The sequence below is a fragment of the Indicator indicator genome, chromosome 24 (assembly GCF_027791375.1).
Source record: "Indicator indicator isolate 239-I01 chromosome 24, UM_Iind_1.1, whole genome shotgun sequence".
Classification (NCBI taxonomy): domain Eukaryota; kingdom Metazoa; phylum Chordata; class Aves; order Piciformes; family Indicatoridae; genus Indicator; species Indicator indicator.
Genome location: NC_072033.1, coordinates 14,921,907 through 15,185,952, shown reverse-complemented (window position 1 = coordinate 15,185,952; position 264,046 = coordinate 14,921,907). Strand labels below are relative to the sequence as shown.

Here is a 264,046-nt window from a genome sequence, read left to right as displayed (position 1 = left end):
GCTCTTCCCTGCAGACTGTGGGGGCAGGGTGGGGGGCAGGGGGGTCGCTGAATTCTCAACCACAAAGAGATGGAGAGAAGAGGAAGGAAGAAAGAGGCAGGGCAGGAGTTACTGGGGCTGGAACCTTCCCACAGCCATGCCCTGCTCCTGAATGAGGAGCAGAGCTTGGACAATGGGTGGCAAGACAAACTAAAGAGCCAGCCACAAGTGGGACAACATGAACCCCCCAGACAGGCCCCCCTCCAGCAGTTCTGGTGCCAGTGGAGCTGCCAAGGGCCCATTATGGCAGCACCTGGCACCGGGGCTCAGCTGCCAGCAGCCGCTGGGGTTTTGAAGCACAGAATGGGACTGAGGCTGCAGAAGTGTGGTTGAGTCTGGACCTGTCCTCCTGAGGGCAACTGGAGGGCAACTCAGCAGGTAAACAGAGCAGGCAAACACAGCAGGAGGCACCTGAAGGGCAACACAAAGCCAGCAGCTCCATCCCCAGCCTCCCAGGGGTTTGGAAGTGACTCTGAGCAGGGCTGACCCAAAGCAGCTTCCTGACCTCCAACCTCCTGCTCTCAAGCAGAGCCAGCTTGGGGCTGTCCTGAAACCCAGCCAAGGTGGCTGCTGCTCCTGGGGGGCATCATGGGGGCCACAGCAGTGTGAAAAACCAAAGAAACAATGCCAGAGGACACCAGGAAGGGTGAAAGGTGATGCCAAGGGGTTGGACTCTGAGGGCCAAACCTAACTCCCATCTGGTCCAGTCAGCAGCTGGCTGCTCTCCAAAATCCCAGCTGTGCCCCATCCAAGGGACTGCTGGCAAACAGGAGCATGCCAGTGCCTGTCCAGTGACCCAGTGGTCATCCACCAACGCTGCTGAGGGCACAGAGAGGTGCAGGGGTCCCCCTGCATGGGGGAAGCATGGCACTTGTGTGCCAGTCCCAAGGACCCTGATGGCTTTGGTCATCAAACCTGGGCACTCATGCTCACAGAGGGACACCAACTCACCACACCCCGAGGTGCTGGTGGGGAGTGCAGACCCCTCTTGTTTGCCTCCTACCCACCCTGCCTGCCATGGGGGGGTGGAGGACTCATGGGAAGAAGGAACTGGTACCATGGGGGTGGTTCCACTAAACTGCTGGGAAAGGGCACTGGGAGAAAACAATTCAGTTCCCACCAGGTTCAAACAGTTCAGATTGCAAAATGTTGTGCCCCTGCTCACAGCTGCCCTGATGGTAGGTGTGTGCCTGACCCACACAGCCCCACCAGCAGCAGGACCAGCCTCATGCCCACCCACCCTCCTGTGCAAAGGGACCCAGCTGGTGGCTGGCACCAGCATTGTGGCCATCCTTGGGCCACCAGCATGGAAAAGCTCAAGATGGATGGAGAATCCCTGTGCCTTGCTCACCTGCAGGGCCCACTGCCCTGGGGTGATGGGAAGGAGCTGTGCCAGGGAAGCCCTTCCCCTGTCCCAGCTCTCCTGGCCCCTCACCAGGCTCAGAGTGGGGATAAACCAAGAGACACACGAGGGGTGAGGGGTTTGTGTTTCTCCTTCCATCTAAACAAACCATGGCTTTGGCCTAAGAACAAAGAAGGTGACATAACCAATTCCTCCTGAGCTCCCCCTTGGGAAGGGGTTGCTGTGCCTGGCCCCAGGCCTTGCCAGGGCAGCTGGTTATCAGCTAGGTGGCTCATCCCTCTGCAGGGATGCTGCTCCCAACGCTGTGCTTCTCTGTGACAGCCTCTGGCTCACTGTGTGCCAAGAGCAGCAAGCCAGAGCCCAGCACGCAGCACATCCCTCCTCCTGCCTGGTGAGCAGAGGCTGCTGTGACCCCGTGGTGAGTGTCCTTTGACTGTTCACCCCATGGCAGCTCAGCTCCCTGGAGGCTGTGGTGTGGAGCCAGGTGGAAAACCAACCTGCTGGGCACAGCCATTCTTCCCAAAGGAAAGGCTGCCCTGTTCCCTGCAACACAGCAGCACTGCCCTACTGCTCATGGCCAGGAACAAGAGCCCCTTTGTGCCAGCTTCCAAAGCTGTGCCACTGCAGCAGCCCTGGCACAGTGCCAAGCTCATCTTGCTCAACCGCTGGCCTGGTGCCAGGGGTGCCTGCGGTGACCAAAAACCCCAACCCAGGAGCGATGCCCTCAGAGCTGCTGCCTCTGCTCTGACCCCAGCCACAGTCACTGACCCCAGCTTCTCTCATCTGCCAGCCTGACTTCCTCTTCCCCAGGCTGGGGTGCCCTCACCCACCCTGCCTGCCAGCACTGCCCAGCCCTCAGCTCCATCCCTACCAGATGTGGGGCAGCTGCAGCTGTTTCCTCCCCACTTTGGAGCTATTTTCCCATGCCCACAAGACCTGAGCCCCATTCCAGCTCTGGTGTGTAAGGGCTGACTGTGCCAGGGAGCCACAAACACTCCCCATCAGCAGGGGCAGAAAACAGCTTCTCACCCTTGAACCTTTGCCCAAAGCCATCCCAGCCCTGCCACCTCTTTTCCAGATCCCTGGAGCAGGGCTGGGATGATGTTGGGCTCCTCGCTGAGAGGCTCTGGGTGCTGGGGTGACCACACGAGGTGGGGAGCGGATGGGTCACCCCAGATTCGAGTGCAGCCCTCAGCTCTTCGCGGGGGTCACGCCGTGGGAACACCCCGGGGGGTGGGGGGGCGGCGCCGCGGAGCAGATCCGTTAAAGGCGATTGACAAGCGAGCCGAGCGAGCGACTCGGAGGAAGACACTGTCCCCTTTCAGGGCTTGTTTATCTGCCTGCACAAGGGACTGAGTCAGGATGTGATGTGCAGGCGCAGCCGGGGGCTGCCAACCTCCCCAGCACACACCCAGGAGAGCAAACAGAGCTCTGCCCGCCCCGGGGAGGCTTTGAAGAAGCGCCAGGGCTGGGGTGGGTGCGAGGGAAGACACAGTCCTCTGCTGAACACCTTCAGCAAATGGGAGGTTATTTTGGCCATCCAGCCCTGCAAACACCCTCTTAATGCAAGCTTGTTAAGAGAGTACAGAGAGTAAAAATAACGCTGCTGGTGTGGCTGGCCTCCCACGGGCAGCATTTTCCAGTGCCCGGGCAGACAAATGCCTCTGAGATAGGCGGTGGGGAGTGAAGTGGGCACTAAAACTGGAAACGAGGGAGGTTTCCTCTGGCTGAGGTGGTGAGACCTGGCCTGGTGTTCCCTGGACAGCCCCAGGGGACAGCAGGGCTCTCAGCTCTGGCCACTTCTGACAGAGGTGCCAGAGCAGGGACAGACACTGTCAGTGGCCCCCACTCCGTGCTTGGCCAGAAAAGCAGACAGCAGTGAGTCCCTGCAGCCTGCCCAGTGCCAGTCACCTTGGCACCCCAAACACCCCAGCACCCTCCTGATGACAGTGTCCCTGCTCCCAGCAGAGCCAGGACAGCCTGCCACTGCCCCATGTGCCATGGAGGAGCTGTTTGTGCCACCTTCATCTGGAGCAGATGGGACACCTAAGTGCATCCAGAGTTCACACTGAGAGGAAGAGAGGGCTTGTGCAGGCAGAGCCAGACCCTGCATGCTCCAGAGTGAGCCCAAACACCCTGGCACTTGTCATCATCAATGGCAAAGGTTCCTGTTCCCAGGAAGCAGCCCTGGGCACAGTGCCAGCTTGGGGCAGACAATAACAGCTGCAGTGGGGCTGCAGGTCCTGCTGCCACCAGCCCTCCCTCAGCCTTGCCACTGCTTGGGATTCCTGTGCCCTTGATGGTGGGAAAGGTGGGCAGCCCCTGGACCCCCTCCCTGCGTAGACCCAGCTCTGCCCACACTGCCAGCACCAAGGGATCATGGATGGCTTCCAACAAAACCAGCTGCCCAGAGCTCTCTCTCAGCAAGGATTTGCTGCCCCCACTCTGACCTGCCTTCCCAGCTCCCCACAAGGGGGATGGGGGAAGGATGGGCCTCCCCCCACCACAGCTGCAGCCACCAGCTCAACTCCTACCCCAGGGATGTTGTCTTTCCAGGTCCCTGCTGCCAGCCTAAGTAACAGGAGGCAGATCTGCAGCAAAATCAGCCATGCCCTCATCTCATGGGTTTTTTTCCCCTGGGTGTCTGCTCTTGGCCTGCTGAGATGTCACAATGCAGTGGTGGTACCCAAAAGCTGCACAACTCACTGCAAACCCTGCCACCATGGGGCTGTGGCATGACCAAGCAGACAGCATCATCTGCATCCTTGCTCCTTGCCAAGACTGCCCTGAGCACCAGGGGAGCAGATCCAGCTAGGACTGGGACAGGGCACACTGGGACACAGGAGAGTCCAGGACAGCAGGGATCCACTGGGGCACAGTGTGAGTGTGGGCCCTTGAGTACACCAAGTGATGGACCCCAGCCACTTTCAGGGCATCCACAGGAAGGTCCTCAGTAACCAAAGCAGCCCTGGAGTGACCACCAACCACCAAACCTCCTGAGAGCTGGGAGGGGACCCATTGGGCTGAGGGGGGTTTCCAAGTAGGCAAACACCCCCAGCACAGGGGCTGCAGTGTTCTGCACCTGGCCAAGGGTCAAAGAGGCACAGGGCTCCACCAGCAGCAAACCCCAACCTTGGCCCTGCCCCTGGTCAGCTTAAATCATAGGAAGAAAAACCAGTGACTAAACCACATCTGCCCCAGAGGTGGAACTTCTCAGGACCTTGCTCATCACAAGCCATACTGCTGCTCAGGGGCACTCCCAAGCCCCCATGGCGGGGGGGGGGGGGTCTGGTGTGGGTTCTCTGCCCCTGCTGGGCAGTCTCAAGTGCATTGGGTCACCCTTGGGATGCCCAGAGAGGGCCAGAGTCAGGCCAGGCAGCCCTATGAGGCCAGAGACCCCTGTGCAGGAGGGGGACAGCTGGAGAGTGGGACAAGGGCTGCCAGGGAAAGTGTTGATCCCTGCCCCGTGCCCACCTCTCCATGGCACTCTGCCCCACAACACACAGCAAAGTTTCCAGCCCATTTTCCCTGCGGACATCCCAGCTCCCAGGGATGTGCTGCCGGGAAGGGACCAGCTGCTGCCACTCCGACACCCACATGCCTGCCAGAAACGGCCGGGCACGGAGATAAGGCCCGGGGAAAGAAAACTTTATAAGGAGAAAACATTCCCCGAGTCTCTGGCACCTCGGTGGGAGCTGCACAGTCCCTCTCCTCCCCTCGGGGTTTTTCCCCTCCTCTTCCCCAGCGGCGTTTCTAGCCCCGGAGGCGGCTCCGGGGGCCGGGGCAGGGGCAGGGCGCTGAGCCCCGGCGGCTCTTTTTTATTTTTGGGAGGTTGTTTTAAATAGGTGGGACCCAAACCGCTCCGTTTCCTGGAAACTTTGTTTTCCTTTTTTTTCCTGGGGGTGTGCGCGGCTCCGGGAGCCGTATAAATGGGGCGGGCAGCGGGGCCGGGCAGCGGGCGCTGAGGGGCAGTTCCCGGGGCACCCGGGACCGGCATCAGGACCAGAACCGGGATCAGGATCAGCACAGGGCACCATGGCCGAAGGTAAGACTGCAGGACCATTCCCTCCCGCAGGCGTCCTGGGGGTTCCAACCGGCAGGAGCTGGCCTCCCACCTCCGATCCCATCCAATCCTGGAGCTCTCCCTGCTCGGTGGCACCTCCAGCCCTTTGTTTGGCTGAGTCCCGGATCAAGGGTGAGAGGGAACGGGAAGGGAAGGGCCGGAGAGGACCGGAGCAGAGCTCGGCGGTGGTTTGCCGCCGGTGCTCTCCCTCCCTCCGTGGCCCCAGCGTTGGCAGCTCGAAGCTGGTGCTATATAAAGCTTTCGGTGCTCAGAAGAAGAGCAGTGACACCTGGGCTGGGACATGCCCGGGGGTAAGGAGGGTTCCGGGGCTTAGGGAGAGATCTTAGGGAGGGGCAAATCACCTCCCACCCCTCACCTCCAACGGAGCTGACCCCAAGCCCCAGGGACTGGGTCAGAGCCACACTGAGGGCACACAGCCTTCTGGGTGAGATGGCATCACTCTGCTCCAGTGCCCAGCACTGCCACAGGCTGTCCCCAGCTCACCAGGCTCCTGCACCACAGTGGTGACACCAGCACAGGTCCCTCTGCTTGGGCACCACCAGCAGCCCCTGGCAGGGAGCTGAACCACTACACATGGGGCACCTCTTGCTCCTGTGTGGCCATGCCTAGGACCCCACTGCCACCTGCTCACCCTGCAGCCCCCTCCTCACACATCTCCTGGGGCTAATCCCACAGGGAGGTGGCACCTGCCCCTGCTTTGAAGAATCTGCTGTTTGCTGGATGCTTGGAGGATGATACCCCAGGTGACAGGGACAGGAGGAGCCTAGATCCTGCTCCCCTAACTCACTTTTTGCCACACCTTTGGCTCAGTGTTGGTGACTTTGGCAGAGCTTGAGGCTGCACCATGGAGCCATGCTCCTGCTCACAGAGGGACAGGTGGCACAGGAAGGGACTTTTTTGTGCCCAATCCCCATTCCAGGGTCCTGAGGGACCAGCTGGAGTCACCTCACAAGAGCCATTCATGGCCAGTCTCAGCTTCCACAGTGGGCACAAGCCCCACTGAGTCCCTGGGACGCTCATGGTGGGGTTCCCATACCCCTGAGGAGGGCTTGGTGACAATCGTGGCTGGCACTAGGGAAGGCAAAGCTGTGGTGCGGCGACAGCAATCTGAGCATCACCCCTGCAAGCCACCCCAGTCCCTGGCTGGTGCTGAGCTTGCCATGGGCTCCCCTGCACCAAACACTTCTGCTTCTTCTGGCAGCCAACCCACACAGCAGCAGAACATCCAGGGGGCACCAGCCTCCAGAGACACATGGCTCCAGCACAGTGCCTGGGGCAGCAGGGACATGGTGGGGACATAACAGGGACACAGCCCTGCCTGGGCTGGGAGAGAGAGCAGGAGGGATGGACAGACCCCCTCCTTATCACTGGATTTGTGGTTGGTGTCCCCAATTTGTTAGCAGTCACAGAGCATTAAAGCTGCTGCAGAACCCTTCCCAGCCTGGCAGAGGCACAGAAACATTCCTGGCATTTTCCAGGCTCAGCAGTGCCAGCTTGGGGTGGGGGCACCCAGGCAGCAAGCCCTGACTGATGGACCCCACACCTCCCAGAAGGTAGAGAGGATGCCATGAGCTGTGGACCTGGCACAAGTTGTGCAGCACATGGTGCCCCTCCTCTGTGGTGATACCATGGAGGGCAGCACAACAGCGCACAAAGCAGAGCATGGGCATGGAGCTCAGTCAGGAGGGCAATTCTTAGCTGCAGGCTCAGCCCCAGGACCTCTGCCCATCACAGCACACAGTGCCAGCTCAGAGCAGAGCCCCCCCAGTAGGGATGCTCAGAGCCTGGCACTGCTGCAGTGCCCAGGGCAGCACTGAGCAAAGACAGGGCAGTGGCTGCCAAACTCTGGCACCAAGATCCACAATCCCAGGACTAAGGGTGGGGAGGGGGAGATAAGATCAAGCCCTCCTGCCCTCCTGAGCTGGGCATTCTGCTGCCTTGGCAGAGCTGGTGCTGGAGACATGGGACCTGCAGTGCGAGCGCAACGGCCGCGAGCACCGGACGGCAGAGATGGGCTGCCAGCAGCTGGTGGTGCGGCGTGGGCAGCCCTTCACCATCACCCTGCACTTCTCAGGCAGGGCCTACGAGGAGGGAGTGGACAAACTGGCCTTTGACATTGAGACAGGTGAGTGCTGCCATGCCCCTGGCCAGCAGCAAGCTGCCCTCTGCCCTCGCTGTGCTGCGCCCAGGCACCTGCCCCATCTCACCCAGTCCTTACCCCGCTCCCAGCCCCTCCTGGCAGGGGCTGCTGCTGTGCACAGCTTTTGTACCATGACAGAGAGGGAAGGCAGAAACTTGGCTCTGTAACGAGAGCTGGAGGGAAGCTATAAAGCAAGAAACAAAGCCACTGCCACCTCTTCCTCCTCCTCTTCCTCATTCCACGGCTGTGCCAGACCCGAGGCCATGCCATAGCCACCACCTCACCAGGAAATGCCTTGGCTGTGGCCAGGAAATCCCCCACCTGGAGTCTCTTACCCTTTTGGGGAGCATCAAAGTGAATCTTGTCAGAGAGCCTTCACCCAGCCACTCCCTGTGCCCTCAGCACTGAGACATCCCCAGCATGGGGATGTGCCAAGGAGACACAGACCCTGAGGAAGGAAACGCTGCCCCCAGCACACAGCCCTGCTGCAGTGCCCCTCCTGCCTCAAACGGTGCCAGAGCTGGTACCCTGGAACTGGGCACAGTGTCCAGCAGGCCACTTCAGCTACAAGCCAGGGGCTTCTCCCACCACCAGTGCAGCCCTGGTGAGAGCTCACCAGAAGCAGCAGGGACTGGGATGTGGCATCTGCAGCCAGGGCTAAGCACAGCCGTCGGGCAGGGGCTCAGCCCTCGCCAGCTCGGAACAAAGGGAGAGGAAACTCTTGGGCAAGAGCTATTTTGGGGCTGCAGAGTCCTGCTGAGTCAACCAGGGCAGAACTCACAGTGACTCCACAGTGTCCTCCCACTGCGAATCACTCTTCTGCTTTGCCCTCAGAAACTGTGATCCCACCGTGGGGTGACAACACAAATTCAGCCTCCCCAGCTTCACCCTAAACCAGCAGCTCCCCCGTTCCCCCCAGTCCCAAGGCAGGGGTCTGCACACCCCCAGCTCAAACCTCTTGGGTTTTTTGAGGTCGTGCTGCTCCCAGGCAGCCCTGAGCTGGTTTTGCAAGAGAGGAGCCAGAAACGGAGCCTCCCGGGGCAAGGCAACTCCGGAACGTGCAGAAAAAGGACAAAGTTGCTTCGGGTCTCATAGAGACGTGACCAACCCAATCCACCTGGCTAGGGCCAGCCCCACCAGGACAGGGAGTGCCAGACCTGCCCTCCCCGGGACAGCGAAGCTGCCCAGGCTGTGCCACCTCCCGTGGGCTAACACAGCAATTTGGAAGCTATTGTGTTTGAAGAGCCCAGCGCAGGCACCGGGGGCCCTCTGGGGATGTGAGGGCTCTGCAGTCAAGCAGGGAGAGAAAGAGGAGGAGGAGTGAGGGGAGGCAGGCTCCCCTGGCTGCCCATCCCTCCGGCTGCGCCAGGACAGGGTTAGCTCAATCCCAGCGCCCTCGGAAAGACAGAGAGGAGAAAAACTGTGTCACTGCCATGAGGTCATGAGTATTTTTGGTGACTCGCCTGCCCTACGCTGCGGGACAGGGCTGGCAAGGGGCCAGCCCGGGGCTGTGCCCCCCGGCTAGGGGAGTGCACCGTGGCACCGGCCCGCCCCGCGCTGGCACCGGCCGGGACTGGGCGGCACCGCTCCCCCTGGGAGCCGCGTTGGGAACTGGCTCGGTGCAGGTGGCTTGGACACCGCTGCGAGCTCGGGGGGGTGGCAGGGATCACGCTGTCCTCGGCTCAGCCTGCGGACACTGATGTCATCCCCGCTGCCGGCGTGTTTGTAGCAACGCCTGCGGCTGCCCGCACGTCGTGGGGCTGGAAGCAGGCCGGTGATGTCCGGGGGGGGCACTGCCGGGACCCCCATGCCACGGGCTGTAGTGGAACCGTGCTGCATGGGCACAGGGACCTGGCAGCTCTGCACCTAGTGGGTGCAGCTAAGGGCAGGAGGCATGGCCCCGGGGTGGGCACCCTGTCCACTCTCCTAGCGCTGGGGCACACATGGGGGGGGTCCCTCCCTCCTGCCCCGTCCCAAACAGCAGGAGACTCACATGAGCATCCCTCAGCTGCCCCATGCCTCCAGCACCCAATGGACCAAACAGGAAACATTCCTGGCATTCCTCGGAATGCCGCAGGGAGCACCACGGGGCAGGCCCCCCGGGCACATCCTCATGGCGTGGGGTCCCAGAGACCACGGAAAGCTGATGTGCTCTTTCTCGGCAGGGCCATGCCCCATCGAGACGTCCGGAACCAAGTGGCACTTCGCCGTGACGGACATGCCGGAGGAGTCGAGCTGGAGCGCGGTGGTGCAGGACCAGGACGGGGGCGCGGTCTCGGTCTCGCTCTGCTCCCCCCCCAACGCCCGCATCGGTCGCTACAGCCTGACGGTGGAGATCTCCACTGGCTACGAGGGCAGCAGCTGCCACATCGGGAGCTTCATTCTGCTCTTCAATGCCTGGCACCCAGGTGAGGCATTGCCCTTCCCCAGGCTGGGCACAGGGCAAAGGCCATCTGCCCCCAGCTCTGCCTAGGCAGCACATCCCCTTGAGTCTCACCACTGCAGACCCCTGGTGCCACAAACCTTGCCCTGAGATCAGATCTAAGCAGAAATCTCCACTTTGATCCACCTCCACGTGATCCCACAGCAGGTCGAGGCCACAAACACCACCCCCACCCCAAGACACTCACAACCCCTTTGCCAGTGCCCCAAAAACCCAATGCCCCTACCTGATGGTGCCCCACAGGAGCTTATCTTGGTGGTGCTGGTGCAAAGTTCTAAGCAACCTGCAGCAACAACTCCTAGCTGTCCTGAGCAGAGGGAAAGCTCTTAACTGCCCCTAATTGCCCTGACCTGCACCAGCCCCACCCAACCTCGGGCCAGGCACCACCTGTGGGCTCCAGGATGAGCCCTGGGTGTTCATTCCTGGTGGAATTGGGGCAGCCTGGGGCAAAAGAGAGAGGCTCAGTGCTGGGGGATGTTGATGGCCCTTGGCAAGCAGCAACCAGGATACCATGGCTCCAGGTCCTTCCTCTGCTCCAGGAGCTGCCAAGCTCCAGCTCCTCCCAGGCAGACCTGGGCTGAACCTGGGCCGAACTGGCTGTTTCCTGGCCCTGCAGTGATAAGGGTCTTTAGGAAGCTTTGCTCAGCTGTGCTGAGCTGGAGCAGGGGATGTGCGTGCTGGGCTCCTTCCCAGAACATTTCCAGTAAATAGGGGGGTTCCAGCAGCAACTGCTGGGTGAGCAGAATGGCTTCAGCTGCCACCTCAGTGCTCCCACTTCCCACCACTTGCTGCTCTCACTGGGAGGGTTCCCTGCTGGGAAATGTCCTGACTCTGTGAAACAAAAGGGAAGGAAGAAAGAAAAAGAGAAAGCAGAAAGAATGGGAAACCCCACAAACTGCTGGAAAACTCCCATCAGCTTGAATCAAACTGGGCTAAAATTCTCCAGCAGCTTTCTCAGATGGGAGCAGTCCCAGTCACAGGATCATAGGCTCACAGGATGCTAGGGGTTGGAAGGGACCTCCAAAGATCATCCAGTCCAACCCCCCTGCCAGAGCAGGACCATAGAATCCAGCATAGGTCATACAGGAACATTCCCAGATGGGTCTTGAAAGACTCCAGAGAAGGAGACTCCACAACCTCTCTGGAGAGTCTGTTCCAGTGCTCTGTGACCCTCACAGTGAAGAAGTTCCTCCTCATGCTGAGGTGGAACCTCCTGTGCTGGAGTTTATATCCTGTTGCTTCATTTCCCACCAGGTCTATGGTTACTGCCTGGCACATCCCCGGAGTGGGGGGCTCTGAGCAGGGCCAGGGGACTCTGAGCAGGGCTGGGGAGCAGGGGATGTGGGGCAGAGCCCCATGCCCATCTCTGGCTCTCCCCACAGAGGACACAGTTTTCCTGCGGGATGAGGATGAGCGCCGTGAGTACGTGCTGTCACAGCAGGGCCTCATCTACCAGGGCTCCCGTGACTACATCACCTCCACCCCCTGGAACTTTGGCCAGGTGAGCAGGACCTGCCCCCCCCAGGACCCCTGGCAGAGCCTAGCACTGCAGGGTGTGGGGGCTGGTGCCACGCATGTGCCCCCCAGACACACAACCTGAATGCAGCCAGCACTCAAGGGAGGATCTGACACCCACCACACAGCCATGGGACAGACAAAATGAGATCCAAGTTGAGATGCAACCAGAGCAGGTTGCTCAGAGCCCCAGACAACCTGACCTGCAATGGTGCCAGGGACGGGGCAGCTCCCACCTCTGTGGGCAGCCTGTTCCTCTGGCAGTGGTGCAGGAGTTTCAATTTGTGGTGATTTTTTTTGCCTTGGCCTTTCTGTTAAGAGTTCCTGACCATTTCTGGTGCTCGAGGTCTCCCATTGTTAGTCTATTTCCTTCCCCTGAAGCCCTGGCCCAAGCTGCCCAGGGCAGTGGTGGAGTCCACATCCCTGGAGAGGTATCAAAGCCACGGAGATGTGATGCTGAGGGCCACGGTTTGGTGGTGACCTGGCAGTGCTGGGGTAAGGGTCGGACTCTCCCCACTCAAAAGAATTCAGTTTCATTTCCAGGAGGGGAACTTGCTGACTCAGAAGCACAGCAGAGCTTGGGAAGCATTCAGGGGGCCCCGGGGCTCTAATCGGGGTCACCACGCAGTGTCGGGAGCCCGCACCCGATAGCTGTTCCCCAGGGCAGTGCCGGTTGTGCTGATAAGGCAGCGCCCACACCCCCGTGGCTATGCTGGGCCCACCCCGGGCAGGGGCAGCCCCAGCTGTACACCCTGAGCCCCGCGGGGATGTCCCGGAGGGGCCGCGGGAGCGGGGGTGCCGTGGCCCACGCAGGACCCGTGCTGCAGTCTGGGGCAGGGCTGGGATTCAGCCTTGGTGGGAAGCAGGAGGTTTTCCTGGAGGTCAGGTCCCTGTGCAGCAGAGAGGCAGGAAGCAGCATCCAGCCCCAGCGTGAGAGCAGGCTGAGCATCTGCTGGCCACCGCTCCAGCTCCTCGTCGTGGTGGCACAAATGGGGGGAGGGGGACGTCACTCAGAAGCTGCTGGCTGAGGGAGGGGACCCCAGGACTATGTGACCCTGCTGTGTGCCCAGCAGCTCCACTTGCAGGGGCATGGTGGTGAGCCGGGCAGGGAGGAAAAGGCAGGAGATCCCTGGGTGCACCAGGGACCGCACACACCCCCACCCCCCCTCCTTTTTTTTTCCTCTCCAGTTTGAGGATGACATCCTGTCCATCTGCCTCGAGCTGCTGGACACAAACCCCAAATTCCTGCGGGACCAGAACCGGGATTGCTCCCGGCGAAACGACCCCGTGTACATCGGCAGGGTGGTGAGCGCCATGGTGAGTCCCACCAGCACACCCAGCGACCTCCCCCCTGCAAACAGACCCCTCCCTCCCCATCCCCCCACCTTGCTGGCACAGCGAGAGGTGACATTTGCCCTTCCCCCACCCCCCGTCGCACCGCTTTCCCTCCCTGGGGGTGGTTCCCCCTCCATTAAGATCCTTCCCAGAGGAGAGAAGCAGCAAAGCTGGGGGATGCTCAATCCCAGGATCTGCCTTTGCTCCTCACTGGCTGCTGCAGGAGATGATCACCCCAAAACTCTTGGGAAAGTTGATGTGTTCCTAAAAATCCATCCCAAATTAGCTGGGATGTGGGGAGGACGTGGAGCAAGAGGGCACCGGGATGCACGCGGATGCGTGCATCCCGGTGCCCTCTTGCTCCACGTCCTCCCCACATCCCAGCAAGGTCTTGGAGGCTGCTGGGCATCCTACCTCTCCCTCCATCCCTCCCTCTTGCCATGCCACAGGTAAATTGCAACGATGAGGACCGGGGGGTGCTGGCAGGGCGCTGGGACAACCAGTATGAAGATGGGATGAACCCCATGGCCTGGATCGGGAGCGTGGATATACTCAAGAGGTGGAAGAGTTTCGGGTGCCAACCAGTCAAGTATGGGCAGTGCTGGGTCTTTGCTGCTGTGGCATGTACTGGTGAGAGCCTGGTGGTCTTCTTTGTGCCCTCCCCCAGCTGGATGGGGTCAGCTGTGTGGCTTTCTATTTCCCGTCCCAGCTTCCTGCTTTCCAGCCTTTCTCCCAGTGCTGCAGCAGGAGGGAAGTCTCAGGCTGGTGATGCTCAGCTCCTGCTGATTGCTCAGCAATTAAATTCTCTGTTAGTCCAATCTGGGGTCTAATGATTGGGTGGGGGTTGGGTGATTGGCTGGACTTGATGATCTTGGAGGTGTCTTCCAAGCTGGTTGATTCTGTGATTCTGTGGTAGGAAATGAAGGAGGGGGAGGCGGGGTGGAGTGGGTTAGCAAAGGGCTCTGGCTTTTCACTTCGAGCTGGCAGAGCAGGAGGGGCTGGATGCCCAGCTCAGGAGAAGGAAAAATGGCTTTAAGGTCAAGTTTGCAGTAAAATCTCGAATCCTCTGAGATCAAAACAATTCCACTGCCAACGAAGCAGCCAGGCTGGGGCAAAAAAAAAAAAAAAAAAAAAAAGAGGAAAGAATTCCATGCTGGTGGCTGGTGGGATGTGCACAATCACACTTCACACCTGTGGAGGAAAAGGCTGCGCTTGGGGAGCTGCAGGAGCTTGTCTGTGTTTGTAGATCACAGCCAGATGAGAGCCTTTACAGGGCAGAGAAAGAGCAGGAAACCAAAGTGGATTTCCCGGCACTCACAGGAGTTGGGAGCCTCCCTTTGAAGCCTCCCTGCTCCCCGGAGAGCTCTGCTGACAGCAGAAGCAGCTGGGAGATGAAATGAGAGGCTGAGCTCTGCTGCCTGCGCACTCCACACACGCACTGGCAGCTGCTTTTGTGTCTTTTTTCTCCTGCAGTACCCAGACTCTGCAGGCTGCCAGTGCCCTGTGCCACCCAGTTTGCCCATGCCCACTGCAGGGACTGGCTCATTCTGGTGGGGAAACCCTTTGAGGTGGAAAGGAAGGGCAGGAGAACTTGGGGCTGTGTGGGATGGCTTTGCATGGTCCTGCAGGATGGGAGCTGTGTGAAGCCAGGGCTCTGAGGGATGGGGGCTGTGCCACCTCAGGGAACCCCAGTGCCAGGGCCCTGTCTCAGCCTGCCCTGCCTCCCCACAGTCATGAGGTGCCTGGGGATCCCCAGCCGGGTGGTGACCAACTACAACTCAGCTCATGATACCAACGGCAACCTGATCATCGACCGCTACCTGAGCGAGACAGGGGAGCTGGAGCAGCGCTCCAGGGACATGATCTGGTGAGGGGCACGAGGGGCCTCCAGCCTGCCTGCTCCCCAGGGCAGCACCTGCCTCTTCCCCAGAGCTGCTGTGCCCTGGAGGAGGTTGAGGTTCCTACATCCTGGCTTCTCTTGCAGGAACTTCCACTGCTGGGTGGAATCTTGGATGGCTCGTCCAGACCTGGCGCCTGGCTATGACGGGTGGCAGGCGCTGGACCCGACGCCCCAGGAGAAGAGCGAAGGTATGGTGGGCACCACGGGGGTGCTCTGTGCCACCCCTTACCCGTGACACAGTGAGGGCTCCCTACTGCCCTCGCTCTCGTGGTGGCCAAAGCCTGCGTGGTGACTTTGGGTCTGGTCCCCGCAGGGGTTTTCTGCTGCGGGCCAGCCCCTGTCCGAGCCATCAAGGAGGGCGACCTGCAGCTGAAGTACGACATCCCCTTCGTCTTCGCCGAGGTGAACGCCGACGTGGTCTACTGGGTGGTGCAGAACGATGGGACACAGAAGAAGAGCACCCACTCCTCAGTGGTGGGGAAGAACATCAGCACCAAGAGCGTGGGCAGGGACAGCAGGGAGGACATCACCCACACCTACAAGTACCCAGAAGGTATGCAGTGGGTGGCAGGAGGTGTCCCGGGGAAGGGATGGCTGCTGGGAAGCAGAGTGGGGAAATGATTCATCGAGGCACCAACTGCTCCAGGAGGTCTTCAGGGACCAGTGAGAAGCAGCCTGGACCCTGGCCTCACCGTGCCCTCCTGGGAACCGTGGGTTTCTCTGTGCACCACAGGGTCTGATAAGGAGAGAGAAGTGTTTGCCAAGGCAGAGCGTGAGACGAGCTCGCAGCGGCAGGAGGACGAGGGGCTGCACCTCAGGATCAAGCTGTCGGATGGGGCCAACAATGGCTGCGACTTCGACGTCTTTGCCGTCATCAACAACAACACAGACGTGGAGCGCCGCTGCCGCCTCACGCTGGGCGCCCGCACCGCCAGCTACAACGGCACCGTCGGGCCCCAGTGCGGCTTGAAGGACCTGCTGAACCTCACCCTTGAGCCCTGGGCAGGTAAGGGACCTGCTGGCACCGCAGGGGGGATGGTATCCCTTCCAATTGTGTTCCCTCCCCTTGCGTCCCCTCCCCTTGCGTCCCCTCCTCTCGCCTCCTCTCGCCTCCCCTCCTCTTGCCTCCCCTCCACTCGTGTCCTCTCCTCCAGAATGCCCTCCAGTTGTACCACTGCCACCAATCCGCCCAGCACGCTCACGGCTGGAGTTGGGGCAGCAGCTGGAGGTTTCTGTTTGATCCATGAGATAACAGCAATGTTAAAGCAGGGCCTGGGGCTGGGCAGCAGGATCCAGGGTGTTTTGTCCATCCAGCAGCTGCTCCGTGCCTTCTTACTACCCTCCTTCAGCAGTGACCTCAAAGCCCCAGGCTGGGAAGGGCTCAAGAGCTGCAGCCCCATCCCTGGGCTGCTCGGTGAGCGATGGCTCTGCTAGGGCTTCCTCCTCCTTCATCCACCACTGTGGACTTTTTTCCTCGATGGAAGGGTGAGGAACGTGCTCAGGCAGGGGCTGGGAAAGCACCTAGAGCAGGACAGAAGTTACTGTTGGCCACTCTGTTCCCTTACCTGCACCCCAGTCCTGCTCTTCCAAAGCGAGGCTGGGCTCTCCTGCAGGATTCTCCCAGGGCAGGGAGAGCAGGACTGACCCCGGGCCAGCTCCGACAGCACGGCCCCAGCCGAGGGAAGGCAGCGCCGCGGTCTGCTGCCCAGCCGGGTGACGGCAGCTCCTCCGTGGGTGGGCTCCGCACGGAGCGGTCGCGGTCGCGGCCGAGCCTGCCTCTGCCTTGCGTACAAATTAGCTTCACGCCTGCTAATTAACCACGAGACTTGATTTATGCCAGATTTCCACAGACCCTGCAGGGCCTGGAAATGTGACCCATCTGCTGTCCTGGAACAGCCTTGGATTTTAATCCTTGCCAAGCTCCGCTCAGCTAACGGGGCCGTGACAAACGCAGCACTCAGCTCCCTGCTGCTTGTGAGGCTGCCTTAAGGGAATGAGGAGTGGTGGAGGGAATGAGGAGTTGTGGAGGGAATGAGGATTTATGGAGGGAATGAGGAAGGTGCCTGCTCTGGCTGTGAAGGGAAGCAGGATGCCGCTGGCATCCCTCCACTTGAACATTCCCTGGCTTTAACGTCCCCGTCCACAAGTTAACCTAACACCATTTCCCTCTGAGGCTTCTGCAGCTCCTGCCTGGGAACGCAGACCCCAGGGTTCCCCACACTGCAGCCATTAGGGAACGCTGTGCCCCGTGCTGGCAAGAGCAGCCCAGCCGGAGCGTGCCGGGACCCTCCCTCCCGTCTCAGCTCCAGCACGGCACATCCTGTGCCGGGAACACCGAGCTGTGTGCTTCCAGCGGTCACGGCCTCTCTGGGATCCTTCCCCAGGACAGCTCTGCAGCTGGTTGCCTTCAGCTTCCTTCCCCCCTCAGCAGAAGACAGCTCAATTCCGAAGGGATTTGGGATAAACAAAGCTCAGAGCTGAACGAGGGCAGCTGTCAGGGAGCTGGGCTGGCTCCCACCACCAGCTGTGGGTCCTGATGCAGGCACAGCCATGGGATTCTGCCCTGGCACATGGCTCCTTTCCCTCCCCACATCCTGAACATGGCTTCTAGAACCTCATCCTGGAGCCCTGGCTGCATTCAGGGTCCCTTCCCAACGCCCCAAGACAAGGCGCTCACAGCCCTGCTTCCCTGCATGAGTGGGAGCAGCACCCTGATGGGCACAGAGCAACCATCTGCAGGTTGCTTGAGGTGGGAACCACCAACACTCTGGAGCTGGTGATGGACAGACAGATCCCCTTTTCTTTGGGAAGTGATTAGCCCGGGCACCCCCAGCCCAGGCTTGTTCATGGGCTCACAGTACCACGCCAACCCCAGCTCTCCCAAAACTTTCCTGTCCTTACAAGGCACCTGGAGAAGCTCCTGAGAAGCTCAGGCCATGCCAGGAGCAGCCAGATGCCAGCACAAGGCTGCAGGCACTGGCTTGGGCAGGGAGCAAGCCCTGACCCCACTACTCTGCTCCCCCTTCCAGAGCAGAGAGTGCCTCTGCGCATCCTGTACGAGCACTATGGGGAGAACCTGACCCAGGACAACCTCATCAAGGTGGTAGCTCTCCTGACTGAGTACCAGACTGGTGACGTGGTCGTGGCCGTCAGGGACATTCTCATCCAGAACCCAGAGATCAAGATCAGGGTAAGGACTCAGAGCTCTGCCCTGGATGGACTGGCAGGGCATGGGGGGGAACACACATTTCTAACTGGCATGGGGTTGCTGCAATCATCCTGAGGAGCTGGTCCTAGTGACCCAAGTTTTGGGGTTCCCAGGTGGGGTTCAGGCAGCAGGACCCTGCATCCTCTGGGACCTGCATCTCCAGGGACCTGCCTCAGCTCCCCAGACTTGGGGCAAGGGGAGCAGTGTGGCCCCCAGGCATGGCTGTGCTGGGGCTCTAACCCCTCCTGCTTGCAGATTCTGGGGGAGCCTATGCAGAATCGGAAGCTGGTGGCAGAGATCAGCCTGGTGAACCCCCTCTCTGCCCCCCTCCACAACTGTGTCTTCATGATGGAGGGTGCCAACCTCACTGATGGGCAGCAGGTCAAGGAGCTGTAAGAGCTTTTTTTTTTTTTTACCCCAGCTGGGCCCTTGGGAATGGGAGTGGGGTGGCCCTGGGAGCCACCTGGGGAGGGTGGCCCTGGGAGCTGGCTCTGCCTGGTGCCTGCGTGGTCAGAATAGCTCTGCCCCACTTGCCCTCCTGTGGCACTGTGGGCATGGGGAGGGTGACAGGGCCCCGGGAGGGAGAGTGGCCACCCCTTGGCCACCCTGCTGACCCCCTGCCCCCCCGCAGCGAGGAGCCAGTGGAGCCGCAGGCGGAGGCCAAGGTCAGGCTGGATTTGGTGCCACGCCAGGCAGGGCGGCACAAGCTGGTGGTGGACTTCGAGAGCGACAAACTGCTGGGGGTGAAAGGCTACCGCAACGTCATCATCGCCCCCCAGCCCAAGTGAGCGGCCCCCGCGGCCCCCTGCCCACCCCCTGCCTCCCCTCCTGCCCGGGGCCTCCCCAGCCCCTCACTAGCTTTAGCCCGCGATGGTTCCAGCCCTCCACGGAAGGGCTGCAGAAGCACAGCCTGGCCCCAGCGCGGTGCTGCGCTCCTCCCGGGGAGCGGCTGCTGCTGCGGGGAGAGGAACGGTGGAGCAGGGACAGGAGGGAGGGGCTGGGGGTGTTGGGAGGTCCCTGCAGCACCTGTTCGTTTCACTACCTTTTCCTCACCCCATGGGGTGGGAAGCATCCCTGTTCTTCCTGTCCCCCAGCCTGGGTGCAGCAGGGACCTCCTGAGCCTCCCCTGCAAGCTGGGCAGCCTCCTCCTCCTGCAGTGCTGACACCCCGAGCCCAGAGAAGGTTGTAGCAAACCAAACCCCAGCACAACTCCCCCAGCACAGCTCAGCCCTGCACCCCTGGACTCCAGGGGGAGAGCAGAGCTGTGAGCCCAAGCTGTCCACAGGCCATGGACATCCACAGGGCACCTGCTGATGGCCATGCCCTGCACAGGACCCACTGCAGGGGTGCAGCAGGGCCTGAGCTTCTAATAGTCCCAGCTCCTGTGGCTGCAGACAGCACAGAGAGGGACAGGACAATCCCCTGACATGAGTTAACTCTGCAAGCACTGAATAAAATCTCTATTTTTCACTTTTAAAGCCATCCTGGCTCTTCTAACCCAAAGAAAAGGTGAAGGGTCTGGAGAACAGGTCTGGGGAGAAGCAGCTGAGGGAACTGGAGTTCAGCCTGGAGAACAGGAGGCTGAGGGGAGACCTTCTGGCTGTCTACAACTCCCTGAAAGCAGGTTGGAGCCAGGTGGGGATTGGTTTCTTCTTCCAAGGAAGAAGTGACAGGATGAGAGGAAATAGCCTCATTGCCCCAGGGGAGGCTTAGATTGGGCATTAAAAGAAAATGCTTCAGTGGAAGGCTTCTCAGACACTGGAACAGGCTGCCCAGGGAGGTGGTGCAATCCCCACCATGGCCCTGGAGGTCTTTCAAAGCTGCAGAGATGGGGTGCTGAGGGACATGGGTTAGCACCAGCCTTGCTAGTTAGCTAAGGGTTGGACTCAACCTTCGATTCTTGCAGCTGGTGGGGACCATGCCAGCCTCCACCAACCCTCAGGAGGTATCCCAGGGGCTCAGAGGAGCAGCGGTGCATGAAGGGTTAAGAGCAGGAGCCGGGCAGCCTGCCCCTGTCGGGAGCAAGGCTGAGCGCAGGGCGGCCGCGCAGCCCCCGGTCCCTGCCGAGCCGGGCTGGGAGCTTTAAAAATAACCTCAGCTGCTGGGGCTGGGAGCTGGGCCCTGATAAAATAAACATCAGCACAGCTCGCCGTGAAGGTCACTCCCATCCATCTGAGGCTCAGCAGAGCGAGCCCGAAGAGAAGGCAGCTGGTCAGAGGCTCCAGCTGTGGGGCTGGGCTGGGGGTGGGCTCTTCGGGGCTGCTTTCTCCCCCATTATCTAGCAGCTACCCCTCGCTTCCAGGCTGTTTGCAGAGCCTCACGAATCACCTCAGGCACCTCCATCAAGCCCACAGCCATCTGCCTGACTGACCTTAGCTGTCCTGTAAGGACTAAGAAAGGTGTGACAAAGTCCAGAGCCACCGCGGGGCCTTTCCCCGGGCAAAGGGAGCCTGGGGGCAGCCCGGGCACAGGAGGCACTGGGGGCAAGCTGGAGCAGAGGAGGTGCCACGGGAACAGGAGGGAAAACTTTGTCACTGTGCGAGTGACAGAGCCCTGGAGCAGGCTGCTCAGAGAGGTTGTGGAGTCTCCTTCTCTGGAGACTTTCTGAACCCACCTGGATGTGTTCCTGGGTGATCCTGCTCTGGCCAGGGGGGTTGGACAGGATGATCTCCAGAGGTCCCCTCCAGCTCCTCACATTCTGTGATTCCTGGGGGGTTTGTTGTACCCCAAGTGCAGGGTCAGATGGAGCCCACAGCAGCATGGTGGAAGAAACCAAGGCAGCAGCATTCAAGGACAGGCTCTTTATTCAAAAATAGAGATCTATGAGACAATTGAGAATATACTGCTGGCCCCAAGGGCAGCCTCTATCTCTACAGGAATTCCTACATCAGTTCATGTACAGATTTAAGCTTTTTGTTAAAAAACAAACAAACAAACAAACAAAAAAATCACAACAAAACACCAAAAACATACCTGGGGGAGGAAAAAAAAAAAAAAAAAAATCTGTTCAGCCTCAAGAGAACCTCACCCAACTGACCAGACACCCCTCCTCCTCCTCCTCCCCTGCCCTGAAAGTAAAACCAAATATACTTAAAACCCACCAAGAGTTCATTTAAATTAAGCAGAAGAAAACAACACAAAACATCTTTGAAACAACCAACCAACCAAACAAAAAAGAATAAAACAATAAATCAGAAGATTGCAATTAAAAAAAACAAACCAAACCAAACACCAAACAACCACCCCAAGACAAACCACTGAGAGCAAAGATCTGCCCCAAATAACAACTTGAGCAACACAAAATCAGCTTTTTTTTTTTTTTTTTTTTTTTTTTAGTCCTGTACAGATTCAATCCAAGGGGTGGTTAAAAAGAAGAAAAGCCTCAGGGTGGCTCCATCAGCTGGGCCAGGATTTGGGGTTGGGGTTTTTGAGGCCTGGGGTTTGCTGTTTGTTTGCTTTCTGGGGAGCTTGGGGAGATGGTTTTTTCTTTTTTTTTTTTTTTTCCTTTTTTTTTTTTTTTTTGGCAAAAGCAGAGAGAATGTAGAGTGCTGGAGCTAAACAAAGTTTGGACCATAAAAGGCTGTGTCAGAGCAAGCCATGGAAAGAGCAGCTCTGCACTGCAAGATTTCCTGTAAACTGAAGAGAAAAGAAAAAAATAATAAAATTAACTTTGGCTGGGCAGGAAGTGGGGGCGAGGAGCTTTGAAAGAGGGACAACCTCCAGTGCCAGGGAGGAAAGGAGGGGAGCTTCCCAGTGCCCCAAAGATGTTGCATTTTGGGTTGAAGTGAACAGAGAGCAGGCTGCTGAACAGCCTGCAAGGACACACAAGCAGCTTTGCATTCTGAGAGGGAAGGTTTCCCCTCCTGTCTCTGCCAGCAGCAGCAGCTCAAGACTCTAGGGGAGACACAAAGCCAGCACCACAAAACCCAGCACCACAAAGCCTCTGTGGTCAGCCCAAGTGTTTCCAGAAACCTCTGCTGGGAGAGGTGCTGAATGTGACCTCAGTTTGTTATCCCAACTGGAATGGTTTGCAGTGATCAGAGTCCAAGAGTATTAGACCCAAGACAAACTGAAACCTAAACCACAACCACAGCAGCTGGACAGCAGCCAGCAGCAGAATGGAATTCAGAGGCTCTTTAGTTGGCCTTTTTTGTTTTGTTTTGTTACCTTTTGACTTTTCCTGATGATTTAAAAAGAAATCAACTTCCAATGATTTGTGACAGAGTGAGGAGCATCCTCCTGCTCTCTCCATGCATACATGAGGCTGCTTGCTCCATAAAGCAATGGTGGTGCCACATGGAACTTCACTGGAGCTAGGAGGGAATTTAGAGGACAGCATTTTCCAACATTTGGCTCCAACAGCCCAAGAGTCAGCCTGTCCCAGGGCTGGCACCAGCTGCAGTGCACCTTGCCAAGCTCTCAGCCTCTGTCACCCACCTGATTCTGGGTAAGCAAGAGGGGAAGGAAAACGTGGTGCAATTCCAGGGCAGCTGGAAGAACACTGACTTCCCCTCTCCTTGAGGTGATACCCAGCTCTGCATGGCTCAGCAGAGTGAATCCTGAAGCTCAGGTTCACACAGGAAAGCTGCTCCTTGGTACTGCCTGGGGTCAGCCCCAGGGCAGCAGCAGGAACTCTGTGGCCTTTGCTCAGTCAGTGCCACCTTCCCACACTGACCTGGCACGGTGCCTGCCACCCACACAGCACCCAGCAGCCACTCTCCAGCTCCAAGAGATGAGGTTCAGCAGACAGGACTCAGAAAGGACACAAGACTTGCACAGAGGGCAGGGGCTCTACAGGCAGCCTTGCTCTGAAGGCTTGCAGGGGTACACGAGTGTCACAGCCTCGGGGGGTGACAAGTGCTAAGAGCAAACAGCAACTAAAGAGTATGGACAAGGAGGAGGGAAGTTTGCCTCCCTGGCCCATCCCCACTCCCTCCTGAGCTCCTCTTCCTCCCCTCAGTGTGAGCAGAGAAGGCGAGCAGGGGGCAGGCAGAGGTTGAAAGCAGGGTCTGCAGGTTCCTTCCTACTGGAGATCTTGGAAGACTGGATTCCCAGTCAAGTCCAGAGTCGTCTTCTTCCTTCTGCTGGTTAACAGTGGAAACAGAGGACACAGCAACATTTAGTCTGTGGAGAAGAGGTCACCAGCAGATGGCAGAGGTGCCAGCCCCCCCGTGACGTTGGGCAGCAGGGACAGGTCTGGGAGGCTCTGGATGTGGGATTTGAGCTCCTTGCGGACCTGGGTCACCCGGGCAAGCTTCTGCTTGTACTCCTGAGGGAGAGAGACCAGAGGAGGGAGCCTGATTAAGCACAGGCTAACTCACAGAGCTTTGTTATGCCAGCTGAGGATTCCCAGAGAGGCTGGCAAGGTGCTGCAGACCTCCTCACCCACACCTAAATTCACAGCCCTGTTCCCAGGCTTTGGCATCCTGTCCCTGCCTCACTCTGACAGGAGCTATGGAAAATGCCCCAAGCCCTGCAGCCAGCAGGGCCAGGCAGAACATCTGAGAGAAGCACCATGAGACAGCTGCTCTGTCCCTGCAGTCCTGCTCAGGCCATGCACTTCCACCCACTGCTGGAGGAGCCCAGAGCAGCTCCTCAGACACCCCAGAGCTGGGCCTGCCACTCTGCTGCTAAAATGCTCTTTTTCCTTTCCAGGCTTCATCAGTTTGGGATATTTAGCTCATCCAATCTTCCCCTCTCAAGGCATTAAACCCAAGCCTGGGTTGTGAACCAGCAGTCTCCTTCCTCTCTGAGCTGTGCCAGTGGAGTGGCACCTTGGCAGGCACCACAGGGATGGCTAAGTGTAAACCAGAGCAAGCCAGAGCCAGGCTGGATTGAAACCAAGCAAAGAGGTACCCAAGCTCAGCTTCTTATTACAAAGGGACAAAACCCACTGAGGTTGCCCAGAGAGGCTGTGGATGCCCCCCTGGGGGTGCTGAAGGCCAGCTTGGATGGATCTTTGAGCTATGTGGCCTAGGTGAAGGTGTCCTTGCTCCTTCCAGGCTCAGGGGGAGGCTTTTCTTTCTCCTCAAACCAAACCAGCCTGCAGCGTGGCACTCTGGAAGTAGCTTTTATGGCCAACCACAATTTTCCCTGGAGCTCACAACATGCTCTGAAACTGCCTTTTTCGTTTTTGTTTTGCTTTTTCTTTTGTGCAGATGATGTCTCCATTCTATAGAAGTGAATAAAAGACAATAGGAAGTGCACTTGAAAGGAGCTGCTGCCTTCTGAGCTCTCAGTTTGTACTCCATGTGTCTTGCTAATTGCCTGGCAGAGCAGAGAAGGCTTTCATTAAGATTAATGCTGTCTGGATGCTGTTTGTTTGGGTTTTTTTGGTTGGGTTTGTTTTTTTTCTTTTTTAAGACAAAATAATGAGATCTCTGCACTAAGCAGGAGTTTCAGGATGCCACAGCCAAGCCTGGCCCTGTGCCACAGCAATGCTCCTGCTCCTCAGCACTCCCATTGCAGCCTGCTGCATTCCACGCCTGGAGTGGAGACCCTGGGTCCCTCACAGCCACCCTGCAGCACAATTCCACACAATCCACTTCCAGCCACAGAAATGTCTCACTCCAGCCCTTCCTAAACAAGGATCAGTGGGACTGGAGCAGCTCTGCCAGGAGGACAGGCTGAGGGAGCTGGGGGTGTTCAGCCTGGAGAAGAGAAGGCTCCAGGCACACCTCAGAGCAGCCTCCCAGTACCTGCAGGGGCTGCAGGAAGGCTGCAGAGGGACTGTGTGCAAAGGCCTGCAGGGACAGGAGCAGGGGCAAGGGTTTGAAATGAGAGCAGAGCAGATTGAGAGTGGATGTGAGGAACAAGTTGTGCAGCAGGAGGCTGCTGGAACACTGCAACAGGTTGCCCAGGGAAGGAGCTGAAGCCCCATGCTTGGAGCTCTTCAAGGTGAGGCTGGAGAAGGCTCTGAGCAAGCTGCTCTGGTGGAAGATGTCCCTGCTGAGTGCAGGGGGTTGCAATGGGTTACCCTTGAAGGTCCCTTCCAACCCAAACCATTCCAGGATTCCATGATCCTGTAATGGATGCGGTAGGAAATCCCCCCTGAGGAGTCCTTCCTGGCCTGGCTCACCACATCCAGTCACACAGCTCAGACTCCAATTTCCTTCAGCTCACAATCTGCACTGGAACTTCCCTGAGATGCTGGGGGGAGGCAGCAAGGTGCTCTAAGCCCTCCCAGTAATTGCAGCACCACCTAGTTAAGCATTAATGAGAATGCAGGGAGAGCAGCCAGCCAGGCTGGTTTGATGTGCTGCAGCTTGAGCCAGAGGTAGGAGCCCAGGAGACCACAGAAATCAGGGGAATAAAATGCCCCAGAGGCCTGACAGCTATTTGAGAGGAGCACACAGGAAGTGAGAGGTTTGGCAGTAAACTGATGATGTGGTGGTGTAAAAAATCCCCCTTTAAAGACTCCAAACACACAGCCCCAGCAGGCACTGCTGAGCTTTGCAACATTCCTGTCCCAACAGGATTTACTGCACAGGGGACATGAAGGAAGGGCCAGGATGGAAGATGTTGGGAGAGAAGGATGGGTGCCATCCAGAGGGACCTGGACAGGCTGCAGAGGTGGCTGAGGAGAACCTCAGGAGCTTCAAGAAGGCAAAGGGTAAGGTCCTGCACCTCAGGCCAATCCCAGGTATCAATCCAGGCTGGGAATGAGGAGATTGAGAGCAGCCCTGCAGAGAAGGACCTGGGGGTCTGGACACTTGGCTGGACACAGATGCCTCTGGAAATGACCCAGGCCTGCTGTGGTGCTGCTGGGTGTTGCCCTGACCCTCCTCCTTGCCAGGGTGAGCCCAGTGCCAGGCTCTTGGCAAAGCAGCCACCAAGCCCAGCAGTGTCCAAACAACCTACACACAGGCATGGTCTGTGCCTGGAGCTCCTGCAGCAGTAGGGTTCAGTGCCCAGAGCTCACAGTGTGCTCTGGCACCTGCTGGGACCCAAAGGAGGGCTGCAGCCAGCATGAGCAATGCTTGGGAGGGGGCTCTCAACAGCCAGCATGCCCTGCAGGAATCCTAGAATGGTTTGGGTTGGAAGGGGCCTCCCAAAGACCATCCCCACCCAGTCCAACCCCCGGCAGTCAGCAGGGACATCCTCCACTGGAGCAGGTTGTCAGGTAAAAAGAGAGGGGAGCCAGCTTGCAGCTCACTCTCAGTGCAGCTCAGAACCTCCTCCACAGCAGAGTGGAAAGCAGCTGCTGCTGCTGCTGCTGCTGGTGCAGGCAGCTTGCCTCTCCCTGCAGCAGCACTGAGCCAGCAAACCTGAGGCCTTCCCTTCCTACAACACATCCTGAGTGGTGCCTTTCCTTCCAGAGCCTCACAGCTCCTTGTCATGCCTTGAATTTGTTCCCAGCCTAGCTCTTTTGGCTCTGACAGAGCTCCTTCTGCAGCTGTTGATCACACTGGAGCAGGGATGATGTTCCTGCTCCTGGCACAACTACATGCTCTGAAATCACAGCTTGGCTCCTGGCTCTCCTCCTGCCAAGCTGTCCAACAGAAGAGTCAGCACCAGAGGCCTCTGCAGAGCCTTGGATCCAGCTGCTGGAGATGTCTCCTCCTCACCTTATCTTCCTTTAAAAGCTCTCTCAGAACTGGCTCAGGCTGGCACCAAGACTCTGCTTCACTTGCAACACATCCTCCCCACGACTGCAAGCTGTCCAATAGAAGAGGCAGCACCAGAGACCTCTGCAGAGCCCTGCTCCAGCCTCTAGAGATGCCTCCTCCTCCTCATCCACCACCCTTTAAAAACTCTCTCAGAACTGGCCCAGGCTGGCAACAAAACCTGGCTTCATTTGGAGCCCAGCCTCCCCACAGCACACACTTGGGGGGGTTGCACATGATGTTCACATCAATACCCCAAAAAAATAAAGTAAACAGAAATCAACATTGAGGGCAAACAAGCAAACAGCTACAAATTGACCTTTGCAAGCCTCTGCTTGCTTTGGATTGCTGAGCAGAGGAGCTGTCAGTCACACACCAGCATCCCCTCTGGGTGCTGGCTGGTCTGGGTCTGCTTTGCTGTTTCAGTGTGAGGTCATTTGCAGCACAAGTGGAGGCAGCAACCCCCACAAGCACCTCAGGAGTGAGGAAATGAAACCTCTGCATTGTGCAAAGGTCACACAGAAGCACAGCTGCCTCCAGTCACACATCAGGACCAGTTTATCACATCCCAAGAGACAGCTTTAGCCTTGTCCTCCACCCAAAGGCTGGAAGGGCTCACAGCTGGAAGCTCTGAGGTGTTCTTTGAGTCACTTTGTGCCAGATTCACTTCAGATTCAGATTCCAGCAGCCAGGACACTTTGCTCCTGGTCAGGATCAGGGTTGGAAAGGACCTCCAGAGGTCAGCAGGGACATCCTCCACTAGAGCAGGCTGCTCAGAGCCTTGTCCAGCCTGACCTTGAGTATCTCCAGGGATGGGACCTCAAATCCCTCCCCTGGTCCAGATTAAAGGGAATTAAAGAGGTTCAACCTTCTCCAGTCAAATGATCACAGCCTCCTCTCCAGATAAATCATCCTGCCTCCTGCACTCCCAGTGTTTCCAACTGCTGCCCTAAAAGCAGAGTTTGTTCCTAGGTTCTTCCCTGGGAGACCTCCAGGCAGCTCTCTCCCCTCAGTCCCCTGCTCACAGCAGTCAGGGCCAGCACTGGAGAGGCACTCACTGCCCACAGCCACCTTGCTCCCTTCAGGAACAGCTTTTCTGTGGCTGCTGATGAGCTCTGTGGCAGAGCTCTGACACTGCAGAGGATTCTGAGCATTACCCATCAGACACAACCCCCCTGGGAACCTGCTGTGTTCCAGGGGGACAGCAGTAATCGGATTAGTGACCAGCTGCAGCTCCTCACCCCACAAAAGCAGCTTTCAGAAGGTGTAGGTCAGCCACTCTCACTGCTACCAGAGTGACTTTGCTTTGTGAGGACAGAAAAATCCCCAGAGGGACTTCCAAATGAGACATTTCCACAGCTTAGGAGAAGGCCCTGAGCCACACTGCTCTCAGAAACCCCAACCCCCAGCCAGCAGCCTGGGCTGGAGCAGGGCACAGAGGCAAACATCCACCACCTTCTGCCTGCAAACTGCAGCTCTGAGGGTCAAGGAATGAGAGAAAACCCACCCTACAGCCCATAATATCAAAAGGCTCTGGGAGAGACACCTCCACACACAGACACACAGCAAGGGTTTGGTTGGAAGAGACCTTGAAGACCATGGAGTCCAACCCTTACCCCAGCACTGCCAGGGCACCACCAACCCATGGCCCTCAGCACCACCAACCCATGGCTTTGAAACCCCTCCAGGGCTGGGGACTCCACCACTGCCCTGGGCAGCCTGGGCCAGGCCTGGACAACCCTCAAGGGGAAGAAATTGTTCCTTATGTCCAACCTAAACCTCCCTGTGGCAGCTTGAGGCTGTTTCCTCTTGAGCTGTCACTTGTTCCTTGGGAGACTAACCCCCACCTGGCTCTGACCTCCTTTCAGGGAGCTGTTGAGAGCCAGAAGGTCTCCTCTGAGGCTCTTTTTCTCCAGGCTGAACAACCCTCAGAGGGTCCTCACCAGACCTGTGCTCTAGACCAGCCTCATTGCTCTGATCCCACCAGCAGAGAGGTCCCAGCACTGCTGTGGCCTCCTCTGGCCCTGCTCCAACAGGTCCCTGTCAGTGCTGAGGACTCCAGGGCTGGCCCAGCACTGCAGGTTAGGTCTCAGCAGAGCAGAGAGGCAGAATCCCCTCCCTGCCCCTGCTGCCCACGCTGCTGGGGACCAGCCCAGGAGCTGGTTGGTGTGCAGGGGACAGCCAGGGCTGCCCAACCACGACCCAGAGACACTTCTGCTGCTAATCCAGCAGCAAGGGATAGGCACCAAGAACCAAAGGGCAGGGGGAACTGATCAGAGCTCAGCAAGATCTACAAAACTGGGCTGGTTTCAGTTGCTCCCTGATTTCACTCCTCTGGCTTGAGTAAACATTTGGGGCTTTCAAACATCCTTAATTGCTGCAAGAATTTCCCAGCCCTCAATAAAATGCTTATTAGCACTACAAAGCCAAAGGCAGCTTATCAACATCAAAGGCTGTAACAACACTGATAAGCAGAGGCAGGCTGTGTATCTGCAACCAGCATCTCCTCCTGTTCCTCAGCCCTCGACAACTGCAGAACAATGGAAGCCTGTCCTGGGCAACACCCCCCAGCTCGGATTGCAGACCTGAGACGAGTCAGGATTGTGCCTCCCTGTCAAGTGCTGAAGAGCAGCACTTCCTGCAGCTCAGGGCCACCTTGCTTCTGCACTGACAGGAGCTTAAGCCCAGCAGACAGCTAACAAGACCATGCCTTGGTGTTTACACCCAGCAGCAGGCCAGTAGCTGCTCAGCCTCTGCTGCTGAGCTCTCAGGATTGGGTCTGCCCCTGCACAGCTCTCATGTCCAACATTCCTTAGAATCACAGAATCAGTCAGGGTTGGAAAGGACCACAAGGATCAGCCAGTTCCAACCCCCCTGCCATGCCCAGGGACACCTCACACTAGATCAGGCTGCCCAGAGCCTCATCCAGCCTGGCTGCAAACACCTCCAGGGATGGGGCCTCAACCACCTACCTGGACAACCCATTCCAGGCTCTCACCACTCTCATGGGGAAGAACTTCTTCCTTACATCCAGTCTGAATCTCCTCACTTCCAGCTTTATTCCATTCCCCCCAGTCCTGTCACTCCCTGAGATCCTAAAAAGTCCCTCCCCAGCTTTCTCATAGCCCCCTTCAGACACTGGAAAGCCAAAATAAGGTCACCTCAGAGCCTTCTCTTCTCCAGACAGGAGAGGATATTCCAAAAGGAGGAGTATTCCAAAAGGATACTGCACCTCAACAAGATGGTTCACAAAAGGCCACAGATAGTACCCTGGAAGGGTTTGGGTTGGAAGGAACCTCCACAGGCCACCCACTGCAACCCCCCCTGCCCTCAGCAGGGACATCCTGCACTGGAGCAGCTTGCTCAGAGCCTTCTCCAGCCTCACACCTTGAGTATCTCCAGGCATGGAGCCTCAACCACCCCTCCACAAGGATGATCTGGGGGCTGGAAGCCCTCTGCTGTGAGGCCAAGCTGAGAGAGTTGGGGTTGTTCAGCCTGGAGAAGAGAAGGCTCCAAGGAGACCTCCTGGTGACCTTGCAGTGCTCACAGAGGCTGAGCAGAAAGCTGGGGACAGACTTCTGAGCAGGGCCTGCTGGGCCAGGACAGGAGGTGATGGTTTGAACTCAGGGAGGGAGATTCAGACTGGAGAGAAGGGAGAAATGTTTGACACTGAGGGTGGGGAGAGCCTGGCCCAGGTTGCCCAGAGAGGTGGGAGCTGCCCCATCCCTGGCCCCATTGCAGGTCAGGATTTTTGGGGCTGGGAGCAACCTGCTCTGGCTGGGGATGTCCCTGGGGACTGCAGGGGGTTGGGCTGGATGAGCTTTGAAGGTCCCTTCCCACCCAACCCAAGCAACCAACCCAACCCTCACCACAACTGTCCCATTTCAAGCAGTGCCATCAGCAATGTTCCCCTGATGCCACTGGGATGAATTCCTTCATTTCCCAGCTGAAGCTGACTCCAATGGAGAGGCTGCTCTGGGCTGTTTAAATCACTGCTGTCTGGCACTTTGCTGCCTGTTTCTTGCCTTCTTGACAAAGCACACAGCAATCTCCCCATCGTTAATAGATGTTTAGACACACAAAACCCTCACCCAAACACATTTCTGCCAGACAAGTGTCCTTCCTCCAGCAAGGCAAAAGCCCTGACCCAAGACTCCAGTAGATAAATCAGGTGCCAGAGAGGATTTGGTTTTATCTTTCACATCCAGGTCTGAAAGTGCCTTTTGATGACTCAGTCATAAACCAGACACTCTGCTTGCAGAAATCCCAGCTAAACAAGCTCACAGAATTATTAACAACCCACTCTCACTCTGGGTTGCACAATCAGCACTTCTGCCAGGCTGCTCTGCAAGCCTGGCTCTGGAAGAGCAGCACGTCCAGAGCCACAAGACAGAGCAGCTCTGGTCTAAACACAGCACTCGCAGCACTGGCACCTCAGAAGGATGCTGCCTGCCTGGCAGAGGACTAGCTGTGACCTGGCAGCAAACAGAGCTGGAAGTGCTGCAGCACAGTCTCCTTCCAGAAGGTTTTGCCTTCCCCAGCAACTCCTGTCCCACCCAGCAACAGCTGCTGGCAACAGCCAGAGCCACGAGCACCGAGGCAGCCTCAGAAGGGGCAGTTCCCAGGTGGCAGTGGCACAGCCACAGCCATTCACTCCCACCCCAGAACCAGGGCACAGAGCTGAAAGAAACTCTTCCAAGAGCTGGGACATGCTGCGGGGGCTCAGGGCCAGCCAGCTCAGGTTCATTCAGAGCCACCTGTCACCTCCTCCAGGGAGCCAGGGCAGGGCAGGCACATCACTCTCCTCAGGCAGCCCCATTCATGCTCCTTCCACAGGCTGCAGCTAGCAGTGGCTGTGAGAGGATGGACACCATCAGACCTCCTTTAAACTGCAGCCCCCTAGCAAGCAGGGGGTGGGGAGGTAGATGAGGGACACCCATCCGTAAGGAAAAGAGTACAAAAAACCCAACCAATTAAAAAAAAAAAACAACATCATTATGGCAGAGAGGGAAGAAGGCTCTGGGCACAGAGAGAGAAGGAGAGAGGGGCTCTGGGCACAGAGAGAGAAGGAGAGAGGGGCTCTGGGCACAGAGAGAGAAGGAGAGAGGGGCTCTGGGCACAGAGAGAGAAGGAGAGAGGGGCTCTGGGCACAGAGAGAGAAGGAGAGAGGGGCTCTGGGCACAGAGAGAGAAGGAGAGAGGGGCTCTGGGCACAGAGAGAGAAGGAGAGAGGGGCTCTGGGCACAGAGAGAGAAGGAGAGAGGGGCTCTGGGCACAGAGAGAGAAGGAGAGAGGGGCTCTGGGCACAAGAGAGAGAAGGAGAGAGGGGCTCTGGGCACAGAGAGAGAAGGAGAGAGGGGCTCTGGGCACAAGAGAGAGAAGGAGAGAGGGGCTCTGGGCACAAGAGAGAGAAGGAGAGAGGGGCTCTGGGCACAGAGAGAGAAGGAGAGAGGGGCTCTGGGCACAGAGAGAGAAGGAGAGAGGGGCTCTGGGCACAGAGAGAGAAGGAGAGAGGGGCTCTGGGCACAAGAGAGAGAAGGAGAGAGGGGCTCTGGGCACAGAGAGAGAAGGAGAGAGGGGCTCTGGGCACAGAGAGAGAAGGAGAGAGGGGCTCTGGGCACAGAGAGAGAGAAGGAGAGAGGGGCTCTGGGCACAGAGAGAGGGAGGGAAGAGAAAGAGGTGGGAAGGCCCTGGGCAGAGAGAGAAAGGGCAGAAGGCTCCAGGATTAGAGAGAGAGATGCTCTGGGCACAGAGTTAGGGGGAGGAAGGCTCTGAGCAGTGGAGATTTAGCCTAAGTCTGAGGTAACTTTGTCAGGCGAGTCTCTTGCTCCTGAGGAGGCCTGCAGCTCAGGGCCTTCCACGTCCACACCCCTCAGCAGAGCCCGGGGGGGGCAGCGGCAGGGGGGGGGCAGCCCCGTGCCTTCGGCGGCGCTCACCTCCAGCTTCTTCTCCTTCTCCGTCAGCACATCCTTCTGGCTCTGCGTGTACTCGATCAGCATCCGCGCCAGCTGCCGCCGGTCCTCCAGCTCGGCCGCCAGCCGCCCGTTGTACTCCGCCAGCAGCAGGCAGGCCTCGTCCACCGTCTTGGAGAGCCGCTCGGCCGCCTCCTTGTCTGCCAGGGGCAGGGCCGGGGCTCAGGCCTCCCTCCTGCACAGAGCAACTCCCCACCCCGCGCCCCCCAGCCCTCCATCATCCTGAAGGTGAGCCAGCAGTGTGCCCAGGTGGCCAAGAAGGCCAAGGGCATCCTGGCCTGCATCAGGAACAGTGTGGCCAGCAGGAGCAGGGAACTCATCCTGCACTGTGCTCAGTGCTGGTTAGGCTGCACCTTGAGTGCTGTGCCCAGCTCTGGGCTCCTCAGTTTAAGAAGGTCATTGAGAGACTTGAACGTGTCCAGAGGGCAACAAGGCTGGGGAGGGGGCTGGAGCACGAGGCTGGGGAGGGGGCTGGTGCACAGCCCTGTGAGGAAAGGTTGGGGGAGCTGGGGGTGTTTAGCCTGGAGGAGGCTCAGGGGAGACCTCATTGCTGTCTACAACTCCCTGAAGGGAGGTTGTAGCCAGGAGGGGTTTGGTCTCTTCTCCCAGGCAACCAGCACCAGAACAAGAGGACACAGGCTCAAGCTGCTCCAGGGGAAGTTTAGGCTGGAGGTGAGGAGAAAGTTCTTCACAGGAAGAGTAATTGGCCATGGAATGTGCTGCCCAGGGAGGTGGTGGAGTCACCATCCCTGGAGGTGTTCAAGAGGGGATTGGACGTGGCACTTGGAGCCATGGTTTAGTTGTCAGGAGGTGTTAGGTATTAGGTTGGACTTGCTGATCTCTGAGGTCTTCTCCAACCTGGTTGATTCTGTGTTATTCTGTGTGTGATCACCATCACACCCCAGTCATGCTCCTGGCCCAGCTCCTCACAGGGGACACAGAGGGCCAGGCAGGGCCAGCAGGGTCCAGGGAGGGCAGTGGGTAGGCACCGATGTGACTGACTGCAACTTGTCCTTGCAAGATCATAGATGTTGGGGGTTGGAAGGGACTGCTGGAGATCATTGAGCTCCAGGACCACTTAGGGCAGGTCACACAGGAAGGCATCCAGGTGGGGTTTGGAAGCTCTCTAAAGAAGGAGATTCCACAACCTCTCTGGGCAGCCTGCTCCAAGGCTCCAGCACCCTCACACCAAAAAAAGTTGTTTCAAGTTCAAGTTTGTGCCCTCTAACCATCAGGATGTGCTTGGAATTACCTCAAGTGGCTTCCACATTCATACCTGGAGCCCTCCCTTCTCTGAACAACTCCTCAGGTATTCAGGACCTGAGGGGCAATGGGCACAAACTGGAACAGGAGAGGCTCCATCTAAACATGAGGAGGAAAGGAGGAACTTCTTTAATTTAAGGGTGATGGAGCCCTGGTGCAGGCTGCCCAGGGAGGTGGTGGAGTCTCCATCTCTGGAGACATTCCAGATCTGCCTGGATGCATTCCTGTGTGAATCCTGCCTTGGCAGGAGAGCTACACTTCATCTCCAGAGGTCCTTTCCAACCCACCATGCTGGGCTTCTCTGGATCACCAAGCGAGACACACGCACTGCACACCAGCTCTCACCCCTGTAAGAGTGGCTCATAAAGCACTGAGTAAGTGAAGCTCCTGAGGAGCTCTGCATTGAAACAACTTCCAGGAATGAGCCTCAGGTCAGGCCAACCCCCAGATGCCCCTCGCTGAGGTGACGTTTCAAAGCCATTGAAACAAAGGCTGGCGGATGCGTGGGGGTGGTGAGCTTCCTGTTCCTTGGCAAGCAAGGGCTGGGAGCACCCAGCACAGCCTGATCAAACTCAGAGCTATCCAGCAGCCACAATGCTCACATCAAACACCCCAGAGCTCTGGCCCTGTTTCCTTTGGGTTCCTGCCAAATGCTGCTGACCTCTCCAATCTCCAAAGCTCTCTGAGCTTCCTCTTCAGCTCTACCTCAGAGGATGGCTGGAGGTGAATACTCCCTCACACCACCCAGAGCCACAGGAGAAGGACACAAAAGACAGGAATTCACCCCTACCACAAGCTGGAATTACTTGAACAAAACCACTTTGAGTCCTCAGTTAGCCCCTGGGCCTGTTCTCAGTCACCTCCCAGCCCCATACCTGTGATCTTCTCCAGCAGGGACACGTCCTGGACCTCCTGAGGCAGGGAGGCGATTTTCTGCCGCACGGTTGCGTCTCCCGACGCTGCGTTCTCCAGGTCCTGCAGGGCTTTGATCAGGTCCTCAGTCTGCAAGACAGAGTTGGCCAACATTAAAAGCAGGCAGCTCCTGTGCCACTTCCTGTGGTTGTGGTGGCTGCAGCTGAGGTCACCCAGCTCTGAAAGCAGCCATTTGGGGGAGACTTGGTCACTGTTCCAACTGCAGCTTCCTCACACTGCGGCCATTCACCACTTCACAACACCCCAGTGGTCGGTGCCTGGAGGATCATCTTCCTCAAGACTCTGTGGTGGAAACCTCCTCGTTCCAACTAAGAGATCACTTGAGAGGAAGCTGAGAAGCACCTGACCACAGCAAGGTGAGAAACAGCCCTCAGCCTTCGGTGTTCCATCAGGCTGGGACTGCATCCTCCAGCCGAGCACCCCCAACACCTCCTCTCAGACCGGCAGTGTTGGTGCCCTGGTTCTGATCCAAAGGTTTATTGTAACAGAGCCAAACAACCCCCAGCCTTGGGTGGAGCTTGAGGGGAACATCATCCTGCTGAGGACAGGCTGAGGGAGACAGCCTGGAGCTTGAGGGCTGCCCTCATTGCTGGTGATACAGAGGTGCAGGGCAGTGTGGGGAGGACGGAGCCAGGCTCTGCTCAGGGATGTCCAAGGGGCACTGGGGGCAAGCTGCAGCAGAGGAGGTGCCATGGGAACAGGAGGGGAAACTTTGTCCCTGTGAGGGTGCAGAGCCCTGGAGCAGGCTGCTCAGAGGGGTTGTGGAGTTTCTTTCTCTGGAGACTTTCCAAACCCACCTGGGTGTGTTGCTGTGTGAGCTGCCCTGGGTGACCCTGCTCTGGCAGGGGGCTTGGACTGGATGATCTCCAGAGGCCCCTTCCCACCCCTCCCATCCTGTGGTTCTGTACCAGTCCAAACAAAGCTGTCAGATTTCCAGCCATCTGAGATCTGGCATTCTGGGGTTGGTTACCTGCCAGAACCTCTGATGGCAATGAGGCTGCTCCTGGTGAGGCAAAGCTTTCCACTGCCCTGCTTCTGCAAAGCCACCTCTTGTCCTCTCTGCAGCCACCTGAGCCCCTCAGCTTCACCTCTCAGTGGGTTGTTGAGTGCACTGAGGATAAAACCTCTCAGTTTAAAATCAACACCCTCAAAATCTATCCCGGAAGGTAGAAGCCATAAGAGGACATTTCCTTCTCTTCTCAAAAATAAGAAAAAGGGGAAAAAGTGACTGAAGTTTTAAAAGCCCCAAAAAAATGTTGTTTCTTTACTTTTAAAAAGACTAGAGGAGGTTTGTAAAGCTGGAAGGGCCACCACTGCTGCAGGTTAAACTCCCTTTTAATTGTTTGAAAAGTAACCAGAACATTCAATAAATATTTTTTTTGTAACCTGATAAAGAAAACCATCACCTAATATTTACTACTTCTTTACAATGTGCTAATGATTTCCCAGAGGAACAAAGCCAATGCTTGGCAGCAAGAGAAAAAAGAAAACAAAACAAAACAAAACACAAGCTGCAAAGCATCTGGAGGCAAAGAAGAACAAAACCCAAAATCCTCTCACTTTATTTCCTTGGCAACTGCTCCTTGCTTCTGCCAGTGTTTACACACCACCAGATGGAGGCTGGGTTGTTTTCTCCTTCCTAACTAGACCATGCTTTCAACATATGCTCATCCTGCAGCCACCAGCAGGCAGAAGGGTCCTGTTTCAGTCCTTTCTTTCCAGCTGGCAGCCTCAAGAAGTCTGTAGAAAGCTTTTTCTGACCAGCTCCATACAAATGCAGCAGAGGTTGAGCCTTTGGATAGCTCAGAGAGGGAGATCTCCTACAAATAAATCTGTGTGGAGAGTCCAGAGGAGGCCAAAAAGGTGAGCCAAGGGCTGGAGCAGCCCTGCTGTGAGCACAGACTGAGGGAGCTGGGGGTAGTCAGCCTGGAGAGGAGAAGACTCCAGGCAGACCTCAGAGCTGCCTTCCAATGCCTGCAGGGATCCTGCAGGAAGGCTGCAGAGAGATTTTTCCTGAGGGTGTCTAGAGACAGGACAAGGGGGAATGGTTTGAAGCTGAGGCAGAGCAGGGTTAGACTGGAGCTGAGGAAGAAGTTCTTGAGTAGGAGGGTGGTGAGACTCTGGCACAGGCTGCCCAGGGAGGCTGTGGCTGCCTCCTGCCTGGGGGTGTTCAAGGCCAGGCTGGGTGAGGCCTTGAGCAGCTGAGTCTAGCTGAGAGGTGTCCCTGGGCACGGTGGGGAGGTTGGAGGGGATGAGCTCTGAGCTCCCTTCCAGCCTGAGCCATGCTGTGATTCCATGATTTTTGTGTTCCAGCCTTGGGGTTGGGAAATGACACCCTGACCTTAGAAGGAACTTGAAATGTGGTCTGCCCTTCCAGCAGCCCTCTGAGGTCCTTTGCTGGTTGCACTGCTCAGAGCTTGGGTTAGAGCAGCTGCAATCCCTCAGAAGTGGCTACTCCAAGATGCAAAGAGCCTCTCTCTTCCATTCCACATGGACTTCCCAACTGCCTTCCCCCATCCAAGGCCTTTCACTTGTTGGCAGCTCCACCTTGTGGCTGTCCCACAGGGGAAGAGTGGCTGTCCCAGCTGGGAACGTTGGGTCACAACTTCCCCCGCTCCCAACCCTTCCCACCTACCAGCAGCGGCCCAGCGCTGGGGTCTTGTGGGGAGTAGCTCCCAGGGTAGTCATCATCCTCCTCCTCCTGTATCTGCTGGAAAGTCCTCTTGAGGGACTTCTTCTCCTCTGCAACTAAAGATACGTGTAAGGAACTCGTGTGGATGCCACCTTATAACCACCTCCACTTCCAAAAGCTGGCCCCCAAGGCTGGGATCACATCCCGAGCACTCCAATGCAAGCAGCAACAGGAGGTTGGCTTTGACCCCCCAGAGGTACAGCAGCACAGCTCTCAGCAGCAGTGTGCACTGCACTGCACTGCACTGCACGCACTGGGGCCTCCTACACTGCACAAAAGCCAGGGACTGCCCCACCTGGCAGTCAATGGAAGCTTTCCAGCCCTGCTCAGCTTCTCTGGCTCACACCACTGCAGGTGAGGATGCCCCACCAGCAGCAATGCAGCACTGATGCCAAGGGACACATGGGCAGAAGAACTGATGGAGAGGGTCCAGAGGAGGACACCAACATGCTCAGGGGGCTGGAGCAGCTCTGCCAGGAGGACAGGCTGAGGGAGCTGGGGGTGTTCAGCCTGGAGAAGACTCCAGGCAGACCTCAGAGCAGCCTCCCAGTACCTGCAGGGGCTGCAGGAAGGCTGCAGAGGGACTGTGTGCAAAGGCCTGCAGGGACAGGAGCAGGGGCAAGGGTTTGAAATGAGAGCAGAGCAGGTTGAGATTGGATGTGAGGAGCAAGTTGTGCAGCAGGAGGCTGCTGGAACACTGCAACAGGTTGCCCAGGGAGGGAGCTGAGGCTCCTTGTCTGGAGCTATTCAAGGTCAGGGCTCTGAGCAAGCTGCTCTGGTGGAGGATGTCCCTGCTGGGTGCAGGGGGTTGCACTGGGTGGCTTGTGGAGGTCCCTTCCAACCCAAACATTCTGTGGTTCTGTGAAAGCAGCAAAAAGGCAAATCCAAAACCCTGCACTCAGCTTCTCAGCCCTGTCTGAAGCAGTGATGAGATGAGAACTGTGAGGTGCCAACCATGTTAAAGGGTGCAGGTTATTGTTTCCCCCAAATGCTGGCAGCTGGTGCAAGACAGAGCCCAGACAAGCTCCTGGGGACATCTTCCAACCTCCAGACAGCAAAAACCCCTGCTGAATCATGAGAAAAATGCAGCAACACCACCAATATGAGAATGAAAGCTCCACCACCACTCAGTGAAGCACCTGAGCAGCCCAGCTGACCCCTCTCAGGCCAAGTGGGACAGCTTTAACTCTCAGGTTCACAAGGAACACACCAGTGCCTTGCACTCCATGTCAAAGGCAGCCCTGGAGTGCTCTGTCTGCAGCAGCAGCAGTCAGTGCCTCAATTAACCTTCCTGCCAGCCACCAGTCACCAGACTCAGACTGGAACTGTGGGTTTAAGGGAAAGCAGGCTCCTCTGAAGCCAATCCATGACCAGCTCTGGCAACAACTCAGCTGGAGGAGCCCAGAGCTCAGCTCCTGACAGTGCTTGGAATGTGGCCCAATTTCAGTCCAGCTCCAGCAGAGGACAACAGCAGTGTGCTTACCTTTAGTCTGGGGGCTGTTGGAGTCCTCCATGGAGAGCTTGAGCTGCTGGATGAACTCACTGCCATACACACTCCTTTCCTGCCAGATGTTAAGCAATCTTTCCAAGGGCTTCTTGCAGCCCTCATCTGCTTCTCTGTGTTCCAAAGAGCAGGGGGAAAAAAAAAAAAATCCTGGTTCAGCTGAAAAACAGCCCTCAAGTTTGGAGAGAGCAGCTTCCAACCCAGCAGCTGCACCCCTGCCACGCTCAGGAGAGAATCTCTCTCACAGTGGCTGTGACAAATTATGCAGAACAGATTTATGGCAAATTTTCCTCTTCTATTAAGCCAAAGATAGCCTGAAAGTGTCCCACATCCCTTCCCCCCGAGGCAAGGGTTGGAAGGGTTTTGAAGGCAGAAACTTGCTGCCATGCAGAAGTTGCTTAGAAGAGTCAGAATCTGCTCAGAACATTGCCCCAAGCTGCTGTGTTCACAGCTCACTGTATGAAGGTGGAACAGTTGTTTCAGTCAGTAACATCCCAATTAAAAAGCAGGTTGATTGGCTCATTAGGCACTGAAATTACTCCTAGAGAGCACTGGAGGCTCAGCAGCCAGAACAGCACCCACTGAACACAGCATTTGGTTCAGATAACAGGAATGAGGCCACTTAGAGAAATCCTGGCTAGGGACAGCTCATTTTTGGTGGCTCCATCAATTCTTCCCTTTCAGCTACAAAATTCCTCCCACCTCAGGTCAAGGGAGGGGATTCCGCCCCTCTGCTCTCCTGAGATCCCACCTGGAGTACTGGGTCCAGCCCTGGAGCCCCCAACACAATGACAAGGAAGTGTTGGAGAGGGTCCAGAGGAAGCCCAAAGGTGATGGGAGGGCTGCAGAACCTCCCCTGTGGGGACAGGCTGAGAGAGTTGGGGTTGTTCAGCCTGGAGAAGGCTCTGGGGAGAGCTCAGAGCAGCCTTCCAGTACCTGCAGGGGCTCCAGGAGAGCTGGGGAGGGACTTGTGACAAGGGCTGGGAGTGCCAGGACGAGGGTGATGGCTTTGAACTGGAAGAAGATAAGAGTCTGGTTTGACACCAGGAAGAAATTCTTCCCAGAGAGGCTGGTGAGGCACCAGAATGGGTTGCCCAGGGAAGCTGTGGGGGCTCCAAGGCTGGAAGTGGTCAAGGCCAGGCTGGAGCAACCTGGGCTAGTGGGAGGTGTCCCTGCCCATGGCAAGGGGTTGGGAGTGGATGATCTTTTAAGGTCCCTTCCAACCCATTCTGTGGTTCAAGCAAGGATCTAAAGACCAGACAAAGAGCAGCAGGGAACAGGAGCTGTGCTCAGAGCAGGGCACTGAGGGGAATCCAGCAACCCAAAATATCAGCTCCACACTTCAAAGCCTTCTGGCAAAGGGGCCAAGCCACTCCTTGGGTGGCTTTAATAAGCACATGCTCAGTTTCACCACCCATCAACAAACCTGCAAGGGCTTCTGGTGACAACTAAAACACAGAGCACAGGAGCTGCATGCAGAGGACAAAGGGCTGAAGCTGCCAGGGGCTGAGTCTCATCCAAAGATGTTCATCCAGAGAGAAAAATGTTAACATTGAACATCTCCTAGCCACACAGTGGTCAGAAGTGGCACCTTGAGGGTTGGAACTGTGTTCTCCTGACACGACAGCCAGCCTCAGAGCTCCTCCTGGGTGAGTGACCCTCTGAGGAAGGACAACTTGGAGAGAAGCTGCTGGACCCAGTGGTAGAGTCTGGCTCACAGCATGGCTCAGGCTGAAAGGGAGCTCAGAGCTCATCCCCTCCAACCTCCCCACCGTGCCCAGGGACACCTCTCAGCTAGACTCAGCTGCTCAAGGCCTCACCCAGCCTGGCCTTGAACATCCCCAGGCAGGAGGCAGCCACAGCCTCCCTGGGCAGCCTGTGCCAGAGTCTCACCACCCTCAGACTGAAGAACTTCTTCCTCAGCTCCAGTCTAACCCTGCTTCCCCTCAGCTTCAAACCATTCCCCCTTGGCCTGTCTCTGGACACCCTCAGGAAAAGTCTCTGCAGCCTTCCTGCAGGATCCCTTCAGGTACTGGCAGGCAGCTCTGAGGTCTGCCTGGAGTCTTCTTCTCTCCAGGCTAACCACCCCCAGCTCCCTCAGCCTGTGCTCACAGCAGAGCTGCTCCAGCCCTTGGAGCATCATTTTAGTCATTTTCTTTGAAGCAAGCATCTGAGGGATCTAAGGAGCAGGCTGCCCAGAGAGGTTGTGAAGTCTCCTTCTCTGGAGACTTTCAAACCCCACACCTGGGCATGTTTCTGTGCCAGCTGCTCTAGGCAAACCTGCTTTAGCACAGGGCTTGGACTAGATGATCTCCTTAGCTCCTTTCCAACCCCTACCATCCTGTGATCCCAATGAGATGGTAGAAGCATTCCTAAGACTGGAAAAAAGAACAACCCAACCCCAAACCATCCAAATGGAGTAGAACTGAACTTTATGTCCTAAGGATGCCAATCTGGAGAGAAAAGTTGGAGAAACAATAAAGAGAGCAACCTACCTGGCAACGTGAGAGAAAGCATCCACAAGGACTGACTCAAACTCCCTGGTGAACTCAGGACCTTTCCTCTTGCTGTTCTGGATGACATCGTTTGCTAGGTAGAGGAAGGTGAGCTTCCGACTGGATTTGGCTGGGAAAGGGGAAGGAAGGAAGAAAGGAAGGAAAGAAAGGAAGGAGGAGGGGGTGGAAAAAACCAAACCCAGAGGAGAATTTGCATCCATGGCTCAGGTCTGGCAGCCATGACCATTGAGGTGGTTTTCAAAGCTGCTGAAGCTTCTCAAAATAACTCACAGTAACTTTCACAGCATTTCCATGCTGCCAGGGCAGATCAGAGGCCTCCAGCTGAAGTTCATTCATAGAATGGTTTAGGTTGGAAGGGACCTTCAAGATCATCCAGTTCCAACCCCCTCCCATGGGCAGGGACACCTCCCACCAGCCCAGGTTGCTCAAGGCCTCATCCAGCCTGGCCTTGAACACCTCCAGGGAAGGGACAGCCACAGCCTCCCTGGGCAACCTGTGCCAGTGTCTCTTCATCCTCACTGGAAAGAATTTCTCCCTCATCTCCAGTCTCAATCTCTCCTCTTCCAGCTCAAAGCCATTGCCCCATGTCCTGTCACAACAACAGAAGCAGCGCTGGGCCAGCCTGCAGCACAGAAGGCCAAGGGCAGCCTGGGTGCATCCAGAGCAGTGTGGCCAGAGATGGAGAGAGGGAATCCTGCCCTCTGCTCTGCTGAGACCTCACCTGCAGGGCTGTGTCCAGCTCTGGAGCCCTCAGCACAGGAAGGACCTGGACCTGATGGAGAGGGTTCAGAGGAGCCCACAAAAATACTCAGGGGGCTGGAGCAGCTCTGCCAGAAGGACAGGCTGAGGGAGCTGGGGGTGTTCAGCCTGGAGAAGAAAAGGCTCCAGGCACACCTCAGAGCAGCCTCCCAGTACCTGCAGGGGCTGCAGGAAGGCTGCAGAGGGACTGTGTGCAAAGGCCTGCAGGGACAGGAGCAGGGGCAAGGGTTTGAAATGAGAGCAGAGCAGATTGAGAGTGGATGTGAGGAACAAGTTGTGCAGCAGGAGGCTGCTGGAACACTGCCACAGGTTGCCCAGGGAGGGAGCTGAGGCCCCATGCTTGGAGCTGTTCAAGGTGAGGCTGGAGAAGGCTGTGAGCAAGCTGCTCTGGTGGAGATGTCCCTGCTGAGTGCAGGGGGTTGCACTGGCTGGCTTGTGGAGGTCCCTTCCAACCCAAACCATTCCAGGATTTTGTGCTGTTGTCACAGCACAGTGGCTGCAAACACACACAAGGCTGAAGGCTGCAGTGCTGCTTTCCAACAGCAGGTCCCTCAAAAATTCCCACCTAATTTCCTGGTGATGACACCTACAGCAACCCCATGAAAGATTCTCCATCCAGGACTTGCCCAGCAGCAGCCTGCTCAAATGAGAGGTGATGCTTGCTGGGTTCAGAGCTGCCCCTGGGGTCAAGCCACCACCACTGACCCTGGCATTCTGCCGACCTCCTTAGGAGGCCACTGGAGAACTTCCCCAAAATGAATGTCAGTTAAATTCATCTCCAAGGAGACCAAAAAAAAAAAAAAAAAAAAAAAAAAAAAGCACAACTCAATGCTCGGTGATGCTATCAAAGTGATTTTTGAGTGCCTACAACCCCTTTTACTCTGTTTATTTTCCAGTCCCTCTCTGAAAGTCTACAATGGGTAAGCAGCATGAGCCCAAACCTGACATTTAAAGGAGTCAAAGAGCCAACAAAGCTCTCTAAAGACCACCTGCAGTGAGGTGGGGGTCGGTCTCTCCTCCCCAGTACCAGGTGATAGAAGGACAGGAAATGGCCTAAATTGTGCCAGCAAAGGGTTAGGTTGGAGAGGAGGGAAAATGAAAAATGCCTTTGCTGCAAGAGTGGCCAGGGATTGGCACAGGCTGCCAAGGGAGGTGGTGGAGTCCCCAGCCCTGGAGGTGCTCAAGAAACCTGTGGCCATGGCACTAGGGGCCATGGTGGGGTTGGGTTGATGGTTGGACTCCATGACCTTGGAGAGCTTTCCCAGCTCCAAGGATTCCACAGCCAAGCACTCAGCACATCTCCGCCTCCCTGCCGAGCGGCCTGGCTCTGCTCAGGGCCGCGCATCCTCCCCGCTGCCGCCCGGCGCACACGGCCCTCATCCCCGCCGACCCCGCGCGGTGCCCCCGAGGGAGCCCAGCCACAGCAGCAGGAGAGCGGCGCCCGGGCTCCCATTACGCTCCCGTGTCTCCCCGGTTACAAGCTTCTCCCCATACCGACAGTGACGTTCCGAGACCGCCATGAGGCAGAACCGGCCCCTGGCCACGGCGCCACTCCCGGGCAGCCCCGCAGCCGGCCCTCGGTGCCTACCACCTGCAGCGGGTGTCGGTGCTGGTCTCGGTGCAGCCCCTGACTCACCGGGCCGCGGGCTCCGCCGGCCGGAGCAGCGGCAGAGCCGATACCCAGCATCGCCCCCCGGTTCCGCCGGGATCCCACCCAAGTCCGGGGAGCAGAAAAGCAGCCGCCGACGGACAAACGCACCGGGCCCGCGTTACCTTTGCGGAGCTCCCGGTGCCAAACGGAGACGATGGGCCCTGCGTGCTTGCGGTGGTGGATGAGCCACAGCGAGAGCGTCTGGACGCTCTGCTGCGAGTTGCTCAGCTCCGACAGCTTCTTCTCCAGCGCCGACTCCGAGAAGGAGGACATGGCTGCGGGCCGGGCCGCGCCCGGGGCTGCTCCGCCCGCGGGGGAGGGCGCGACGCAGCCTCACCGACAACAACCGGCCGCGGTCGCCACCTCCTCCGCCACAAGATGGCCGCCCGGCCCCTGACCCCGCGCGGCGGGTCGAAGGGCACCATGCTACGGATCGCCGGAGGGGCGGCGGAGCGGCCGGGCCCGCGGTTGGGGACACGGCGCATGTGCGGTCGCACCACCGGGGCTCGCACACGCGCACTGCGCGCACCCGGGACCTTCCTGACGCCTCCGCGCGCCTCTTGTGGCGCTGCCGGCCCCGGTGGTCTCCGCGTCACTTCCGGCACGTGGCCGCCCCCCGCCTCGGGAGCAGGTAGGCGCGCGGCAGCCCCGGGCACAGCCCGGGCCCCGCTCAGGGGATCCCGAGGCTGACCCCGCGCTGTGCCAGCCCCCGGCAGCTCCCCAGCTGCCCGCCCCCGACCGGCCATGGCCGTTTTCGACACTCCCCAGGAGGCCTTCGGCGCCCTGCGCCCCGTCTGCGTGCAGCTGACCAGGGCCCAGACGCTGGAGAACGTGGGGCTGCTGCGGGCGCGGCTGGCGGCGGTCAGCGCCCCGGCGCTGCAGGAGCTGCAGGAGTACGTCCTGTTCCCGCTGCGCTTCGCCCTGCGGCTGCCGGGGCCCCAGCAGGAGCGGCTGGTACAGAGCCTGGTGCAGTGCATCTCTGCCGTGCTGGCAGCCACCTGCCTGAAGAAGCCGGAGCTGCTGCGGGAGCTGTTTTCCGAGCTCTGCTCCTGCCTCTCGCCTCCTCCCAGCTCCGGCAAAGCCGCTCCGCTGTCGGAGGAGCTGAAGCTGGCCGTGATCCAGGCGCTGCACACCCTGCTGCATGCAGCCCACGGGGACGTTGTCCTGTCCCTGTACCAACCTTCCACCCTGCCCCTCCTAGGATTTGCTGTGTCCTTGCTCCTGGGCTTGGCAGAGCAAGAAAAAGCAAAGCAAATCAAGATCTCTGCTCTGAGGTGCTTGCAGGTCCTGGTGCTGCAGTGTGACTGCCAGGAGCACCGACCCCTGGCTGAGGACGAGGTGCAGCAGTGTGGGGATTTGTTTGCTTCTTTTCTGCCTGGGATGTCCATCACACTGTCTCGGGTGATCACTGGGGACACCAAACAAGGCCACAAACCTGTGGTTTCTGCCATCAGACTCTTCTATCTGACCGTTGGCTCGGTGATGGCTGATGTCCAGCTAGCCAGAGTCCCACAGAGCAAAGAAAAGCTGCCTGTAGAACAATGCAGAATATCAGAGCTGATGGTCCACAGAGGACCTGACTGGAGTAAAAGCACTGCTGCAAAACTCTCTCTCCTCCTGCAGAAAGTGGTTGAATTTTCTTCAGTGCACCCCCACTGGAAAGTGAGGCTGGAGCTGGTGGAGCTGGTCCACCACTTGCTGAGGAGCTGCAGTCAGTCGCTGGTGGACTCCTTCAGTCACCTTTTGAAGGCCTTGGTGGGGCTGGTGAATGATGAAACCAGCGAGGTCCAGAGCAGGTGTCAGGAGGTTCTGCAGGGCATTGCCGAGCAGGGTGTGGTGGCTCAGAGCAGGGCTCTTGCTGATGTCCTCTCCGAGAACCTCCACTCCCTGGCCACAGCCCTTCCCCGCCTGATGAACTCCCAGGATGACAGGGGCAAGGTTTCCACGCTCAGCCTCTTGCTGGGCTACCTGAAGCTGCTGGGCCCCAAGATCAACGTCGTCCTCAACTCCGTGTCCCACCTCCAGCGGCTGGCCAAGGCACTGGTGCAGGTTCTGGAGCTGGATGTGACAGATGTGAAGATCGTGGAGGAGAGGCGCTGGGGCTGCGAGGGACCCCCTGGCCCCTTGCAGCAGGGGCTGCAGGGAGGCAGGGGTCAGAAGAAACACTTCCGCTTCTTCACAGAGGAGAAGGTCCTGCAGCTGCTCCAGCAGGTGTGCCGTGTTCTTGGCTACCATGGCAACCTCTATTTGCTGGTGGACCACTTCATGGGGCTGTACTGTGAGTCGGGGCTGTACCGCAAGCAGGCAGCCATGGTCCTCCAGGAGCTGATCACGGGAGCTGCCGGGGTGGGGGTGGATGTCCTTCAGCAGAGGGAAGCTCCCTTGAGCCTGGCTGACCTCAAAGGCTCCATAGTGTCCATCCTGGACGAGTACACGGAGCAGGCCAACTGGTACCTGGTCACCAGCATCGATGCAGAAGAAATCAGCCAGGAGAGGCCTGTACAACGCTCAGGTCCAGGAGGTGGGCACAGCAACGTTCTCCTCCCACCCCCAGAGCTGCCCACCACGACCAGTGCCATGAACAGCAACATCTGGCAGCTCTGCATCCAGCTGGAAGGGGTCGGCCGCTTCGCCGCCGTGCTGGGCAGGGCCTTCCGCCCGCTGCTGCTCTCAGCTCTCTACCCAGTGCTGGAGAAGGCTGGGGACAGGACCCTGCTCATCAGCCAGACAGCACTGGGCACGCTGGTGGACATTGGTGAGGCCTGTGGGTACCCCTCCCTGCAGGCTCTGATCGCTGACAACTCAGACTACCTGGTGAACGGCATCGCCCTCAGCCTGCGCCAGCTGGCACACCGGCCCCACGCTGCCCAGGTGCTGGACACTATGCTGAGGCATTCGGATGCCAGCTTGCTGCCGCTGGTGGAAGATGTCATCCAAGATGTCCTGTCTGCACTGGATCACTCCTACAACGACCAGGCCTCCACGTTCCTCAGGGTCCTCCACTCGGTGATGACAGCTTTAGGTATCTAAGGGAGGTTTAGCTTTGTCTGCTGCAGCCATACTGCACCTTGGGGCACTTCTGCTTGACCTTTGGGCTTGCCAGAGGGGGTTTCAGGGAGTGTGGTGGCAGCTTTGCTCTGCTGGGTGGGCAGCTCTCCAGCAAAGGTCACCAATAGCTGCCCCTCTCCACCACCAGTTCCTGCTGGTCTGGCCTGCAGACATGCAGGAGTGGGGTTTTTAGTGATGGATTTCCTGCTCCCAGAGGGGCTCTGTAGAAGCACCTGGAGCAGGCTTGCTTTGATACCTGGGTTTGACAACCTCATGGCACCAGGAGGACACCCTGCTGTGACAAGCAGGTGCCTGCTTCTGTAGGTCAGTCCCATGAGGCTCCAGAGTGCTGTTTGTCTGTCAGGGAATCTGTGGCAGCTGCTGCCTGCAGGAGGGGACCTTGGTGACCTGTCAGTGCCTCCTTTGCAGCTCGCTGGTTTGGATCCTGCTGCAGTGAGGAGCGTGGCCAGGGCCAGGCTGAGGAGAGCTGGAGCAGAGCTGTGTCCCAGGGCCAGCAGGTGGTGACAAGGCAGGAGGTGGAGCAGTTCTTCCTCGACTACATCAGACAGAAGCAGGTGGCAGAGGGAGATCTTCCTGACCCAGAGGAGGAGGAGGCAGGTCAGTGCTGTGTGTGCTGGAGGATGGTCAGTGTGGAGCAGGACGCTGCCCTCTCAGGTTTGCTTTTGTCAGATGGGAGCAGGCTGCAGGCCCAGCACCCTCCTGGCACCCTCAGGGCTGCTCTGACCTGGCCTCAGCTGATGTAAGGTGCTGCTGAGTGCTCTTGCTTGGTTCCATTTAGGGCAGGTGAAGGCTTGTCTGGCTCCAAGACACAAGCACACCATGGTTTTCCTCACCTCAATCACCTCATTTGGAGTTAGGACCCAAAGTTGCCTCTTTCCCTCCCTTGGGAATCCCTGTACCATTTTCTCCTGGTTGATGGTACCACCAGTCCCTCCTCTTTTGGCCTGGGCAGGCCCTGCACACGTTCACCTAAGGAACTTTTTAGTCTTTGCTGGGCTGTGCTGCAGTCCTGACCTTTAAAGACTTCATCTTTAAATACCCAGGCTTTTCATTTTTAATAAAAACCACTGGGAAATGAGTCCATGGTGAGGAGAGGCTGCAAATGTCAGCCCACCTGCTTTGTCCAGGGAAGCAAGCAAACCTTCCCCAGCCCCACACTTAGCTGAAGCTGACACTTAACTCCCAGAGCTCAGGCACTGGGCTGACTGGAAATGTCTTTAAAAAAATGCCAAAGCCTCCCCTGGGAACTTGCAGAGCAGTTGTGGTGTGGGTGTTGTGATCTCCCAGAACTTCCAAGTCACCTTCATGGCTTCAGCAATGCTTTTATCTTCCAGATGAGGTTCCCCCAGTGACTGCCCCAGAGCTGAGCAGCTCTGCCATGGAGGAAGAAGCTCCCCTGCCAAGCCATGCTCAGCTGGCCAGGGCTGTGATGGAGAGGTGCAGCAACCTGCTGTCCCACCAGAGCCTCCACCTGCGGCTGAAGGTTGGGGACCCTGGGTTTGAGGGGCCAGGGAGAGCTGGGAGGGGAACTGGGGGTTCAGCAGCACCTGCTCCACGCTTGTGGAGCTTCCTCCTAGGACAGGGTTAGTTCTGCCCTCTGCTTGGCCCACACAGACCCTCCTGGTCTGGCAGGGGGTGGTTTTCCAGCAGAAGCCTGTTGAGGAATAGCAACCAGGCTGGGCAGGACCTCAAGGGTGGCTGCACATCAGGCACCTTCCCAGCATGCTCACATGGTCCAGTCTTGGGCCTCAGCCCTTGTGCCTTATCAGAGTCTTCCTCCCCTCCCCCCCCCCCCAGCCTAGCACACAGCCTGGTGCAGACTGGGAGAGGCTGGGTGGTGATAAGCAGAGCTCCAAGCCTGGGGAGGTTTAATTATGAAAAGCCTTTGAAGGTGGCCTCCTTTCCAGCTGCAGAGCCAGGCAGCAGCAGCAGCAGTCAGGCATAACCCAGATTCTGAGCACAGTCCCCAACGCTCCCAGGTGCTCCTGCTGCCTTGCCACAGCAGTGCTGGGCTCCTCATGCAGCTCAGGGGGTTGGGCATCGTGCCCTGGTGCCAGCCTGGCCCTGTGGGGATGTCCCTTGTCCCTTCCTGTGCTCCCTGCCAGGGTAAAACCATCCCCACTGGCTACCAAACCTCTCTCCTTCTCCCTGACGTGACGTCAGCTGGGGACACACCTGAGTGCTGCAGAGCTCTGCAAGTCTGTTGCCTGCCCTTCCCCCCAGGTCCTGGAGGTGCTGGAGCTGTGTGTGACTGTGCTGCATCCCCATGGCACCCACCTGCTGCCCATGGCTCACCGTGCCTGGCCGGCGCTCGTCCCCCGCCTGCTCGGCGACCACCCCCTGGCAGTGCTCAGGGCCTTCAAGGTACAGCAACCACCCTGCACACAGCCTCCAAGCCCCTGAGGGCAGCACCAGCCTTGTGCAGTGGCTTGGAGGCATGCTTTGGAGCACAGGGGCACCTCCAGCAGCTTGCCCAGCAGCACAATGGCCAGCTGGGGGTGGAAGCTCTCCACACAAGGAGACTCCACAACCTCTCTGGGCAGCCTGCTGCAGGCCTCGGCACCCTCACACCAAACAAGTTGCTCCTCCTGTTCAGATGGAACCTCTTGGGTTCCAGTTTGTGCCCCTTGCCCCACACACACACCCCCCCCCACTGTATGTGCAGCTCTCCTCCATAAGTGATGTTTCTCCTCTAGGTGCTGTGTACCTTGGCTGATAAGTGTGGGGACTTCCTGAGGCAGAGATTCTCCAAAGATGTCCTGCCCAAGCTGGCCAATTCCCTCCTCAGCCAGGCCCCAGCCAGTGCCAGAGCTGGCCCTGTGTACAGCCACAGCCTGGCCTTCAAGCTGCAGCTGGCTGTCCTGCAGGGGCTGGGCTCCCTCTGTGAGAAGCTGGACCTGGGTGAGTAGCAGGCACTTGGCTCTCCTCTCACCTGCCCAGGCCTGCACTGCCTCCTTAGCTTCTGCTGCCCCATGGCATTGATGTCCTGGTCTCCTCCAGCCTCATCCCCTCCAGGTGCTGCTGGGCCTCAAGCTGTGCTCTCTGAGAGCTCTCTGCAGAGAGAGGCTGCTTGCTCTTTACTCCCCAGGAGACAAATGGGAGAGAAGGTGCCCAGGACTCAGCAGAATCTGGCTGCTCACCTCACCCATGCTTGAGGAGTGGCTGCAGACTGGAGCACCTGGGTTGCTGCAGTTTGCTCCTCATTGACTGAAGAGCTGGAACCCAGTTCAAACTTCTGCCTAACTTGACTGGTTCCATTTTGGGGGCACCTCTGGGTGACCCTTTAAATGCAGCACCCCCCAGCCTTCTGCTGAGTGGAACTCTCTGAAGTTCTAGGTTAGCTTTCTGGAGCTGCCTTGGAGGAGGGAGAAGGTTTGCTGGAGAGTTGCTCCTCTCCTCTCCTCTCTCAATGCCCTTGATTGCTTTCCTAGCTTTGCAGCAAGAGGCTTAAGAAGTGAGGTCAGAAGAGCTCTGGGTCAGGGACTCAAGGCTCAGAAGCTTCTTGCTGCCAATTTAGAGCTGATTCTGGTAGGCAGCAGCTGCTGAGAGGGTCACCTCCTACCCTTCTTTTCTGTTCCATTTCTGCAGGTGAGAGTGACCTGAATAAAGTGGCAGATGCCTGCCTGACCTACCTCAGTGCCAGGCAGCCCAGGAAGCTGCAAGAAGCTGCCCAGAGGTAACTCCCCTTAAATGCAGGTGCAGCAGGTGTGCAGAGTGGGGGCAGAGAGGAGGGACCCCTTTGCTTCTGCTGCTTCCCCATTCCTCCTTCCAGTCTGGGTCCTGGATGATGGGAGTTAGCCCCTGGGGCTGGTGAGGTGTTTGCTGCCCAAAAGGAGCTGCAGGGGTTCAGGAGAGGGAGGGGTTCAGGAGCTGCAGGGGTTAGCTTGCCCACAGGTTACAGCTGCCCCCCAGCCCCTTGCAGTGTGTTTGGGGCCAGGGAGGACCTGCTGCTTGCTTTTTCTCACACCTCCTCCTGTGCCAGAATCTTTGGGGCTGCTGGTGGCACAAAACTCTGACAGCTGTGCCAGAGGCTGTGCCAGCCATTCCCATCTTCTTCATCACTCCATGCTTTCTATAGGCTGGGGCATTTACTTCTCTTACCCTTCCATTTCCCTGGGGAGCTGGCTGGTGGCAGCCAGGCTATGCCAGGGGGACTGGAGTTTGGGAAGCTGGCAGCTTTGGCACCAGCCTGCTTGGAAGGAGGCTGGGGGATGGTAAAAGAGCACAAACAGTTCAGGTGAGCACACAGCAGCTCTCTGAAGTCTTGACAGACACTTTGCTGCTTGGTGCTCCTGCTGTTGTCACCTGGAAACCAGGCCAGAGGGTTCAGCAGCCACAACGAGCCCAGGCATGGAGCATGGGAAGGGAATAGAGCAAGCCACAAGCCCCTGGGCTCTGGGGTAAAGCTCCCTCTCTGTCTGTGTGTGCCAGCCTTGCCCTGTGTGGAGCAGGGGCACTGCCAGTTTGGGAAGGCAGCTGCTGGAAAGGGCAGAGCTGGCCCAGCACAGGCTGCCAGGGGGGCAGGAAGGGCTTTGTGTGGCTGGGCAGCAGTTTTGAAGGTGAGCTGTCAGAAGCTGCAGCCCTGCCTTTGTTTGTCTTTCTGCACTGGTGGCAGTGAGTTTATTTTTACCTCCCTGGCATTCATGGCACCAGCAGTGCTCTGCAGAGGGGCTCCTGGCTGTGGGCAGGCAGCTCCTTGGTACAATAGAGCCTGGCTCTGGGGAAGCAACTGGAGTAGAAAGCAGAACACCAGGGTTCAGCTGGGTATTTAGAACCTGAGCTTCTAAATCAGTAACAAAAGCAGCCTGAGAGCTGCACAATTTCCAGCACCTCCTCCTCCCCCACCCCCCCCCTGCAGCAGGGGTGGGGGAAGGGCTGAAAGAGCTCTGTGATGTGCTGGGGTCCTCACCAGCTGCATTGTGAGGCAGCCTGGCTGCTGCTGGAGGAAAAGGGCAGCAAACATCAGGCCAAGGAACTCTTTTTTTTTTTTTTTTCTCCTGTCTATTATTTCTGTTCTATTTTAAGGGGAAAAAGCAAAAGCCACATTTCACTGCTCCCCTACACACACACCTTTGATGCACCACACACCAGAATGCACTGAACAGAGCAAGGGCTCCTGCAGCTCTGCTGGCCAGAGATAGCTGCTGGAGGGACACATCCTGCTGGCCCCATGGCAGCAGGGCTAGTTTGGAGCTTTGGGGGTTTAGTTTAGCCCTGCCTGATCCCTAACTCTCCCTGCCTGAGTTAAACATCTCACAGGACAGGTGAGCTGTAGAATCCTGGAATGGGTTGGGAAGGAAGGGACCTCCCAAAGGCCACCCAGTCCAAACCCCTCCAGTCAGCAGGCTGCTCAGAGCCTTCTCCAGCTCCAGGCATGTGGCCTCAACTCCCTCCCTGGGCAACCTGTTGCAGTGTTCCAGCAGCCTCCTGCTGCACAACTTGTTCCTCACATCCAATCTCAATCTGCTCTGCTCTCATTTCAAACCCTTGCCCCTGCTCCTGTCCCTGCAGGCCTTTGCACACAGTCCCTCTGCAGCCTTCCTGCAGCCCCTGCAGGTACTGGGAGGCTGCTCTGAGGTCTGCCTGGAGCCTTCTCTTCTCCAGGCTGGAGAACCTGGAAAGGAGGTTTCAGCTTGGAGAAGTCCAAATGAGTTCACACCATAACAACCAGCTCCAGGATAAGAATCCTCAGCCCTACTTCAGTTTCCTCCCTCCAGCTGCTTTGCCACCAGATTCCTGCAAGCTCCCAGCCCTTTTCCTTGCTCTCCCTGTCCCTGCAAGCAACCCTACACACATGGAAAGCCCTTTCCATCCAGGCAAGGGCAATGCCATCAGCCTGCTCCATCCACAAGGCTGCATTTACAAACAGCTAGAGCAGAAGTGCAGTGAGCCCCAGCCCCAGGGCTGGGCTATGTCACATAACTCAGCTTCCTCACTGCAGGAATCCCAGCAGGGAAAAGGATGCTGGGATTCAGCTGGCAATGAGTGGCCTCTGCTCAGCCTCCTGGATTTTCACTCAGCTCACAAGTTGTGAGCTGCCAAGAGCAAGGGCAGGTCTCACAGAGCCAGCCCCAGCTCCCTGCTCTGAGGGTTCTGCAGGCACCTGAAGGGCTAAGCAGGAGTTGGTTTTGGAGTGCTGGAGCCACAAATCAAGTGAAGAGAAAAAAAAAAATGAGAGAGAGAAAAAGGCTTTTGGCTGTCAGCCAGGGATGTTGTCATGCCCCCAAGGAGGATTCTTAATCCCATTTATGGGACCCTGTAGTTTTATTAGCTGAAGCAGTGGGAGCAAGTGAGTTCTGGAGCTGCAGCTTTGTGCAATACTCAACAGGCAAAAAAATAGATGCTGGGGACAAAAAGAACTCCAGCATGGCTGAGGAGGAGAAAAAGGGACAATGAGCTTTAGAAGAGGACTGCTGGGAGTATTTCAGGGGAGGAATATTATCCAAAGCTTAAGAAAAACCCCAAAGCCACCACCAAAAAAATAAACAAACAACTCCAGAGCTAATGCCAGGAGAGTTTGGGAGAGCCAGGAAAGGACTGAGAAGTGTCTTGGCTATCCCCACAAAGAAACCAGGTGAAGTTGGGGGAAAGTGACCTGAAACTCCTGAGGAGCTGGGGGTAGGGGAGCAGGGAGTGAACTGGAAGCCACAAGGAAGTGGTGCTCCCCCTCAGGGGATTGACTTGCATCATCCCAGAGCAGGTTTGCAGGGAAGGCAGCAATCAGCACTGCACAAAGAGTGCTGGAAGTGACTGCTCTGGAATCTGCACTGAATTTCCCTCCAGCATTTACTCTTTTCAGTCACAGAATGGTTTTGAGTCAAGAGGGTTGTTTCCCAGGATGCAGAAATGGTGGCCCCAGGTCTTCCTGAAGGCCTGTGGTGCCCTGTGCCTGGTTCAGCAGAGGTGCAAACACCAGGAGGGTTCAAAGAATCATCAAATGGGTTGGGTTGGAAGGGACCTTAAAAAGTTCAGTCAGTTCCAACCCCCTGCCATGGGCAGGGTCACCTCCCACCAGCCCAGGTGGCTCAAGGCTTCACCCAGCCTGGCCCTGAACACCTCCAGGGAGGGGACAGCCACAGCCTCCCTGGGCAACCTGTGCCAGCCACAGCCTCCCTGGGCAACCTGTGCCAGCCACAGCCTCCCTGGGCAACCTGTGCCAGTGCCTCTTCACCCTCACTCAAAATTTTCTTATTTCCAGTCTCAATCTCCCCTTTCCCAGCTCAAAGCCATTTTCCCTCATCCTATCACTCCCAGCCCTTGTCAAAAGTCCCTTCCCAGTTCTCCTGGAGCCCCTGCAGGTACTGGAAGGCTGCTCTGAGGTCTCCCCAGAGCCTTCTCCAGGCTGAACAGCCCCAACTCTCTCAGCCTGTCCCCACAGGAGAGCTTCTCCAGCCCTCTCATCATCTTTGTGGCCTCCTCTGGACCCTCTCCAGCAGCTCTTGTGCTGGGGACCCAGAACTGGAGGCAGTGCTGCAGGTCTGGTCCCAGCAGAGCAGAGGGGCAGAATTCCCTCCCTGTGCTGCTGCTCTCCCTGCTCTGGATGCAGCTCAGCACACAGCTGGCTCTGGGCTGCCAGGGACCAGTGCTGCCTCCTGGGGAGTTTGTCACCAACTGACACCCCCGAGGCCTTCTCCTCAGGGCTGCTCTCAGCCACTCCTCACCCAGCCTGGATCTGTGCTTGGGGTTGCCCTGACCCAGGGGCAGGACCTTACCTTTGGCCTTGTTGTACTCCATGAGCTGTGTCCTCCTGCCAGCCTGTGGCTGTGCCTGAAGCTTAGGGAAAGGGCAGGCAAGAGAGCAGCCAAACCCTGCTCTGTGCTAGCACAAGAAGTTGTTGAGCACAACTGGAACAAACAGGAGTTCATTTCATTCTGCAGCATCCCTGCTGGGTTTGGCTGTGGTTTCCTGGGCATTACTGAGAGCTGGCATCCACAGCCTGGGCTCAGCCACACTAAAGCCACCTGCACAAGGCAAAACACAACCAAATATTGAAGGTAAATTAAAAACAAAACCAACACTACAACAGAAAACAAACCTGGGCTGGCCCCAGGATTCTTTGCCATGGAAACAGGTTGCTTAGAAACTACCCCAGAGTTAGTTGGAAAAGGTAAAAGTTCCTTGGCCTGCAGAGCACTCCAGGGTCTCAGGAGATCATCACAAACCCATTATGGGCACAAGAGGCAGGGAGCTCTCCAGGAACCAGCTGATCTCTCCAGAGCAGAGGTTGGAGAGCAGAGGATGCTCCCTGAGAGTCTAAGAGGTAAAGCTGTGTGTGCTGGAGAAGCCAGCTGAGGAGAATTCCCAGTCCCTGTGGTTGATTCCCAGTCATTCATCTTTCTTGCCCAGTCCTGTGCTGTGTCCTACTGGCAGGGCAAGAGGAAACAGCCTCAAGCTGCCCCAGGGGAGGTTTAGGTTGGACATGAGGAACAATTTCTTACCTGAAAGGGCTGCCAAGGGCTGCCCCAGGCTGCCCAGGGCAGTGGTGGAGTCCCCATCCCTGGAGGGGTTTCAAAGCCTTGGAGCTGTGGTGCTGAGGGCCATGGGTTGGTGGTGCCCTGGCAGTGCTGGGGTAAGGGTTGGACTCCATGATCTTCAAGGTCTCTTCCAACCAAACCCATGCTGTGATTCCACCCAGGCACAAGGAGCAGAGATGATTTCAGTGGCTGCCCTGAGCTCACAATGGGCTGCTGGTGGGCACAGGGCAGGGCAGCCACTGGGCTCCATGGTTTGCTGGCTGGCTCACAGTCATGGCCAAGTGCTCACCAGGAGAGCACTGGCAGCTCTCAGGGCTTGGGGAGCTGGTGCCAGGGTGTCAGCAGGCACAAGGTTAAACCCTGCCCCAGCAAGCCTGGCTGCATTTCACCCAGCCTGGCACCCAGGAGGCTGGCACCCAGGTCCAACTCATCCTCCTTTCACCAGTCAGAGCTGCAGAAGCAAAGACAGGGAAGTGGCAGCCCCAGGAGCTCACCTGCAAGCTGGCTGTCCCCAGAAGGGCCACACATCACCAGAGCAGTCACTGCCAAGGCTCAAGTGTCTGAGACAGAGCAGTGGGGAAGGGCAGGGCAGGCAGAGAGCAGTGGGGAAGGGCAGGGCAGGCAGAGAGCAGTGGGGAAGGGCAGGGCAGGCAGAACAAGCCCAGCTCCCCCAGCTGTCAAACCTCCATCTTGCCTGGGCACTGAAATCCCAGAGCAAAGCAGCAGCCTGCAGGACTTTGTGATTCCTGTCTCCATGCTGCTGCTCAGGAAGGTTGGGGTTCTGCTGTGGGGGAGGGGCTGTGCAGGTGGAATAAAGTTTGGAGGCAGCTGATAAGGACTTGGAGTGAGGGAGACCTCACCTGAGCTGAGGCTGTCCAGCAATGCCCTTGGGTTTTCCACCTCCAAAAGGGGGAGCAGCCCAGCTGGGCTCATCCCTCTCTCCCCAAAGCCCAGAGAGGCTTGCTGACCAACTTGCACAGCCTCTGAGAGCTGTGCAGGAGCAGTTGTGCAGGGCACAGCTGATGGGAGGGTGCCACACCGTGGGCACCTCTGCAGCACAGGGGCCAGGCTGGCTTAGAAAGGGCTTTGCCAGCAGCAGCCCATGGTGCAGAGACAGCCTGGGGCAGTTCCTCACCTCTGGAACTCAGTCTTGTGGCGTAAGAACTTTCTCCCCCTTGCCAGCAGGGGTGAAGCCAGGCAGTGTCTTCTCCTGGGCACAGAAATCACCCCCATGGTGCTCTCTAATGAGCCTCCAAGGCAGAGGCTGCAGCCTTCCAAGCTCTCCACAGCTGCTGTCAGGGACTCTGCTGGGTGCCAATCAAGAGGCCTCCTCCTTACCCTCTTCCCTTTCTTCCTGCTGTTTTCCAGTGTTTTCCTCCACTTGATGCAGATGGACCCTGACAGCACCTGGCTCCTGCTGAACGAGGTCAGCTGCCCCCGGGGGTACCAGCCCCCCCATGCCAGCCTGCGCCCGGTGAAGCTGGGGGGCACGGGCAGGCCACGGGAGGAGCTCACCCACAACGTGCAGCTCCTGCTGGAGAGGCTGGAGCAGCAGGAGGGCAGAGCAGCAGGGCTGGGCACACAGGAGCCTTCTCCTCCTTGAGACAGCTGCACATCAGCTGGCAGGGGAAATAGAAACCTCCCCCCAGGGTAGAGCTGCCCTGGGAAATGCCCAAATGATGCTGGGGGCAAGGGAGGGATTGCCCAGTCTGGGGTGCTGGCCAAGGCACCTCCCTGTGGGCAGAGGTTTGGGGGTTTGGAGCCAGTGTTTGAGGATGAGGTGGGGGCATCACCCCCATTCCTCCTGACTGATCCTTCCCTGGATGTGGTGCTGGAGAGAAGCCAGTCTGGGGGGCACTAAAGACTCTTTAGAGCCAGGTAAAGAGCAGGTGAAAGAGCACTTCAGTGAGTCCCTCCCCAGGGCCACTGCTGAGGGCACTCTGTCCTCCCGCAACACCATGGCTCTACCTTGGGCTTTGCAGCCTGCTGAGGCTGGCCCCTGAGGCCATCCAGGCACCTCAGTTCTCCCCACAGAGCAGGAGAAGGTCCCAGCCCTGATGTGCAGCTCACAGGGGAGTTAAGGCTCATTCCAGACCTCCTGCTCTCCTCTCCGACCTCCCAACACCCACCCCAAGGAGAGCTCAGTGGAGGAGCTCCCCATGGCCAAGTCCAGCCTGGATGGACACTCTGGTGGTCAGGCACTGCAGGCAGGGACATTGGGTGGCACCACAGCAGTGCCATGCTTCACATGGGCAGGCTCAGCACGATGCAGTGAGCAGAGAGGGCAGTGGGCTCTGGGCAGTGCCCCTGTCAAAGGGCTCCTCTGCCCTCCAGAGCACAGCAGGGGCTCACTGCTCACCTGGGAGGGGCTTTGGTGCTCCAGCCCCAGGGACCATCCACAGCTGCTGTTCCACTTTGCTGCCAGCCCAAGCTGCCTCCTGGATGTCCTCTTCACCCTGAGCCAGTACTGGCAGCAGGCTGGCACCTGGGGCAGGGTTGTGCTGTTGGAGCAAAGGGACAGATCTTGTCTGTAAAGCTCAGAAGGACAAAGCCAAAGCAATAAACTGCCTGTTACATGGAGCAGGTTTGTGCCTCACTGCTGGGGGGCCTGGGTGAGCAGACAACCTGTCTCAGCAGTGGCACCCAGGGGGCTGCTGCTGGAGTCCACCCCCTCCCCACCCCCCAGGCTGGCATTGCCTCCCCTTGGCTCCCTGCTTTCCTCCAGGCTTTCTCCCAGTTGCTGCTTTGCTTCTCCAGGGCAAACACCACTCAGCAGCCTTTTACCAGGCAGGGCAGGGCTGAAGTTCAGCTTTTTTCCCCTTTTATGTGGTTTTGGGTTTTTTGTTGTTTTTTTTTTTTTCTTTCACTGCCTGTTCAGTGCTGAACTCTGGGCTGGGTTTTGTACAAAGAAGCCTTCAGCTGACAGGGAGAGATGGGAGAGCAGGAAGGTGAAATATCACCTTTAGTCTCCAGAGCACCCCGGGGGCTGCTGCAGAATTTTCTGGATTGTTGTAGCACTTGATCAAACTCATCCATCAGCTGCGCCCTGCCCGGCTCTGCCTCACCTTCAGGGCTGGCTGCAGCTCACACCTGGCAAGCAGCAGCACCACCATGGCACCCGGGGCTCCTGCTGTCCCTCCTGCCTCAGGGGCTCACCACAGGCTGTGCCTTTGGGAGGGGTGGTGCCAAAGGGAAGCCAGCACCGGTGCCATCCCCCAGACCAGCCTGGCGAGGAGCACCCTGCTGCTGCCTGGTGCCACCAGCTGGTCCCAGGCTGCAGGTGGACACCTGGCTCTGCACTGGTCACCTCTGGAAGCAGCAGCAGCACAGGCTGGATTCACCCCTGCAGAGACCAGGCAAGCTGAAAGGCAACCCCAGTAACCTTTGTCCTGGCTTCTGTTAGAGTGAAGTTGTTCATCTTCCCGACAGGAAAAGCATAAAACCCAGGTGGCAGCTGCAGTACTCACCACAGCAAAACCCCTCTGTGGCTGCCACCCCAGCCCAGGCACCCTTCCCAGGTGTCAGCAGCCAGCCCAGCCCATCCCCCTTGCCATGTGCCACTAGCCTGTCCATCCCATCCTGCCCACTCTGGGACCCTTTCCAGGTGCCAGCAGCCAGTCCATCCCATCCTGCCCACCCTGGGTCCTTTCCCATGTGTCACCAGCCTGCCCAGCCCACAGTGGTGAGCTCTGAGGCCCCAGCCTGCCTGTGCCCACAGCATGGCACACCACCACCATCAGGGGGATAGGCACCAGGCTCAGGAGCAGCACTGGCATCAGAGTCCTTAGTGCCACCCCTGCTGTCCCACACGCTCACCTGATCATTTCCATACTAGCTCCGGGCTGGTGCAGCCCCGGCAGGGACGGTGCAGCCCCGACTGCCGCAGGCAGGGCTGGAAGGGAAGCCACCTGCAGCATCTTAATGCTTCGACTTGATGAGCTCTGAGGTCTCTTTCAACCACAACAGTTCTGTGATCTTTGGGCTGCAGACCCCGGCACCTGCGCAGGCTGGTCAGAGGTCTTGTGGCACCACACAGGAGCCCAGACTGGCCACCTCCCTCCCTCCCAGCTGTGGACCAGGCAAGGGCTGGGCCAACAGGAGAAGAGTTCTCTTGATCACCATGGTTGGTGCTGGAGGGAGGGGAGCAACTGGAATCAGCTGCATCCATTAGGAAGGGGGCCTCGGGCTATCACTGCAACCTGAGCCACCTGGTTTGGGGCTCTGATGGAGCCCTAACCCCCAGAGATACTGATGGGGCTCAGAGGCTGCTGCCAGGCTTCACCCCACGGCCGATGGGGCACGCAGACAACACTGCCCCAGCACAGCAGGCACCAGGGCACTCAGGCCCTTACCACAGCCCCAGTGCCCAGGAACCAGCCACATCCCACACACACACAACCAACGGCACCGAGGCACCTGCAGAGCAGAGCCCCAGCGTGGTTCCTCTTGGGGCTGTCCTGGAGCCGGCCCCCACCGGCGCAGTCCCGAGCCGGCGGCGCGGCGCCGTCTCAGCTTCGTTATCACCTCTGCTTTATTACAGGCTGAGCAAATTGCTTTTGTCTGGAGCAGGATAATGGGCAGCAGAGTGGCTGCGGGAAGATGGCATTTTCATGAGCCCGGTTCCTGCCCAGCCCTGACTTGCATGTTAAGCTCAGCCCATTTGCAAAGCAACCCGGGGAGGCTCTCCGCTGCCCTGTCCTCACCCCGCTCCCTGGCCAGGCTCCTGAGTATCCCTCCCCCAGCCCGCTGGGGTCCAGGGCTGAGCACCCTTGGGGTGCAGGAGGAGTGCTCCACTCCCACCGAGTATCCACCCTCACTACCCACCGCAGACCTGGCCCCAGATGCCCCAGCTCTGCAGAGTGGAAGCGCTGCATGGAGTGGCACTGCCCTTGCCTGGCACAGTGAGTGGGGGCTGCAGCTGGCTCACCCTGCCCCAACAGCCTTCCCTGGGCATGGGGAGCAGAGAAAACCCTGTCCAGCCTCCTCCACGCACAAACCTGATAGGGAGAACCCCACACCCCAGGCTCCCATGCAGCCCCCGAGGCCGGGCCCTGCCAGAGCGTCCTGTCCTCACCCTCTGCTCTCTTTGGAGCTCATCCCCAGGTGCCTGCAGCACGCAGCCATTTATTTGCTCTCCCCGGGAGGTGATTTGCAGTCTTTTGCCTCTTCCCTCCTCCGGGGGCTGGGTTTTGTTGCTCGGTGCCCCTCCCACTCCCTCTGCTCCCCCAGCAGGAAGCATGTCCCGACAAGGGGCATGCGAGAGCCTGGGCAGAGCAGCGGTGCCCAGCACCAGCCCCTTGCCCTCCAGCAGGTCAAGAGTTCTGGGGCTCCTGCATGCTCATCAGCCCATGCCAGCGGCTTCCCGAGATCTTAGCTCTGCGGGGAACCCACGGAGGACAATGTGGCTCTTGCCACGTCCCACAGTCACCGTTCAGACTATGTCCTTCCCCTGCCACCAGCACTGGCTGGCACCACATCGATGTGCTGCCCATCAGCCAGAGCACTGCTGGCAGCCAGGGCCAGGCTGGGCACTACCAGCACCGGGAGCTGCTCTGCCATAGTGGGTCAGCCAGCACCCACCCCACTTTGGGCACCCTGATCTCCTGCCTGGCTGGGCAGGAGGCCTTTGCTGTGGGTGCCCAGACAGGGGTCGCGGTTAGCACCTAGAGAGGAGCAGAACCCAACAGCTCTCCCAGCCTCCCACTGCACCCTGGTGCAGAGCACCCAGCTCTCCTGGGACCCAGCCACATCCTGCACCCAGGGCACAGCATCACCCTGCCCCTGGGGGAACACCCAGCTGCAGCTTGATTCTGTTCCTCCCCTGCAGCAGCCCCAGCTGTGCCCGTTTGTAGCCGAGTTAGTGCCAAAGCCGCATCCCCTGGCTGTGCCCAGGACAGAGAGCCCAGAGGATTCGTTTAAAGAGCTTTATTAGCTGCAGCAGGGCTGGAGGCACAGGCTGGGCGGCGCGGGGGAGTGACGGCAGGGGAGCAGCACCTGGCACCCGGATGGCGAGGCTCAGGACTCCCCTGGCCCTGCCACAGCTCCGGCCCCAGCAACGGTGCTACCCACGGGGGCACCGGGAATGGGCTCTGCCGTTCGCAGGGGATACGGGAGCCCATGAGCCCTGCCCAGGGTGGCACGGGTGCTATGACACAGGAGGATATTGGAGCTCGGACAGGAGCAGAAGACCCAGAGCCACACCAGCAGGGGCAGCAAGGACAGAGCGAGGGCCGAGTGAGGAAGGTGGCCGAGCCCCTTTCCTCCATGGGTTGGGAGGAGCGATGCTGGCAGGGGGCCAGCTCGGGTGGCGCAGCTCCCCGGGCACACAAGGACCGCGGGCAACTGCCTGGCTGGGCAGTGCCGCGGCACGGCCTGCAGCACCATGGCTGAGGTGGGAAGAATGTTGGGAGCGTGCCAGGAGTGTGCCAGGAGCGTGCCAGGAGCATTCCCTGCCATCCTTCCTCCACTAAGCTCAGGTCTTGACGTGCTGGGGCGGCGCTGGCAGGGGCAGGCGATACGCAGGGTCTGTGAGATGGGTACTGGAACTTAGGTGGGCACTGCGGGGCTGGAAGAGAGCAACTAAAGTGGACCTCCTACGGGGACAGCCGGGTGGCTCTGCAAAGCACAAGGGAGGGCAGGGAGGGTCCCATGGGCAGGGGGGGGTCTCCCCCGGTCACGCAAAGCTGGGGAGCACCATGGCCTACGGCACCACGCGTGGCTGTAGGCAGCAGGGTACCCGTCCACGCGGGGCCACAGGGGATGGGACCAACGTGTGTGGGTGTACGCCCCAGCCCCGGGCACGGTCCCAGCGATGCCCCCCGGGCACGGACACAGTCCTGCTCCCACACCGAGCCCCGGTACCGCTGCATCACAGGGCGGGGGAAGAAACCGAGGCAGCAGCGGCTGGCGGAAGGAGGAGGGGGGCGGGCGGGGGAGAGCAAGACGGGGCGGTGGGACCAGTCTCTGGCAGGGGGTGTGGGATCCTCGATGGCTCCACTGAGTCCGGGGCAACGCGGCGGGACGGGGGGGAGGGCTCCAGCATCCCCCCCGGCACCGCCTGCCTACAGCACGCAGGAGACGTCTGCCGAGCGCTTCTTCAGCTCCTTCCCGGCTTTGTGGTGGTGGTGATGGTGGTGAGCGTGGGCCGAGCCCGGCGCGGCGGGGTCCGGCAGCGGAGCTCCCCGCAGCTGGGTGTCCTGGGGGTGCCCCGCGCCCCCCGCCGCCTCCACCCGCAGGTAGGCTTTGACCTTGTGGTGCCTCGCCTTGCCGTCGCTGGAGTCGATCACCCGGCACTCGTAGGTCCCCTCGTCCTCCGGCTTCACCCGCGACAGCCGCAGCTTGTGCGAGATGTTGCTGCCGACCACCTTCACCACCTGCAAACGGGGCAGACAAGGGGTCAAGGGGGCTCCCGGGACCCCCATAAACCCCTCGATCACCGCCACCCCCAACCACATGCCCCCCACAGCCGTGTGGATGGGGTGAAGGTGGCCGAAGCCAGGCGGGGGGTGGGGGGCGGGACATGACCCCGGATATTTGTGGGGTGCTGGAGTGCCCGGAGCACGGCCGCCCCCGCCGGGCTGGGAGATGGATGCGGAGCCACGCCGGCTAATTAGCTTTTGTACCAAATTGATTCGCTCTCAGTATTTATCACCCAATGAAATTTAAGACTCACTCAGTAGCCGGAGCCGCGGCTGCCGCTGGGCTGGGTCAATAAATCAGATTTATGGCCCGCCCCAGGCCCCTGGCTCTGCTCCCTACAATCACCCGGGATGGCAGCGGCAGTTTTTCTGCTCGCCGCTGCGTTTGTTAGCTGAAGATTTTATGGTGTTTAGAGACGGGGCCGGGAGCTGCCACCGGAGAGGCACAAACTCCTAGCACACACACACACAAAAGCGATGGAGGCAGTGGGCAGCAGCGTGGAGATGGGCACCCATCAGCAGCCCCTCCGATGGGCTGAGCTGCCCACAGCCAGTGCCCGCACACGGCATGCATTTGCACATGCCAGGACATACCAGACCATGCCAGCACATACCAGCACATGCTGGCACACACAAGCAGCTGGTCTGGTTGCCCTGTGCCCCTTGGGCTACTGAGAGGTGGCCAGTGCCACATGTTGTGACCAGGGCCACCCCAAAGGGTGGCTCTAAGCCTGCAGCCATCAGCACCCACCCTGCAGCACCGGGGATGGGGATCCAGTGCAGGCTGTATCTCCAAAGAAGGCCCTGAGATGAGGCAGGGGGCAGCGGGCAGAGGGAGCTGTGCCCGGGGGCTGTGGGGTGGGAGCGGGGGTGAGGTGCTAGCTCCAGTGCGGGCGTGCCAGGGCACTGAGGCCACCACGGGAAAGTAGCTGCCAAAAGAGCCCTTGGTGTCAGGAGAGCAGGGAGTCACTTACTGAAATTAATGGCTGGGAAATTGAGAACTAATAAAAGAAAACCCCAATTTGCCGGTGCCGGCGCCGCCGCTCAGCCGCTGCCCTGCAGGTCACCGAGGCTCTGCCCACGCTCACTTACCAGGAGTTTATGACCACTCCCAATGCTCCCGGCTCCCAGCACTGAGCTGGGGCACAACCAGCCTCCCCACCCCGGTGTTCCCAGCCTCTGGCATGGCAGCACGAGCAGGACCGGTGCAACCCCCACCCCATCCCAGGATGCTTCCTCTAGGGTCTTGCAGAGAGACCAAACCCCTGGAGAGCCTCCTGTCCCCCAGCTTTGTGAAGTGCTGGGTGCTGGCATCACTGGGCAGGTTCCAGCAGAGCCCTCAAGGAGAGCCCATGGGGGCCCCATTAGCCAAACTCACGCTGATTTTGGTGGCGTCCTTGCCAGGCTCCTCCTGCGCCGACACTTTCAGCTGCTGGGCAGAGCAGGATGGGAGCAGGACCAGGGAGGAGAAAGGAGTTGTCACACGGCTGGGAGGAGGCAGAAGCCCACCTGCCCCTTGCCCCACCCCCGAGTGAGGAGGAGGAAGAAGGAGAAGGGAGAATCTGAGCTGGGCCCCCAGGGTAGCTAGGGAGGGACTGGTAGCACTGGAACACTACAGCAGTCAGGGGGCATGGGGTGCTGGGCCATGGGTGCTCCCCATGACCGAGGGCTGAGGACAGAGTCCCACCCACTGAAGCAATGTGACCCTGTCCCGCATAAGCCCAGCCCCTTCCCAGTCAGCTGGAATCAGCTGGGGAGATGGGCAGCAGCCCAGCCAGGCAGCAGCCTGGCACCCTTCAGCAGGCACCAACAGCACCAGGGCCTGGGCATTTGGGCTCCCTGCTGCACCACACAGATGGCTCCCATCCCACTCCCCACACTGGGATCCCACCACCCCTCACTCCCAGCAGCCCCCTCACCCCTCCCAGTGGCACCTCCCCGGTGTTCTCTCAGTTTGTGGTGACACCAGCAGCAGCTCTGCCACGGGCACAGTGCCAAAGTCTCCTGAGAACACCCGGGGCTGCCCCTTCCCTCCCTAGCCCTGGCCCTTATCTCTGTGTGAACAGAGCCAGGAACCGCTCTGGAACTGTGACAGGGGACCCACGACGTCTGCCCACGCGTGCAGAGCAAAGGGAGTGGGACCCAGCTGTGTGCAGGGCTGGTCAGCGAGGCAGGGACCCCCTGAATCCCAACTGCTGCGGCAGCAGAGCCCTGGGTGAGCGTGGGGAGGGGGCTCGGCCGGGGCAGGGGCGGGAGGGGCCTTACCTGGTTGGAAGCCCAGGTCTGTTTGTCCGTCCAGTCCCTGTGGTTGCGGACGTACCACCACTGGATCTCAAGGGAGTAGGAGGGGGAGCCAGTGCCGCGGAAGGAGCAGGCCATCTCCACGTCCTCGCCCGCCTGCGCTGTCATGTCGTGGGGGGCCTCGGTGAAGAGGGCTGCGGGAGACAGAGCCAGGGCTGCGGGCGCCTGCGGGGACTGCCACAGCCCTGGCGTGGGAAGAGGCTGCCGGCCACGCCACTGGGGGCACCAGGAGTGCCCTGACCCCTCCCCAGCCCAACAGACCCAGCACCCTCAATGGAGGGGACAGGTCTCTGCCACTCAGGTGGACCTCTCCCATCCCCAGCTGCCCCTCTCCCACCCTAATGCTCCCTCCCCATTCCTGACAGAGCCACCCAGCACCCCCCAGTCCTTGGCACTTTGCAAAAAGCAACAGGAAGAAAGGGAAGGAGGTGGAGCCTCTGGGCCCCCCAGTCCCACCCCACGCCTGGGTCCTCTGCCCAGATGAGCACAGGATGCACCTCCCAGGGGCAGCAAAGCCAAGCAGCACGGTCAGCCCTGCTTGGAGCAGAAACGGAACCCAAGCTTTGCCTGATGCAGCCCCAAACCCTCTCCCACACGCCATATGTTTTGCTTTCCCTGCTCAAAACAAACATTGTTGGGAGATGTAATTAGAATTCTTTTCATCTCCTCTGGAGGGATGATTGCTCCTCGGTGAGGACGCTCCTGCTGTGCAGGTCACCCACAAAGGCTGTGGCACAGCCTGTGCTGGCTTCTCCCTGCCATGGGGACAGGGGCTGAGACCCCAACACCAGCACGGTCAGGCCTGGGGCTGCCAGGTCCCTGCCTTCCCATGGCCAACGATTTGGCCACAGAGGCAGCCAAGGGGCTGTGGGCAGGGGCTGAGGGGAATGGGGACCACCTGCCCTGTCCCCACTGCCCATCCCTGCCTTGCCATGAGCTGCAGCACGTGGTGCCCAGTCCAGGTGGGTCACAGTGTGCCCTCTGCCCTCCTGTCTTCAGTCACCTCAAGCTGCTGTCTGACAGCCACCCTGTAGGTCCCACCAGTGCCACCAGAGCCCCCCAGGGGCACACATCTGTCAGCAGCAGCACACAGCTCCCCGGAGCCTCTTGCCAAGCCCTGCTCCCCTTGGAAGATGAATCATTATCAGCCCAGACAGAAAAGTTAATGCCTTGGATATCTCCCTCTCCCTGTGGACACAGGGAAATCCCAGGCACTGATCCCTTCCCTCTAATCCATCCTGGCAAGAGAGCTGAGGGAACACCCAGCGTGAGACTTTAATGACCTGGGGGCTCCTGGTGAAGCACCGGGCATGGCTCCTGCACCCCCCTCACCCAGGACTCTGATGCCAGCAGCCATGTGGGCTCTGTGCCAGGGTGCAGAGGGAATCTCAAGCTGGGAACAGACAAGGATTGAGGGAAAAGCAGAGGGTCTGGCAGTGCCTGGTGCCAGCTGCTCCTTGGCACATGGCAAAGGGCTGTGCCGTGCTCCTGCCACAGCAGTGCCAGGGCTGCTGTGCCCAGCCATTAAGCAACACACACCCACGGGTCCCCCAGCCATGGCTGGGATAGGGGTTTTGCTCCACAGGAGTTGGGGGCAAAACCAGGGGGGTCTCAGCAGAGGCCCACAGGACCCCACAGTCCTGGCCAGACTGTGAGGGGCAGAGGGGCTGACAGACAGAGGACTCCAGCCGTGTCCAAGAGAAATCTGCTGCCAGGGACGGGATTTGGCAGAGGAGGAGCAAGGGCTCGATCCAGCACCTTTCCTTCCGGTGGAATTGGAAAGCACGTGCATTAATTTGCATTAATTAACCCCAGGGCTCAGCCACTCCCAGGGCACTCAAAGCAGGCCCGGTCCTGGTGATGGCCCTGCCAGCCCCATAGCATCCCTGGAGACCACAGCGGGCCCCAGCCCCCTCCCCACGTCCGGCCCGGCCCCAGCAGCAGCGGTGAGTGACAAGCTGGAAACCGCTGACAGACAGCTCATGAACCATCCCTGAACAGGGACGGACAGACAGACAGCGAGGTCTGACAGCAGGAGGGAAGGTGAGGCCAGTCCCACCCTCCCTGCGCATCCCAGTCCTTCATACCCCTCCATCCCAACCCCCACCCCACGGTCCCTGGGCAGGGAGGGGGCTCCAGGTCCCCAATGCCAAGGGACATGCATGCAGCTTGTGTCCATGGGGTGCTGGCCCCCCAGCCTCAGCAGTCACCCCAGGACACCCCAGACAGGGGGTAGCTGGGTCACTAGTGTGGTTCCCACCCCCAGAATCACAGCAGGACAGTCTCTTTGTGGCATCAGGAGAGCAGGATGTGGTCGATGGCCCAGGAGAGGGGCCAGGATGGTTGGTGAGTCCCACAGCAGCCAAAAACAGCAGCAGGGGACAAGGACAGACAGCGGAGTGGGTGAGAGACAGATGGATAGACAGAGAGGCACCCTGGGGTCAGTGAGAGATGGGAGATGCTGTGGGGATGGCTCCTGAGGGGGGTCCAGTGGAGGGGGCAGCAGCTCCCGAAGGGCAGCTCAGCCCTTTCAGCACTCTGGGGGACAAGCTGTTTGGTAAGGCAAGGAGGAGGCCACTCCCCCACCAAGAGCAGTCCCACAGCTGGGCACGGACCTCACACTGGGCTGGCCGAGCCGCCCACACCCATAGACCCTACACCGGGCTGGCAGAGACTGGGCAGCGCCAAGCTGCTGGAGCCAGCGAACGCCCCAGCCCCAGTGCCCACCCCCGCTGTCCCCAGCGCCATCCCTCTCCCCACCGCTGACATTGGAGCTGCGTCCTCGCAGGGGAAGGGAGGGGGCCGGCGACGGGCTGGCGGCTCTGCCTGCTTTATGGCTGCTACCTGCCATAAACTGAGAGCGCCAGGATCAATAAATCTTCCAGGAAACAAAAATCAGGGGAAATAAAATGAACTCAATGGGGAAACACAGATAAACGGAATTGAAAACGCCTGCTGGGACAGCTTGGTGCTCTCATAAACCCGAGATATACAGGCTGCTGCCCGCCGCTGGCACCATCCACCCACCGCGGGCATGATCCGCCATGGGCACGATCCATTGCCACAGCCCCCTCAGCACACACGGGGGGCAGGCACTGGGCAAGGTGCCAGGGCCAAGGCCAGGCCATGCATTGCCCTAGACACCTGGAAACGACCCAGCAGACTCCTGCCCTGTCCCCCAGCAGTCCTGCCCTGTGGGCACATGAGGCCGTGCAGCCTCCAGGAGCCTGGTCAGGACTCTGCCTGCTGTTGGCAGTTTTGGTGGAGTCAGGCTGCCTTTCCCAGCCCCCCGGCACAGCCCACACAAGGCACCAGCCACGGGCTGCTGGGGTGACCATGGCTTGACCATGGGGGCCGTGGATCACCCAGCCTGTGCTGGCACTGGCACTCCCAGTTCCTCACCCCACTAGGACCATTACAGCACTGGTCAATTCAACGCTACTTTCCCTGCCAAACTGAGCAGCAAGCAGCCCCCTGGCAGAGCCGCAGCCAGGCTGGTGGGCAGTGCATGAAGGGTGGGCAGGGGCTGGGTCCATCCAGCACAGGGTAGGGACAGGGGCTGGGGAAGGCTGGGACCTCCGGGCAGCCAGGGGCGGGAACCGCGCTGCCGAGCAGCCCCTGCCACCCTTTGTCCCTCCCTCCAGCTGCCGCTGCCGTGCCGCGGGCTGTGCTGGGGGTGTCTTATTTCCCCCTTCCCAGAGCTCCTCGCTGTAGCTCACCGCTAGTCACGGTTCGGTGAGCCGAGGCACTTGGGAGCCTGATTGCCAGCACGGCCTCGCACTCCTGTCACCGCTCCCCGGCAGCACGGCTGTGCCGTGAGCCACGGCGGGAACAGAACCGGCTCTGACGTGACCAGTATAGCCCTGGGATAACGCTGGGGAGAGGAGCACCCCAACGTCTGCAGCTCCGATGGAGACTGGACTCCAGTAGTGCCCCTCAGCCGGTGCCCACCAGCACCCAGACCTGCCCAGGCTACCAGCAGATCGGTGCTGCCTTCACCACCCACCCACCCTGGGGCTGCACCGCTCTCACACCACCAGCAGCTCCCAGTGCAGATACCACCACCAGGCAGAATAAAGGCAGGAGAGAGCAGCTGGCGCTGCCAGGAAAGCCAAGCTGATCCCTCCCTGTCTGAAGAACTGGTGAGAAACCCTCTAAGAGAACCCTCAAAGCTGCAGAGGCAGCCACCCCCCACAATCTCCTTGTCCCCGTGCCCCCACCTCAGTGCTAGGGCTGTGGGCAGTGCTCAACCCTCCCCAAGGATGTCTATTGATGTCTATTGAGGGCCTGCTTCTGCTTCTTCTCCAGGTCCTGCTGCTACCCCTGCCCCTTGACGAGTCCACACAAACCCAGACCTGATTCCTGGCAGATCAAAAGGTGCAGGATCCATGCCGCCGGGATTGGCCCAGGAGCAGGAGCCCCGGTGCTGCTCTGGCATGGCTGTGCCATCCCCTGCAGCGGGGACAAGAGGGTTACTGGTGTCCGCTCTGCAGGTTGGGTTCAAACCTCCCTCCTCTTCCCATCTGCCCACTAACATCTGTGAATGAATCTCCTGACAAGCCCTCGAGCAGGGATGCTGACCCAGGGTCACCAAAAACACATCACGGCCACAAACCGGTGCACAACCACAGCCGGCAGCACCGGCTCCAGCAGCTGTGCCAGGGCAAAAGGCTTCGGCAGCCAGGGTGGGAATGAGGACCAGAGCTGGATCCATCCACAGACCCATTTGGGCAGCCCCTGGCTGTGCCAGCAGGTGCCAGCCCGGTGAGCATCCCGCCAGCGCCTAGCCCTAGTGCTGCAGGACCGTGACTCTCCTCTGGCAGTGCCCTGATTGCCCTTTCCAGGAGAAGTCCCAGGCTGGAACACTACGGAAACCAGCCAGGGAGAGGAGGCTCCCCCGGCACGCTGGAGATGGGAACGCCATTTCTCTGCCCCTATTTACTGTCAGATTAGCTCAGAATTAGCTCAAATTTGCAGCACAAATTAAAATCAAAATAAAATCCAGGGAATTCTGAGCAGGTTGGAGCTCTCCTTGCCAGGGAGCCGGAATTAACCTTGAAACCCGAGAGTGTTTCTAGCACTGAACCATTACCACGGGGCTGGTCTCCAGCTCCCACCCTCCCGGATGCTCCCCCTTGCCCGGGTTTTGCACCGCAGCTGGAGAGATGCCAGCAGTGAGAATTCATCCCCAGACCGGCACCAGGAGCCTTTCCCCGGGAGGGCAGTGGCTGCTCCCAGCCCGCTCCTGGGAGTCGCGGCTCTCAGCCCTCTCCAGGGAACGAGGCAGAGTCATTATTTGATCGTGTAAGCACAGAACCCCGGCATGGTCGCTCGGAACAGTTCCCGGTGCGACCCCGGCAGCACCGCGCCGCCGTCCACCAGCCGCCGCTCACGATGGTGCTGGTCTCGGCCAGGGGATGGTTCCCAGCGGGCAGGAACTGGCGTGGGGCAGACATGGAGATCAAGCTGTTCTGATCTCACCCTGAGAGCCCAAACCACGAGCCACTGGCACTGGTAGGCACTGCAGAGAGCTGCCCACACCGTGCACGGTATTGATACCTGTCTCACAGAGCTGGCAGCACCCGGTGCTCCCGGGCACATCACCCTCCTGGCCAACTCTGCCCACCCCATGGCTAGGGGAGAGCTCATCCTGATCCATCTCTTCATGGAACACACAGTGTGAGGCATCAGCACATCCAGCCCAGCTGGGCCCAGCTGATGGCCCTGGTGCTCTGCCACGCACCCACCGCGTCCAGAGCTGTGGGGAGGGGGCAGACAGGAGACGAACCACAGCCAGGGGAATGGCCATGGAAAAGAGGAGGCAGAACAGAGCCGCTAGCGAATGGGGCCGGGGAAGTGCTGGTGGGGCCGGGAGGGGCTCTCGGGGCCGCACAAGTTCTCCACACAGCATGCACCAAAATCCCCGAAGAGCTGCAAAGGGGAGAGCACCCACCTGGGGTCCGGCCCCTCAGTCCCCTCCGGGTCTCCCCCCTGGCCCCACCGTGCTACCCACGGCCCTGGCTGCGGGTTTGATTTGCTGCCTGGCTCCTGGGGAACATTGTGATTAAAATTAGCTGTCACTGTCCTAACGCAATAATTCCCAGTGTCTGGCCCGTCGTCTGTCAGCTTCTGCGAGGGAAAAGCGAGCGCAGACGTTTGATGAGGAGAGGTGTCAGAAGTAATTGTGCTGAATGACTGCACGAACAGCAGCAGGAAAAACACACTGGGTGGAGAATTCCCATCAGGAAGCGTGAAAAAATCCGGCAGAATGCAAAGTGTTTATGAAAGTAATTGATGGAATAATCAGCGGGGTGTGCCGGCAGGAGCAGGGCAGGCCCCCCCAGGGAACCGGGGCACCGCTGCCTGCAACCCCCAGCCCTTGGCAGCAGCTGTACCGACGGCGAGGCACCATCAGCAAGGAAGGAGCCTGGCTGCTCTCCTCGGGAGTGCCTGCTGCCCACTCTCCCTGCCCTGCTTCAAGAGGTCCCAGTCAGTGCCGGTTTGAGAGCCGATGGCACCAGCCCAGCGTGCACAGGCTGCCTGCAATGGGGGGCATGAATAATTGAAGGCAACAGCCTGAGGAAAGGAGAGGAGGAGAGGGGAGAGGCAGCGCAGTGTGGCAAGGGAGGGATGGCGAGGAGGGATCTGCGGCTCAGGCGCTCCCCAGGACAGTGAGGCAGATGGAGTCTGTCCCTCATCCATCCTCACTCCATCCATGCTCTATCCCAGCTCCATCCTGACTCCATCCCCACTCGAGGCAGAGCCATTCTGTGGGGGCAGGGAAAGGACTTCCTTTGCCCGTGACTTCCCCCTGCCAGCAGCCCTGGCTGCCCTGAGAGCAGAGGCCAGTCGCTCACGGCTGCAGGGTGGCAGGAGGGTGGGAGCTGCTGGCACCCCAAGAATGGTCACAGGCACCTGCTAACCTCTGCAGAGCTCGCACACGATTCCCTCCCTGTATCTGCTGTGAGCAAGGAAAAGAAAACAACAATCACGCTGCTGGGCTGTGTTGATTCTTCCCCGGGCAGCAGGGGCTCCTCCAGGCCACCGGCACCAAGCAGAGATGGAAGCGAGACACCGTCGACTGCGGGCAGAGCCGGACAGAGCCTGGCAGGATCCAGCCGGATCCCACCCCATCAGTCCCGACCCCTTTCCTGCTCTAAGCTCCTGCCCCGCCAGGCTCTCTGATGCGAAGGAAAAGCATCCCAGGCAGGGGTAAAAGGATCAATCCCCACATGCTGAAGAAAGGCAATAGATCAGCGATTGATCGAGGGTTCAGCTCACGGGGGCTGATCCGATTGGCATTCACCTGCTGAGCGCCAGCGGCTGTGATGCGTATCCCACTTCCCGCTGCTCCCCAGCACCCCAATAAGGGTTTGTGTCGGGATTCAGGGAGTTGCTGCAGAACTGCTCCTGGCAGCTGGAATGTGGCTCCCCAGTGCTCGCCTCCCCCGAACATTTCTCCCTCCACTCCCTCTCAGCGACCATTTCACCGTTTATTTGCCTATCACCGATTTGTAAGGGGAGCAGTGGCGGGTAATGGAGGCTCCTCGCCCACCTCTCCTCGCCACGCCGGGCTGGTAGCTTCTCCAACCCTCTGTCTTCACTCCCCACGCAAGGGCAGGTCACCTCCTCCCACTGGTCACCCCCGCAGCCCGCAGGACCAGCACACAGCCCCGAGCCCAGAGGCTCCTCGGGGCAGAGCAGCTCCCTCCACGCACCCAGGGCTCCGGAGCTGGCTGATGCACGCGGCTGCGACCGGGCACCGGGCACCCACCCGCCGTAACCCCTTTGGCGCTCAGCTCCAAATCCACCCGTGTCACCGTGCACAAAGCGGGAGGGACTCAGTGTTCTCTTCCGAGGGTGCTCTGCCAGCACCCCTGGGGCGGGAACTGCCCCTCCCTGGCTGGGACAGACCTTGGTGAAGGGAGTCCTGGAACAGGGGCCCCAGCCCCGGCGGGCCCCCGGCTGTGCTCCGTCGACCCGCCAGCGGCAGCAGGCAACGGGAGAAGAGCCCGGAGAGCCGCTCCCGCTACCCGTGCTGCAGGGCAGCGCACGACGGTCCGCGGCGGCGTCCACCGGGATGGGCACCGGGATGTGCTCGGGGTCTCATCGCGCAAATCCCCCCTTGGCTCGGCAGCCCAGAGGCGGAACCAGATGCCGCTCCCCGGTCCCCAGGCACGGGAGCGGCTGAGCCCAGCCCCTGTTCAGCCGGGCCGCTTCTCGTTTCCCGGAGACGCCGGAACGCGACGCGATGCTGCCCGCGGCGATAGAGCCCAGCGCTGCCTCCAGCACCGGGACCCCCCCCTCGCCGCCTGTCCTGCTGCCCGGGCAGGAGCCGCCCCGACCCGTCGCGAACAGAGCTCCGGGAGCGCTCCGAGCGCAGCCGGCCTTCACCCCCAGGGGAGCAGCCGCCGCCCCGGATCCCGCCCTGCCGCCGCCGCCCGCTCTCACCGCTGCCCGCCGCCGGGGCGTCCCACGGGGGGTGCCGGGAGGCGGCGCCGAGCTGCAGGTAGAGCCCCAGGTAGTGGAAAAGCCCCAGGGCCAGGCCCAGGCCGCCCATCTTGCCGCCGGCGCGGCCGTCCCGGGGGCGGCGGCGCGGCCGGGCCGAGCCCTGTCCCCGGGGCTGCGCCGCGGTCCCGGCGCCGCCGCGCTGCGGAACTCTTCCCTGGCGCGGAGGGAGCCGAGCGCCGAGGCGGTGCAGCGGCTCGCCCGGAGCCTCCCCCCGCCCGGCGGAGGGATCCGCGCCCCGCGCGCACCCCCAAGTTTTTCCCACGGTTCATTCTTAAAGTGCGCGAGGCGGGGCCGGCGCGCGGGGGCAGCACGCGCCTCCCTGAGCCGCTTCAGCACCGCGGACAGCGCCCAGCGCAGCCCAGTATGGACCAGTACAGACCAGTGAAGTGTCCAGCGCAGCCCAGTATAGACCAGTACAGACCAGTACAGCGCCCAGCGCAGCCCAGTACAGCCCAGTACAGCACCCAGCGCAGCCCAGTATAGACCAGTACAGAGCAGTGCAGCGCCCAGCGCAGCCCAGTACAGACCAGCACAGAGCAGTGCAGCGCCCAGCACAGCCCAGTATAGACCAGCACAGACCAGTGCAGCACCCAGTGCAGCCCAGTACAGACTGGTATAACCCATACCCGTGTCACATATCAATAGGCCTAGGAAGTTGCACCTTCTGCAGAGCTTCCGCAGCTCAGCAGAGAGCCAGAGCAGGGAGCACCAGGCTCTGCCCAAGCCAGTTACTCCCTCTAGAGTTGGAAGCTGGGGGAAGGAGGGAGCAGCAGTGAGGATGAGCAGGGACGGGCTGGGGATCATGGGAGAGCAGCAGTGGCAAAGGTCCTAGGAGTTGGCCTTTCCAAGTGGGACCAGGCTTGGGACAAGGAGGATATTGGAGGAGCTCAGGAGTCGCTGACCACTGCATCCAGGAGGGAACAGCCCCGGTGCCCAACAGTTCCAGCATGATCCCACGGTCAGGCTCTGTGCCCTGAGCTGAGAGACCTTTACCTTGGGACACTACTGGGCTCCAGCCACCCCCACCAGGCTCATGGAGCATAAACAATTGGTCCTGGAGCCAGCAAGCAACTGTAGCTGCCTCAGGGAGTGTCTCTGGGCTGGACCCTGAGCAAAGCAAAAGCTCCAGACCACCCAGAGCCAGGGGCAGAGGCAGAAGATCCATGCACCGAGTTGTGGGGGTCAGGGACAAGGTGAAGTGCAATAGGAAGAAGCAGCAAAGACCAAGCAGCAGTGAGCCCCATGGCCTGGGCTGCCCAGAGTCGTGGCTGCTGCATGGCCTGGGGACTGCTCCCTACCACCAGCTGGTGGATGGACCCACGTCGAAATGGGACCTACAAACAGTATCCTCAGCCCCACTTCATGAAAGACCCCCCTGGGTGCAGCCAGGCTGGGCACTGGGGACATCACCCAGCAGGGATCATAGATCCTGGGCTCAGGTCGCTGGCCCCATCCCAGCTCTCACACTGGAGCTCAGGGGCTGGAACCTGCCAGCACTTCCCCATGTCTCAGAGATGTTGAGATCCTGCCCCAGGGAAGTGCAGAGCAGGAACCACTCTGCGAGCTGGGACCACTTCTGGATGCAGAGCCTGAAGCAAGTCCCATGTCCAGCAGGTGACAAACGGACCCCAGGTCTGTGCAGGAGCCCAGCAGCCGGGGGAGAGCCCAGCGGCTGCAGGCTCAGGCACACGTGGAAGGTTTCATTTTCCTCCTCAGTTTGAATTCATCAGCAAAGGGCTCAGAGCAGCTGCTGCCAGCTGCCACAGCCCTGCTGAGCCCCATGCATCTGACAGGGACAGGAGGGGACGTTGCTGACACACAGCAGAGTCAGAGGCTCCCAGAGCAGACAGATGCCAGTGCTTGCTGCCTATCAAGGTCCCCTCTCTGCTGCTCTGGAAGAGCTGGAGCCTCCCTGTCAGAGCTCCTGTGCCAGCTGTACATGCCCAGGGGCTGGCTCTTTAAGATGAGATGTTCTTTATCTCCATTGGCACCAGGTTCTCCTGCTGCCTCGCCCCACGTGTGCTGTTGGCTCTGCTCAGGGTGGCATCAGGGTGTCTGTGCACCGCGTCTGTGCACACACGAGGTTCTCTTGCATCTTCCCCTCTGTTCGGTGGCAAAGGTGAGCCTGCAGAGCTGCAGGTTGCAGCGAAGCTCTGAAGAGCTGGATGAGAGGTTGGAAGGGTGAAGGGGACCTGGCCCCGTCACTGACACCTCCCAGAGATTGCCCTGATTTGGGCCCAGGAGGCCCAAGACCCCACAGGGCAGCTGGGAGGATCCCTTCACTGTGGACTGTCGCCCAGCAACACAGCCCCAGCCTGGCACTCCCCAAAGACACCCAGAGCCAGACTGAAATGGGGCAGTGTGCCCTGGTGACACCCAAATGCTGCTTGGTTTGCTCCGACACTTCCCAAGCGATGGCAGAGCCACCCAGACCTTGCATCCTCCACTCAGGGCATCCAGAGAAGAGAAACCCCAAATCTGTCTCCTGCCTTACTTTGAAACTCACCCTTTGGAGGGGGAGCCCAGGCACAGCCTGAGGCTCAGCACCCCCCAAACCCAGGGCTCAGTGGGAGGTTTGCTCTCTGCTCATCATTGCCCCCACCCTACCCACAGCCACTTTTGCCCCATTGCTGCCCCAGAGGCAGCTGGTGCCACACCCCCAGGGCCCCACAAGCTGTGGGGCCAGCCCCTGAGCCCTGCCGAGGTCCAAGAGGCAACGCTGGCACCCGCAGCTGCCGGGGAGAGTGGATTGGGTTGTTCATCTCTCTGACAGGCAGCACAAACACCCTCCACACTGATAGCCAAGCTCATTTCTGATACTTGTTTAGAGACTTGACAATGCCTGTATAAAAGGATTTCCTTCCACAGCCCAAGTTTGACATTCCTGCATTATTAGATTATTTGCAAAGGTCTGCGTGTGCTGCAGGAGAACAAGGCTGCCTTACAACCTCCCCTCCACAGCCACCACAGCACCACTTGAAACCTCACCCAGAGGAGCAAACAGCCCAACCTCCCCACACCACCACCAAAACAGCCCCCCAGAAAATCAGCCCAGCAGGCAGCCAGCCCCAGGAGAGGCTGCAGGGCAGAGGGAACCCTGCCCCAGCTGCACCAGCTGCTGGGATCGGGCCCCAGCACCACCCTGGGTTCCTCGTGCCCCTCCTGGTGGCATGACCTCTTTGGGTGGCACTGGGGCTGGGCAGATGGGATCAGCATCCCTGAGGTACAGAGGCCCAATGGCTCTGTCCCCTTTTCCCAGCTTGGGGACAGCTGCAGCCCCATGTACCCAGCCCTCACCCCAGGGAACCCAGGGGGTTGGTGGTGGGAACATCCACCCAGCACACAGGGCTTTGGGGGTCACAGGTCTCTTGCCCAGCTCCACAGAAAGTGATCCCAGAGCATGAAATTTAGAAGAAAAAAAATCACTTGAGATGGATGACTTCTGCAAAGGAAGATTCTTGGCCATTTCCAGCCCATCAGCTCCTTCCTGCTGTGCAGAACTCACCAGCAGGTCCCCGATGGAGATGAGAGCTGGGGCAGGTTGCAGTCATTTGGGCAAGTTCCCTCTTCCCCAACCTTTCAAGAACCAAAAAAGTCAAATATAAAACAAACAAACAAACCAAAAACCCACAACAAACCAAAACCAAACAAGCAAAAAAAACAAACCCCAAACCAACCAAACAAAAAAACCCCAAACCAAAACAAAAAAAACCACAACAAAAAACCCCCAAACCAACCCCAAAAGCCCCAAGCCTGCACCCCTTTCCCCTCCAGGTTAGTTACTGCCCTGTGAGGAAGCCTGCAGGGCTTGCAGGGCTTTGTGCAGCTGTGGCTTCGTTGCCAGCTCCGAGGCTGTCTCCTCGCACTCAGCACAGCCAGGACCTCGCTGCCGGCACGTCAGGAGCTGTCCCTCAGCCACCATCGTTCCCTGCTCCGGGAGCTGAAGATGGATCCAGACGCGTGGTGAGGGCAGTGCCAGGGGAAGTGTGCCCAGCTCCTGCCATCTGACACCTTCCCCAGTGCAGTCTGCATCAGGGTCCTCACCTCACTGCCCACCACGGGGCTCCTGTCCCCATCCCTCCTCCTCCTTCCCACACTGGCTGCCCCAGGATTCACCCCGGCAGAGCCCAGCCTGGAGAAGACCCAGCCTGGGCACACTGCTCCGGGGTGAGTGCCTGCACAGAGCCCAGAGGAAGCTGATGGCTCCAGAAATCAGGGACTGCCTCTCCCCCAGTCCTTGCTGCTCTGCTGCTTGCCAAGCCCTGTACTGGTGCTCAGCAGCCTCATGCACCCAGTACCTAACTGGGATCAGGTGAGGGGCTCACATCCCTTCCCTGGGGACCAAAACCCCCAGACACCACAGCCCGGGACCCTCTGCACCCACCTCTGTGGGATGAAGGGTGAGCTCCTGCTGCAGCACCCCCTCCTCTTCCCTTCTTCTGGAGCTCAAGTTTCCTGCCTCCCCAGCACCAGAGTGCCTCATCAATCATGTTTCTTCTAATTAACTTCTAATTTCCCTCTTTAGTCAAATCTGTTTACGATCAGAGCCAAGGAGACAGGGCCTGGTGCGATGCAGTCAGCCCACACTCCACTGCCTCTGCCTCAGCCCAGTCTGGCACTGAGAATGGGCAGCAGTTGGGGCACCAGCCTCATGTCCTGCCTGGACCCCAAGCTGAGGCTCTTCCCAGCCCTTCTCCAGCCTCTGTTCCTGCTCCCCAGTGCTGCCCTGGCCACCCCCTGCCCTGGGAAGATTTGGGCATCTTTCCACACTTGAGTCCCAGGGGTCTGGAGAACAGGGCTGGGGAGGAGCAGCTGAGGGAGCTGGGGTTGTGCAGCCTGGAGCAAAGGAGGTTGAGGGGAGACCTTCTGGCTCTGTACACCTCCCTGAAAGGAGGTTGGAGCCCGGTGGGGGTTGGTCTTTTCTCTCAAGGAACAAGAGGAAACAGTTTCAAGTTGCCCCAGGGGAGGTTCAGGTCATGAGGAACAATTTCTGCCCTAAAGTGTCTCCAAGCTGAAGCAGCCTCTCAGGAGGGCTTTCCACCCCACCAGACCCCACTGCAGGTTCTTCCCCTCTGCAAGGAGCTGGCTCAGTGCTGCCATCGTGCACCAGAGCTCCCAGAGCTCAGCAACCTGCACTGGGACGGCCCCAGGCGTGTGGCAAAGGCAGTGACACCAGCTCAGGGCCAGGACCTGTGGATGAAAACCTCACCTCCTGCTCACACCACCTGCAGAACCATTCTCCAGACCCTCCCTGCCCCTTTCCCCCAGGTACCTGGACCCTGCTCTTCAGCTGAAGCTGTTCCATGGTCAGTCCCCTTCCTGCTCTGCCTCGAGCCCTCCCTTCCCCTCAGCTTTTCACACCCTGTGAGATGAGGAACACCAGAGACCAGCTTTGACCACAAATCCCCCACATCTGTGGTGTGGGAAGGGAACAATCCCCCAAGCTCAGGTAAAGCCAAGAACTAAACACATCTGAAAGCTAAAACAAAACAAAAAGCCCCACACCTCTAAGGAAGCAGGTTGAAAACAGAAGAAAGGAAGGAGGAATTCAAACAACTTCTGCATCAAATAAAAAAGTGTCTGTGCAGCTTTTTGTGGCTGCTGAAGCCACAACTTCCACACTGATCCCCTGAAGAAGAGCCTTTGATAGCACCAGGCCAGCAGAGCCATGCAGCCATGACTGAAGGAAGCCTCTGAGCTTCCCTGACAATGCATTTTTCTTGGAGATAAAAAATGAATGCTGCCAGCATGCAAATCTCCCTAAATTAGGCAAGGCCCAGCTTGCTGGAGCTGCTGTGCTGCTTGGTGCTGACTGTCATTAACTTCAGCAGAAGAAAAGAGGATGTGTGTGTGAGGGGGAAATTGTTCTCAGTGACTCCTCAGCCCAGCTGGGAGCTGGAGCTGAGGGAGCAGTGGGGTTTGGGGAGCAGGCAGCTGGAGCTGCACCCCCAGAGCAGAAGGGATCAGAGCAGGAGCTGTGGCCTGCCTGCTGCAGTCAAGCCAAAGGCAAACCCTTGGGTCTCCCTGCAGCCCCCTCTGTGAGGTGCAGGAGGGAGGGGTGGGAGTTCCCTCTGCTACTGCTGAGCTTATTGCTGCTCTAAGACCCAGACCCCAGCTCAGGAACCAGGATCCTCATTTTCTGCAGCAGGAGCACAGCCCAGACCTCAACCCAAGTGCCAAGGCAGTCAGTGGGGCTTGGGCATTTCACTGATTCCTTCTCTCTCTCTCTCCTGGCTCTGGGCATCCCTGGACAGGTTCACTCCAGCACCCCCTTGGACTGGGGGGAGTCTGTGTCAACCCTGCTTCCATTCCAGCTCACCTTTGGGAAGATCTCCCAGGAATGGTCAATGTGGTGACTTCCTGGTTTCCCTCTGCTGCTGCAGAAGAGCTGAACTGCCCCCTCCCCCTGCCCCCAGCCTGCTCAGGCCAGCATGGGGTGGGGGCTGCACACTCATTAATGATCAGCCTGCAGTGACCTGCACACAGCCCCCTGAGCTCTCCAGGCTTCTCTTCCCACCTCTGCCCCCCACACTCTGTGCTGTCTCACACTGATTACTGCAGCTTGACTCCAGGGGGGAAGACAAACCAAACATCAAATGGAAAACCTTCAGCTGCCCTCGTGCCAGCTCCTTGGCTGCAACCTCACCCCCAGCACAAATAAGAAAGCAGGAGCTAAAAACCCCACAAAGCATCTTTAATACCTCCAACCCCCACTCAGGAGCAGCAGTTTCACAGAAACATCTCTTGTGTGGTGCAAGCAGGGCTGGAGGAGGCAGCAGCAGCTGCAGCAGGTGCCACATCTCCGTGGGCAGACAGGGGACAGCCAAACCCCATGCAGGGACTCTGCCCCTGAGCCCTCAGAAGTTCTCCAGCAGGTCCAGGATCCTCTTCTGCTCACTCTCCCGGAACTCCTGGTTCTTCCCATCCCCGATGTTCTCTGCATACTCTGTGAGGGAGAGCAGAGAGAGAAGAGGCTTGGAGCAAGGTCTTGGTGAAGGACAGGCAGCTCCTCTTGCAGGTGCCACAGCAGAGCCCCAGGCTGATCCACCACTGGACGGGATTTGCTCAAGGAGCATTCCCGAGCTCTTCCCCTCGCCTCCAGGGTCAAAGCTGTGCACAACAAACATCTCCTGAGCCCTCACTGCAAGGTTTTGCAGTCAGCAGGGCCTGAGCAACTCCTGGCTCCTGTGTGGACTGGACAGGGCCACCTCTGGCCTCTCTCAGCCCCAGGGATTCAAACCCTCCTGGACAACCCCTGGCTCCCCAGGTCCCTTTTAACACTGAGCATCACCCAGGGGGGGTTTGGGGCTGGTACTCAGCTGTCCAACATTCCTGTCCTGGCCTTTAACCTCTCTGCTGCCTGAGCATCCCGAGTGAGGATTTTGTCAAGCACAGACCATCTCCCCCATCTACCACTGCTCTTAATTCACCTGAACACACCAGACTGAACCCCAAAACCCCTCCTTGTCTTCAGGCAGAGGCTACCAGACCCTGACCAAGGCTTGGCCCATCCATGCCCACAGCCAAACACCGAGGAACCAAACATCTCCACTGCTGCTCTCTTCCCTGGCACCTCCCTGAAAGCTGGCAGCTCTCCTCCCCGTGGCAGCTCCCTCCCTCTTGTCACCACAACCCTGAATGTTCAAAGATGGTTTAAAAAGAGACACACATACAAAAAAAAAAAAAAAGAAAGAAAAAAAGAAAGAAAGAGAAGAAAGGCAGATCTGGAGCTGCAGAAGCAAGGAGCTGAACAAATCTGAGTGAAGCAGGAGCAGGCTGCCTGGGTAGTTCCCCAGCCTCCACCTCCTCACATTGTTCTCTTTCTCCCTAAACAAACAGAGCAGCTTCTGCTCAGCCTCTGAATGGGAGCTGCTGCAGGAAGTTTGCTTTAATATTTATATGTTCAGCAGTGCTGCGTGCTCCTGAGCTCCAGCAAAGCCTGCACTGGGAGAGCACTGGAAAGAGGACAGGGAGAAGTTGGCTGATGTGGGAGGCTCCCTCCCATGTGCAGCCTCTCTCTCTCCCCCTCTCTCTCTCCCCAGTACAACCAGCAGAGCTCCTTGCCAGGGCCTGTGGGACAAATCCTGTTCACACTGATACTGCTCCAGCCCCTGTAAGCACAGCAGCCAGGTCGTGCCAGGCTCTGCTGCCAGCCAGCCTGGAGAAGGGGACCAGCCCAGGGCACTTCCTCAGAGGGAGGGGAGCTCTGCACCACCTCAGAATGGCAGGGGTTGGAAGAGACCTCTGGAGATCTGCCAGTCCAACTGCCCTGCTAAAGCAGGCTCACCTGGAGCATGGTGCACAGGGCCTGGGAAGGCAGCAAGGGATCCAAACCTGCTGCCTGCTCCTGGCCCTGCAGCAGAGACAGAGTCACCTCCCTGGGGTCAGCATCAGGCTCCTCCTGTGCCTCCCAGGCAGCACCAGAGCTGAGCAGGAGCAGGCCTGTCCCCAGCAAGGCCTCCTGTGCTGTGCCAGAGCAAACAGCCCTGCAGCAGCTGCAGTGACCTCTGTCTCCTGGCAGCCCAAGGGCAACACTGCCCTGCTCCACTGCTCTGGGCATCTGTGCCAGGGACCAATGGCTCAGCTGGCACAGTGCTGGGACAGCCCAGGGCAGGGAGAGAGCTGCTGGCAGAGCCCTCAGCAGAGCACTGAAGCAGGGACTCTGCTGAGTGGCACAAATGGCACAAGCCTTCTGTTGTCCCAGTGAGGTCACTCAGATAAAAGCAAGCCCCCAAACTCTTCTGATCCCAACCAAAACTCAGCATTTTTTCCTTGCTAACCATTCAGGCTTCCTAAGACTAAACTCCCAGTGGCTCCCCCAAGGCAGGCTGTTTACTGGTTACCAACAGCTGCCAGGGCTCATGTGAAGAGCCCAGATAAAACCCCCCAGAATCAGGCTTAAGAAAACAAAACCTCCCTCTGAGGGTTTTTAGGTTGCTGATTGTTTTTTTTTTTTTTTTCCTTATGTAAAATTCCACCACTCAGTGAAACAGCACAAAAAGAAACAAGCCAAGGTAAGCTCCCCCTGCCAGCAGTTAACCAGAGCTCACAAACTGCTGCAGCTGCAGCTGGAGAAAGGACCCAGGATTGGTTTCTGCTTCATTAGACAAAGCACAATGGTTATGGAGCAGGGAAAAATCGATGGGGAAACACTGGAGCCTGAGATGGATACTTGGAGGTGGAAAACCTGCACAGAAGGGACCATGGACCAAACCCAGCCTGGTCCTCAGCACTCCTCTCCTCTCCTGCTGCCTGCCTCTGTTAACAGGCTTGCTTATCCCACCACATCCAGGAGCCAGCCCACCTTCCAGCTCCTGATGTGTCCAGCAGCTTCACCAGAAGACCTCAGGCCCCCAGAGCTGCTCCACCAGCAGCTCCCAGAGGCAGCAGGCTCTGGAGCTGGTCTCTCTGGACAGGTGAGGAAGGTTGTGCTGTCCCATTCCAGGGCTGTGTATCACTGTCCAGAGAGCTTTGTGCCTCCCCCCACAGAACCAACATCCCCAGTGAGAGATGGAGACCAAGAAGTGCCCCCAGATAGCCACCAGCAGCTGGCACGAAGCTCAGGTCCATGCCAAAAGCAGCCCCCAGCCAAAGCACAGCTTCTCTTCCAAAGGAGAAGCCAAGTGCCCTGTTCAAGCACTGCTTGGTCTTCCAGAGCAGGAGCTGTGGGGGCCTGGCCAGCTGCAGGATGCGTCTAGAGAGCCTCCAGTCCTTGCCTGCCCACTCCTCTCCCCACCCCTCCCCAAAAGCCCCACCTATGGAAACAGCCTTGCTCCCTGGCTTGCATCAGAAACAATCCTGAGCAACCCCCCAGGGATCCATCAGCTGTCAGGTTGCCAGAGAAACATGGAGAATATGTAGGCCATAAAATTCCAACTAAAGAGCCAGCACCTCATTAGTATGCAAAAAACAGGGAACACAAACTGAGCGAGAGCAAAACACAGAGCCAAGAGCAAAACACAACCCAGCAAGTTGGGAAGTGCCCTGGAAACTTCCCAGCCCAGGCTCCAGACCTCCCAGCCACCTGGGACAGTCCCCCACAGATCCCAGGTCAATTCTGGGAACCCCCAAACAGTCCCCAGCAAAGGCCCTGAGAGGCTTCCAGGGGCCACAAGCAAACCTCCCCCAACCAGCCAGGCTGGGCCAAGGAGCAGCTCCTGCAGAGGCAGCTGCTGGGGCTTCCTGCTGGAAGCTGCTGGATCCACAGGGATACGTGGACACTGACAAGCTCCAAGGAATCCACAGGGATATCTGGACACTGACAAGGCCCAATGAATCCACAGGGATATGTGGACACTGACAAGCTCCACTGAATCCACAGGGATATCTGGACACTGACAAGCCCCACTGAATCCACAGGGATATGTGGACACTGACAAGCTCCACTGAATCCACAGGGATATGTGGACACTGACAAGCCCCAATGAATCCACAGGGATATCTGGACACTGACAAGGCCCAATGAATCCACAGGGATATCTGGACACTGACAAGCCCCAATGAATCCACAGGGATATCTGGAAACTGACAAGCTCCAGTGAATCCACAGGGATATGTGGACACTGACAAGCTCCACTGAATCCACAGGGATATGTGGACACTGACAAGCCCCAAGGAATCCACAGGGATATCTGGACACTGACAAGCTCCACTGAATCCACAGGGATATGTGGACACTGACAAGGCCCAATGAATCCACAGGGATATCTGGACACTGACAAGCCCCAAGGAATCCACAGGGATATCTGGACACTGACAAGCTCCACTGAATCCACAGGGATATGTGGACACTGACAAGCTCCACTGAATCCACAGGGATATGTGGACACTGACAAGCTCCAATGAATCCACAGGGATATCTGGACACTGACAAGGCACAATGAATCCACAGGGATATGTGGACACTGACAAGGCCCAATGAATCCACAGGGATATCTGGACACTGACAAGCCCCAATGATCCACAGGGATATGTGGACACTGACAAGGCCCAATGAATCCACAGGGATATCTGGACACTGACAAGCTCCACTGAATCCACAGGGATATGTGGACACTGACAAGGCCCAATGAATCCACAGGGATATCTGGACACTGACAAGCTCCAGTGAATCCACAGGGATATGTGGACACTGACAAGGCCCAATGAATCCACAGGGATATCTGGACACTGACAAGCTCCAGTGAATCCACAGGGATATCTGGACACTGACAAGGCCCACTGAATCCACAGGGATATCTGGACACTGACAAGGCCCAATGAATCCACAGGGATATCTGGACACTGACAAGGCCCACTGAATCCACAGGGATATCTGGACACTGACAAGGCCCAATGAATCCACAGGGATATGTGGACACTGACAAGGCCCAATGAATCCACAGGGATATCTGGACACTGACAAGGCCCAATGAATCCACAGGGATATCTGGACACTGACAAGCCCCAATGAATCCACAGGGATATCTGGACACTGACAAGCTCCACTGAATCCACAGGGATATCTGGACACTGACAAGCCCCAATGAATCCACAGGGATATCTGGACACTGACAAGCTCCACTGAATCCACAGGGATATCTGGACACTGACAAGGCCCAATGAATCCACAGGGATATCTGGACACTGACAAGCTCCAGTGAATCCACAGGGATATCTGGACACTGACAAGCCCCAATGAATCCACAGGGATATGTGGACACTGACAAGCTCCACTGAATCCACAGGGATATCTGGACACTGACAAGCTCCACTGAATCCACAGGGATATCTGGACACTGACAAGGCCCAATGAATCCACAGGGATATCTGGACACTGACAAGCTCCACTGAATCCACAGGGATATGTGGACACTGACAAGGCCCAATGAATCCACAGGGATATCTGGACACTGACAAGCTCCAGTGAATCCACAGGGATATCTGGACACTGACAAGCTCCACTGAATCCACAGGGATATCTGGACACTGACAAGCTCCAATGAATCCACAGGGATATCTGGACACTGACAAGCTCCAACCTCCCCCCAGCACAGGCTGCAGATGAGCTCAGTGCTGCTCCTGCCTGGCAGGGACCTGCTGGGCCCCACTGCAGCCCTTTACCAGTGCCCAGCACCACATTTAGTCCTAAGGTCACTGCCAAGGGTGATGGCAAAGGTCTCTGCAACTGGCAAGCACTGCACCCAGAGCCCCAAGCACTGCACCCAGAGCCCCAAGCACTGCACTCACCACCTGCACTATGGACAAGCCACAGGTGGCCTCTTGGGGCACAGCAGGTGTCACTGCTGAGAGAACCCAGCCTGCCACACCTCCACAGCTTGCAGGGCACAGCAAAACCAGTGAGAAAGCTTCAGGGTGCAAGTCAGCATCCACCAGAGAAAGGATCAGATGAGACCTTGCTGCTGCCACTCTCGCTCAGGGTGGACAACAAGGAACCAGAGACACCAAGGTGAGTGACAAATCCCCTGGCACCCAAGGCCTTGGAGCCCCAGGCACAGGTGTGTGCCACCCTCCCAGCTGGAAGTGGGCAGTGTGGGGGCAGGAACTGCCAAGTGTCAGAATTTAGAGCAGAAGAGAGGCCCTGCCCAGTCCCCTGGGCAGCAGCAGCATTAACTGGCACCTGCTGGCCAAGGACAAGGGCCAGAGATCCCCTCCAGCTGCAGGGCACCTGCCAGCAGCAGCAATCCCTCCTGAATTCCATCCCAGCAGCCATCCTTCTGATCCCCTTCTTCCCTGCATAGGGGAGGAGAGAAAACTGCTGGGATCTGCAAGGAAAAAAAGCTGCCTGCACCTGCCAGTGCTGGGTGGGGGAAGAGAAGGCCAGGAGAACATCACTGCCAAAGCAAGCAGAGACCCCTGGAGATGCTGCCAACCTTCCTCTCCTTCCAGAAAGGAAAGCATCATGGAATCCCAGAATGCCAGGCTGGAAGGGACCTCCAGGGATCATCTGGTCCAACCTTTCTAGGTGATAGAAATGAGGTGGCCCAGCACCCTGGAGGCTGAGTCTCCAAACTGCCCAGTGGAGGGGACTCCACTGCTTCCCTTAGGAGATGATTCCAAATGTCCAGCTGTTCTCATGGGGAAACATTTTTGCTCTGGAGTCCAAAATTTACTTCTGGAGTCCTCTCTCCTCACCAAACCCAACACAGCCCTGTGGAGCAGCCAGGGCCCACATGCTCCCCTGCTAAAGGAGGAGGCAGCTCCAGCTCAGAGGGCTGTGGGGCCAGTGCCAGCCCTGTCCTCTGCTGAAGGACAGCAGGGCACAGCTCAGACAAGCATTGCTCTGATCCAACACAAGCATTAACAATACCAAGAAGTGGTTTCAGTGGGGATGCAGATCCCAGCCCTGTAAAGCTGCAGAGGACATCTAATGCCATAATCCAGGGTAATCTGACACTAAGAAGAAGACAAACACACCATGGACACTGATACAGTGCAGCTGCCAAGTGTGAGGCCATGTGAATGCAGGGGGAACCTCCCCACTCCCCTCCAGCACACCCCCCCAGCACTGCCTCTGGTGCTGCAGGCAGCAGGCAGTGATGCCCCAGGGCCAGCAGCAAGCAGCGTGCCCCAACCCCAAGGTCACACCAGCCTCTTCCCAGGGGGTCCAGCAAGGCCTAGAGCTCACAGCTCCAGCCAGCTGCTGCCCCGAGGTGCTCCTGAAGTCAAGGGGAAGGGCACGAAGGCTCCTCCTGCACAGTGATGGCCAAGCTGTCCCTGGCAGAGATGGGGCAGGCACAGGAGCAGCTCAGCTCAACTCACCCTTCAGGATGTGCCGGACGATCTTGATGGAGCTGCCCCTCATGTTCAGGATCTGGTGGACTCTCTGACGAACCTGAGGGGGGACAGGAGGGAGAAGCAAAGTCACCAGCTGCAGTCTGAGCCTTTCACAGACTCACAGAATTGTCAGGGCTGGAAGGGACCTCAAGGCTCATCCAGTTCCAACCCCCCTGCCATGGGCAGGGACACCTCACACCAGAGCAGGTTGCTCAGAGCCACATCCAGCCTGGCTGCAAAAACCTCCAGGGATGAGGCTTCCACCACCACCTCCCTGGGCAACCTCTGCCAGGCTATCACCACCCTCATGGGGAAGAACTTCTTCCTCACATCCAATCTGAATTTCCCCACTTCTAGTTTTGCTCCATTCCCCCCAGTCCTCTCACTACCTGACACCCTTAAAGTCCCTCCCCAGCTTTCTTGGAGCCCCCTTCAGATACTGGAAGGCCACAAGAAGGTCTCCTCAGAGCCTTCTCTTCTCCAGATTGAACAACCCCAACTTTCAGTCTGTCCTCATAGGAGAGCAGCTCCAGCCCTCTGCTCATCCTTGTGGCCCTTCTCTGGACACCTTCCAGCACCTCCAGATCCTTCCTGTCCTAGGGGCTCCAGAACTGGACGCAGTACTCCAGGTGTGGTCTCAGCAGAGTGGAGCAGAGGGGGAGAATCACCTCCCTTGCCCTGCTGGCCACACTTCTCCTGCTGCAGCTCAGGCTCTGGTTGGCTCTCTGGGCTGCAAGTGCACACTGATGGCTCCTGCTGAGCTTCCCATCCCCCAGCACCCCGAGGGAATGGTCCCCTCCACTGCTCTCTGCCAGGGCACACACGGGGCAGGCTGCACGACCTCAGGCACGGCGAGCAGCTCCCGCAGCCACCCTGACTCCCGTCACTGGATGGAGCTGCATGGACACGAGTGCAGGAGGTCTCCTCCCACAGAGGAAGCCAGAGAAGACCATTCCCTGGGGCTGCATTTGCAAGGCTTCAGAGCCCTTGTACACACCTGGGGGACGTTGGCATTGCAGATCTCTGCCATGATGTAACAGATGAGCTGCAGGACGAAGAGCCCAGCGTCCAGGCGGCGCAGGTAGAACTCATCCTCCATGTCATCATCTATGATCTCTCCCCTCCGTACCATGTCCTGCCAGATGACACAGAGGAGCTGTGAGCATGGCCCCACACCCCCACAGGGTGCTCCCCAGCAGCAGCTGGCCAAAGGCTGGTGCTGTTTGTGGCTTCCTAAGGAGAGCTTCGTTCCCCAGAGCACGGGCAGCCAGCTGCTGCTGGCCAAGGAAGAGCAAACTCCTGATGACCATTTCAGTTCCCCACCCTCATCACTCAGTTTTGAGCAAGGTTCTGCCCCTCCAGTGTCAATTCAAACACACAGACCCCAGGGTCTAAGTGGAGTGATCAGAGGCCATGGAAGATGGAGCCAAGCAGCACAGCCATAACTGAGAAGTTCTCCCTCTAAATGGAACCAACACCTGCTCTTTGCTGGCCATCTGAGGGTGCTGGTAAGCAGTGCAGGACATGGCTCCAGCAGACTCCAAAACCTACCAGGCTCCCAGCTTCAACTGATGAGTGAGAAACCAGGTGTGGAAACCCTGTCCAGCTCTGCCATGCCCAGCTCCCCTCTCCCAGCTCCACTTGTGAGGGACACTGACAGGGCTAAGCCTCACCAGGGTCTGTCAGCAGGTGTGTGGCTTCCACAGAAACACCTCTGCAGGTACCATCCTTCACCAGAAAGACCCAGACAGGGGCTGAAGGCAGAAGGGAAGAGGCCATTCCACCAAGTACCAGGCCCAGCCACACACCCCAAGCAGCCCCCCTGAGGCAGTGTCCTGGCCACATTCCTCCAAGCTGGACCTGCCATCAGATCTCCTGGAGACCTCCAGGCCAAGCCATGTGATGTCACAGGCAACCTTCTGCATTTTTGGGGTTGGTTTTGTGGTCTTGTTGCTAAGTGCAGGAAGCAGCCTGTGGGAGGCTGCAGCCTGAGGGATGAGGTGGTGGTGGGAGGCAGCTGGGCACCAACATTTCCTCCTTAGAGCCACCAGCAGGAGCCTCAGGCAAGCACACACAAGGTCACCAGCACCAAAGCTGACCCAGGCCACCAAATACTCCTGCTGTATCCAGCCCAGTCCTCCCAGTCCAATTACAGGTGGAGTCTTTTAGGCTAGAGGAGGAAAACCCTGTGAGCTTCTTGCTGGAGAGAGCTGGATGGGTGCTCAGCTGGGTGAGTGACTGAAGAGCTGCACTCCTCACCAGCCCCTGACAGCCAGGGAGAGAAGCACAGCTCATGGAATTCTTCTTCATCTCCTGGAGATCCAGCCTGGCACTGAAAGAACCAGGGAAGTTTAAAAAGCAGGGCCCAGTTATCAGCCCCACAAAGTCAACTGCTTTGGATGCTTCAGCACTGGGTCCTGGAGCCTCCACCACCTGCACAGCTGTAATTCACCCCAGGTTCTCCAAACCACTAGCACAAGGCACAGCTGGGCAGAACTGGCACAGGAGAGCTTGCCAGTGAAAAGAAAAATCCACTTTGCCCACCCCACAGCCACACCAGATTAGGGACAGAGGTTAGCACCAGACTTGGCAGGGTCAGGTAATGCTTGGACTCAGTGAACTTAAAGGTCTCTTCCACCAAATGATTCCATGATCAGTCTGGACTCTAAACCACACTGAGTCTGGCAGGCAAGAGCTGGGAAGCACTGCCTGAGACACACAAGAAATTCCAGGCCAGCTCCTGAGCTGCTGCCTCCTGCCTCACTGCACCCTGCCTTGCCGGCTTCTCCTCTCCACAGCCTGGAATTCCTGAGTAGACAAACACCCACAGAGCAGGATCTTGAACCTCCAAACCTCCAGAGCAGGAAACAAAGCCAGGGTGTGCTCTGCACCCTGCTCCCAGCTGGGTCCCTGATTGCAGAGAGGCAGCAGCCCTGAGAGAGAGGCCAGGCCAGGAGCAATTTGCAGGGCCCTGCTCACAGCCTGGAGTGAGGTTTTTTTTGTTAAGCACACCCTGTGAATGCCAACCTGTCTCCCACCCAGCACCAAACAGCCACCCTTCCACTTTGCCTCCCTTCCCAAGCTGTCAAGGCACTAACCTGCAAACGAGCACTCAGGTGCCATTTCTAATCTGCCAACACTCTGTGCTGAGATGCCCCTCGCTGATGGGAGAAGACAGCACTAAGATGGGCTTCTGTGAAGCTAAAATGAGCTTCTCCCACACTAATGAGGCAGGACTGACAGGCCTCCAGGTGTCAGGTAGAGCCTGGAAACCTGCAGCCAGTGGATCTGCCACTGCCGTGCAAAGATCACATCTGCTCTGCGTAGTCCCCGAGCAGGACACGAAGGATCCTCCACATCCTCCTCCTCCTCCTCGCCCCTCCAGCCATCCCCCTTCCCCAGCACACAGCACAGCTGTGGCCAGAGCAGAAGGGATGGGCACCCATCATCTCCAGGACCCTGGGTTTAGAGTGAGGCCTGCAGGTCACCAGAGACAAGAAGGCACCAAATGGCCACACCAAAACGACCTCCATCACTTGGCTCCTACACCAAGCACAGCTTCTCCTTACCCCCTCCTGCCTCTCCTACTGGGCAGCAGCCATGCTCAGGAGCTGCTTTCAGACCACAGGCAGAGAGCTCAAGGGCACCACTAAGCTCTTGGTCAAAAAGGTCACAGAGGGAACAGCAACCAACACCTGCAACAAGAGAAGAGCAAGCAGAAGCCCTGGTTGAAGTCAGAGCCTTGTAAGGAGGACTGCCCAGGACCAGCTGCTTCCAGCTCACAGCTGTGCCAGCCATCCTCCCAGGGGCTGTGCCAGCCATCCTCCCAGGGGCTGTGCCAGCCATCCTCCCAGGGGCTGTGCCAGCCATCCTCCCAGGGGCTGTGCCAGCCACCCCCCCGCCAGGAGCCTCTTCCACATGCAGAGGCTGCAGACCTCATGGTCTCCTCAGAGTCACCACCATGCTCCTTGAAACACAGCAGAGTCAGGACTGAGCCCTGGTGAGGTCACAGAGCTGGCAGGCATCCAGGTCACACCAAGGTGACCACCAAGCTCTCAGAACCACACAAGAAACCACCAGAGGCCTCTGCTGTGGGCAGAGCTGTCTTCCTTTCTGCACAAACAGGCTTGAATTTCTGTGAGCTGAGCCACCAGCCTGCAGGAGCTGAAAAGCTCATCCTGATGGCTACAAAGCCCAGGATGGCCTCTGAGTCAGGAGAAACAGAACAGCAGCTCCTGCTGAGCCTGAGCTCAGCTTCACCAACAGGAAAGGGGATCCACATCAGGGCAGCTGTGGCACCAACAGAGCCACCAGATTCAGCAACAAAGTTCAGAGCTCACCCCAGGGAAGCCTGAGGTGCAGCAGAGCCAACTCAGCCACACTCTAGAACCTGGACAGGGTTTGTTCCTCTCACCTGCACCCTGCTCTAAGAACAGCTCAAGGCACTTTGCTCTCTCTAAACCCAACTGAGACCAACTCCTGTGCCAGCTCTCCTGCTCTGTGGCCGCTGCTGTCACACTCAGAGCTCCACCTCCCCCCTCCAAGGCTGGAATGCCTTACCTGGAGCACAATTAGCATGTGATTTGTAAGTCATTACAGCACCAAGTGTCTGCTGAGAATATTTCATCGAATCAACCTGCTGGGCATAATTTTCTGTGCAACTATAAATACATGAAACCATCTCCTGTCTCTTCCTGCCACTTTCAGAGATCAGGAAGGTTCCTGCCTGCCCCCCACGTTAGAGGGAGTGAAAAGCCAAAGGATTCTGCACCATTTCCTAGAGAATTGAAGAACTTGAGAGTGGAGCAAGATGTTTTCTAGGTTTCATTAAGTAAAAGCTCTGAGGAGGGGGCTGAGGTGGGCACTGGGTGTTGGAAACAAAGGCTCATGTGGTCTTTGCTCCTGGCTTTCACATGGCACTTAAGAGTATCACCAAGTTCTGCACCTCTGCTCTGCTCAGACCCCACCTGCAGCTCTGCCTCCAGCTCTGGTGCCCCCAGCACAGGAAGGACCTGGAGCTGCTGGAGAGGGTCCAGAGGAGGCCATGAATTCTGGGGGTGTGCCATGCTGGGAGTCAGCCTCCACATCTGGTTTCACACAGCTCGTGCCCACCATCCTGCACCTGTGAGCTACTTCTGCCACATCCTGCTGAGCTCTGCCAGGACTGAAGAACTCAGGTCCCACTTCTTCCAGCCACTGACTGTCTGGACACAGGAGAAAAAGCTGAGGTTCTTCAGCTTCTCTTATCTTGTGCATCAGCAAACACGAATGGGTTAAATCCTATTAAGCAAAGAGCTTCTACACAAAGTTCTTCACATCCCCTTCACCCCTGCTTTGTGCTGGCTGCTTGCCTCAGGTGCTAGCACCAGGACCTCTTTGGCTGAAGGACACACAGAGCAGCTCTGCACTTTGCCTTTCAGGCTCCAGAGCAGCTGCCCCTACACCACATGAGCTGAGCCAGGAGAATCCACTGGGGCTTGAGTTCCAAACCCCACAGCCCAGCACTGAAACATGAAGACTAAATCATTTCTTGCTCTGTCCTGAGGATGAAGGGAGCAGAGAGAGAGCAGGAAGGGGTAGAGGTGACCTCATCAATGCTTATAAATATGTAAAGGGTGAGTCCCAAGAGGATGGAGCCAGGCTCTGCTCGGTGGTGCCCAATGCCAGGACAAGGGGCAATGGGTGGGAGTTGAGGAATAGGAAGTTTCAAATAAAGATGAGGAAAAAATTTTTCACTCTGAGTGTGACAGAGCAGTGGAACAGGCTGCCCAGGAAGGTTGTGGAGTCTCCCTCTCTGGAGATATTCCAAACCCACCTGGATGTGTTCCTGTGTGATCTGGTGTAGGTGATCCTGCTCTGGCAGGGGTGTTGGACTGGATGAGCTTTGGAGGTCCCTTCCAGCCCCTGAAATTCTGATTCGGTGATTCTGTGAGGTTGGTTTGCTCCAGACCAGCATCCATTTGTGAAGCTGCAGCAGCACCACTGAGCTCTGCTGCCCTCAGAACTGGTGCCCATGCCCAGAGGAAGGCCCTGGCAGTGGGCAGGCAGCTGTTTGTGTGCCTGGCAGGGGGCTGCAGCCCCTGCAGGCCGTTGGCAGCGCTCAGCCTCGCGCCCTGCTCAGGCTGACACCGATCAGCTGCGGGCAGCCAGCCAGGCTCCCTAACAGCTCTGCAAGCTGCTTCCTGCCTCCTGCAGCTCCTCTCCTCCTAAAAGTCTGTTCCAGCTTCAGCTGCAAGAAGCTTGGTGTGGCACCAGGGCTTGTGGCACTCAGACGACTGGGGGCTGGCATGCAGGGAGCTCAGGAGCTTTGGCTGCAGCCACCTCTCACTGACCCAAACGAGGGAGCTCTCACAGTGAGCAGGGCTCTGAAGAGCAGGGTAGGAGACCTCCACATGACCACATCATTGTCCCTCTGCATTTCACTCAGTCTCCACCTGCCCAAGCAAGCGAGACTGCAGCCAAGGAGACGTGGGAGCCAGCTGAAGCACAGCATTAGGCCCTGCTAAAAACCTTTGCACTCGCTGCAAAGAAGCTCGCAGCTCATTTTGTCTGAGCTTAGCTGGCAGCTGGAGAGTGGGGCAACAAGAATCAAGAGGTAGGGGCACAGATATGATGCTCAGCAGAGTGACCTGCTGGGCCAGAAGTGCTGTGCAGGTGCCAGGCCTGTGAGAGGTGTCAGAGCTGGCCAGACCCCAGCAGTACCTACGTGCTTCTCGCCGTCAATCTTCTTATCAGCTGCCTGCATCGCGTCAAGGTACTTAAAATACAGCTCCATCAGCCTATCCACCTGCAAGGGCAGAAGGGAGACACCTAAGCAAGAGAAAAGAACAATGCAGTCCCCTTGCATCCTTCATGCTGCTTTGCTTTCCTCCCAGCTGCAGGAATGCGTCCCAGGGTGGTGTGAGCGTGGCGGGGTGAGGACGCTGGGTCTGCAGGCACTGGGCTGTGAGCCCACATCACAAAATGCCCTTGGCAGCTCCAGACAGAAGGCAGCAGACTGACCCACGTGCCCAGCTTGCCCTCTCTCCTGTGCCGTGGTCCTGCAGCTCCCTGGTTTCCCCCCAGCCCTTTCTGTCCCTGCTGTGCACAGCCAAGCTCGGTGCCTTCATCATGGCTCTCCCATTCCCCTCCGAGCTGCATCGGGCAGCTGAGAGCCTGCCAGGTAAAACTTCTTGCAACTGTTACAACAGGATATGAAAAAACACCTTTCAAACACACCAGTGAGGAATGCCAAGGAACTGGCACCTCCCCAGTGGTGGGATTTGCAAATCCCTTGGATTAGTGGTTTGCAGAAGCTGCTGTTTCTGTTCCGCAGCTGTTTGCATTTCCCAGCACCATGTCAATATTTGGGAAAGAATTTCCCAGAGTCAACACCACTGAAGTGACACATTCTGGAGAGGATGGGCAATGTTAAATGCCTACTGTAGCAATTCCTGAGCCCTCTACAGAAGAGCTCCACTAGAGAAACTGGCACTTCCCAGAGCACCGTGCTCCCACAAAGCCAGCCCCAAGCAACCCCACACACGAGGTGCTTTGCCACCAGCCTTCAGCAGAGACACAGCCCAGGGACGGCTGCTGCCACGTGCAGGAGGCTCCAGAAAGCAGCTGGGATGTGAGGAGGCTAAGAACCAAAAGCATTCCCAGTTCCCCAGTCTGTATTTTAAACAACAGGAGCGAGAGGAACTGTGGCCACAGAGTCCCTGCAGGAGGCACTTGGCCTTAGCAGGCAGCCTGCAGGCGGGGGCCCGGCGCTCACCTTCTCACTGTCGTTCTCGGTGAATTTATTCAGCAGCCGTGTCCTCTGCTGCCCTCTCAGGTTTCGCAGGAGGGAGGCCAGGATGGAACAGACATGTTCTGGAGATACAAAATGGAAATTGCACGCTGAGATGGGGGGAACAGGAGCTTATTTTCTCTGTAACATGCCATTAAATTTGCTCCCGGCGCTCCTGCGTGTGGCTGGTGATAAGCAGCAGCCTGGCTCCATCCCATCGCTGCTGAGAGGAGGCTGAGCAGCTGTGAGCGGTGCCAGCAGGAGCCCTGACAGCTCCTCTCCAGCTCAGCTCAGCCCAGCCCAGCCAGCAAGAGCTCCTCTGGCTCTGCTGCACCAATCCTGCTCCTCCTCAGCCGCCTGAGAAAAGCACTTCGCAGAAACCCTGAACCCTGCTCCGGTTTGCCCCCTCGGCCTGGCACAGCTGCTTTGGTTTGCCCCCAGCTTGGCACGCCTGCCCTGGTTTGCCCCCCATCTTGGCACACCTGCCCTGGTTTGCCCCCTCGGCCTGGCACAGCTGCTTTGGTTTGCCCCCAGCCTGGCACGCCTGCCCTGGTTTGCCCCCCATCTTGGCACACCTGCCCTGGTTTGCCCCCCAGCCTGGCACACCTGCCCTGGTTTGCCCCACAGCCTGGCACCCCTGCCCCACAGCACAGGCTGCTCCTCTTGGCCCCTCCACCCCAGCTGAAGGCACCTCCTGCTGCCTCCTCCCCTGGGGCTGAGAGGAATCCTGGCCAAAGCCTGCACTGTCACTCAGATGTCCTTCTGGTTACCACAGAGGGGACAGTTACTGAGAGAGAAGGAACAACTGTGCCAGTGCCCAGCTCCTGCAGAGACCGAACTGGAATTATCCAGAGGGAAAAGCCCTCAACCAACCACTTCACTTTACAGAAATCCCAAGGGGGGAACACAAATGCGCCCCAACAAACCAGCAATGACCACAGGAAGGTCTTCTGCAGCTCCCCAGCTGCACTGAGGACCACATTCCACAGCACATGCCTTGGAGCCAAGAGGAAAGTCAAGCTGGGGGCCACAAGGGACACCCAGGCAGTGCCCAGCCACAGCCTCACTCTGAAAGGTGACTCAGCCAAGCTCCCTGACCCCACAGGAACACTGCTCTCTTCCTGAGGAGCAGGACTGAGCTCTGAGGACTTCTTCTGCAGGAACATAGGGGCCCACCAAAGCAGGTAGACTGCTGCCAGAACCTCCTCCTGAGCTCACCTCCCAGCACACCCCAGACACCACCACACAAAGCACCAGATCCCAGCAGCGTCTCAGAACAGAGCCCTCAGCTCTCTGCTCCCTGAGAGACACAGAGCAGCAGGAGCCTCTCCCCACTGGGTGTCTGACACTTCTCTCACCACTGCCATCTGGCTGTACCAGACTTCAGTGGAGTTCAAGAGCAAGTGCTCCTCTTGCTGGATCTTCTCTGCTAAGCATAAGATCCCAGTGGGCTGGAAACACTCCGAGGCAGGCTCTCAAGATGCCACCCTCATGCTCTGGCTCTTTCTCCTTTTGCCCATGAACAGATTTCAGGGGGCAGGAACCAACCCACCTCTGGGAGCCAGGGGAAGGAACCTGGGGAAGTGTCCATCCTCCTTTCCCTGTGAATAGGAAGTGAAGTGGCCACAGTTCTGCACCCCTGGTGTCACAGGGGATGAAAACTGTTTGCAGAACAGATGCCAACCCCAGAAGAGGAAGTTCTTCCCCATGAGAGTGGTGAGAGCCTGGAATGGGTTGTCCAGGGAGGTGGTTGGGGCCTCATCCCTGGAGGTGTTTAAGGCCAGCCTGGATGAGGCTCTGGGCAGCCTGATCTAGTGTGAGGTGCCCCTGCCCATGGCAGGGGAGTTGGAACTGGATGATCCTTGTGGTCCCTTCCAACCCTGACTGATTCTATGTTTCTATGAAATGCTGTTGGCAGCATCAGAGAGGGCATGGCTTTAATATGGGGCCATAAAACTCAGCAGAAAGGCACAAAGCAAATGAGAGCAGCAGGAGCTTCCCTCCTGTGCCAACCCATGTGGTGCTGCTGCCTGCCCACAGCTCTGCACTGGCACAGCCCTCATGGCTGAGGTGCATCAATCCATTCAGAGCTGCACCTTCTCCAAGATGTCCTCACAGTGATCTTGCTGATTAAGACATGACAAATAACAGCCACAAGCTGCTCCTGCCCCTCAGGGGTGGGCAGAGAAGGGGCATCAAGATTTTTTTTTAGGGTGGCAAGTAGTGATAGGACTTGGGGAAACGGAACAAAAATAGAAATGGGGAGATTCAGATTGGATGTTAGGAAGAAATTCTTCCCCAGGAGGGTGGCGAGAGACTGACAGAGGTTGCCCAGGGAGGTGGTGGAAGCCTCATCCCTGGAGGTGTTTAAGGCCAGGCTGGATGTGGCTGTGAGCAACCTGCTCTGGTGTGAGGTGTCCCTGCCCATGGCAGAGGGGTTGGAACTGGCTGATCCTTGAGGTCCCTTCATGATTTGTCATGCTCAGAGAGCAGAAGGCAACATGCAGAGCAAAGGGCTCCTCCCCCCGGTGCCACCCAACCTGCGTTCCCACAGCAGCACCCAGCCCGGAGGCAGGGGGAGCAGCAACCAACTGCACCAGGCTGCGAAGAACAAGCAGGAGCAGGGTGTTTGCAGGGAGCTCCTGCACTCTCCCTGCCAGCCTAGGTGTCTGTGGGAAGTGGAAGTCAAGCTGCTGGTGGCTTTGTCCCCCCCTGCTCCCCGTGCCTGCCCTCCCCAGGGGCGCCGCGCGCGCAGGGCGGCAGGCAGAGCGGCTGCACGCACCAAGCCCATTTCATTAGCTCCTTATAAATGTGGCTGCCTCAGAAAACAGATTTCTGCCCGAGGTGGTGTCAATTTTTCATGTAGCAAGGAGATTGGGAGAGCTGCTGGCAGGAGGAGCAGGCAGATAACAGGTTTATCGGGCGGGCAGGCTCTGTCACCGCCACAGCCCAGCGCGGGGTGAAGGATGGCTCAGGGGTTGTGGCAGCTCCCCGCTGCACACAGACAAGTCAGGCCACAGGAAAGCAACACCAAATTAAGTGGCTGCATTAAAAAAAAAAAAAAAAAAAAAAGGTTGTTAAACAAAAAAAAAAAAAAAAGGAAGAAAGAAAGAAAAAAAAAGCCTCCACAGCCCTTGCAAGAGCCTATTAAGGTGAAAAAAAAAAAAAACCCGAGGAGGAAACGAAGCTTTCCTTTTTTTAACTCCAAGCCAGCAGCTGCTGTGCTGCTGGAGAGCAGCCTGCATTCTGTCTTTCACACCATTTTTTCCCCTCCCTCTCCCCAGACCTTCCCCTTTTTTGGGGGGGGAAGTGTTTCCAAGTGTTGACACAGTATTTTAGTAGCAATATTCTCCCTGATGATAGATCTTCATTGCTGGTTTCCCTCTCTGCTCCTCCAACCTCAATGCTCCTCTCCCAGCAAATGTATTCCAAGCATCACTTCTGGGTTGGGTTATTTTTTTTTTCTGCTGCTCAGGCACAGGGATTTATCTGGTTTATCAATAAAATGTTTAAAAAGTCCTGAGAAGTCTGAAGGAGCTGACACAGGCTTTTTAAGACTGAGGTTATGCTTTCAATAGATCACTCCAGAAAAATCCAGGAAATATTTAGCTGCCTGCTCCAAGCCTTCAAAAGAATATTTTACAGCAATATCCTGATCTAAACCTTTCTTTATCAGCTTCCTGAAAGAAAGCTGCCCTGCTGTGTTTCATGTTCCCCCCACCCCTGCAAAAAAAACCCAACAAAACCCACAACTGGCTCTCTTCCCCTCTACTCTGCCATGCTGAGACCTCACCTGGAATATTGCATCCAGTTCTGGGCTCCCCGGTTCAAGAGGGACAGGGATCTGCTGGAGAGAGTCCAACAGAGAGCTATGAGGATGATGAAGGGACTGGAGCACTGCCCTATGAGAGGCTGAGAGCCCTGGGGCTGTTTAGTCTGGAGAAGACTGAGAGGGGATTTAATCAATGTTTATAAATAGCTGAGGGCTGGGGGTCAGGAGGCAGGGGACAGGCTCTGCTCAGCTGCACCCTGGGATAGGCCAAGGGGCAGTGGATAGAAACTCCAGCACAGGAGGTTCCACCTCAGCATGAGGAGGAACTTCTGCACTGTGAGGGTCCCAGAGCACTGGAACAGGCTGCCCAGAGGGGTTGTGGAGTCTCCTTCTCTGGAGACTTTCCAACCCCATCTGGATGTGTTCCTGTGTGACCTGTGCTGGATTCTATGGTCCTGCTCTGGCAGGGGGGTTGGACTTGAAAATCTCCAGAGGTCCCTTCCAACCCTTAACATCCTGTGATGCTGGGGCAAGGGAAGGCTCAGAAGCTCCACTCAACTCCCTGGTGAGCTGGAACCCAACCACTGAGCTGGGCAGGAAACCAATCCCTTTCTCTGAGCTGAGGAGGTTCATTTCTGTGATGCTCCTGTGATGGAGCACAGGAACTCAAACTGAGGTAAATGCAGCTCTGTGCCCAGCTCTGGGGCTCTTTCATATCCCTGCTCCCTGCCACATTCCAGAACATTGGAGAAGAGAAAAAAAAAAACAAAACAGAACTGGCTGCTGCCATCCCAGGTGTTCCCTTCAGAACATGCTCTGCTGGGCTGGGGTCAGTCAGTGACAGCTCTTCCTCAGCTCTGGGGCTGCCTTTCCCCTTCTCCCTGCCCAGGAGCTTGGTCCTGGCAGGACCTGGCAGGAACAGGAACATTCACTCTGAGGTTGCTGCCTTGCAGCAAGAGTTCAAGGACTCAGAATGTGCTGACCAAGCCATGGGGGCTGCTGCTGCTGGTCTTTGAAGGATGCAGAGCTGAGCATCTCCAGAAGAAGATCCTTGACTGATATAGGGGAAGTGGCAAAAGCCCAGCAGCAGGAACTCTCATCTGGACGTTGGCTGAACTAATTCTCAGGTTTCCAAATGAAGCATTCCTAAGCAGAAGTGACAGCTGAGCCAGGAGAAGGTGTTCAAATGAAGATGAATTGGACAGGAAGCCTTTTAGAGCTCATTAGAGCCTCCAAGGGAGCAAAACTGGACTGCAAAGAGAAGAGCAGAAGATCCAGCCTCTCACACCAGTTAGGATCCCTTCACTCCAGGCTAATTCCCAAGATTTTGTGTTTTCTCCTTTTTCAGCTCACTGAGGCTGTTCAAGAATCTCCAGTTAGCATCCAACACCTAACTGCTGCTGCAGAAAAACCAGTGCCAAGAGCCACTGCACCCTGATGGTCACTGGAGACAAGCTGACCCTCAGTTCTGCCAGCCCAGACATTCCAGAACACAGCCACTGGTGTTCTGACCCAGCTGATCACTGACAGCAACTCCAACCCTTACCCCAGCACTGCCAGGGCACCACCCAACCATGGCCCTCAGCACCACAGCTCCATGGCTTTGAAACTCCTCAGGGCTGGGGACTCCACCACTGCCCTGGGCAGCCTGGGCCAGGCCTGGACCAACCCTCAAGGGAAAGAAATTGTTCCTCATGTCCAACCTAAACCTTCTCTGGGGGCAGCTTGAAGCCATTTCCTCTTGTGCTGAAGGTGCCTGTCCATCTGCTCCCCAACATCCACCAAAGGCAGCAGCATCTCAGATCCCCAGCAGCACCCAAGGTGGGAGCTGGCTAAGGCCACTCAACCACCTCACACAGAGCCCCACAGGACACAGGGTCCACAACATGGAGCTGCTTCTCTTCAGGGCTGCCCAAGCCAGTGGGATCCTCACAAGTCCTCTGATCCCACAGACACAGGGAAACTCTAAACCATTCTGGATGTGGGGAACAAGTTGTGCAGCAGGAGGCTGCTGGAACACTGCAACAGGTTGCCCAGGGAGGGAGTTGAGGCTCCATGCCTGGAGATATTCAAGGTGAGGCTGGAGAAGGCGGTGAGCAAGCTGCTCTGGTGGAGATGTCCCTGCTGAGTGCAGGGGGCTTGCACTGGGTGGCCTTTAGAGGTCCCTTCCAACCCAACCCATTCCAGGATTGATTCTGTTTCTGTTTTCAGCTGCAAAACGTTTGGTTTGGGTTGCTTCACTGCCTCAGGGAAAAGGAAATTGCTTGAGATGAGATTTTTCTCCCAAACCTAATGCCCTCAGAAGTGTCTCAATGATCTGCACCAAGTCAGGCAGAATTCAAGAGCAGACAATGTGCAGCCAGCCAGCAGCAGCCTGATCTTCAGGCTCAGATCATCCATAAAGATGGTTCAGAACTTCTCCCTTTCTTCTCTCCTAATTACCCTGTGCATATAAAGCACAAATATCTGCAGTTTGGATTGAAATTGTTCCCAGGCTCCCTGGAGGCCAATAATTCTCCAGCCCTGACAGTGTTTAAGCTGCAGCTAATCAGCACTGCCCCCCTCTCGATGCTGGCTTTTAAAAGCAGAGAGAAAACACATTCCAGAGAAGTTATTTTGATCAAATTTCATTTGGATTAGAGATTTCTGTAATAAATAAAAGCTGGCAGAGTCCCACCAAGGGGTTCTTCCACCAGGGTGGTGATTATCCTGTCACCTTCAGAACATCACCCTGGAGACAAGAAAATAAACAGCCCTTGGTAGACTCCCTCTCACCTACAGCCAAGGGCAGCATTTTCCCCACCATCACCAGACCTGAAGGAAAGGTTCTGTACTCCAAGGACAGAGCATCAGGTGCCCAGTGAGGAGTCCCTGCAGCTGACCACAGCTCCAGCCCCACAGCCCCCACTGGTGCTGGTCCCCACAGCCAAAGGGACACCCAGAAGGAGTGGAGGAGCAGAGCTCAGGTGGACAAAGCTCCTGGCAGAGCTGGTTGGATCTGCAGCAGGGCTCCGGCTCCAAGGTGAGCAGCCTGCTAAGAGTTCAGAGTCATGGAATGGTTTGGGGTGGAAGGGTCCTTAAAGCAGTCTTCCAGTACCTGAAGGGGGCTACAAGAAAGCCAGAAAGGGACTTCTGAAAAGGGCCTGGAGTGCTAGGAAGAAGGGGGATGGATGGGAGAGAATGGATGGAAGCCTGAGGAAGGGAGATTGAGACTGGAGATTAGGAAGAAATTCTTTCCAGTGAGGGTGGGGAGACACTGGCACAGGTTGCCCAGGGAGGTTGTGGCTGTCTCCTCCCTGGAGGTGTTCAAGGCCAGGCTGGATGAGGCCTGGGGCAGCCTGGGCTGGTGGGAGGTGTCCCTGCCCATGGCAGGGGGTTGGAGCTGGCTGAACTTTCAGGTCCCTTCCAACCCAACCCATTCTATGAACCTATGAATCTAGTCCCAACCCCTCTGCCATGGGCAGGCACACCTCCCACTAGCCCCTGTTGCTCAAAGCCTCACCCACCCTGGCCAACAACATGCAGCCATGGCACCTGGGGACATGGCTTGATGGCCAGGGTGGTGTTGTGTTGATGGTTGGCCTCCATGCCCTTAGAAGGCTTTTCCAGCCCAAAGAGTTCCCTGACCATGAGCCCCCACTGCTCTCGGAGTGAACACAGCCCAGCTGCTCAGAGCTGCTCCACCACCCCTGAAGAGCATGTCCCTGAGCTGCCTGTGAATGTTCTCCTGGCACAGGGGGCTTGCTCCAATTCCTTTTTAATTGATTCTCTTTTTTTTGTTGTTGCTAGCAGCCTGAACACAGGGAGAAGTTTGTCCAGGAAAGGAAGCCAGGAGAAGCCTGCTGCAAGTGTTCTTGCTGAGAGCTGGAGAAGGGACAGGCAGACAGGAGCATGTCCCCAGGAGGGACACAGAACAGAGGACACTGACCAGGCCTGGCATGGCCAGCAGTGCCCCCAGCACTGATTATGGTGTCACTGGTGTGATCCTGGGCACTGTGCAGCTGGCACAAGGCTGAGGCAGGCTCCAGGGGAGCCCAGCTCAACGTCTCAATTAGCTCCAGCATTACAGATTCAGGAACTCACCTGCCCACTGATGCACAGCCAGGGGAATTGGGTTTCCCACCACAGTTTGTTTTAACAGAACCAATTCCTGGGCTCAGCTCCACCTCCTCTGAGCATTAGCAAGGTGAAGGTTTGATTGCAGGGCTGCCTGCATGGATCTCTCCATCCTCCCCCTCCAAGGGCAGATTTGCCTTTTCCCTGTCACAGCAGCAGTCAGGACCTGACCCTGGCTGGACTTCCCAGGCTGCCACCTAACCCTCTTGGCTGCCAAGGTCACAGAGGGATGTCACCTGCAGCCTCCAGATGAAGCAGAGGAGACAGAGATGAGCTCACTTGCCCAAAGGGAGTAATGAAGTCAGTGACACGAGCCACAGCCCCAGATCTCTGCCCAAAGCCCCAGCTCCAATTCCACATTGCAAATGAAGATTCCAAACACCCCCTGAACCCTCAAAGCAGGGAGACTGGGGTTCAGAGCTCCCATTTTGTTGCTGTTCCCTTCCATTTTCCCTTGGTTTGCTGCAGGAGTCAGGGCTGGGCACCAGGCAAGCCTGAGACCCACTCACACCTCCTGGCAAGAGTCATCATTTACAGAACCCAATGAGCTGGGGGTGTTCAGCCTGGAGAAGAGAAGGCTCCAGGCACACCTCAGAGCAACCTCCCAGTACCTGCAGGGGCTGCAGGAAGGCTGCAGAGGGACTGTGTGCAAAGGCCTGCAGGGACACGAGCAGGGGCAAGGGTTTGAAATGAGAGCAGAGCAGATTGAGATTGGATGTGAGGAACAAGTTGTGCAGCAGGAGGCTGCTGGAACACTGCCACAGGTTGCCCAGGGAGGGAGCTGAAGCCCCATGCTTGGAGCTGTTCAAGGTGAGGCTGGAGAAGGCTCTGAGCAAGCTGCTCTGGTGGAGGATGTCCCTGCTGAGTGCAGGGGGCTTGCACTGGGTGCCCTATGGAGATCCTTTCCAATCCAAACCATTCCAGGCTTCTATGATCCCATGAGAAAATAGAGAAGGGAACACTGCCAGAAGCAGGAGGGACTGATCCTAGAGGCAGCTAAGAACAAGGTCCTGCAGCCACACTCCCCAGCAGGTTTCTGTTGCAGCAGTTTTCCAGGAGAGAGGGGGAACAACCACAAAAAAATAGCAAAAGAAGAAATCCACCAAGTTCAAAAGCAGGCAGCTGATCCCTGCAGTGCCTGATGTTCATCCAGTCACACTCCAGTGCTTGGAGCCATGAAAACACTGCTTCTGAGGTGACATTTGTAGCTGCCTCATTACTCTTTTCAAAAGAGTTTTGCATCAAAGAGTCCCAGCTTCAAACAACAGAGCCTACAGGAGTGTGAAAGGACTCCTCAGCAGCACATGAAACACAGGCACCAGCAATGCTGGCACCCAACAAGCAGGGCAAGGCTGGCAGCACCAACAGCTGGGCAGCCTGGGCCTGAGAGCTGCACAGGAGCCCTGAAAGAGTGAGGATGTGCCATTCCCTGTGCCACTTCCTGTGCCATTTCCTCCCTCCTGGATGTGCCATTCCCTGTGCCACTTCCTGTGCCATTTCCTCCCTCCTGGATGTGCCATTCCCTGTGCCACTTCCTGTGCCATTTCCTCCCTCCTGGATGTGCCATTCCCTGTGCCACTTCCTGTGCCATTCCCTTCTGTCCTGGATGTGCCATTCCCTGTGCCACTTCCTGTGCCATTCCCTCTCTGTCCTGGATGTGCCATTCCCTGTGCCACTTCCTGTGCCATTTCCTCCCTCCTGGATGTGCCATTCCCTTCAGTCCTGGATGTGCCATTCCCTGTGCTACTTCCTGTGCCATTCCCTCTCTTCCTGGATGTGCCATTCCCTCTCTTCCTGGATGTGCCATTCCCTGTGCTACTTCCTGTGCCATTCCCTCTCTTCCTGGATGTGCCATTCCCTGTGCTACTTCCTGTGCCATTCCCTCTCTTCCTGGATGTGCCATTCCCTATGACACTTCCTGTGCCATTCCCTCTCTTCCTGGATGTGCCATTCCCTGGCACTTCCTGTGCCATCCCCTCCCTCCTGGTTGCAGGCTCCCTTCAGACTCCTGCCCTCCACCCCCTCTCCAGGAGCAGGAGCAGCTCTGGGAGCTCACCTACCTTCATGTTCTTTCTCAGTTGTCCCAACTTTCTTGATCTTTTTGGGTGACTTCATGAAGAGAGGGAAGATGGTTCTCAGACCAAGAATGTCCACAAACTTGTGGCAGTTGTCTGTGCCCTCTGGGCCAATCATGGCATGGTCCAGAACCTTCAGGGCACTGCTGCGGGAGATCTTCTTCTCCCTGCGAAGAGACCGAGGCAGGGTAAGGTTCTGAGGACCACCAGGGGCTTTGGAGGATGTGGCTGTGAAGGGACAGCATGGAAAGGGACATGGGAGCAGCTTGCCAGTACCTGCAAGGGGCTGCAAGAAGGCTGCAGAGGGACTGCAGGGACAGGAGCAGGGGCAAGGGTTTGAAATGAGAGCAGTGCAGATTGAGATTGGATGTGAGGAACAAGTTGTGCAGCAGGAGGCTGCTGGAACACTGCCACAGGTTGCCCAGGGAGGGAGTTGAGGCTCCATGCCTGGAGCTACTCAAGGTGAGGCTGGAGAAGGCTGTGAGCAAGCTGCTCCAGTGCAGGATGTCCCTGCTGAGTGCAGGGGGCTTGCACTGGGTGGCCTTTGGGAGGTCCCTTCCAACCCAACCCATTCCATGAACACAACACCAAAAGTGCCAAGAGCACAAGCTCCAAGCAAGGTTTTCTTCCAGAAGCCCCAAAATTACATCAACAAATATTCTTTTCAAACCTCTGGCTGGGAATGGTCTCTTGGTTATTTCTTCTTTTTTTTTTTTAATGTCTTTTATTTAGTTTTATTCTCTTTTGATTTCATTTTATGTATTTTATTGTTATGGTTTCATTTTCTTATTGCTTGGCTATTGAAGAAGTTATTTCCTCACCACCTCAGCACAAAGCAGCAGGAGAAGAGAGAGGGCTGGGGACAAAAAGGCAGACAATGGCAAAGCAAAAGAAGAGGAGGATTTTGATCCAGCAGCAGTTCAGCTGATGAATTAATTCACTTAATGAAGGAGCAGGGCCTGGGGGGGCAGCTCTAAGGAGGAGAACCTCAGCTCCAGAGATCAGGTCCTGAAGGCTGCAGACAGATCCTGGGCTGTTCTGTTTCAAAGCAAGATCAGAATGCTGATGCTGGCAGCTCACACCAGGAACAGGCAGACAGCCTGAAAACAGCCTCCACAAAGGTCCTGGACCTCTCAAAGCAGGATCCAGAGGAACCTGGAATTCACCCAGGGCACAACTTTCAAGATCTTGTGAAATGTGCACTGGAAAAAGCAGCCAGAGGACAGCCCCCAGACCCAGCAGAGCAGGGGAAGGTCTGCAGGAGCCAACTTGAGCTGCAGAACCAGAGCCCCCAGCAGCCCCAGAGAGCAGGCCAGCCCAGGAGGACATCCCCTGGGGCTGGACCACCTTCACAAGCCCCACACCACCTTCCACCCCACGTGCAGGGCAATCTCCCCTGCTTGTCTCTTCTCCAAGAGAACTGAGCCCCAAGGAGCTGTGCCCTGCCCCTGGAGCAGCCAGAGGAGCCTCCTCCTGTCACACAGCCTGGCTGCTCTCACCACCACACAGCAACAATGCTCCAAGGAGCTGTGCCCTGCCCCTGGAGCAGCCAGAGGAGCCTCCTCCTGCTGTTGCAGGCACGAGGAGCAGCTGGGACAGGGCTCAGCAGAGAGTTCCCCCCAGGAGAGAGGAGCAGGGCAGGAGGGATGCTCAGCACCCCGAGCTCCCCTCTACACTGAGCTAAGAATGAAGCAGCTGTGCAGGCAGCCAAGGTGAGGGAGGTTTCCAGGGGCAGTAATTGCATATTGATCAGCATTTAGGGAGGTTGCCCAGAGCTGATCTCTGGAATATTCATTGGGTTTAAGTTCAGGCTCTCAGAGATCAATAGCTGCCTGACTGGGCTGTCTGGAGTTGATTTTATTTGAAATATTTATCCAGCTGGAGGGCAGGCAGTTTATCTCAGTCTCATCTGTGCTCACTGAGGGAACTTTTAGCTGAGCACTAATTCAGACACAGGTCCACGTGAGTGTCCCTGGCAGGCAGTGACCTCACAGGCTCTGCATCACAGCTGTGCTGCCTGCCCACTGCTGCCTCCTCTGCATTGCCCTTGCAGCTGAGAGACCTCTTGGTGCATTTCTTATCTCCAAAAGAAGAGGAATTCTTCCCCAGGAGGGTGCTGAGACACTGGCACAGGTTGCCCAGGGAGGTGGTGGAAGCCTCATCCCTGGAGGTGTTTGCATCCAGGCTGGATGTGGCTGTGAGCAACCTGCTGTGGTGTGAGGTGTCCCTGCCCATGGCAGGGGGTTGGGACTGGCTGAGCCTTGAGGTCCCTTCCAGCCCTGACCAGTCTGTGAGGTGCAAGCATCCTCTGGACTTCCCACATGAGCCCAACACAACCTCTCCCTTTCCAAAACAGAAGCAAAAAGGAGAACAACAGAAAAAAAAAATCTCACCAAGGCTGTGAGCAAGCTGCTCCAGGGGAGGATGTCCCTGCTGGCTGCAGGGGGGTTGCACTCAGTGGCCTTTGGAGGTTCCTTCCAACCCAAACCATTCTAGGATTCTATGAATTCCTGGGGAAGTGCTGCCTGAAATGGTTCCATTTAATTAAGCAGGAGATTTAGGAAAGAAGCACTCTGAGCTTCCATGGGGTCATTAGGAACAGCAGGACAAGAAAACAGAAGGATTTTAATAATCCTGGAATGGTTTGGGTTGGAAGGGACCACCACAGGCCACCTAATCCAACCCCCCTGCAGTCAGCAGGGATATCTCCACCACAGCAGCTTGCTCACAGCCTTCTCCAGCCTCACCTTGAGTAGCTCCAGCCATGGGGCCTTAAATCCCTCCCTGGGCAACCTGTTGCAGTGTTCCAGCAGCCTCCTGCTGCACAACTTGTTCCTCACATCCACTCTCAATCTGCTCTGCTCTCATTTCAAACCCTTGCCCCTGCTCCTGTCCCTGCAGGCCTTTGCACACAGTCCCTCTGCAGCCTTCCTGCAGCCCCTGCAGGTACTGGGAGGCTGCTCTGAGGTGTGCCTGGAGCCTTCTCTTCTCCAGGCTGAACACCCCCAGCTCCCTCAGCCTGTTCTCCCAGCAGTGGTGCTCCAGCACCCAGATCTTCTTCATGGCCTCCTCTGAACCCTCTCCATCAGGTCCATGTCCATCTGTGCTGAGGGCTCCAGAGCTGGCCCCAGCCCTGCAGGTGAGGTCTCAGCAGAGCAGAGGGGCAGGATCCCCTCCCTCCATCTCTGGCCACTCTGCTTTGGATGCACCCAGGCTGCCCTTGGCCTTCTGTGCTGCAAGCTCACCCTGCTGGCTCCTGTCCTGCTTCTCCTCCACCAGCACCAAGCTCACAGTGCCCTGACAAAGCTCTGGGGAGCTGCACAGAGCTGTCATTCTCAGCTCAGTTTTGCTTTAGAGCAGCAAACACTTTTTGAGGGTGACAAAAAAGGCTCTGAGGAGCTGGAGCTGCCTTTGCTGTGTCTATCTGTGTGCTCACACCTCCTCTAATGGCTGGGGAAGCCACATGGCACCTCCCCCACGCAAGAGAGAATCCTCCTGACACATCCCCCAAGAGCCAAAGCCTGACCAGAGTTTTGCAGCAGCACTCAGCCTGCTGTCAGTGTGGGGAGCTGACACTCTGAGCCTGGCTTTCTCTCTTTGAGCTCTGTAAGGTAAACTGCAGCTGGCTCAGCAAGGCAAGGCTGAGGGACTGCCTGCTCAAGCATGCTTCCTGACCTAAACCAAAGGGATTTCATTCTAGGTGACATTTATAAGCTTCCCCCTGGTGGCTCACCACCACCTGAGTGCTGGCAGAGACACCCCCCCCCAGCAAGCCCCTGAGCCTGCACTGCTGCAAATCAAACCAGGACACAAACCTGCACCTCACCCTGCTTCAGAGCTCCCTACTACACCTCTGCTGCCACAGCCTCTGTTCTTCTCACTCTGGTCTTCTCTCAGCCCCCTCTGCTCACCTCCCACATCCCTGCTCATGAAGCTCCATCCCAGTGGCCAGTCTGAGGCCATGACACAGCTCACTAGGGTCTCACTCCTGAAACTACCACATCCCAGCAGGCTCACAGGATGTTAGGGGTTGGAAGGGACCTCAGGAGATCATGGAGTTCAACCCCCCTGCCAGAGCAGGAGCACAGAATCCAGCACAGGAACACATCCAGATGGGTCTTGAAAGTCTCCAGAGAAGGAGACTCCACAACCCCTCTGGGCAGCCTGTTCCAGTGCTCTGGGACCCTCACAGTTGAGGTGGAACCTCCTGTGTTGGAGTTTCTATCCCCTGCCCCTTATCTTATCCCAGGGTGCAGCTGAGCAGAGCCTGTCCCCTTCCTCTTGACCCCCAGCCCTCAGCTATTTATAAACATTTATCAAATCCCCTCTCAGTCTTCTCCTCCCCATAAAGCAGCAGCAGCTTCCCCAACAGCAGCAGTGCCCTCCAGGCAGCAGCCCTGTGCTAATCTCTCCAGCATCCTGTGCTCACTGCTGCCTGCAGGGATCTCTCCAGCATGTCAAACACTGGGCTGAGAGCCTCTTCCCTCCTCTGCAGCTCTGTCAGAGGAGCTTGGCCAGATGTATTGGGCAGCACCAGACATCAAATGCTGTCTTCTGAGACAGTCAGGGGAGATTCCAGCCTGATATCTTCATCCTCATACAGCTTTATCTATCTCACACCATGTCAATACACTTCCAGCTTTGCTTCCCTGTCCTTCCATCTGCACAGCACAATGATTAACTGCCTCAAAGTCAACCCAAACAATAACACATCCCTGCCCCACCCCCTCCTGCAGCAAACAGCAACAGGAGAGAAAAATCTTCAGCCGTGGCTGTGGGCGAGGTGGTCAATCCCCACCGAGCAGCACTTCAGCCCTCTGGGGTCTGGCAGGAATGGCTCAGCAAGACCCAGCAGTGTCACTGCTCTGCAGCTCTCCCAGCTCACAGCCACCCCAGCTCACTCCCTGCCTGCAACAGCAGCCTGGGGTCACCCAGGCAGAGCTGGGAGAGGCACTGAGCAACTGCAAGAGCTTCTTGCACACCGTGGGAGCTCTCAGCAAGAGCTGGGGGTCAGCAGAACTAGAGGCCACTCAGCATCTTCTGGACACCTTGGCAGGTAAAAAGCCCACAGGCAAGCCCCCAGCCCAAGCTCTCAGTGCCAGTTCACAGACACTTTGGTGCTCTGGTTTCCTCACCACATGCTAAGCCCAGCAGAGCTTTCTACCTTCAACCACACCATGACCTCCTATGCCAAGTACCCCCCACCAGCAGCAGCTCAGCAGGCCCAAAACTTCTCCCCCCAAGGCAGGCACCTTCTCCCAGCACCCACTCCCCAGTGTCACCACCACACACCAGTGCTGTCACCTTCACCACCTCCTGTCTCTCCCCCAGAGCTCCTGACTCCAGTGTTACTCATTCCCTTCCTGCTGACAAAGCACCAAAGCTTAGAGCCCAGCAAGGTGGTTTTCAGGAGGTGCCAAGAGACAGCAGAGCTCAGCAGCACTTTCCTGCAGCTCTGAGGGTCCAAGTTATGTCCTTCACTAACACTGTCAGCTGTGTCACACTTTCCAGGAGCAGCTTACAGCACCCCTGAGGAGCCACCACCCAGTAAAAGCCTGCTGAGGACAGTGCAGGCCCTGACCCAGCCAGCCAGGCTGAAGCACAGAAGCAGCTTCAAGGGTGTACTGAGCATCACTGATTTCACCCTGCTTCAGGTTCCACAGGATCACCCCTGCCAGAATCTGAACCTTCACTCATCAGCAATATTAAGACAAAAAAAAAAAAAAAGGAAAATGGGGTGGAGGAAGGAAGGGAGCAGCAGTGTGAGACACTCAGAAAAGCAGCTGACAGCTCTTCAAGAGGAGAAAGAGCAATCAGCAACAAAAGCACCAGCTTCAAGCCTTCCACTCTGGTCTGAAGACATCACTAGAAGCAAGAAGTTAACTCTCTGTGTCCAGCTCTGTCACTTTATCAGCCCTGCTCACACTGCACATCAAGTTAGGTTCCTAAGTGCCCAAAGACTGAGGTTTTGGCAACTGCTTCCATCAGATGCTGTCACTGCTGGCACCTAAGTCAAGCTCTGTCCCTCCCAACCCTGCCACAACTGCTGCAGGGGGACCAAGAAATCTTCCTCCTCTCATCATTTTCCAGCTGGGATGCTGGTATAAAGAGTGGCAAAGAGCAGAGCCCAAGACTGGGAGAAAGCTGCTCAAAATGCAAGCAGCTGAGTGCCACCCGCGTGGCACAACGCCAGGCATCAGCTCTGCAAGGCCAGCTCAGTGCTGGAGGCAGAGGGAGGCTTCCTCCTGCCTCTTAGTTCTGGAGCTTTGCTTTCCTTAGCCTCCAGAAAGCCCTATTTGAATAATCCCTGCCTGCCTGCTCATCCAGCTCCCTGCTGCTGCACAGCCCCAGCCAGGCCCTGTGGGAGCATCGCTGGCGTTTGCCAACCAGGCACCACACAGAGCCTGGCAGCAGGGAGCCAGCCAGAGCCCCTCTGTGCCCAGCACTGTGCCTGCAGAGCCAGGCAGGATGCAAGGAGCCCTGGAGAGTCCCCATGTGACAAAACCCAGCAGAAATGCTCATGGATGCCCATTTCACAAAGGGCATTTTTGTGTCAACAACCAAAGAACCTCAGCAGTGAGCTGGGGAGCAGAAGGAAAATCTTCTCCCCTGGAGACATCCAAAGGTCCTCACAGGGGTCTCTGACATCCTGAGAGGATTAATGGCCTGACCTTGAGCACTCTTCCATCTGCCACACAGACCTGCACTGGCACTTCCCAGCAGCTACTGGAGTAACCTTGGCTCTCAGGAAACAAAGCTCAAGGCAGAGCGGAGCTCAAGCGTCTGAGAAGGTTCAACTTACTGGGGGGGGAAAGGGGGGAAGAGAGGGCAGCCAGCCAGATCTGCTGACAGAGCTGTTCTGAGCAGAAACCCACAGGACACGTGGGGACCTCAGGAGCAGGCAGGAAGAGCAGCAGAGTTATCAGGTACCTCAGCATCAGGTTCATCAGCTGCAGCCCCTCGCCCTTCAGGAAGCGATCCCGGTTGGAACTGAGCATCAGGCAGGAGCAAAGGGAGTCAAAGAGGTTCTCCATCATCTCCTGTTCCTCTGCTGTGCTGGGGTTGTGGCGTTTGAACACCTGCAAGGCAGCAGAGCAGAAGACCCCCAGAGTGGAGTGTGGCAGAGCTCCCACCCCAGCACAGGCAGCCAGCATGCAGCTCACTGCATGCCCTCCCCCAGCTCTGCTGCCCCTTCTCCTGCCCTGGCTGCACCCCCCCAGATGCTCAGCAGCAGCCCAAAGAGTGACCACACAGGGCCTGCAGAGGGAGGCTCACCAGATCCTCAGAAGTGTGTTGGCAAAGGGCTCCTCTGCACCACACACCCGAGGGTGCTGCAGGCAGCACTGCCTCCAGTGAGTGAGGGACTGTGACTGAGGCACTCATCTCCAGCCTGCAGGGACACTGCAGCCCAGTGCCTGGAGTGGAGAATGCTGGAGATGGCCAAACTCCAACCCTGCCTAGCTCCAACTTGCCACACAATGATAACAGAGCAGCTCTGCTACCAGGGCAGGCTGAGGGAGCTGGGGGTGTTCAGCCTGGAGAAGGCTCCAGGCACACCTCAGAGCAGCCTGCCACTACCTGCAGGAGGCTGCAAGAAGGCTGCAGAGGGACTGTGTGCAAAGGCCTGCAGGGACAGGAGCAGGGGCAAGGGTTTGAAATGAGAGCAGAGCAGATTGAGATTGGATGTGAGGAACAAGTTGTGCAGCAGGAGGCTGCTGGAACAGGTTGTCCAGGGAAGGAGCTGAAGCCCCATGCTTGGAGCTGTTCAAGGTGAGGCTGGAGAAAGCTGTGAGCAAACTGCTCTGGTGGAGGATCTCCCTGCTGAGTGCAGGGAGGTTGCACTGAGTGGCCTGTGGAGGTCCCTTCCTTCCCAAACCATTCTGGGATTCTATTCCATAATAACCTAACTTCTGTGTGCCTCAGTGTTAACATCTTTAAACCAGGGCTTCCCCTCGCTCCCCACGGATAACACACGTGCCTGGAAGTCACTCAGGGGCTGTGCCATGCTCAACACAGAGCCCTGCTGTGCTCATGCTCCTACAGGGCTGCTGGGCCAGCCCTGCACCCCCCAGCTGCCCCTGGAGCCCCCCCCAGCTGCCCCTGGAGCCCCTTCCCCCAGCAGAGGGCTGTTACTCACCGACAGCTGCTGCAGCAGCACATCGATCCCATCCAGCTCCCCGAGCAATTCTCTGTTGTCTAGACAGAGGTGGGGAGGGGGAGAGGGAAAGAGAGAGAGAAAAATGAAGCCAAGTGTCAGCTGTTACTGATCCATCAGCCAGAAAAATCAATACAGCTGCAGAGAAGCACAGGGGCATGGCAGGAGAGGGCAGGAGCAGAGGGCAGCTGGGGCACAGAAGCACTGCTGGGGGCTGCAGGATGCCCAGGTGCCCTCCCAGCACAATGTGGGCACCAGGGGCAGCTCTCACCATCGTTGTTCTGGAGCAGAATGGCCAGCACCTCACTGCAGTACAGCTTGTTGGCATCGAAAGGCATCTTGGCCTGTGGGGGAAGAAGGAACAAGAGACCCATCAGGGCTTTCCTGAGCTCCCCAAGCTCCTTCTTGAACCCAGGAGCCCAGAACTGGACACAATATTCCAGATGTGGCCTCAGCAGGGCAGAGCAGAGGGGCAGGAGAACCTCTGATGACCTGCTGACCATACCTCCAGGATGCCATTGGCCTTCTTGGCCACAAGGGCACATTGCTGGCTCATGGGCATCCTGTTATCTGCCAGGACCCCCAGGTCACAGAACGGCTCAGGCTGGAAGGGACTTCAGAGCTCATCTGCTCCAACCTCCCCACCATGCCCAAGGACACCTCTCATGAAAAGTCCCTCTGCAGCCTTCCTGCAGGATCCCTTCAGGGCCTGGAAGGCAGCTCTGAGGTCCCTTTCTCCTATACTGCTCTCCAACAGCTCAGCTCTCAACCTTTACTGGGTGCTCTGTGAGGATCACAACAGCTCAGGCAGAAGAACACAGGATGGGTTTAAGCCTGCAGAGTCACAGAACTTCCATTTCCTACCTTCCCTCCATACTCAAATATGTTAAAAAAAATCACAACAAACCAAAATGCTCAGTTTAAAGGACAGAAAAAAACAAAACACAGTCCCTGGAGAGGGCCTCTGAAGTGGACCTGATGTTTTTGCATGCTGCCAAAGCTGCCTTGGAAACAGACTCAATATAACCCACCACAAAATGGGCTAGGGGAGGAATTCCTAATAAACAGAAGTCATCTCAACCATCAGACACCAGCTGTTTGCATTCCACTGCTGAAGAAGGAGTTAAAATAAAAAAAAAAAAAAAGGCAGAGCAGGCAGGAAGGAGCAGGTGTGACCCAGACCATTTGTCACCCCCCATTTGTCCCCAAACACTCAGCACTTCCCTGCAGCTCGCCGGAGCGAAGCTGCCTGAGGGCCAATTATCCCTGACCTGCTGCTGAAGGGAAAGGTCACAGCACCAAGCACCATGCACCACAGAAATGTGAGGAGCAGAAAGATCCCAAAGGCCACCGAGTATTGATTTTAAAATCAAGCTCTTCACTCCAAACAATTCTCAAGCACCCTGGAGATGCTCACAGTGATCAGGGAACGCTCCCACACCAGCCACTGTGCTGTGACAGGCATCACGAGATGGCACAGGCACTCTCAAGGCTGCATCCACCACCTTCAAAACCTGCAGATGCTGGGAGAAGGCAGCTAAGAAGCTCTCCACCTGAGCTCTCCAGGCTGCACAGTTGCAGAGCCTGGGATGCAGGCAAAACCAGGAGCTGCCCCCCTGCGCCATGTGCCAGCTGTCCTCACCCGCTCCCAGGCAGAGCCTGCTCTTAAACCTCATGCCACACACACTCCCCAGCAGCATAAACCTCTGCCCAGATGCTGAGCCCCTGCTTAAACCCCAGCCACAGCTGTCAGGGTGAGAGATGCCAGCCCAAGGGCTGTCAATGACAAAGGTGCTGGACAAGGGTTTCGTCAGCCACCAGCTCCCATGACAGCAGAGCCAAGGAAGAGTCCTGCCCCATGGCACCCCTCATGTGCCAGGACGAAGGATGGCCACCCTCAGCACCAAGTGGGGAGCACCCTGAACACTCATCTTCTGTGGCACCAAGCAGAGGAATCCTGTTGTGATTATTTTGCCTTCCCAAGTTTCAGTCTTCCAGCTGCCAGAGTAATTAGAAGGCAGCAGAAGGCAGCTGCCTGCAATGCAATTCACTTCACTTCATCTCTGGATTTTAAGCAAAAGGAGTAATTCTGGTACTGCCTGCAGTGAGAAGTCACAGCTCAGCTCTGTTCACAAGTACACAAGGTGCAGAGAGCAGCACCTGCAGGCTCATAGAGCTCAGAAAGCACTTTGTGACTCAGAAGCCTTCTAACCAGCAGGACCTTCAAGTACAGAAGTGCCAAAGCCTTACAGAGAGGGTTAGGAGAAGCCAGAACGATTTGGGTTGGAAGAGACTCCCAAAGCTCCAACCCCCTGCAGTCAGCAGGAACATCCTCCACTAAAGCAGCTTGCTCAGAGCCTTGTCCAGCCTGACCTTGAACACCTCCAGGCACAGGGCCTCAGTCCAACAAACCCTCAGTTCCAACTTTCTGTCCTTGACTTGGCTGCTCCAACACACAACACAGACCTGGCTTGTTTCAAGCACTGATTTAAGCCCATACTAACTTAACATCTGATCCTCTTCCAGGCAACCACCACCAAAAGCAGAGTGCTTCTACTCACCACCTTCTGTAGAGCTCCTTACACTCACAGCCAACTCCCTGAATGCTGCCACTTCACAGCAAGGGACAAGGGGAACAATTCTTGGCTCGGGGGCACTTTGAACTCCCTGTGCTCATCCATCAGAGCTCACCTCGGAGCTAACCCACACCAACAGAAAGAGTCAATGACAAACAGCCTTCAGGGGATGCCAAGCACCACGGGGCACAGCAGCCTCTCAGTCTGTGGTGTGGCATCTCCCTGAGGACAGCAGGGAAAGGAGCTCACCTTGAGCCTCTTGAGCAGCCACTGCATCAGGCCCTGCTGCGCCGCTTCCGTGCACATCTCTGGTCTGAACTCTGCCATGTTCTCCACGATTGCTGAGAAGAAAGACACAAACCAGACCTTTTTATCTCATCTGCAGCTCAAGCTCAGGCCTGGACCAACGTTGCTTGGTCAGGTCCTCCCTAGGGCTGCACTGCTCCACTCAAAGTTCCACCTTCTTCACAAAACCACCTTCTTTCAGAGTGAGCTTCAAGCTCAGGTGTGTGGTGGCCCCTCAAGCGTTGGCACTGCCTGCACCATTCATCCTCACCCTGCCACAGCTCCTGCTGAAGAAGCCCAAGATGCTTCCTTTTCTCCAGCAGCAATTTTCACTGTGGCAGTAAAAACTCCCAAACTCCTCTTTTCAGACTCTTTCCTCCAGCCCCCTGGAGGTCACAGTCTCAAAGGACTGGCAGGAGTGGGTGATGGGCAAAGTGCTACAGAACAGAAGCTGCACCAGGTCCTCTACTGTTGGCAGTTCAAGGGGAAAGGAGGTGTGGAGGGAAGGTATCTCAGAATGGTTTGGGTTGGAATGGACCTCCACAGGCTACTCAGTGCAACCCCCCTGCACTCAGCAGGGACATCCTCCACTACAGCAGCTTGCTCACAGCCTTCTCCAGCCTCACCTTGAGTAGCTCCAGGCACGGGGGCCTCAACTCCCTCCCTGGGCAACCTGTTGCAGTGTTCCAGCAGCCTCCTGCTGCACAACTTGTTCCTCACATCCAATCTCAATCTGCTCTGCTCTCATTTCAAACCCTTGCCTCTGCTCCTGTCCCTGCAGGCCTTTGCACACAGTCCCTCTGCAGCCTTCTTGTGGCCCCTGCAGGTACTGGGAGGCTGCTCTGAGGCTCTGGAGCCTTCTCTTCTCCAGGCTGAACAACCCCAACTCCCTCAGCCTGGCCTTGTAGCAGAGCTGCTCCAGCCCTGTGAGCATGTTGGTGGTCTCCTCTGGACCCTGTCCATGAGGATGGGGAGGGATAAACCACCCCCCACTGTACAGAGCAGAGAAAGAAGTGAGAGGCAGCCACTTACCCAGGGTGTTGTGGACTCCATCAGCTTCCTCCTTCACGCTTTCATCCAGGCGCTCCAAATTCTGGACCAACAAGGCCACAACCTGACCCTCCACCTAAATCACAAAAGGGATGGGAAAGAGGGGAAAAAAAAAAAAAATCAGAAAGACAACCAGAAGAGGGAAGATGAAGGAGAAAGCATGGGGAGAGTTAATATATAATAAAAATCGAATCAGCCCTGCTGAAAGCTCCTGCCAGCCAGGATCAGGAGCCATTAACAGCCTCGCTCTAAACCCTCAGAGGAAGCAAAGGAATCACCAAGTAAATCTGCCACTGTGTTTGTCCTAGTTAATTAAAACAACTTCAGTGTTTCAGATTAAAGAGGAAAACATCTGGAGGAAAACATGCACCTTGTCACAGCCTTGTTTCCTGAAGCTGCCTGATTGATTTCTAATCCCTCCGAATTCCGCAGCGCCAGGCACCGCAGAGCACCGTGGAGGGGCTAGCTGGGAGCTCTGCAGGCAGCTCCACCTTCAGCTGCCTCATTTCTGTTCTCTCTTCCACCTCAGCAGGCACAAAATGCTGAAGGAACACTCACACCCAGCTTCAAATCCAAAAGCTGGAGGCTCACCAGCTGAAGCCTTGCACTTCGGCCCTAGCACGAGGAACGGACAGAGAAAACTTCAGCAAGCTAAGGAGGCCCAGGCAACTGACAGCAGGAGCCCACCTCTGCAGGTCAAGCTCCTCATCACACAGCTAACACAAAAAATATGCTCTGGAAGATGCAACTGGCCAGGATCCAGCCTGCCTTTGGCCAGCCTTCCACTAGAAGTCAAACAACGAAACCACCTCCAGTTCAAACGCTGATTACCAGCTCTGGGCCCAGTGATCAGGGAGCAGCTGCTGTAGAAGGCAGCTCAGCAGTGCCCATGGGCACCCTGCTCCATACCTGCTTTGTCTAAAAGAAAATAATCTAAAAGAAAGCAATCTGAAGAGCAGAGACCCAAACCCTGCTCCCAAGATGTGCCTGACAGGTTTCTTTCCAGGAGGACAAAAGCACCTCTGGACCTTGGCTGTTATCTGCAGCTGCTGACAAAGAAAGCAGAGGAAGAACTTCACTTGATTTACAGCCTCTCCCACACAGGGTACAGAAAAGAACCCCTCCTGCAGCTCCTCTCTCCCATCCCATTCATCCCCACATCACAGTAATTAAGCCCAGCCCCGAGGCCAGCCAGAGGCAATCTGGCTGGGGCCACTGTCATTAACCTTTGGAAGGCACCATTATAGGGACTGGAGGAGAACTGGAGGAGAAAACAGAGCAGCCAAGCAAAGCAAACAAAAGAAAAGTCCAGTTGCCTGTCTTTCAGTTGCAACATAATAGTTACAGAACAAGAGGCAGCCCAGCTGCAGTGATTCTCCAGCAGAAGCTGCCTGAAGATCTTTAAGCCTCAAGCTGAGCTCTGCATCTCTGAAGGGCTCCTGCTCAGGTCCCTGTCCACCTCCCACAGCTGAGGAGCAGGAGGCTCCAGCACAGTCACCAGGAAAAGGGGAAGCCCAGCAGCACAGAGATCAAGAGGCACTGCAGAATTACCCAGGTGGGCAGCACCCAGCCAGGCACCTTCTACTTCACCTAAATCATCTCCTGGGGTTGTTTCATCTCTGTGCCACCTCCAAACCCCACTCCAGCCTTAAAACATGAGCTCTGTTAACCAAAACCTTGCACAGGCTGAGAGAGTTGGGGCTGTTCAGCCTGGAGAAGAGAAGGCTCTAGGGGGAGCTTAGAGCAAACTTCCAGTACCTGCAAGGGGCTACAGGAGAGCTGGGGAGGGACTTTTGGCCTGGAGTGACAGGACGAGGAGCAATGGCTGTGAGCTGGAAGAGGGGAGACAGACTGGAGATGAGGAAGAAATTCTTGAGAGTGAGGGTGGTGAGACACTGGACTGTTTGTCCAGGGAGACTGTGGATGCCCCCTCCCTGGAGGTGTTCAATGCCAGGCTGGATGAGGCTTTGAGCAACCTGGCCTGGTGGGAGGTGTTCCTGCCCATGGCAGGGGGTTGGAATTGGATCATCTTTAAGGTCCCTTCTAAGCCAAACCATTCCATGATTCTATGAACTCACACCCTCACTGCAACAGCAGAGTCCCAGCTCTAGCCAGGTCTGAAACAGGAGTTACTGGGCAGTGGAGGTCTGGGCTCTGTGGCTAGACTGAGATCACAGCAACCTCACTGCCCTTCAGATACCAATCTGAGCCCTGCCACAAACCTCAATTTCTCATGGGTGAGCAGAGGTCACCCTGCTCTGCAGGAAGGGAGAAAAATGCACACCAAGCTCCTGACTTCAACAGCCCAAGTCACAAATATTGCTTCATTCTCCCCCCCTGCAAGGAAAAAAAAAATCTCCCAGCCTAAGCAACATTTACAATGTGAGCTTGTTCCTTCCAAAAAGAAAAAAAAAAAAAAAAAAAAAAAAAGGAGTGGCAGACAAGGTGCAAGAAGAAATTGATGCCCAAACTCTGACATTCCATCCAAACCCACCCCCCACTGTGACCCTCAAGACAACACTTCAGGTACCAGAGGTGTCCTTGAACCAGCTGCCTTCCTCATGGAGTGGGCAGATGAGAATTCCCAGCTGCAGGAAGCGTGGGAAGGGAGGTTGTGGGGGGTGGGGGAGGCAGATGGCATTGAGCTCACCACTTACCAGAGCATCTATGAGGACCTCAGCTCCTTCTTCACTCTCATGGAGAGTATCAATATCAGTCAGCTCTTGCAGCAAGTCTACCACAGCGATGGAGACATGTGCTGGGGGTTAAGGACAAGACAATTCACATCACACTGGGATGGCAGCAGGTCAACAGAAAGAATTCCTGCCTGCTGCAGGCACCCAGCAGATTTTGTTCAGCTGGGGGCTCTGCCAGGAAGTGACAGGCCCAGACATCCTGGCCTCAGGAAAGCAGAGGACCACTGAGATCAGCTCCAGGGGTCAGCAGAGGATATAAGAGGGAAAACTGAGGGCATGGGGGGGAAATCAACCATGATGAGAAGGCTGAAGGAAGCTCTGCCTCCAGGCTGCTGCTGCCTGCTGCAGGCTGGGAAGCCAACTGAGGCAGACTTCTGAGAGCTCCAGTGGTCTGAGGAGCTCTTCTGGCACAGCATTCCTGTCTGGGGGGGTTTCTTTACAGGCTTCCAGTGAGAGTATCACTTACCCTACCAAACTCAGGAGAGAGAAAAGCAAAATACCATGTGAAGCAAAATACCATTAATCAAACCCTGCTGGTGATCACCTTTCCTTCACCTGCTTTGTGCAAAGCTGCATGAATCATTCAGCAGCTGATCTGCTCCCCATGGACACTGCTTTTGTCTCCTTGCATTAGTCCCTCCAGACACTACACTTAAAGCCCATCTGAAGGGCCATTTGTTCAGCTCTCTCCTTGAAGAACTCCTTTTAAAATATTTTTCCATTTGTTTTAACAAAAAGTCATTAGAAACCCAGAGCTGCATCCATTTAGTTCACTTCTGGATGCTGCACTCTAACAGCATTTTCCCTCCTGTCCATCAGCAGCAGAGTGCAGAGGTGCTGCTGCAGCCCTTGTGTCCTGCTTGCAGGGATCTGAAACACTTCAACACTTTCAGAACAAGAAAGAGACTTTTCCCAACACTGCAATTCAGGGCCCAAGCTTCTACCCACCAACTGACAGGTGAGTGGCAAAGCAATTAAAAAGAGCTCACAGCAGAACCACTGCCAAGCCTCTGACAGCAGCAGTGACCCCAGGACTCGGTTCTGATGGCTGGGAGGACAGGCAGGCTGCATCCTTCTGCACCTCCCTCCAGGCAACTCTTCCCACCCTCCCCAGTTTGCATTTTCCCTGCAAATCAGAAGCTCAGCAGAAGCTTTCAAAGCCATGCAGAGAGTGCACAAAGCCTGTGGTGCCTGGCAAAGCAATAAGCAATGAAACCATGGTAGGCATGAAACTGGTTTTGCATGGTGCCTGTTCCCAGTGCACCAGAGGGAACTGTGAACAGACATTGAGTGCAGAGAGATTTCCATCGTGGAACCCAGACAAGGAGTGCAAGTGGGGGAAAAAAAAAAAAAGGAGGAAGGGGGAAACCAAGAGGGGGGTAAAGGCAAAAAAAAGAGAGGGGAAGGCAAAAAAAAAAAGAGAGGGGAAGGCAAAAAAAAAAAGAGAGGGGAAGGCAAAAAAAAAAAGAGAGGGAAAGGCAAAAAAAAAAAGAGAGGGAAAGGCAAAAAAAAAAAAGAGAGGGAAAGGCAAAAAAAAAAAGAGAGGGAAAGGCAAAAAAAAAAAGAGAGGGAAAGGCAAAAAAAAAAAGAGAGGGAAAGGCAAAAAAAAAAAGAGAGGGAAAGGCAAAAAAAAAAAGAGAGGGAAAGGCAAAAAAAAAAGAGAGGGAAAGGCAAAAAAAAAAAGAGAGGGAAAGGCAAAAAAAAAAGAGAGGGGGGAAAGGCAAAAAAAAAAAAAAGAGAGGGGGAAAGGCAAAAAAAAAAAAAAGAGAGGGGGGAAAGGCAAAAAAAAAAAAAAGAGAGGGGGGAAAGGCAAAAAAAAAAAAAAGAGGGGGGAAAGGCAAAAAAAAAAAAAAAGAGGGGGGAAAGGCAAAAAAAAAAAAAAAGAGGGGGAAAGGCAAAAAAAAAAAAGAGGGGGGAAAGGCAAAAAAAAAAAAGAGGGGGGAAAGGCAAAAAAAAAAAAAGAGGGGGGAAAGGCAAAAAAAAAAAAAGAGGGGGGAAAGGCAAAAAAAAAAAGAGGGGGGAAAGGCAAAAAAAAAAAAAGAGGGGGGAAAGGCAAAAAAAAAAAGAGGGGGGAAAGGCAAAAAAAAAAAAGAGGGGGGAAAGGCAAAAAAAAAAAGAGGGGGGAAAGGCAAAAAAAAAAAGAGGGGGGAAAGGCAAAAAAAAAAAAGAGGGGGGAAAGGCAAAAAAAAGAGAGGGGAAAGGCAAAAAAAAAGAGAGGGAAAGGCAAAAAAAAGAGAGGGAAAGGCAAAAAAAAAAAGAGGGGGGAAAGGCAAAAAAAAAAAAGAGGGGGGAAAGGCAAAAAAAAAAAAGAGGGGGGAAAGGCAAAAAAAAAAAAGAGGGGGAAAGGCAAAAAAAAAAAGAGGGGGGAAAGGCAAAAAAAAAAAAGAGGGGGGAAAGGCAAAAAAAAAAAGAGGGGGGAAAGGCAAAAAAAAAAAAGAGGGGGGAAAGGCAAAAAAAAAAAAGAGGGGGGAAAGGCAAAAAAAAAAAAGAGGGGGGAAAGGCAAAAAAAAAAAAGAGGGGGGAAAGGCAAAAAAAAAAGGAGGGGGGAAAGGCAAAAAAAAAAGAGGGGGGAAAGGCAAAAAAAAAAAGAGGGGGGAAAGGCAAAAAAAAAAAGAGGGGGGAAAGGCAAAAAAAAAGAGGGGGGAAAGGCAAAAAAAAAAGAGGGGGGAAAGGCAAAAAAAAAAGAGGGGGGAAAGGCAAAAAAAAAGAGGGGGGAAAGGCAAAAAAAAAGAGGGGGAAAGGCAAAAAAAAGAGGGGAAAGGCAAAAAAAAGAGAGGGAAAGGCAAAAAAAAGAGAGGGAAAGGCAAAAAAAAGAGAGGGAAAGGCAAAAAAAAGAGAGGGAAAGGCAAAAAAAAAGAGAGGGAAAGGCAAAAAAAAGAGAGGGAAAGGCAAAAAAAAGAGAGGGAAAGGCAAAAAAAAGAGAGGGAAAGGCAAAAAAAAGAGAGGGAAAGGCAAAAAAAAGAGAGGGAAAGGCAAAAAAAAGAGAGGGAAAGGCAAAAAAAAGAGAGGGAAAGGCAAAAAAAAGAGAGGGAAAGGCAAAAAAAGAGAGGGAAAGGCAAAAAAGAGAGGGAAAGGCAAAAAAAAGAGAGGGAAAGGCAAAAAAAAGAGAGGGAAAGGCAAAAAAAAGAGAGGGAAAGGCAAAAAAAAGAGAGGGAAAGGCAAAAAAAAGAGAGGGAAAGGCAAAAAAGAGAGGGAAAGGCAAAAAAAAGAGAGGGAAAGGCAAAAAAAAGAGAGGGAAAGGCAAAAAAAAGAGAGGGAAAGGCAAAAAAAAGAGAGGGAAAGGCAAAAAAAAGAGAGGGAAAGGCAAAAAAAGAGAGGGAAAGGCAAAAAAAAGAGAGGGAAAGGCAAAAAAAAGAGAGGGAAAGGCAAAAAAAAAGAGAGGGAAAGGCAAAAAAAAGAGAGGGAAAGGCAAAAAAAAGAGAGGGAAAGGCAAAAAAAAGAGAGGGAAAGGCAAAAAAAAGAGAGGGAAAGGCAAAAAAAAGAGAGGGAAAGGCAAAAAAAAGAGAGGGAAAGGCAAAAAAAAGAGAGGGAAAGGCAAAAAAAAGAGAGGGAAAGGCAAAAAAAAGAGAGGGAAAGGCAAAAAAAAGAGAGGGAAAGGCAAAAAAAAGAGAGGGAAAGGCAAAAAAAAGAGAGGGAAAGGCAAAAAAAAGAGAGGGAAAGGCAAAAAAAAGAGAGGGAAAGGCAAAAAAAAGAGAGGGAAAGGCAAAAAAAAGAGAGGGAAAGGCAAAAAAAAGAGAGGGAAAGGCAAAAAAAAGAGAGGGAAAGGCAAAAAAAAGAGAGGGAAAGGCAAAAAAAAGAGAGGGAAAGGCAAAAAAAAGAGAGGGAAAGGCAAAAAAAAGAGAGGGAAAGGCAAAAAAAAGAGAGGGAAAGGCAAAAAAAAGAGAGGGAAAGGCAAAAAAAAGAGAGGGAAAGGCAAAAAAAAGAGAGGGAAAGGCAAAAAAAAGAGAGGGAAAGGCAAAAAAAAGAGAGGGAAAGGCAAAAAAAAGAGAGGGAAAGGCAAAAAAAAGAGAGGGAAAGGCAAAAAAAAGAGAGGGAAAGGCAAAAAAAAGAGAGGGAAAGGCAAAAAAAGAGAGGGAAAGGCAAAAAAAAGAGAGGGAAAGGCAAAAAAAAGAGAGGGAAAGGCAAAAAAAAGAGAGGGGAAAGGCAAAAAAAAAAGAGGGGGGAAAGGCAAAAAAAAAAAAGAGGGGGGAAAGGCAAAAAAAAAAAAGAGGGGGGAAAGGCAAAAAAAAAAAAGAGGGGGAAAGGCAAAAAAAAAAAAGAGGGGGGAAAGGCAAAAAAAAAAAAGAGGGGGGAAAGGCAAAAAAAAAAAAGAGGGGGGAAAGGCAAAAAAAAAAAAGAGGGGGGAAAGGCAAAAAAAAAAAAGAGGGGGGAAAGGCAAAAAAAAAAAAGAGGGGGAAAGGCAAAAAAAAAAAAGAGGGGGGAAAGGCAAAAAAAAAAAAGAGGGGGGAAAGGCAAAAAAAAAAAGAGGGGGGAAAGGCAAAAAAAAAAAGAGGGGGGAAAGGCAAAAAAAAAAAGAGGGGGGAAAGGCAAAAAAAAAAAAGAGGGGGGAAAGGCAAAAAAAAAAAAGAGGGGGGAAAGGCAAAAAAAAAAAAGAGGGGGGAAAGGCAAAAAAAAAAAAGAGGGGGGAAAGGCAAAAAAAAAAAAGAGGGGGGAAAGGCAAAAAAAAAAAAGAGGGGGGAAAGGCAAAAAAAAAAAAGAGGGGGGAAAGGCAAAAAAAAAAAAGAGGGGGGAAAGGCAAAAAAAAAAAAGAGGGGGGAAAGGCAAAAAAAAAAAAGAGGGGGGAAAGGCAAAAAAAAAAAAGAGGGGGGAAAGGCAAAAAAAAAAAAGAGGGGGGAAAGGCAAAAAAAAAAGAGGGGGGAAAGGCAAAAAAAAAGAGGGGGAAAGGCAAAAAAAAAGAGGGGGAAAGGCAAAAAAAAAGAGGGGGAAAGGCAAAAAAAAAGAGGGGGAAAGGCAAAAAAAAAGAGGGGGAAAGGCAAAAAAAAAGAGGGGGAAAGGCAAAAAAAAAGAGGGGGAAAGGCAAAAAAAAAAGAGGGGGAAAAGGCAAAAAAAAAAAGAGGGGGGAAAGGCAAAATAAAAGAGGGGGAAAGGCAAAAAAAAAGAGGGGGGAAAGGCAAAAAAAAAAAGAGGGGGGAAAGGCAAAAAAAAAAAGAGGGGGGAAAGGCAAAAAAAAAAAAGAGGGGGGAAAGGCAAAAAAAAAAAGAGGGGGGAAAGGCAAAAAAAAAAAGAGGGGGAAAGGCAAAAAAAAAAAGAGGGGGGAAAGGCAAAAAAAAAAAGAGGGGGGAAAGGCAAAAAAAAAAAGAGGGGGGAAAGGCAGAAAAAAAGAGGGGGGAAGAAAAAAAAAAGAGGAGGAAAGAAAAGAAAAGAAAAAAGAGGAGGGGGTTTCACTTGTGCCAGGGGCTGCTCCACACCAAGTCCACACACAGTGCTGGGCTCTGTGCTGCTCACTCTCCAGCACTCAGAGCCAGAGGGAAGGGTCATAAAACAAGAGGGAAGAAAAACAGCACTGAACAGATCCAGAATCAATACTGCTGGGACAAAGAAGGCTTCCACTGGTGGGAGACAAAAGAAGCCATAAATTGAGTGTGGTGGTGGGGAAGAGGAGGAAAGCATGCAGAAGAGGCAGTGAAAGCAGGATGGGAGGTGGGGGAGCTGCCTGAGGCTGGAGGATATCGGTGTTGTCGTGTCCCAGCAGCCCCAGCAGCGACTGCACGGCGTTGAGCTCCACCAGCAGGTGGTACAGGTCTGGCATGGTGGCAATCACATGCATCTCCTGGATGATGTCATTGAGGTCCAGCTCTGACTCCATGAACCTGAGGAAAGACAAAAAAAAAAAAAGAGTCAAATGAAAGGGCAAAAGCTCCACCAGCTGTGGCCTAGGCACCAGGTGACATCTGTCACCCTGGCTGTGTGTGGCCTCAGGATTTCACAGAGTGGCTCAGGCTGAAAGGGACCTCAGAGCTCATCCCCTCCAACCTCCCCACCATGCCCAGGGACACCCCTCAACTCAACTCAGCTGCTCAAGGCTTCATCCAACCTGCCACTGAACACCCCCAGGGAGGAGGCAGCCACAGCCTCCCTGGGCAGCCTGTGCCAGAGTCTCACCACCCTCCTACTGAAGAACTTCTTCCTCAGCTCCAGTCTAACCCTGCTCCCCTTCAGCTTCAAACTATTGCCCCTTGGCCTGTCTCTAGACACCCTCAGGAAAATTCCCTCTGCAGCCTTCCTGCAGGATCCCTTCAGGTGTTGGAAGGCAGCTCTAAGGTCTCCCTGAAGTCTTCTCCAGGCTGCACACCCCCAGCTCCCTCAGCCTGTGCTCACAGCAGAGCTGCTCCAGCCCTTGGATCATCTTCATGGCCTCCTCTGGACTCTCTCCAGCAGCTCTGTGTCCCTTCTCATGCTGGGGACACCAGAACTTAAGGCAGTATTCAAGGTAGGGCCTCACTGATCCTTTGGTGACCAGGATTGAGGATTGTTTTAGGGCTGAAAGCTGAAATCCAAAGGGAAAAAAAGGGTAAGAGAGAGGAGGTAGCAGGATCTTACTTCTCTGGGTTGTCAGGAAACTTGATCCGCAGCTCCTGGTTTTTGTAGGACCTCTTCTCAAAGGTGAGAATCATCTTCTTCACTGAACTTTCATCCAGAGGTTCCTCCTAACCACATGGGACAGGGCAGAGAACAGAGCTCAGAATGGTGGGAACAAAACAGCAAAACACAAAAGACTGAGTACAGAACGTGGTGAGATCACAGCCATGGGCCAGGCTCTTTGGGAGCAGCAGTGACCTCTGAAGTCTCCTTGCAAAGCTGCCAATACTTCTCACACCACCACTGGTCACTGACTGATGGACAATCCCAGAATGGTTTGGGCTGGAAGAGACCTCCAGAGACCACCCAGTCCAACCCCCTGCAGTCAGCAGGGACATCCTCCACTACAGCAGCTTGCTCACAGCCTTCTCCAGCCTCACCTTGAATAGCTCCAGGCATGGGGCCTCAACTCCCTCCTTGGGCAACCTGTTGCAGTGTTCCAGCAGCCTCCTGCTGCACAACTTGTTCCTCACATCCACTCTCAATCTGCTCTGCTCTCATTTCAAACCCTTGCCCCTGCTCCTGTCCCTGCAGGCCTTTGCACACAGTCCCTCTGCAGCCTTCTTGTGGCTCCTGCAGGCACTGTCAGGCCGCTCTGAGGTGTGCCTGGAGCCTTCTCTTCTCCAGGCTGAAAACTCCCAGCTCCCTCAACCAGTCCTCACAGCAGAGCTGCTCCAGCCCCATGATCATCTTTGTGGCCTCCTCTGAACCCTCTCCATCAGGTCCAGGTCCTTCCTGTGTTCAGGGCCCCAGGGCTGGACACAACACTGCAGGTGAGGTCTCAGCAGAGCAGAGGGACAGGATCCCCTCTGTCCATCTGCTGCCCATGCTGCTTTTGATGCAGCCCAGGATGTTCTCCAACTCCAGCCTGAGCAGCTCCCCACAGCAAAACCTTGGAGGCTGGGGTTTTATAAACCAAGGGTTCACTAATGCAAAGTTCTTTGGGAAAGAACTAGAAGAGCTTTCCTCCACTTTCTTCCCCAGAAGAACCACCAGAAGGTCTCCCCTCCCACAGCAGCAGTGGAAAATAGACCTGTTTGCACCAGCTCCCCTTCCCTGAGCCATCCCCTGACCCCTGGTGTTACCCAGCACCAGCAGTGGCATTGAGGCTCCTGCCACTCTGACTCTGCAGGAGCAGTTTTACACCCGTGGATGGTTTCTGCTCAGGAGTCCATTGTGCTATTTCCTTTTGGAGCCTGCATTGAGCTGCCCTGAGTTGCTGTCCTTTTGTGTTTGCCTCACTTGGAGAAGCTTTCACTTCTGCTTTAAAGCCTTCTTCTAAAGCAAACCCAAAAATCAATATTTTACTATACTAGTTTCTTGTTTTGCTTTTTAAATTCTCCCAAGGTGCTACTCAGCTGGCATCACATAGTCACTGCTCAGCACTGGCACCACTGCTCCTGTGCTCCCCTTCCCCTCTCCCAGCTGCTCCTGTGCTCCCCTTCCCCTCTCCCAGCTGCTCCTGTGCTCCCCTTTCCCTCTCCCAGCTGCTCCTGTGCTCCCCTTCCCCTCTCCCAGCTGCTCCTGTGCTCCCCTTCCCTTCTCTTTTGCCTGACCATATTACAATCACTATTAAAGACAAGTTCTCAAAGCAAGAATCAAACCAGGCCCCTTCACATCTTCAGCCCAGTTTTGTGTCCCACAGAATCATTTGGGTTGGAAAACCCCTTTAAGATCTTTGGGTCCAACCCTTTTCTAGCTCTGCCAAGGCTGAGGCTAAACCATGGCCCTCAGCACCACATCTGTGTCTCTCAGAAACATCTCCAGGGATGGGGATTCAACCACCCCCCTGGGCAGCCTGGGCCAGGCTCTGAGAACCCTTTCAGTCGAGAAATTTCTTCCCCTCTTCAACCCAAACCTCCCTTGGTGCAACTTGAGGCCATTTCCTCTAAGCAAGCAACCCCCACCCCTCTCTTAACCTCTCCTCAGGGAGTTGTAGAGAGCAATGAGGTCTCCCCTCAGCCTCCTCCTCTCCACACCAAACATCCCCAGCTCCCTCAGCTGCTCCCCATAAGACCTGTTCTGCTGCTCAAGATTAACTCAGGAGTTGCTTCTGGTGTTGGAGGTTCTTTGGTTAGTGACTGCACAGCAACCTTGTCTAAAAAATCTCTATTTCCTCAGCAAGCTCCATCACAACAGCACCACCAGCCCAGGTCTTCTGTTATTGTTGTATTTCCTACCTTCTCAAGCACAGCCTGTCTTGTCACCAGCCCACTTAGGCAATCAATACTACACCAGCCAAACCCTGTTGTTCCTGCAATTGGATTTCACTCCATAAGGACATTGCCACACTGACATCACCTCCCTCTGGCTCCCCTGATCCTTTGCTTTCCCCCACGTGCATCACAACATCTCCACTGGGAGCAGCTTTGCTTCCTGCATTGAATTTGCATTTGGTGTTGGTGTCCTACAGACCAGCTCCCCCCTTGCAAAGGCACTGGCACAAAGCACCTTTTGATGGCATTCCAAGACCACAGACAAGAGATTCTGCTCCTGAAGAACCCCTGGACTTGCAGCCAGCTGCCTGGATGGCACAACTCCACCTGACAAACGATGAGGGGCTTGAACCCTGCAGGAAGCCACAAGCCTCTGGCCAGCCAGGAGGATTTTTGACCACCTCCATCCACCCTCACTGGAGCTACAGGATTCCTGTGTTACCTTTCTGTGCTGCCAGCAGTCCCTGTCACAGCAAGAGCTCAACAGCAAGGCTGAGGGAGGCCAGCGACGCTGCACGCGGAGGACAGTGACATGTTACAACCCTACACAGCTCTGCAGTGCTGAGCATCACTTGTTTGATCCAGCAGGACACAGGCAGCAAACATCCTCCAGATTTATACCAATCCATGTGTCACATTTATGGAGTGATCTTTGCCTGGCCCTGAGCAGAAAGGCCAACGCTGCATTGGATTTCTGTCTCCAAGGCTTGAAATCATTTACCCTTGACAGCTGCTGCCCCCCTCCCCTGACCCAAGGCATCTCTTGCACAGGAGAATATTTGTTTATTTGCTGCTGCTGCTGCACAGCACAAGGAGAAGTGGGAGAAGATACATGGCTGGGAGTGCTGGTGAGCACAGAGCTAGGAAACTGATTACAACACACAAACCTAGCTCCTAAAAGTCCATTTTAGAAGGGGATTTGGCTATTCCCAGCCTGAAACAGAGATCAGGCTTGAAAGCTTCCCCTTCCCTTTCCTTTTGCTCTCCCCTTTAAACCTTCAGAAGATATCTTTGAAGCTTAGGGAAGGCAGGAAATCCAGAACCTCAGAGTGGCTGAGGCATGAGAAAAATCACCAGCGAGCCTCCTCAGCTACAGGGCAAGGAATGGAAAGCGCAGAGAAGCGGTTTTAGGGTTTTGCTCATCCCCACTGCCTCTCCTCTCCCATGAGACACTGGTGACTCACTTCTTCCTCTTCCTCTTCTCCATCCCTCTCGATTATCTGAAGGAGTTTCTTCTTCTCATCATCAGTTTCCTCCAGGGCAGCAGCCTCCTCCTCCCGGTGGCGGCCGTGCTCCCGGGAGCTCGCCTGCTTCCGCCGCGCTTTGATCTCCTCCTCCTCCTCGTCGCGGGGCCGCTTGGTGCCTCTGTTGGGCTGAGGGCAGAGAGCAACAAGGAGAGTGAGGACAGATCTCCAGCAGAACACCACCAGCAGAGCCTGAGCAGCCTCCTAGCAGTGGTTTGAGAACATGTGCTCGCACAGGGCTGGGGAGCTGGCAGGGGAGCTGGCGTGGGGGAGCGGAGCAGCCCCTGGCAGATGGATGGCTCTGCCAACAGCTATGTCAACAGCCCACCTTGTTTGATCTATGAACATCAGGCACAGAGGAAGAGCTCCACAGGCAGCACAGACAAGGATTTCAAAGGATTCCACAGGATCTCACAGACAAGCCAACCTGAACTCCCCAGTGGCCGCACAGACCTTCTGGAGAAGCTGGGATGGAATCACAGAATGGTCAGGGTTGGAAGGGACCTCAAGGCTCAGCCAGTCCCAACCCCCCTGCCATGGGCAGGGACACCTCACACCACAGCAGGTTGCTCACAGCCACATCCAGCCTGGATGCAACAACCTCCAGGGATGTGGCTTCCACCACCTCCCTGGGCAACCTGTGCCAGTGTCTCAGCACCCTCAGCCTGGATCAGCCAGCCCAGCTGAGACAACCTCACACTTCACAGACAGGAAACCAACAGGCTCAGGCAGAGGGCAGTAAGAGGTGATTTTTTTTTACCTGCCCAGTGTAGAAGATATTGGGATTCTTGTGTGCAGCCTGATTCACCTTGACCTGCCCCATCCCTCTGGCTGAAGCCTGCTGGCACCTGCATGCAGAATCAGTGCCCAGCATGGGGTCAGCAGGACAGGGCAGTGCTGCTGGCTGCAGCTCTGCAGGGGCCTTGGCACCACATTAACTGCTGCCTGCACCTCCAGGCTTTGTTTGCAGCAGCCCATCCCTTCATCCCACAATTTCTATTTAATTGTGGAAATTAAAGGCAATTTGCCAGGGACAAGAGAAAGTCCATTAACCCTAATCACATGTTTTAACTGAGGCAAAAAAAGCTGAAAGCATTTGCAGTAGAAGGACACACTCTCTGCCTTCAGAAGCTACAAGGCTGTTAAAGTAGAGCTCTCCTATTTTTTGAAGGCCACCCAAGCTGGAAGAGGAGAGCTCCACACTCTGCAGCTCCAGAAAAGCAAAGCTTCACTCTTTGCTGTTTAAAAGGAGCCTTTGTGTTAAGAACAATGAAATCAAGAACAAGTTTTTTACCTCCTGTCAGTGCCCACCTTGCCTGATAGATGGTTTTGTAACCCCTGGAGGTCTGATGTTTGTCCAACCTATTCCATAAGACATCACCTGGCAGGAAAAGCTCAGCTTCTGCTCTGGGAGACCCTCTGTCAGAAATCATCAGCATCACACCATGCCCTCAGGGACACAAGCTCTGCTTTTTAACCAAGACTGGGATTCTTCTTGTGTTTGATGCAAAGAAAGATGCTGAGGGAACAGGTGGCAGTGCCCTCCTCCTGCAAGGTCCAGCATGAGTGTGGGCATCATTGGAGCAGCCTTGCAGTACCATGGCTACAAGAAAGCTGGGGAGGGACTTTTTACAAGGGCTTGGAGTGGTAGGATGAGGAGGAAGGGGTGGCTTTGAGCTGGAAGAGGGGAGATTTAAACTGGAGATTAGGAAGAAATTCTTTCCAGTGAGGCTGGGGAGACACTGCAACAGGTTGCCCAGGGAGGTTGTGGATGCCTCCTCCCTGGAGGTGTTCAAGGCCAAGTTGGATGAGGCCTTGAGCAACCTGGGCTGGTGGGAGGTGTCCCTGCCTGTGGGAGGGGGTTGGAACTGGATGATATTCAAGGTCCCTTCCAACCTAAACCATTCTGTGCATCCATGAATCAAGGTGGGAACACCCAGCTCCCAGCAGGCTGGGAACCTCGGGCCCCAGAGGACAACAAATCATTCAGAACCCTGAGGCAATCCTGCTGCAGCCCAGACAGGGAAGGAGCCAGAGAGCATTTTAGGTGTGTGTTTGTTCTAGCAGAAGTGGAGAGCCAGCAAGGAAAGCTCTGCTCTCAAACAAACTCTGCTTCCAGGAGAGATGCAGAAAAACAACCCAGCCAAAGCCAGACTCCCCTGGAAAGCTCCTGAAGCATGAGGGCCAGCAAGACACAGAGTGGCTGCAGCCACGCTCCTTGCAGGGTGACCACGTTGACACCACTTTGAGGCAGCTGCAGAAATCAAGTTTCCCAGACCACACATTAGCACAAATCAAAGCTCTGGATGTTTGCTCCCAGCCAGACCCACTCAGACTCTGTTCCCTGTCCCCTCCCTCCCCACCATCTCTGCTGTTTCCATTATGGACAGTGCACTCCTGCCTCTTGCATGACTCCCAGCAGCTCTCAAGTCAATAGCTGTGGAGCAGACCCAGAGAGGCTCTGAGATGAAAAATTTATTTGCTTGCAGGGTTTTGTGTGTTGGCTTCTTTTGTTGATGGGTTGTGGTGTTTTTGGTTTTTTTTAGAGCAGATTCCTATTCCTTATCTTCTGGGTCCATTAAAATAGAATTTCACAGAGCTCCATTTGGAAGCAAATGTGTCACTGTCAACAACCAATAATCCAAACCCTCCCCAAGCAATCAGCAAGCCAATAAAGGAGGGAAAGAAAAAAAAAATGCTCTGCTAAATGACATCATCCAAGGGAAAAAAAAAAAAACACAACACTGGTAGACACCTCTGCCTTACTCAGTGCCCTTAATGGCACACAAGGCTCTGTCCTTCCCACATCCTCCCACTCACTCCTCACTCCCACCCCATTCATCCTACACCACCCCTGACAGACACAGAAATGAGTGACAAGTGCTGAAAAGCAAAAAGCCCTCCAAGGCTGGCTGGGGATGTTCTGAATTCGGGGCTCTCACTCCTCACTCTCCCTTCTGGCCATCAGTAAAGGACTGGACCCCTCTGCAGCCTCAGGGAGGGGCCAAGGGAGCCGGTGCTCGATCAAATGCAAAGCAACCCCCCCACAGGAAGGGCCCCATCACCAGCTCAGACCTCCAGCACCCAAGCAGCCCCATTTCCTCCGAGTGCACAAGCTCAGAATCACCATTCACACCTCGTTTTCAGCTCTTTTTTTTTACCCTTTCCTGCATTTCTGCATTGCTGGGGGGAGGACTCTGCAGCACACCAGGAGCACCGGTGGCAGCCGCCGGCCCTGCCCGGCGCCGCTCTGAACGCTGCCAGCACAGGCACTAACTGAATCGCCAGGCAAATGCTATCAGCAGGCGTGAAGGGTTCCCTTTTGTCACTGATGTTGTGCAAAAGCCTCCTAAGAACGCCGAGGATGTCCACCCAGCAATCCTAAAGCCCAGGAAGCGAGGCCGAAGCGACGTTTGTGCCTTCCACAGGAGGTGCCTGGGCCACGAAGCACCAAGTGGAGAGCAGCATCAGCCCTGCTCATCCATCCCAGCTCTGCTTTGTGTTGGTGTTTCCTGAGGGGCTGTCACCGACCAGCAAGAATGAAGCACTCGCATTGTAGTGCTGAGACCGAGGCATGTTGCCAGAGGGTTTTTAAAGACAAAATGTACTTCACACAACCACAGCACGGGCTGGCTTGGAAGGGACCTCAGAGATCATCCAGTTCCAACCCCCCCTGCCACGGGCAGGGACACCTCCCACTAGAGGAGGCTGCTCCAAGCCACATCCAACCTGGCTTTTGACACTGCCAGGCTTGGAGCTTCCAGAACATCTCTGGGTTGTGGAGTCTCCTCTAGACAATTCAAGTCCCAGCTGGATGCATTCCTGTGTGGCCTGCCCAAGGTGATCCTGCTTTGGCAGGGGGGTGGGGGTGGACTGGATGATCTCTGGAGGTCCCTCCCAACCCCTACCTTTCTATGATTCCTTCTCTACTATTTCAGTGCCTCACCACCCTCCTGGGGAAGAATTTCCTGCAACCTACATCCAGTTTCTTCCAGACTGAACAACCCCAACTTTCAGTCTGTCCTCATAGGAGAGGAGCTCCAGCCCTCTGCTCATCCTTGTGGCCCTTCTCTGGACACCTTCCAGCACCTCCAGATCCTTCCTGTCCTAGGGGCTCCAGAACTGAACACAGTACTCCAGGTAGGGTCTCAGCAGAGTGGAGCAGAGGGGGAGAATCCCCTCCCTGGCCCTGCTGGCTGTGCTTCTCTTGCTGCAGCCCAGGATCTGGTTGGCTTTCTGGGCTGCAAGTCCTGTCACTCCATGCCTACTTTCACACCCTCACAAACATCTGCACAAGCTTTGCCTTTCTGGAGAAAAAAAAAAGGGCAAGTTAATAATTTGATAACTCCACTGTGGTTGCTCACTGGCTGTGCTGAGGTACAGTCAGTGAGAAGATGGAATCCATTAGAAACTGCACAAGAAAAGCATTTTGAAATTGTTTTCTTAGTTAAGCTTAATTCTGTTCCCCTTGAATGCAGAGCAGTCATGGTCATTTACTCCAAAGACAATTTCATTTCAATCTAACACTGATATCAGCACAGGAAAACGATGAATAATAATAAAAAAAGGGTTTTAAAGAGCTGATATTTATAGAACACACAAAGAAGTAAACAAAAGCTGCTGATTGGTAAAGGGAGAATTATCTCCTGTGCCTCTTCAGTCTTCTGCTGTACTTGGATGGTGACTGATGTGCTGGGGCTGAGGGGCTGGGTGGCAGACCTCCTCCAGGCACACACTGGGTGCTTGCACCCAGCCACTAACATCACACCTGGCCCCTGCTCTGGGCAGCAGAACCCAGGCTGTGTGTGGGGAAGGTGGGAATCAGCCCAAATAGAAGTACAATGACCTCACCTGCAGGGCTGTGTCCAGCTCTGGGGCCCTCAAGACAGGAAGGACATGTACCTGATGGAGAGGGTCCAGAGGAGACCACAAAGATGGTCATGGGGCTTGTGATGGTTTGAAACTGTCTTTTTAATTTTTCCTTGCAAAGTTCAGAACAGAGAAAGTGAAAGAATGTAAATAAGTCACTATTGGGTGTAAGAAAGCAAAATAACGATTGTTCTAAACACTTCCATTGGATAGATAGAAATGTTTAAGAACTATTACCCAAAACAAAGTAGGCACTCTGCACATTCTGCGTTCGGCAGTGGGGGCAGTTGCTGGGCTGTCTGGCTGCTGTTTCTTCTTCTCTTCTGGCTGAAGATAACACACTGACCTTGGCAGCTAAGTTAACAACTTTCTGCTTAACTAACTCTGCTTCTCTGTCCAGGGGGGTCTGGGGGGGAAGCTCCTGGGAGAGGGAGGCCCCTTTGGGAGGGTCCCCTTGGGGGGAAGCAAAGGGAGATCGGTTGTGCTTTTCTGTTGATTGTATATATTTGTAAATGTTGTGAATTTTGTATATTTGTACATATTCATTGCATTTCTCTGCTTGTAAATACAGCCTTCATTTGCTTCCAGACTGGGCTAGCCTGGTTACTTGTTGGTGGGGGGGGAATTTCAGCTCACACCGACACAGGGCTGGAGCACTTCTGCTACTAGGACAGGCTGAGGGAGCTGGGGGTATTCAGCCTAGAGAAGGCTCCAGGCACACCTCAGAGCAGCCTCCCAGTACCTGCAGGGGCCTGCAAGAAGGCTGCAGAGGGACTGTGTGCAAAGGCCTGCAGGGACAGGAGCAGGGGCAAGGGTTTGAAATGAGAGCAGAGCAGATTGAGAGTGGATGTGAGGAACAAGTTGTGCAGCAGGAGGCTGCTGGAGCACTGCAACAGGTTGCCCAGGGAGGCAGTTGAGGCTCCATGCCTGGAGCTCTTCAAGGTGAGGCTGGAGAAGGCTGTGAGCAAGCTGCTGTGGTGGAGAATGTCTCTGCTGAGTGCATGGGGGTTGCACTGGGTGGTCTCTGGAGATCCCTTCCAACCCAACCCATTCTGGGATTCTATGACCTCCCCAGGTCCCTGCCTGGAGTCCCTCTGAGCAGTGGCCCCACACTAAGATCAGTATCCCAGAGGCTGAGCACGTATTGTCTGGGGCCCTGATCACTTCCAGCCTTCTCCAAACATCAGGAAGGTTTAGAAAAGTCTCTAAAGCAGTTTCATATTACCAAGACATCTGCTTTGTAAGTAACCTTGTTACTGGGAAGCTCAGGAGTTATTTGGTAATGAAACCTGAAATGAATCTTCATCAGTGATGCAGCTTCTTCTGCGGCCACATCCCGGCTGGCTGCAGCCCACTGGGAGCTGCTGCAGAAAGCAGCTGCCAGTCCAGGGCTCTGCAAAGCACTTCCCCAAGTCTCCAGAGGCACCTTCATTAACTTCTTCATTCTGCTTCCAACATTTCTGATAAACCAAGCTACTGTCAGTCTCACTTTGTTGCTTCTCCTTCCTGAAGCACGACACCTCCAGATGGTGCAGGATCTGAGCATGAAAATTAGAAGAGCTGGCACCAGGAGAATGCAGAAATCTCAGGAAGCTCCAAGAGCTCCAAAAAAAATAATAATAAAAAAAAAAAAATCACACAAATGGAGGCAAAGGGAGAGATGTACCCTGTATAGGAACACAGCTTATCAGAGACAGGTTATCTTCTCCAGCCTCACTCAGGAGCCTGGAACCCTCAGGAGGGGCACAGGGCAGGGATCTTCCCTGACAGGCTTCCACAGAACTCTGGGTTTGTGGCCAGGGAGAAGAGATTGAAACATAAACTAAAGGTTCACTTGTGACCCTATTACTGCAGCAACAGCAGCTCCACAGCGTGGGGCCAGGAGTGGAGCCCAAGCCTGTGCTGCAGCTGAGCCAGCAACAGCTCCTCCCTGGAGCCCATGGGCAGGATGAGAGCTACCAGGATGATAGGGCTCCAAGTGACCACCACCCTGCTCAGCACAGGAGCCCAGAATGGGTTGGGATGGAAGGGACCTCCCAAAGGCCACCCAGTGCAACCCCATGCACTCAGCAGGGACATCCTCCACCAGAGCACCTTGCTCAGAGCCTTCTCCAGCCTCACCTTGAAGAGCTCCAGGCACGGGGGCCTCAGCTCCCTCCCTGGGCAACCTGTGGCAGTGTTCCAGCAGCCTCCTGCTGCACAACTTGTTCCTCACATCCACTCTCAATCTGCTCTGCTCTCATTTCAAACCCTTGCCCCTGCTCCTGTCCCTGCAGGCCTTTGCACACAGTCCCTCTGCAGCCTTCCTGCAGCCCCTGCAGGTACTGGGAGGCTGCTCTGAGGTCTCCCTGGAGCCTTCTCTTCTCCAGGCTGAACACCCCCAGCTCCCTCAGCCTGTCCTTGCCGCAGAGATGTTCCAGCCCCATCATCACTTTTGTGGCCCTCCTCTGGACCCTCTCCATCAGGTCCATGTCCTTCCTGTGCTGAGGGCCCCAGAGCTGGACACAGCCCTGCAGATGAGGTCTCCCCAGAGCAGAGTAAAGCATCTGCCATCAGCTGCAGCCCTGCACTGTGAACTGGCAGTAAACCGTCTGCACCAGCAGCAGCTATCCCACTACCTCTCACTGACACCTGGAGATCCATCCCACCACAAACCACCCTCTATCCCTTCAGTGAGATCACCCAGCTCAGATGGGGGAGGTGTGGGGGTCAGAGCTCACCCCACTATTTACTGCTGCTTTTGTTAATGTGGTTTTATCAATCTCCCATTAAAAAATTAGCAGTTTGTAATCATCACCCACAGTGGGGAAAGCTGCATTTAATGAGAATTGAAATAATCTCCCTTGTTCCCTCCCAGGAGGGCTGAGAGAGGGCTCTGGAAGAGCTGCAGTTGGCTTTGTCCCATAATTACCCCCGAGATCGGGGACCAGGCACAGAGGATCTGGGCACAGCCGTGGTGGGCAGAGCAGCAGCAACATTTAATCAGCAGCTCAGACCATCTGCAACTGTTTTGCAGCAACTCATAAAGTTTATGGATTCCTGAGCTCTGGGTAAACTGCCAGGCACTGTTTAACTGGGGAGATTGTTGCAGGAGGTTCCTTTTCCTGCTCTGACTTGGTGCTGAAGTGGTGGCCCAGTGCCCAAGATCTTCCATGCCAGGCTTGGCACTGGGGAAGAACATCTTCCTCATTAGGAAAAGGGCACAAATGAGGCATTTAGAGGAGAGAAATCCAAAACAGTGCGAGACAAAAGCAATTGTCTGGGGTTGTGCTGGGGAGGCTGAGAACACAAATCTGTTTGCAGCAAGAGATCATGATAAGGAAGGTGCACAGCACCCAGCACCCAGCCCAGCCACCCAGCTGCCAGTGCCACCTCTGCACCCAAGGTGGAAAAGGAGCTCCTGAGCCAGTCTGGTGCAGCAGAGATCCCAGACCTGTGCTGCAGTTATCCCCACAACAAGTGGGGAGATCAGGAGCTGCTGTATAATCCCCCAGCCTTCCTGCCTCCTCCTGCTCCCTCCACTCATCTGCCACACACCAGCCCACATCCTCTCTGCAGCATCAGCATCACAGAACTGGGACTAGTCTGCATTTTACACCTTCAGGGGACAAGACCATGTCTCTAAAATGGATACAGGAGGGCACCACTTCAGAGCTGTGCAGACCCTGGCCCATGCAGGAGGGGAGCAGATGAACCTCTTGTTCCCAGCTGCTTTTCCTACCTCTCAGCCAGCAGCTCCCTCACAGAGGAAACTTCACCTTTTCAGGATCAGAGCTGCCTGCCTGCCCCCATCCTTTCCACCTGATTCTGGAGGCACTGAAATCCCACCACTGACACAGGAACCATCTGTACCCAGTGAGACCAGAGGAGCACAGAGCCAGGACAAACCCTCCAGGAACACTTTCTCAAGCTGCTGAATGTTTTGTCCTGCAGCTCAGGATAATTTCAGCAGCAAGAAATTAAAACTGTAACAGCCAGCAGCCAGGCAGCATTTCTTCACCTCCAGCTTCCTTGCCATGCAAAAGCTCAGCCAAGGAAAGCTGAACAAAGCCCAAGTGATGTGCACTGTGCCCCAGAGCAGATGGGAACCTGCCACACTTCTCAACAAATAAAAACCCCACACTGGAGCCTGGCTAAGAAATGACAACAAGCAGCAGCTCTCAGAGGTTCACCTTTCTGTGCCCGAGGTGTAAACTGCACCAAAGAACAAGCAGAGGCATCACTGTCACCAGAGAAGAGAGACCAGGGGATGAAAGCAAAGGAGCAGTGATTGTTCCAATTCCATACTGAAAAATCACAGAAAATGTGGCAGTGGACAAAAGCAGAGCAGCTCCCAGGACCATGCACCACAGAATGGGTGAAGCAGGCTGTGAGAGACAGAGCACCCACAGAGGACAACATCCTGGAGCTGAACCAGGAGTCCAGTGGAGTTCTCCAAGACAGACCACTCCTACAGCCACATTCCAGAGTATTTTGGTACCACTGGGAAAAGTAGATGGGAATTTTTTTCAGACCCAGAGGTACCTTTCCCTCTTTCCCTGTATCAGAAGAACACAACCTGAAAGCAGAGAGGTGTCTGGAGCAGCAAGGTGTTCTTGTCACCCCTGAACATGTTTGGTGCCCCCCAGACTCACACAACAGGAAGGGTTCCACAAGGGATCCTGAGCTCTGAACTACGAAGCAGATCTCCTGAGTGAGCTCAACACCTTGCAAGGCAGAGAACATGTCGGAGGGGGGGGTCTTTCCTCACCCACCAACTCCACAGGAAAAAGCAACTGCTGCAACTTCTCCAAGAACTAAAGCACAACCCAACACTATCGTGGGCTGAAATCGCAGCGGAAGGATCAAAACACCACCAGGAACCAGCAGTGCTCCCATTCCCCGACCCACGGGGGAGGCCCCGAACCCAAGGGATTGACCACATCTGCTCATCGGCTGGCTCCAAAGAACGAACCAGCAGCAGTCACACCCCGAGAGGAGAGCACAGGAACTGTTATAAGAAGGAAAACTTTTCCAGAAGACTTCGGTAAAGCTCCAGTGGCCTGGGATTTGTCACGAAGCGGGTAGAGGAGAACGCGGCCACGGAGCGAGCAGGGGCCTTGCTTCAGGGACCGGCGCACGCTGTGCCGGGCTCTGGAAGGAACGGCGTCAGCAGAGCTACCTTCCGAAAAGTCCCCGGTAACCGGTCCCTCCGAGGCACCGCTTCCCCGAAGTGACCCCCAAAAGTTTGCGACAGCGTCACCGAGTCCCGCTGGAACGCACCGAGAGCGCCCGGACTAGCTCTGCACAGCGGCCTGCGCGGGACCACCGCCGCTCCAGGAGCTGAAGCAGCAGCGGGCCGGCAACCGACGAGGCCACGGGCGAGAGTTCACCTGCAGTCCCGGCTGGGAGTCTTTGCCAGCCCCGGCAGGGCCCGGCTTTGGCGGCGCCCGTTCCCCCCGTAAGGGCTGGCCTGGGGCTGTTCCCCATGCACCCAGAGCTCAGTTCCCGGCCCCGACGGCCCCTCCCCGCCCCGGAGCCGCCGCCGAGCCGCTCACCTGGTAGCTGAGCAGCTCCCCCACGTCCATGGCACCGACCGGACCCCCACCACCGGGGAACTGCCGCCAATGAGCGGGGCCGCGCCACAGTGTGCCGTAAAGCAGCGAGCCGCCACTCTGCCGGAAAGCGGGAGGCGGGGAGGGATACTGCCGGAAAGCGCTAAGTACGACATTGGCGCAAAGCAGCGCTGGGATATCTCAGGGCGGCAGAGGCGGGGCAGAGAGTGGACCGGGTTTGGGCGGGGAGGTGCGGGGCAGATCCCATGGGGCTCCGCTGGGCCTCTGGTCCGGTCACCGCGGCCCCAGGCCGCCCTTCAGGCTCCCAGCCGTACCCCAGCAGGCTGGACTCGCTCAGCGGCCTGGGCTAGAGCCGGACTTGGCCGATGGGCACCGGGGGCGCGCAAGAGGGGAGCGGAGAGCGGTGCCGCCAGGTGCAGAGCAGGGACAGTGAAGGTCCCCTCCCCAGTGACAGGGGCTCCGAGGGGCTCCCAGCCATGCCATGGAGGGAGCTGTGTCAGCCCCTGGTGCTGTGGAGGAACGGGGAGCGGGGGCCCTGTCTGTGGCTGTGCCACCAGGGCTGGGCATCGTGTGGGGGCTCCGCTGCTGTCACCCCGGCAAAGCCCTGCCGTAAAGTGCAGACACTCAAAAACTGGGGGTTGTTTTTGACACCTTAACCATCAGGACATCCTCCCCAGGGTGGGGCAGGCTGGAGATGCAGGAGGCTCTGCCAGCTGCTCTTGAGCAGGGGCCGGTAACCGGGCACCGAGTGCAGTGGGGGGGAGGAGGGGGTGAATGTGACCGTCCCTCTGTGTGCTGAGGCCGTGACAAATGCTGCTGTAACTCACCAAGCTGCAGAACCGCAGATGGATGGAGGCATTTTTCAATTTAACAAATATGAATAATTAGAAGAGAGTCGATTTGGCCAAAAATCTTCCTGAATTTATGGCAACTGCGCTGTAAAAAACAGTTTTGAGCTAAACTAATTTTTCACAGCGTAACGATGGGAGCTATTAGGCAGTTATCTCAGTGTGAGTCTGGTCTGAGAACGCTCACGAAATTAAAAATATATATAATGTTTTCAGAGGAGTCCCTCGCATCCCCCCGGTGCTCTGGTGAAACGCAGGAGGCATCAGTCATGACAAAATTAACTCCACAAATCTGCATGTTAAAGACGAGATAAATAGAAGATGATTATGGGCTCATCTGGCTTAGCTTCAGCGAGTGCTCAGAGTTCACCAGCTGTGAAGCCCCAGCACCAGAGGAGCAGTGACATGTGCTGGGGAGCACAGCACAGCTCGGGGGGCGAAGGGAGACCTGAGCATCCTGGGGACACAGTGAGCAGATGTGGAACACGAGATCAAAGCTGACCCTCTGTCTGCAGACAAACGCTGGGCACCACAGACTCCTGCTCTGAGGTTTCTCCTCAACCTCTTCCCTTGGCATTGTTCCCACTGGATGATGTTACCTCCCTAAAACTGCGTTTTTCTGTTCCCTCCCTAACAGCACCTTGAACTCCTGCTGTCGTACCCCCATCTCAGGGCAACTGATCAGAGAACCTTGGACTGCTTTGGCTGGGAAAGGACCTCTTAAAGCTCATGCAGTTCAACCTCCCTGTGCTCAGCAGGGACATCTGTGACTAGAGCAGGTTGCTCAGATCCCCAGACAACCTGACCTGGAATATTCCAGGGATCGACAGCCCCAGGAATGATCAGGACCCATGGTATGGGCTCAGAAGATGATGTGGTTGTGGTGTGGGGCAGGAAGCTGAAGGTCTGCGGGTGGCACGGTCTGCAAACAGACGAGACATGCGCCAGTGCTGGGGGGGAAGGCACTGGTAAACATCATCAGGCTGGAGAAAAGCGCCCGAAGGCAGCTAGCGAGGCACCTCCTGCCTGAAGCTTCTCCTCAGGAGGCAGAGGGACAGGAAACATCAATTCGCTTCCCAGGAAGGATGCTCAGGAAAGTGAAGTCGGGAATTTGGGAAGCTTTCGTGGGGTAACCAGGATCTGCAGCCTCCTGGGAGGGCTCACCCTGAGGGCTGGAGAACCCGGCAGAGCTCTGCCCACTGCCCCGCGACTGCAAAAGGTTGATGTTGAAAACACCTCTTGAGAGGAGTGAAGAGCACGGGGCATTGGCACCCCTGTGCCTTCTGCCGCGTGGTGAGAGCAGATGAAGCCCCAGCCTGGGGGAGACACTGGCATCAGCAGTGCCCTCGGATCTGACCAAAGGTGTGCCCAGCTGGGGTAGTGGCACCTGCAGCGCCTTCCCCTGCTTCCTCAGCGACACCTCCAGGGCTCCGGATGTCTTGGGACAGCCTAAAACAGACCTTCCCAACCCTCTTCCCCTAACTACAATGGCACCAATGGGCAGCGAATGGGCATCTCTTGTCCTGGTGCTGCCAGCCGTGGCTGTGGCCAGAAGCGATGCTCAGTACCGGCTGAGAGCAGCGGGAGGCCAGGAGGAGAATCCCAGTTTAATTTTATTCCGAGTTCAGGTTTCAATCCCGATGCCCCGAGATCTAATTCCGAATAAATAATTGTGCCGAGCGCCCCCGGCCCCCGGTGATTAACGGAACACGGCGAGGCTGCCGCAATTGAATTAGCGCCGCGCTCAGCCGCTGCCCGCCCCGCGCCATCAATATTAATGAGGGGTTATTAAGAAATGTAAATGATGCCTCAGGGGGTTGGGAGCAGGGGGGTGCCGGGCGGTGTGGGCTGCTGTGACAAACCATTAGGAAAACAGCCTGATTGAAGCCGCTCGTTAATTCTGTCAGATCTTGGACCTTTCGGGGGCCGCGGCGTTTCCGGACGCTTTCTGTCTCCTGTTAAAATGGGGCGAAGGGAACAAGCTGCAGCTGGAATCTCAAATGAGCCTTTGCAAAGCAGAGACGCTGCAGCCACACAGCTCCCCGGCAGCAGTGGGATGGTGGCAGGGCCCTGCACCTCCGCGGTTCCCAATGCCACCACTCTGCACCAGCTCCTGGCACGGAGAGGGGAGACACCAGCACTCCCACAGCCCTTGCAGCCCCAGTCTGCCCCACCACAGCCCCTGCCCTCCCAGTTCAGCCTCACTGCCCAGGGACTGCGGGCAGACTCCTGCATTGGAACGGGTGGTGCCAGTGCTGCCCGCGTCGCTGGGTGGGAGCTGGCTGGCACAGCCGAGTTCATCGGGGCGGATAATGGAGGGAAAGAGAGAAACCTCAGAGCAAATTGCTGCAGAAATCACGAGCCATGGTTCACAACTCCCCAGTTAAACAGGGATGAAGCTTAAAGGAGGCAATGGCCACGTTCCCAGTTCCACGTCCTGCCCAAGGGGGAGAAAGGGGTCAGCTGCCAAGCCCCTGTGCCATGGGAGCGACGTGCTGCCAGGGCTGTGCCAGGTATCCTGGTCCAGTCAGTGCTACCACATTGGTGATTTGCTTGTAAACCACACCCTAGTCTCCTCTCCCAGAGGGCAAAGCTGGATCAGACTCTTGGTTGGGGTGACAAGCATGGCACCCATCCAGCCCCGATTCTGCCATGGCCACCATCCTGCAGTGCCAACACCCACTCCCCTCCACAGGCATCTGTGCCCACAGCAAGCACCAAATCTATCACCCAAGTACTCTGGGGAGGGCTGGGCCGTCAGACAGCTTCAAAAATGTGTATTTAATGTAGTCAAGGCCCATTAAGGCAGCAGTAGAAATCCTCTGGCATGGCTGGGGTGTTACCACGGGCAGGAGGGGGACAGCCGGGCATGGGAATGAGCCAGGGTTGTTAACATTCAGGTCTCTGCCTGCTGATGGCTTCATAGCACCAGACCTGCAGCTAATTGCACCCACAAGTGCTGGAGTTACTGAAGGGTGAAATGCAAACGAGCTGCTGTAACCTTCCCGAGCTCACCCCAGCATTGCTGTTCTGAAGGGAGGCTCCTGCCTCCATTCCCTTCATTCCCAACTGCTGATGGAGCTGCAGGCAGGGAGGGAGAGGAAAGAGGAAAGGGAGAGGAGAAGGAGAGGAGAGGGAGAGGAAAGGACCTCTCTGGGTTCACACATCAGTTCCACCAAGCTGGAGGCACAAGAGACACCAGGGTGCCCTGGGAGCTGCCCAGACCTTGGACTGGCCATGATGGTTACTCCAGCCCCGTGCCTGGCCAAGCCAGGGGTGTAATACCTGTTGTGGCTTCTGGCCGGGGTCATGGGGTGCCAGGCTGCCAGGCAGCACCACAGGGGCTGGAATGTTCCAGTGCTGACTGGAGAAGTCAGCTGTGGCATTAAGGTTGCTGAGTTTCCATGAACCCACTGACTTGTTTGGCTGGTGAGGGGTGGGGGCCAGGACCCAGCTAATTAAAGGGAGCTGCTCTGTGAAATCTGTGAGGAGCCAGAGTGAGCAGAGGGGAGGGTGGGCAGGGGAGAGGAGCAAGGGAAGAGGGCAGTTGGTGCCTGCAAGCCCCATCAGGGGGGCTGTGGCCATGGGCAGATTGCTTTCTCCTTCCTGCCCGTGCTGGTGCCGCTCTCTGCCCTGGCACAGCTAGAGCCTCAATGCCAGGTGGCTTATTTGTGGCTCTGCTGCCCTGAGTTAAACTCCACAAAGTGTGACAATCAAAATTAAAGATTTCTCCAGGAAGGCAGCCTGGGGGGAAATCACTGCTGCAGCCAGCTGAGATTTCCCAGCGGTGACTTTTAAATTAAAGGGGGGAAAAAAAATTCTTTAATTTGGTGGCATGCTCAGGATGCAGCTCACTGGGCACGTTATTACCCAGCCCAGCAAACACCCTCAGAATTCATTCATGCTCCAAATTGCCAAACTCTCTGTGAAGCAGAACAGCCCCACCTGTGCTGGCATCCACTGGCAACCAGGGGCACTGGCATCACAGGTGATGAGCAGAACTTGGACACCCTGGAGCCAAGCCTTGATGGGTGCCCTCTCTCTGTGCCCTCTCTCCATGTCCTGTGCAGCTACTGGATTATGGAATACAGATGGATTCTGCCCTTGCACAGGATGAGCTCAGCACAGCCATGCTCTGGAACACCCCTTCCTGAACCCAGGGCTGACTCAAGTCCTTGGAGTCCCAGGAGGCTCCACAGACCCCTCCTGTTGGCACATCCACAGAGCTGGGCATGCAGCACAGCAAAGCACCACAGCTCCACACCACCTCTGTGCTATTCCAGGATGCTGCAAGGACATTTGCACTGGTCATGCCTCGATGCCTTTGTCATGCCCCATGGGTGAGGATGCAGCTCCTGCCACCCACCTTGCCCCAGGTATGTGCCAGGCTGGGGAATGGGGCACAGCAAAAGGGTTTTAGCACCTGAGCTGGCAAAGCTGCCACTTGTCCCCACCTCAGGAAGTGCCCAAGGTGACAGGGGCTGGTGGTATGGGGCTGGCCCTACCCAGTCAGTGCGTGGATGCCATGGGGGGCACGGAGGGCATGGGCAGCCCTAGACCTGCCTGCCCTGGCACTGCTCTTCCCTTCCTCTCTCCCCCCCTTCCCTTCCAGATGAAGCAATGAAATTATTTTTCTACTTGAGTAGTTTTCAATTTAGATTAAGAAAAATCTGTGCTCCGTTAGCGGCGCTGCCGTAAATCAGCAGCGAGCGGCAGCGCGCCGCTGGCAGCCGATCGCTCCTCGCCTCCCAGCATCTCCTCAGGCTGACAGCCTCCGGCTGTGACATTGAGCGAGGGCAGCGGTAACGGCGCGGGCACGGCGGGCAGGCAGACCCCCGCCGGGCAGGCAGACCCCCGCCGGGCACGCACCCCAAGCACCGCGGCTTTGCCCTGGTTGCAGGCAGTGCCCAAAGCAGGCAGGCAGACCTTGGCAGGGTATCATGAGGTGGGGCAGACCTAGGGATGTGTTGAGCAGCATTTGCCCCTGCCTGGTTGCAGCTATGCCAGCCCATGGCACCGCTCCTGAGACTGCCCATGGGAGCTGTGCTGGAGACATCCTGGCTCACTGCCATCACACTGATCCCCACCGGCCCTGCTACTCCAAGGCTGCTTGGTGCCCCAGCATCTTGCCAAGCCTTCGCTCTCACATCCATCACCACTGGTGTCGTGGTGGCACCAAAGCAGCTATGATGGTGCCCATCTCTAGCTGCCTTGTGGCCACACCGCGATCAGATGCCCATCCGCACCCTCGCGCCCACCTCTTGCCGCGGCCGCGCCGGTGCCAGCCCCATCAAAAGGAGCTTTTGACAGCGAACAAACCCTATTTTTTTTTTCCTCCCCCCACTCCGGTTCCTGCAGCTCGTTTATCGCTGGCGCGGGGCGGGCAGAGCTGTCAGCGCCTGAACCTCACTCATCCGTTTAACCTTGGGGGAAGGAACACATTTGTGCCGGGTAACGCGCATCAGATGGTGGCACCGGGAGCGCCGGGAGCCGCCGCGCCTGATGGATGGGCTACACGGGCCTCGCCTGACCTGTGCTTGTAGCTTATCTGCAGTGCTGCGGGAGGCTCTTCATCACGCCGACAGCTCCAACATCACCTGCCTGGCAGTAGCGCCTCGCCAGGGACGGCTGCTGGCCACAGCGGCTGGCATCACCGCGAGCCACCGCGCCAGGGGACAGCCTGCCGTGCCGGCGGAGGGGTCACAGGCTGTGCCCACACCTTGTGCACAGCCGCAGCCACGAAGGCTGGAGGAAGGAGGACAGCCCCACCAGGAGCAGAGCTGGCGCCTGCCATGCCTAAGGGGACAGAAGGTGCCCTCACACCAGCGGTGCCACCAGGCAGGGTGGAAGGGAGAGGCCAAGCTGCTGCGTTTGTCCTTTGGGTGACATTTTGCCAACGAAGGGTCCTGTGACAGTGACAGAGAGGGTACGGAGCTGGGCAGCCCAGGGCCCCAGTGACGGATGAGCGCTGCCAAGCGGCGCCACCGGAGCCATTTGGTGTGGGGAGATGATCGATGCCCACATTCATTCCGAGCCCCGGCAGCCGAATTCCTGCAGACAGTGGCGGCGCCCAGGATTTAGGGCACAGCTGCTGGGTTCAGATAAGGTGTGAAATCAGCCCGGCGTGCAGGGTGCTGCTTAATAATGAACAGCTCGTGATGGATGGGGGTGGCTCAGCCACAGAACCTCCACATTTGGAGCCTTCCAAATCTCTTGCCATCAATCCTGCTCCCTGCCAGGTGGCAGGAGGGGAAGCTGGGAGCTGGCAGCAGGCACACACCCCACCAGGCTGGCACTAGAGCGCGGGCTGGGCAACTCCCCCCTGCAATCACTGGCACTTTCAGAGGCTGGTGGCAGGTCTGGGGCTGGGTCCTGCCTGGGGTGGCTGTGCCTGATCCCTCCGGTGCCACCAGCACCAGGGCCCCACAAACCACCTCCCTTCCATCATGCCAGTGGAGAGCTGGGCTGCTGAATGAGAAGGGGGATGGCAAGATGGTGTGTCCTCCCCAGGCATGCCCCTGCTCACCCAGCACCACGCTCAGTTTTCTCCTCACTACACCAAGCAGTCTCTGACCTGTATGTGGGCAGCACAGGGACATGGCACCAGCCCCAGATATTGACAGTGGAGGTTGCTGGAAGTGGCAAAGGCTGTGCTTGTCTGGAGCACTGCCTGCCTGCCTTGGAGTGCTGGGTCAGGGGGTGTTATTGTTCACCAGGGCACCAGGATTTACCCCAAGGTAAAGGCTCAGGGTGCCTCCAGCTCCAAAACTCACCTGCCTTTCCCCAGCTCAAAGCCTGAAACTCCCAAAACGAGAGCACCAGCAGCCCTCACATCAGCATGGCACAGCACAGCATGGCACACAGCCCTGGGTCCCATCCCCTGGCATGCAGGGCCTGGCCATGAGGCAGGCAGGGAGAGCTCGTGATCTGCCCAGCAGGCATGAGCAGGGTGCCAAGCTCTGCTGATTTATTGCTGAGGAAACGCCTGATTTAGGTCGTGTATTTAAAGGCACTAATTAGAGTTGCATTAATATTCATATGCCGTGTGCAGGAGCTGATAGCCACCCTTTGAGGGCATTTGCCCTTATCTCTTACCCGGCAGGACCGGGATGTTTGGAGGCAACTTTAATTGTAATGAAAGCAGCCAAGACCTCGCCGGAGGCTGGTGGCAGCAGCTCACCCAAGGCTGTTAGAAGCACTAATGAGCATCTGCAGAATTAATAACCCTGCCCACGTGGTCCTCCCCTCCCAGCATCCCTCTGAGGAGGGACAGGCACAGCTGCTCAGGCTATGCTGTGGGTGACAGGGGCCACCTGACACCCCCTCTCCAGCTCCCAAAGCTGCAGCAGCAGGGACCCCAAGCCAGACATGCCTCTGGTCCTGCTGCTGCTGCTGCTCCCATTCACCCCACCCACAGAAGAGTCCAGGAGGGGCCCAGGGGCAGGGAGCTCCAGCAGCCCCCAGCTCATCCATAAGGAGCTCCCTGCTTGTGCCTGACCTCTCGCTATAGCAAAGTTCACATCAATTTTCCTTCCCCTCATTTGTCTGTAAACCATGAAGAAAAATCACCGCCGTCCGCCCGCATCAGCCCGCCACGGTGATCTATGGCTGTAATAAAAACCCCATTTTGGGAGGCCGCCTTCCCGGGGCCGCCAGCCGGCTCGCCATCAGTGCCCGTGCCACCAGCCGGGCTGTGTCAGCTGGCACCAGGATGGGGCAGCCGTCGCCAGCTCAGCCCTGCCACCGACCTCCATCGCGGTCTGGCCGCAGCCAGCAGTTGTGGATTGGAGCTGACAGAGCAATCGTGGAGCAGCAGCCTCTGTGCTGCTCAGACAGCCGCTGTTGATGACCCCCCCAAGGGCTGGATTGTGGGGGGTGGCACAGTGAGGGGCTGGACCGGGCGGGAAGGGAAGCAGGAAGAAGCTGGGGAGCACATGGGGCATTGGGCCAGGCAGGGAGTGGAGGCTGGGGTGCTGCCAGCTGGGCGTGCTGGTGGCTTTGTTGTGTGGGGCACAGCAGACCCTGGTCCTTCCCGGCTGCCAGCCCCTTCCTGGATCTGGGAGTTCAGGTTCTGCTGCCACCTCTCCCTCAGGGTCAGTCCTTGGCACTCCCTGGGGGACAAAAGGGGACAGCATAAAGAGGAGTGCAGGGCTGGGGGAGGCAGTGGGGTGCTGGTGTTAATAAGCAGAGCTGGCCCTACACTGGCTGCTGCACTCACACTCCCTCCCCACCCTCCCCCGCCTTCACCCCCTGGGAAGTGGCACAGCCAGGAGCACCTCTCGTGGTTCTGGTGTTGCAAGGAGACCACCACTGTGCCAGGGACGCTGAGCACCGCGGCGGCTGCTCAATCACCAACGGTCCCAACCGCCCGCGGCTCCGCCTGGAAACAAGGGTCACAACTGGCCAGGTGTCTACACAGTGCCAGGCTCCCCCTGTGGGTGCCACTGCAGCTCTGCCAGCCACCTTCTCTCCCAGGTGCACGCCCTGTGCCCAGCGTGTTTAGCAGAGACGTGGGAAGGCAAATGGCAAAAGCAGGCTCTTTCCCTGCCCCTGCAGGCTGAGTGCCAGGGTGGTCACATCTGCTTTGATCACCAGTCGCAAAGCTGTGACCACTGTGTTCTGGTTCTGACCAGGGCTGGTGCCAGTGCCTAGGACAGGGCTGTGAGCTGCCTGAGATCGCCCAACCATCAACACCCAGAGCCCCAGTGCTGTGTGTCAGGGCGCAGGGACGCTGATGCCTGCATGATGGGCGCTGCTGTACCACCCCTGCCACAGGGAGGCACAGAGCAGACCCTCCGGGTCTGACTGCCTGGCAGCAGGGGCAGCAGCCCAGTCCAGCACAGCCTAGCCCAGTGGAGTCCCTGCTCTCACCCTGGCAGACCTGATGGCATTCCTTCACCGTCCTGAGGTTATTCGGTTCCGCCACAGCCGCTGTGGATGAAGGTCTAGCAGGTGCCCGTGGCAGGGGCAGCTCCCCGAGGCGAGGGGTCCCGGGGACCGCAACAGAGGCAGCGACAGCCACTCCACACTCACGACACCGCCCCTGCCCGCACCCCCTTAAATACCGCGGGGAGCACTGGGACCAGCCCGGGCAGGCGCCGTGGGGCTCCCGGAACCCGGCCCCGCTGCTGCGGAGCAAGAGCCTCCTCTGCCGGCCGCCGCGTGGGGAACTGCGCCAGGACCGGGGCCAACGGGACCGCACGCCCCGCGCTGCGCGAATCTGGACCACAGCCCGCGGGGCCCACGGAGCTGCGGGACATCGCAGGAGGGGGCTACGGGCAGGGAAAGGGGTGTGCAGACCAGGGTGACCCTTCCCTAAGCCCGAGGACATGTTGGTAGGGGGACGCACCGGCCTCTATGCCGCCGTTACCGGCACACGGCCCCACGCTGGGTGCACGGCAGCCAAGGGGTGAAGAATTCGAGGCCGAAGCCCCCAAAGAGTGAGGGGCCAAAGGACCTGGCACTGCTGGGGAGAGCCTGGTGACCCTGCGACACCACCGTGGCACCATGGTACGTGCCATGCTGAGGCAAAACTGTCAGGCAGAGGGGACTCCCCGGGCGTAACCCAGCACCGGGGCCACTCGCACAGCCCCCGGTTCTCTGCTGCTGGTCCCTTTGTGTCAGCCCCGGAGTTTCTGTAGCAACAAGGGCAGCTGGCAGCAGGAGCAGGGGTGACGCAAACAGGAATTTCCAAGCAAGGAAACGCGATCATTGAGCTGTAAAACCCCGCATGCGACCACAGAGGTCACGTCCCTCAGCACAAAGACACCAGGTACAAACCCCCAGGCGGGGAGTGTCCCCAGTGTACCTCCACCCGGGCAGGGAGTGTCCCCAGCGTCCCCCACCACCAGCACACCAGGACCTCAGCCTGAGGCCTTTCTCCTCAGCAAGAGCTCCAGCAGATGATGAGCCCCTTGCACCAGTCCTTCCAAAACCCAGGTCCTGCCACTCTCTGCCCACTGTGGCCACAGACTGCCCCTCCTGCCTTGCTGCATCTCTGGCAGCCCTTTGCCATTTGGCAGTGTAGTGACCTGTGCTGGCATGGCCACAGGTCAGCAGTGAGAGGTGTCCCAGTGCAGACCTCCCACCGTGCCCCCACACTGCATGGAACAGAGGGCAAGGATCAAAGGCTTCCTTGGCAGAGCCTTAGGGTGCAGCAGTGGCAGCACTGTGGGGTCCCTGTGGCACAGAGCACCCCTCACCCCCAGCACAGTCACCTTTGGTTGTGACCTCCACACCCCCTTAACCTTGGCATTCCCCACCCCAGCCAGGGCTGTGTCCTGCTGGTGCTGGTGCATGGTGAGGTGAGAGGCAGGCCCGGTGCTGACCCCACCGCAGCACCCATCTGCTGGGGCACGTCTGGAGCAGCTGCCATGATGGCACCCAGCCACCCACCTGTCCCCACGCAGGAACGCTGCAGGGTGCGCAGCGCGGGCAGTGGGTGCGCCCAGCCTGGCACGTCACGCGCCTTCCCACGCTCTGCTCTCCCTGAGGCCACCTGTCTGGCTGCACCCTCTGCTGCGTCTGTCTGTGGCTTGGCATCTGCCATGCTGAGCCCCACAGCTTGGCCAGGCAACCACCCATCCTCTGCCCCTCACTGTGGGTCTCCCCAGCACCCGCAGCTCCTGCAGCCACAGTATGAAAGTCCCATCCGCACCCTCTGGGCCACTCTGGGCGTCCCAATCTTCCCCCTGTCCCCTCTTTCCCAAGTCAAGGAGCTCCAGCCCCGTCCTCTGGGCTCCCCATGGCTGTAGGGCTGACCCTAGCCCACGGCTTCATCTTTTTTTGACCCTGGGGTGGGTGTTGTTGGGTGCTGTTGGGTGCTGACGTCCTCAGCCTGGCTGCTGGGGCTGGGCCGGGGCCGTGGTAAATGATTTCTCAGGCAGAGACTCGTCGCAGGGCTGCTGCTGCCTCAGGCACAGCTCTGAAGCAGCCGAGTTTCGCTTATGTTTCGGCAGCCCCTCCCCGGCCCCATGCTGATATAAACCCCTGCCGCCCACACCCGCCATCTGCCACCTGCAGCCAGCACCATGAAGACCACCACTGGCATCTTGCTGATGGTCATCCTGGCTCTGTGTGCCCAGCTGCAGCCAGGCACTGCGGCTCCTGGAGCAAAGGGTGAGTGTTGGGGGGCATGGGGTGGCTGTGACCCACCAGCTCTCAGGGTGCTGTGTGCCTGCCTCAGGCCAGAGGTCCCACAAGGGATGAGCAGGTAAGACCAATGACAGCAGCAGAGTTGGGGCCTTCCCTGGCTCTGGGGCACCCCACAGGCACTACAACCAAGCCACAAGGTCTGTGCCATGCAGGCATGGAGGAGCTTGGTGGCAGAAGAACACATCAGTGCAGTTGGAGCCCTTTTGCCCATGGTATGCCAGTATTGGCCATTGGCTGCTAGCTGGGGCACAGCTGGGCCCCCAAGGGATCAGGTAATTCCCTGTGTGTCACAGTGTGGGTACCCTGAGGTGGCTCCACATCTCACTAAGGATGGAGTGTCTCTATCACAGTGCCTCACTTTTGCTGCTCTGTGCCAGCAGTGAGAAGCCAAGTAGCTGTCTGGGGCACCTTACCTGGTCCAGCAGTGCTCCCCTTTTAATCATTGACCACCCTCCCTCGAAGGGAGACATGACTTGGGCACCTTCCCCTGCTGCCATGAAGGAACCATGGTCACCCAGAGAGCCTGGGCACAGCCAGCATGACCTGGCTCAGCAGCAGCAGGAACTGCCACCTGGGGATGCTGCAGCAGCTTTGGAGCTCGGGGTTGCTGATCCTACAGCCTCAGCCAGGATCCTCCCGTGGGAATTGCTATGGTGTGGAGATGACTGCCCATGGCCCTGTTGGCAGCCCCCCATGCTCTCCACAGCCTCTGTCCAGGAAGTGGGGACAGCAGTGTTCCTGATGCCACGTGCTGGGGACAGGAGCCAAAGTGTTTCTGTCTCCCAGAAAGCAATGCCCACTGCGTGGGCTGGAGCTGCTGCCCCTGCTAGCAGCATGTCCCTCTCCAGCTCTGGCTGGCTGAGAGCAGCTCCGGCTGGATCAGCCCCGTGGCAGCCAGCTGGGCACGCCGGGGGCATGGCACAACCTTGGGCAAACCTGCTGACACCCACACCGCAGCTCTCACCTTCCTCTGCGGTTTCCCTCCTGCCACCAGCCTGGTGCTGAGCTCCCAGCTGCTCCCATCCGGCTGCTCTGGTGCAGCCCAGCTGTTGGCATTCATGCTTGCATCCTCCCAGCTCTGGCTGCTCACCGCTGGCACCAAGGGCACCCCGCACACTGGGGCAGAGCTATGACCCTCAAAGGCAAGTGCTGGCACAGGAGCAGCAGCTCAGCCACAGTGGGACACTGGGGCAGCTCCTGCCCTGGCTGTGGGGATGGCAACACTGTGTGGGCTGTGTCAGGGAGTCCTGGGACAGAAACACCAGTCCAGCCCAGTTCCCCAAAGAGCTATCACCAGTGGGAACCAGTTGCGTGGGCAGAGTGGGAGCACCCAGCCACCGAGCATGGCACAGGGACAAGGGCAGTTCTGCCAGTTTCCCTGCCATGCCCTGCCACTCTCCCCACCACCCTTGGCCTGTCCCCCATTCCCATGTGTCAGGTCCTGCTGCCAGTGGCGGTAAAGCACAGCAGCAGGCAGGCAGCTGTGCTATCCACACCAGCTCCTGTTCCTGCACAAACACCCATGGCAGGGAGGGGACTGCAAGGGCAAACAGTTCCTCATTCACTGCCACTGCCCCATGCTGTGCTGCTGCCCAGGGGGTTCAATTACCTGGCATGGATCTTGGCGCAGACACTGCTCATGACTCAGGGCAGGGACTGTGTCCCTGTCCCCCTGCACTCTGGTCCATGTAGGGCTGCAGGATGCTCCAGTCCAGAGCTGGGGCTGCCCCAGAGCCTCTGCCAGTAATGGGTGCAAATCACTAGCACCAGAGCAGGTCTCATGCTTCTCCCCACACAGGAGAGGCTCAGCCTGTGACAACTCCCTGGATGGGGCTCAGGGAGCCAGGATGCCCTGACATTGCCTCCAGGCAGAGGGGTCCAACCTGTGCCCCCCAGGCAGACCAGCACCTTTTAGAAGGACCCGTGTCGTGACAGCTGCCAAACCACCTGAGCTACTGAGCTGAAACCACGGGTTGTGAGCAAAGGGGACAGGGTCCTCAGACCCTTCCAGTGCAGTGCTGGGCTGCTCTGCTTCCACCGGCAGCCCTGGAGGAATTGCAACGGTGCCAGCCGCGCCTGCAGCAGAGCCAGGAGCTGGCAGAGCGGCGAACGCCAATGGGAGCAGGGCAGCCATGGCGGGTGATCTGGGCTGCTTGGCTGGTTGGGCCTGCCCAGGCACAGGTCGGCTCAATGCTGCCTGGCACGGCCGAGCGTCCCGGTGTGCCACCAGGCGCCGTAAGTGCCGCCAAAGGAGTGCTGGCACAGCTGCCGCGGGGGCTCCAGGGTCGTACGGCCCCCGGCACTGTTGTGCCCCGCAGCGCCGGGCGCACAGCCAGAGCATGCCGGCAGCTCGCTCCCCGCCAGCCACTCGCCCAACCGGTGCTGCCAGATGGTCTGGGCCGCATCCCCGCGGCTGCGGGAGGCTGCGAGGATGGCGGATGCCATGGGAAGAGACTGGGCCTGGGCAGAAAGAGCTGCTGGGGTGGTGTGGGGGAGGCTGGAGAGCAGGCAGCCTGAAGAGCCCTCCAGCCGAGAACGAGAGCTGGAGGAGGACAAGTGGCTGGAGCTGGGCGAGCGGCGGCTGCAGCCGAGACACAGCTCCCAGCCGTGCCACCAGCTTGTCCTCGCCTTTGGGCATCAGCGGTCCAGGCCGGGAGCTCCACTCGTGCTCGTGGCTGGAGTGATGGGAGGAACGGATGGAGCCTTATCCCTGGACCACCCTCGCTGGCAGTGCCAGCTGCATCCCCGTGACCTGTGTTGGCTGAGCCCCATGTGGGGCTCAGCAGTTGAGGTCATCGGGGGCCTGGCGTGTGGCACCGGCCATGGCCGGTGGGTGCCGGGCGTGTGGCACACGGGGGCCAAGGCCGGTGGGGGCCGGGCGTGTGGCACCCGGGGGCCATGGCCGGTGGCGGCTGGCGGCTGTTCCTGCCGGGCGAGTTTTTGGCGTGGCGGCCGGGCTCCTCCAGGCTCCCCCTCCCTGGTCGGCAGCCAGCGGCAGCAGATACCTGATCCTGGGTTGTGCAAGCGAAGGGGGAGCCTGGCCCTGCCCGGCCCTTGGGAACCACCCGGAAGGCCGAGCCCGCGGCCCCACCTGGAAAAGAGCTTAAAGGGCGGCCGGGCAGCCCCGCAGGCGCAGCGCCGGCTCCCGCACCATGCCCGTGGCCCGCAGCGTGCTCGTCCTGGCAGGGCTCCTGGCTCTCTGGGCAGAGCTGCCTCCAGCATCCGCCCAGAATGTCACCAGTGAGTATGAGCGCACGGCAGAGCGCGGCACGGCTCGGCACGGCTCGCTGCAGCCTGACATGGCTCGGCACGCCCCGGGCGAGCAGCCAGCATTGCTCCCAGCTGTGGGGCCTGCTGGGGTCATAGCTGGGCGCCAGCCGGTGCCCGGCGCGGTTGGGCTCGGCAGCATCCCTGGAGCCAGCCCTGGGGCTGGCAGCAGCATCTTCTGCTTCAGGCCACAGCCCTCGCCCCACTGTGGGGCCGGCAGCCCTGGCGCCCACCCATGCGCCCACCCTTTGCCTTGCAGCAAAAGCCGGCGTGTGCCCGGACCCGGCGACGGAAGCGGTGAACTGCACGGTGGGGTGCCAGTCCGATGGCGACTGCGAGAGCACCCTCAAGTGCTGCCCGGCGGCCTGCGGCAAGGCCTGCCAGAAGCCCGACGGTAACGCTCCCTCCTGCTCCCGGCTGCGCTGCTTGCAGCCGGTCCCGCTGCTGAGAGACAACAGCCTGTCCCTGCTGGAGCACCGCTGCTCCAGAGCCTGGGACCGGCCGTGGGCCCGGGCGCCCAGTGCCCACCCGGCTGCAGCGTGGTGTCGAGGGTTTTGCGTGGAGCCCAGCATGGTTGGGGTGCTCTCCCGCGGGGCCACGGCTGCCCCTTCCTTCTCCTGGTGGCACGGAGGTTGAGCTTCCGAACGGCTCAGGGGCCAGGGCAGAGGGCAGGGGCCTGCGCCGCTCCCCTCGCTGCCTGCTCAGCCCCCCAGGCACTGCTGTCCCTCCTGACATCATGTCCAGGAAGTGTCTCCCAAGGGCGTCATCCGCAGCCCTCTGCTGAACGCGGCCCCGCAGCCCCCCGGCTGGGCACGGTCACCGCCCCGTTCCTGCCGGAGAGCAGCCCCAGCAGATGAGCGCCGGAATTGGAATCTCCAGCTGCAAACACCTGGATGTGGACTGGAGGCTCCAGTGCCTCCGTGGCCGCCCGCAAGGACGAAGCTGGCCTGTCTGTGCTGCAGAGGAGGACAGCGCAGTGCAGAGCAGGGAGCACAGTGCTGGTGGCAGGCAGCAGCAGGCAGCAGGATGGCAGGGGCACAGTCAGGGCACGGGCTGCCTGGGGGGCACATGCCCCCCACGGAAACCTGGGCTGAGCCTACATACCAAGCCCACTTGCCACAAGTGCCTAGCCAGGGCTGTCCACAGTGGCTATGGGGGAAAGGGGCCAAGGCTGCCATCAGGGCTGTGTGCCGTGGTTACATGTCCTGTGCCAGCCAGCGTGTGAGATCACCATGCCTGCCCAATCTGTCCCCATTGGATCAGGCTGGTGGGACTGCCAATGGGCAAAGCCATGGGGTGGAGGAGCCACCAAGTGGCACAAAGGCCCCTTCTGTATGGCAGCCAGGGACTAGAGCCATGCCCTCTGCTGGGTCAGCTCTGCCCCTTGTGCCATGACTACGGGTCTGAAGCCATGTCCCTTCACCTTTGCAGAGAAGCCTGGCACCTGCCCACCCGTCAACCCAGGGATCCCCATGCTGGGCGTCTGTGCCAACCAGTGTAAGTCTGACTCCAACTGCTCCGGGAACCAGAAGTGCTGCAGGAATGGCTGTGGCAAGGTCTCCTGTGTGACACCCATCCACTGAGGTCAGCTGGGTGACCACGAACCCTGGGGGTCCCACGGCACCCATGGCATGGCATCCATGGCACAGTGCCCACACACCCAGCCTGCTCACTGCTCTCTGCTCCCTTTGCAGGCACAGCCACCTCCTTCCAGCCAGGTCACAGGGAAGCTGCTGCCCGATGCCAGTCCCATACACCCAGGCCCCAGCCCCACAGAGTCTCCCTTCTTCCGGAGCCTTCAGCCTCAGCCTTCCTGATGAGGTCCCCTGCTTGGGGCACACCACAGCACCCTGCGTGCCCACCAATAAAGCAGCATCTCCCTGCCACACTCGTGGCTGTCTCTCTGCCCTCCGTGCCCGTGTCCGTCTCTCTGTCCTGCCATGCTGCCAGCCAGGCAGGAACCCTGCCTGCTCCTGGTGGCATCCTGCTCACCACAGCTGCTGCTGGTGCTGGGGTCCCATCAGAGTGGAGCTGCTCCCTGTTCTGGGGTGTCTGGGCACAGGGAGGCTGCCAGCAAGTGCTGTCACTGGAGTACCACCCAGATCCCTCCTGCTCCCCATGCTCCCATCCCTGCAGTGGCACACTGCTCATGGCAGAACCCTGGAGGAGCCACAGGCAGTGTGAAGTCCCCATGCCTCTGCCCCATGCCTGCCTCTGCCTGCTTAGAGCTGGGCCCCACTCCCACTCCTGCTCTGCTCTCCTGGCACCTCCCGCTCCCCACAGAGCTACTGGGGACCCTCCTGCACCCACCCCAGTCCTGCTCCAAGTTCCTGGGACCAGAGCAATCAGTCCCTTCTGCCTGAGGGGCCAGTGTCCCCAGAGCCCCTGCCATTGACAGGGGACAGAGCAGAGCTGTCGGCTGGGGCAGAGTGAGCCCTGCACTGTGCCTGGCACAGCCTGGTGCCCAGTGCCTGGTTCTGCTTCCCCATCTTCCTGTGATGCAGGTGCAGGCTGGTGCACCCTGTCTCAGTACCGTGGCAACTGCTGATGGTCCCCAGGCAGGACTGTGTGGGCCCTGAGGACCAGGCACAGGACGTGACTTCCCCGTGTGCCATCCTTGCATGCCATGGGGGAGTACAGGCACCAGGCTCTGCATGCCCACAGGTCACCGGTGACCTGGAAAGGGCACAGTGCGGAGGATGTGGCAGCCATTGGCCCTGAGCCCAACACTGCCCAGGAGTCTCCTCTAAGCTGGATTGTTCGTGCCCGGTGCTCCCACGGTCCTGGCACCGACCTGCTGTGGGAAGGAGCAGCTTGCTTCAGCCGCTCCCCATCCCAGGAGGGTTTAAATCCTGGCCAGTTTGCCCAGCAGCACAGTGCCCAGACAGCTGCACAATGCCAGGCAAGCATACCCTCCTCCTGACACTCCTGGTGCTGTTGGTGCAGCTGTTGCCCACCCTGGCTCGGAAACACCGTGCCAGGGACCAGGCTGCTGCAGTCACCCCAGCACCGCTTCAGGCCCCACGGAGACGCTGGCACCGCACTGCCCTGCCTGCCCCAGGCAAAGCAGGCGAGTGCCCGGCAGCAGGGAGTGGAGCCCAGCGTGCCCCCAGGCTGTTCTGTCTCTCCGACCACAGCTGTCCTGGCAACGAGAAGTGTTGCCAGAGCGGCCAGGCCAGGACCTGCCTCCTCCCCACCACAGGTACTGCCAGCTCCCCGGAGAGATGCCAGTACAGGGACTGGGGAATGGGTGGGATGTGACTGGGGGTCTGTGCCCATGTCGGTGCCCCACTCCCTGGGCACACAGCCACATGGATCATCGCCCTCTGCAGAGAGCCCAGGGTACTGCCCCCGCGCCAGCAGTGCCGTTGGAGCAAGTTGTGGGATGAGCTGCCGCAACGACTCTGCGTGCCACCCCGGGGAGAAGTGCTGCACCCGCGGCTGCTGTGCCCACTGCGTGCCTGCCGAGCCAGGTAAGGCAGCCTGGCCGTACCCCAAGCCGGGCTAGCAGTGCCATGAGGCACCCCCACGGGGCCTGCAGCCCCCATCACTCCGTGTGGCAGCTGTGGGTACTGCGGGGCCAGCCTAGCTGCACGCCGAGCCCTGAGCCTGCCCTTCCCTCCAGCCAAACCCGGGTTGTGCCCACGGAAGCGTGCCCAGGGCAGCGCTGCCTCCTGCCCCAACCGCTGCTCTGACGACCGCGACTGCCGCGGGGACCACAAGTGCTGCTTCTCCGGCTGTGGGCTGACCTGCATCCCGCCGGGCACAGGTACGGCCCCACCACCCCTCCTCGCGGGGCCAGGCACCCAAGGGCCTGACCCGCATCCCCCCCCCCAAGCATGTGCATCCCCAGCACTGCCCACGGCTGCCCCACATCCACCCCGCAACCTTGCCAGTGAAGGCTCATGCCCCCCACGAAGCCCGGCGTGTGCTCAGCCGTGCTGCCAGACAAGCCGTGGCCGGCCAGGTGTGTAGCCGGTGGCAGCCATCCAGGCCCCAGGGAGTATGAGCCACCAGCTGTGGCTCCCAGTGCCACACACCCATCCTGGGCAGAGCCCTGGCACTCACAAGCCCCTGAGAAGGGACCCTTGTGTCCAGCTCCTCTGTGACAGGTGAGTGTTGCACCCCATCCGTGCCCCACTCAGGCTGGGTGCTGGCTAGGACTGCTGCCAGGGTTGTCTCTCATCAGTCCAGCTGACAGCTGGCATCCCATACTGCCCTCTGATGGGTCTGACTGGGTCAGACTGGTGTGGGTGTAAGGCTAGAGGCTGAGGGCAGTATGGGGCTCTGGGAGGGAGGGCAGGAGGCAGGATGCGGGCAAGATGGGAGCAGGATAGGGGGAGACCGAGATCATGCCAGGAGCAGGGCTGTGGACAGCAGGATCCTGGCACAGCGCAGTCCCTGTCGTCACCAGTCAGCCGCCGTGCCACGGCGAAGCGCGGAGTGTGCCCCGCGGTGCTGCGCGGCTCCCTGGGACCCTGCCTGGAGCTCTGTGACACCGATGATGACTGCCCTGGGAACGCCAAGTGCTGCACCACCGGCTGTGGCCACATCTGCAAACCACCCACTGAGGGTAAAGCCGCCCAGACCCCCCCAGGCCAGGGCGGGCACCCCATTGGCTGCACCCAACTTTCCTCGTGGGTGCCCGCCCCCACCCCAGGGGTGATGGGAGCGTGGGGACCCAGCTGCTGTCCCCACGGGGCAGGGTCCACTGAGAGGCTTACTTGCTGCGGGCTCCCCCAGACCAGGGGATGTAATGCTGACAGCAGGGAGCCCCTCACCCTTCCCTCTCTCCACATGTGCCAGTGCGGCCCGGGCTCTGTCCCCCCACGGCTGATGGTGGCCAGGCAGCTGCGTGTCTCTTCCTGTGCCTGCAGGACAGGGACTGTCCCCGCGGTCAGAAGTGCTGCTTGCAGGGCTGTGGCCGGGCGTGTGTCTCCCCACTGCAGGGTAAGAGGCCCCCAACACAGCCACCTCCTGGCTCCAGCAGCCACGGGTACTGTGCAGGTCTCATCCAACCTGAATGAAACTGAGGGGGTCTCGAGTGGTTCACCCCAGGACCCCCAACCCTCGGGGCAGGAGCACCCCACCCCTCACGCTGACAGCCTCATCCATCCCCTGCAGGCACAGCACAGGAGACACAGGAGGGGCTGCATAAGTAGCTGCCGTTTTGGGGCACTCCCCACCCTGCTGCCATCACACCCCTTGAGTGGGCACCATCTTCTGCCCATCCCTGCACCGGACCCTCTGCACTGCCAGCAAGGTGCCACCAGCATCGCTCTGACAGGTCCCTGCAGTATGGGCAGAGAGGCAAATCCCTCCACCTCCCGAGCCCCGGCTGCTCCTCAGTTTTGGAACAGAATAAACCAGCCCATGTCACCTCCTGCTCTGGGTCACTGTCCTTGTGCTCTGCGGTGCCTTCCCCACAGGTGCCAGTGGCCCTGGAGCGTGCGCAGGCAGGAGGTGCAGGCAGGAGCCGGGCAGCTGTCCCTGCAGGCAGCGCTGCCCTGGGGCACAGAGTGGTTCCCTTTTCCGTGCTTCCAGCCACCATCACCTGGTGGTGACCATTGCCTGGTGGTGACCATCCCACCGCAGGGGCGGACGGAGGGTGTGTGGTGATGTCCCCTCAGCAGTCACAGAGTGCAGGAACCAGTTCCCTCAGATTCCGTGCACCGGGGCTCATTTGCACCCTGAGGTGTGAACACCTGGCTGGAGGAGCAGTCACGGGTTGGGGTCGATGAAGCCCCGAGCCAGGGAAGGGGCAGGGAGCAGCAGCCACGTGCCAGGGGCCATGGCAGGACTTGTTCACTCCCCAGACCCAGTCCCTTCACCATGCTGGGACACCTAGCTGGTCCAGGACACCTCTCGTGGTGCCGGATTCTGAGTGGTCCTGTGTGCAGAGGCTGAGCCGACCCATGGGTGCCAGGTGGCACTATGGTGGCAGAGTCCCTCTGGCTGCTCCCGCTGCCATGCTGCGGCCAAGTCGTGGGTCTCTCGGTGGCCACCAACCTAGCGAGCAAAGGGACGAGCAGGGCTGAAGAGAAGCCCAGACAGCGACGGCAGCGGCAGAGACAGGACCGTCTGCCACGGGGGGCGATAGCCACAAGCCCCGGCTGCCCTCCCCAGCCCTGCGGGTCACGCTGACCCGACAGCGCGGCACAGCCAAAGATAAGCAGGGTGGCGGCCGGGGCACGGGCGGATTCTGGGAACTGCCCCTCCTCCTGCCCCTCCTGCCCAGGCACAGCCAGCCTGCCACCACTGGCAGCCCAGCTTCAGCTGCCCTGGCACTCCGGGTACCCCTGCCAGAGACTTCAAACCCGGCCCCAGCTCAGCTCCAGACACGCACAACTCTCCTGGCAGCACCATGAGGCTGGGGATTCTCCTCCTTCTGGGGCTCCTCATCCTCAAGGCAGAGCCAGGCACACCAGAGGAGAAAGGTGGTGAGTACAGATGGGCAAACCCAGCAGATGCCAGGCGCAGGCACCCTGGGGCCAGCTCCTTGCATCCAGGCCCCCCTATGCCCCTACCATGTCCCCTTTGTTCCTGCCCAGCACATGCTGGCACTGCCCAGCACACACCGATGGGGACCATGTCCCACCTGGCTGCATCTCAGCCCTGCTGCCTTCAGGAGCCTGTTTCCACCCCCTGCACCCCTACCTGCACTCCTGGCACCCCATGGCTGTGTGGTGAAGGAAGAAGCAAGGAGGGTGCTGGTGGGGGGCCAGGGCTGCCCGGAGCCCCACCCCTGTGGCCTGGCAGTGCTGGGCTCTGCTCCTCACAGCCCCCACCCCTGTGTGTGGCCCCGACCACGGGCAAGCCCAAAACCCCGGGGAAGGGGGCCAGGCTGTGGGTGTTGCTTTCTGGGCACAGACCCCAGTGCCAGGTCTCCCCTGCCGTGGGGGCCATGCCAGGGGCAGCGGTGCCCAGCTGGGGCGATGCTCTGCCCGGCCTGACACAGCGGCCGAGCTCCGTCTTTGTTGTGAGCGAGCAGCTGCTGTTTGCAGGGAAAGCTCCCAGCAGCGCTTCTGTTTGCAGCCCAAACAGCGCAGCGCTGCCAGGGGCTGCCCGGGGCTTGTTTGCAGAAACTGCTGCTCCCACATCCCCCGGCCGGTGGGCAGAGCTGGGCACAGCGCCAGCTGGAGCTTGCCTACGCCTGGGACAAAGACAGGGCTGCTGCGATGTTCCCAGCACCGCCAAGATGAGCACAGGGTGCCAGGAGGAGGAGGAAGAAGATGAGGAGGAGGAGGCAGCGAGGGGTGTGCTGCGGGCACAGAGGATGCACAGGGCAGCAGGATGCCCGGGGATGGATCCTGACCTCCAGCCAGTGCTGGCTCGGTGCTGGTTTCTCCCTGGCAGTGGCAGTGACACTTGCTGCCTTGCAAGGGCACACACAGCCCTGTGCCATGCCAGCCTGTACCATGTACGTCTTGGTGTGGGGGTACAGCAGTTTTGGGGCCGTGCTGCAGGGGAGTCTTCAGTGCTACTCGCACCAGTCCTGCCCTGCCTGGCAGTGCTGGTGTTGCCATCAACTGGGCACTGCCATGCCAGCAAGGGAGGGTTAGTGGGAGCTGGGCCCCTCAGCTGAGGCCCCAGGAGGCTGAGCTCCTGCGAGGACCTTGCTCTCTACGCTGTGTTCCCTCTTCTGGTGTCTGTCTCTTGCAAAGGGGCTCCTCACCCACTTCCTGAGGGCTGGAGGGTGAGGAGCTCTGCCTGACACTTCGCTGATGATGCCATCCCACCGTAGGGCAGGCCCAGAAGCCAGGCAGGTGCCCACGGGACTTCATGCGCTGCCTGCGCCTGGAGCCCCCACTCTGTGCCAACGACTCCAGCTGCCCTGGCTGGCACAAGTGCTGCCCCCGGGACTGTCAGCTCCGCTGCACTCCCCCAGCAGAAGGTACAGCATTGTGGCACATCCACCAGCAACACCTCCCTCCAGGGGCAGCTGGCACCCATCTGCCCCATCTCTGTCCCCATCCTTCTGCCATCCCCACTGCCAAGGAGCAGCTCTCTGTGTTCTGCTGGCACCTTCTGCTCCTAGAGTGGGCATGGAGTATGTGGAGGGATCCAGCTGGGGTCTGGCAGGAGCTGGCAGAGGAGTCTGACAAGTTCAGGTCTCCTGGCACTGCCCTGGGCTGATGCTCATACAGCCTCACCTCTCATCCCTGCTGCCCCCTGGCACTGCAGAGAAACCTGGCACCTGCCCAGTGGAAGCCCCTGAGGGTCTCTTCTCCCCCTGCTCCTTCCCCTGCCTGGAGGACAGGGACTGCCTGGGTGCCCAGAAGTGCTGCCAGCTGCGCTGTGGCTCTGCCTGCCTGGAGCCACTACAGGGTAAGGCCTCTGCATGGCACTGGCACAGTCTTGGCTAGCTGTAGAGTGCTTCCATGCTCTAGATACCTGCCACCCTCTGCCACCCCTCTGCCTCCCCCCTGCCTCCCCCCTGCCACTCCCCTGCCACCATGGGGGACCTGCATGCCGTGTGCCCTGCACCAGCTGCTTCTGGATCTGGGCATGTGCCCCAGGGTGGGCAGGGCAGTGGGATGGGCATACTGCAGCCTTACACTCACTCTGCCCCACCAGACCAACCCAAACCCGAGGAGTCCCCCACAGTCAAGCCAGGGCCAGCAGGGCCATGCCAGGAGAGGTGCCAAAGTGACAGCAACTGCTCTGACACAGAGAAATGCTGCAACAACAGCTGTGGCAGGCAGAGCCTGCTGCCAGCCCCGGCCGGTGAGACAGGATGGGATGGGCATCATGGGCAGGGCCGTGGCTCAGGGACCAGGAGTGATGCTGTGAGGACACAGTCACTCCAGGACACAGAGCTGGGGCACAACAGGGGCCTCCTCACCCCATACTTGCCAGGGTGGGCTCTGTTGGGGCTGGCAAGGCTACCCTTCAGGCACGCCACCACCTCACCCTCACCTCCTCCCTGCTGGCACTGCCGGCTGCATCCTGCTCTGTGGCACAGAGATCCCCAGCCCTGCCCCTGCCACCTCACAGCCACACCACCAGCAGAGGTGCCATCAGGACCGGGACTGTCACCCACCTCAGGTCTGCTGTCACCAGCAGTGCAGTCAGGAGTGCCACACACGAGGCCAAGGTGAGGGAGCTGGCAGCTCTGCCCACCCTGGTCCCCCCAGCAGTGCTAGGAGTGGTGCTGGGAGCTGTGGCCATAGGGGCCCCAGTGAGGCAGAAGGGAAGGGCTATGGGAAGCCACCCAAGCTGGGACCCCTGGGAACCTGCAACTTGGCCACCTTGGAGTCCCCAGTGCCAAGCTGTGCCATGCCACAGTCAGGACCCCTTGGCCCTGTTGCTGCCTGTGCAGTTGGAGCAGGAGCTGGGCAGTGCCAAGCTGCCTCCTTGGCTGCTGTCCCAGTGAGGGCTGGGATGGAGGGCACTGAGCAGAGCTGAGGTTAGCAGAGGGGACAGAAGTGTCCTGGTCCCTGCTGGCATCCTCAGCCCTACCTGCAGCCTTGAGCTGTCCACCTCCCAGGGACCCCTACAGTTGTGCCAGCCAGGCAGCAGCGTACAAGGTGCCAGAGCGACAGAGACTGCAGTGATGGGGAGCTGTGCTATGGCGGCTGGTGTGCCAGGCTGCGCAGGACCAGGCACCAAGGTGGGACATGGGCAGCAGCTAAATCTCTTGAGCCACTGAGGCAATGGTGGTTCTTCTCCACAGCCCCTGTGCTCCTTGGCAGAGGAGTCTGATGCCAGTCCCATGGTTCCCATGGAAGGAGGTGCTGCAGCATTGCCACGGGGCACAGCCACACTCTGGTGCCTGGTGCACCCAGGTGCTGCTGGGGCCACAGTGCCAAGGAGGCTGGTTGCCCCACGTGGGTGGCTGGGCTGCAGCGTGAGTCTGTGCAGCCATCCAGGGGGCACTACAGCCATGCCCTGTCATGCCCTGCAGGGAAGGTTGGCTTCTGCCCGGCCCGGCCCGGCTTGTTTCCCAGTTATGACTGCAGGGCCTGGTGCTGGCACGACGCGGAGTGCCCTGGCCAGGAGAAGTGCTGCCAGAGCGGCTGCGACTACATCTGCCTGCCCCCGGCCTCAGGTGACAGACGCTTGTGCCCACACCAGGCAGGGCAGCTGTGGCAGGCTCCCCCCCAGCTCCAAGGGTACAGGTCTGGGTGGGGCAGGGCTGCTATTGTGCATGGCACCCATAGCCCTGCTGCCTCCTATCCCTAGAGAAATCTGGGATCTGCCCCTTGGCCAAGGAGGCACTGGCCACCATGGCACCATGTGGTACCCCCTGCACTGGGGACTGGCAGTGCCCAGGGCCTGAGAAGTGCTGCAGCAGCAGATGTGGCCACGTGTGCTTGGCTCCCGAGCGAGGTGAGGAGACAGTCAGGGGGACAGCAGTGCCACATGCCACCAGGCATGCTGGCAAACCACAGGGCAGGTGCTCAGACCCTCAGGGTGGAGCTGCCAGGGGGGTGCCTGCCCCTGCCACCCCTTCCCGCCCCTCTCAGACAAACCTGGTGAGTGCCCGAGGGTGAGGCCGAGGCAGACGCTGGAGCCGTGCACAGAGCAGGATTCCTGTGCCCACGACAGGGACTGTCCCCGGCAGGAGAAGTGCTGCTTCTCTGGCTGTGCCCTGCACTGTGCCCGCCCTGCCCGAGGTGAGTGTGGGCAGCCTGGCCACCGGCATGGCATAGTAGGCACACATAGCAGGCCACATCGTCGTCTGAATGCCCCGTCCTGCAGAGCACCCCGGGCAGTGCCCCCAGGCAGAGCCATGCTGGGACCCCCGGCACAAGCACAGGAGCCAGTGCCTGGACGACAGTGTCTGCGGGCGAGGGGAGAAGTGCTGCCACACCGGCTGTGCCTGGCAGTGCCTGGCCATGCCCACAGGTACCCGAGCAGCCTGTATGAGGGGAGGCTGTCACTGGCTCCCCAAGGGCAGCTAGGTCACAGCAGGTCACCATGCCCCTGCAGAGAGCCCTGCCAGGCCAGCGTGCGTGGCAGAGTGCCAGGATGACTCACAGTGTCCCCGCGGTCAGAGGTGCACCAGCACTGGCTGTGGCCGTGTCTGCATGGACATCCCTGGAGGTGAGAGCAAACCAGGCACCCCTGGCACCATGCAGGGCCACCCTGGGGTGCCCACATCTGGGTGCTTCCCTTTCAGGCAGAGTGGGAGTCTGCCCCATCCCTGGGGAGGCAGGGACGTGCCTGGACCTGTGCAGCTTTGATGAGGAGTGTCCCTGGGGCCAGAAGTGCTGCAGCAACGGCTGTGGCCACGTCTGCATGCCAGCCTCTCTGCCAGGTCAGCCCCTGGCACTGGGCCATGGGTGCCACTACCCACCTGAGCCCAGTGGGAATGGAGCCCGGGGTGCCCTCAGGGGCATCTCACCTCATAAGGCCATGCCACCCTCCCTCCCTGAGGACATCACACATTCACCATGTGGGAGCCCCATGCTCAAGGCTGCCAAGGCAGCTGTGACCATGGGGTCTCATGCCCTCTCCGTGCCAGGGACACGACCTGCCCCTCTCCTTCTTTCCACACCTCCTCCTCTTTCCCGCATGGCCTTAGCTCAGAGCCGCTACACGATGGTCCTTTCATGCCCACAGAACCTGGCACCATGGCTATGCCACAGCCCAGTGCCCAGCGGTGCAGAGAGGAGTGCCAGGCTGACTCACAGTGTCCCTGGGGACAGAGGTGCACTCGCACTGGTTGCAGTCGTGTCTGCATGGACAGCCCCAGAGGTGAGCTGTGGCTCAGCCAGGTAGCACCCTGGCATTGCCCTGGTGCCATGAAGTGGCACTTATTGGGTGTCCTATGGTGGATGCTGTGCCCTACAGGCAGAGAGGGAGCGTGCCCTGTCCCCCAGGGCCGTGGGACATGCCTGGAGCTGTGCAGCCTCGATGCAGAGTGTCCCTGGGGTCACAAGTGCTGCAGCAACGGCTGCGGCCACGTCTGCACACAGGTGCCCCGAGGTAAGGGGACCCAGGGCCACCAAGCCAGAGCTAGTACCAAGGCTGGCACCAGAGTATATGTGTGTGAAAGGCACAGCCCTCAGCATGCTGCCAGCTCAGTGTCACCTCAGTGTGTCCTGCTGCTGCCCCATCGCTCTCCTTCAGGCAGTGATGCGCTTTTGGGCTGCTGGGCAGGATGAAGCTCTTGCCAGCACTGGCCAAGCCCAGCTGCCACTGTGGCTGCCAGTCCCTCACTCCACAGCCTCGGGGTCCCTGAAAGCGTGTCTGTGTCCTCCTCCTTTCCAGATGTGGTGTGACAAGAGAGCAGCTCCTCCAGGGCAGGAAGATGCCTTTGTCAGGGGATGTGTGGTGGTGAAGGACCCCAGCTGGTCGGTGCCTTCCCCACCACCTGCAACAATAAAGGCTGTGCCCAGCCACCTCCAGCCACCCCTAAGTATTGGCAGCACTGGCCTGGACTTACCAGGCCCTGGGACAGACCTTTCTGCACCTGAAGTAGCCCTGGCAATGGTCCTGCCAGGGCTGGGGACTCTGGGCTCGGGTTGGTGCTGCAGGGCCAGCAGACTGGTGCAGGTACAGACCCAAGTCTGGGGCAGGATGCAGGACAGGCACCACCCCGGGCTTCCTTTGAGGTGGGAGCAGTCCTTCCTCTTTCATTTCAGCTCCCACATAGGCAGCTTGAGGGCAGAGCCGGGGCTGGGAGCCCATCCAGAGGCTGTGGGAGCTGCAGGTGGTGGCTGGGGTGAGCCCTGGGACTGCCATGCGGTGCTGCCAAAGACAGCCAGTGCCAGCAGGGAGGGTGGCCCAAAGGGATGGGCACTGCCTGCTCCTGCCCATGCAGGCAGGAAGGACAAGACCAAGACGTGCTCATCCAAGCACCTGTCCTTGTATTGAAGTGTCACAGCCCAGGGGAGGGCCTGGCTTCTCCATCCGGGCACCACGGTGCAGGAGGGGCAGCCGTGCCACTACAGGTCCGTGCCCCTGTCCTGGGGCCAGCCAGCATCCTCGGGTGAGCCACAGCCCTTGGCACATCTGCTTTGGGCAGCAGCACTCATCGCCATCAGCCCTGAGGGAAATGGCTCCCTGTGGGCACAGGGACATGGCCACCAGCAGTAGCAGCTACCATGGGCAGGGGCCGGGCAGGGGCCAGGCAGAGGCCATTGCACTCCCTAGACTGGAGCTATCGGGCACCTGGAACTGAGAGATGGAGTAGGGCCAGGCTGGGTACTGCTGGGGTAGGGGCAGCCACCGGCTGCAGCACAGGGCACAGGGCACAGGGCTAGCTACCGATGTGGGAGCAGGCTCTGGAGCACTCGCCCTTGGTCTCGAAGTTGTTGGGGTTGCCGCCGCAGCCGCCGTAGATGAACTCCTCACACTGCTGGCTGGAGGCGTTGAAGAAGAAGCGGCGGAACAGAGCCTTGCAGCTCCCGCAGACCGACGGCAGGTAGCAGAAGTCTGAGAGGTGCAAAGGGGACAGCCTGAGCCGGGTGATGGGATGGGGACATCGCCAGACTCAGCGCTCCCAGCACCTCCGGAGAAGCCTGCCCGGCTCCGGTCCCCTCTTGCCGCCAAATGCTTCCTGCCAGCAGCCAGCTCTGTACCCACCTGTCCCATGCCCAGATGTGCCAGCAGTCCTGGTTCTCCCCCAGCTCACAGCATGGTGGCCCCAGGATCTAGAGGACCTGGCAAGAGCTCAGGAGCAACCTAGGGAACCCCTCTCCCCCTTTGCTCAGCTCACTCCCTCCTCCTGCCACCCCCCACTGTGCTCATCACGCCACCACACAGAGTCCCTCACCCAGCACCGGCTCCTGGCACGTGTAGCCGCACTTGCTGGGGCAGCACTTGGTGGCACCAGGGCAGCTGCCGTCATCGGTGCAGCGGGAGCAGGAGACGTCCCCGCGGCAAGCACCGCAGCCCTCGTCCAGCAGGTCTTCCACCTCCGGGATGTGGTAGCAGTACCCTGGCTTCACTGCGGGGCACAGCGACGGGACGCTGGAAAGGGCTGCAGAGCGAGGGCCAAGCAGCTCCCCAGCACCCCAGGGCCAGACCCCGATCACCCCCAGTCCTGTGCCCCCGCGGACACCCAGCACCATACAGAGCAGTGGGCAGCACTAGGCGCCAGCACTGTCGAAGCATCCCAGGACGTGTCCCAGGCACTCACCTGTCCCTGGCTTCTCTCGTCCAGCCACATGCGAGGCCGGCCCGGGCCGTGCCGAGAGGGGCAGCAGGGCTGCGAGGAAGAGGAGGAAGCGGCCGGGCAGCAGCTCCATGATGCCCTGGGCAGCCGGGTCTGGGCCCGGGCGCGGCAGGCAGGGATTTAAGGTGAGCAGGCGGGGCACAGGGAGCAGGGCTGGTGCCCGAGCCCAAATAATTCCTGCCATGTGGGTAACGAGCCGCACCCAGGCAGGGCCCGGCCGCTCTGGCAGCATCCCTGCCGCAGCCCTCTGAGCCGGGGGGACCGGTAGGACGGGACGGCTGCCCTGGCGTGGCTCTCCGGGAGCCTGACCGGGCAGCAGCAGCGTACCCATGCTGGGCTGGGGGCACCACCAGCACCCGCAGGCCCTCGAGGACGAGCCAGCAGCGGGGACGGGCAGGATGGGCTCCAGACTCCCCATTCCAGGGCATGGAAAGCTGCTGGTTCTGGCACAGACATCAGCCAGGGAAGAGTCTGGGGCACTGCACGCTGCGGCACTGCTCTCCTGGCTCTCCCTCTAGCGCCGATCCTTGGAGAAGGGCTGCATGGGGGACGTGCCCCTTCTCCCCGGCTGACAGCAAGCATCCCGAGCGGGATGGTCCCACACACAAGGCTAAGCCCGTGGGTACCAACCACCCCTGCCAGTCACCTCTGCTGTGGAAGGGAGGTCTGGCAGGATAGGATGCTCCCGCCCTCTCCCACCAAGACACCACCAGCCCTGTGCCCTCCACCTCACCACCCTCTGCAGCGTGGGCTTGCCCCTTCACCCGCTCCCCTCCTCGGGGGCTGCCAGCACAGAGTCGTGCCCTGTGACCCCCACAGCTCCCAACTTGCAGCAGCAGGCTGGGGATCCAGCGGCTGCATCGGTCCAGCGTGAAAAGCATCTCCTGGGCACAGGACACTACTCACAGCCTGCTCAGCCCCCAGGCAGGGGCCTGGACCCCCGGCAGCGCAGGGCTCTCGGTGCTGGGTTGGGCAGCAGGCGGGTCCCCAGCACGTGGGCGGGCATGAGGTGAAACCTGCCAAAAGGAGGGATAAACTGATTAAGCTGTTTCCATCCAGCAGGATTAATTGTCTTCCTAATTACTGCCATAATTACTGTCCCAAGGGGGAAGCAGAGGGCGAAGAAATCTCTATGGGGAGAGGCCAGGAAAGTCAGAGCCGGGGTGAGGTTTGAGAGGAGGTGCCACGACCCTGAGGGGGCCGCAACAACGGGAAACAGAAAGTCAGGTTGGATGGTGGGAAAGGGACCTCTGTGTCAGGACTGTACTGGTGGCCTCGGTGGCCACTCGGTGGCCACTCGGTGGTTCAGTGGCCGCCCTTGGTGCATCTCCCACAACCTTTGGCTGTCCTGGGTATTCCCAGCAGCACCGAAACTCCCAGCCCCGCACCCCAGAGGAGGGCAGGGCTACGGCTCCAAAATCCACCGGGGCTGCATTCTTCCCCTGCTATCTCTCCACACTATCTTCACCTCCCCAAGATCACCAGAACAACTACCGTGGGCTTCCCGAGCAGCCCCTGCTGTCCTGCACTGGTGGTGAGGCTGCAGCCAAACTGGGCAGGCACCACAGTGGTTGCAGAGCTCATCCTGAGGGTGCTGGGGTTCAGGGCACCGTGGGGGTGAGGGAGAGGCTGCTTCCAAGTAGATGTTGGGGCTGCACACAACAGAAGACCACAGCCCATGAGGAACCCAGGTTGGGAATATTGTGTCAGAAATCCCATGTCAGTGACCCCTACCCTGCCACCACACCCAGCTCTGGTGGCCAGGGACACACAGTGGGCATAGCTGCCCAGGCAGAGCCTCCAGCCTGATCTCTCTGCCTTGGCGGAAATAGCGACCGGGGCAGCCCGGCCCAGCGAGCACCCAGGAATGTGGCACCTCCCAGGGCAGGCACCCGGCAGGGACAGTGACAAAGACAGAGCTGTGCCACCGGGATGATGTTGCTGCCCAGACCAGGGTGCATGGGAGGTGAGGCACTGAGGTAGCCGAGGGCAGAGCAAGTCCCTCCAGTCGCGAGTCATCCTGGCTGGCCCTGCAGAGAGCCTGCTGGCACGCTGGGACTGCCGCCAGCCAGGGCTGACACAGGCTGGGCACTGTCCCAGGCACAGGGTCGGCCCCTGCAGGGAGCAGGGACACCCCAGTGCAGTGAAGCCAGCACTGCTCCCAGGAAGGGTCATCTCAGCTGCCTGGCACCTCCATTCCGCACATGGGGACACACTGTCAGGAGAGGGTCCCCAGCAGGCAGTGCATGGTGCCACCCAGCCAGCCCAGGCTGTGAGTGGGCACTCACCAGGCACACACACACGGCGTGGACTGTACCCACACGTGTCTGTGCCCGCTGGCCACAGCTACACATGCATGCGTGCCCACACGTGCCAGAACCACCAGGGACTGCCGCTCCCGGAAGGCAGCTGGCAGGGAAAGCCCCAGTAGCTCTGGTGCTGCCACCCTTGCCACAAGCTCCAGCAGCCCCATGTGGCACCGGCATGGCGCAGCCCCAGGAACAGGCAGCAGGTCCCAGGACCGTCCCCGCTGCTGGTGCCACACGCAGCAGGTGCCCCCAGCACGGGTTTGGGGTCAGCTTTGGCACCTCCAGGGAGCAGCTGCCAGTGGCCTGAGGCACACAGTGAGTGTGGGTGGTAAGCAGAGCCAGACCTGTATGTCCCAGCAAGTGATGGTGCTGGCAAAGATCCATGCCCAGAGCCCAGGGACCAGGCGGCAGCTGGTGCACGGATCCTGCCAGCCCCATGGAAAGGAGCAATAGGCAGCTCTGGCATTGCATGGTGGGCACCCTCTGGCTCCAGCCAGGACTCAGGACTCAGTGCTATGGCCCTGCAGCACCAGTGCCCAGGCACAGTCCCCACACAGCCCCCAGCTCCCTGCACTCCCAGCACCAGGGCCCATCAGTACCCAGGCAATTTTGGTCCCCAGTTGCCACGCCAAGGCATGGGCCAGGGTGGGCATCGACTGTCCAGAAGGTGCAAGACCGAGGGGCTGGTGGCAGCGTGGGGCTGTGGACCGTGTCTGGTCACAGGACGTCCCTCAGGAGCCAGTGATTGTTCCCAGAGGCAGAACAATGCCCGGAGATCTGCCAGGGCACCACGGGCCGCTCCACAGCACACAGCCAGGAAGCCACTTCCACTACCTTGGCAGGACCAGACCTGTGCTGGGGTCCCCCAACCCCTTAATGCCACCTGGCCTGGACCTGCCTTCCACAGTGGGAATGCTCTGGTTTTGTGGCACAGCATGGCTCATAGAGCTGCACAGAGCCCAGCACCAAGCAGCAGCACCTCGGTGCCTCCCCACGTGGCTCATCCACCAGCAGCAGCCATGGGCAGGAGGAGATGAGAGAGTTCACGCTCCGATGGAGAGTGCCAGGCACTGGGACACAGACCAGGTCACTGGGACCAGCCTCCAGCCCCAGGAGGATTTAAACTGCTGCCTGTGCCCAGACAGGCAGCCCCCACTCTGCCTGCTCTGTGCCATGCGCCTGCTGTCATTGCTCCTGCTCCTGGGGTTCTGCTGCCTCTGGGCACGGCTGGTGTCCACAGGTGAGTGTGGGGTAGGCACAATGTGGGCATGGGGCAGTAACGGAGATCTGGCAGGTCGGTGCTGTGGGAGGATCTGCAGCTGCGACCAGCAAAGCTCTCTGGCAGCTCCCCTGGAAGGGGTGCAGGGGGTCTCAGGAGCCTCTGGGGCCCCACTGCAGGGCTGACTGCACCCAGGGTGCTTGAAGCAGAGGCTTGGGACAGGCCCTTCCCCTCTCTCCTCAGGATTCAGCTGACCCCCACCTGGACCTGCCTGAGCACCCAGAAAGTGCAGCCACCCCAAACCAGACAGACAGAGGGCCATGAAGGGATCCATCAGCTGGACAAGCACCTGTCTCCTTGAGCCCACCTCCACCCGAGCACCCTCAGCTCCTTGCTGAGCATGGGGTCTTCCTGTCCCACTACCTCCCAATAAACCCAATTTGTGATGAATGATGGCTGGCTCCTGCCATGTCTGTCTCCTGGCAAGCCCTTGTCCACCTCTGTGGGACCTGCCCAGGCAAGAGGGTTGGGGTCCCAGGTAGGGGCTCTGCCATGACGGTTGGTGTGTCCCTGGGGACCTGCTGATGAGTCCTGCCCAAACTCCACGGGTCCACCTGTCCTGATCCCAGGAACTCTCCTGGGAGCAGGCACTTTGGAGTAGGTGTGTGCCAGGGCTGTCCTGAGCCCTCAGAGGTGAGCTGCAGGTGCCCCTTGCATCCTGCATGGGCAGTGGTCCTCCAGTTCCTGACAGCATGGCACAACAGGCACAGGTGAGGCTCCAAGGAGCACACAATCTCCCAGCACCCTGGCAAACCACCAGGTCTGGGGGTTGTGGTGGTTGTGCCTGCATGGCTTCTGACCAAGCCCTGCCAAGGCTGCCGGTTCAGAGGATGCCAGGTGGCCTTGGCCATGGAGCAACTCACCCCAGGGAGACATGGGGGACAGACCCCACAGAGAGGTTTCTTTTGGCCCACAGATGGGAAGGTGCCTGGGCAGGGTCATCCCTGTGGCTGTCCCATAGGGGACAGGGTCAGGTTGCTGAGCAAAGGGTCCTGCTGAGGACACGCCAGGCAGGGGGACAGCTGAGGCAGCCACAACGGTCTGGCTGTGCCAGGCACTGACCAGGGACAGCTTGTCACAGCTTGTCATGCCAAGCCAGTGGCCCAGTGTGGAGTTTATTAGGTAACAGAAGGTCCTGTCCCGAACCTCATTGGTACCTGGGACCGGCCCTGGCAGGGTGAGGTAGAGGGGCAGGCTGGAGGTGGCTGCCCCTGTGCCCACCCACTGTGGGCTCTCTTCTTCCTGTGTGCTCCTTTGCACACCCTGCAGCGTCGGTCACCAAGCGTCATCACCATCACCTCCACCATCATCATCATCACTGTCACCATCATCATCATCACTGTCACCATCATCGTAGCCATCGTCGCTATCGTCATTGTAGTCATCATCATCACCGCCACTGTCACTGTTATCACCATCATCATCATCGCCGTCATTGGCACCATCGTCGTCATTGCCATCATCATCGTCATCATCATCATCGCCATCATCGTCACTATTGTCATCACCATCACCATGCTCATTTTCCTCCTTTTCATCATCACCATCATCATCATGGTCATCGTTGTCATCCTCTCCACTCTCACCCTGGTCAGACTCAGGCTTCTCTCCTGCCTCTGGCTTCCCCTCACCCTCTGGCTTCCCTCCCAGCACAGGTTTCTCCCCAGTTTCTGGCTTCCCCTCACCCTCTGGCTTCCCCCCCAGCACAGGTTTCTCCCCAGTTTCTGGCTTCCCCTCACCCTCTGGCTTCCCCCCCAGCACAGGTTTCTCCCCAGTTTCTGGCTTCCCCTCACCCTCTGGCTTCGCCCCCCAGCACAGGTTTCTCCCCAGTTTCTGGCTTCCCCTCACCCTCTGGTTTCCCCCCCAGCACAGGTTTCTCCCCAGTTTCTGGCTTCCCCTCACACTCTGGCTTCCCCCCCAGCACAGGTTTCTCCCCAGTTTCTGGCTTCCCCTCACCCTCTGGCTTCCCCCCCAGCACAGGTTTCTCCCCAGTTTCTGGCTTCCCCTCACCCTCTGGCTTCCCCTCCAGCACAGGTTTCTCCCCAGTTTCTGGCTTCCCCTCACCCTCTGGCTTCCCCTCACCCTCTGGCTTTGCCCCCAGTACAGGTTTCTCCCCAGTTTCTGGCTTCCCCTCACCCTCTGGCTTCCCCCCCAGCACAGGTTTCTCCCCAGTTTCTGGCTTCCCCTCACCCTCTGGCTTCCCCCCCAGCACAGGTTTCTCCCCAGTTTCTGGCTTCCCCTCACCCTCTGGCTTCGCCCCCAGCACAGGTTTCTCCCCAGTTTCTGGCTTCCCCTCACCCTCTGGCTTCCCCCCCAGCACAGGTTTCTCCCCAGTTTCTGGCTTCCCTCCACCCTCTGGCTTCGCCCCCAGCACAGGTTTCTCCCCAGTTTCTGGCTTCCCTCCACCCTCTGGCTTCTCCCCCAGCACAGGTTTCTCCCCAGCCACTGGCTTCCCTCCAGCCTCCAGCTTGTCCCCAGCCACCGGCTTCTCTCCAGTCTCTGGTTTCCCCCCAGTCCCAGGCTTTGCCAAGCCCTCTGGCTTCTCCCCAGTCCCAGTTTTCCCCCCACACGCTGGTTTTTTCCCTGTGATGGGTCTCTCCCCCGTGCCCATCTTCCCTGCCAGCTCAGGCCTGTTCCCTGCCACCGGCTGCCCTTTGGTCCCTGGCTCCTTCCCCGGTGCCAGCGTCGCAGCAGCCACAGGTTTAGAGACAGGCGGGCACCGGTCCTTACCCACTGCCACCACACCCAGCTCTGGGGTGACCCTGCTGGGGGGCTGCAGACTGGGCACTGCGCTGGGTTCTTCCTTGGGCAAAGGGCTCTTCCCTGGCACAGTGCACCCAGACTGACCTGTCTGCCCCTGCCTAGCACGAGCTGCCCCAGGGAGCCCTGGAAGAGAGCAGAAAGCAGCAGTGTCACCCTCAGTGTGTGAGCTCCGGGCTGCCCCCCACACTCCCACCCACCAGCACCCTGCAGGGCTCCCAGACAGGCAGAGCCCACAGGGGTCTGCCCATGATGGCTTAGGGTCTCAGGTTTGGGCACTCTGATGCCAATCCAGGGCATTCAGGGCAGGACACACACAGGAGCCAGGTTTGCCATGGTTGCTTCTCCCCTCTGTTTTTTCTTGGTGGGTTTTCAGGGCTGTGCCTGTCTGCTGCTGCCCACATGGCCAGGGTGATGCAGCCCCTGGGATCACAGCTGTGCCTCCCAGCACAAGGCGGTGCCATGGCAAGGCCAGTGCCCACAAGGGACCCTCACTGCTGGCAGCAGCAGGGCTGTGGAGGAGCCACCACAAAGCCACAGCTCACCCAGGCACTCCTGGCTGTCTCTGCACTGGAGCCAACACCCACCCAGGTACACCAGGAGAGGCAGGAAGAGATGGCACCATGCCACAGACCACCCTGAGTCTGTGGTAAGCCTCACACTGCCCAGGCTCATCCCCATCCTGCCCCACCAATGGCTTCCCCAACCCTCACAGGCAGCACCAACAGCTGCCAGCACCCCAAAGGTGCTGGTCCACCACCAGCTCCTGCAGCACCCCAAGTCCCACCTGTGGGCAGAATGCAGGTGCCTGTGGGTGCAGGAGCTGGATGAGGTTTGGAGAGGCAAGGCAAGAAAACATCTGTGTGGCGGTGTGAGTGCAGGCAGACAGACAGACACTGTGTGTGCCACTTAACCACAGGCTCACAGGATGTTAGGGATTGGAAGGGACCTCCGGAGACCATCGAGTCCAACCCCCCTGCCAGAGCAGGACCAGAGAATCCAGCACAGGGCACACAGGAACATTCCCAGATGGGTCTTGAAAGTCTCCAGAGAAGGAGACTCCACAACCCCTCTGGGCAGCCTGTTCCAGTGCTCTGGGACCCTCACAGTGAAGAAGTTCCTCCTCATGTCGAGGTGGAACCTCCTGTGCTGGAGTTTATACCCATTGCTCCTTGTCCTATCCCAGGGTGCAACTGAGCAGGGCCTGCCCCTTCCTTTTTGAGCCCCAGCCCTCAGATATTTATAAAGATGTATTAAATCCCTTCTCAGTCTTCTCTTCTCCAGACTAAACAGCCCCAGGGCTCAGCCTCTCCTCATAGAGCAGTGCTCCACTCCCTTCACCATCCTCACAGCCCTCTGTTGGATTCTCTCGAGTAGATCAGGGTATGGGCACCTTGCTGTGGGTACACAGGAGGTTGATCCACACACATTGCTGTTGTGCTTGGCAGCCCAAGGCTCACTGTGGGCAGGGCTGGCCCCTTGGCACAGCTGCAAGATGGGGAATAGGACCCACACGTTGGCAACGGAAGCAGCAGCCCTGCCAGGAGAAGGGGATCAGGCTCCAAAGCAGCCATAAACCCAGGGTAGAAGAAACTCCAATTTCCAGGGATTTGGGAAGCGATGACATTTCTGCTGACACATTCTCATCAGCCTGTGGTGGCCCCCAGTGTCCTGTTACAGAGCAACAGCAAAGCTGGATCCTGCTGCACCAGAACCATTCCTGCCTCTGAGGCCAAGCTTTAGGATAAAAAAGTCTTGGATAATGCTGGCTGGCAGCCAAGATTCTAAAGTTTAAGCAAGAGCTAAACCTCACAGAGGACACAGCTCCACAGAAAGGTTTCAGCAGTACAAGGAGTTAAACAAATCCATCAGTGAACATCATCATCATCGTCAACACTGGTCACTGGTCTAGTTCACATCAAAGAACCACAGAATCATCTTGGTTGGAAAAGCCTTTTAAGGTCATGGAGTCAAAACCATTCTCTAGCTCTGCCAATTCTGGTGCCAAACCATGGCTCCCAGCACCATATCTCTTTGCCTTTTAGGCACTTCCAGGGATTGGGATTCATCCACCTCCCTGAGCAGCCTGTGACAGGGTTTGAGAACCTTTCTAGGGAGAAAAGCTTCTTCTAATGTCCAACTTAAACCTCCCCTGGTGCAACTTGAAGCCATTTCCTTTTGTCCTTGTTCCTTGAGAGAAGAGACCAACCCCCACCCTGCTCCAACCTCCTTTCAAGGAGTCGAGGAGACCAAGGAGGTCTCACTTCAGCCTCCTTTTCTCCAAACTAAACAACTCCACATACCTCAGCTGCTTCTCCCCAGCCCTGTTCTCCAGACCCTTCACTAGCCTTGCTGCCCTTCTCTGGACCTGCTTCAGCATCTCGATGTCCCAGCCGACTGCAGGGAGGTTGGACTAGCTGACCTTAAAAAGGTCCCTTCCAACCCACATCAGCCCATTTAGTATTAAAATCTCCCAAGCCCCCGGTGGGGGTGCTTCCAGCACCCATACTTGCCTGCCGTGGGTGCTGCCTGCAGCTCTGCCCCCAGGGCCAGGAGCCCCAGCAGGAGGAAGCCTCTCGCTGTCATGATGCTGAAGCAAGTGACCAGGGCAGTGCCGGGCGGCAATTTAAAGTTCCTCCCTGGGCCGGCAATGGGAGGAAGCAGCTCACAGGTGACTTGTAGGAACCTCCCACGTTTTACTCTAATTCTGTTTTCTAAGGAGCCACTCCAGCTGCCTTTCTCCACCCACAACCCCGGCAGGAGCAGGATCCAGAGCCAGCTGCATGACATGGGGAAGTCAGCACAAGAACAAGGGGGACAGGATAGGGACATGGAGGATAGGATGGGGACAGAAAGGGTAGGAGGGGGACTGGAGGAGAGGACAGGGACCAGGAAGAGGGAAGGCAAATCCCAGTTGCAAGGAGGTGAAATCTTCACTGCTGCTTCTGACAGGACTCCCCATTACCTTGCTGGAGGCTCTGACTGACCCCTCCATGCTGCTGCCCAGCACAGACCATCCTCCCAAGCCCCAGCACACAGGATGCTGTGGTGCCTCCCTGCCATGCCAGGTGGTAAGAGGCAGGGATTGGCACCATTCCTGTCATGTCCCCAACCTGGCCCTGCCACTAGTGCTGTTGGGGCATCTCCTACTTGCTGAGCACTGGGGGCAGGGGGCACATTGGGCAACAGGGCCTCCAGCACCGCTCTGTGCCACAGGATGTGTAAAGCCAAGCAGAAGGAAGGGCAGTGCCAGTCCCACACCTTCGCTCCTGGGGCTGCTCTTTTGCATCCCAGATGCTGTTTGCAGATCCCTGCAGCCTGGTTTGCTGGGCCTCATTTGAACATCTGACTGAATCCAGGATTTCTTTTGTCTGGGGCCTTCACAGCAGCAGTAGCCAACTCCTTCCATGTTACAAATGGGGATTGCCAGGTTTTGGCACCCAAAGGAATGAGCTCAAAGTCTCCTCAGCAAATTAACAGCCCCTTAATGAAAAGGGGTTTCAAGGACGAGGTGAGGAGAGCACAGGAATCTGCCTTCAAACCCCAGGTCCAAACTGCCAGCCTTCACCAGAGACCTACATTAAATGAGAAAAAGGGAAGTGCTGTCACATTTCTCTCCCTTTTCTCTGCACCTGATTTCAGGGTGAAGACTCATTGAATATCTTTGAGGTCACAAAGCAGCACCTTCAGCTGACTGCTAACCCATTTAATTAAGCCATTCTCAAGTCACACGGGAGTGTAGTCAGAATCTGATTTTGCAATTTTATTCCTTCCTATTTCATTATTTATTCCTGAGTTATACTCCAGCCAAAGTGCAATCAGCATTGTAGGAGAACTTAAGACCAAGTGTGGCCAGGACACAGCAGCACCAGGACAGAGCGGGAGGGATTTGCTGCATCAAAAGTCAAAGCTGAAATGTGGCACTGGGGGGGGGGGGGGGGTGTGGGTGTGTGTGAAGTCCAAAGGTGTGAGCTCAGAGTAATTTCTGCAGATCTAAGCCAGTGCATGCTACATGCCACAAACACCGAGGAGGCCACGTCCTGCTGAGAGTGGCCACCAAGCCACTGCTGAAGTGACAGAGCCATGCATGGGCTGCAGCTCAGCAGCAGGATGGTGCATGGCTCCACGCTGCCAAACCTGTGTGGGAAGAGAGCTTGTGGCAAGAAACACAGGTGGAGCCCTCTCCTCGTGGCCGTGACTCAGTTCAGATGCCACCTCCATGCCAGCCGCCCGTGTCTGCTGGAGATCCGGTGCTCCACGCCTGGCAGCCCGCGGCTCGACCCGCCGGCCCGGTGCTTATCGCAGGTTGTTAATCACCGCCGAGCAGGGCACCCCGCCGAGCAGCCGGAGCTGCCTCATTCGCACGCACCCGGAAAACATCCGGAACAACTTGTGGAGCTGCGGCGCTGCTTCCAGCCCCGGGGCTGCTGCGGCTGAGAGCTCGCAGCTCCTCCCCTCGGGAGCAGCGCCGCGGTCTCGGCTGCGTCCCTTTAGCAGAGCACAAGCTCTGTTGACAAAGGCAGCTAGGGAGGGCGAGGTCTGGCAGGCTCGTTGCTCTGCTGCAATAAAGGCCTCGGAGAGATGGACCCCACAGGCCCTGTTCCAGCTCCAAGACTCGCGGGGCAAGGCAGGATGGTGCCTGCACGCAGAACCCCGAGGGACAGAGGGGGTTTGGCCAAAGTGTCTCTTGTGAATCAGAAAGAACTTGGATAACCCCAGCTGGCAAAAAGCCCTTTGCCTCTGGCAGGCATCTGCAGGCTGGTGTGTTTGTTATGTGCACCCACTGCACAGGCCCGTGAAGAAAGCACCATCAAAAATCAGGGACTGGAAGAGATTCAAAGCAGTCATCTCCTTGGTTCCATGTAGGTGACCACTGGCAGACATTGCTCTGGACTGCTCTCGAAAAGACATCCCTGTCCCTGCAAAGACAGGGACTCTGCAAAGACAGGGACTCCTTCACAGAGAATTTGTTCCAGGATTTAAATCTTCTTGTAACTGGGAAGTTTCTCCAAAGAGCTGATCTAAGTCTCACCTGATTCGGACCAACACCAGCATGTCTTGTCCACTGACAGTGGGTGCAGAGAGCTGTCCCACCTGCAGCACATGCAGTGGCCCTCTCTCCATCCAGCTTTCACAAAGTTAGACAGAAGTATCCTCTTCACTGTTCCCCAGGAGTTTCTACAGCCCCAGGTATCTTTCCTCTTCTCTGGACAATGTCCAGTTTTTGCTGCTAACCGTTTGGAGCGACCGTAAGCACATACAAAGCCCAGTGCTGCTGATAATGAACTTGTGGCAACATTGATGATGACTCCATCAGCTCCACATCCGCAGGTCAGGTTGGAGCCACAACCTGACCTCATCCCAGGCTGACGCAGGCCTGGCCAAAGCAGCAGGAAGGGGACAAGGGCAGGACCCTCTTCCAACATATGAGCCCCTGAGTCACCTAGCCTCTCCTGCAGCCAGCTGTGGTCTCCTGCTGCTGAGCACAGCTACTGCTGGGCTGAAGCCTGTGGTGGAAAAAACACACCAGTCCTGCTAGGGGGGGACACAGCCACAAATGCTGAGACACTGACAGACCATCCTACAGAGCTACCAGCCCCCTGCCTGCGCCACAGGCATCGGGCTTGAGCATCCAGCTGGGCTGCAGGCGAAGAAGAATCCTCTTTCCCTCTCAGTGAAGTGCTTGCCCATCTGCACACAGGGCATGAGGACACTGAGTAGGAAAGGACCACTCAAGCACATGTCTCTGGTCCACCACTGCCCTGGGCAGCCTGGGCCAGGCCTTGGCAACCCTTCTGGGGAAGAAATTGTTCCTCATGTCCAACCTAAACCTGCCCTAGAGCATCCTGAGGCTGTTTCCTTTTGTCTTGTCGCTTGTTCCTTGGGAGAAGAGACCAACTCCCACCTGACTCCAACCTCCTTTCAGGCTGCAGAGAGCGGGAGCCGCACGATGTGTGTACGGTGCACAGCCCAAGAGGGAGGCTTGCTCCAAGCCGTGAGGAAACGGTAAGGGCGGAAGCTTCGGGGGAAGCGAACACGAGGGTGTTCCCTCCACAACAGCCAGGCTTTTGCCTCGGCCACCGCGGAGAGAAGCGGAGAAGGGTGCGCGGAGGATCCAGGGGGACTGAGCGGACCAGAAGCAGCCGCAGCTGCCGCACCGCCCCGACAGGGCTCGCGGCACCCCCGGCGCGCGCGCAGGGTGTCGCGAGCTGATGACGCGCGCGGGGCCCGGCGCTTCCGGCGGCGAGGGGCGGGAGCGGGGCCGGGGCCGGGGCCGGGGCCGGGGCTGGGGCTGGGGCTATGGGTGCCGCCCGCGATGCCGAGCAGCAGCCAGGGCCGCCGGGCGAAGAAGGCCCGGACGGCGCTGAGGAGCAGCTGGTCAGCACGGTGAGGCGGGCAGCGGGCTGGGCCGGGAGGGCAGCCGGGTAGTGGGCGGGCGCGTCTCCCGCGGCTGATGCGTGTGTCCCGCAGAGCCCCTGGAACATCATGATCAAGCACCGGCAGGTCCAGCGGCGCGGTCGCCGATCCCAGATGACAACCAGGTACGAGCGGGTCGCGGAAATACCGGGATGGCGGAGCTCTGGGCCGGGCAGAGGCTGGGTTGCAGCTGGCATGGGGTGGCGGTTGGGGGAGCCCTGGCCGGAGGGACCCGAATGGAAAGGTGGAACTGGGAAATTTGGCTGGGCCAGACTGGGCACTAGAGCAAAGGAGAGGGTCTGCATTGGGCCAGACTGGGCACTGGAGCAAAGGAGAGGGTCTGCATTGGGCCAGACTGGGCACTAGAGCAAAGGAGAGGGTCTGCATTGGGCCAGACTGGGCACTGGAGCAAAGGGGAGGGTCTGCATTAGACCAGACTGGAGTGGGGGTGTTTCACACGTGACTTCTCCACCTTCAGCTTCACAGACCCATCCGTGTCCATGGACCTGCTGCGTGCTGTCCTGCAGCCCAGCATCAATGAGGAGATCCGGGGCATCTTCAACAAGTACATGAAGGTGAGGGGGAGCTGCAGGGCCAGGCCCAGGCGCTGCTGTGTGGCTGCAGAGCTGGGCCTGCCCTGGCACTGCTGTGCCACTCTGGCTCTAACCCTCTCCTGTCACCTGCTCCCCAGTTTTTCCAGAAGGCAGCAATGAACGTGCGTGATAATGTTGGGGAGGAGGTGGACCCAGAGCAGCTTATCCAGGAGACGTGTCGGAGCTGCCTGGAGCAGGTGAGGTGCTTGTGGGGGGCTGTTCTCCCTTTGCAGAGCTCAGCAGGCAGGTCTCTCTCTGGACCCAGAGTCAAATAACCCTTTCTTCTATCCCTGCAGGCCAAGCTGTTGTTCTCAGATGGCAAAAAGATTGTTCCCAGGTTGCCCCTTGAGCAGGCAGTGCCAAAGGTAAAAGTTGTTACTGTTCCCAGAGGCTTGAGTGACTGGGAGAAGGAGAGAAGGTGGAGTTGCTTTGTTCTCTGCCACCTCTTGTCTGTCAGTGACCAGCAAGAAGCCAGGGTTGGGGGTGTTAGGCCAGGACTGGTACCTCCAGGGCAGTCCCAGGCACAGCTGCTGTGTGTGGAGTTCTGTGCTTCTCACCAAGAAGCTGGGGTTGGCACTGCCCTGCTCAGCCACTCTTGCTCCCTTCCAGCGTGCCCGGCAGATGGATGAGGAGCTGAGCCGGCGTGGAAGCCCTGTTCCCAAAAAGGTAGGAGGGTTTGCGTGTTTGGGAAGCCTGTTCCCCATTCCTGGCCATTCCTGCAGCAGGGAAGTGCACAGGGATTCCTTGGGGGTGCTCATGCTTGTGCCAGCCAGCACTGCAGCTCCTAGCAGAGAGCAGTTTCCCTGGGAGGGGAGGGCGATGTGGGGGTTCTGCCAGCCTGCACGGTGCAGTCACTGCAGGATTTCTTCCCTGCAGAGGAAGGGGCGGCCCCCAGGACAGAGCCTGGCGAATGACCGTGGGGTCTCAGGCATGGCAGCGTGAGTATGGGCCCTGAGCTGGAGCCCCTCTTTTGGGAGGGTGGTGGGGAAATGAGACTGCCTGAATCGAGGAGCACAGAAACCCTGCACTCTGCTTCCTCTCCTGCAGAAAGGAGAGGGGCAGAGGGGTGCCAGGGGGTGGGCAGGAGGGAATAGTGTTGAGCTGTTTCCTCCAGGAGGTGAAGACCTTCAGTGAAACAGTTTTAAAGAGGCTTGAATGGGTGAAAAGATCCAGGTGGACCATTCAGAATGAGCAGTGTGAGATGTTGGTGGAATTTTGACAGCTGGAGAGGAGAATGTGCAGTAAAGATGAGAGTCTGGAGCTGGGGCCACCGGGGGATGGAATGTGTGAACCAAGGCAGATCTGGAAGAGCTGGGGTTCAATCCCTGATTCTGAGATGATGGCTATGCTGGACCCACAGGGACTCATTCTTGTTGCATTTTCCTTCTCCTCAGGTGGAAGCTCAAAGTCTCTGAGCCTCTGAGAAGGGATGGACCAAAGGTATTGGCTGGCCAACACTGCTGGGCTCACCCTCTCCTCCCCTTTGCCCCCACCAGCAGAGCCCGACTGCTGCTGGCACAGAGGGCAGTGCCAAGCTGTGCTGTGTCCTGATGGGCCCTGCAGTTCAGGAGAGGAGCACAAAGAAGAGCAAAGTGCCTGGAGGTCTTTGCCTGCCTCCCCTGGACACTGTAGCCTGTAGCTCTGTTAGGAGACCTGGGGAGAGCAGTGGTAGCCAGGAGGATCCCACAAGCGTTTCCCATGTGGGAAGCAGCTTAGATCAGCCCAGAGGGAGCTAACTGCCCTCCTCTGTGGAGGTCTGTGGCCAGCTCCCTCTCTCCCAGGCCGGGGATGGTCCCAGCACTGGATTCACTTCTAATGTTGCCCGTTTTCCAATTGCTCTGTAGTGGGATCCATCCCGACTGACTGAAACCACAACCTTTGTGCTGGGATCTCGAGCAAACAAGTAAGGAGCGGCCCTGTTACTGGAGGGTGGTGTCTCCAACGCAGGAGCCCGTAAGACTCTCCCCATCACTTCACTTCTCTGCCTCAAAAGCAGTAGGAAGGGCTTGGGGAGGAGAGGAGGTGTCCACAGACCACTGCAGCAGCTCTCCACCCCCAGGTGACACCTCCTGTGTTCCTCTTTCAGGGCTCTCGGGATGGGAGGAACAAGGGGGCGGCTCTACATCAAGCATCCCCACCTCTTTAAGGTCAGATGCCACAGCAAGATGTGTCTTCCTTCAGGGTTTCTGATGGGAATGGGGAGTGTGTGCTTCAGCTGGCTTGTCCTCTTTCTCCCCCATGGCCTTGCTGTCTCAGCCCTGTTATCTCAGAGCACACACAGGGCCTGGCTGTAGCACACTGGAACACGAATTAGGGGCAGAGCGCAGCCTCCCATGCCGTGGGTTTGGAATCAGGCTCCAAGGCTGGAGAAGCAGCAGGCAGAGTGGAGCCCTGGCTGCGGTGGGAACTGCCCTGGGCACCATGCTGGAGCGGGGCACAATGTCCCAGCAGGATGGGGATCAGAGCGGGCTGGGGTCTGTCCCCTGTGTTCAGCCAGGTCCTTGCTGCTTTATTGCAGTATGCAGCCGACCCGCAGGATAAGCACTGGCTGGCAGAGCAGCAGCACATGAGGGCGACAGGGGGCAAGATGGTGAGTATGGCCAGGCTCCTGGTGCCCGTGGGAACCGTGCAGACCCACCCCAGGGCCAGGATGGGTGGAGGAGCTGCTGGAGAAGTGGCTGTGGCAAGGAGGATAGGCAGAGCAAGGTGCTCCCTGGGTGCTGCAAAGGGCTGTCCATCTGCTGCCCCATGGGATTCAGGCAAGGGTGGGTAGCAAGCACTTCAGTGCAGGGTGAGGATAGGGAACGGGACACTGCCCTGAGGCATCCATCACCTTGTGCCACAGGCCTACCTCCTCATTGAAGAGGACATTCGGGATCTGGCTGCCAGTGATGATTACAGGTGAGGACCAAAGCAGAGTTGCTGCTGTGCCAGGATCTGCTGCCCTAGGGGCATCTGCTGGCTTTGTGTCAGCTTCAGGGGGAGGGACAGGCTTCATGTTGATGGTTTAGAGGCTCAGTGCTGCTGGGAGCTTGGTGCTGGTTGGGGATGGATGTCAGGGTCCATGATGGGTGCCAGGGGTTAGGCTTAATGCTTGCTGGTGGGGGGTACACCATGAGCACCAAGGGCCATGGGTGAGTTCCAGAGGTGGGCCCTAGGGCATTGGGCTTGGGTGCTCCCTGGGGTCCATGGTGGATATCAGGGGTCCATGGTGGGGGCCGGGCCCTCCAGCCTCACGGCCCCTCTCCGCCAGGGACTCGGTGGACCTGCGGCTGGAGGAGCTGAAGCCCTTCGTGCCGCCGGCCTGGATGACGCAGAAGATGCAGCGGCATATGGAGACGCTTCGCCGCGGGGGGGACGCTCCTCCCGCCGACGGCCCCCCAGAGGCCGCCCCGCCCCCCGAGCCCTGAGTCCCGCTTCCGAGCCCCCCGGACCTAATAAAGTAGCTTCGCACCCTTTTCGCAGCAGCTGCCGTCTCCATGGTCACTATGGTGGGAGTTGGGGAGGCGGAGGGGCGGAAATCTCGCCCTTTAAATGCCCGGGGACGTGAGGCTCCGCCCCATGGCGCAGCAGCCAATCGAGGCGTGACGGGCGCCGCGCCTGGCGGCCAGTGGTCGGCTGCTCGCCGTTGCCCTGGCAGCCGCATCCTCAGCGAGCGGCAATTGGCCGGCTCGAACGGAGCTGCGCGCTGATTGGCGGGGCGGCCGCACGTTGGGGAAATTCAAAAAGGGGGTGCGAGCGCGGGGCGGGACGGGACGGGACGGAACGGGGGCAGTGGAGCGGAGAGCGACTGTGTCTGTATCGGAGAGCCACCGGGACTAGGCCGGCGATAGAGGTCCCTGCATCGCAGCTACACCAAGAGTCACCGAGACCAGGCCGGCAGAGAGTCCCCCTGTACGGCACTGACACCGGGCAAGAGAGTGTCAGGGACAGCGGCGAGGCCACAGAGTTCTCTGTACTGGGGCCAGGCCGCTGGTAGACCCCCTTGCACCGCCGTTCCGTACCGGGAAAGGCGCAGCGGGGACCGGGTCGGAAGTAGAGGCCGGTGGGGCCTCAGTGGGAGTGGAATCTGTGTCCAGCGCCCGTGAAGCGGCGAGCAGCAGGAAGGGTATCGCCCCGGAACCGCCATGGCCTCTCAGAACGCCGACCCCGCCGCTGTTCCCAGCGCGGCTGCCCGCAAAGCCGCTGAGGCGGGTGCCACGGCGGCCCGGGGCTCGGTGGGGAAGAGGTGAGCCAGGACCGCGACCAGGGCTGGGGCTGCCCCGCCGGACCGGAGCGGTAAAGTAACGTGTATTTCTCCTGCAGGCTGCAGCAGGAGCTGATGGCGCTGATGGTGAGATCCTGGGGCCGGGGCGGTACGGGAGAGTGGGACGGGCCCCGGGGTGGGGGGTCCCGAGCCGTTGCAGGAAGTCCTGAGGCCAAACCGGTGCAGGGAAGGTTGGCTGGGGCCGGGCGTCCTGGGCCACCCTGACCGCTGTCTCTGCAGATGTCCGGTGACAAAGGCATCTCTGCCTTCCCCGAGTCCGACAACCTCTTCAAGTGGATCGGGACCATCGACGGTGCTGCCGGCACGGTGAGCGGACGGGACCCAGGTTCTCCCCCACCCCTTCCCAGTCGGGGTTGTCCTCCCGGGGCCATGCTCTTTGTTACAACCCCTGTCCCCAGGCCTACGAGGAGCTGCGGTACAAGCTGTCGCTGGAGTTCCCCAGCGGGTACCCCTACACCGCCCCTACTGTGCGCTTCCTGACCCCCTGCTACCACCCCAACGTGGACACCCAAGGCAACATCTGCCTCGACATCCTCAAGGACAAGTGGTCAGCGCTCTATGATGTCCGCACCATCCTGCTCTCCATCCAGAGCCTGCTGGCAGGTGGGTCCCAGGGCTATGCCGCACTGGAGTGGGGAGGGGCGGCAGCTGTAGGGGTGCTCCCAGGATAGCACTGGGGGTTTTGGGGATCCAAGCCACCCCACTGTTAACCCAGCCCTTGTCCCCAGAGCCAAATATCGAGAGCCCCCTGAACACACACGCTGCTGAACTCTGGAAGAACCAAACTGGTGAGTGCCAGGGCAGGTGCCCCTTCTGCTCTCCCTCAAGGTGGGCAGCAGCACAGCCCCTAACCCCGCTGTGTCCTGCGACGGCCCCAGGAGTCTGAGCCTCATGTTCCACCTCTCTCTTCAGCCTACAAGAAGTATGTGCGGGAGACATATGCCAAGCAGGCCAAGAGCCAGGAAACCTGACCCATGCTGTGCCCTGTGCCACCTCTGCCCATTCCCCTTCAGCTGCTCCCTGCTTGACTTTCTGTATCATAGGCTGTTATTAAGTTAATTTGGCACGTTGTGCCATGGTTAATGTATAAATAAATGCACATTTATAATTTTTCTTTGGATGATTTCATTGGAGTTTGGCCTTGGAGGTACCTTCTTCCACTTAAGTCCTGTTGCCCCTTGTGAGAGGGCAGGAGAGCAGGGACCTGCCCCAGCATTTATTAATACTGTGGGGTACCTAGAGCTTATCTCCTTCCCTCCACAGTGTTGGGGCAGCTCCTAGCACCACTCACCCAAGCAGGGGGCTGGAGGGCTGCACAGGGCTCTGTCTCCTGCTCCATGATTCTTGAGCAGGTACAAGGGGGTGCCAGCACTGTCACCTCAGAGGACTCTGCAGCAGGGCCCAGTGTGAGGCTCCTCCTGAGCCACCCTAGCCATGCTGCTAGCTGTCCCCTCTAGTTGTGTGGCCTCCACTGTCCACAGTGGGATGTTGACTCTGCTCTCCATCTCCACCAGCATGGCCCTCACCTGTTCCATCTCCTCCTCCAGGCTCAGGGCATGAGGGGGTGGTGTGGGGCCCCCACCTTGCTGTCCCCTCAGCCCAGTGTGCAGGGGGGCTGTGTCACCCCTCTGGCTGGAGAAGAGCTGGCAGAGGTGGTGGGCTCTGTGCAGGTCCTGCAGGAAGAGCTCCAGTGCAGAGAGGAAGAGCACCCAGAGCTGTTCCAGCTCTCGCCGCTCCTCAGAGGCTGCCGCTGCCTGCTGCAGCCCGTCCAATAGCATGCGCCGGAGCCCTGCAGGGCCAGAACACTGAGCCTCAGGACCCCTCCCCCAGCCCCGGGGTGGGTGCAGGGGATGCAGAATTTCCCTACTTACCGGTGCTGAGCTCTCGGGCCTCCGTGCTCCTCCTGCCCCGCTCCTCACGCAGCCCGAGGCTGTCGCTGCTCCCCCCCAGCTGTAGCACCAGCAGCCGGTGCCCAGCTGTGGCTTTGCAGAGGGCAGCCTGGGCTGCTGCACAGCGACCTGCTGTCCCCCGTGCCCGGCACACCTCTCTTTGCCCTGGGGCCATTGTGCCCCGTGAGGGCAGAGCGGGGTCAAGCCCTTCAGTGCTGATCCCTGGCTCTCTGTGGTGCTCAGCAGCCCCGTGCCCCAGTGCTGCACTGCAGGCATGCGTCAGGCTCTGAGCTCTGTCCCACCAGCTTCACAGTGCTGATCCCACGGTCTCCACCTCCACCGGGCTCTCCTGGGAGGAGCTGGTCTCTGGGGTGTGATGATGCTTGCTGGGTTGGCACAGGCTCTCCAGACACAGAGGTTCCAGCATTGCCTTGAGCCTGAAGGGTCAAGCCCCACAGGACTACTGCTTCCCTCCCAACTTCCCCCCCTGCCTCCCCTCCCCATAATAGCCAGTTCCTCTGGCTGGGTGGGACAAGAGGATCCTGGTGGGGAGCAGATGTCAGCAGATTCCCTGTGGCCCCACAGCCCTGCTTCAAAATAGGCAGAAGCAGCCCCTCAGGGCATCCAGGCCTCTGCTGAGACTCTTTGGGCCAAGGGCCAGCGTGTCAGTGGGCTGCTCTACATGGAAAATCTGAGTTAGTACTGGCAGCTGCCCAGCAGCCCGTGGGAACTACAGCCACATGGACCCACAGGGTGAATGTGGCCAGCACAGGGCACCCACCCAGCCATGACACCCACCCTGAGGAGTGGTGTGGGGGGCCACAGTGTTATGGCCGTCTCCCCACATGAGCTCAGAGAAGTTCTGCACTAGCAGCTCAAACTTTTCCCCTTTTATTGAGGCTCAGATCGAAACCACATGTGATGGACCAGGGGAAAAGCTTGGCCAACAGCGGCAGGCCAAGACCAGAGCCCTGGCACAGGGCAGGGTCTCAGCCAGCATGGGTGGGCAGGGCCAGATGCTGCAGAGCTGCTTCTCCCCAGGTGGTGGTGGAGCAGGGTTGGATGCAGCAGCTGGCCCGAGGAATGTCTTGTTGCTTACTGCACACCCTCCATCATCTTCAGGAATTCTGTAAGAGAGCAGCACCCTCAGCACACAGCTCTGCCCAGGGTGCACGGCATGGGTGCCTGGCCAGGGGCATTGCTCACCATCAAAGTCGATCCGGCCATCGTTGTTCTTATCCGAGTCCTTCATCATGTCCTCTATGTCCTCATCGGTGACAGGCTCCCCAGTGGCCCTCAGGATCTCACCCAGCTCTTCGATGTCAATGAACCCATCTGCATTCCTGAAGGAGGCTTAGGCCAGCATGCAGCCTCCTGCTCACCCCCATGGGCAGGGCGGGCAAGACGGGCAGCTGGCACCCCCCACTCACCTGTCAAAGATGCGGAAGCAGTTGGCCAACTCCTCCTCAGACTTGCCTTTTGCATCCTCTTTCATCTGGCGCACCATCATCACCAGGAACTCCTCAAAGTCGATGGTGCCACTGCCTGCAGGGAGGAGGCCAAGCACAGGTCAGGCTGCTTGCCTGGCACCCACCACCCTGTGCCCAACACCCGCTACCAAAAGCTGCTCACCATCCTCATCCACCTCCTCTATGATGGCATCCAGCTCCTCCTTGGTGGGGTTCTGGCCCAGCATCCTCATCACTGTCCCCAACTCCTTGGTGCTGATGTCACCGCCGCCATCCGCGTCAAACATGTCAAAGGCGGCCTTGAACTCTGTGGGGAAGGGGCAAGGGGGTCAAGGCTGCGTAGTTCTTGGGCTGAGGCTGTGGCAGTGGGACAGACCCCCATGCCTCAGCCAGATCTGTCTCCTCTGCCCACTGCCACCCTGCTCACCAGCAATCATCTCCTCGCTGAGGAAGGCACGGGCTTCAGCTTGTTGGTCAGTCTGCAAGGCAAGGGAGCAGGGTCACCATGGCCCTGCATTATGCCAGGGAGCCCCTCACACAGCACAGGTCTGCAGGGAGAGCCCCTGCCCAGCTGAAGGGCAATGCCATGCCAAGGTGAGCTGCAGCCCCCAGTGATTTCCACAGCTCCAGAGTCCTTTGGGCACTTTGAGGGTGGTGGGCTGCAGGAGGCTGCCCACCCAGGGCTTTTCACCAGCCAGGGCCATAATCCCCATGCACAGCCTTGGCATGCCAGGCACGCAGCACTATTTTTGGGATCTTCTCAGCTCCCCTTATAGGGGCCAGCAGGGCCACAGCCACCAGCAAGCACCTGTCAGCCCTGATCGAGTTTCTCCTGGAGGCGCAGGCCAGGCACAGCGGCGACACCGTGTCGCATGACCCAGCACTCTGCTTTCTGCCACCGCCTGCCACTGCAGCCCCAAGCTCCAGCCGGGGCTGAGCCAGTGTCCATGGGCACCTGCACCCCTTGGGCGCCCACACAGTCCCCCCTGGGGCACTTCCCTTGAGGATCCTGTACCACTCCAACACCTTCCTGCCCTTACCCACCATGGTCAACCCATCCCTGGTGGCTGTCTCCCCACTGCCACTCATGGAGGCAGCTCAGCAGCCCAGATTCCCACTTTGCCAGGTCTCACCCTGGCACACAGCATGCAGCACACAGAGACTCTTACCATTGACGGCATTCTTGTTAGTCCCTTAAAGGGGTCACCACCTCCTGCAGGAAAAAAACACCCAGAAGCTTGCTAGTGCCACTGGCACCCCAATTTGTACTGTGCTCACTGTGTGGCGTGGCCGCAGCCGCTGACCCCCAGTCCCCAGCAGCCTATCAGCTCCGTGGTGGCAATCCAGCCCTGCTCATTGGCAAGGGGCACGTTTTACCTAATTTAGCCAAAGCATTATTGGCCCAGGGCTGGGGATTAAAAGTGGGTCTGAGGCTGAGATGGAAATTCAAGCCCTGCGGGGAGGGGCCCCAGAGCCTGAGGAGGAGGGTGGCTCTCGCCCCCTGCACCAACCCCTCCCCAGTTCAGCAAGGAGAGGGTTAAAAATAGCCCCAGAGCAGGGGTCTGTAGCTACTCCTGAGCTGAGCTCTCTGGCCTAGGGCAAGAAACCCCTGAGGGGGTGTGGAGCAGGGTCCTTGGAGCCATTGGCACCTGGGTCCGGAAAAGTCTTTCCGTGCTCCCAGGCAAGTGGGAATCACGCACGGCTGCTCCTCGAAGGCTCTGCCCTCTCACACCACAGCCCATGCCAGCCACCTTTGCCAGGGCTTGGCTGGGGCTAGTGGCTTTGGGCACACACTGGCCAAGTGGACCATGCCCTGTGGTGCTCTGAAGTGGTGTCGGGGCAGTCAAGGCAGCAGCAGGCGCAGGCTGAGGGTATCCTGTCCCTCAAGGTCCCAGCAATGGGGACATCCAGAAGGTTCCACAGCTCCTGCTTTTTCCAGGACCCCAGCTCCTGGGTGGAAGCTTGAGATGGAACCAGCACAGTTCCTTGTGTGTCCCACTTTGCCCAGCAGCCAGGTGGGGAGGGTCAGGGTCCCTGCAGGCACTGGATGCAGAAGCCGAACCAGAATCACTCCAGCCTCGGGGAACACAGGTACCCCCTGTCTGAGCCCAGCAGGGTGCAGGGTGATGGAGTGGGGCGCAGTGGGTGAGCAGGGCAGAGCGATGGCAGCAGCTGGGCTGTTCCTCTATATTAATAGACATTCCCAAGAAAGCGTTGAGCGTTGAGGAGAGAGTGGGTGTGGTGCTAAAAAAGGCTGGTCGACCGCCGAGGCTCAGGTCGATGGCAGAGGGTGCGTGGTGAGGGCAGCCAGGGTGAGGGCAGCCAAGGCGAGGGTGGGCGGGTGCTAGGGTAGTCCAGAGCGCATCCTATGGTGGCTCCAGCACAGTGGGATTGGGAGTCTGGGTTTGGGGTACCACTGATTTGGGGTGCCAGGGTGTGGGAATCTGGCGTATCAGGACCCTGCAGTGCCAGGCATCAGGGTGTTGGGCTCCTGTGGCCCCAGACGAGGTGACCCGAGGCTGTGCGACGACATGCCGGGCAGGGGACAATAGGAACCCTGACCGGGTGAGATCCGGCAGAGGCTGGCAGCGCCGCGCTGACCCGCGCCTGGCGGTGCTCATCCCGGCTGTGCCGGCCCCGCCGCCGCGATCCGGGTTCCCGGCGGGGGCGGAGCCGCGCAGGGAGGATCCCGGGACGAGCCGCGGCGGAGCGGCCATCGCTCGGCACCGCCCGGGCCAGCGCGGCACGAACCGGGCCGGCAGCACCCGCAGCAAGGGTGCGGCTGCACCGGGCCGGGGCGGGGGATAAAGGGGATACTGGAGCTGCACCGGGACGGACTGTCCCCGGCCAAGCTGTCTCGGCCCCGCCGTGGTGACCAGCTCCCGGCCCCTGTCTGTCCCCCCGCGGCGGGGTGCCCGGTGCTGAGCACGGCAGGATGGCAGCGCGCATCCTACACCGGCTGCGGCACGCGCTGTCCGGGGAAGGCTCCCGGGAGCAGCAGGCACACGGCGGCTGCGAGGCCGAGGACTTCCCGGAGAGCTCGGAGCTGGAGGACGACACGGAGGGGCTGTCGACGCGCCTCAGCGGCACCCTGAGCTTCACCAGCCAGGAGGAGGAGGAGGAAGAGGAGGAGGGGGAAGAAGAGGAGGAGGAGGGTGCCGGAGAGGAGCTGGTGGAGCCGCCGCAGCCGACCGGGGCAGCAGCGGGTGCAGAGGACGGAGGCAGGTGCCGGGGTCCGGGTGCTGGGGAGGCCTCGCTCCCCGCCGGGAGTGGCCCGAGCGGTGTGGTGGGGCCCAGCTGCCCGCAGATGCGGGGGTGCGGGACTTGTCCACGGGCTGACCCCCGTGTCCCGGTGCAGAGTGGGGCCCCGCAGCACAGCGTCCCGGCGGCAGCCTCCTGACTCGGCAGCTGCAGGAGCTCTGGAGGAGGTCCCGGGGCAGCCTGGCACCGCAGCGGCTTCTCTTTGAGGTCACCAGTGCCAGTGTGGTCAGCGAGCGCTCCTCCAAGTACGTGGTGAGTGAGCCCAGCAGGGCTGGGCACGGGCTGGGTGAGGGGCTGGCACGGGTTGGGCATGGGTCCCGCTCCTTCCCTGGGCAGGGGTCCCATGGGGCTGGTGCTTATTTCTCTCTCTTTCCCCGTGCTTCTCGGATGGTGCTGGCGGCTCAGATGAGCCTCAGGTAACTATCACCAACTGGGCGCTGCAGGGGCCTGGCTTGCTCTCTCCTGCTCGGGCAAACGCCACCGCAGCTGCACACTCGGCTCTGCCCGGCTGCTCCCATGGCACCACCTTGACGCCTGGCTCCCCACCTTCCCCCACAGCTCTACACCATCTACCTGATCCGCTCCGGCCAGTTCGACAAGGCCCCCGCCGCCATCGCCCGGCGCTACTCAGACTTCGAGCGGCTGAACCGCCGCCTGCGCTGCCGCTTCGGCTGTGACATGGCCGACATCGCCTTCCCTAGGAAGAGGCTGCGCCGCAACTTCACCGCCGAGACCATTGCCAAGCGCAGCCGAGCCTTCGAGCAGTTCCTGTCCCACCTGCACTCCATCGCCGAGATCCGCCGCTCCCCCGAGTTCCTCGAGTTCTTCTTCCTGCAGGACCTGCGTGCCGCACAGCGCCTGACCTGTACCGGCATGTACCGTGAGGCCCTGGCCACCTGGGCCAATGCCTACCGGCTGCAGGACCGGCTGGGGGTCTGTGGCTCTGGCCGCTTCCTCCTGACGCTGGCCGGGCTGGCTGTGTGCCACCAGGAGCTGGACCAGCTGGGGGAGGCTCACAGCTGCTGCGAGCAGGCGCTGCAGCTGCTGGAGTCCCAGGGCAGCCACCCGCTGCTGGGGCCCTTTCTGCAGGCCCACATCCACCTTGCCTGGAAGGTGGGCAAGGACAAGCGGCACTCGGAGGCACGGCTGCAGGACCTGCGGGAGGCTGGACCCCCGCTGCAGCAGCAGCCCACCCTGAAGGAGTGCCTGATCAAGGAGCCACTGGACTGAGCATCCCACCACCACACCAGTGCCCATGGTGGTGTGAAGGCAGGGACTGCACCAGGGTCATGCCCGGGGAGCTGCAAGGGTGATGCCATGGGTGGGGATGGGGCACCAGAGCTGCTGCCTGGAAGCTGATGTGAAAATGCACTTTCTCTGTGGACCAGGCACTCCCGAGCACTCACCTGGCACTGCCAGGAGCCAGGTGAGCCTCTGCAGCAGGCTTCTGGAGCAGACAGGACTTTAGCTGGGATGTACCAGCATTGTGTGAGGAAACGGGAAGGCTTCTGACAGGGGCTGGGGCTCTTGCCAGGAACTTCCCATAAAACTTACATAATAAAAGGACTTTATTCAATAAAGTCTTGGTGAGAAGAAGGCACCTGCTATGTCTGTTCCACTTCACATCCCCCAGGGCACCATCAGGAGGGTGCCCCCCCAACTAAGCTAGGAGCTGCCTCATCTGCTTTCCCCAGCTCTTGGAGCCTGTCCTGAGGCAGGAGGCTGAGGACAAGCAGAAGCAGTGACTGACCGAAGTGCCAGGGCAGGAAGAGGGCAGCAGAAGTGAGAAGGGGAAGCCACATGTGACACAGTGGCACTTTCCCTGCTGCGGGGGCAAAGCCAGCCCTGGTGTGCCTGGTTGTGCCTGCTCTCAGGTGAGCACTCTCAGGGGACAAACTCCAGGGCACAGGGTCTGGCTGGTCACTTGATGATTTTATTTAAGGCTGATAGTAGTGTGCAATTATGTGCTGTGCAGCTGGCAGTTGGTCACAGCAGATGCCTCTGCCACCAGCACTCCTGCAGCATCCACATCTGCTTGGGTCCTGAGGTCCCACCCTTGGTGTGCCCAGGCTGCAGCTCACAGAGGTTCCTCAGCTAGAGATTGCTGTGCGTTGGCATTGGCTCCACCCTGATGACTCCCTCCTGCACACAGGTGACAGCCAGGACCCCATCCTTGCGCCACAGCCGTCCCTGCACCAGTGCCCGGGAACCACCTGCAAAGAGGCTCTGTCAGACCATGGCCTTTGCCACCCCTGGGACAGGCAGGGCTGGCCTCTGCTGTACGGGACCCCAGGGCAGATGGTGAGTACTCACCAGACCAGGGGCTCTCACACTCATACAGCATCCAGTGGTCTGATCGGAAGGGTGAATGGAACCACATGGAATGGTCGAGGGACACCATGAACTTGGTGCGGTACTGCCGGTGCGGGAGCAGCGCCGTGCCCAGGAAGGCATAGTCAGAGATGTAGGCAGCCACGCAGCAGTGCACCTTCATATCAGTCTCTCCTGCAAAGAACCGGCACTGCCCGTCCCCGTGGGCTGGCTGTGGGACAAGCCTGCGGCACCAGGCAAAGCCCCAGGAGCTCCATGGGTCAGCTGCACCAAGGTGCTCTTTCAGCCCCACTCCCCTGGCCATGCCCCCTGGGGAATGCCCACCGGGGCTGAGCACAGTACATGGGCATCACTTCATGCTCCAGCACCCACATATGTACTTTAGCCTTGGAATCCCTTGGCCTCTCTGCAGGCCTGGGTGCAGGCAAGCTACAAACTGCAGCCTTCTTATCCCGCTCCATCATGAGCCCAAGCCTGTGTGCCCAGCTGGTGGGGCAGCTGCACCTACCTATGTGCCCTCGGGCTCGCACCCAGAGGAGCTGCTTCGGCTCCTGTGCCTCCAAGCAGAATTGATCTGGTGGGTTGATGGGTTTGATCTCGATCGGCACATCTTCTGCTTGGATCTTGTGGAGGTGTTTCCTGTAATTCTCTGCCAGGTTAGGGTCCCTGTAGACCAACAGAGAGTTTAATGCCAGGCAGGCCAAGGGCGTGTCCTGCTGGCAACAGCTTTAGAGTGGGGAGCCAGGGCCACACTGAGGGGCCTGTCCTGTGCCAGGCACAGGTCCTACCCTGTCCTATTCTCTGCTCCTGTTCCAGTCCTATGTGAGGTCTCCTCAGGCAGTCATCCCACTCCCTGTGCCTCCTGAAGCCCCAGCCACAGAGGGCATACCCAGCATGCACTTTGACCCCACTCACTTCAGGAACTTCTCGATGAGCTCCTCTAGCGTCAGCAGATCCTCGGGGGGTGGCACAGAAGGCATGGTGAACTGGTGCTGCACTGGGCTCTCCTGGGAGAGCTGGAAGGAGGCCTGGCAGGTGAAGATTGCCTTCCCGTGCTGGATGGCACTTATGGAACGAACAGAGAAGCTCCTTCCCGTACGGGTCCGTTCCACCTTGTACAGCACTGGCACCTGAGGGTCCCCTGGCACAGTAGAGGGACATTCTGCTGTTGGGCCACTACACACCATGGAGGGGACCTGATCTAGAGAGGCTGAGCACTGGGGCCAGAGGAGCTGAGCTGGCAGTGCCATCCACACCCTTTCTGCTGTGCTGGAGCCAGGATGGTGGCACCTCCTCACCCATGGGGCTCATCCCAGCTTCCCAGCCCCTCTGCTACTGAATTCGGTGCCTGGCACCGGTCCCACCATAACCCACCATCTCCCCGATCTCCCTGCACCTCGTCCCCCACCCCACAGCTATCTCTCAGCCCCGGGCACCCCCGACTCTGGCATCAGCCCCTCTAACCTCTGACCTGCATGTCCCACTGCGCGGCCCTGATCCCCGGTTCCCCCGTGTCCGCCCACCTGCCCGCACGAAGTAGCAGTGCAGCGAGTGGATCTGCTCCTCGGGTCTCACGGCGCGGGCGGCCGCCACCAGCGCCTGCCCCACGATCTGCCCGCCGAACAAGCGCTTCGTGGCGGGTACCCAATGGTGCCGGCCCCTGCGGGGGAGAGAGCGGCGGCCGTGAAGGTGGCGACGGGGAAGGCGGCCTGGTCCCGGTGGCCCGGTGCCAACGGCCACGCGCACCTGAACAGATCGACATCCAGCCGCTCCAGGTTCAGCACGCTGGTGATCAGCACGCTCCGCAGGTCCCCGGACGGCGGCCGCCTCAGTGCCGGTCCCGGCCCCGCTGAATCACCCGCCGCTGCCATTGCTTCAGCGACCGGTGACCGGTGCCGGAGACAACGGCAACATCCGGAGCGCGAAGTACCGCCCTCTGAGGGCGGGGACTGACAGCTGATTGGATCCCAGAGCCCACCTTCGCCAGCGCCGGGAGCAGGCGCAGGGAGCTGCTCACTCCTGCCGGACCTCTGCGTACTCCTGCAGGACCTCCTGACACCAGAGCTTCTGCCCCGGAGATGGGATTTGCGTCACGTACAGGGGTAACAGCGGTGACATGGAGATGGGCAGTTTTCAGCGCTGGGCTCTCCCTGGAGAGCTGCATCACCTCCTTAGCCCAGTGCTACCAGCGGTGTGTTCCCAAGAGTCCTCCTGATGCCGTGACGTGCTCTGCTCCCTATCTCGATCACTGCTGCGCGGGCAGCCCTTCACATCCTGCCTGCCTGGGGTCTCACCCCTCTGACACACCAAGGTCAGCCATTGCAAAGCCCTGTTCAGGTGCCAGCAGCAGTAGCTGGTGCTAGCCTCTCTTAATGGCTGTAAGAGTCCCGTGATGGTTCTCCAGAGTCCAAGGAGAACCATCTCTTGCCTCCTTGTAGCTCTCCAGCGTTAGCCTGAACCCCCACACACTCCCCACTGGCTCTCCTCTGGAGTAAGCCTGGGAGCCCTCAGTCCTTATCAGATCTTTCATCACATGCAGCTGAACTGGAGGCCACAAAACCCAGAAGGTGAAGCAAGAAGGAGATTAACTGAAGGGCTGAGGAACGCATCAGGATATCTTTGAGTGAGATCTGCACAGAGCCTGCTGCCAGGCTGTGCCTGAGCGAGTTTGTGACATTGCAGAAGTCTGTGCAGCTCAGAGACACCAGGGGGGGACATTTGGTGTACAGGTCTTGGAGGATGCCTACAGGGTGTTTGTTCCCAAAAGGCCTGGGCAGCTCTGCTTACCACTTCAATCAGGTCTTCCAGCTGACCTGTGGGCACATCCTGGCTGTGCTGAGTTCAGAGGGGAAGACTCTGCAGCCAGAAATGCTCAGTTGGCAGTGGCAGGAGGGACCTGATGCCCAGCAGCCTGGGTAAGATGGTGCTGATGGCCTCTTGGACAGCCTGAAGAACTCCTGGAATGAGTCTTTAGATAAATCCTTGCTGGTGTCCTTCCTCATGGCCAAGGTCATCCAGGTTCTCACCCACTGCAGCAAGGGGTTTCAGTGCAGGTAGAGGACACTCTGGGAGCTGGCAGACAGCTGAAGTGGGCCCTACATTGAGGTGAAGCTCTAGTGCCATGCTGCCTGCTCCATGTGCTGGCCCTTGTGAGCAGCAGGTCTGTGGGAACTGCTTTGTCAGTCTGCTGCTCTCCCAGCTGACACCTTTACTCCACTCAAGCCTGTCACTCCTCAAGGCTCAGCATGGAAAGGGAAGCTGGATTGGGATCTGCTGATCACACTGGATGGGTTACCAGGAGCTGACCTGGCTAAGAGATGTGGCTGGGAGCCAGCCGCAGGGGGTGCAGTGTGGGAGGTGATGGTATCATAACTGTGATGAAATCTTTTGAGCTGTGGCCAACGCCTGCAGGCTCTTGCAGCATCCAACTGTGCTGTGTTGTGCAACAAAGGCAATAAACAGGCCTCATCGTGCTGGGGAGTTTCGTCTGTCTCTGGACAGGACAATGGGGGCTCGTGGGATTGGGCAGAGATGTGGCTGGTGCTTCCTGGTGGTTCTGCCTCGTGGTGCTCTCTGGTTAAAGCAGCCAGGCTGCAGAGCCAGCGGGTGATGATCTCTGTTGCCAGCAGCTTGGCTGTAGGCTGGAGCAGAGGAGTTGTTTTTCTGGTTACAGCAGCTGCTTTCAATTCTCAGAAAGGGGAACCTGCCCTCCTTGGTCAACAGCTCCAGCGCTGGGGGTCACAGCAAAAAGAGCTGTGGTGAGGTGGAGAGCAAAGGCCTGAAACACATGGGGTGGGGGAGGGCAAGCCCAGAAGAGCAAACAAGCTCCAAGCCTCAGGTATTACTCTCAGCTGGCTGAGCTCCTGTCCCTCCAACACCAGCAGCTACGATGCCTGCTGTGGCTGGGATGTGGCAGAGGGGTGCCAGAGCCCTGGCTCGTGGTGGTAGCCCTGGCACTGTTGGTGTTTTCCCTGATTGGTGCTTCCTCTGGTAACCCTTTGGCTTCAGTCAAATTGCCTGTTGCAGGGGCAGGACTGTGCGTGGTTGGGGATTTACTCTTGATCCCAAGTTTTGTAACATTACCTGATACTATCAAATCTCTCTGACTAAATATAGCATCAGGTTTCCTAAAACACAGAGCTAGAAACCTGGAGCTGCCTGTTTCACCCCTCAGCAGTGCTGCAGGCCTGCCAGCCTCCTCACCATCCTTCTTCCTAGCTTGTGGACACCCCTCTGATTTTTGGGGAGCTCTTTTTTTCCCTCTGCCACTCACTCTGTGCAGCTCCAGTCCTGCCTCTCCTCCCAGCCTGGGCACAGGCACTGCCAGAATGCCAGCTGCCATCCTCACCAGCCAGGTGGGTGAGGGGTCTGTATGAGGGTCTGGTGCTGGCTGCTGGAGCTGGGGAGTGCTGAGCTCCCTCCCAACAGCAGAAGCCTGCACCAGGTCATCGTGACCAGCTCCATGGCCACAGGCATGTGCCCGAGCAGCTGTGGGTGTCCCTGCAGCACCCGCCCAGCCCCCTCCCCAAAGGAGTGCAGGAAATAACTCATCCCAGCTCTGGGGGTAAACATCTTTCCCAAGAGAGGAACTGTCTGGCTGGAATGGGCACCCAGCTGCAATTTATCCTCCTTGTACCGGGCCCTCCCATGCTCCACCCAGCCCAGCCCAGCCCTTGCCCAGAGTCGAATGGGTGATCCCAGCTTTGTTCCGGGGCCATGGACAGGCCCCGAGTGCAGCGGGGCTGAGGGCCGTGCTTGCAGGCTCGTGGCCTGGCTGTGTCCCTCGCTGGAAGGGGAACTGCTCCCACCAGTGCCCCCGGCAGCCCTGTCAGATGCCCTGATGTGGGAGGGGAGGAATCGCCCAAAGCCGCAGCCTCCTCCTGCGGGCAGCACACCAACCCCCACAGCTGCCCAGTGCTGGCTTCGCCCTTTCGAGGACTGGCTTAGCACTGGGCTTGTGGTGAAGCCTTGTGCCATGTGGTGCCAATCCCACCAGCCCAGCTCCACCGGCACCTCAGTGCACAAGGCCTCCTGCAGCAGGCAGTGCCCTGCTGTGTGTCAGGCAGCAATCCCTGATTCCCCCACGCTCACTTTCTAGGTGGCATCATTTTATTGCTCACTCTGAGCTATGCCACCAGCCCCACTGTACCCATCTGTGAGGAGGGGAATCCATTCCCTGCACTGCCCCTGCTCCTGTGTCAGCCTGGTGGCAGCATGCGGTGGGTCAGGGCATGGCCAGGGGCACACAGCTCCTGCCCAGGCAGCTGGCCAGCTGCTGCTGGGGGACTGTTGGCACAGCGGCAGCCAGGGCAGAGTCCCCAACACCTCACTCATGTTTGCAGAAGTTCTTGAGTGGTGGTGGCAGGTCCAGGCCATCGATGGCTAGGCGGTGGATGATGTGCTTCTGGATGACCAATCGGCAGAGGGTCTGCAGGGAGGGCACTGGAAGAGAGCAGAGGAGCTGAGCTGAGTGAGAGGTGTGGTGGAGGCAGGCCCCGAGGTTCCCCTGATTTGTGGCAGCTGTGGTGAGCTCAGCTGTGGCAGAGGCAGGCGGCGTCCTGCCCTGGGCTCCAGCCAGCTGTGGGCAGAGGTGGTGCCAGGTTGGGCTGGCTAAGCCAGGAGCTCGAGGGCCCTGGGCAGCAAAAGCTCTTCCCATTACTTGGAGAGGGTTGGGAGGGCAGCAGCATGCCTGAGCTGCACATTACTACATCTGGTTTGTTTTTCTCTAGGGGCTGTTTTGCAGCTCCCCAGTGTCTCACATGCCCACAATGTGCATTCTTCCATCTCTCTTGATCTCCTTAGAACTATGGAGTGTTTTGGCTGGAGCTTTCAGACCATCAAGTCCAACCATTACTCCAGCACTGCCAGGTCACCACTGAACTATATGCCTCAGCACCACATCTCCATGGCTTTGAAAGCTCTCCAGGGATAGGGACTCCACCACTGGCCCAGGCAGCCTGAGCCAGGCCTTGACAATCTTTTTGGGCAAGAAATCTTCCCTTCTACCATTGTGTGATGGTTTGAAACTGTCTAGTGCCAGAGCTGTGCTGCCTGCAGAGACTGCTCTTGCCATGCCTTTGGGACAGCCGTCTCCTGGGCTGTTCCCATGGCTGCCGGTATGGGCTCTGCCTGGTTACTGCTCTTGTGACACGCCTTGGTGGGATTCCTCTCGCTGGACCCCCACATGCCTCAGCAGTGCTGGAGCAATTAGCTGCTCTCCTTGGATTTTAAACAAGAGCTGACTCCAGCACAGCCTTTGGGCCTTGGTTCATCTGCTGCTGCCTAGATCATGGCTCCAGACAGCTCCTGACCTTGGGCTGTGGGCAGGCAGCTGGAGCACCACTTATCTCTGCTTTGGCGTGGGGCTGCATCGTGCTGGATGATGGCTGGCAGATGCCCTGTGGCTTGCCTGCCCCTTGCACCACATTGCTGGCAGCTCAGCTGCTCACTTCTTTTCATTTCACCAGCCAGGAGCTGAACCGTGCCTGGTCCCAATCTGAGCCCTGCAGAAGTGCTGCAGAACCCAGGGCTGCCGAGGACTCAGTGAAGGGGAGGAAGCCAGATTGTGCCTCTGCAGTGGTGTCTCTCCCACCTCTCGGGGACCCACAGGCAAAGGTACGTGATGCCAGCCTGAGACCCTCATCAGTGCTCAGGGATGGCAACAGGAGAGGCCTTCTGAGGTAGCCAAGTGTACCCTGGCCAGTTTCCCCTCAGACAGCTATAGGCTAGGGAGCCTGGACACATTTCCTCCTACGTTTGGATAACCAGGTAGTGGGACAGGAGAATCCCAGATTTCAGCCCTGAGATAGGAGCTGAGCTTTGTGCCAGTGGCAGATGCAGTGGCTCCTGCTGGTGAGGGGCAGCCAGCAGCCCAGTAGTCGCTCTTCTGCCTCACCTAATCCTTCACATCTGCTGTTCCGATATGGTGCTAATTAGCTCTCATTAGCCAGCCCTGGCCTTCCCATCCCACTGCAGCCTGATAAGGCATGCTGGGTGTTGCTCAATCCCTGACAGCATTACAGGGAGTCTGCCCAGGGCACCCTGCAGCCAGGGCACGTGGCAGGCACAGGGGCACAGTGCATGTGCTGGGGTGGGTGGCAGGGTGCAGCCAGATGTTTTGATGCCACGGCAGGAGGATGCCTGTCTCTAGGCTGCCACGTGCCCATGGGCAAAGGTGGGCACAGCGAGGACTCACCAGCTCCTCCAAAGCAGCTCTTGTGTTGGGCTTTGATCAGGGGTGTCAGGCTGGCCAGGGCTGAGCGTGGCACTGGGGGGACACAGCTCCATGGTACCACAGCCACCAGCATGCCCACCCCTATCACATTGCTCAGGAAGGGTGACCAGGGTGGGCTCTGCCCCACCACTGTGGCTGGGAGCTAATGTGGGGTGCAACCCCACATGGCAGAGCTTTGGGGCAGCACTGCCTGGCAGCAGAGTGGGGTCTCACCTGCTCTCTGCAGGGCCCAGAGGCTCCCCTGTACCTTCTGCCCCATGTACCTCCGCCACATGGCACTGCTGGGGACTATGGGGTGACAAACAGGAGTCCCAGCTCCTGGCCCGTCCCCCCAGGGCAGGGGTAGATACCTACAGCCATACTCCACGGGGATGATCCGGACGCTCTTGGTGGAGGCGAAGACATCGACCACGGCATAGAGCGGGCGTGCAGTGGGCAGGCGGCGGGCGCTGGGCCCCATGTCCTGCCCGTTGATGATGATGTGCATGTCAGCAGTGCCGTCGGGCTGCAGGGCATACAGCACGCCGATGCGGCTGCGCCGGGCCGTGGCTGGCAGCACATTGGCTCTGTACAGCTCGTCCAGGATGTGGCTGTAGCGGCCGGGCCGGCTGCGCCCCACCAGTGCGTCGCGGGGGATCCGCACCTGCTCGATCAGCAGGAAGGGCTCCCAGGGCGGGCACTGTGCCCGTGCTGGTGCCTCCTCCCCACCATCCGGTGCCACACGGTTGTGGCTGCGGGTGATGGCGAACACCCAGGTGTCACCCAGGTTGACCAGGTCTGGCAGCGAGTACTCAGGCACCACCTCCAAGCTCTGGGGGTCGTGGGCCGTCAGCCCCACACGCAGGTGCCCGCACCACCCCTTCTCCTTTTCCTCGATCTCCACCAGGAAGATCTGCCCTGGCGCCAGCGGCTCCTGGCTGAAGCAGAGCCCGTTGGCAAAGCTCTCCACTCGTGTGGCCCGCATGCGTGAGGCGTCCAGCTGGACATTGGCACCGTGGACGTGGTGGAAGCTGGTGGCAAGCCGGCACTGGGCAGCCATTGCTGCTGCTGCTATTTTTAACTGTCCCTATCACAGCTGCTGTGAGGAGGTGACGGTGATGGCCCCACTGGGCAGGGATGGCCTGGCTGGCTTGGGGGGGGTCCTAGTGCTACAGGACAGGGTGGGAGGGAACCCTGTGGCTGATGTGGCACAGCTGGGGCACAATTGGACCCCACTGGCTCTCTGCACAGTTCCCATCTGTGCCAAACAGTGCCCATCTGTGCCCAATGGCACCTGGCAGTGCTTGGTGACATCCAGCAGTGCTCAGTTGTCAAGCAGTGTCCTTCTATACCACAGTCCTTAGTGATACACTGCCCATCTGTGCTCAGCAGTGCCTAGCTGTGCAGTGTAACAACTGGCTGGCCAGTTCTACCTATGGGCACTCAGCAGTGTCCATTGTGCCCAGCATTGCCTGGCTGTACCTGGTTGTGTCCTGTGGTGCCTGGCAGTGCTTGGTGATACCTGGCAGTGCCCAGCAATGCCCATCTGTGCCCAGCAGCACCAAGGCTGTGCCCTGTGGTGCCCAGTGGCCCCTGGCAGTGCCCAGCTCTGCCTGGTGGCATCACCCAGTGCTTGTCTGTGCCCAGCTGTACCCACCAGGGTACCACCGCTCTGCTGCCAACTGCCACCATAGTGCCGGTTGCCATGGGCTCCTGCTCCACCAGCACTGGGACCCCCGGGACTGAGACCGCGGGGACAGAGGGCCCCCTGGCCCAGGGATCTCCCGCACTGGGACCTTTGGGGACAGGGACCCTCGCCACTGGGACCCCTCCGCTGCCCCCTAGCTCTCGGCCCGCGAAGCCGCTCCCACGTGCGCGCGCGGTGCGCTGATTGGCCACCCTGCGGGCCCGCCTCGATCACGTGATCGCGCGGAGGTCATATGGGCGCGTGTCATGTGCCCGCCTCCGATCAGCGCCGCCAGGAGCCGGGATCGCGGGGTCTGCGGGACGGGACCCCGGGGGCGGAATGGACCGGGAGGGACGGGGGCCAGCCTGGGGGATTGGGGCCATCGGGGTGGAACGGCAGCGGCACCAAGCTGGGACTGGAGGAGCATGAGGGAGTGGGCAGCCCGGCACCGGGGAAGCCAGGGCCATGCTAGGGTCAGCGGGACGGGACGGGACGGGACGCGGAAGTGGGCTGCTGCCGGGAGCGCGCAAGGGACCGGGCCACTGGGACGGACCGGGCCAGCCAGGCTCCGGGGAACAGGACGGGTCGGGAGGGTGGCACTGAGCCGGGACCGTAAGAAGGACCTGGACTGGCCTGAGGGACCGGGACGGGTCGTGTCCGTCTGGGTTTGGGGCACTTATGGGACAGCGCCCGTTCCCGGTCAGCAGCGCCCCGAGCCCCCACTCTCCTCCCTGCAGATGGAGCCGGTGCTGCCGTGGTTGCTGCTGCTGCTGGTGGGGCTGGGCCAAGCTGCCCCCTCGGGCCATGAGGTGACCTTCCTGCCCGGGCTGGCCAAGCAGCCTGCTTTCCGCCACTTCTCTGGTTACCTCTGTGCCGGACCAGGCAAGCACCTGCATTACTGGTACGTGGGTATGTGCTGGCACTGAGCTGGTGCCAGGCTGTGTCCTGTACAGCTAGGGCAGCTACCAGGCTGTGCCTGAAGCAACCACGGTAGGGTTTGGTCTGGCACTGATGGTGATGTGTCCACAGGTTTGTGGAGGCCCAGAGCAACCCCCAGAGCAGCCCTTTGGTGCTGTGGCTGAATGGGGGCCCTGGCTGCAGCTCCATGGAGGGCTTCCTGAAAGAGCATGGTCCCTTCATGGTTAGTTGCCACAGCTGTTCTGCAGCTCAGGGGCTGGCAGGCTGTGTGTCACAAGCTGCTTGCTGGGACCAGCCTGATTGTGTCTGTGGGTCACCTCCTTCTGCTTCCCTAGATCCAGCCTGATGGAGTCACGCTGAAGTACAATGACTATGCCTGGAACAAGGTATGGGTGTGAGTGCTGCTGCCCTCCACAGCTCTGGGGAGAAGGTGGCCCAGATCCAACTCCTCTTGCCCAATTCATAGTGCTGAGTCCTCCCACAGCCCCTGCCACTGCTGTCCTGCGGGACAGGAATGTGGCCTTGCCAGCACAGCCCTGGGGCAGGCTGGGCACCCACGGGTGCCACCAGCAGCCCTCTGCCTGGCCAAGCCAAGAGGAGTATCTCTGATCTCTGCCGTGCCTACAGATCGCCAACATGCTCTACCTGGAGTCTCCTGCTGGCGTTGGCTTCTCATACTCCGAGGACAAGAACTATGTCACAAATGACACGGAGGCAAGTGGTCTGGGCTGCCAGGGGGACCTGCCTCTTGCCCACCCTAGCCTGGGCACAGTGGGTCTGGCCTTGCTGCCTGACCCATCCACTCCTGCCCGCAGGTTGCTCACAACAACTACCTGGCACTGAAGGACTTCCTGCGGCTCTTCCCCGAGTACGCCAAGAACGATCTCTTCCTCACTGGGGAGAGCTATGGGGGCATCTATATCCCCACGCTAGCTGAGTGGGTGATGCAGGACCCCAGCCTCAACTTGAAGGTGTGTGGCCAGGCTCTGCAGCTGGCGTGTGGGGCCCCCTCTGGGATGTAGGGCAGACCTGACCCTGCAGCTTTTCATCTTCTCCTGGGGTGCTGGCAGCAGCTGTGGGTGGACGTGTCTGTCCCCACTGCAGGGAACCAGGGGAGTGTCGTCCAGTACCCCAGACCCTTCCTGTTCCCTCTGTGGAGTAAACAGAAGTCACATCTGCTTCCTGCTGCTGCTGCAGCTGCCCTGCAGGGAGCTGGAGCACAACAGGGTTGTTTTCTTCTTGCCTTGCAGGGAATCGCTGTGGGAAACGGCCTCTCCTCGTACGAGATCAACGACAACTCCCTGGTTTACTTTGCCTATTACCACGGGCTGCTGGGCACCGAGTGAGTGGAGGGGACAGTAGGATGGTGGCCACAGGGCTGATGGTTTGCAATCTCTGTGGCAGGATGGAGCTGGTTTGATTAGTGGTGTGCAGGATGGGAAGTTCTTGGCCTGACTGGGGACAGCAGCTGGGCTGTGGGGGTGGCCCCTTGTTCTAGGCACCTCCTGTGGGCACTTGCTCATGTGCTATGCCAGGCACCAGGCCATGGTGCTGCTGGGCAAGGAAGCTGCAGCCAAGCCCACTGGCTTTGTGTTGGGGTTGCTGCCTGGGCATCATGGTCCAAGTCCCTTGGTCTCTGCCTGCAGGCTGTGGCGGGACTTGCAGGCCTTCTGCTGCTCCCAGGGAAAGTGCAACTTCCATGACAACTCCAACTTGAACTGTACCCTCAAGGTGAGGGAAACCAGATCCCCCCAAGCACATGCTCAGCACCAGTGCCTGTGAGCAGCACCCACCCACCTCGCTGTAGACAGGCTCTCTTGAGTCCTTGAGCATCCTGCTAAGTCCCAAACCCTTCCTGTGGCTCATTGCAGATGCAGGAGACGATTCAGATCGTGGAGGAGTCTGGTCTCAACATCTATAACCTCTATGCCCCATGCGATGGTGGTGTCCCTGGGAGCATGAGGTGAGAGTGGCCCCAGTTGAAGAGGAGTCTCCAGGCACTGGCTCACTTTGGTTTGCCAGATCCTGGCTGGCAGAAGGATGTGGGGGGCTGGGCCAGGATCCCCCTCAAGACAGGTGGACCCTGCCTGGTTGCTCTTGAAGACTCCCCAGAGTGCTGAGCCCCTGTTCCTACAGAGCTTTCAGTCTGTCCCAATGCTTGTGTGGGCTGCAGGTACGAGGGTGACCGTCTTGTCACACATGACTTGGGCAACTCCTTCATCCGGATGCCAATGAGGTTCTCCTGGCGGCAGGTGAGCCCAGATGCCCGTGCCACTGGGCTGTGAGTGTTCCCAGCCCTGGCACAGTGATGCCAGTGAGCAAAGTGGGCAGAGAGCTGTTGGTGTGGGGCAGCATCGGGTGGTGCTGTGGCAAGGACTCTCTTTACTGTCTCAGAACCTGTTCCGGATGCCAGTAGCTCAAAAACAAGTCCGGATGGACCCACCTTGTACCAACTCCACTGCTCTCAGGGTGTATCTGAACTCTCCGGAGGTGAAGAAGGCTCTCCACATCTCCCCCGACGCCCTGGACTGGGATGTGTGCAGGTGAGAGAGCTGCAGGCGGGGAGGGATGGCCATGGGTGGCAGCAGCCACCTGTTGTGTCGATGCTTGCTCCACAGCTTCGAGGTGAACCGCAGCTACAAGCGCCTCTACATGCAGATGAACGACCAGTACCTGAAGCTGCTGGGAGCCATGGTGCGTGTGGGGGAGCCCCCCGGGCCCTGGCACCAGCTGTGCCAAGCTGGTTGGGGCTGCTGCCCTGTGAAATGCTGACCCTCCTCCTGCTCTGCAGAAATACCGGATCCTGGTGTACAATGGCGACGTTGACATGGCCTGCAACTTCCTCGGTGATGAGTGGTTTGTGGACTCCCTCTGCCAGAAGGTAAATGGGGAGAGCAGGGCCTGGGCAGGCTGGTTACTGGCTCTGGGCTGTGCAGCCGACTGTGGCACAACCTGACACTGAGGGTGGTGCTGCCGGTCCCAGGTGCAGGTGGCTCGCCGGCCCTGGCTCTACAGTGAGCGAGGGGAGAACCAGATCGGGGGCTTTGTGAAGGAATTCACCAACATTGCCTTCCTCACCGTCAAGGTAGGGCTGGGGGGCCCTGGGGAAATGGGGCTGTGGCACACCTGTGCTAGACACCAGCGCTGGGGGCACTGGGGCAGTGCTGGCTGAGCTGTGGTCAGTGTTGGGGGGTGCTGAGAAGCTGCCCAGGGCTGGCATCAACCTTCTGCTGCCCATTCCTCACAGGGAGCCGGCCACATGGTGCCCACGGACCGGCCGCTCGCTGCCTTCACCATGTTCAGCCGCTTCATTAAGAATGAGCCTTATTAGTGTCTGTGGGGGCAGTGCCCGGCTGCCCACCTGCCCTCACCGCTGGTACCTCCTGCATCGCCTGTCCTGGCTGTGCCTGGGCTCCCTGCACTGTTGAACGGGGTCACTGCTGTGGCTGATGGAGCTGGCTGGGCTGGCCGGGTGGGGGCAGTCAGGACAGCCAGTGGTAGGTGAGGGCCAAGGGGTCTGGGGGCTCTGTCCTTGCTGGGTGAGGAGCTGTGCCCCTGCTGCAGCTACCTCCTCGCTTCTGGCTTCCTGTCTCCCCCCCTCCCTGCCTTGAGGGATGCTGCTGCTCCTCCTGATACGGGGGGGCAGACACAGCCCTTCCCCACAGCCCTGGGCAGGCTCCAAGGCAGCTGCCTCTGCCAGGGAAGCACAATTCACGAGGGGGCTGCTCCACAGGGGCTCTCTGCTCCCCTCCAACTCACTCCCACATCTGATCCCAGTGAAAGGAGGCTTTTCCATGGAGATGATTTCACCACTCTCTCCCTGCCCAGGGCACACAGTGCTTCTGGGAACTGGCAATAAACTCTGAACAAGGTCTTTCTGCCCCTTATTGCCCAGCTTTTGGCATCCAGTGTTCTGCTGCACTTTGCTCTCTGCACGACAAGGATCCTGCAGAAAATGAGTGCCAAAGTGGAGCCAGTGCCCCCCTTTCTGCAGGGGGTCACTGAGGCCTAGAACTGAGCCTCCCACGAGAACAGGAGTTGAGCAGCTGCCCTGAACCCCTCAGCCAGCCTGACCTACATCTTGCCTCTGCATCCCTGTGCCTGGGGATCTGCTCCCCCGCTCCCCGCCATGTCCTGGCAGGTCTCTGCTCCAGCCTGGCACAGGCACATCCTCCAAGCAACGATGCCATGAGGGTTGGAGTCAAGTGGTTTATTAGTCTCAGGAGGAGGGGTGCAGCAGGGATTCCCAGAGCAGCCGTCTCCACCTTGCTGCTACCCCCCAGGGCACAGCAGATGTGCTCCTGGTACCAGGGAAGCTGCAGCCTACGGGTCCAGCCCGGGGTCTGCCCTCGGTCCGGGTGCAAGAGCAAGCAGGGAGCAGGGCTAGAGCTGGTGGGGGCCCAGGCTGGGCTCTGTGGGCAGGGCGCTGGTGGTGCTGGGGGCAGTGGGCACCGCGCGGTACTGGTTGATCACCTCCCGCAGCCCCTTGGAGAAGTGGAGATCAGCTCCCACCGTGAGGAATCCCTGTGAGGGGAGAGGATGAGCACAGGGCTGGGTGTGACACAAGCCCTGCGTCCACTGCAAGAGCCTGTGCCGTCCCCATCCCACCACATACCGCGTGGTTGGTGACCACCTCCTTGGTGAAGTCCATGCCTTCGGGCAGTGGGATCTGCACCCCGTTTTTAGTCTTCTCTGTGGGGAAAGGAGAGGTGTGGTGAAGCTGAGCACTGCTGTGCCCTGCCCTGTGCCTGGTGGTGTGCAGGCAGTGCTGGTGCCTACCGTTAATGATGGGCATGATGGTCAGCTGCAGCAGGGTCTTCAGTGGGGCCTGCAGTGAGAAGAGCTGTGAAGAAAGGAGCATGGGTGAGTGTGGTGGTGGTGGCTGCAGACCTGCCTGAGCTGCAGGGCATGGGGTGGGTGAGAAGAAGGGCTCTGCCCTGTGCTGCACTCCCCAAGGCCCAACTGGGTGGCAGAAGCCCACTCACTGCCAGCGACTCCAGCGCCGACTGCTTGGAGTAGATGCGAAACCTGCAAGGAGAGAGCAATGTGAGGGAGGTGCTGGGGGGACTCTCCCACAGCCCCCCACAGGGCCCTGGCACAGGCCCTACCGTCTCAGGTCCAGCTGCATGCGCAGTGCCTTCCCTTGCAGAAACACCTTGGCACTCAGCTTGGTTTCCTAGGGAGGGAGAAGGCTGAACTGGAACTGGCCAGGCTTTGGGGCACCAGAGCCTTCCCATGCCAAGTGGGAAATGCTGCTGCCGTGTGTGCTAAGTGGCTGCATGGCGAACCCCAGCCATTGGCACCCCTCCCAATGCTCACCAGGACCATGCTGGAGAGTTGGACGGCAGGGTGGCCTGGTGGTACCATGGAGATGTTGAGGAAGGCAGAGACAGAGACGGAGGTGCCAGAGGGTTTGATGGTGCAGCGTGGTGGAGCTGACACTTGGAGCACCAGCTGCAGGGGAGCGTCCACCGTGGGGCTCTGCGAAGGGCAGGTGAGACAAGGGCCACAGAGCCAGGCAGGGCTGCACTCTGCCTCAGAGGTCCCCTGTCCCTCTTGCCCTGGCTGCATGCTCTTCTCACCAGCATGAAGATGGTCCCAAAGAAGGTGGCTCTCAGCAAAACTTCCAGGTCCTTGGGTACCTGCAGCGAGGACAAACCACTGCAGGCTAAGCAAGTGCTTGCCATTGCTCCCAGCAGAGCTGCTCCCTGGGTGGCACCAGCCTGGCAGCAGGCTCCTGCCCCTGCTAACTGGGTGTGCTGCAGGACATTACCTTCTCCCCCTGGAGCTCTATGGCTAGCACACCCGCCTGGAAGTAAGCCTGCATGGCTGAGTCAAAGAAGTACTCAGAGAAGGCGACGTAGACCATGCGCTCCGTCTCCTTGATCACCGGCTCCACCGCGTGGTTCTCCAGCTCCTGGTTCTCTTTTGTGCGGGGGAAGAACATGCCCTGTGCCAGGAGGAGATGTTTTTGCAGCACTAGCATAGTCTCCCCTGCCCAGTCTGCAGTGCCTGGCATGCAGCCTGGCACAGCTGTTCCCACAGGCACTGAGAGGGTTGGCAGGGCAGGATCCAGTGTTCACCTTGAAGTCCAGGTCCAGGGTGTCTGTGGAGACAGCTGGATCCTGCAGGAGGGAGTAGTCAATCCCGATGTGTTCATCCACGTAGCTCCTCACTGCCAGGGAAGAGGCATTGCAGTGCCCAAGCCTGTGAGCTGCCCAGCAGGCTAATGTCCAGTTCTGCCTTCCCCAGGATAGCACTTACCAGGCACCGTGTCCAGCAAGGAGTTCAGCAGCACCAGGCTGGCATGGTCCAGGGATGGGCAGATCTGAAAGGTGCAGGACTGGGCTAAGAGGAGAATTTCTTCCAGGTCCAGGTGAGGACCTGGACCCTTCTCCAACCTCCCTGGAGTCAGCCCCTCCTGCTGCAGGCCAGGGCATAGCCAGGCTCCCCCAGGCTCCACCACCCAGTTTCTCAGCTGTACCTGCTGGCTGAGGAGGTAGCGCATCCCGGTGATGATGAAGGTGCTCAGAAACTCATAGACCTTCCTGCAGGACACAATAGCAGCTCTGTATCCTGCCCTGCCCATCCATGCCCTTGGGAGCACCCAGCCCAGGCTGGGGAAGGCCTGAGGGTGCAGGAAGAGGGCTCAGGGAACTGGGCACAGGCTGTGGTGGGGTGGGGCATACCGGAGCGTGCCAGAGAAGCCTGCATGCATCCTGGCAATGGAGGCCTCGCAGGTCATGTTTGAGATCTTCAGGCGCCCAGCCCTGTCCTTGGCCAGCTGCAGCACAGTGTGGATGTGGACACCGTCTGCAGAGGCGTTGATGGACCCAATGTCATAGCTGGAAGTGAGGAGAGCAGATGAGAGGAGCTCCAGGCACCCAGAGGCCACAGCCTGGCTGTGGGGTTGACTGGTGCTAGGGATGAGGAGGCAACTCACAAGAACCAGTAGAGCAGCTGCCTGCGGAAGCGCAGGCTGATGGAGGCATTGTTGATGTTGAAGGCAAGGTGCTGCTGAGGCTGGAAGTGCAGGTCAGAAAGTGCCAGCTGCAGGTCTGTCACCTTGACCCTGCAGGGGAGGCAATAGAGAGGATCAGACACACAGATGGAGGTGGGGGCTGGGTGCACAGGGAGCAGGCAGCACTCACTGGCTGATGTTGTAGTGGAACTGCCCCTCCTGCCCATGCAGGTCAGACACTGTGATGTTCTGCAGCTCCTGCTCCACGAAGCGCAGCCCCTCCTGTTTCACTGCAAAGCAAAGCAAGCCTGGGCTGGCTGCAGCCAGGCCCTACCACCCACCCAGCATTACCCTCCCGAGGCCAGTCCACCAGCTCCCCTCCCACCATCACCCAAGTGCAAGGGTCCCAGCCGCCAGCCTCATCCTGCTTGCAGACCCCAGGAGCAGCTGCCCCAACCTGCCCCTTGGCCAGGCCCCGGCAATGCGATCCCATCCAGCTCTTACCCAGATCCAGCCCCTTGGAGGTTATCCGGATCCTGCAGCCGGGGGTGCTGTGTGAGGCCATCACCAGGCAGGGCAGGAGGAGGAAGAGGAGACAGCTGCTGGCAGCCATCTCACACCTGGAGTGAGGTAGCAGGGTCAGCATGGGCTGGCCTGAAGGGGGGCACAGGGACACCCCAGGAGAAGGTGGCTGCTGCCCAGCTGTTCTTGCAGCCCTGGCCTGGAGGAACATGCCACGGCACCACTGTTCCCTGCGGTCCAGAACCCCTGTTGCTGCCCAGATCCCCACTACCCAAACATCCAGGGACCAGCAGCCTGCAAGTGGCACAGTCCTACCCCCGGGTGCTGTGCCCAAGCCCCCAGCACAGATCCAGTGGGGCCCAGAGAATCTCACATCCCCTGAGGGGACCCTCAAGTCCCACCCTGCCCTGCACACACCCAAAACTGCTGCTGCAGCAGGGAACCCAGCACCCCATGGCGGGAGGGAGCTCTCTCCTGTGGGGTTATCCCACAGAGATGTGCTGCTTGCCCACGCTGGAGCTGGAGCCTCCCCATCGCACACCCACAGAGCTCCTGGCCAGACTGGACTCCCCATGCAGCGCTGCCCCCCCGGGTTCTCTTGGTCAGGGGACGTGGACCCTCCTGCCCAGGGCCCACAGCTGCTATCCTTCCCCTCGGCCCTGGGGTTCACCCATGCAGTGGCGTCTCGGCCCGGGGTACTCACGCTGAGGCTCGTGTTGGTGTAGGGAAGCTGAATCACATGAAGGAGGGAGGGAGGACACCAGTAGCTCCAGGAGTTTCTTTTGAGCTGGAGGAGGTTCCCTTGCCTTTATATATCCCACCAGCTGCCACTCCTTTCGAGCCCACAAGCTGGGAGGAGACAGCAGGATGGGACGGGGAGGATGCAGATCTCAAGCAGGCTGAGCCCCGGCCGCTTGCCAGCACGGGCAGAGCACAGCAGGTCGCTCACTCCGGGCTGCTCACGCAGCCTTCCTCTGCCAGCGCAAACACAGCTCCCCACATCCTGCACACGGCCATGCTCCATGGGCTGGGGCCTCCCAGGAGTGCTCGGCTCTGCAAGGGGCACGCATGCAAACTGAGGCTGAGGGGTCCACCATGTCTGGCAGCTCCCCTCTGTCTGTGTTACGAAGCTAGTGCCAATCCCCCCTGGGCACTTGCTGCCAGCTCCAGTCCTGCTTGCAGGGGTGCTGATGGAGGCTTGTTTGTGCCAATTTGTGACATGAACCCCCGGCAGAGAAGATGCCAGATCCTCAACCCCACTCCAGCAGCTGCTGACACAACCTGGGCAACTTGGGGTCTGCGGGATGAGTCTCTCTGCCTGGACTTGCTCAGCTTGCTACTGGCAGCCCGGCAGGCCACAGGGTTAACAGCACTGTGAGAGGTGCTTGCCAAGGGTCCTCAGCAGTGCTCACGCTGCCATCCTGCTCCATTCCTGCTTTGCAAGCACCCATCACAGAGGGCACATGCAGCTCCTCAGGCCAGGGCTTCCTCCCAGAGGGCTCTGAATGAGTTGTGGGAGCACAGCCAAGGGACTGCCCCTGCCCTCACCACCCCCTTTGGATGCTTGAGCTTCCCCACATGGAGGATGGAGGTTTTGCAGCCCCCTCTTGCCCCAACCTACACGACAAGGGGATGGTGTGAGCCAGCACTACATGCTCAGGGCAGTTATCAGCTCCGTGGGGCAGTTATCAGCTCCATGGGGCAGTGAAGCCAGGCTGCGCAGGGCTCGTGTGCTGGGGACAGCCTCAGGAGCCTGAGTGCTTACACAGCACTTACCCTCCAGAACTGCTTTGCCAGCATCAGCTCATTACACTGACCCCAGCGCCCTTGGAGCAGAGGGCAGGACTTTGGGATGGAGCAGGTCAAGCTGCTGTTTGGGAAGACAGGAAGCTCCTTGTAAAGCCGGGCAGTGGGGACACTCCGGAGACAAAGGGCAGGAAAGGGCCCCATGGTCAGAGGTGACAGCCCCACAGCTTCCTGCAGCCCCCTTCAAAAACTGGCTCAGCCCAGTAGGGACAGGACACAGTGACTGTGTCCCCCACGTCATCCTTCAGCTTTCTCCCTGTGCTGGATGCAGATGGCTCCAGCAGCAGCAGCGATCAATCTCAAGGCAAGGGAGTGATCCCTATGGACGGCGGAGGAACGTGGCTGCCTGTCTCTGTGCCACTGCAGGTGTGGGGCAGGCACAAAGCTGGGCACACACCAGCATAACCATCCCACCGCACACAGCCACCACCAACCACAGCAGCAGAACTGTGCCTGCACCAGGGCAGCTCCGTGGCCACATTCTGCCCTGAACAGGGAGGTGTCTGTCAGACAGGGTGAGGAGCTGCTCCAGGAGGAGTTCTATAGCTGCATCTAAGGCAGGGATTGTTCCTCTGCACTAGGCACTGGAGAGGCCACACCTGGAGTGCTGGCCTCAGTTTTGTGCCCCTCACTCCAAGAAGGACAGTGAGGGGCTGGAGCAGGTCCAGAGCAGCACAATAAAACCGATGAAGGGTCTGGAGAACAGGGCTGGTGAGGAGCAGCTGAGGGAACTGGGGGTTGTTCAGCCTGGAGGAGGGCTGAAGGCAGACCTCATTGCTCTCTACAGCTGCCTGAAAGGAGACTGGAGCCAGGCGGGGGTGTAATAAGTAAGAAAAGAGTTATTTGCTAATTATAAAATATCCTCATTCTTAAAATCGTAAAGTGTGAGGATTGTTTATAACAGGGGTTAGTCTCTTCTCCCACGGAACACAACAAGAGGAAACAGCCTCAAGTTGCCCCAGAGAGGTTTAGGCTGGACATGAGGAATAATTTCTTCCCCAAAAGGGTTGTGAAGGCCCAGCCCTAGCTGCCCAGGGCAGTGTCAGAGCCTCCATCCCTGGAAGGGTTTCAAAGCCGTGGAGATGTGGTGCAGACAGACGAGGTCTAGTGGTGGGCAGTGCCGGGTCAACGGGTGGACTCCGTGATTTTAAAGGTCTCTTCTAAACTAAACGACACCACGATTCCATCACAGGTCCACGGCTACCAGCAGCCCTGTGGTTGGCCAGTCGCTAGGGGCTGGCCTGAGGGCCAAGGCGTAGGCAGGGAGCGGAGGGAGCCCCGCTGCCGGCACCCAGCTGCGCCGCTGCCGCCGGCACATCAATACGCTGCTGCCAGCGCAGCAGCCCTTGGGCCCGTCCGCCTGCTCCGCCCCGGCGCCGCCGCACTTCAAAGGCCCCTTTGGTGGGGACCGCTTGCGGCCGCGCCCTGTCAGTGACGGGAACCGCCCGCGGCGGGCGGGCAGCGCCGCAATAACAGGCTGCGCAGCCCGAAATAGCGGCAGGGGCCGCCTAGGGACGGACGCGGCCGTGCCCACAGCAGGGCGGGCCGCGCCACCAAAGATGACGGCGGGCCGAGGGCACAGCTGCGCCTTCTGCGCATGCGACTCCCGACGGCCCGGGAGAGGGCTGGGCTGAGCGCAGGCGCGCCGCGGGCAGGCTGGGGCGCGGAGGGAGCGCGCATGAGCCGAGCGGCGGCGCCTGCGCACTGCCGAGGGCGGGGCGGCTCCGCACATGCGCCCTGCCGGCCCGCGGTCCCGGCGCAAGATGGCGGCGGTGGGGCGGGCGAGGCGGAGGTGGGGCGGTGGCGGGAGACACAGTGGTGCCCGATGCCTGCAGCCCCCGACCTCACGCCCAGGTAAGCGGCGCTGCCGCGCGGCCCGCGTCTACCCTGGGTGGGGAGAAGGAGGATAGAGCGGGCGGCGTCCGGGCGGCGGCGTAGGGGGAGGCGGTGCAGGCCCGCGGCCGCCATCTTAGAGCGCTGCCGCCGCGCCCGCCCCGGCCGCACTGGTCGCCGCACTCCCGCTGCCACCGCCGCCCTGTTCCCGCCGCCGCGCCTGCGCGCGTCCCGCGGCTCCTCCCCCGCGGCGCGCCGTAACCGGCTCCTGTCTCCGCAGCGGCCCCCGCGGGCCAGGCGCGGGACGCCCCGCTATGAGGATGCGGCCCCGGCGCGCCAGCGGCGAGCACGGAGTGACGGCCACACGTCCCGCCACCGTAAGTACTCGCCTGCCCAGGCGTGGGGCCGCCGGGCCTCCGCCCCACTTAGGCCGTGCCCCCGGACTCCTCCCGTCCAGCCTGCAGACTTGTCGCCGTCGCCGCCTTCGCTCCGCACTCGTTGGGCCCCGTTGCCCGTGGCTGCCCGCCGGTCCCGGCCCGCCGCGCCGAGGAGCTCCGTCCCGTCACCGCCTCGGGGAGGGAGGCCCCGGGAGCTGCCGCCGCGCTGCCCGTGCTTCCCCTCGGTCCCCGCACGCCTGCGTGCTGCCTAGGGAGCTCCGCGCTCTGCGCAGCGCTTGTCCCGCCTAGCCGGGCTCCCGGGAAAGGGAGCGGTGCCGGTAGGAGGAGGTCGGGGCCAGGCCCCTGGCTGTCTGCAAGCTGCCCGTTCCTGGGATGAGGGAGAACCTTGCCGGGTCCCGGGGGGCTGCCGCTGCTCTCCTCTGTCAGCATTTGCCGTTGTCCTGTGTAAAATCCTGCCTCGGTGAAATGGAAACAAACAACACTGCTGTTTGCTGTACGTCCCTGCTCCGTGTCTCCTTCCCCGTGCCGTGGCCTCTGGTTGTGCCGCTGCATCTGTGAGCTGTCTGGGCAGGGGCAGCACTGCGGTGCTGGGGAGGATTGAACACATCACCACATCTGTAAAGCAGCACCTCAGCCACCACCAGATGCTGCATCCCTGGCACTGGTTAAGTCCCAATACTAGTTACATAAAAGTAGAGCTCTGTCTGCCAGGATTTCCCTGGTAGTTTGTTTTTTCTTTTTTTTTTTTCCTTTTCCCATACTTTGAGGTACTTGGATTTAACTCTCAGCAACACTGTTGAGTGATAAAGTTGCTTACCTGCTTCCACCACTGTAGTTTATCCACAGATGGGAGAAGGCAAAGCCAATGAACCCTGTTTGACAGCTGATGTGAGCAGTGGAGGGGGTCTAGGAAGATCTTGATCCCCAGCACTGTCTGTAACTCTTACATATGTCCTCAGGAGCTGTGGTCCCACCAGCATGTACTAGTTCATTTTTAAAGTGCTGTTTGTAGCGTGCAGGACACATCAGCCACAGCCTGTGCATATAAGTTTTTAATTTAAGGAAGAGAGGCCCAAAACATCCTTCACAAGCTGCTATAGCTGCAGTGCTGCTGCTTGGTGGGGTTCCTGCTCTGCAGCTCTGAGTCCCCAGCTCTGCTGTGCTTTGTGATGGCTGCAGCGTGGGTCTGATCTGGGTTGTCTCTGCTGCCTGTTGCTGTGCTGACCTTGCTGCCTTTCTGGCAGCTAAGGTGACTGTAGAGGGCATGGCAGGGTTGGAGTTCAGGAGGAAGTGTGAGTAAACAAATATTGCACAACTCTCCTCTGCTGCATGACTGAATGTCCCTGGTGGCACTGGGGCTCTGCAGCAGGTCTTCTGCCTGTGGCTTGGTTGGTACCTTCTCATTCTGTCCAGAGACCAAAGTTCTCAGTCTCTGCTGTGTCCCACACTGTTCCTCACCGTGGCTGGAAGGATGGAAACATCTTCCATGAGGCTGGTCAAGTTCCTCAGCCCTGAGCTGTGTCACACTCGTTCCACAAGCAGTACTAGAGACACCTCAGCCAGTCCCTATGATCACTCTTGGCTCCTGCCCACCCTGCTCCCCTGAAACAGGCAGCAGAGGTTTATGAACAGGAAGGGGATGAAAGGGGAATAAATCTTATTAACTACAAACCAAAGCAGAGTTTTTTCTTAAATGAGCTACATGGGGACTGACTGCTGGGGCAGTCTGGTGTCCTGTTAAAAAGAACACTTCTGTGCTGCTGCTGCCCCACCTCTGGTGTAGTGTAGGGTGTCTCCAGAAGCCTGAACAGAGCCGAGTAACCGAGGGAGGTGATAATTTATGCAAAGTGCCTGGTTTCCCCCCAGCTTGTTGCCACCATGCTTAGGGCTGTCAGAGAGGAGCAGTCTGCAGCGTCAGAAACTTCCCCGAGGGACATGGTGACTAAGAGAGGGAAAGCCTGGCTCTTCCTCTCCAGCTGGCAAGATTAAATTATGATTAAGAGGAGCTTCTATTGTTTCAGCAGCTCTTTGCATAACTCTTGTTATTCAGATGAAAAAGTAGGAAAGGCTTCAGCAGCCGCCGAGGCCTTGCAGCCAGTCTGAGCCTGGGCCATGCCAGGGAAAGAATTCAGGGGTTCCTGACCAGCCTGTGGCTCTGAACCAGAGGCTGCTCCTAGTGAGGCACTGGGGCTGCTTTACAGAGCAGAAGTTTTGTATTAAAAGCCTTCTGTTTCAAGTAGGTGCACCCAGGTGTCTGAATGTTGGTGGAAGCTGTCTCGGGGCAGCAGCTTGGCTCTGGCCAGCAGCGTTGGGTGGTGCCTGCTCACAGGGGGGTTGCATGTCGCTGTGCATGTCCTGATGTGTGGGAGCAGACACTGCAGTGCTAGGAGGCATCTAGCTGGAAAGAGAGCTTTGGAATGCTAGCCTGAAGAGCTCTCTGGCTGGGAGCTTGGCATTGCTCCCAACTGGTTGTGTGAGGAGAGCAAGGCAGGGGCAGGGCTCAGGAGCTCAGCGTGTCCCTGGTCAAGCTCCTTTTAACTGCCAGAGTGAGCTCTTGGTGCTGCAGCCCAGCAGGCCCAGTGCATCTGGGGGTCTCTCCTGCTCTGACCTGGGGTTTGTGTCTGTGTTTTCTAGAGCAGTTGCTAAGAAATGGCCAATGAGAATCACGGAAGCCCTGCGGAGGAAGCGTCTCTCATGAGTCACTCACCTGGCACCTCCAACCAGAACCAGCCCAGCTCCCCCAAACCCATGCGCCTGGTGCAGGACCTGCCAGGTACTGAGGCTGCTCTGGGGAGCCCCTGCAGGGCCCTGGCAGCCAGGAGAGAGAACGAGGGGCTCTGCTATCTGTGCTGTGGCAGTCACAGGGACCTGAGGGGCTATTGCTGAGGGCTGCTCCTCTCCTGATCCCTGGCTGTCTTCCAGATGAGCTGGTGCAGGCTGGCTGGGAGAAGTGCTGGAGCAAGCGGGAGAATCGCCCCTACTACTTCAACCGCTTCACCAACCAGTCCCTGTGGGAGATGCCTGTCCTGGGGCAGCACGATGTCATTGTAAGTGAGCACTCACCACGAGGGCTGTGCCCACACTGGGATGTGCTGCAGGGGCAGGTGCTGTGGTGGTCAAGATTGCACATGCAGAGGGTCTTGGTTCTGAGGAGTGGCTGCTCCAGGCTCATGCTCAGGCAGTGCTGTGCCAGCTGAAAGAACTCTCAGCCTGGGCAAGTTGTGTTCCATTTCCTCATCTAAATCTTAAAAAAACACCCAACAGCCAGACATAGGTCTGGAAAAGAATGTTTTAGCTCTGTGCAGATGTGAGTGTTGGGGTCTTTAGTTCCATTCTCAGGGGAGCCTGGGCCGGTGGAATGGGTGGTGGAGAGGCTCCGTTACCTTTGTTTGGCCTCTGGTGGAGCCAGGGAACTAACGTGGGCTGCTGTTGTTGTTTGGACTCCCACAGTCAGACCCATTGGGACTGAATGCAGCTCCGATGCCGCTGGAAGGTGGAGTGGTTGATACCTCTGTGGAGAGCAAGCAGAGGAAGAGGAGATTCTCTGAGGAGGTTCCAACCAGTGGCAACAGCGTCAAAAAGCCCAAGGTGGGTCTGGTGCTATGAAAAAAATGGGCTTAAGGATGGTGTTTAAGTTGAAATCTAGGGGGTCTGGAGCTTGGACCTGGGTTTGTTTCAGCTCTGTGAGGTCAGGCCACCCCTGACTCAGGCTGTGACACTTGGAAGGTACAGAGTTGGTTGCAGACTCAGGTCCTGCTAAGCTGTCCGTGCTCCCAGCCTGAGCTGGAGTGTGGGAGTTGGGAGATAGGAGCACAGCAGCTCATGTGTCCATGTTAACTTGTGCCAGCAGCAGGCAAAACATGCTCCCAGGGGTGTCCTGGGGGTGTGCTGCTGTGGGACTGCTGGGAACACTGGGCTGCTCCCCCTTTGCCTGGCTCTGCAGGGCAGTAATTCCATCTGTTACGTGCCCAGGCGGATGTCCCAGGGAATGCAGCTTCCCAGCCAGTCCCCAGCTCTCCCAGTATTCCTGGAACCTCTGTCCTAAAGGCATGGTGTGTCTCACCTGAGGACAAACAGCAGGCAGCTCTCCTGCGACCAACTGAGTGAGTCGTCTCCTTTTGCCTTCTGTCTTGTGGTGGTGGAATAGAGACACCTGGTTTTCCAGATGTCTTCAGGGAAGAACCTGAGGGATGTAACACCCCCAGCTACCTTTGCAAGTCTCAGTTTGCTGGCTGGTGAAACAGCCCAAGGAACATCTGCTTCAGGAGTAATATTTGATAACTAGCCAGTGGTCTGGCCATCCTGATGACATTTGTTTCTGCTGTAGGGTATACTGGGACCTGGACATCCAGACAAACGCAGTGATTAAGCAGAGGGCACCCTCAGAAGTGCTTTCTCCACACCCCGAGGTGGAGCTGCTGCGGTCCCAGCTCATTCTCAAGCTGCGGCAGCACTACCGTGAGCTGTGCCAGCAGAGGGAAGGTGAGCTGCTGCTGGGCTCCCCTTCTGCACCCTCTCAGGCCTGCAGTGCTGTGGTTCCTCCCTGGGTTACCTCTGTCCTGGCTTTGAGATGTTTTCTGGCTGTAGTCTCTGTGATGTCGGTTGTGAACTCATTGGGCTGGACTCCAATGGGATCATCCTTACCAGAACTTGTGGGCACCTCGGTGGTGTTGATGAGACCTTTCTGTGCTTCTCCAGGGATTGACCCCCCAAGGGAGTCCTTTAACCGCTGGATGCTGGAGAGGAAGGTGGTTGATAAAGGGACAGATCCTCTTTTACCCAGTGACTGCGAGCCAGTAGTGTCTCCTTCCATGTTCAGAGAGATCATGAATGACATTCCCATCAGGTACCACTCAGAGCAGGGCTGGGGTCGTTTTGGCTTGGTCTGGCCCAGGACTTTAGCTGCTGCTTTGCCTTCTGCATTCTCTGAAGAGCTGGTGGGGTCCTGCTGATGTCAGGCTTGGGAGCTGGGCCTCCCTTCCTGGCAGCTGTGAAGCTGATGCATGTGAATGTATCCCTCAGGTTATCCAGAATCAAGTTCCGGGAGGAAGCCAAGAGGCTGCTTTTCAAATATGCCGAGGCAGCGAAGCGACTGATCGAATCCAGGTGGGAACTGCTCTCACTGTGGGAAGTGCTGCTGCATCCCACCTTATTCAGTGCCTGTCATCATCTTGCTGAGGAAAGCAAGGCTAGGAACATGGAGAGGGCAAACAGTGGCTCTGGAGCAGGAAGCTTTTGATGGTCATGTTACAGTGAGATCCAGTGTGGAGAAGCAGACGAGTGGGAACCTGTGAAAGACTGGACAGGGAGTGCTTCCTGTCAATTTTCCCTGAGCAAAGAACAGGAGTGCTGTTGGGGGGCAGCAAGTTTAGAACAGGGTTTTGTTATTCCGTCTGTGGTTTTTCTGACCAGTTCTGCTACAGGATGGAATTGGAGAAGAGCCTTGTAGGAGAGGTGAATGCTTGTTAACAGGGGAGTTTTCTTAGAGCCATAAGATTCCAGCAACACCTGTGTTTGAAGAGGAGAGGCAAGATCAGAATGCACTCTTTGTGCCTCTGCTGTAGCAGGTTTGGAGGGAGCACAGCAGTCCTGAGGCATGGAAGTGTCTGGGAGGAGGCTGGAAGGAGAGTGGCAGGGCTGGGCCTTGGTGAAATGCCTGCAGCTGTGCTCCCCTGCTGATGGGAAGCAGCTGTGGCAGGATGGATGCCTTGGGTTCAGTCTTACTTCTCTGTTCTGTGCAGGAGTGCTTCACCAGACAGCAGGAAGGTGGTGAAATGGAATGTGGAGGACACCTTCAGCTGGCTGCGACGGGACCACTCTGCCTCCAAGGAGGACTACATGGTCCGTGCCCCTCGGAGCCTGCAGCGGGTGCAGGGAGCCTGGGAGGGGAGCGGAGGGGGAGCCTTGGTGCCACAGGAAGGTCCTCCGGGGGAGGCTGTGTTTGCTTCCCTTTGGCTTTGTGCAGTGGGAGTGGCAGCAGCATGGGGGCTCTGCAGGGAGCGGCGCTGCAGGGGCTCTCTGGTTGTCTCACGCAGGACCGCCTGGAGCACCTGCGCAAGCAGTGCGGGCCCCACGTGTCCGCAGCAGCCAAGGACTCTGTGGAAGGCATCTGCAGCAAGATTTACTACATCTCCTTGGAGTATGTCAAGCGGATCCGGGAGAAGCACCTGGCCATCCTCAAGGAGAACAACATCTCCGGTGGGTGGTGGAGCTGCCCTGTGCCCGCCTGGCCCTGTGCAAGCGGAGCTGCCCATTGGGAGGACAGCTCTGAGCCCACAGCAGGAGTGGCCAGTCTGGGACAGGTGGCACAGCTGGCACTCACACAAGTGCCTGTGCACTGAGGAGGTGTGCTCCTAGCATCAAGTGGCACAAACATGTTTTGTCAGAATGCAGCATCTTGCCAGGGGCTTGACTGATGCTGAGCAGGGCATCAGTTGGTTCCCCTGGACCATGGTTTTTTGCTCTGCTTCTTCCTGAGTTCCCAGGGACTGCTGACAGTCGCCTCCCCTGTGCTGAGGCTTCTCTCCTCCCCATATTCTCATTTGCCATGTTTCTTGATTCTGAGCAGCTCCTGCACTGCTGCCTCTCAACACCTCAATGTGCACCCTTCTTCCTTTCCCAGCAGGGGATTCGTGTTCCTCCATCCTTTACCTGTTCTTTCTTGTCTGCCATCTTTCCTTCTGGCATTGTCCCTGCTCTTCACCACTCTTCTGCAGTTCTTTCCTTTCTTGGGTCCCAGTTCTGCTCAGACTCCCCTCAGACCTCAGAGGCTTCAGCTGCTTGAGTTTGCTTTTGCCTTCCCACCTGACTGAATCTGTGATGTTTTCTGCCTGGTCTTTCCCGTGAGCTCTCTTTTCCTGATGGACCTGCTGTCAGTGATGGATAACTGCAAGGAGGCAGGAAGCTTCCTTTGCCTCCTACACTTGACAGCCTGGGAATATCTGGATGAGTTTGGGTATGACTGAAGCAATGACAGTAGCACCATGAAAGGTGTTCTGCTGGTCTTGGGTGTGCCTCATGGTGCTGGGATGGTTGTGTGCAGTTTGCAGTGTGCTGTGTCAGAGGTGGAGGAGTACTGTGCAATGTCTCCTCTCTGTGCTCTGGCAGTGGGTGATGGAATCAGTTTGGGGAATCAGCTCTGGACCTAGGCAGCTGTCTGTGAGACCTGTGAAGGACACCACAGTGTTTTGGGGGGCGGGACACCTCGCTGCTCTTCAGCCCTGTTCCTGCCACTGCAAGTTCTGAGGTGAAGGAAGATCTGTCCCAAACGTCCCAGGATTATTCTCACTGCAGCCTTTCTCTTTGTTTTCTGTAGCTGAGGTGGAAGCTCCTGAGGTGCAGGACAGGCTGGTGTACTGCTACCCAGTGAGGCTGGCCATCCCCTCCCCACCCCTGCCCAGCGTGGAGATGCACATGGAGAACAACGTGGCCTGCGTGCGCTACAAGGGCGAGATGGTCAAAGTCAGCCGCAACTACTTCAGCAAGCTGGTACGGGCTGGGGCTGGCATGGAGGGCTGGCACTGCCCCTGGGCTGGGCTGCCAGTGCTGCCTGCCCTGCTGAGGGAAGGAGCTGCCCTGAGAGCAGCAGAAGCGAGGCCAGCCAGGCTTGGAGCACCTTCAGGGTGCTGTGCCGCAGGAGCAGTTGCGCTGGCAGCGAGGCAGCGCTGCTGGCCTGCTGCCATCATCCACGCTGGTGAAGAGCTCCTGGGTCAGTCATGGTGGGAGCAGATGTGCCTCTACACAGAGCCTCCCCAGCTCCTCATCACCTGTGCCCCTGATGTTTGTGTTTGTTGATTCTGCTCGTGGTTCATGGCCAGGCTTTCTCTTCCAGTGGCTCCTCTATCGATACAGCTGCATCGATGACTCTGGCTTCGAGAAGTTTCTGCCCAGGGTTTGGTGCCTTCTCCGTCGCTATCAGGTAAGGTCTCATCACAGCTGCACTTCAGAAAGCCTTAGAAATAGTAGGGAGATAAAGGTTCTGCTGAAGTCCTCAAGGTCTTTGCTCCAGGGGAGGTCCACAGCTTCAGGAACCTGATGTAAAACGAGGCTTAAAAGCTGCTGTTGTTTTGGGAGAGGCTTATGGTCTGGGGAGTGGTTGTGACCTTGGCAGGAGACCCTGGGAGGCTAAAGATAAAAGTTTATGAAAGAGACCTTCAGTAGTTCCTGACTCTGGGGGCCAGTTGAAGGCTGTGAAAATTGACGCTTGGCTGTGGGGCCTGAGCTGGATAAGGCATCTAAGGAGCATTCTTGGGTACATGCAGGGAATCTACAGGAGTTTGAGAAAGGCCAAGGGGGCTTTGCATGCTTAGAGGAGTGGGTACATGGTCAGGGGCCCTTGGCCTGTGGTCAGGAAAGGGAGCAGCAGGCACAGCAGGCACTCACTGGGCTTTGCTCCTCCAGATGATGTTCGGTGTGGGGCTGTACGAAGGAACTGGGCTGCAGGGGGCACTTCCTGTGCACGTCTTCGAGGCCCTCCATAAGCTCTTTGGAGTGAGTTTTGAGTGCTTTGCCTCGCCCCTGAACTGCTACTTCAAGCAGTACTGCTCGGCCTTCCTGGACACAGACGGGTATTTTGGATCCAGGGGGTGAGTCCTGGGCCTGGGTGGGTGCAGCTGGGGTGGGCTGGAGCATCTGCTCAGGGGAGTGTGACCTCAGGGCTGCCTGAAGGCAGTGAGTGGACACAGGCTGGCTGTGGGACCACCAGCACTGTGCCATTAGCCTTGTCAGAGCGTCTGCTCCCCGGGGTGCTGTGGTTCATGGGTCTGCCCGTGCTGCCCTGGTGCTGGAGTGGGAGAGCTGGGCCCTGGAGCAGCCAGCTGGGCTCAGAATCACCATCAGTGAGAGCAGCTGGGCTGTGTCCCCCATGACCAGTCGCAGAATCCACAAATCTCCCATGGCTGGGAGGGACCTCTGGAGATCATCCAGTCTGAGTGCCCTGCAGGGTCACTCACAGCAGGTTGCCAAGGATGACAATGGCCAGGGGAGTTTGGAAACTCTCCAGAGAAGGAGACTTCACAACCTCTCTGGGCAGCCTGCTCCAGGGCTTCAGCACCCTCACAACGAAGAATTTTCTCCTCCTTTTCAGATGGGGCCTCCTGGGTTCCAGTTTGTGCCCACTGCCCCTTGTCCTGTCAGTGGGCACCACTGAGAAGAGTCTGGCCCCAGCCTCTTGCTCCCCACTCCTTAGCTCTTGCTGAGCATTTAGAAGTTCTGCTGCTGGAAGTGGCAGGGTCTGTGCTGCTGGGGACTCAGCCCCTGAGAGCAAGGCTGTCCCTTCTGAGGACACGGATGGTTTTAGGTGTGAGGATTGGAATTCTGGCCTCTCTGATGGGGATCTTTGCCTCTTTCCTCCAGACCCTGCCTGGATTTCTTCCCTATAAGTGGCTCTTTTGAGGCAAATCCTCCGTTCTGTGAGGAGCTGATGGATGCCATGGTCTCTCACTTTGAGGTACATTTTCCCCTGGGGAGCTGTGGGCAGTTCCTCTCCTCCCCGCTTCCCCTACACCCTCGCAGAAGGCAGAGGGATGGCTGCTGCAGCTCCATCTGGAAGCAGAAGTGTTTCCATAATTAAACATTGCTCAGGCAATTTTCTTGTTAAACTAGAAACTGCTGGAGAGCTCCAGCGAACCTCTGTCCTTCATCGTCTTCATCCCCGAGTGGCGGGACCCCCCCACGCCAGCGCTGACCCGCATGGAGCAGAGCAAGTTCAAGCGGCACCAGCTGATCCTGCCAGCCTTCGACCATGAGTACCGCAGTGGCTCCCAGCACGTCTGCAAGAAGTAGGCTTTGATCCCAGCTCCTTCTGGGAGAAGGGCAGGGCAGAAATAATCCCAGCTGGAGCGGCGGGGAAGCGGGGAGTGGGCAGAGAAAGTGCAGCGCCTTGGCACTGGGGTTGCTAAGCCAGGCACAGGCAGCGTTGAGAGCTCTACATTTTGTTGTTGCTGATGGGTGGGGCACAAGTCCTGGCTGAGCAGGTCACACTTGGTGCTGTTCCCTCTGCCAGCCCTTGGATCTGGTGAGCCAGCCCAGCCACGCTTCCCGCCCTGCCAAATCGGCAGCAGCTTGGTGTCACTTGGGGAAGCAGAACGTGCTGGAGGGGTCTTGGTCTTAGCACAGCAAGCTGGCCATGGTCTGCTGGCCAGGAAACAAGGTCAGGCAACTGGTGGCTCACTGTGACAAGTCCCCTTCTGCGGGGACAGCGATGTCCCAGCAGGTGCTGGTGGAAGGCTGTGGTGATGCAGCATCAGCACCGTTCATCGGAGTTTGGGAGCCTTTGCCAAAGCTCAGCCTGTACTTGGGGCTGCCCAATGCTACTCTGCTGAAGTCAGAGGAGTGAGGGAGCAGGACCTTGTCCTAAGCACCATGCAGGGCAGAGGGTCAGAGTGCAGTGTGTGACTCTGGGTGGGAAGGCCAGGGGGATGCTGCTGAGTGCCTCTCGTCTTCCCCTGCAGAGAGGAGATGTACTACAAGGCCGTGCACAACACGGCCGTCCTCTTCCTGCAGAACAGTGCCGGCTTTGCCAAGTGGGAGCCCACGCCGGAGCGGCTGCAGGAGCTCGTGGCAGCCTACAAGCATTCAGGCCGGACCCTCAGCTCCTCCTCATCCTCCTCTTCCTCATCCTCCTCCTCCTCTTCCACGGCAGACAAGGAGCGGGAGCTGAGCCGAGAGCAGAGCAGCAGCCGGGAGACTAATCCCAACTAAGGAACAGAGGTGCAAGACAGCAGGGGAGGCGCCGCAGCCCAAGGAATCGGAGGCTGTGCTGGGGCGGTGGGGAGACTGCTGGCAGCGCGGTGCCACCGCCGGACTCTTGGCAGCAGCTCCATGGCACTGCCTTCCTCTGCGAACTGCACGCCCGGGGCGGCCGGAGCAGCCGGCGGGCACCGGAGGAGGCCCAGCTGCGGCTCGGCAAAGGGCACGCGGCACGGCGGAAGGAGCAGGGCGGCCCCAGGGAAGAGCAGCCAGAGCTGGGACACAGGCACAGGCAGGAAGACAGCAGGACAGCCAGAGGGGACAGATGGATGGCAAGCCACCGCCCGGTGCCGGCGGGAGAAGGAGGGGCAGAGCCCGGGGGGCTCCTGCGGCCGGCCCGGCCCCGGCACGGCTCCGTGTCCAGATGTAAATAGCTGTGTCCATGGCACCGCGCTCCGGCGGCGCCACTCCCATCCCATCCGTGTTTTCTTTCCCACCCGTGTGAGTCCCGCCTTGGCCCGCCGCCGCTGCTGTGTCCGTGGAGGGCAGGAGCAGGGGGAGGTTGGCTGGGGTTGTACAGATGTTGTTGCAGCTGTTTTGTAGTCGTTGTGGTTTTTATGCGGAGCCCCTCCCCTCCCCCCCTCCCGGGGCTTTATTTAACCTCCTTGGGTTGTGTTTTGTAAGGGTTAATTTAACACCGCTAACCATTTTATTACTTTTATCAAGAAGAGCAAAGTCTATTTTTGATTTCTGTTTCCTAGTTCTTAGGGACATTAAAAACCAGCGTACAGCTCTGCCCCTGTCTGTGCCCTTCCTTCTGTCACCAAGGACTGTACCCAACCCCTGCCCTCATGCCCAGCTGAAAGGAGAATGCCATGGGAAGGTCTATCCAGGAGCCTGGATCCACTCTGCTCCATGTTGCTGCTTTCTCCTGGTGGAAGTTCTTCCTAACAGCTGTGAATCCCCCAAAGCAGCCTGACCAGCAGCCCCTGGGTTCCCTGTCTGGTTCACAGTGTGAGGAGTTTAGCTTCTCACCCCCATCACAGCCCTCAGAAGTGCCAGCAGCTGCCACTGCCCTCGGCCTCCTCAGGACAGGACGAGGCAGCTTCTCCTTGCTGGGTCTCTGCTCTGGGGCTCTCCAGGCCCTTCTTCCCCACAGAGGGTGTCCCAGACTGAGCCATATTTTGGGTCCAGGCTCACCAGCACAGAGCCGCAACTGGTGTGGTGGGGAGAGCCAGGCCCTGGGGGTGTGCAGTGAGCAGGGGCTCTCAGAGCAGGGGCTCTCAGAGCAGAGCTCTTCCCCAGCTGGCTGGCCCTGGGTCCAGCTTCCAGTCATCAATCTCATCCTGTCCCTGCTGGTGGGCTCAAGAATCATTTGTTGCCACCCATCTCCTCTGGCCTGACAAGGTGAGGGTGGCTCTGGGGTCTAAAAGCTGTGACAATTCTCTGACCCAGTTTTCTGGGATTTGGGAATTTCCTGGCTTTCCCTCTAGAGCCTCCTCTGCCTCCAGCCAGGCTGGTGGGCAGCATGGAATCCAGTGAGACATCTCCAGAGTGGGTCAGCAGTGCCTGGATGCCATCACCCTGCGGGGCTGTGTTCCTGGCACAGGTCAGACAGGTTGTGAGGGTTCTCAGTTAAAAGCCAAGATGTGCACATGGCACCCTGCGCTGGCAGCACTGGTGCCGGGGCAGTGCCAGTGCTCTGTGGTGGGCAGAAGCAGCCCAGCCCCACGTACTCTTGGCACCCCCACAGTTCTCCAGGGGTGCTTTCAACAACAGACAAGATCATAGATGTCCTTCAGTGAGACTCAGCTGGGAACTCTGGCAGTGAAAGCAGTGTTTATGAAGCCTTTTCTTCCCTTTTATCCACTATTTCAAGGCAGAGCAGGCTGCTGCTGAAGTGCAGGTGAGCAGACACCCCGGCACCTGGCAGCCTCAGCAAACCAGTCTGCCCCCACCAAGCCCTTTGCCTCCCTTCCAGGCCATGCCCAGTTACCTCATTAAACATTTCATTGCCTTGGGCTTGCAGGTGGCCAAGAAGCCCTGTAAGGTGGCTGTGGCTCTAGAACATCTTGTTTACCTGGATGAAGCAGGAGATGGTAGAAGAGGATGCCCACAGCAGGTTTCACAGGGCATCCCCATCAGCCCAGAGCACCCTTATCAGCCTGGTGCCAAGGCAGGACATGACCCTTCCCACTGAGACTCTGCAAGGGCCACCCCACAGTGCCTGGCAGTACCAGGCTGAGCCTGTCCCAAGGCAAAGCGAAGTCCAGGGATGGTCACTGAGGCCAGGCTGAGCCATAGGGAGTTGTGGGGACAGCCAGGGGGCAGCTGGAAATGGTGGAGGATATGAACAGGGCTGGGGGCTGAGGTCACACCGGGAGCTGGATGGTGCCTGGCCCCTGAAATAGAAGCTCTGATGGTTTGACCTAAAAGGGCCCTCGCTCACACTGCCCCCAGCAGCTCCAGCCCCAGGGGGCTGCTCTGGTGAGGGCTGGAGCTGCAGCCCCATGCTGGGGTCCTCAGGGTGTGGGCAGCAGGCACCTGGCTGCTCCTGGAGCTCAGGGGATAGAGCAAGGCCCTGTCTGGAGGAAAAAAAATATTTCCTTAACTGGCACAGCTCACTGTCTTGTGCCCTGAGGGAGCTGAGGGCAGCAAGGTGTCATTGAGAGGGGCTGAACCCCCTCATGGTGCCTGGGCTCAGGCATGTCCCTGGGTGGACTGTATCTGTGTGAGGTCCCCACTGTCACCCCCACTGTGGGCATTTGCTGCTGCTCTCCAGCCTGGCAGCACAGGGAAAGAGGTTTGACCTGTCCATGCTGGGAAGGAACAAGCACTGTCGACCTACCTTCAGCCCTAGGGGGGTCTCTGGTGGCTGCTGCTCCTCGGGACTGCTGGAAACACCCCTGCCAGGGCTACAGCTGGAGTGGGGGTGGATTTGGCACAGACCGAAGAGACCCAGATGCAGAGAGGGACATACTAAGGGTTTGGCTGTATCCAGCCTGGCTTTGGCAAGTGCTGCAGCCCCCAGGTGCCCCTGGTCCTGGTTCCCCAGATGCAGTAGTGGGGTAACGACCCTGCTCTGCAGCTGTCCTACCTTCCAGGCTGGGGGCTCAGGGCTCCAGGGAACACCGGGCAGGAAAGGAGCATCCTCGGGAGTGGAGAGGCTGTAGGAACCCACATCGACCCCCGCTGCAGTGCCTGCTGCATCCCGGCTGTGCCCGGCAGCGCCCGTGGCGCCGATCCTGCCCGGCCTGGGCTCAGCACAGCACCAGTGGCGGCACTGGCAGCCGCAGCGGCCGGGCATCTTTCTCCGTCTTGCCGTTGCCAGGCCAACGCCGCGGGGATGCCGCCGGCCCCTGCGCCGGGGCGGCCTCCGCAGCGCCGCGGGCACCGCGTCCCAGCCCGCTCCATGGGGCTCCCGGGGCCCCGGGCATCTACCCACGGCCGCCGACCGCCCCGGAGCCCCAGCGGAGAGCAGGTACCAGGCGGGGAGCTGATGGAGGGAAGGTCGTTCCGGAGCCCGGGGGCGGGAGGGTGCTGCGGTAGGGGTGTCCCGGCAGCCGCAGAGCCCGTGTCCGATGCCAGCTCGCCCGGGGGAAGCCGTTGGCATGGGGAGGGTCGACCTGTGCCCACTTGGGAGCTGGGCCCCCGCCCACACACAGAAGCCGGGACAGGGGCGAGGCCCCGAACCAGCGGCAGTAGCCGGTGGTCAGAGCTGGCCCCGGGAGGAGGGCTGCAGCCGGTGCCAGTCTCCCTCGGTCCCCCTCTGCCGGGGAGCCTTGGGGTGCCCAGGAGCCTGCCCATGGGGTGCAGCAGGACCAAAGAACCTGCCCCTCAGCCCCCGTTCACAGCCCCTTCCCCCTGTGTCCAGCCCCGCAGCAGCCCTCCGGGAGCATGGCCCAGCCGGACAGCGAGCGGGGGCTGCAGGCAGTGTCCCCAGAGCTGGACTGCACCATTTGCTACAGCCGCTACGATGCCCGCGCCCGCAGACCCAAACTGCTCCGTTGTGGCCATCGCCTCTGCACCAGGTGCCTGCACAAGATGGTGGCACTGGGGGACACGTCGCCCCACCAGCTCCGCTGCCCCTTCTGCCGTCAGCACAGCTCGGTGCCCGGTGGGGACGTGCAGCGGCTGCAGGACGATGGTGAGGCGCTGGCACTGCTGACCGGCAGTGAAAGGCCCAAGAAGCAAGGTCCCTCCCGGTCCCCTGAGGTCCTGCTCTGCCCCAGTGTGCTGGAGCCTGCACCCGGCCCTGATTGCGTGGTCGTCACCATCCTGGAGGTGCCAGAGGATGTGGCCCTGCCAGAGAGCTTGAACGGGATGGAAGTGGTGCGGCTGTACCGCCCTGACAGTCTGACCGTGCTGCCCTGCCATGGCCCCGGGCAGAAGTGCCGCTCCTGGGGGTGGCAAGCAGTCCCGCACTTCATCCTGGGCGTGCTCTGCCTCCTCTACTTCAGCTCCCTGCCCTTTGGCATCTACCTCCTCCTCATCGAGCACCACAGCCTGGGCATTGTCCTGGTCAGCCTCGTGCCCGCCACCCTCCTCCTCTGCATCGTCTACAGCCTCTGTCAGTGCCTGTGCCGGGAGGTCTTTGGGTTCCCCCACTCCTGACCCTGCGCCTGCACAGGGGAAGCTTCGGGCACCTTGCAACGTTGTCCCTTGGGTACAGATGTTCCCCGTGGCTCACCCACAGCATGGAGATCCGCCTGGACCACAGCAAGGTGCTGGGTGCTTGTTGCCTTCTCAGGTGGAACAGCTCCAGCTTCACCAGGTGGGAGCCCACGCTGGAGCGGTTGCAGGAGCTCATTGCAGCCTTCAAGGGATCAGGCCAGACCTTCAGCTCCTCCTCATCCTCTACCAGAAAGAAACAGAGAGGAGCTGGGCTGAGAGCAAAGCAGCAACTAGGGGACAGATCCCACCCACCCAAGGTGGAGTGGATGCTTGGTGCCACAGCCGGAGGGGCCCTGGCAGCTGGACACAGCCTGGCACTGGTGGGAGAAGGAGGGGCAGAGCCCGGGGGGCTCCTGCAGCTGGCCCTGCCCCAGCACGGTTCCGTGTCCAGATGTAAATAGCTGTGTCCGCGGCACTGCCACTCCCATCCCACCCGTGTGAGTCCCGCCTTGGCTGCCACCACTGTGTCCGTGGAGGGCAGGAGCAGGGGGAGGTTGGTTGGCTGGGGTTGTACAGATGTTGTTGCAGCTGTTTTGTAGTCTTGTGGTCTTCATGCAGAGCCCCTGGGCTTTATTTAACCTCCTTGGGTTTTGTTGTGCAAGGACTCATTCAGCATCAAGAACATTTCATTACTTTTATCAAGAAGAGCAAATTCTGATCTCTGGTTCCTAGTTCTTAAGGACATCAGAAGCAGACTCTGCCTGTGTTCAAGCCTTCCCAGCTCCTGCTCCCTCCTCCCCTTCCCGGAGTCTCCTCTGGCTGCACTTGCCACCCTGGGGCTGCACAGAGCCACCAGCTTGGCCTTGGGAAATAGGGGGGGGAAGGTCTGCACCTGGCCCTGGCAGCGAGTGGCTGGGCACTACTGCTGCCTCCTACACTCGCTGTGTGGCATGCTCCCTGCATGTCCTTGTGCCTGTTTGTCCCTATCCCAGAATGTCCCTCCCTACTCTGTCCCACAGCACAGCGCTGTGACAGCCCCACACCCAGTTCTTTGCCACAGGGGTGACTCTGGATGTCCAGGGAGGGGAAAGGTGAGGAAGAATCAGGCACCAAATCGGGTGGAGGAGCTGCCCTGGGCACCAGGGGCAGGTAGATCCCCTCAAGCCTGTCTTGGGCACCCAGGGGCGTCCTGCTTCAGGGAGAGGCAGCAGCCCAGGGGGCTCAGGGCAAGACCTGCTCTGCTCCATGGGGTGACTGGGGCTGCCCACGGCAGTACTGGCAGTGGAGATGCCCATCTCCCCTCCAGCCCTCCCTACACCCCCACCAGCATGCCCACAGCCCCACTGCCAGCCCCACCACAGACAAGCAACACCAGGAGGTCCAAGACAGTCACATTTATTAGTGCCCTGTGTCCCTCCCTGCCCACTCCTCTTGCTCTCAGGCAGTCTCCAGGTCCCGTCACCACCCCTGTCCCCTGCAGAGGGCTGTTGCATCCCCACAACCCCAGCCCTACCCCTGCTTCGGCATCGCTGGCACCCCCGGGGGGGACCTACTCTCCCTGGTGGGAGATGCCAGCATCGCTGCCACGCTCCAGATCTTGGGTTTCTGGTGCTCTGTGACCTGGTCAGGTCCTGGCTCCTCCTGCTCAGGACTGTTCCTGCACCCATCCTGCACGGGGTTGGGGTCAGGGCCAGGCTTGGCACCTGGTGTGGTCCCCTCTCCCTCGCTGTCCTCGCTGTCTGAAGCACCCCGTGGTGCCCAGCCTGCCTTGTTTTCCTTCTTGAGGCGCCGGCGGGCGTTGGCGAACCATGTGGAGACCTGGGTGAGGCTCATCCTGCTGACCACGGCCAGCATCACCTTCTCCCCTTTGCTGGGGTAGGGGTTCCTGGGGTGCCGTGCCAGCCAGGCCTTCAATGCCCCAGTGCTCTCCCGTGCTGCCACCACCTTCGCTCGCCCTGGCTCCACAGGCAGGGGCTGTTGGCAGCAGGGTGGGCAGAGCCCAGCACTGGGTACCAGCCCTGGCAGCACCTCATAGGCTGGAGAGACCTGGAGGGGGCAAATGGGTGTCAGGACAGGGGCACCCGCAGAGGACAGGGGCTGGGGGACAGAGGGATGCAGCCCTTTGCACATGGGAAGGGGCAAAGCTGGGTCCTGACCCTCCTCATTCTCTCCCATGCCTGGCACTGGGTGTCCCGACATGCAGGATGGTGTAAGGGGGGGTACAGAGAACCCAGGACAGCAGGTGCCCAGCCCCAACCCCAGCCACCCCATACAGCCCCAGCCCAGTCCCAGGAGGGTTCCGCATCCCAGTTACACTGTGCAGCACTTACCGGGGGTGCCAGGAGGCTCAGGGGTGGTGGCAGCAGGCTGCAGCCAGCCAGCACAGGGCAGGGGTAGGGCATCAGGGCTTGGGGGGACCCCCGCAGGGCTCTCCAGGGCCCTCCACAGCCCTCCAGCTCTCGGCCTGGGCTCCCCTCACCCTGAGTTGCTGCCATGCTGCAGGGAGAGAAGCCAGGGAGCTGCTCCTGGGCATTTTATAGCTGCTGGGTCCATGGCAACTGGCAGCTGACCAGGGGGTATTAGTGCCCAGGGGAGCGGCAGCGGGATCTGGGGCAGCGGATAACTCCCCCCCACAGCTTGTGTCGGCAGGGACTAGCAGGGAGCAGCCCCTCACCCTGCCCATCAGCCAGGACATGGCCAGGACTCCTACTAGGACGTCTGTCCCTTTTGGTCCCCCAACCCTGCACAGCCACCACGGATAGGGAGTAGCCCTCCGGCGTGGGGTGCAGCAGCAGTGGGGGCTGGTGCACAGAGCCCAGGGAAGCACCACAGCCCCACAGACACAGGGATGCCCTTGGGGCACAGCACACACTGGGCTCAACTGCAGTGCCGAGAGCTGCTGGTCCCCATCCTTGGCTCCAGCCCTGACCTGGGCCCAGGACAGGGGTCGGCAGTGGGTCAGGTCAGAGGGCAGGGCACTGGCAGAATTTATGCATGGTTGGTAGGACATGGGTGGCAGAGAGTGCTGTGCTGGAACTCAGCTGCTCCCCCAGCTTGACCAGGTTCTTGCCCAAGCCCTGGTGACACTGTAGACCCCTGGCTGCAGAGGAGCAAAGGGGTAGGGGCCCCACAGCCCTGGGGACAGCTGGAGACCCTTTGCCCAGGTAGGGATGTTCCTGCCCACTGTGGAGGGCAGCAGGCAGGCAGGTCAGGAGCGGGCAGCTGTGCAAGGACCCCCGAGAGCTCACGACCCCCCGGGCACCCGCTCCTGCACTGCGCCCCCCGCTCAGCCTGGGATTATCCCACAGGTTGTATCCGTGGTTAAATACCGATAATAACGCTCTCAGGATATTAAAGATGTAACAAACCCGCTTAGCGCTGGCCGGGGACGGCACCGGGAAGGTCACCGGCGCTAACGAGCCCTGCCGCATCCCCAGGCCCCCGGTGACAGGGGAGGTGCCAGCGCTGAGGGGCACCGAGCCCCTGTTGTGCCCTACTGTGGGCGCCCAGAGTGCCAGCTGCACTTGGAGCACCCCATCTGCAGCAGCCAGGACCCCTGGTTCCGTCCGTCCCAGCACTGTCCCCGCCGCGGGCTTGGTCCCATGCTCTGGGCAGCCTCAAGCGTGGAAGTCACGGGGCAGCCGTGTCACCAGTGTCACCGAGCAGGAGTGGACAGTCAGGCTGCACAGCCGGGCCAGCCCCGGCAGTGGCCCCACGGTGGCTCCGTAACCTTGTCCCCACAGGACTCTTGCAACCCTAATCGGTGCCGCCGGCGACACCGCGGATCGGCTTGATTAGATAATGGGGCTGTAATCTAGGAAAGCGCCTGCGGATTGCCCGGGGCCTTAACCCTGCGCTGCACAGCTGGGGAGGGAGGGCTGCGGCCAGGCACTGCCATAGCAGCTGGACACAGCTGGATGCTGACCCAGCCACAGCCACACAGCAGCAAAAGTAGGCACAGCTGTAACTGGCGCAGAACAACCAAGAGCAACCAGGGCTGTGGGGCCACCCACACCCCACTTCCCAGCTGGGTACCCCAGCTGCCAGACCAGCCAGGTGCTGCTGGCCTTTGGAGCAGGACGCAGTCCCCAGTGCCTTCCCCATCCCCTTGCAGCAGGTGGGGCAAGAGGCTGGCTAAGCTCAGGGTCACACCACGCCACGCTCCTGGTCGCGGGACTGAGGGCTCAAGGCTGCTCCTGCTGAGGTGGGGAGGCCCCAGGGCCTTTCCCCTGGGCAGAGGCTGAGCTGGCTGCAGAGCAGGAGCCGGAGCTCAGCTGTCATAATCACATGTAAACACCTCCAGACAATCGGCTCAGGGAGGGGCAGCGTGTAGCAGGGCAGAGTTACACGGGATTTAGGCTGTTTACCACTCGATTAATTTCATGACTCCAGCCCCAAACCCACCCCTGGACCAGATGCCAGGATGAAGCCCAGGAGTCAAGGTCACCCAGGCAGGAGGCAGCCGGTGGCACTGGGCATCCACATCTGCCAGCAGCCACGGGCCTGGGCCAGGCACTGGGAGCCCGAGGTGGGGGTGGTGATGTCAGTGTTGTTGGGGCAGGACCACAGAGCTCATGCCAGCTGCAATCCCTTTTTATTCATAAGCAGAGTCAAAGCTCGAGAACGGGACCCGAACCCCTCCCACAACCACCCACGAACCAACACCAGCGTCCAACCCTCCTCAGAACAAAAATAGAACATTTTCCACCCATGCCTCCTCCCGCTGCAGGCTCCTCCAGGCCACACCCCACTGCTGCCTGCCCGCAGGCAGGAGATGCCAAGGGAGGGACAGGTGCCTTCACACTCCCTGGCTGTGTCATAGGGAGCGTGGCTACAGCACCCCCTTCCCACCACACCCCAGCTCTGCCAGCCCCATGGCTGCACCCTTGTGTGCCAGGCAGGCACTGCTCGAGGCATGGCCTACGCCAACATGATTCAGGGAAAAGAGGTTCAGACCATCAAGTGCAGTAGGCAGAGCCCAGGCCTGCAAGCACTGCCAGCCTCAGACCCTGGCTGGAGGCAGTGGCCTGCACTGGCGGCAGGGGGGGGGATGTGCAGGACCCTCACGGGGTGGCCAAGTGGCAGCATGTCCCCGTCACAGCACACCCAGCTGCACCCCCCGGAACCCCCAAGCAATAAGGCAACTGCTGGCTGAGGCAGCTCCTGCCCGGCATGCCCACCCCGCTCTGCATGGCGTCACGGTGCCCACCGGGCCTGGTGCCGCTATTCTGCCAGGGTGATGACATCGTAGTGAATGCCCTGCTGCAGCTGCTGCAGCTGCTCGGCTGTGGCCTCGGCGGTGAACACTCCCTGCGCCTGTGCCATTGCCGCGTCGGCCACTGCTGCAGGAGACAGGAGAGGAGAGAGGTGAGCCCAGGGGTGGCAAGGAACCAGAGGCTGCCCAGGGACCCTCCCATCTGTGCCCCAGGGCACAAGCAGGTCACCAAGGGAAGCAGAAGGGCTCCAGAAGCCTGGCTGTGGTTAACTCTGGGAATACATAGCATGGTGTCTCCTCCCTGTGGAAGCTCATCCCCAGGGGAAAGAGGCTGGTGCTGACCCAGAGCTGACAGGCTGGGGCCAGTGAAGAGCTCCCCACAGACATCAGGGTGGGCCCAAGGCTGGCTGTCACCCACAGTTCCAGGGATGCTGGCAGCAAGGTGACAACCTCACCACCTCAACCCTGGAGCAGCTGGGCAAGAGCTGTGGTGTGGCCACCTGTGAACCCCTGCTGGTGACAACCACCAAACAGGCCCTGCAGGCAGAGCAGAGCTGAGGTGATGCTGTCACACAGCAGGACTGGCTCCTGGAACAGCTGGAGTGAGATGGGACAGCCAGAGCTGTCCCCAAGCTACCCCAGAGCTTAGCCCTGTCCCCAGGTCCTACCTGAGACTGCAGAGTGTGCTGCTGCCTCCAGCTGTGCCTGGGTGACAAGCTGCTGCTCTGGCGAGACAGGCATGTACTGGATCTGCAGGGGAGAGAGGGCAGCAGGCTCAGGGAAGGTCTGCACACCTCCTGGGGCACTGCTCTGTTGCCAGCCCACACACACCTTCCATTTCACATCCCTCCCTCTCCAGGTGGGTGCCCAATGCCCATCTCAGATAGCCCTGGCAGCCTCATCCATGCTTGGCCCCTCACCTGTGGCTCCTGGAGGAACTGGCTGCCCTGCTCATACTGGATGTGAGTGATCTGCCCATCCTGGACCTGGGGATGAAAGCCACCGTGGGGCTGTGTTAGTGCCAGCAGGCTCTGAACAAAGCTCTCACTCAAATGGAGTAAGCCATGAGGAGCAGGAGTAGGCTGAGCCCCATTCACATCACAGAGGGGCAGCCTGAAGCTCACCTGGATGTGATGTCCCTCTGGGACAACAACGTACTCGTGGGGAAGCAAGTGCTGTACAGAGTCCTGGGCAATGATGTATTGAACCTGCAAACAGGGATTCAGACCCAGGAAAGGCCACCCCAGCCCAAAACCCCCTGCACTGCAGCAGGGCTGGTTCTTGTCTTGTCTTCCATGCCCGTTTTCACCCCAGCTCTCCCCCCTGCAGCCATGCAGCAGCTCTGGGCCCCTCACCTGGTTGTCTGAGGTCACTAAGTGCTGCACTGTCTGCCCATCGGCCGTCGTGATCTCCTGGATGTATGCAGCCTCCTCCTGCACATCACCAAGAGCCTGTGGTCAGGGCAGGATGCCCAGCTGTGTGCCCTCAAGGATGCAACCCCAGAGCCCCCAGGGAGCAGCTGCAGGCAGCATGCAGCCTGACTCACCTGGCTGGTGACGCTCTGCTCCTGGGCCACGATGATGTGCTCCTGTCCCAGGGCCTGCTGCAGCCGCTCGGGAGCCAGCACTGCCTGGCCTGACTGCAGCGCCGCTGCAACACAGAGAGAGCCACTGCCAACACTGACAGACCGTGCAAGGGCTGCCAGCTGGCCCCTGGCTGCTGCCCTCCCTATGAGGAGCACAGGAGTCTCAGCTCTGCTTGCAGAAGGCCAGAAGCTAAAGCAAGCTGGCCCAAGATGAAGGGAATGAGAAGTCACTATGTGGGAGGTTTTTTGTCATCAGATCATGAACTCTGCTTCTCACTTCAGCACCACTGCTCTCACCACATCCTGATCCACTGGGGCCTGTTCGGAGCAAGTGCTGGCGCCCAATTCTGCACAGGACCACAACAGCCAGCACCTTGCCAGGAGAGCTCCCTGCACCCAGGTCTTCATCTCCACACCATGTCCTACCACCACGACCAACTCTGACATGCAACTGTAATCTCTTGGCCCTGCTGTACCTCAGCCCTATTTGCCCACAGGCTGGGTGAACCCTGTAGAGGAGACCCAGAGCTCATGCTGGTGAGAGGGACACAACTTACTCTGCAGGGTGGCCAGCGTGTCCTCATCACTGTTCAGGATGATGGTTTGCTGGGCAGCAGCTGCTGGTGGCCCCGGCCGAGTGCCCTCTGAGCTGTGCAAACGCTGCATGTGGAACTTGAGGTGCCCGTTTCGGTTGAACCTACAGAAGGACAGAGCAAGGTGGAGTTGCTCTGGCACCACAGGGCCTTAGTGCCCTCTGCAGAGACCCTGGCCATGGGCAACAGGAGCACATTCCACAGCATGGCCTGGCCCAGTTCCCAAAACACTTCCAGCAGCACTGAACCTCCTTGGGCAGAAGTTCCTTTGAGACAAGTTGCTTCCCCACCCATAGAAGGAACCATCTGGGGCCAGAATTCCCTCTAACAGGGGATAGCCCTCAGGGGTCAGGTCTTCTTTTAAGCCTTGGGGATCTCTGCATGATCCCCTCAAAGCAGGCAGGCCTCACCCACCTCTGCCCACAGATCTGGCAGGCAAAGGGCTTCTCATTGGTGTGTGTCAGCATGTGCCTGCGCAGGTCCTTCTTGTTCTTGGAGGCAAAGCTGCAGTGGGTGCACTTGTGTGGTCGGAGGCTGGCATGCTGGACCATGTGGCTCTGGGGGCAAAGGGACATGTGTGGGGTCAGGAAGCTCACATGTCCCCACACTTCTTGCTCCTAGGGCTGCCCTGTGCCAGGGACCTACCCGAACCTCCGGCCAGAGGGCTGCAGTGAACGGGCAGTCAGGACACTTGAAGGTGCTGGGCCCAATGTGGGCTCTCTTGTGACTCTCCATCTCTGCTCTCCCTGTGAACATGGCTGTGCAAATCTTGCATGAAAACTTTTTGGCTGTGGAAATCTTGCACGAAAGCTTCTTGGCTGTGGAAACCTTGCAGGAGAGCTTCTTGGCCATGCCTTGCAGCACAGGCCACTTGACCTTTGGGGATGAGACTTCCTGCCCCTCGGAGGCTGGGGATAAAGACGAGTCCTTCTGGAGCTGCCTGGTGACACACTGCACCAGGGGCCACTTGACGCTGGCGGGCTGTGCCTCCGGGCCCTCTGCTGGTGGGGGGAAGGCAGCGTCCCCGCTGAGGGGCTGCGAGAGAAACACACAGTCACACCGGTTCACACCGCCGCCACAGCAGGGGGGAGCTCGGCTCCTTACCTCCACCGGCTGGAACTGGCTCCCCGCAGTGCTGGACATGATGTAATGATCGCTGTGCTCCTTCAGAACCTCCTCTGTCATCACCGCCTCGCTCACCACGACTGCATGGGAGGTCTCCGCAGGGCTCTCCTCCTCACTGCGGGTAAGGACCAGTTAGAGAGCTGCTTCTTTCTCCTCCTTCTCACCACCAAAGCCTCCTTGTTTCGGTCAGCAGTGTTCCTCCCACACGGCTGACCTGTAAAGGGTGCCTGCAGCTGGCATCTCCTCGCTGATGGGTGTGATGATGCTGTACTCTGCTGTCCCACCGAAGGGGATCGTGATCTGCTGCAGCTCTGAGCCACCCAGCGCCGCCTCCTCGTAAGCCTCCTGCACCAGCGTCTCCCCAGCCTCTGCCATGTGCAGCGTCACCAACTTCTGCTGCTGCTGCTCCTCAAGGTCCACCTCTGTCCCTTCCCCCTGTGCTTGTGGCTCACAGGCTTCCTGCACCTCTCCTGAATCATTTGGCTTCACCACAGCCACCTGGTGAAATGGGGGTGGGGAGGGGACAGCACCTCAGGCACGGCACTGAGACCCCTGTGGCGCAAAACAGGGCTGGCTGCTGCTGAGAGACCTCCCCCAGCAGGCACAGCCACCCCAGGCCTCCTCACCTGTAGAGAGCCTGTGGCCAGCTCTCGCTGCGTGCTCATGTTCAGCAGGAGGTCCAGGGCAGTCTGCGTGGCCAGCTCGGCCGATCCGGCCACATCTGCAGGGGCCAGAGGGGAGGGGGTCAGGTGGGCACCCCCTGACGCCCTCTCCATCCCCTGCCCTGGGAGCTCACTCACCTTGCTCGTAAATTATAGTGGCCCCTCCCAGGGAGTCCTGTGAGAGGACAGGGGCATCTACTCCCGGCACAGCCTGGGCTGCCTGGTAGGTGACAGGGGACAAGAGGAGCCTGTGTTAGAGAGCAAGCTGGCAGCATGGCCGGGCACAGTAGGCAGGGGAGCAGCCGGGATGCGGAGGTGGCACTGACTGGTGGGCCAGGCTCTGGCTCAGTGGGGGCCTGTCCCTGGCTGTGCTGCTGCTTCAGCTCCTCGATCTGCTGCAGGGTGAAGAAGGGGCGGCGGCGGCAGGGCGGCTCCTCGGGGTGCCTCTGCGCCCACTCCTCGAAGGAGTCAGCGTGGCGGCACTGCACGTGCAGCCGCAGGTTCTTCTTGTGCTTGGTGGTGAAGTGACAGAACTCACAGGCGAAGGGCTTCCCTCCTGCGGGACACTGGGGTCAGCAGGGAGCCCCCAGGGCTCCCACAGCACCAAGGAGAGGGGCAGCGGGCGCGGGACAGGCAGCTCCGCTCACCCGTGTGCTTGACGGCCATGTGTGACACCAGGAAGTCCTCGCGGAAGGTGGAGTACTTGCAGAAGCTGCACTTGTAGGGCTTGTCGTTCATGTGTGACAGCTGGTGGTTCAGCAGCACCTTCTTGTCCTCGCACACGTAGTCGCAGAACTCGCACTTGAACCTGCCAGGACGACGGCACAGGGGCAGCAGGGACCCTCCGTGCCTGCCTCTGCTGGGAGTGGGACACGGCTCGGCCCAGCAGGCTGCTGCCAGGCTCCTACCTGCGGTTGGCGATGGCCTGGATGTGCGTCAGGAGGTGCATCTTGAAGGTGTAGCGTTTCTTGAAGGACTTCCCACACTGCAGCAGAACAAAGCACACGACTCGCCTCCCGTCCAGCTTCACCCACCACCAGCCCCTCCCCAGGCCATGCGTTTCCTGTCACCTTGTCACACATGTGTGGCTTCTCAGTGCTGTGTGTTTTCATGTGCTGGGTCAGCCTCTTCTGCATGGGGTAGATGCGGTTGCAGACAGGGCATGGGAAAGAGTTCATCTTTGGGGGCTGGAGAGAGACCATGAGAATGAGATTGCTAGAGAGGGGTCACCAGCGTCCTGACCCACTCGCCACTGCAGGACCTGGGCTGCTCTTCCTCAGGGAATCCCAAAATACTGCCTCCAGCCAGGCACCAAGAGCCTGTGGAAACCCAGACATGCCTCCTCCCACAAAGCAGGGTGGGGAGCTTGCCAGCAGGATACCCAGACTCACCGGATCTGCTCTCTTTTTCCTGGAAAAGAAAGAAGAAACCCCCATGTCGTGAGTCACATCTGGGACCAAGCTCCCTTGTACCCAAACACCACAACTGCCCATTTTGGGGCCAGGGGAAGGGGCAGGGGGAACAGTTGGTGCCATTCAGGCAGGCTGTGAGATCATCCCAGGAAGCCAGCTCCCTCACCTGTCGCGGTTGTGCACCGTGGAGTGCCGGATGACATCCTTCTTGTACACGCTGGTGTAACTACACTCCTCACACTTGTAGGGCTTGCTGCCCACGTGGTTGAACATGTGCTCCTGTGAGAAGCAGAAAAGGGCCATGAGACCTGAGGCCACCCTTGCGGGTGCAGGAGCAGGCCAGAGGGTGCCCACCTTGAGGGAGGACCAGCGACGGGAGCGGTAGCTGCACTGCAGACACTTAAAGAGCTGAGGGTCGTTGGCCTCGTGCGAGCTGACGTGGAAGCGCAGGTCCTCGTGCGTCAGGAAGCGTGAGCCACAGATCCGGCACAGGTAGGGCCTCATCAGGGGCTTGGGGGACTTGTAGTAGTACCTGGGGAATAGGGCCAGGGTCGGGGCTGTGGTGGCCAGCTGGGGCTGGACCGGCCCTGGGCAGAGCCAGAGGGCCCCAGCACCGGCTCTGCTGGCACCCCTCACCTGCGCCCCATGTACTTGCGGTATTTCTTGCCCAGGAAGCGTCGGGAGGGTCGCCCTCTCCTCCGGGGGAGGACATCAGCCTCCTCCAGACTGGCATTGGAGGAAGGGTCCTTATTCTCCAAGTCGGACTGGCTGATGCTGGGCTCTGCCAGGCTCTCGCTGGTGCCGTTCTCCAGCCCAGAAGAACTGGCTGCCTCCGAGGTCTGCAGCTCGCGGCTCGATGTGCTCTGGGAGGTCACCAGGGGCTCCACCTCTGCTCCTGCTCAACAGGACGTGGCACAGCTCCATCAGACACACTCCCTGCACTGTTCCCCAGCTCCAGCCTGGCACAGGACTGCTGCCTCCCACTCCCCTCACCCTCAGGCATGTCCTGGGGCATGTCCTCCAGACGAGGAAACTTGCGGGGCCTCCCTGGGCGCCGACGTGGCCTCTCCTCGCTGGACGTGGGGATGCTGCGGCTGTACTTGGGCTGGCGCCCACGAGGCTCATCCTCAGCTGGGTTATAGTCACTGTCCTCTGCAGGGAAGTGGCCCAGAACGTCAGACAGAGACTGGGAGGAGACTAAACTACCTAAGAAATGGTGAGGATGAGTCATACCTTTGGGGTCATCAATAGCACCAGCATCCATGATATCATCATCCTCTTCTTCTTCAGGGGCTTCCTGCTCTGTGCTCTTTGGAGCTGCTCCCCCCTTCCATGGACGTCCTTTCTTCAAAGCCAGTGCTGAACCCACTGTCACAGAGGACAGAACAAAAACTCCTTACCAGGCTGTGTGGTGGAGCAGTTTCTTACATCACACCCCTCCCTGGTTCCTTCCCAGAGCAGGATGAAGTTTCCTCAGCACGCACCTGGCTGGAAGTGCCGTTCCTTCATGTGATTAATCAGAGTCTTCTTGGAGACACTCTTGTACTGGCACATCTTGCACTTGAACTGCTGCACCACCACCACCTCCATCATCTCCTCCAGGGTCTCCATGTCTGGCTGGTCCAGCTCCTCCCCGCCATCTGCTTCTTGGGCCTGATCTGGCTGCGTGGGCAGCTCCAGCACCTCCAGCTGCTCAGCAGGGTCTGAAGGGCCAGGCTGATCAAGGCATGTGGAAGTAGGTCCATCAGCAACAGCTTCAATTGCCAAGCTGTTGGCCAGAGCAGAAGTGGCCATCTGGGACACTAAGGGGGCACCTGAAACATCACAGCATGCTCAGTCAAGAAACAGACTCTCCCCTGCTCCTAGGCTGCACCCAGCCCTGGGGCACAGGGCTGCACAGGAACTCAGAGACAAGCTCCTAACAGCCAGGACATCCATGGAGATGCTGTGACAGGTGCTGTGGCTGGGATACCTGCTCCAGACCTGGGGCAGAGACAGCCACCACCCCAGATCACACCCTTACCATCATCAGGGCCCTGCAGAATGAGGTACTGGGTAGTCTCTGCCCCACCATCCTCTGCGCTGGTCACAGCGATGCAGCCTGTGAGGAAGAGAAGAGCAAAGCAGGGGCTGCAGAGTCACAAGGGCTCTCTGACACACAGTGGGAAGGGGCAAGGAAGGTCTGGCTGCAGGGATGAAGCCTGCCCTGGCACACAGCTGGGGGAGCAGCTGGGCAGGAAGAGGGCTGAAGCCACCAGCTCCTTGTCAAACCCTCCAGAAAGGCAAGAATAGAAACCCCAACTGCTGGAGCTGCGTTTCTATGCAGGCAGGCATCACCCCCTCGCCTCCCAAGGCCTGGCACGGTAGCAGCTCCCTCCCCAGCCCCCCAGGCCACATGCAGGCTCCAGCATGGGCAGCTGTGCCCTGTGTGCCAGCCATGGCAGCCCACACTCACTCTGGATGATGTCAGGGCCGATGGTGGACTCAATGATTTTGTCAATGGCAGAGCCCAGGTCCGAGGAAGTGGAGGCAGTGGAGTCTGACACAATTGTGGCACCGTCTGTGATGACGCTGGAGTGGACAAGGACTTGTGGAGACTCTGACACCATGATGGACTGGCTCACAGTGGAGACACTGGAAACTAAGGTGGACTGTGCAATGGAGGATGAATCTGGCAGGTAAACTCGGGGAATGGCATCTGTGCTGGAGCTGCTCTCTGACACCTCTTCCTGATGGAAAAAAAGGAGGTCAGAAAAGCTCAGCTAAGAGACCTTTGCCAGGCCAGACCCTCAGGGGAGCCAACACATGCAAATGACACCGGTATGTCACCACGGAACCTCCCAGAAAAGGAGCAGAGTAGGTCTTTTGACACTGCTAAGGACCCCGGACCTCCAGCACTGCTCTTGCTACCAAGGAGAGTTCTCCTCCGACCGGCACTAGACCCCCGACTGCTCTCACAGTGCCTGCCCAGGCTGCTGAGCTCCAGCGCTAGCTCCGCTTGCCAAAACCGTTCCGAGAAACCCACAGCCGCCCCTCCCCGAGCCGACTGCTGCCCCATCCTCCCCATCAGCTCCTACCAATGAGACCCCGCTGCTGTCGGAGCTCTGGCCCACGGCGGACTCATCGGCACGGGAGAGGGGTCCGGGGGCCGAGGCGGCATCGCTGCTGTCTGCCGACACAGCCTCCGAGGTCCCGACGCCCAGGCCGCTCTCGGAGGGCTCCTCCCGGGCCTCCTGCGGGGCCGCGTCGCTGCTGCTCTCCACCGCATTCTCCTCCATGCCCGTCCTGCCCGGGCCGTCTAGGATCGACCTGCGTGGGGAGGCAGCCGCCGTCAGCGCCGCGGCCAGAGCGCCCCTCCCAGCTGCACCCGGCCAGCGCGGGGGAAACGGCCCAGGAGCTCGGGCCGCCCGCCGGGACACCGGCAGAGAAGCCGGAGCTGCGGCGACCCCATGCCCGGGGGTCCCGCCCGCCCTCATGGGGGATCCCAGCGCCGCCCGGCGTTCCTGCTCCCGTCATGCCCCGCGGCCCTGCCCGGCCCTCAGCCGCCATCTTGCCGCGGGGTCCCCCCCGCCGCCTCCGCGCGCGCGCACACGGCGGGGCGGCCCCGGTGCGCCGGGGCTGGGGGGAGTCGCCGTCGCGGCGGGTCGAGGGGTCCCGCTGCCGCTGCCGCCGCCACCGCCCGCTCGCCCTTCGGCCCGCGCCCTTACCCTGCCCGCCGCGGCTCGGCCGCGCCCCCGCCGGAGCCGGCACCACGGCGGCCGCCATGCCCCCCCGCCCTCGCGCCGCGCAGCGGTACAGCCGCGCGAGGCGCTCGCCGGAACTACTTACCCCAGTCCCCTCCGCGCCCCGGACTGCTCGTCGCTGCGGGGCCGCGCTCCCTCACGCTAGCCGCCGCCACCGCCGATGAGCTGCACCGAGCGGCATCACCCAGCGTCGGCAGGCTGGAGAAGGCCTCAGGGCCCTGCCAGGGAACTACTTTCTTCGCGGAAGGATTATAAAGACAGGAGAGTGTATTTGCGTCAGAACGTCACGAAACGGCGCCCGGGCCCTGAGCGTCGGCGTCGCGCCGGGGTTGCGCCTGTCACGTGGCGGTGGGGCGGAAGTGGACGGGGCCGGGGTCGGGTGGGCCCGGGCCGGGTTTGGGACTCCCGGTCCCGGGATATTTTGTGGCTCCCGATCCCTCCGCTCCGGGCCCCTCCCCGCCCCTGTCCCGACATTCGGGCGGCCGCGGCTTTTTGCGTCCCTTCCCGTAGCCCGCGGTGGGCGCGGAGCCTGGCTGTGGCCGGCCCTTCTGGAGCGAGCTGCGGCGCCCGAGGCCTGACCGTGCTGAGCCCTGGGGGCTGTGCCGCCTGTTGAGCGGTCTCCTCAGTTCTCTGGGCTGGGGACGCCGGCCTGCTGTAGGTTTGAGCTGCATTGCAGAAGCCGCACTGGGCTTTTGGTGGCAGTTCTGCGGCTAAACGATCGCGATTCCCTTCTGTTCCCTCGTTAACTGTCACCCGTGCACCCGGGCAGGTGCAACGGGTGCACGGTTTGGCAGGCCTGGATCCGCTGTTGGTAGCACCTCTGGACCCATATTCATGACAAGCGGGGGCTGCGCTGGGCTGTGGGTGGTGGGCCTCTGCCAGCCCTTGCCATAGCGGTGTCCCCGCAGGGGTGCGCTCGGCAGCTGCTGCTGCCCTAGCTCTCTGGTAGCGCCGTCTGCTCCACCTGAGCTCAGCTGTGGGCTCCGCGTCTTCTGACCCAGCTGCCCTTGCTCTGCTCTGACGTCTGCAATAAACTGCAGAGCCCGTTGCTCTCACTCATGGTTTCTCACGTTACAGGGCTCTGATGAGAGCATGCATCCCAGGTTTTTCTGGACTAATGGCAGTCTTGTGCCTGCACTTTCCGGAGGCAGGACTGTGTTTGGGTGGAACTTGGCTCAGTCCCAGTGGAAGGGACACGCTGCGGATGGGGGCCAAGGATCCATATCCTGGGTCCCAGGGCCACCAGGACTGAGCCAACCCGCAGTGCGGCTCTGTTGAGAGCCAGTCCGGGCCAGCAGTTGTGTTTGTTGGCTCGCTGGCCAGAGCGACCAGTGCAGAGCTGGTGCTAATGTGGTGCCAGCCACCGAAGGACAGGCAGTGTCTTGCCTGGCACAGCTGGCGAGCATGGCATTGGATGAGGGGGGTGGCTGGACCAGCACTCTGCATTGCTTGGCAGAGTGGTGACTGAGGTTCAAAGTGAGTGGCTGGATTCAGCCTCCCACAGCCCAGAGCTGCTCTGTGGGGCTCGACGAGTCCCTTGTGTGCCCCCAGCGCTCCTGCCCTGGTGAGACATCCTGGATGCAGCTGAAGAGCTCCTGCCAAACTTCCATCTGTGTGAGCACCTTCCAGCCCTTTTTCCAGCTAAATAAATGCATCCTTGAAAGGTTTGTCCTCATCCATCACCTGGAGACAGCACCAGTGAGATCCAGCACCGGGCTGGTGTCGCCTGAGCCAGGGGGTGGCCACACAAGTGCTCCTGCCACAGCAGCATGGTCAGTCGGGGTCTGGGGTGCCAGGTCTGCACACACAGCCAGCTGCTGCAGTTGCCAGTGTGCCCTGGGGCTGTTTCTTCTTCAACTTTACTCCTCTTCAAAGCCACCTTGCATAGCAATGTGGTTGCTGTGGGGAAGTAGAGCTGGGGAGGACACAGGGGCTCCTGAGGCTGATGTCCCCTTTCCACATCCCCTTTCCATGGCTCTTTGGCTCATGCTGCAGGAGGCTGATGCTGCACGTGGCTGGCTGTGGAGCTGGGATTTCTCTCAGGGAAGTGGGTCCTGGGAGCCCCCAGCAAAAGCTGCCTTGCAGGGTGAGGAAATGGGATGGATTTGTGTCAGACCAGCAGGTTTCTTTTCTTTATGCCTTTGGTTGGTTGCTGTCTGGGACAAGTGAGGGATTTTCCCAGCAGATGCTGGTTCCAGGGCAGGGCAACCTGATCTCTGGGAGCCTCAGGGGCTCATGTGGACCCACCTGATGCTAGCTGGACTGCTGATGGAAAGTGTATGGAGCTTCCCTGTTTCCCTGCAGAGCTGCACTGTGCCCTCTGTCTCCAAGGACCACAGCACAGGGGTGTTATTGGGGTGGGTACCCAGCTATTTTTAACAATGCTGCATGCTCCCAGGCAGGGAATTTCCAAGCCCTGCTCTGGAGCTCAGCTTCTCTCTTGAGAACGCTCCCCATTGTTGTTCCTGGTCCTGAAATCACCTCGGGGCCAAAGCAAACACAAATCTGGGTGAGAGATGTGGGACAATCCAGGGGTGGCTGTGGACCTGGGTGTGTGTCCAGGAACCCAAGCAGGTGCCAGGTGAAGGCCTTTGGGGAGTGAGCTGTGCAGTCAGAAGTGGCTGTACCTGGAGAGCAGAGTGATGAACTCAGGTGATTGCTCCCACAGGCTGTTTGCCTTATTGCACAAAGGCTGTCCCAGGCTGGGGGAGGTTTCCTGGCTCCACACTTTCCAGTCTGGAAGTGATGTTTGGAAGGATCCACAGCCAGAGGAGCTGCTGCTCAGGGTAGGGTGAGAGCAGTGACTTGGGGACTCCAGCTGGGGTCCTGCTGGACCCTGATCCTCAGCCACAATGAACTGCCCTGTCCCCAGCAGCAGTTTGTCACTCACTGCACTGACCCTGGTGAGCCTGCCCCACTCCCACAGCAGCTTCCCTGTGAGACAGCAGCTTCAGTGACTGTCCCAGAATAGTGCTGGGCTGTGCCAAGGCTCCCCCCAGCCTCCTGCATCCCGAGCCTTGGGCTCCCACAGTGGCGATTTTGCTGTCGGGGCTGTTTGTTGCCTTTGTTTCCTTTTCTAACGGGAGCCTTGCCGGGGATGTTTGTGTAGCTGCGGGGCAGGAATCCACATCAACAGGCTGCTGTTTGTACCCACCTGGGCCGGGCAGTTGCATCAGCACATTTTGCAAAGCGTTGAGCAAAGCAGCTCGTGCTGCAGGAAATGGTTTTTCTTCACACCAGATTGCTTCACCACTCGGCTCCTTCCCAGCAACGCGGCTCCTGCAGCAGGCACCGCGGCTCTCCCTGGGGATCGCTCTGTGCCAGGGTGTCAGGGAGCCGGGACAGCTGCCCGCCGGGCACTGCTTGGGCCTCTCTCGTATGCCCTGGCCTCTGTGGCGAGCAGCCTCCCTCCAGTACCAGCTGTGCCTGCTGGCCTCTGTAATTTCCCAGGGCTCTGGCACCAGTGGGAGTGTCATAGGATAATGCCCCATTTTCTGTGGCCACTGAGGCTGCGGCTGAAGCTGTAATGCCACCCTTGGGCTCTCCCGAGACAGGCAGGAGCCGTTCCCAGCTGCTTCCCAGGGGCTCAGGGGAGCCGAGGAAAGCCTGCGGTGAGGTCACTTACACCCTCCTGAAATCCTCTTGTCAGGAGGCAGCTTGGTGGCCCTGGCTTTGCCCAGCCCAGCCAGGAGGTGTTGCCAGTGGCTGTGCCATGAGCCCCAAGGAGCTCTCCATCAGGTGAGGCAGCGTGGCCGGGCTGGCTGCGCTCCTGCCTGCTCGTGGGGACCATGATGCCATACTTGTGTGCAACTGCCACTCAGACCATTGCTGCCTGTCCCCCTGCACAGCAGCTAGAGTGATGGCAGGGCTGAGCCATGCCACACGCTGCTTGTCCTGCATGTCCTGCCTCACAGCTGAGCCAGAGCTGTGGCTGCTGTTCCCACAGGACTTTGGGGCCACTGGTGGCCATACCAGGGTGGATGTGGAGCTGCTGAGCATGAGCAGCCATGGCCAGGCCCGGCACAGCCTCTCCTCGCTGCCAGAACTGTTGCTGCTGGTTGTTTTCATTCCCTTCTGGAGGGATCCTGTGGCTTCCTTCCCAGAACCTGAGACCTCGGAGCCACGGTCCAAGGCCGCCGACTTCCAGCCTCTCCTGTGCTGCTGATTCATCACTCCTGGTTACTTTAAAAAGGGTAATCAGCAAATTACTGAAATATAAGTAAAATAAACAAGGTAGGCAGGAGAACTCTGTGTAGCAGGGCCCCAGAGACCTGACACGCGTGTTTTGCTGGGCTGTTCCTGTCGCCCGTGTGTGGCTTCATCCTGCTGAGCACCTGTGGAGCTGGAGGAGCTCAGCATCATGGCATTGCTGCAGGGGGCCTCAGCCTGTGCTGCTACCACAGCCCTGCCTGCCACCAGACTCCTCAGAGGCCCGGAGAACACCAGGCAGTGACTGAGGTTCAGTGGAGATCTGGTTGGTCTCCCAACCTTGCCCTGTGAGAGAGGGTCACTGGACCCCGGGGCTGAGCTCCAGGGCTGCTCTCTGCTATGTGGTGCTTGGGACATGGCAGCTCCAAGGGGCTGGTGGCTCTCACCTGGATACTCAGCCCTGCTCCTCCTCAGCAGCACAGAAGCTCCCTTGGTCCCTGGTTTCCCCACTGTCACTGGCTGCCTCCCCTCCGTGGTGCCCACAGAGGAGGTTTTGAGGGCCCCAGGGGTCACGCAGCCCTGGCAGGGCCCGGCTGGCAGCCCAGCCGTGTGCCATTCCTGGGCTCTGTCCATATGCCTGTGTTGACAACTGAGGCACTCTGAGTTAATTTGGCAGCGAGCGTCAGAACAGTTGTCAAATGTTTTACTGCAAGCCGAGCCGTGTTGCCTCTACCACTCTTCCTTATGCTGCCTGTAGTTTACAATTAAATACAACCAGTTTTGCCCATATTTCACCTTCCACAAACCCCCGCTTCTTGTTCCCCAGCCGCTTGGGGGCTGGCAGCCAGCGGGGGCCTGGCGTCGGGTCCATTGTCCCCTCCGCCTGCCGGGCAGGTTCGCCGTCATCGTCACCATTGTTGCTCTTCCCGATTTAGCAGGCAGCTGCTGTGCCTGTCTCACACCGGGGAACAAAGCGCTGCCCACCCGTGCTGTGCCGTGCCAGCAGCTCTGCCTGTGGTCACCCAGCCCTGTCCCATCCTTCTTGCCTCCCAGCCTGACTCGGTGAAGGTGCAGGAGGCAGGGGCAGGTCACACCAGAGGGGGTGGCCCCGTGTGGCTGAGGAGATGACAGCAGCAGGGCTGCCCATGGATACCCTTTCCCAAAGCGGCTACAGATGACAAAGTCTCAGTGTTGCCCCCATCCCACACGCCTGAAATGATTTCTGCTCCTGGCAGGTGGGGAAAGTTTGGTGGAACAACAGTTGGTCAAAGCTGGAGGAGGCAAGTGCTGAGACAGGACATGATTCAAAGGTTGGGGCTGAGTTTACAGCAAAGTCATAGAGCAGAACAAGAGCCCTGCAAGCGTTTGGAGCTCTCACACCCCTTTCCTACAGCTCTAGGGCTGCCTGGCTTGCCAGGCTTTAGGTGCTGCTGAAGGGCAGATGGCACAGTCTGGGCTGGTTTCCCTCTGATTGAATAAAAAAGGCCAGAGATGGACTTGTTTCTTCAAGCCCTTCCTGGGTTTCCCACCTTTAGAAGGCTTCCCAGCAGCTGGGAGTGTGATTTCCTCCCCATCCCTTGATGCTGGGGTCTGTGTTGTGTCCCCCTCGGGGCATTAGCCTCTGGCTGCCTGTGCCACTGTGCCTGTCAATGGGCATCTGGAGCTTCAGCGCCAGGGGGGGAGCCCAAACACGGGGGGAGTTCTGGGGTGCAAAGGGGTCAATGAAGGCAGGGGGAGCATGTCCCTGCCTGACACAGGGAGGTGACTGTGCCACCCACCTGGGTGCCTGGAGCCAGTGTGCCAGCCGCGGGGCTCAGTCATGGTTGGTTTGCAGCTGGGATGGGTCCTGTGGGTGACGAAACGGCAGCGCTGGTTTCGGTGCCTGCAGGGTGGAGGTGATCAGCCTGGCTGGCACCGGCTGCGTCACTCTCACCCGGGAGAGGCTGCAGGGAGCAGTGCCACAGGGCTGGAGGGGCAGTGGGGCTGGGGGGCAGGACTGGGCAAACAGGTAAAGGATTCACAAGAAGCTGGTGTTGAGGGTCTGGGGATTTCCCCAGGTGGGGCAAGGGACTGGCAGGGATGGATCAGCGAGATGCCGCAGGTGCATTCATGTCACTTTGGGCAGGCAGGGGTGGCATGCAGGACCAGAGCCCAGCACTGCTGGGAGCACTGTGGGGCAGTGGCATGCAGTGTGGTTTGCCAAGAAGGGTCCTGGGCCCAGCTGGACGCTGCAGTCCCAGCCCACGCAGGGCCCAGTGTCAGGCAGCTGAGCCGGGAGGCGTGTGCAGGAATGTTGTTTCTGTCTGGAGCCCTCGAGCAGGAGCAAAGGGGCTTCCGAGCCTCTGACGCAGAGCTGCTTGCATGCCAAAAGCCCTCTTGCCTGGGACACGGTGCTCTGGGGCAGCCAGTGAGCAGCAGCAACTCATGGGGTGCTGCAGAGCCTGAGGGGTGGGAGCAGAGCTGGGCTGGGGGCAGTGGGGCTGGCAGCTGCAGCTGTCTGGCTTTGCTAAGAGCATGCACTGGTGTCCTCTGCCCAGCAGCCAGGGAGTCTGGCTGTGCCATGGAGGCCCTGGCACTGGTGCTTCCTGAGCTGCTCCCTGTCCTCAGCACAGACTGTGCTTCCCCACGGTGCCTAGCGCTGGGCTCTCCTCACCCCGGCGCTGTCTCACCAGCACAAGATGCTGACTCCCCACTGCTCTGCTTCCCCTTGCTGCTACACTCTGCTGTACCCAATGCCATCCACATGCCTGGGCCTGCCCTTCACTCCTATGCCCACCCTGTCCCCTGCCCAGCTGTTCAGGTGGCTAGGTATGAGGCAGCAGCTGTGGCACCCAGCTGTCCCCTTGCCTTGCTCCTTGGCTCTCCTGTCACATTTGCCACTCTGGTGCACCCCATGGCTGTGGCTGTCTGACCTTGCCCCTGGCTGACCAGTGCCATGCTCCCTGCCTGGCTGGCCCCATTTTAAAGGGAGTTGTGCAGAGTCTTGGCCTGGCTCTGGAGGTCTCTGGCTCTGTCCAGTTCCCGCCAAATCTTGCTGCTGGCCTGGTCAGTATCTCCTGGCTGAAGACCTGCAGCCTCACAGAGTTGCTGCTGTATCCCACCAGCCTCTGTCCTGGGCAAGGATCCAGGTAGGCGTCCACCAGGGTCCCAGACTGATTTCTCATGGGGGTCCCCCCATGGTGCTTGCCTGCATGAACCTTGCATGCAGTGAGCAAGAGCGTGGGAAGGGGCTGCAGTGCCTGTTCCTTCCCCTTTCAGTGGCAGCAGTGGTGACAGGCAGCCTCGTGGGATGGAGGATGTCCACAGAGATTTTTCCATTTCGTTCGTCTGTGCAGGGATTCTGGGTGTAAACAATGCCACTGGGCACAGCACTCGGATGTGCCAGGGGTCCCTCCCCTGCCCAGTGAGCTGTCTGTGCCCATTCCTGAGCTGAGCTGCCTCATGCATCCCTCCACATGTGCCCACGGTGGGGGACTTGTGTGTTGCCCAGCTCCCTGGCCAAGCAGGGCTGTTCCACATCCCAGGTCATGCCTGCAGTGTCGAGCCCATCCCTGTGGAGTTCCCCTGCCCAGCGTTGAGGCTGCTGGTGCTGCCAGACGTGGGGGTTTCCCTGGTGCCCTGGCCCTGCCCTGCTCCCTGCAGAGCATCCAGAGAGTCACCAGAAAATCCCCACACTGGTGCCAGGAGGAAGCTGGTGAGCAGGACTCTGAGTCAGTGGGAGAGGCTGGGCTGGGGGCAGAGCTGTGGCCAGCAGCCCACCACCAGGACCCTGGCTGCCCAGCTTAGGGATGCTCAGGGCCATTGGGCACGTCCTCACTGGTGCATTGTGGAGTGAGCCAGGTCTGGGCAAGCGTGGGCTCACCAGGATGGGTTGTGTGGTGTGTGGGGCCCTGGCTCGTGGCTTCTTCTGCTGCTGCTTGCTCTGTGCCCTTGCTCTTTGACCCCCATCCCTGCCAGCACTGCTCTGCTCTGCAAGGCAATGGCTCTGCTCTCAGGGTGATGTGGTGATGGCAGTGCCATGGTGGTGCTGGCAATACCATGGTGGCAGGGTACAAGTGGTGCCATTGTGGTGTGGTTGGAGCTATGGCAGTGCATGTGGCAGAAATGAGGGATGGAAATAGCATGAGAAAGGCTCAGGGATCTGCCACAGCATGCAGGGAGGCCAGATCCAGGTCTGGTCCTCCTGTGCCCACACCTGGTGTCAGACATCCCCTGCCTGGCCTGTGCCAGGAGAGTTCCTGCATCCAGCTCCTGCATTGGCTTTGTGTGCTGTGGGCTGAGACCCTGGCAGCCCAGGGGGCTGAGGGCATGGTGGGGTGCCAGCTCACTGCATGTGCCCAGAGCCATCAGCTGTGGCAGGGACTTCAGAGCACCTTGGCAGAGAGCCCCAGCTCCACCTCTGCTCTGGCCAGGCAGGGAGCCTAGGGGCAAGGGGTTGCAGCCTGGGCTCCAGGCTGGACTACACGGGAAGAGAAGGCAACGGCAGTGACCTGACCTGGCTTTGGAGGTCCCTGGCCCCTGCTCCCCCAGGCACCGCAGCCTGGATATGTTTGTCACCGTGGGGCACAGGACGGCAGCTGCCTGTGGAGCAACTTCCTCTGCCTGGGAACGGGGGCTGCTCTTGCAGGGCTGTGGTGGGGAGTGAGGCAAGAAAACAATTTCTCAGCTCCGCTTCCTCCCGGCGAGACTTGCCTTGCCTGCAGCTCCCCGTGCCTGCCTGCCCGCGGCCCGGGCACTGCACCCCGCTGGCACTGGGCATCCGCCGCTTGGCACTGGGCATCTGCCGCTCGGCACTGCCCTGCGTGTGGCTCGGCTGGGACCGGGGCCCCAGGAGCCTGGTTGGGCAGGGAGGGGTCCTGTGCCCTGGGTGAGGCCCCTCAGTGGCCTCGTCCTCCTCTGGGCTGAGCCCTCCCTGAGCACAGGGGTTCCTCTGCAAGGACACCATCAGCACAGCTCCTCTCCTCTCGCTGGATGCCAGCATAGCCCTGCCCATGGTCTGGCTGGGCCAGGAGCTGCTTATTTGGCTCGGCTGAAGCCGGGGTGATGCAGGGAGGAGGTGGCTGCAGTGGGGATCGGTCAGCAGGAGCACAGAGCACCAGGAGAAATGCGGTGGCCCGGGAAAATCATCCTGAGAGGGTTCAGCAGGGCCCCAGGGTTATCGAGAGCTGGGGAAGGGGCACCTGTCCCTGGACCTGTGTCTTGGGCAGCGTCCCTGGACTGCACCAGCCCCACCACACCTCTGGCTGACACTGTGTCTTTCCCCCAGCTCTGCCATCTGCTTTCCTCATGCTTCCCATCTCTGTTTGCTTTCCCCCTCACCACTCTCATTCCCACAAGCATCGGCATTTTGGGAGAACAGGAAAACACCAACCCATGCGAGGTTTGTGTTGTGCTGGGTGGGAACCTGAGTCAGCAGCACCCTGCAGAGCAGCTGGTGGTGAGGATGGGGCACCAGTGAGGACGAGGCATCCCCATGGGGTCCCACAACACTGCCAGAGCACCCCTGGGTACAGAGCTGCTCCCAGGCAGGCACTGCCACAGTCGCATGGGGCTCTGCAAGTGAGCAAGCTTAGAGGCACCTGTGGGTTGATGAGCCTCAGGGATCTCCTCTGCTGGGAATGCTCTGCCCCACTGGGGTGATGCAACCAGGATGGGGGACATGAGGATAGACACTGTGTCCTGGTGAGGGTCTGATCTCTGCTGTCCAGCTCCCAGACAGGTGGGCTTTAAGCACCGGGGCTCTGGGCAAAGGACCTCCTCCAGCTCTGCCAACACAACCTTGGTTCCCACTCTGAGCCTTCTGGGTCTGGTGGCATCAGCCCTTGTCTGGCTGAGCTCAGTGTCAGGGTCCTGAGCACCTGGCCAGCCCCACAGCCTGTGGGCCATCAGGGCGATGCCCCTTACTGTGGGGCAGCCCCATGGCAGCCAGGCTGTGCCATGCCCCAGCACAGCCAGTCGTCTTCACGCCTGTCCTCGCACCTGGCATGGCGTGGGACCGAATGTGTTTAGTAAACAAGGTGATGAAACAGTTAAGGCAGGAACGGAGGAGCCTGAGCGTGCGTTTCGTCACCATGGGAAGGGAGTGAGTCGGCAGCTGAGGGGTCTGAGGGTGACTCACTGCCCTCCCCAGCCATAAATAGGAGCCGAACCCGCGGCACCCGAAGCAGAGCATCGGGACCCTGCACGGCCACAGCCCTCTCACCACCGCCACCATGGCCCTCATCCTACTGGCCTCGCTCACCGTGGGGCTGCTGGCCCTCTCCTGCTGCGCGGCCCCGCTGCAGAGCAAGCCGCAGGCAGTTGTCACCTTCCCGGGGGAGCTGGTCAGCAGCTTGTCAGATATGGAACTGGCAGAGGTGAGGGGGACGTGGACCCACGGCACCCTCCTGCCACACACTGCTACAGGATCCCGGGGTGGCAGCGTGGGGCTGCAGGCTGAGCTCGGGGGTTGCTGGTGCCCTTGTGCCCTGGGAGGTGCCCAGGCTGGGGTGAAGCACCTGAGTTCTGTGGTGCCCGGCACTGCCTGAGCTGCATCCCTTGCTCAGTTCCTTTGGCTGCCTTTCTCCTCCAGAGTTACCTGCTGCGGTTTGGCTACACCACGGGGGCAGAGGTGCGGACGGGCAGCAAGCATGTGTCCCTGGGCAAGGCACTACGCAGGATGCAGAAGCAGCTGGGCCTGAAGGAGACAGGAGAGTTGGATACTGGCACATTGGAGGCCATGAGAGCCCCCCGCTGTGGTGTCCCTGACGTGGGAACCTTCCTCACCTTTGAGGGTGACCTCAAGTGGGACCACATGGACCTGACGTACCGGTGAGTCTCTGCCCTGGGAAACCGAGGCTCATACCCATGGGGCAATGGTCCCCAGGGAATGGAGATGGACACAAGGGTTCAGGCAGGGTGGCAGCCTCAGTCCAGCCCATTGGCCATGCCTTGGTGCTGCTGACACAGCTGGGTCTTGGCACAGGCACAGCCAAGCTGGCACTGCACCATCACCTGCTCCCCAGAGACCAGGAGAGCATCTGAGCCCTGGCCTGATGGTGGTGGCTGGCTGCTCTGCCTGACCCTGCCAGCTCTGCTGTCCCCTCCTGGGATGAGACACATTCCCCCTGTGCAGACCCAGAGCAGGGTCACTCCTGCATCACAAGCTATGACCTAGCAGCACTGACTCCCTACCTGCAGGGTGATGAACTACTCCCCTGACCTGGACCGTGCCGTCATTGACGACGCCTTCCAGAGGGCCTTCAAAGTGTGGAGTGATGTCACCCCCCTCACCTTCACCCAGATCTACAGTGGCGAGGCAGACATCATGATCATGTTTGGCAGCCAAGGTGATGTCCTGCGAGGAGACAGGGAGCCAGTTCAGCTCTGGGGAGATGGCTGATGACATTCCCTGCCTAGGGGACCCACACCCCACGTCCCCATGGCCATGTCTCCACATATGCAAGGTCCCTCTGCCCCTCTGCATACCCAGGTGTGCAGGGCTCACCTGCTCAGGGTCTGTACCTGTGCCAGGGGCACCTCTGGCAGGGCTAGGTCTAAGGGTGCTTGTCCCCACAGAGCATGGGGATGGGTACCCCTTCGATGGCAAGGACGGGCTCCTGGCACACGCCTTTCCCCCTGGCCGGGGCATCCAGGGTGATGCCCACTTTGATGACGATGAGCTCTGGACACTGGGAACTGGCATAGGTAAGGGCAGGACCTGGCAGGTTGAGGGCAGCCGATGGTGCCCTCTCCATCCCGGCTCCTGAGCCACTCCTCTGCCCAACAGTGGTGAAGACCCGCCATGGGAATGCCAACGGGGCCAACTGCCACTTCCCCTTCGTCTTCGAGGGCCGCTCGTACTCCCGGTGCATCACGGAGGGGCGCACGGACGGGCTGCCCTGGTGTGCTACCACCGGCAGCTACGACCGGGACAAAAAATATGGCTTCTGCCCCAGCGAACGTGAGTGGAGGCAGCCACAGCTGCAGCCCCTGCCCGGCCTCGCAGGTGCCCAGGGCCAATCTCACCCCTCCTCAACCCACAGTCCTCTACACCACCGGTGGCAACAGTGATGGGTCTCCCTGTGTCTTCCCCTTCATCTTTGATGGCACCTCCTATGATGCCTGCACCACGGACGGGCGCTCCGATGGCTACCGCTGGTGTGCCACCACTGCCAACTTTGACCAGGACAAGAAATATGGCTTCTGCCCCAACAGAGGTGTGAGCAAGGAAGGGGCACTGGGGAGCAGGGAGAGGGGTGTGTGGAGTGGCCAATCTCCATCTGAGATGCACAGGGTGGGTGCATGAAGGGTCTTGGGGCTGTCTTGGGTCTGGCTGGAAGAGCCAGGGCCAGCCCCACTGATGCTGCACTACAGACACGGCGGTGGTTGGTGGCAACTCCCAGGGAGACCCCTGTGTCTTCCCCTTCACCTTCCTGGGGCAGTCCTACAGCACCTGCACCAGCCAGGGCCGGCAGGATGGCAAGCTCTGGTGTGCCACCACCAGCAGCTACGACACTGACAAGAAGTGGGGCTTCTGCCCAGACAGAGGTACCAACACCCTCTGGCCCCATGCTCTCCATGGGAGCTGCAGTCCCTGGCCAGTGTGCCCCATCCTGCTGGGTGCTGAGGCTGGTGCTTTCCCCCAGGTTACAGCATCTTCCTGGTGGCTGCCCACGAGTTTGGGCACTCACTGGGGCTGGACCACTCCAGTGTGCGTGAGGCCCTGATGTACCCCATGTACAGCTACATCCAGGACTTCCAGCTGCACCCGGATGATGTCCAGGGCATTCAGTACCTCTATGGTGAGCAGCCATGCTGCAGCTGGGCATGCCAGGGGTCCTACAGTGCTGGGTCAGCCCCCATCCTCACATCTTCCCCTTATATTCTCTCAGGTCGTGGCTCTGGGCCTGAGCCTACTGCCCCTGCACCTGTGCCCACTGAGAAGCCCCAGCCCATGCCCACAGAGGCTGGCAGCACCTCTACCACTGAGGAGGAGGAGGAAGAGGAGACGTCAGAGCCCACAGGTGAGCCCATTCCAGTGGACCCCAGCCAGGATGCCTGTGTGGAGAAGAACTTTGATGCCATCACAGAGATCAACGGGGAGCTGCATTTCTTCAAGGATGGGTGAGTGGCACCACCCAGCACCTCCAGCTCTCATGAGTGCCAGGGTGATGAGGGGATGTGATGGGACAGGGCTGTGCTGGGGACATGGGGGGATATGATGCCATGCCAGGGGTGTGGGGAGACGTGAGGCTCTGCCAGGCTGAGGTTATTAGGACAGCTGACCTTCCCCAACAGGAAATACTGGACCCACTCATCCTTCTGGAAGACAGGCATCCAGGGTGCCTTCTCCATGGCAGACACCTGGCCTGGCCTCCCACCTGTCATCGATGCTGCGTTCCAGGACCTGCTCACCAAGAGGGTCTTCTTCTTTGCCGGTGAGCTCTGCCTGTTCTGCCCTCAGCCCAAGTGCTACCAGCATGGTGAGGAGCCTGATGCCACCAGTCCTGGTGCCCTTGGAGCTGGCTGACTCCTGTGCTCTGTCCTGCTGGCAGGTCGGCAGTTCTGGGTGTTCTCTGGCAAGACTATGCTGGGCCCCCGGGGCATCGAGAAGCTGGGCATTGGGAAAGGTGCAGGTCGCATCTCGGGGGCCCTGCAGCGGGGCCGTGGCAAAGTGCTGCTCTTTAGTGGGGAGAACTACTGGAGGTGAGTGAATCCTGATGGCCATGGCAGGGCCTGCTGGCTCCCCAGTGAGGGGCTGGGACAGAGGGCTCCTGGCAGTCCCTGGCACCACTCTGCTTTCCTCACAGGCTGGATGTGAAGGTCCAGAGGGTGGACAGGGGCTATCCCCGTGCCACCGATGACATCTTCACTGGTGTCCCCCTTGATGCTCACAATGTCTTCCTCTACCAAGGTGAGCAGGGACCTGGAGGCTGGGGACTGTGTGGTCACCTATGGGCTGCCCTGAGCCTCTGGACAGGGGTTGATTGCCCTGGGGCTGGGCTCGGAATGGTCCTAGGGTAGGACACACCATCAGTCCCTGCGAATCCTTGTAGTGGAGATGGCTGGGACTTGTCAAGGGCCACATGCCAAGGCCAGATCCCCACGCACCCACGCTTCTTGGGTGGCTGCTGGGCCAGCTCCTGGCATGGCCACCCTCCTGCTGACCCTCTGTTCTCTCTGCCACCCTCCTTGCCCAGACAAGTACCACTTCTGCCGGGGCAGCTTCTACTGGAGGATGACGCCACGCTACCAGGTGGATCGGGTGGGCTACGTCAAGTATGACATTCTGCAGTGCCCCGAGCACTGAGGGTGCCACCATCTGCCTGGCTCTGACTGACCACTGCTCCCTGCCTGCTACTCCCAGCCTCCGGGCTCCTGCTCTGCAGCTGGACCCCCGGACACTGGGGGCCGTGAGGCCTCGTGGGTGTGGGGCAATCCCGGCCGAGGTGGGGGCTTTGCTGTCTCCCCAGCGAGGAGTCCCGGGGTAGCCCCTCGGGAGCTGCCGGGCCCGGGGAACTCGGGTTGGGGAGCAGGACTCTTGCCACAACCAGCACCGTGCCACAGGTCCCGCTGCGCTGAGGCGTTTGCCTGGTGCAAACCGCAGGTAGATTTGGAACGAACTTGTCATAGTGCTGAGCCAGCCGGGCCGGGCCGGGCCGGGCTCGGCTCCGCGGGGTGCCGGGGCTCGGCTGAAGAGGGTGTCAGCCCGGCTCCTGCTCGCTCTTCCAGCCCTGCCCGCCCATTTTTAATAAAGATCCTTCGGACACGGTTCCGAGCGCTCCGTCAGCGTCGCGGCGAACCCCGAGCTGCCGCGGTCTGCAGGGGACCATTGTCTGTGGGGAGAGGGCTGCTGGGCTGAGGCCAATGCCGCTTCTGCTGAGGGCTCTGAGATCCTTCGGGGACTCCGGGTCCCGCCGGGAGGACATCCCCCGGTCCCGACATTCTCGTCACCAGCCCCCAGTGTCCCTCCATCCTCCAAACTCATGCTGGCCCCAGCTCCTCTGTACCTCGCGGGCCCCTAGCTCTGCACCGGGCTGAGGGACGCGTGTTTGTCACAGGCTGGGAGGCGGCGGGTGGCCGGGACCCCCCCGCTGCGGGCTGCACCCACCCACTCCGAGCCGCCCTGCCCCGGCCTGGCCCGGCCCAGCCCAGCGCGGCCAGGGCCGGGGCCGGGGCTGTGCCCGGACGCTACCCGGGCCCGGGGCCGGGTGGGGCGGCCACAGCCCAGGGCTGTAATTAGCTGTAATTAGTGGCCGTGGCTCTGCGCAGGGCGGAGGCAGAGAGCGGACCTATCTCGACCCGGTTCGGTTCATCGGGAGGCAGTCCTGACTTCAACCCGTGAAACTGCTGAACGCAGTCCGCTCCGTCGAGCCGAGCCGAGCCGAACCGCGCCGCGTCGGGCCAGCCCCGCCAGCTGTGTCCCAGTCCCATCAGCCGTGCTAATCGAGCCCTGCCAGTTGTGCCCGCCGAGCCGAGCCGTGCCAGCCGTGAAGGGCGGGGGCGGTGCGGCGGGCGGTGCCGCGGGCACTAGGACCCCGGTCAGCGCCCGGCGGGGCCGCGCTCGGCGGCGCCGGGGCCCGGAGCCACTTGTGGAGGCGGCGGGGCCATGAGCCGGCGGTTCACCGTCACCGCGCCCGCCCGCCGCGCCGACCCGCCCGCCCGCGGCGGCGGAGGTGAGCGCCGGGCCACGGCCGGCGGGGGGAGCCCGGGGGAGGGCTTCGGGGGGCACGGCTGGTGGGGCAGTGTTCGTGGGGAGGCTCCGTGGGGCAAGGTCTGGCGAGGCAGGGCCGGTGGAGCAGGGTTCGTGAGCAAGATCTGGTGGTGCAGGGTCCGCAGGGCAGGGTCCATGGGGAGGGGTCCATGGGAGCCTCCGAGAGGCGAGGTCTGGCGGGGCAAGGTCCTTAGGGGGGGTGATATGGGGGGCAGAACCAGTGGAGCAGGGTACGTGGGTAGGGTGCACGGGGTGGAGGCAGGGCCGTCGGGGCACCACGGGGGAGTTGTGGCGTCGTCCTAGGTTAGTGATCCGTAGTTCAGCACCCCCGGAAGCAACAGGGACCCCCGGATAGGGGCTGGCACGGGGCTGCAGCACACAGGGGACAGGGGGTGTGAATCGGGGCTCGGGACTCAGGCAGGACCCTACATTGCTGGGTACCCTCAGGGCTGCCCCTGGTCCCCGGGGAGCTCTGCTGCTCTGTTCCCAGCCCAGGGGGCTGTCGGAGCAAGGCTCCCGCAGGACTGGCAGTGGGGCAGCGCCAGGGTCGCAGCTGGCACATTGAGGGGAACGGTGGCGGGGTGTGAGGCTGCCTGTGACTCCTCAGGGAGCCATGGTGGAGGGTGGGCTGGGGACTGAGGCTGGATGGCATGAGGATTCCAAAGCCAGGCTGTAGCCAGCCCTTGGCAGTAGTGGCACACTGGGCTGTAGTGACTACGGGCACTGGGGCCGACAGGCTGTCGCCTCGTAGTGCCCAGGGGACCCGGTGGCAGGGCTGCACCGTCACCAGAGCTGTATCGATCCCAGAAACCCGGCTGGTAGAA

At 59.0% G+C, this 264,046-nt stretch overlaps 20 protein-coding genes across 21 annotated transcripts; 11 read left to right on the top strand and 9 right to left on the bottom strand.

The window, feature by feature from the left end:
• The first annotated feature begins 5,369 nt into the window (after positions 1-5,369).
• On the top strand, positions 5,370-18,939 carry TGM2 (transglutaminase 2). The gene is made up of 13 exons (XM_054391988.1): positions 5,370-5,447; positions 7,432-7,611; positions 9,792-10,034; positions 11,452-11,570; positions 12,773-12,901; positions 13,369-13,549; positions 14,651-14,786; positions 14,904-15,007; positions 15,133-15,372; positions 15,553-15,825; positions 17,849-18,009; positions 18,283-18,419; positions 18,659-18,939. The coding sequence occupies exons 1-13, from the start codon at positions 5,438-5,440 to the stop codon at positions 18,813-18,815; spliced, it is 2,070 nt and encodes a 689-aa protein (XP_054247963.1). The 5' UTR covers positions 5,370-5,437; the 3' UTR covers positions 18,816-18,939.
• Positions 18,940-21,563: 2,624 nt separating this feature from the next.
• RPRD1B (regulation of nuclear pre-mRNA domain containing 1B) lies at positions 21,564-44,195 on the bottom strand. 2 transcript variants are annotated; one of them, XM_054391990.1, is made up of 8 exons: positions 44,045-44,195; positions 41,492-41,621; positions 39,007-39,109; positions 37,680-37,688; positions 37,436-37,540; positions 34,743-34,863; positions 32,569-32,744; positions 21,564-23,296 (listed from the first exon to the last, which is right to left on the bottom strand). In XM_054391990.1, exons 1-8 carry the CDS (start codon positions 44,193-44,195, stop codon positions 23,147-23,149), a joined length of 945 nt encoding a protein of 314 aa, XP_054247965.1. In that variant the 3' UTR covers positions 21,564-23,146. The 2 variants fall into 2 exon arrangements, with proteins under 2 accessions (XP_054247965.1, XP_054247964.1); XM_054391989.1 differs by lacking the exon at positions 37,680-37,688 and having other exon boundaries at positions 34,743-34,869; positions 37,436-37,548; positions 38,976-39,109.
• Positions 44,196-44,666: 471 nt separating this feature from the next.
• On the top strand, positions 44,667-61,855 carry TTI1 (TELO2 interacting protein 1). Its single transcript, XM_054391887.1, has 8 exons — positions 44,667-46,944; positions 47,400-47,588; positions 48,326-48,474; positions 49,215-49,355; positions 49,688-49,892; positions 50,580-50,667; positions 56,834-57,017; positions 61,568-61,855. The coding sequence occupies exons 1-8, from the start codon at positions 44,667-44,669 to the stop codon at positions 61,853-61,855; spliced, it is 3,522 nt and encodes a 1,173-aa protein (XP_054247862.1).
• Positions 61,856-62,526: 671 nt separating this feature from the next.
• VSTM2L (V-set and transmembrane domain containing 2 like) lies at positions 62,527-73,744 on the bottom strand. The gene is made up of 4 exons (XM_054392054.1): positions 73,636-73,744; positions 65,149-65,318; positions 64,262-64,315; positions 62,527-62,838 (listed from the first exon to the last, which is right to left on the bottom strand). Exons 1-4 carry the CDS (start codon positions 73,742-73,744, stop codon positions 62,527-62,529), a joined length of 645 nt encoding a protein of 214 aa, XP_054248029.1.
• Positions 73,745-80,382: 6,638 nt separating this feature from the next.
• On the bottom strand, positions 80,383-143,579 carry CTNNBL1 (catenin beta like 1). The gene is made up of 21 exons (XM_054391886.1): positions 143,484-143,579; positions 143,315-143,391; positions 142,085-142,200; positions 140,745-141,034; positions 140,413-140,529; positions 140,037-140,126; positions 129,947-130,135; positions 126,508-126,614; positions 125,638-125,777; positions 119,929-120,026; positions 117,254-117,347; positions 116,186-116,277; positions 113,632-113,704; positions 113,343-113,401; positions 112,136-112,284; positions 105,191-105,372; positions 95,228-95,325; positions 94,178-94,258; positions 88,469-88,606; positions 87,457-87,529; positions 80,383-80,641 (listed from the first exon to the last, which is right to left on the bottom strand). The coding sequence occupies exons 1-21, from the start codon at positions 143,577-143,579 to the stop codon at positions 80,553-80,555; spliced, it is 2,448 nt and encodes an 815-aa protein (XP_054247861.1). The 3' UTR covers positions 80,383-80,552.
• Positions 143,580-155,584: 12,005 nt separating this feature from the next.
• Positions 155,585-157,430, top strand: LOC128975264 (WAP four-disulfide core domain protein 2-like). Its single transcript, XM_054392072.1, has 4 exons — positions 155,585-155,672; positions 155,959-156,093; positions 157,131-157,283; positions 157,394-157,430. Exons 1-3 carry the CDS (start codon positions 155,585-155,587, stop codon positions 157,280-157,282), a joined length of 375 nt encoding a protein of 124 aa, XP_054248047.1. The 3' UTR covers position 157,283; positions 157,394-157,430.
• A 25,045-nt stretch (positions 157,431-182,475) lies between these two features.
• DNTTIP1 (deoxynucleotidyltransferase terminal interacting protein 1) lies at positions 182,476-186,595 on the top strand. The gene is made up of 13 exons (XM_054391885.1): positions 182,476-182,562; positions 182,647-182,717; positions 183,071-183,167; positions 183,284-183,382; positions 183,482-183,550; positions 183,795-183,851; positions 184,062-184,123; positions 184,580-184,625; positions 185,030-185,088; positions 185,272-185,332; positions 185,704-185,775; positions 186,031-186,086; positions 186,439-186,595. Exons 1-13 carry the CDS (start codon positions 182,476-182,478, stop codon positions 186,593-186,595), a joined length of 993 nt encoding a protein of 330 aa, XP_054247860.1.
• A 717-nt stretch (positions 186,596-187,312) lies between these two features.
• UBE2C (ubiquitin conjugating enzyme E2 C) lies at positions 187,313-188,423 on the top strand. The gene is made up of 6 exons (XM_054391792.1): positions 187,313-187,413; positions 187,491-187,518; positions 187,672-187,758; positions 187,851-188,055; positions 188,181-188,240; positions 188,365-188,423. The coding sequence occupies exons 1-6, from the start codon at positions 187,313-187,315 to the stop codon at positions 188,421-188,423; spliced, it is 540 nt and encodes a 179-aa protein (XP_054247767.1).
• Positions 188,424-188,831: 408 nt separating this feature from the next.
• LOC128975088 (regulator of G-protein signaling 9-binding protein-like) lies at positions 188,832-189,516 on the bottom strand. Its single transcript, XM_054391884.1, has 2 exons — positions 189,324-189,516; positions 188,832-189,241 (listed from the first exon to the last, which is right to left on the bottom strand). The coding sequence occupies exons 1-2, from the start codon at positions 189,514-189,516 to the stop codon at positions 188,832-188,834; spliced, it is 603 nt and encodes a 200-aa protein (XP_054247859.1).
• Positions 189,517-190,229: 713 nt separating this feature from the next.
• On the bottom strand, positions 190,230-192,073 carry TNNC2 (troponin C2, fast skeletal type). Its single transcript, XM_054391871.1, has 6 exons — positions 191,980-192,073; positions 191,238-191,289; positions 190,974-191,117; positions 190,772-190,886; positions 190,548-190,684; positions 190,230-190,468 (listed from the first exon to the last, which is right to left on the bottom strand). The coding sequence occupies exons 1-6, from the start codon at positions 191,989-191,991 to the stop codon at positions 190,437-190,439; spliced, it is 492 nt and encodes a 163-aa protein (XP_054247846.1). The 5' UTR covers positions 191,992-192,073; the 3' UTR covers positions 190,230-190,436.
• A 1,672-nt stretch (positions 192,074-193,745) lies between these two features.
• SNX21 (sorting nexin family member 21) lies at positions 193,746-195,301 on the top strand. Its single transcript, XM_054391910.1, has 3 exons — positions 193,746-194,049; positions 194,184-194,323; positions 194,630-195,301. The coding sequence occupies exons 1-3, from the start codon at positions 193,746-193,748 to the stop codon at positions 195,299-195,301; spliced, it is 1,116 nt and encodes a 371-aa protein (XP_054247885.1).
• A 699-nt stretch (positions 195,302-196,000) lies between these two features.
• Positions 196,001-198,303, bottom strand: ACOT8 (acyl-CoA thioesterase 8; the record flags this gene model as incomplete). Its single annotated transcript, XM_054391883.1, has 6 exons — positions 196,001-196,284; positions 196,385-196,576; positions 196,911-197,068; positions 197,318-197,543; positions 197,926-198,062; positions 198,149-198,303. Coding segments are annotated over 6 exons (987 nt in total), but the record flags the coding sequence as incomplete, so codon positions are not given.
• Positions 198,304-198,480: 177 nt separating this feature from the next.
• ZSWIM1 (zinc finger SWIM-type containing 1) lies at positions 198,481-199,459 on the top strand. The gene is given in 4 exon segments (XM_054391882.1): positions 198,481-198,621; positions 198,899-199,109; positions 199,112-199,158; positions 199,160-199,459. Coding segments are annotated over 4 exon segments (699 nt in total).
• Positions 199,460-201,728: 2,269 nt separating this feature from the next.
• Positions 201,729-204,675, bottom strand: NEURL2 (neuralized E3 ubiquitin protein ligase 2). The gene is made up of 2 exons (XM_054392063.1): positions 203,991-204,675; positions 201,729-201,844 (listed from the first exon to the last, which is right to left on the bottom strand). Exons 1-2 carry the CDS (start codon positions 204,673-204,675, stop codon positions 201,729-201,731), a joined length of 801 nt encoding a protein of 266 aa, XP_054248038.1.
• A 58-nt stretch (positions 204,676-204,733) lies between these two features.
• CTSA (cathepsin A) lies at positions 204,734-209,665 on the top strand. Its single transcript, XM_054391881.1, has 15 exons — positions 204,734-204,796; positions 205,461-206,203; positions 206,332-206,443; positions 206,556-206,606; positions 206,848-206,934; positions 207,036-207,191; positions 207,471-207,562; positions 207,867-207,951; positions 208,092-208,183; positions 208,394-208,472; positions 208,615-208,763; positions 208,839-208,914; positions 209,012-209,101; positions 209,204-209,305; positions 209,468-209,665. Exons 1-15 carry the CDS (start codon positions 204,734-204,736, stop codon positions 209,549-209,551), a joined length of 2,061 nt encoding a protein of 686 aa, XP_054247856.1. The 3' UTR covers positions 209,552-209,665.
• Positions 209,666-210,603: 938 nt separating this feature from the next.
• Positions 210,604-213,794, bottom strand: PLTP (phospholipid transfer protein). Its single transcript, XM_054391957.1, has 15 exons — positions 213,686-213,794; positions 213,372-213,471; positions 213,164-213,292; positions 212,910-213,065; positions 212,705-212,768; positions 212,485-212,548; positions 212,304-212,395; positions 211,994-212,170; positions 211,803-211,862; positions 211,540-211,701; positions 211,329-211,396; positions 211,206-211,248; positions 211,000-211,048; positions 210,836-210,912; positions 210,604-210,744 (listed from the first exon to the last, which is right to left on the bottom strand). Exons 1-15 carry the CDS (start codon positions 213,792-213,794, stop codon positions 210,604-210,606), a joined length of 1,491 nt encoding a protein of 496 aa, XP_054247932.1.
• Positions 213,795-218,073: 4,279 nt separating this feature from the next.
• Positions 218,074-228,518, top strand: PCIF1 (phosphorylated CTD interacting factor 1). Its single transcript, XM_054391788.1, has 16 exons — positions 218,074-218,233; positions 220,375-220,513; positions 220,663-220,787; positions 221,191-221,328; positions 221,713-221,843; positions 222,068-222,222; positions 222,439-222,586; positions 222,763-222,846; positions 223,482-223,581; positions 223,776-223,938; positions 225,056-225,228; positions 225,572-225,658; positions 226,141-226,325; positions 227,095-227,188; positions 227,344-227,519; positions 228,192-228,518. The coding sequence occupies exons 2-16, from the start codon at positions 220,390-220,392 to the stop codon at positions 228,439-228,441; spliced, it is 2,133 nt and encodes a 710-aa protein (XP_054247763.1). The 5' UTR covers positions 218,074-218,233; positions 220,375-220,389; the 3' UTR covers positions 228,442-228,518.
• A 3,808-nt stretch (positions 228,519-232,326) lies between these two features.
• LOC128975282 (E3 ubiquitin-protein ligase RNF182-like) lies at positions 232,327-233,043 on the top strand. Its single transcript, XM_054392095.1, has one exon. It carries the CDS (start codon positions 232,327-232,329, stop codon positions 233,041-233,043), a length of 717 nt encoding a protein of 238 aa, XP_054248070.1.
• Positions 233,044-237,700: 4,657 nt separating this feature from the next.
• Positions 237,701-246,913, bottom strand: ZNF335 (zinc finger protein 335). The gene is given in 27 exon segments (XM_054392129.1): positions 237,701-238,385; positions 238,927-239,008; positions 239,179-239,244; positions 239,383-239,466; positions 239,614-239,691; positions 239,805-239,908; positions 240,401-240,540; positions 240,851-240,993; positions 241,082-241,471; positions 241,541-241,676; positions 241,776-242,059; positions 242,188-242,282; positions 242,362-242,488; positions 242,550-242,779; positions 242,871-243,031; positions 243,132-243,208; positions 243,294-243,410; positions 243,615-243,633; positions 243,802-243,914; positions 243,990-244,167; positions 244,272-244,530; positions 244,629-244,787; positions 244,869-245,003; positions 245,120-245,449; positions 245,659-245,736; positions 246,091-246,364; positions 246,713-246,913. Coding segments are annotated over 27 exon segments (4,179 nt in total). The 3' UTR covers positions 237,701-238,266.
• A 10,826-nt stretch (positions 246,914-257,739) lies between these two features.
• Positions 257,740-261,818, top strand: MMP9 (matrix metallopeptidase 9). The gene is made up of 13 exons (XM_054391851.1): positions 257,740-257,883; positions 258,099-258,337; positions 258,707-258,855; positions 259,085-259,213; positions 259,296-259,469; positions 259,552-259,725; positions 259,883-260,056; positions 260,155-260,310; positions 260,401-260,632; positions 260,807-260,946; positions 261,064-261,214; positions 261,319-261,422; positions 261,709-261,818. The coding sequence occupies exons 1-13, from the start codon at positions 257,740-257,742 to the stop codon at positions 261,816-261,818; spliced, it is 2,076 nt and encodes a 691-aa protein (XP_054247826.1).
• The last annotated feature ends 2,228 nt before the right edge of the window (positions 261,819-264,046 follow it).

Coding starts and splice junctions, on each gene's coding strand:
- SNX21 (XM_054391910.1), top strand. CDS start 193,746: ATGGCAGCGCGCATCCTACACCGGCTGCGGCACGCGCTGTCCGGGGAA. Junction 194,050..194,183: donor AGGCAGGTGCCGGGGTCCGG/GTGCTGGGGAGG, acceptor GGGGCCCCGCAG/CACAGCGTCCCGGCGGCAGC. Junction 194,324..194,629: donor AGCGCTCCTCCAAGTACGTG/GTGAGTGAGCCC, acceptor CTTCCCCCACAG/CTCTACACCATCTACCTGAT.
- NEURL2 (XM_054392063.1), bottom strand. CDS start 204,675: ATGGCTGCCCAGTGCCGGCTTGCCACCAGCTTCCACCACGTCCACGGT. Junction 201,845..203,990: donor CATCCCCGTGGAGTATGGCT/GTAGGTATCTAC, acceptor GCTCTCTTCCAG/TGCCCTCCCTGCAGACCCTC.
- CTSA (XM_054391881.1), top strand. CDS start 204,734: ATGGCCCCACTGGGCAGGGATGGCCTGGCTGGCTTGGGGGGGGTCCTA. Junction 208,473..208,614: donor TGAGGTTCTCCTGGCGGCAG/GTGAGCCCAGAT, acceptor TTACTGTCTCAG/AACCTGTTCCGGATGCCAGT. Junction 208,915..209,011: donor TGAAGCTGCTGGGAGCCATG/GTGCGTGTGGGG, acceptor CCTGCTCTGCAG/AAATACCGGATCCTGGTGTA.
- VSTM2L (XM_054392054.1), bottom strand. CDS start 73,744: ATGGGCGGCCTGGGCCTGGCCCTGGGGCTTTTCCACTACCTGGGGCTC. Junction 65,319..73,635: donor CGCCCCGGCGGCGGGCAGCG/GTGAGAGCGGGC, acceptor TGTCTCCCGCAG/CCCTCTTCACCGAGGCCCCC. Junction 64,316..65,148: donor AGACCTGGGCTTCCAACCAG/GTAAGGCCCCTC, acceptor TGCTCTGCCCAG/CAGCTGAAAGTGTCGGCGCA.
- TGM2 (XM_054391988.1), top strand. Junction 12,902..13,368: donor GCAGGGTGGTGAGCGCCATG/GTGAGTCCCACC, acceptor GCCATGCCACAG/GTAAATTGCAACGATGAGGA. Junction 13,550..14,650: donor TGCTGCTGTGGCATGTACTG/GTGAGAGCCTGG, acceptor GCCTCCCCACAG/TCATGAGGTGCCTGGGGATC.
- TNNC2 (XM_054391871.1), bottom strand. Junction 191,118..191,237: donor CAGCGAGGAGATGATTGCTG/GTGAGCAGGGTG, acceptor CCTTCCCCACAG/AGTTCAAGGCCGCCTTTGAC. Junction 190,469..190,547: donor TGGCCGGATCGACTTTGATG/GTGAGCAATGCC, acceptor GCTCTCTTACAG/AATTCCTGAAGATGATGGAG.
- PCIF1 (XM_054391788.1), top strand. CDS start 220,390: ATGGCCAATGAGAATCACGGAAGCCCTGCGGAGGAAGCGTCTCTCATG. Junction 222,223..222,438: donor GCTGTGCCAGCAGAGGGAAG/GTGAGCTGCTGC, acceptor GTGCTTCTCCAG/GGATTGACCCCCCAAGGGAG. Junction 227,520..228,191: donor TCCCAGCACGTCTGCAAGAA/GTAGGCTTTGAT, acceptor CTTCCCCTGCAG/AGAGGAGATGTACTACAAGG.
- LOC128975088 (XM_054391884.1), bottom strand. CDS start 189,516: ATGGCCCCAGGGCAAAGAGAGGTGTGCCGGGCACGGGGGACAGCAGGT. Junction 189,242..189,323: donor GGCCCGAGAGCTCAGCACCG/GTAAGTAGGGAA, acceptor CTGGCCCTGCAG/GGCTCCGGCGCATGCTATTG.
- LOC128975264 (XM_054392072.1), top strand. CDS start 155,585: ATGCCCGTGGCCCGCAGCGTGCTCGTCCTGGCAGGGCTCCTGGCTCTC. Junction 155,673..155,958: donor ATCCGCCCAGAATGTCACCA/GTGAGTATGAGC, acceptor TTTGCCTTGCAG/CAAAAGCCGGCGTGTGCCCG. Junction 156,094..157,130: donor GGCCTGCCAGAAGCCCGACG/GTAACGCTCCCT, acceptor TCACCTTTGCAG/AGAAGCCTGGCACCTGCCCA.
- MMP9 (XM_054391851.1), top strand. CDS start 257,740: ATGGCCCTCATCCTACTGGCCTCGCTCACCGTGGGGCTGCTGGCCCTC. Junction 260,057..260,154: donor GGGCTTCTGCCCAGACAGAG/GTACCAACACCC, acceptor GCTTTCCCCCAG/GTTACAGCATCTTCCTGGTG. Junction 261,215..261,318: donor AGTGGGGAGAACTACTGGAG/GTGAGTGAATCC, acceptor CTTTCCTCACAG/GCTGGATGTGAAGGTCCAGA.
- PLTP (XM_054391957.1), bottom strand. CDS start 213,794: ATGGCTGCCAGCAGCTGTCTCCTCTTCCTCCTCCTGCCCTGCCTGGTG. Junction 213,472..213,685: donor CTCCAAGGGGCTGGATCTGG/GTAAGAGCTGGA, acceptor TTTGCTTTGCAG/TGAAACAGGAGGGGCTGCGC. Junction 210,745..210,835: donor AGGTGGTCACCAACCACGCG/GTATGTGGTGGG, acceptor CTCCCCTCACAG/GGATTCCTCACGGTGGGAGC.
- TTI1 (XM_054391887.1), top strand. CDS start 44,667: ATGGCCGTTTTCGACACTCCCCAGGAGGCCTTCGGCGCCCTGCGCCCC. Junction 49,356..49,687: donor CAGTGCTCAGGGCCTTCAAG/GTACAGCAACCA, acceptor TTTCTCCTCTAG/GTGCTGTGTACCTTGGCTGA. Junction 50,668..56,833: donor CTGCAAGAAGCTGCCCAGAG/GTAACTCCCCTT, acceptor GCTGTTTTCCAG/TGTTTTCCTCCACTTGATGC.
- LOC128975282 (XM_054392095.1), top strand. CDS start 232,327: ATGGCCCAGCCGGACAGCGAGCGGGGGCTGCAGGCAGTGTCCCCAGAG.
- CTNNBL1 (XM_054391886.1), bottom strand. CDS start 143,579: ATGAACTCGGCTGTGCCAGCCAGCTCCCACCCAGCGACGCGGGCAGCA. Junction 88,607..94,177: donor AGATTGACGGCGAGAAGCAC/GTAGGTACTGCT, acceptor GTCATCTGGCAG/GACATGGTACGGAGGGGAGA. Junction 87,530..88,468: donor GCAATGCCAACGTCCCCCAG/GTGTGTACAAGG, acceptor GTCCCCCCTCAG/GTTCGTCAGAGAGTCCACCA.
- UBE2C (XM_054391792.1), top strand. CDS start 187,313: ATGGCCTCTCAGAACGCCGACCCCGCCGCTGTTCCCAGCGCGGCTGCC. Junction 187,414..187,490: donor CGGGGCTCGGTGGGGAAGAG/GTGAGCCAGGAC, acceptor TTTCTCCTGCAG/GCTGCAGCAGGAGCTGATGG. Junction 187,519..187,671: donor AGGAGCTGATGGCGCTGATG/GTGAGATCCTGG, acceptor CTGTCTCTGCAG/ATGTCCGGTGACAAAGGCAT.
- DNTTIP1 (XM_054391885.1), top strand. CDS start 182,476: ATGGGTGCCGCCCGCGATGCCGAGCAGCAGCCAGGGCCGCCGGGCGAA. Junction 183,383..183,481: donor GTCGGAGCTGCCTGGAGCAG/GTGAGGTGCTTG, acceptor CTATCCCTGCAG/GCCAAGCTGTTGTTCTCAGA. Junction 185,089..185,271: donor CTGGGATCTCGAGCAAACAA/GTAAGGAGCGGC, acceptor TTCCTCTTTCAG/GGCTCTCGGGATGGGAGGAA.
- RPRD1B (XM_054391989.1), bottom strand. CDS start 44,195: ATGTCCTCCTTCTCGGAGTCGGCGCTGGAGAAGAAGCTGTCGGAGCTG. Junction 37,549..38,975: donor CAACAGCCCCCAGACTAAAG/GTAAGCACACTG, acceptor ACGTATCTTTAG/TTGCAGAGGAGAAGAAGTCC. Junction 32,745..34,742: donor CCTGCTGGAGAAGATCACAG/GTATGGGGCTGG, acceptor TGCCCCTGGCAG/ACAAGGAGGCGGCCGAGCGG.